Raw genomic sequence first — 272,044 nt, 5'->3', positions numbered from 1 at the left:
TGAAGAGCCTATAGATTAAAAAAGACTTAAAAGACATATCAAACAATCACACTGCATAGGTCTCATTTGGACCCTGATTTAAACAAACATGCTTACAAAAAATATGAGACAATTGGAAATTCCAACACTCACTGGCTATTATTAGACAATATTAAGAAATTGTTATTTTCTATGAGTGCAATGATGGTATGATGATCATGTTTAAAAATATACACTGAAATACACAAAGATGAGATCATGCAACAGCTACGTCTGGAACTGGCTTCAAGTAACGCAGGGTTGAGGTGATGAGAAATAAAATTGGCCGTGAGTTAGTAACTGGTGAACCTGTGTGATGGGTACATAGGGACTCATGATACCAGCTGGTCTACCTACTTCTGTGGTTGTTTGAAATTCTTCATTATAAATTTTAAAAAGAAAAGATAACAAGAAAAAGAAAGAAAGAAAGGAAGGGAGGGAGGAAGGAGGGAAGAGGAAGTAAGATAGGGGAGGAAGGAGGAGAAGGGGAGTCAGGAAAGGAAGGATACAAGTTTTGTTTTGGGCATGTTGTGTCTGAGCTGCTAATCTGCTATCCAGACAGAGAAGCTGAGTTGGTAGTTGAACATGTGGGACTAAAGTTCAGGACAGTGTTAAGGCCCGAGAGAAAAAATAAGGAGTCCTGAATTTATAAATGTATTAAAATAATGGAACTGGATGAGAGCACCTTAAAATAAGTATAAATAAGAGAAAAGCGATGTTACAGACTGAATGTTGATGTGTCTCCAATTGAGAGTCTGTAAAGTGAGGCAGAAAGGAGCTGCAGGGCTGCATTTGGCGGAGGGGGGGCCCTGCTGACATGGACCAGAGCAGTCTGGGGGAGGGTGGGACAGATTCCGGAAGGCAGGGCACTGTACCAATGGCAGTGAGCCCAGCTGGCTGAGTCTTTAGAGGGGTTTTGCAGGGAAGCAGCAGAGAAATGAGGTAGAGGTGTGAGTGGGGTATGGGACTGACAGATTATTTTTCAAGGAAGGAAGAGTTATAGCATGTTTTCAGTTTGATGGGAATTATGTGGCAGAGAGAGAGAATAAATAATAATGGGGGACAGAGGAGAAATTGCTAGTTGGACATCTGGGATAACCCACGTGGTCCTGAAACAGGTTCACGATCAGGTTGGGTATGATGCATTTGGTGTTATGACACATACATTTCTCTGTTGGAGGCCTGGATATCACTCCTGGTCTTCCCAGGAATCCTGTGAAAGTGCTGATGTAGCTTTGATGCTCATGTGGCCTTTCTGGGGCTCTGTCCAGTGCAAAGCAATTGATGACCTCCATTTCCATCACTGTGTGTCCACAGTCTCCAGCGGCACCTGATCCCTCAGGCTGCGCCCTATAGCTGTCCATGATCGACATACAAAGACAAGGTACAGCCAGACCACACAGACCACATGCTGGGGGAGAACATGGGGCCAGCCAGCCGGTCAGCGCTGAAACCAGGCTCTACCACGGCAGGAAGTCTAGATGCTGCTTCTGGGTCCCAGGAGGAGGCCAGAGACGAGGCGGGGCTTGGAGATGGAAGCTCCGGGGCAGGAGCTGGGGGTGAAGTAGTTAGAGGAGCTGTGGCCCCTGTGTATTTTTGATGGGCACACCCTCCTTCCCCATAAACAGTTGCTATATTAAGTCTCATTTTATTTTCATTATGCGAATAATAAAGAGTCTGGTAGAGCCTTGGGTACCAACGACATATCTATTACTGCTAATTGAATCAGCCTTCCTGGCTGTCTGCCCGCAGCTCCTCTACACGAAAGCCTCAGTACATGCAGCGGAGCTCAGAGTGGTTCCTCCAGCCGTGGTCCACACCTCTGCCCCCAGGGAGGGGCTTAATGCAATGTGCCCCCTCATTTCCTGTACCCTGGTGTTAGCTCTGGTTTGTAAGTGGTAACTCTTTATTTCTCCAAGCAGTTTTGGACCCTAGTATGTCTTTTTGAGATGCTTCGTGGTATCTTGGGAAGAGCCCTGGTTGGAAGGTCAGGAGACCTACAGTTTATTCTAAGCTCTGCACTGACCAACTGTGGGCCTCACTTTCTCAGGTTTAACACACTTTGTTTCAGGCACTGGAGCTGCAGCAGCAACCTAACAAAATTCCTGCCTGCATGAAACATATATTCTAGTTGAGGAGAAATATAGCAAATTAAACCAAATATATAATATGCAAGCAGTGACAGGTTCTATGAAGAGAAATAAAACAGGGGACGGTGTGGGGATTGTTGCTGCTGCTGGGGGGGGTGTGCGCATGTGCGTGTGATTTTAAAGGTGGTCAAGGAAAGTTTCTATGAAGAGGAGATATTTGAGCAGAGATCTGAAAAAGAGAGACACATGGTTACCCGGTAAGAACATTCCAGACGAAAGGAACAGCAGGTGCAAAGGGTAAGGCTGAGTGTGCTTGGTATCCCAGAACCCCCTGGGGTCCGTGAGGCTGGATAGCAGTGGTGGAAGGAGAAGGGGGTAGGAGATTAGGTTGGAGAAGTAAGGGCGGGGGTATGCAGCCGCGTGATCGCTGTAAGACTCTGGCCATTATGCTCACTCAGACAGGAACCATTGGAAGGTCTGAGAAAAGGAGTGACACGTTTAAAAGAATCACTCGGGTGCTGAGTGAAGAACGGGTTTAGGGGACAGAAGCAGAAAGTCCAGTGAGGGAGCTATGGTAGTTATCCAGGTGAATGATGTCAGTGCTTCTGTGGAGGTGTTAGAAGAGGTCAGGCTCTGGGTAGTTTTGGAAAGCAAGACGACTTGTGCTGGTGGATTCCGCGTGCAGTGGGAGGGAAAGAGAGGGGTTGAGGGTGATTTGGTGATAGTCATTAGTGCTGTTCACAGTATTTTGCTGTTTTCTTTTTTCCGGGCACACAGTAGGTTTGCATTTCCCTTGCTCCTTTAGGGTTAGGTGTGGCCATATGACTTGCTTTGGATAACAAAATGAGATCAGAAGAGAGGCGTATGGCATTTGACCGTGAGTGTAGGACCTGACACATGCCCTTTTTTGGTCTAAAAGGTCATGGAAGTATTTGGTCCTGTCTCTAGTGACCGGGGTGAGTAGAGCTCCTCCCACCTTGGGGGGGGCACGAACAACAACAGACACATTTGCTGGGTTCAGCCCCTGAGGTTTCGGGGTTCTGAACTACTGCAGCATGACCTAATCAATCCTGCAAAACACAGATCGCAGGATGAGAGGGTTTGTTCTGAGCAATCTGCAGACTGGGATTTTCATTTCTTAAGACAGGAGAGAGCATGGGAGGAGAAATTTGTCAGGATGGACTAGGAGCTTGTTTTTGGACACGCTAAGCTTGAGATGTATCTTAGGCATTCAAGTGCAAATGTTGAGTCAGCAGCTGGATACACGGATCTGAATTTCACGGGAAAAGTCAGGCTGCAAATATGTACAATTGGGAGTTGTAAGCCTGAGCCCAGGCGAGATCGCTGGGAGGTGGGCGCAGGTAGGTAAGGGTGGAGGCAGTCTCAAGGCAGGGACGGAGTGAAGAGACTCAACGGTGCTGAATGCTGTTGACAGGTCGCCTAAGATGAGAATCCTCGACTGACTTGCGATGGCAATGTGGAGGGATTCATGACTGTGCCAAGAACAATTTAGAGCAATTTGGGGGACGTTGTAGGAATGAAACTGATTGAAGTGGGCTCAAGAAAGAATGAGAGCAGAGAAAGTGCGTTCTGAGTTTAATTGGTTTCGGGAGTATTGATGTAACAGAATGGTGATGCTGGGGTCAAGGAGGTGTTTTTCGTTTCAGATTTTTTTTTTTTTTTAGATGAGAGAATTAGAGTACACGTGTATGTTTTGGAGAATTATTCCGTGGAAAGATAAAATTGTGAAGGCAGTGGGAGAGGGGCCAGTGGATAAAGTGGTGCCGGGGGGGTGGGCAAAGGATGAGATCCCACTGAGGCCTGCCCTTGGGAACCTGTGGCCTAGTCCTTCCAGCCGGGGTGAAGGCAGAATTGAGGGCACAGATGCGTGTGGGTTGAAGCGGTGCCAGGGGGGTGTTCTGGATGTGGGATAAGGTATTTTTTTCAGGTCTACATATTTATCTCAGAAATGAAATTTTCAGTATAATCTCGTCGTCAGCTCTTTCCTGTCCCCCATCTTGCAGATCCGGACTGCCATTCAGCACTGTTGATTGGCACCCACACAGCGGGTCGGGGCTCTGGCGCCCTCCCTGGCCGAACCCTAGCGCCGCCCCATCCCGTGCCGCCCCGGCTCAGCTCTTCTCTGCTCAGTCGCAGCAGAGCTTAGGCCTGGCACCCGGAGGACTCTAGTTTGAGTCTAGCTTGAATCCAGCCGGCACTAGAAGGCTGCCTGTGTTTTCCATCGATAAAATAGAAATAATTAAAAAAAATAATTGTACTTACGCCATAGGCCTATTTAGAGGATTGAACCATACAGTGGATGCCAAGTGTTCGGCGCATCCCTGGCACACAGGAGTTTGAGCTGTTAGTATTCTCATTTATCCTCACTTCTTTTGTTTCCGGTGAGCTTTCTACAGCGCAGGTCTCTGCTTTAGAACCTCTGATGCTCCCAGCTTCTTCATCCGCCAAACCAAGCCCTTTACGATCTGGCCCCGTGGCTTTCTCCGGCCCCCTGCCCTGGCACTCCCGCAATTCTCTAATTCAGACACAGAAACTTGCCACTCTCCAGCCTGTATCCTTTCTTTTCGCTTCCAGTTTTTACAAAAGACGACTCTCCCCTACTCCACCCCACCGCCCCCACCCCCAATCTGGAGAAATCCAGACCATTCTGCAAAGTTCCGCCTAAGAACGAGTTTTCCTGGAAGATCTCCCTGACCTCTCTCCGGACACCTCGGATCCGGGCTGGCTCCGTCTTAGCTTTGTCCCTCACCTCTAAGTTTGCCGGGCTCTTCTCCCCGCTATGAGCTCCTTGCAAGCAGGAGCGCCGTTTTGCCCCCTCCCCAACCCCACCTTGGACAGTGCCTGGCACCAATAAACTTCTTGGGGAATGACTGTGTTGGTTACTCTCTCCTTGGTATCCATCTCTTTCCCAGTCCTTAGCGTTGCTCATTGAATTATTTGTTCAGGGTCTGTCTTCTCCATCACGCGATGAATGCCTTGGTAGGTGAGACGTTATCTTTTACCTTCCCAGCCACCAGAGCCTAACACACAATGTTTGAAGGGTGAAATAGAATGAAAGAACCCGCCCCCTTCCCAAACACACGTGGCATCCATGCAGATCTGGAGGTGGCCTCCAGGTGGCGCCCGCCGCTTAGAAGTGCGGGCGCTGGAGCGTCTTTCGGACCGGACCGCCCCGCGCACCGCACAGCAGCTCCGGGGTGGATCCCGCGCTAGGGGGTGGCGTGACCGACACGCTGCCCCCTCCACGCAGACGCGCAACCTGCCTCAGGAGTGCGGCGCCTTTCTGGGCTCCTGCTCCTCTTCGCAGGCATGTTAGGAATGTTAATTGGGGAGGGAGGAAGCGGCTCTCCCTTAGCGTTCCGCTGCAGAGATGTCTAAAACCTCTGATGCCACCCACTGAAGGAGTCACGTCTGCTGGCGCCCGACAGTTGCCACACACACACACACACACACACACGCGCGCGCGCGCGTGCGTGCAAATACACACTGTTGTTTGTCTCTCATAATAATAACAGCAAGTGCGTGGCTTGTCCAGCACATTTACTAGTTGTCAAGTACTGTTCTAAGCGCTTTAGGTACCTTAAAGATATATAGTAAGAGGATTAAAAAATAAAATAAAAATTCCCATTTTTATAGTGAGGAAAGCCGGGTACAGAGATTGAGTGACTGGGCCGAGATCGCCGATGGAGCGCGCAGAGGGAGGAGGGTTAGCGCCCAGGCAGCCCGGTGCAGAGAGTGCCGGCTCTCTCCTCTGCGACCCTGAGCTGAGCGCCAGCTACTGCCCGGCCCGCCCAGCTACGTTTATTAAGCCGCTAGTTTGTACCATGTACCTTGCTTTGCGTTCGGGGCGAACAGGTGAAGGAGAGAGTGAGCCTCCAGGCTGTGAAGGGAGAGGAAAGTGTGAGAAGGATGTACTTGTAAGTAGGTGCCCAGGAGAGGAGCAGCAGGAAAGGAAAAGCCAGCCTTTTCACTACCGTCTAGGGGCGCCCACCTGGCTTTGCCTGTCCCATTCTTGTCACTGGCCTTCTTTTTTGGCCCACCACTGCTCTAATCTTGGTGCTGGAAACCTGTCAGGGCTCAGTCAGCCCCCTCTCCAGTCTTGTCCTGAACTCCTGCACCGTGCAGGGCACCTGGTCCTTACTGACCAACCTCCTCAGTGCTGCCCACTGCCGACATTTCTGAATATCAAGGACTGTGGTCCACTTGATTAGACACACCGACTCCCTCATCCCCACACTTTCCCATCGCCATCCTGGCCCCATCACCATCAACAGCTGCAGCTTGCCTGATCTTCCACTAACTGCTCTCCAAGGCCCAGTCCAGCCTTACCATCTACCTGTTCTACCCAGGAAATCTTCAAGCCCCAGGGCCTTATCCTTCTGGCTCAGTCACACTCCCGCTTCAACTAATTATGCCTGGAAGACCTGCAGACTCCAGACTCTTCCCTTTTCTTCTGATACATCTGTCCCCTGCTGGCTTGCTTCCAGCCCCACCCGTCCTAGATGCAATGGTTGATCCGCTTGAACCACTGGCCCCTCAACTTTTCTGTCTGCTAGTAAACACCTGTTCTGAGAGTCCACCAGGCTGGATCAGCTGCGACCTGCTTTCTCTACTCCTTTCCTCCGATGCTCACAGATGCTGCAGGAATGCACACAGCTGGAAGGTTGGTGCCAGGTAGGACAGGCTATACTATTTGTAGAGCCCAGTGCAAAGTGCACATGGGAGTTCCTTGTTTACAATTTTAAGAATTTCTAGATGACAACAGCAGAGATGTAAACCAACTTCAGGGCCATTCTCAGCACGGGACCCTGTGTGACTGCACAGGGCACATACCCCTGAAGCCCTGGTGCCACGTCATAAATATGGCTCCCACCTTCACAGAGCTTCCAGGGCTCTCTGGTCACCTCGGTGTCTCAGACCTGCTCTCTCCCCTGCCCTCTCCATTGCCAGCCACCACTGCTGTCCTCAGCTATGCCCTAACATTCCAGTCCCCGGCAACCTCCCTCCAGTCCCTCTTGCATTCTGGAAGGCTTTCCTGGGTGGAGGAGAAAGACTGGAGTTCCCACCAGTGTGAAAACCGTCTGGACCACACGACACGGTAGACAAAGACGGAGAGTCTCTGCCACAGTGACCCCGCTCAGAGGTGGGTCTCCTCAGCTGCCTGTGTGACCACATCCAGACATCAAGGAAAACGACAGGGTGGGGAAGGAACCAGCTGGCTGCTGAGCTGTCTCTCTGGCTAAGCAATGGTGAAGCATTTCACGTGAGTTTCTGGATCTATACCTTTAGGGGGCTTTTACTTTCCCCATTTTATAATTTTTGAGATGAGGAAGTGGGCTCAGAAAGGTCAAGCAGCATGTTCAAGGTCACATAGCTAGTAACTGGCAGTGGCAAGCTTTAAGCCCACGTTGGTGTGAGGGCAAAGTCACACCTTTGCCTTTATGCCTCGCTCTCCAAAGGGGCAGGACTAGGTCTTGCCACTTATTCACTAACCAAATTCAATCTTCCTTCCTGTCCCATTTTCTCCCTCATCCCCATCATACTGATTATCTCCTGAGGAAATTCAATCTCATCCATAGAACCTGCCAAGGTGACACTTTTATTCACTGGCAATCGAAACTACCCGGCATTCAGGAAGAAAAGGTCACTTGGCTGTTATTCTCTGACAGTCCCTTCCTGGTCAAGCCTCCCCATTCCCTCTGACTGGGAAGGAAGAGGAAAGGACCTGTCGCCTCCTCTCAGCACTCTCCTGGCTGTGGTAAAAGTACTGACGTTATGTTTATAAAAGAATCATTTTAGAGAGATACCCTGAAATATCCATTGATACAACCAAGTGATATCTGGGGTTTTTGCAAAATAATTGGCAGGTTGGGGAGTGGAGAGAAATAGGCGGGAGTTTGGATAGAGCAAGACTGAGTGTGAGCTGGGGATCGCTGAACATTGGTGTGACATCATTTTCTTGCATCTCCTTTTGCCTTTGTCTGAACTTCTCCATAGGAAAATGTTGTCAAATACGTATTAGGCATGAAAATGAAGAACAGTAAATGCAAGAACTGAGTGCAGTTGGTGGTGGGCAGAGCTGGGGAGAGACCTTAAATTGACATGTGCAACAAGGTGAAGAAACATCACATTTCTAGTTTCCCAGAATTAGTTTGTAACCAGCTACTGTTTCACTCCTCCCCCACCCCTTACCATAAGCCAAGTCGGGGCAGGGCCCAGTGTCTGTCTCTGGGGAGCCCACCTTCTTCACACCCCTAACTGGATCTGGAGGCCTCTGCAGGATCGAATGGAGCTCCCTAGGCTTCTAGCAAAGCAAGTGGCACCCTGCCAGCCTGCTTGCTGTGGCCACTCTGCCAGAAATGCTGCTGTTGAGTGCTGGCCCCGTACTTGACTTCTTGGCTTCTTGCCCTGGCAGAGGGGTGCTTGCCGGGTACAGGGAGGAGGGTCGCTGGCTGCATGGTCACTCCCCTTCTCCTAGGCTCTGCCCTGCCCAGGCAGCCTATTTTGTCCTCTCAGGTTGCAGTCCTGGGCCATGACTTCAGGAGACCTGCCCTGGCTCTGGTGGGGGCCGAGCCCTCCCCCTGAGATGAGAAGTCCTCTGGCCAAGTCTGTACCAATCAAGGTCAGTTGTGCCTTTAGACTGTGCTTGGGGACCTGGAATTCAGAATTCTCTGCCTAAGTGCCCGCCTCTCCCAGGGCTGCGTGAGCACCCTCCCCACGCCCCGTCTGGATAGCTCGCCTCATCCCTGGGGACAGCTGTGGGCAGCAGTTTGTAGCAGGCCTGCAGGTGGGGTTCACGCATGTGGGTTGAGGTGTTTGTTCACTGAGAGCTGAGTGGAGCTGAGGGCGGGAAGAGAAGGTGGGGGTGTGGACAACTGCCTCCATTTATACAGGGTGGGGCAGAAGGCTTACAGTTGCTTGTATGGAAAATAATACAATAATTAATAAATAATAATATGAGAATAAACTCTGGGTTTCATGTACACACAATCGTAAACTTAATTTACCCCACCTGCTACAAATGTTACGTAGGGGCAGAGATGGGTCTGGGGTCCATTTGGAAAAGGAAAAATACTTTTTCTTCCTACTCAGTCACCCCTTTCTCTACCCTTCTCTTCCTCTGGGGTGGATTAAAAGGCTTCTTGCCGAAAAATACACCAACCAACGAATGAACAAAAACAATACCTCAAGTTATACCTACATGCAAATGGGCATAACCCATGAACTCAGCAGGCCACCCACCAACATGCCTTTGAAGAGATACTCTTAAGAGGTTTGGGGGAGGGTTAGTCTCTGAAGGGGACAAACAGGGACTGATGACTGCCTCAGGCTGGTAGGAACTGAGGACGCCGCCGCCGAGGAGGAGAGCGTGGAAGGGAGCCATTGGCATACCAGCAGCCAGCAGGTTGGAGGCTTCTCTCCCTGGATTAAGTGAAGGGTTTCCAAGCAGTCGTTCCCTGCAGAACGTCCTCTTCAAACTCCATGTGAGAGAGACATGCTGAAGAGCTATTCCAGCTGAAACAGGGCTGTGGGAAAGGATGACCGTCCTACTTGGTGACCCACCCACCTGCTCCCGAGGAGCAAGTGGAAAACTTGCAGATCCAGGCGGATGAACTAGGTGAGGGACACACAGGTCAGGCTGCGCTAGGCTGTTCCAGGCCCTGGAGCAGGAGCTTGGGGACAACGTGGAAGTAAGGGGACCAACGCTGGACACTAGGACCATCTCCCATTTTCCTTGGTGCCAGAACACACAGCTAATTGCCTCCATGTTACTGTTATTTGCCTTTAAAGAGGCCAATGTCAGAAGCTCTCTATAATTACAAAGAACTAAGTAAACATTGGGTGACGTCCACCAGTAAAAGGGTAGGTGTGAGTGGTCTTGGTCTGGTGTTTTCTGTCTTCTCATCTATTGTGATGGTCTTGTTCAGACTCCCTGTGTTCATTAGGAAGGTGGCGTCTCTCAGGCCCACTCTTCTCTACTCTGTGATGTTGGGTCTGGATTCTGCAAACACGATTCTCTGGCCAGCTGGCTCCTGGATAGGCTCTGTCAACCAGGTGGTTTGCAAGGTTGGAGGAGGGAGCAGGGACTTGCTCCTTCTGCACTGCTTCTCGTCCCTGTGAGCACCACCCCCGCAATGACTCTTTACTTGCAGGGACAGTTCCTTCCAATAGCAGTGTGTTCCAGTTTCCAGTTTTTCCGCACTGCCAGCACCAGCCTCAGAGATACCAGGGAATTGCCCCTCCTTGGAGGTCAGGGTGCCAGTCTGCAGGGCCCCCCTTCTAAGCTTCTAAGTGATCAGCACCTAATCTCCTCCCTTTGTTCTCCCACCCCAGAAATGGAGCTGCTTCCTGCAGTTACTGCCTCTGTGTTTATCTTGATATTCCCTTTTCAGCCTCCAATACTGATTTCAGCTATTGCCTGGATTAAATTCTCACTGTTAAAGTAACTGGTGTATTTTACTGTCCTGTTGAAACTTGACTGGTGCATGGCCCTCAGAGACGTTGCCTGGAAAGCAGATGAAGCTGCAGCCTTACCTGGCTGGGCTGCTCTGTGGAGCCTGACCTCAGAAATCTTGCCAACAGCCCCAACAAGTCAACCTCTATGATAAAAGAACTCCCTTATCACAGGAAAAGTCCTCTAATCTAATGCAACCTTTCTAAACAAACTCACTCCAAGAGGGAGGGTTTAATTTGAGAAAACCAGAAGGGACCCTCAATCTTTTCATCCCAGTCAAAGCTGTCAGAGCCAGTTAGCATCAGAGCTAGACAGGTGGCCCCAAAGCCGCTGTCCGCCAGGCAGCCATCCTGTCACCAAGGAAACCAAGCACCAGAGCAGAAAGCCATGAACAGTGTCCCCAGGAACCAGCCTGAAACTCAATTGTCTGACATGCTTGTCATTATCAACTCTGCGAAAGTGTAGCATCTCTTGCAAGAATGATTCTCTCCCACCTCAATCCCCATGTCTTCTCTTTCCCAAGTCAGGAATACGCCCACCTCTGAGGAAGATGTGTGCTGGCAGGCGTGACAGAACCAAGCAGTCACTTCCTCAACAACAGATAGGGAAGGCTGCCTGCTGCCTCCACACCAGGACCAGTGCCTTTGGGGTGCCCCACCTACCTGCCTAGGACCCAGTGACTTCTGGTCATCTGGGTCATCAAGGTCATCAAGTCTGCCCACCCTCCCCCACAGCAGTACCAGCAGGACATGCTGCTACCTTTCCCTCTATCTGCACTGATGTTTGACGTCACCATCCTGCAGGTGATCACACAAACCTCCATCTTATCAATGACTGGTAACTTCACACGTGACAAGAGGATTTATTCACTTGTTCAGTCATTCTACATATACTCAATGAGCATCTCCTGTATGCCAGACACTAGGCTGTGCATTGAGGTTAATAATAATAATTAATCATTTATTAGTGGTGGATGGAGCCAGTGGACACTTAGGATGATCAGAGAGGGCAGTTCTGAGAAGGACACGTATTAGCTATATTCCCAGTAGTTATTGCTGTGTAACAAAGCACCCCAAAACTTAGTGGTTTAAAACAATGACAGTGATTATCTTGTTCACGAATCTGTAATTTAGGCAAAGCTTGGTGAGGATGATGTGTCTGCTCTACCTAGCATCACCTGGGGGGAGAGGGGCACTTGGAGGCCAGGGACTGAACACACCCACTTCCTCATTTACATGTCTCGTGGTTGATGCTGGTTGTCGGCAGGGGCCTCAGCTGGGGCTATCAACTGAGATTCCCGCCTGTGGCCTCTTCATGTGGCTGCTTGTCTTTGTCACAGCATGGTGCTTGGGCTCCAATGGGAGCCTCACAGGAGAAGGAACCCGGTTGGAAGGTGCATCACCTTTTTTGACCTAGTCTTACATGTTACACACAGTCACTTCTGCAGCATTTTATTCATTAGAAGCAAGTTGCTAAGCCCAGTCTATAATCAAGGGGAGAGGAGAAATTACAGTCCATCTTTTTTTTTTAGAGAGATTTTATTTATTTATTTTTAGAGAGAGGGGAAGGGAGGGAGAAAGAGACAGAGAGAGAAACATCAATCAGTTGCCTCTCATATGCGCCCCAACTGGGGGAAGGAACCTACAAGCCAGGCATGTGCTCTGACTGGGAATTGAACCAGTGACCCTTCACTTTGGGGGACGACACCCAACCAACTGAGCCACACCAGTCAGGGCACAGTCCATCTTTTGATAGGTTGAAGTCAAAGAATTTGTGGATGTATTTAAAACCACAATAAGCTGTGACCTACAGAAGAAATCTTTGGAAAAACATTCCAGGAAGAGGTCCTAGTATGTAAATACCTCGGGGGTGGGAAAAACCAGGTGTGTTGAAGGCAATGAAAGGCCAGCAAGGCTGGAGTGCAGTGAGCAAGGGGGGTGTACGGGATGAGGTTAGAAGCGATGGAGTCATGCTGAGCAATCATAGGAGGTTGGGCGTTATTCTGGGTGCAGTGGGAGCCATTGGAAGATTTAAGATTTATATTCACATCTTGAAAGGACACTCCCCTTTTGCTGTTCTGTCGGGAATGGACTGAGGTGATACAGGCATAGGAAAAACTGGTTAGGGCACTAGTGGAGTGGCCTGGAGGAGAGATGATGGCTGGGGCAGGGTGATGACATGGGAAATGAAAAGAAGTAGATGCACTTGAGAGATGGTGGGAAGAATGGAAAGAACTCATTAATGAACTGGGTGTGAGAGTGATGGAAAGGACGGTAGGTAAGAAGAAGGACTCTCAGGTTTCAGGCATCCCTGTGGATGATTGGAAGACTAGGGAGGAACTCATTACTATGAATGAAGGGTACAATTAAGAGTCCATTTTTAGGCACGTACAGTTTGAGGATTTTGCCCTGGCTGGGTGGCTCTGCTGGTGGGAACGTTGCCCTGTACACCAAGAGGTTGCGGACTGGATTCCTGGTCACGGCACATACCTAGGTTGTGGGTTCGCTCTTCCATTGGGGCACCTGTTCGATATTTCTCTCACTCAATGTCTGTCTGTCTGTCTGTCTCTCTTTCTGTCTTTGCCTTTCTCCTCTGCTGGTGGTGGTTTGTAGAAGCAGGAGTGCAGGCAACATTAGAAGTGATCACATTTAGAAATGCAGTGATTACAGCCTGTAGAATTCAAGAGAACACTTGATTCGAAGATGTGTTGTTCTACAGTGCTATAAATTCCAAACAGAAAACGTAAGCAGAAAATGGATTATGATTCACATTTTCCTGAATAGTCTAGGGAGACTGGCATTTTTGGTCATCATCAGTGGAGCACAGAGCTGACCTAGAACAGTGCTAGGAGGCCTGTATTCATAGATGCCGTCCACGGTGACAGTGTCGCACCGTGAGCAGTGATGCAAACGGCACTAAAGAAATGGTTCTAGAGTCCATAGCACGCAAACAAAAATCAGAGAAGCAAAAGTCCCAAGCCCCAAATCATATTGTCTTAATGCAAACATGTTTCAGAGTCGACATTGAGAGCAGTAGCAGTGTTGCTGCCTTTTTTTTTTCCTTTTTACTGTGAGAGATACAATATTAGCCAAAGGAGCACAAAGATTATTTCTGGATCTGAACAGAAATAATTGGTGCCTGGACTCTATGAAGAATCTTCATGTGCAGTGATACAACCATGAACAAATATGTAAATGCCTCTTTGCTTCTGATAATTCTAAATCTTAATTGATGAATATCAACACCTCACATGGGCCCATACATTTTGAAATACAGTCTTAAACCAAATTGTTTAGATGCACAAGAGCCCTGCAAAAAATATCTTTTCAGGACCTTGCACACCAAGGGTGGCTCTAGTCATTAGTGATCTGGAAAATGCTGTGTCAGTGGATGGTGCTACTAAATGTCTTGTTGGAAAAATGTGAGAGGAGGTGAGAAAAGAAAAATTGGAGGCAATGAATATAGACAAGTTTTAAAAAGACTTTTGTGCCTTGGCCAGTGTGGCTCAGTTCATTGGAACATCATCCTGTACACTGAAAGGTCACAGGTTCGATTCCTGGTCAGGGCACATGTCCTAGGTAGCAGGTTCAGTTTTCATCGATGTTTCTCTTCCTCTCTTTCTCCCATTCTTCTCTCTCTAGAATCAATAAACATGTCCTTGGGTGAGGATAAAAAAATAAAAAGACTTTTGCTGTAAATAAGAGCAAATAAATGAGGCAGAAGCTGGAGGATCGTGTGAGGTTGAGTCTGTTTTTTTTTTTTTTTTTTTTTAAGATATATGCTGATAGGAATGGTCCAGCAGAGGAAGAAGAGTCAGTGCTGAAGGCGGGGGTGGGGCGGTGCGTGGAGAGAGAGCAAGAAGAATTGTGAGAGCGATTTCCTTGAGTAGGCAAGAGGGGATGGGAACCCAGTGTAACGGAGAGAGGCACAGGAGGTGGCCTCGGAGACCAGCACCTGAGACGAGCAAGTGCTCCCTGACCCGCCTGCCCGGGAGCCAATCTATGGCAGCAGCTTTTGAGAAAAGAAAGAGCTTCTATTTGAGAGTTTGGCCGGCAAGGATATGGGAGGCTCAAATCTGTCTCCCGATCTAGAGTTCGAGGCAAGATTTAAGGGGTTCCAGCCTGGATCTTCCCAGACCCTCGGCTCCTGAAAGGGTTCTGGTGTTCGGGCTCTAGTCACGTCCCCGTTCTTTGGTTCTGTGGGGCAGATCAGTTAAGGGTTCACCAGTGTCACTCATGAGTGGTGTTCACAAATGTTACTCATAAGTGGTGTATCCAAAGTTTAAATTTTGGTTAGAAAAAAGAATTGCTGGAGAATTCCAGCAGGGGGCACCTCAGTGGCTTCGCTGCTCTGTGAGCCTTGGCTATGCCCTGTGGACCTCAGCTCTGGTGGTGCTCTGCCATGTTCATTCCATCCCTGGGTGCTCCACCCCGGGTTTGGGGTAGGTTTGGTCATGAAAGAATGGGAAGAATTGTTGAAGTAATGACCATTGCTTATTTCTTTTTCCTCCTTTATTTTTATTGCTCCACTTTACTGTCTTCTTCTCCAGTAGCATATAAACTGTTCAAATTTCTACATTCAGAAAAACGAAACAAAAGAGAACCCATCTTTGACCCTTTCCTTTAGTTACTGCTCTGTTTACTTTTACAATCAAGTTCCTTGGAAGAATATAGTCACCTCACTGCGGTGGAACGGACTAGTGCTCCCAATTCTTAGTTCCTTCTCTGTAACAGAATGACACAACTCTGCCCACATGCGACTTGCCCATCCTTCCTCAAGGGACGCATACACCCTTGCTGCATTGATCTGAGTCTTGGCCGTGACACTTGCTTTTATCCACAGAACACGGGTGGAAGTAACAGAGTGGCACTTCGAACCAAAGATTTATGAGACAAGACATATTTCCACTCATCCTGCTCAAGCCTTTGCCCTTTGCCACGGGAAGAGCATGCCCCAGATTGTGGCAGCACCTTTGGCCTGGGACCTAGGATGAGAAGACTCATGGAGCCCAGCTGAGGGCCCGTTCTGTGAACTTGGCTTTGACCACTACCTCCCTCTTCTTCCTGCTACCGTCTTAGTCTCTAAAATAAAAGAAAGCAAAAAATTTCCAAGATTTTATTATATTTTTTAAATTTTGATTCTTATTCATACTCAGTCCCTAAGGAAATGCTTTTATATAGACACAAAGGGGCACATTCTCAGTGAAGAGACAGCCATGCCAGAGGGAAAGGCTCATCCGTCCGAGGACTTCAAGGGTCCTGGTATCTCAGAGCAGACCTTCAGACGTCCTGGGTACATAAGTGAAATTGGTAGAGAGGATGTTGATACTGAGGTTGGGCCCAGAACACTAGTGTGTTAACAAAGTACCATCAATTAAGTTTGGAGACTAGACATCGGAAAGGAAGGCATTGGCGTGGTTGGTTGCTCCCGAGGGCTCCGAGGAAGGGATCTATCTGCTCCAGGCCTATCTTCTTGGTGTCGATGGCTATCTTCTTGTTCACACAGTGTTACCCTTGTGTATGTGTCTGTTTCTACGTTTCCCTTTTTATGAGGACACCAGTCAAATTGGATTAGGGCTCACCAAATGACCTCATTTCAATTTAATTATCTCTATAAAGATCCTATATCCAAATGAGGTCCTACTCTGAAGTACTGGGGGTTAGGACTTCGGCGTATGAATTTGGTGTACACAATTCAACCTATAACAACTAAGATAAACACTCCTGAGAAGTGAGGGGAGAGACACATCTCCTCCAACATCTGGGGTAGGTAGAATATTCTGACTATACAGGGAACTCTCTTCAAGATAGAAATGAGTTAAAGTTCTTCCGGTCCAGATCCTAGCTGAATTTATTCAAAGACCCCAAGGCAGAGAGAAATACAAACCAAAAACAAGAAAGAGTTATCATTGAAGGAGGTATGCCCTGCCAGCTTCAGCAGTGGTAAGAACAGCGGGTGTACAGGCCACAGTGGCCAAGGTTGTCCTGACCTACTCTTTGCAGGGAGCAGCCAAGCCAGAGCAGTGGCATACTGGGTCCTGCAACCAGAGGATACAAGCATCTTCTACTGGTGCAATTGTGATCAATTGTTTTATTCCAAAGGGTAGCTCTGTTTACAGATCAGCTGAAGATTAGGTTCTAAAGAAAGAGAGAAAACTAGGAGCACATTAGGTAAGTTGATAGGAGTCTGTGCTGTTCCCCTTCTGGTGTTGACAATGGACTACCTGAGGAAAAGGAGGGGACAAAAAATCAGGTAGGTGATCACATGTAATTTTCCCAAAAAGTGTTTTCTTAGCTTCTTTGCAACCCAATCACACTGTAATTGTTTAATTAACCAATTGTTCTTACTGATGTTTGTGTCCCCTCCAGATTCATATGCTGAAGCCATAACCCCCATTGTGATTGCATTTGGGCCTTTGTGGAAGTCATTAAGGTTAAATGAGCTCATAAGAGTGGGGTCCTGCCCTGGCTGGTGTGGCTCAGTGGATTGAACACCAGCCTGAGAACCAAAGGGTTGCTGGTTCGATTCCCAGTCGGGGCACATGTCTGGGTTGCAGGCCAGGTCCCCAGTTCAGGGCACCCGAGAGGCAACTGCACATTGATGTTTCCCTCCCTTTCTTTCTCCCTCCCTTCTTCTCTGTCTAAAAATAAATAAATAAAATCTTTAAAAAAAAAGAGTGGGCTCCTGATCTCATAGCACTAGTAAAACAAGACACCAAAGATCTCACTCTCTCTGTGTGTGCACAAAGAAGAGGTCATATGAGCACAATGAAAAGGTGGCCATCTACATGCTGGGAAGAGAGCTCTCACCAGGAACTAAACCTTGGAATTCTCAGCCTCTAGAACTGTGAGAAATAAATTTCAGCTGCTTAAGCCACCCAGTTTATGGTATTTTGTCAGAGCAGCACAAGCAGACTAATACAATTAACTTAAAGTATGTGTTCCCTCTTAGAAGCCATGCATCCTTATTTCCCCAGTAGCACCAGTGCCTGGCATGGTGCCTTTCACCTGGCAGGCACTCACTAAATATTTGTTGAATGAATGAATAATTGGAAAATGAATGTGATGGTAGGTATTATTATCCTCCTTTTATAGTGGAGAAAATTGGCAGTTATAAAGAGATACTTAATACAACCCAGAGACACAAATGGCATTTCATTAACCAAAATTAATTGAAAGTGGACCAGGATGAAATAACATTTTCAAGCACCAACTATGTTAGGAGTTGCTTTAGCTGCTTAGTGAAAAGGGTCATATTGGCTCTGGCCTCACTCTAGTGTCCTCTCTCTAATCAGGATCAGAGATTTGTCAGTCTACATCTGTTTCTTTTTCTATAAATGAATGCTCCCAGAGTCGGCAGACAGATACAAAGCTTAGAGAAATTTAATTGCCAAAGACAATGTGGGGATATCAGAGGATGAGCATTTGGCTGTCTCCCAAGAGACCTCACAGGGTGGCACTTTCTCTGCCAAGGGTCTGGTCCCCACCCTGCAGGTTTAGAAACTGGATCTGCCAGCATCCTGAGTGTGGATCCATCTCTTAGCTGAAGTCTAATTAATTAAGCTTAGAGAGCTGATGCGTGACTCCAGAATGTCTATTTATTGACTCACAAGAGGACTAGAATTGCCCCTTTGTCTGCGATGCTTGTCTCCACATGGCTTGCACATTTTTTTCCATTGAAGACAGACCTCCAAGGAAGGCAAACTATCAGAAGTTTGCTTAGTGAGCATGGATTCCAAATGAAAGATGTGAATTAGACGATTTATATGTTTAATGGCTTAGGCTGGGAAATCTTAACACCGCTATTTTTGCTATAGGAATGGCGACGCCAATAGCACCAGAATGTTGACAGTCTTTGGCTGAGGGGCCATTTGCAGTGGACTTCTCTTAAATGGGCTCTGCTGATGCTCACCATCATGATGCTCCTTTTCCCTTGCTTTCATGGCCAACCAACTCGGCTTTGACTAGCTTTGTGCAGTTGTAAGTTTAATTCTCCGAGGATAACCTATTTTCTTAATTTAGACATACTCAAGGAAGGCCTCACTAAATTCCTCAATAGCCAGATAGGCCTCTACTATTCTTGTAGTTCTATCTTACTTTATTAAAAAAAAAAATTGAGGACACTTATCAGAGACACTTTGTCCCATCTTCATACTATGCCAAATTACTAATTTCTTCTATTTGTAGATAATCTTCATCTTAATTACCACTTATTGATTTTTTGAATTGACTCACTGACTAATTCTTCCTGAGGCACAAGATTACATAAGGATAGCGCAAATGGCAATGAGACAGAGTGTGTTTCTTTCCAGATGGTAAAACCCTGTCAAAGTCACCTTTAGGAATAGAGAGTCACCAAAAGTTGTCTTGGTTGAATATCTGGCTGTTTTTCTCAGCAAAAAGTCAAGTTGCTGCTTGATGGTTTTAAGGGGCTTCACACCAAAGTTCCTCTCTACTCCTACCCCTCTTTGGTGATACTCCAGCTCTGAACATCCTTCTGTCTAAATCTTACCTATTGTCCAGATTCTGCTTTTCTATCCTGAAGCTCTCTGACCTCCTCCCTTAGCCACTATCTCACCCTTCTGTGGGTCTGTATAATCTTTATAATTTGCTCTGTAGAATCTACTACCTTAAGTTATTCCCCAGTTGTTCTCTGTGTGCTACTCTTACCTTGGGAAGCTTGTGAAACCTGCAGAACTGGGGTTATTTATCCTCTCTTATATCTCCCATGTTATCTGGCTTGGCTGGAGTGAACAGCCAATGTCCCCTCAATGCATCAACTTGACCCTACAGATGTCCTGGGAGATGCTGAAGTAGGAGTTGCTGAAGACCATGCAGCTACTCTGAGAACATTTGTTCGAAGGAAGAGTTTTAACCAATGTTTTTTGAAAGCTCGAGAAAGGAATCTGCTCCCCAGGAAATTCATACTTTTCTCTGGAGCATGTAGGACCATCATGTTTTGCTAAAATGGTTAGGCATGGAAACTGGTCACTAAGGTATTCTTCAAAAGCTCTCAGATGACATGGAAACCATAGACTGTTAGAACTGAGAGAAACTAGGAGCAATCTAGTCTCACTCACATTTATTACATAAACAATGATTTCCTGTTATGTGCTGGGCTTCGTGCCAGGGCTCAGAGATACAGAGAGGAATGATGGAGCCTTTGTTTTTTAGAAGTGTGTGATTTCTTGCAGAGAGCACAAAGAGGTGGCTCAAGGGCTCCAAGGGGCCAATTCAAAATGAAAAGTTTTGGACAACTGGAAGATCCAGTAATCTGAATTTGTATCCCTATGGCTGCTTCATCATTTATATCAGGGATTGGCAAACTTTTTTTCAGCAAAGTATAGACAATAAGTATTTTAAGCTTTTTTGGCCTGGGTGGTCTGTCACAAGTACTCAGCTCTGCCTTTGTACCATGAAAACAGTCATGGAAAATACATAAACAAATGGGTATAGTTGTTTTTTTAATTTTAAAAATAATCTCCCATTAGTTATCCACAAAGCTAACTTCATCACTTTCTTCAAGTACTAAACTGTCCTTGCTAAACTAACACTTTTATAATTTTTAAATACCTTTATTGAGGTATAATTGATATATAGTAATCTGCATATATTTGCAATGTACAATTTGGTAAGTTTTGATGCATGTATACACCTGTGAAGCAATTATCACAATCAACATAGGGAATGTATTCATCAACAAGTTTTCATGTACACCTGGACCACTCCCAGGTACTCCCTACCCAGGTAACCACTAATCTATTTTTTATCACTATCAATTCATTTGTATTTAATAGAGTTTTATATAAATGGAATAATACAGTATGCACTTTTTTGGGGGTGTGTATTTTACTCAACATACTTATTTTGAGACCTGTTCATGCTGTTGTGTATCAATAGTTCATCGTAGTTGTGTTTTTTATAAAGATTTTATTTTTAGAGAGGGGAAGGGAGGGAGAAAAAGATGAAGGGAAATGTCAATGTGAGAGAGAAACATCGATCAGTTGCCTCTTGTATGCATCCCCACTGGGAACCAAACTAACTGAGCCACATTGGTCAAGGCCCATTATAGTCGTGTTTTAATAAAACTTTATTTACAAAAAAAGATGTCAGACTCAATTTGGCTTATGGACCAAAGTTTTCCATCTTCTGATTTGTACCATCAGCTTCACCAAGGAAGGGATACGAGATCACAATCTCCAGTGTAGTGGAAGCAAACCTTACAGATAGACGTGGCGAGTTTAGCACAGTTGTGGACAGGTGCTGGTAGGAGGTGGGGGTTGGGGTGAAGGTTCTAAATCCCCTTGGAGGGAGAGAAAAGAGCATCCAGAAGACTCTCAAGTGTCTGGTTAGGAGACCACAGGGATGTAATCTCAGTCTCAATAGAGGAAAGTTATCAGCTTGAGTCAGAGGTTCCTATGAGGCACCCAAACATCTATGAGGGTAACTGAGTGTTTATTGTACTATTCTTTTAACTTTATTGTATGTTTGAAATTATTATGGTAAAAATAAAAAAATGTAATATTAACTTGTAAATGTAAAATGTAAAAATAAAAAATGAATAAAAATTTACTAAAAATTAAAACTTCAGAACCTAGGAGATAACTGCCTTTTGGAAAGTTGAGTAATTCCTTAACCTCTCTAGGTTTCTGCTTTTTCACCTCAAATGGAGAGTGTGGTGGAGCTTTGTCTAGCAGAGCCCCCTGCCCATCATGAATGAGAATAATTCTACCAAGACATGATCTGCTTGGAGAGGAAAAGTGGCCAATCTCTCAAAGGAGAAGGGCCTTGAGCCTGTTCCTAGATGGGCTTTTATTTGCACAGGAATACAGGGTGTGTGTGTGTGTATACACACACACATACATATACATACACACATATGTACACGTAAAGCTCATCAATCATTGTCAGGCAGTAATGATCAAACAATAGGTAACACTCAAAGAACTACGAGGGCTTATTCTGAGTCAGGGTCAGATAGCCAAAGGGCCATGAAACTTTGGGAAACAAACTCATTTTATACTTGGAACCTTATCATTTAAATTGAGGGCGTTCTTAGCAAAGCAGGTTTCACAGGATTTTATGCATTCTTCCTTAGGCCTGATGTCCTGGGGAACTGCCCTTTCCAGCAAAGGGCCACACCCACCTCTGGCATTGTTTTAGGCTTAAGTCAGGTGGGAGATATAAGCAGTCAAGGGATTAGGAGACTTTTTACAGATAGAATGAGGACTCAGGCTATGACAAAGCTGAGGGGTGAAGGTCCATCACCCCTTTTCTATAGTCCCCTAAGTTCTTCCCTGATAGCACCTTTGTGACCATGCCTGTCTTAGGTCATCGCTCCCTTGAGGAACCTTACTCGTCATTGGCTAACTGGTCATGCACTGGGGACCAGGCAGGGTGAAGTAAAGTGGGCAGAGGTGGTGCTCCTGCCAGGGAGATAAGCTTTGTCTCCTTAGTGGCTTGGGTTTCAAGGTCTCTCACTCAGCCTTAGCCATGGGGGTTACAGTCTCTGAAACCAGGCAGGGCGGTTCCCAACAAGTTACTTGTCTCGAAGCCTGTGGGGGAGATAAAGTTAAGAGCAAATCATTACATTTATAAACATCAGTATTTGATTTGAGTGCTTATCCTTATATTTGTTTGATTTCTCTTATCAGAATCTGACTCTGCATTTCTGGAGTGATATGGCTGAAGTGCGGTGTTGAGGACCTGGAGCCGCAGTGTCTGGGGCTGGTAAGGAGGTTGGGGCTGATCTGTGGTCTGAGGTCAGAAAGGAGTGATTTGTCTGCAGTCATCTGGGAGAGTTGACCTGGAGTTGTTTGCTTGGCTTGGAATCTATATTGTAAAAAAATATATATATGTGTTTGGTCATTTGAAGAATGGAAATAACAGGAGTTCTGGCCAAGATAGAGGCATAGGTAGAAACCCTTCACTTCCTCATGCAACTGAAAGGAGGATACCAACCAATCTAAAAACAATAAACAACAAGAAGTGCCAGAAAATCAAACTGCATGGAACTCTGACAACCAAGGAGTTAAAGAATCATTCACCAGACCAATAGCGCCACAACGCAGCAAAGAGGGTTGCCTTGCCTGGGTGAACACCTAAGGCCCCACCCCCCTACAACATAACAGGTGCACTGAGACAAATAAATATGGCCCAGATGAAAGAACAGATTAAAACTCCAGAAAAAGACATAAGTGACAAGGAGATAGCCAACCTATCTGATGCAGAGTTCAAAACACTGGTAATCAAGATGCTCACAGAACTGATGGAGGATTGTTGCAAAATGAAGGAACAAATGAAAGCTACCCAAAGAGAAATAAAGAAAAATGTACAGGGAACCAATAGTGAAGGGGAGGAAACCGAGACTCAAATCCATGATCTGGAACAAAAGGAAGAAATAAACATCCAACTGGAACAGAATGAAGAAACAATTCAAAAAAATGAGGAGAAGCTTAGGAACCTCTGGGACAACTTTAAATGTTCCAATATCCAAACCATAGGAGTGACAGAAAGAGAAGAACAAGAGCAAGAAGTTGAAAACTTATTTGAATAATGAAGGAAAACTTCTCCAATCTGGCAAAGGAAATAGACTTCCAGGAAGTCCAGGAAGCCCAGAGAGTGTCAAAGAAGTGGGTCCCCAGAAGAAATATACCAAGGCACATTACCATTATGTTACCCAAGATTAAAGATAAAGAGAGAATCTTAAAAGGAGCAAGAGGAAAGGAGAGAGTCGCCTACAAAGGAGTGCCCATAAGAACATAAACTGATTTCTCAAAAGAAACCTTGCAGGCAAGAAGGGGCTGGAAAGAAGCATTCAAAGTCATGAAAGGCAAAGACCTACATTCAAGATTACTCTATCCAGCAAAGCTATCATTTAGAATGGAAGGGCAGATAAAGTGCTTCCCAGATAAGGTCAAGTTAAAGGAGTTCATCATCACCAAGCACTTATTATCTGAAATGTTAAAGGGACTTATCTAAGAAAAAGAAGATTAAAAACTATGAACAGTAAAGTGACAACAAACCCACAACTATCAACACTGAATCTAAAAAAATGAAAACAAAAACTAAGCAAACAATTAGAACAGGAACAGAATCAGAGAAATAGAAATCACATAGAGGGTTTTCAGTGGGGAGGGGGAGGGGAAGAATGGAGAGAAAGGCACAGGGAATAAGAAGCATAATTGGTAGGCATAAAATAGATGGGGACAGGTTAAGAATGGTGTAGGAAACAGAGAAGTCAAAGAACTTATATGTACAATCCATGAACAGGAACTAAGGGGGCAGAAGTCTGGAGAGTGAGGGGTGCAGGGTAAAGTGGGGATGAAGGGGGAAAAATTGGGAAAACTGTAACAGCATAATAATAAAATGTACTATAAAGAAAAGAATCTGACTATGAAAAATGTAGGACAGTGGGGGAGATCGGCAGGAGATATAAGATGGGAATAAAGTTAGGTAGGGCAAAGGTTTAGTGAGAAGATACAGGTGAAGTGGTGGTTGGGAAGGTGCGGGAGCCCTGGCTGAAACATTAGAAATGGCTGTTGGGAGTTGCTCTAGGATCTGGGGCAGGGTCAAGACTAGAGGTTAGTTTAGCTTCTAAAGTTCACTGAAGACTAGTATCTGAGACAAGCATCAAAGTAAACTCCCAGGGAAGCCAAATACTTCTAAAAGGAAACTGTTCCTAGTCTTAAACATCAGGGCTCATAAAGCAACATCTATTATAGTTCCTCTGGGTCAGGAGCCATGTCCTCATCACTCCAGCCCCACTCACTGACCATGTCTGTGGTCAATGCCATGAGCTTCTGGCAGCCAGGTCTTAACCAGCTCCACCTTCCCTCTTTCCCTCATGAGATATTAGGGCCCTAAGAATCTGCCCTCTCATCTGAAATTTGGAGTTTGGGTTGGTTGTCTGGATTGAACTTTGACAGTGTCCACAGGCTATTTTTATTGAAGTGGTAATTATGATGAAAGAAAAGTGGAGCCATTTTTTGTTAGAACTTTGGCCATCTTGAATACTCCATTCTCCCATTTCCATGGGGAGATACTTTATTTTTCCCTTTTAAACTGTCCAATGGATTGTTAATTTTTTTACCTTAGCATGTCCTCTGTTATCCCTTTGAATTAACATTTAACCCTACAAATATGTATGTCTATATATATGGACATATACCTACATGCACACATATATACACACAAATACACACACACATATGTACACATATGTTAAAGTAACCAAATTAGGCCCAAGATGGAGTTGCTCAAGACAAGCCTCATGTCAGCAAACCAAAATTAAGTTTCAGTGCTCGGCTCTTCTAGAAAAGGCAGGCCTGGGTCAATCAGTTAATGCTTGCTGGCTCAGCATAAGTTACCTAACCTGGTTCCAAGACTTCCCTTTGCTCCATATAAGTAACCCTGCTTTAACCAATCACCAAATGCCCAGTATAACTTTCTTGTTCCTGTACACTCTGGTCTATAAAATCTCTGGATTCATACAACTCTTCAGAGCTGCTTGCTGTTTGCTAGATTGGATGCTGCCTGATTCATAAATCATTAAATAAAGCTAATAAGATCTTTAAAATTTACCCAGTTGAATTTTATTCTTTAAAAATAGCACAACAGGCCCCAAATGGAGTCACTTATGCTAAGTCCCACATTACCAAACTGAGACAGTTTCAGCTCTCCCAGAAATAAAGTCTTAGTTAATCAGGAATTTCCTGAACAGCACTAGCTAGTTAGGTAATCTGCCTGATACACTCCTACCATCCCCTCCAGCGGTGTCGAACATTTTGGCGTCTCTGGGCCACAGTGGAAGAAGAGTTGTTTTGGGTCACACATGAAATACTTTGTGACATGTAATCACAAAATTATCTCATAATGTTTTAAGTAAATTTACGATTTTGTGTTGGGCCGCATTCATAGCCATCCTGGGCTGCAAGCAGCCGTGGGCTTGGGGTTGGACACTCCTGCTAGAGGAAAGTAACCATGCAATATCCGACCTGCTTGTTTTGGCCTAGTACAACCTTCTTGCTCCTGCTCCCTCCCGCCTATAAAAGTCTTCATTTTGTACAGCTCCTCAGAGCTCCTTTCTACCTGCTAGGTTGGATGCTGCCCAATTCATGAATTGTTAAACAAAGCCAATCAGATCTTTACAATTTATTTAGCTGACTTTTATATTTTAACAACACACAACACATATAATTATTTTAAAGACAATTTAGAAATGAAATGTTATTGGTTTCCTTTGAGTACACATCTCCTGGATGGAACTTTTACCCCAGGAGGGTAGATGGTAAGTTGTCTTTAACCATTAGTTTATTACATAAAATGTTCGCGTGACATTTTTTTTTTGTATTTTCTCCTTGTAGCCTTTAAAAGATAATTTTAGCCTTTTGTCCCATATGGATTGATATGCAAACTTGTTTTATGTGTAGCTTTTTTGACCTTTGTCTGTTTCTTCTGCTCTTTTGCCACTGAACTTCAGACAGTAAAACATGATACTCTCCTTTAACACGATTTAGTGTCTTTCAATGCTCATAGTCGGAAATTCCTGCGTGGTCTATATAAACCTCTTTCTATTAGTCATAGTAAAACTAGGGAAAGGACTATGGGGCTGGGCCAAGTAATAAAATATTCATGAGATGAGGAAAAAAATAGGCATTGTGGGGAGGAAAGGGAGGGAAAAAAATGAATGAGAGAAAATTGAGAAGAGGGGGAGGTTAAAGAGAGAATCCTCCAAAACCAACTCAACTTAGAACCGTCAGGAAGTCTTAATGAATCCTGTCCACACAGTGGGAAACTTTTATTGTATTAACTTAGAATTTAGGCCACCATTAGTACTTACCTACTTTGACATAATTGAACTGTTGCTCCATGAAGTGTTCTACTGCAAGGTGACACAAGAATCTGGCCATGCTTTTATAAATTTGTGTGGAGCTTTCCAAGTACAGAAGTATCCACACATGTGATCTGAAGATGGACTCAGGACTAAAAGGAGGCTACAGTGAAAATTTCAGTGACTCAGATCCCTTCTGAAGACTGTAATCTCAGCCAAGCCTCTTGTTCTGCTAATTCAGTCACTAGGGTGTACTACATCATTTGGACTGGAGAGTGATTTCAGATGTTATCTAATTTCTATCTCATTTTGGCTTCACTACATTCCCCTGTGGGTGACATGGACCAAGCATAAATGAAATCAGGAGGCTTTGACTGGAAACAAGTGATAAAGATTTATTCAAGGGCCTTAGGGTTTGCAAACTGTAAACACAATTAGGCAATATCCGGAGTGTTCGGAAAAAGAAAGAAATGCTAAGAGTTCTTACAGTAAAAGGTTCCGTGTTGAGAAAAATCAATCCTGCATTGTTAGGGATTGGTCCAGGGTAGTAATCCTCTAGATGACTCGTGGTATGGATAATGGGTGTCAGATGGTTTGGATAATGGATACTAGTAAGTCTGTGTACATGAATATTCTTTTCTTAGCCCTTCAGGGAGTAATCAGAAGTAATCTGGAGGTTTGACGTATATTTGAACATTGAGGCAGGACTGCAAAGTTCAAAATTTTAAGTTCCCAGGCTAGTTAAAACAAGAATAGAATTGTTTTCTCATACCTGAACCTACTTGATTTTAGTAATTTAGCATATTGATTATAGCGACTCGTTTTATTTTTTTCACTCTATTCCTCAGTGAATTAACCATCTGTCTCAATTTTGTCAGTTGTAAAACAAGACTAAATATTACCTATTTCAGATAAGGTATTATGAAAATGATGTAGGTCAATTTGATTTACATAAATGTAAGGCACTGTGAGCCATGCACATAGTGTTTAAAAACCAGAACTACTAAAACAGATGACTTAGATTAAACCTATTATTGCAAACATCAACTGTTCCTATAGTGTGTTGTGGGGACCAGTGGGGGGGGTGTGAATGTTTGTTCTGAGATACCATTTTTAGGGGTTCGTGAAGTCAAAACTATTTTCTTAATGTAGCCAATCCAGGTAAGTGGGTTTGTTGCCTGCTTCCCAACTGAAAAGTCAAACCCATAGGCAGATGTCTTTGCACGGATTTACTTTGAGAAAACCACACAAGGAGATCAGAGCCAAGGCTCAAATCAGTCTGCCCACCAACAAACTATCGGTGACTTTGGTGGTGGAGAGGAAGGGTAGTTGTTCTGCACAGACTCTAGCCATGGCAACGAGTTTGATCTTGTTTGGCCTGGTTGTGAAGGGGCGCTGGGAGGGAGGTTGGTGGTTTCTCTAGAAAGGCACTAAAAGAAACAGCTAAGGTTCAGTTTCATTAATAATATGAAAAGGTTATTTGCCGTTTCATTCTCATTACCTCAATAAGATGAAGTGGAGTTTTCCAGATCTACGTGAAAAGTGATAGTGTTAACATAGAGAAGCACAAGGGAACCCAGTTGTCTAAGTCAGGCATTCAAGAGACTCTTCTCATTAACTTACAAAAAATAAGTTACTTCTCATAAAAATGTTATGTTAACATGTAATGTATTAGTTAAGTGAGTATTTTAAAACCGTTTTAATTTTTAGTACAATAAATATCAATATAACCTACAGAAACAAAAGCTCTTTTGGGTCTTCAGTAAATTCTAGGAGTGTAAAGGATCCTGCGACAAAAGTTTGAGAAGCCAGGTTGTGACACAACTCTTGACTGAATAAATCTATGTGCCTCGTGATCCTCACAACGTCGTTTTACAGCCTCTATGGCTTTTTCTTGTGGTTTCCTGTCTAGACTGAACTTCTTCCATTTTTGCCTGCCAAAGTCCTACCCCTCATTCAAGAGCATCTTGTTCTCTTTGAAGCTGGTGCCCTCCAAATCTCGTGCCCTCCTCCGTACCCTCTTCTCACGCTGGGCCATCCGGCGCAGCCTTGGGTATCAGTCTGCGTTGACAAAGACTGTTGAGGGTTTCTCCAGATCTGAGGGCTCCTCCAGCGACCAGCACGTCTCAGACCACATTCACCAACTAAGGGACGGCGGCTGGACTCAACTAGACCGGACGGCCCCGGTGGGTCACCGGGAACCGACAAGGAGGCCACTACAGTCCAGCGGCGGTGAGGTGCGGTCGGATCTATAAGGCCGCCACACAAAGCGTGGGGTTCCAACTCGTTAGGATTTCCACTCCTCGGGATTCCTAGCAGAGTCGGGCTGGGTGAGAGGCGGGGCCACGTGCTCGGAGGGCGTGGCCTCCACCGCGCGCGGGGAAAGGGGCGGGCACCGCAGGCGCGTGCACAGTCGGCGGCCGCGCGCAGCACGCTCAGTGCTCGTATGGCGGCGGCGGCGGCTGGAAGCGGGACTTCCCGCGAGGAGGAGGGGTCCAGTGGAGAGGCAGCAGCCCCGCAGCCACAAGCTCCGACCAGTGGGCCCGGGGCTCGTCTCTCCAGGCTGCCTCTGGCGCGGGTCAAGGCCTTGGTTAAGGCAGACCCCGACGTGACGCTTGCGGGACAGGAAGCCATCTTCATCCTGGCACGAGCCGCGGTGCGCGGGAGCGCTAGGGGCACAAGGATGGGGGCGGAGAGCATGGCGAGGGGCGGGACTTAGCGGCTGTGGGGGACGGAGTTGGGGGTGGGGCCGGAGGAGGAAGAGGAGGGTGTGTGCTGAAGACCCGGAAGTGAGAGGTGCAGGGGCGGGATGGTGAGATGTGAGTGTAGGCAGGGAAGACGGGGAAAGTACTGTGTGCAGCAGTGGTTTGTCAACACTCCTGCCTCCTCCTGAGGGAGTGGACAGCGACTTTAATTTGCATCTCCAGTGGCTACCACAGAATTTGTAGGAGCCTCAAGTGAATGAGTGGGGTGGAGGATTTACAAATAAGGGAGGAGGGGCGGGTCAAGGCCTACTGCGGGAAGGGAAGGGGAGTAGACCTTTAGGAGGTCCAGGACAACCTTCAGCTTCCCTGAGGACCTCTCTAAACATCTGAGCCCCCTTGCACTCCTGCCCCTACTCACAAATAGGAGCACACACAACAGTTGTGTAGTAGCCTTTAGTACAGCGGATCCTCAAATAGCTTCGTTTTTGTTCAACATCGTTTTCATATAGCGTTGATGAGATGCCATAGGAGCTAAACTGTTCTTTGTGTCACTTAGCCTAAGGTTAAATTGGTTTTGATATATGGTATTTCACTTAAAGTCTCAGAAGGTTAATTGAGGGCTTACTGTACACTTTTGTTTGCTTCGCAGGAACTGTTTGTGGAGACTATTGCAAAAGATGCCTACTGCTGTGCTCAGCAAGGAAAGAGGAAAACCCTCCAGAGGAGAGATTTGGGTAGGGTGTCACTGTGACATTTGGTACCTGGGGCTGACAGGGAGGCTGGCCGAAGTTTTCCCTCTTACTGGTTAAGAAGGCGTCAGAGTAAAATGATGCCTGGTGCCACGGGGTCCCTCTCTCTGATATTTTCTGTTGGACTGTCATGGTGCCAGAAAGCCCTACCTCTAGGGTCTCTGCTTTGCGTGCATGGAGGTCTGTTGGGGCAGAGAATGAAAGGAGTCTAGCTGTTGCCAAAGCTGACAAGACCCCTTTATCCTGTCTGCCATGTTGTACCAGGCTTGCCATTTCTTTTTCCTCTAGAAATTGGGGGTTTGATTTCTGACTCTTCTTTCTAAGTGGTAACGATCATACATGTGTAAACTTTTGTATATTGTATTCTCACTTTCCCTGCTATATTGCCAAACTCTTCTCTGATGATCCTCAGAGCAAAGTTCCCTTCACTGAACAGTCAGTATTTGCCCAGCTTCTCTTGTTATTAGAGAGAGAGAGCGAGAGCGAGAGAGAGCTCAAGAGTGAGCTCGAGCGCGCGAGCGAGCAAGCAATCTAGCGTGTGTGCGTGAGTGAGTGTGCGCGAGAGCGTGCTGAGAGTTAGGATTTGATGGTGGAGTAGAAATGGATCTCAGGATAGCAAAGGCGCAAATTTTATAAATTTCCCGGTTTGCACAAAGTCTCTTGCCCCCTTCAGTGCGTGCATCGTACTTTTAGGGGGCTGATGTTCTTTATCTTGTGTTTCAGATAATGCAATAGAAGCTGTGGATGAATTTGCTTTTCTGGAAGGTAAGTTCTCTACCAGTGGGTAATTATTTCCAGCTGTCTTCTCCATGCTAAGGATCTGACTTCAAAACCTTATATAAAATGGATGCATGGATCTTCCTTGTTTGTGTAGGGATAATTCTTTCTCCCTACTTCCTATTGAGATAGGAAAAACTAACTTCCTAAATCTGATGAGATTGAGAAATTCTAATTCCCTTGAGGAATTAGAACTTCTACTTGAGAATTGCTAATCATAAAGAAATGGGAGAGTAAGTAAGATTGCAGCGGAGTTAGGTGGATTCTGATGTTTAATTCCTACTTTGATCTACCCCTAGATATAAATTTTCCCCCTCAAAGTGCTAGAAATCAGAAATAACTGCCAACATTTAAAGGGTTACTTATTGTTTCTTTTTTTCCAACAGTCCTATTAAGTAATTATTTTGCTGCAGAGATTCTTTACTTACTTGTATCTATTCTTAGGAATTTTAGATTAACTTGTGTACTAACTAAATCTTGTCATGGAGCAAATATTTGAAATACCTCATTTTAGCTACCTTCTCTTAGAACAATTCTGCTACTTAGTTCCTAAATCTGATCAGTTTACTCGTCCTTACACATATTCCAAGGTATTCTCATTACCTCCTTCAAGCCTCATTACCTTCAGAAGTCTTTTCTTGGTTATTTTATTATATTTATACCTTTGTTTTGCATCTTTCTATTAGTCTAAGCCCCTGGCCCTTTTGATCCATTCTTTTAAAAGTCTTTAAAGATAAATTCTCATGACCAGCTTCAAGTATTTTCTTAATTTGTAGTGTTTTCTTAAGCCATTCTGTTTGTCTACTCATTATTCTTAAAAATGACTTGATAGCTGCCTACCTCAGGCAGGCAACTTCTTGTGACTGACTTCCTGTAAGTTTTCCAATCAAAAACGTTGGGAGCCTACTTTACCTACTCATATTTAATTACCAGCTCTTCAGAGATGAGTAATATGATCAGATTTGTATTTTAAAGACATACCACTAGTGCCCTTCAGATAATAAATTAATTGGAGGGTGCCAGGAATAGAAGTGGAGAGATGTTACACAGTTTTCTATCCCAGCCTCTGCCATGGCATAGTACTTAGCTTGGATTTTCAATAAATGCCATTTACTGAGGAGTAGATGTGTTCATTTTCATGTTCTGATCCAATAATTTTAGTAATTGAATCCTCTGTGCTGTATTACATTAACAGATCAGAATTTTGGCCATTTTAGCCCTTGTGGATTTAGTCAGTATTCTGTTATTTTGTACGTGGTAAAACAAATGTTCTTATGTCTTTACAAATGTGTGTTCTAAGTAGAAAATTGTTTTTTTCTTTTTTATATTTATCCATGTATATATCCATGCTTATATATGGATATATACATGGATATATATCCATGCTTAAAAATCAAATAGTTACAATCTAACAATAGCCGGGGGGGAGTGGGGTGGGGACAGTGGGGAGAGGGGATTACAGGAACTACTATAAAGGACACATGGACAAAATCAAGGGGGAGGGTGGAGGTGGGGGAGGGAGGTGGGTTCAGCTGGGGTGGGGTGGAGGGATGGGGAGAAAAGGCACACAACTGTAATTGAATAACAATAAAAATTAAAAAAAAATCAAATAGTTACCTAATGGCATATAATGAAACACTGCTGTTGCCCCTCACCCTTTTGTTTTTAGCTTCCAGGAGGTTACTTATCTTTCTAAATAATATGCTTCCTCCTTAATTTAGCAGCCGCAATTGTTATCAGTTCCTGCTATGATACATGAAGATTTGGCTAACCTATACTACCCCCTAAGTCCCTTCCCTCTTTCCTGTTTTTTGGTAGTTGTATCATTATTTTTACAGTTTATATAACACACTAAAATGTGTATTTTTTATTGTACCCAAGTTTTAACATATTTCTTTTCTCCCCACTTTGTGAGGTGTGACTATTATATGTCTTTTCCTTTCCCGTTTTTAGCCTACTTGCAGCTCTTGCTCTGTGTCATCTATACTTACTCTTTCACATTGTGGAGGCTGATAGCATTTATGTCATCTTATCAGAATTAAATCTTCCATGTTGTACCTGTAAGTTGAGTGTAGTAGTTGAAAACAGTCCTCCTCTGTGCTTTCTGTCCCTTACTACCTCATACAGGTCCCCTCCCTGCAGGCAACTCTTACTAGGCTCTGTAATTTTTTTTATGCAAATAAATTTATATATGTATATTATTTTGTAAGTCTTTCCTTATGAAATATAGCACAAACAAATGTAAAGGCAATAAATAATAAAATGAACAGCATTGTAACCAAGAGATAGGCCGAGAGATAGAATATCGTCAGCCCCCAGAAGCTCGTGTATATTCCTGCTTCACTCTATGTCTTCCCATGACCTGTCCTGACAGAACTGTCTCCTGACTTTCTGGTAATTACTTCTTCGATTTTCTTTATAATTTTACTACATAAGCATGCATCCATAAATAAAGCTGTTTTCTTAGGTTAATTCATTTATGAGGTTCATTTTTGTGGTTGTACATATAACTAGTTTGTTCATTTTCTTTGCTGTGTGGCATTCCATTATATGACAATACCACAATGTAACCACTTTTATACCGCTTTTTGGATATGCTATTATGAACAATTTGCTATGAACATTCTTATATGTTTTCTTTGGGGGGGTGTGTGTGTGTGTATGTATAAAATTGCTGGGACGTAGGCTATGTCTATCTCCCTTTTGTAGGTACTGCTGAACTTCCTGTATACCTGATTTCACATTAATACTAGTAATATATGATAATTCTCATTGCTCCTCATTCTTGCTAATACTCGATATTATCAGAGTTTTTGATTTTTGTCAGTCTGGTAGGAATGTAAGTGAAAATTGCATTGTGGTTTTAATTTGCATTTCCCTGATTACAAGTGACATTGAGCATCTTTTCATATACATGTCCATTTCTTTTTTTGTGGGTGTTTGTCCTGTTTGTCTTTTCGGTATTTTGTGTTTTTTATTATTGATTTATAATAATACATATATATTCTGAATGGAATCTCATTCAGTATATGAGAGACAAATATATTTTCCTGGTTTATGATTTTCCTTTTCACTCTGTATAGCTAATGCTGTTTGTGACCTGTTTAATAACAACTTTTTCCCTAACCCAAGGTCATGGAGACATTCTCCTTTATGCTAAAATATTTATACTTTGTCTTTTATAAAACTAGACTTGACTTTTTATTTATTGGACTGAGGTGGGGGTCTAATTTCTTTTTTTTCCCTTCTCATTTAGATATATCCCCTTGTCCATATCATTTTCTCACATGTCTGCCTTTGTTATAAATCAAGACTGTTTCTGGGCTTTTTGTTCTCTCCTGTTGATCTGTTTTTCTGTTCCCATGGCAGTACTATACTGTCTCAATTACAGTAGTTTACTCAAGAGAGCAACTCTTCCCACCTTATTCTTGAAGTGTTTTTGATTCTTTGCATTTTCATGTACATTTTAGAATCTGCTTGTCAAATTTCACAAAAAGGAGTATCAATGTAGATGGCATTGAGTTTATAGATTACTTTGGGAGAGAAATGATATCTTTACAATAGTGAATCTTCCAGTCCGTGAACAGGATATGGTTTTAATTTATTTCTATCTTTACTTTTTTTAAAATTAAGTTTTTATTTTACATGAAGAAATCTTGACATATACTGTTAGATGTTTTCCTCTAAGTACTTAATATTTTTAATATTGCTGTTAATGGTATCTTTCTAAATATCATTTTAAAAATATTGCTAGTATATAGAAGTATAATTGATTTTATATGTTAATTTTGCACCCAGTCTCTTGCTCAGCTTTATTAATTCTAATGACTTATCTGTTAATTCTTTTGGATTTCTTTAATCACACAGTAATATCTGTCCATAATGGCATTTCTGTGAAGTTCTTTTTGATTCTTATCTTTACAATTTTTTCTTGCCATAATGCACTGGCTAGAATCTCCAGTAGTGTTGAGTAGAAGTAGTGATAGCAAAGATCTTGATGACGAAGAGAAAGCTTTTAGTGTTGTCCCAGTAATTAGGCATCCTGTAGGGTTTTTTGTGTGTCGATTATCAGAATGCAAATGTTGCATCATGTTTATGAGAGAGATTGGTATTTTTTATACTATATGTGGGTCCCATTCAAATGAGATGGGGAGAATATACCTCTTTTTTTTTTTTTTTAATGTTCTCTGGAAAACTTTTTGTAAACTTAGATTGATTTCTTCTTTGACTGTTTGGTGGAATTCACCAAGGAAGCCATCTGGGCCTGGAATTTTCTTTGTGGGAAGATTTTCGGTTATTGATTCAATTTTTGGAATGGTTTTAGAACTCTTCTGTTCCTCTTTATTTTTGTGAGACATCCCCCCGTCCCCCAAGGAGTTACAGTTTTTCTAAGAATTTTATATTTGTGTATCTAAATTTTCAAATTTATTGGCATAAAGTTCTTCACAATGTACTTTTATTATCTTTGTAACTTATGTAAGGAACTTATTAACATTCCCTTTTTTATTCTGTGTGCTATCAGAACTTTTTTTCCTTTGATCACTTTCACTAGAGGTTTATCAATTTTCTTAGTCTTTTCAAAGAACAAACCTTTGGCTTTTTTGATGCTAACACATAATTCTGTTTTATATTTTATTAGTTTCTGCTCTTTATTATTTCTTCTCTTTTACTTTTTTGGAGTTTAGTTTGCTGCTTTTTCCCAACTTTCTGAGATAGATTTTTAGTTTGTTAATTTTTAGGCTTTTTCTCTACTATATACTTACATTTTAAGTTATAAATTCCCCACTAGTCTCTGCTTTGACTGTATCTCACTTTTTAATAGATATTTTTATTATTATTTGGTTTGCAATTTAAAAAAATTTTAAAGATGTTATTTATTTATTTTTAGAGACAGGGAAAAGGAAAGCCAAAGAGAGGGAGAGAAACATTGATTGGTGGCCTCTTGCAGGCCCCCAACCAGGGACCCAGTCTGCAACCCAGGCGTGTGCCCTGACTGTGAACTGAACCAACAACTTTTCAAGTCCATTGGCTGGTGCTCAATCCACTGAGCCACACAAGCCAGGGCTGAACTCTTTTTTTTTTTTCTTTTTGTTTTTAGGGCTGAATGTTTTTAAATTGATTTTTTGGACCTGTATATTATTTAGATGAATATTTCTTAATTTCTAAAAAATATGAGAATTTTATAGTTAACTTTTTTGTTGCTAATATTGCATTGTTTTAAAAAAATGTACTCTATTATATCTGTCCTTTGGAATATTTGAAACTTGAGTTATGGCCCCAATGTATGGGCAACCTTGTGAATGTTCTGTGTGTTTTTGAAGAAAAGGTGTATTCTGTAGTTGTTGGGTGCATTGTCAAGTTTGGTTATTGCAGAGTTCAGATTTTGTGTTTCTGTGGCGTTTCTCTTGTCTGCTTATTTAATCAATTCTTGAGAGGTGTGTGTTAAAGTCTACTATGATTGTAGAGTATTTCTACTTATATTTCTGGGTCTATTTTTCGTTATATATTATGAGACCATGAGATTAGGTATATATACATTTAATATTGTTAGTATTTGAATCTTTTATATTTATAAATTGACCATTGTTATTTCTAGCAGTGCCTTTTGCCTTAAAGTCTATTCTGTCTAATGTTATAAAAGTGTACCAGCTTTCTTTTTTATTTTTACCTTTCTATATCTTTGCAAATAGTGTATACTTGGATTATTTTTAAAAATTCAGACTGACCATCTTTAACTGGCACACACACAGGTAACTTGTATTTGATGTAATTAGCGATATGTATGGGTTTATATCTCTCATTTTGTGCTGTTTATCTTCCCCATGTTTTATTTTTTTCTCTTTATCTTTTGCCCCCCTTTTTTAGTATAATTTATTATTCCATTTTTTTCCTCTATTGTTTTGGAAGTTAGTTGGTCTAGTTAGTTCTGTTCTTTTAGTTGTTACTGTGTCAGGTACTTTCATGCATCCTTAATTTATCAACGTCTATTGTTAGTACCTTTTCCCTCAGCAGAATGGGATCTTAGAATCTATTAACTCCATTTATAAGTCTCTCTTCTGCACACCTGTGTTACTGTCACGTATTTTTGTTTCATCTTTTGTCTTTGTCAGTTCACATAAGTCATTGTCATCGCTATATTATACAGTTAATGAAATATCAAATTCCCAATATGTTTACTACTATCTTTGCTCTTCTTTTCATTCTGTATTCCTGATCCTTCATTTGTGATCATTTTCTTTCTTCCTGAAGTAAATCCTTTAGAACTTCCTTAATTTGGGTCTACTGGTAGCTTTTTTTATTTTTTTAATTTTAGCACGTTGAATCTATTGTCTACTTTCTTTAGTTTCTATTATTTCTGCTGAGAAATCAGCTGTTAACCTGTTATTCTTTTGGAATTAACTCACCCTTTCTTTCTGTATGCTTTTGAGGTCTTCTCTGTGCCTTTGCTATTTCTGTTGTTTCACTTTGATGTACTTAGGCGTAGATTTCTTACGTAGTCTGCTTAGGGTTGGTAAATCTGTGGATCTGTCCTGGAAAATTCTTAGCCAGTAATTGTGGAAATATTGGCTGTACTGTGTTTTTTTCTATCTCCTTCCTCTTTGGGATTCCCATTAAACAGATGTTAAAACTTAGCCATAATTTTGCCTCTCCATGATGTGTTCTGTGTACTTTTTCTGACCTCCTAGTTTGTTCTCTCTTCAGTGGTCTTATCCCCTTTAAACTTTTCTGTTGATTGTTTTAGTTTCAGTTTTGTTTTTATATTTTTCAGTTCTGCAAATTCGGTTTGGTTATTTTTAAAGTGTATTTTTGTCACTTTTTATTGTTTGTATTTTCTACAGGGATTTTGAAGCTTGTATTTTATTTCTTTAAACATAGTAAGCACAGTTGTTTTATGGTCTGTGTCCAGTCTAATACTTAATTAAGCCTTTTGAAGCATTTTTTTTTTGTCTATTGTTTCTGTTGGGACTGTCTCAAGGTATTTTTTCTCTGTATGTCTAGTCATATCAGTACATTGTTCATTGAGCTTGATAAAATTATTTGTTGGATAATTTGAGGCTTATGTTATAAAATCTTCAAAGATTTTCATGTGCTTCTGCAGGGCACCTGGCGGGCATTTATCAGTGCAGGGTCTCCTTATTCCAGATCCCAGATTCGAGGGTCCTTGGATCACCAGGGTGGTATGACCCTGACCGCAGCACTCTGAGGGGCTAATTTAATTCTGGTTTTGCCTCACTTGAGAGTGTAGCCGTTTATTTTGGACTCCAGCCTTAAAAAAAAGTGGGATGGGGGACAGATTATCAGACCTTCACACTTGGGGAGACTGGGATTTGACTCAGGGTGAGCTGAGCCTGCGAAATCCCGCTGTTTCTCAGACCTGTCCTGTGGATTGACAGATACCTTCAGGGCAAAAGCAGCTTTGAAGTCTGGCTTTACTTTGTTCTTGCCTTTTCTGGATTTTGGATCTGACTTTTCTTGATGCTTCTTCAGTGCCTAAAGGATTTTTTGTTTAAATAGTTTAATCAGCTTTTTCAGTTGGTCTCAACAGGAATTTAACATTCTTGCTTTTTTAAAAAAGTAAATTTTGGTCTCTCACTGTATAGGATTTTTTCAAATGCTTGGTAATTTTCATTCTATTGAAAAATGAGGGAATAAGGCTGTTGTTGGAAACTGTATGTGTATGTGTGTGTTTTGCCTGGTAGTTCTATTTTAGTGAAGCAGGAGTGGGACTAGGTGTTATGGTGGGGTCCCCAAAAGGGCAGAATGCAGAAGGCTTTATGTGGGGAGCTAGCATTTTCAGAAGCTGTTCTGCTTCTCCAGATGATTCCTTTAGTTTTTAGAAGAGCCCTCTGATACTTTCCTGCCGAATTAGGTTTAAATCCTTGTTTCCTGGTAGTGCTGCATTCAGGGAGGGCCGTGGGGAAGATGGGGCCAGCTGTTTCTGTCTCTTGCCATCATTCCTGGCATCTGAGTCTGCAGCCTCCTAATGGGTCTCCTAGGCAGATGGGCTCCCACCTCTGCTGTAGCTCCTCCTTTGTTCATTCCGGGCTCATTTTTCTTCTACACTATTTGTTAACATAATTAAGTCAGATTTCTGTTTCTCAGATTTTTGTTGAAATCTCTTAACTGCTGATGCCTGCTCCCCATTCTTCGTTGTAGATTTACATATTTTTTTAAGCTATTTTTCCTTTTGAATGGAATCTTGGATGGGAGGGCATGGAAAGTTGTGGGCTCAGTATTATATCTTAAACTAGAACTTTCTCAAAAATTATAAACTCTTTGCTTAGAGACTTTCTCATGTATTTGGTTATCACCTGTCCCTTGTGTAGTGTCTACAAATGCTCATTAACACGACGACTTCTTAGGCCTTTCCCCCTCTGATTGTAACTCTCCAGACCCGTATGCTTAATTCCCAGCTGCCCACCCTCTGGGCTGACATGTTTTTCCCAAGGATCTTTTGGATGGCTGTTCTTCAAAACCAGTGTTTTTGTCTAAGAGAACTGCCGGCACCAAAGCAGCTTTCACTTTAACCTTGCCCAGTTTATTACACTCATCCAACTCTTGAGGGCACCTCACCTTATACATTGCTCTTTGTCTTTTTAGGTACTTTGGATTGATTGCTGAGCTGGGCTCTTTTCTGAGTCTTCACCTGCATCCTTCAGCTCGCCCTCTGCAGGCCTGAGCTCTGGAGAAGAGTCCTTGGAGGGTCACACATACCCGTTTCCTGTTCTCACTTCACCTGAGCCGGGATAAACAGAGATCTCATCTGTTAGTTTTTCTCTACAAGGTCTTCTACTGCTGTGTCTTCCATTTCTGACTTCGATGAGCTACTGCTGCTTGAGGCAGAGAGAAAGGAAATAATTTGTGTAGGTCTCTTAATGAACGGCAGAGACCAGAATAAAGGTGTCTGGTCAAGCTCATGTTTTTATAGTCTTGCCTCTGTTCCCGCCACCCTGACTGGAGAGCTGCGGCGCCTGGTCACAGACCTTCCTGACCTTTTCTGCCAGCCTTTCTAAATCTCAGTCTGTTCTCTGTGCTTCACTTTTCCGGCCTGTCCCCAGAATCCAGAATTTACTGGATACCACTTAAGGTCCTCATAAGTTCAAATAAATGTGATCCTAGATTTAACACTAATTAAAACTTTTAATAGCTTTGTTGAGATACAATTCCTATACCATACAGTCCACCCAGTTAAAGTATGTATTTCAGTAGTTTTTAGTATATTTACAGATACAGACCCCTTCACCACAGTTTTAGAGCATTTCATGTGAGTGGGATCACACTGTGGTATTTTGCGTCTGACTGCTCTCCTGCAGATAGTGTTTCCAGGGTTATCTAGGTGATGGTCTGTATCCGCATAAATTCCATTATTTTTATGTTTTAATTGTAAAATACACGTAACAAAATTTACCATGGAAGCCTTTTAAAAATTATTTTATTTATGTGTCTATTTACTTTAATCCTCACCCGAGGATGTCTATTGATTTGAGAGAGAGAGAGAGAGAGACAGACAGACATTGATGTGAGAGAGAAACATTGATTGAGTGCTTCCCATATGTGCCCGACCAGGGATCGAACCTGCAACCTTTTTGTGCACAGGACAGTGCTTCCATGGCTGAGCCACCTGGCCCCCGGAGTGCATTTAAGCCATTTTTAAGTGTACAGTTTTATGGCGTTAGTACATTCACAGTGTGGTACAACCATCACCGTTCATCTCCAGAACACTTACCATCTTCCCAAAGTGAAACTGTACCCGGTCAACAATAACTTCCCACTCTCCCCTTCCCCAGTCTCTGGCCAAATTTTGTTTTTTTAAGGGGAAGGTATGGGAGACGGAGCAGGAAGGAGGCAGAATGTTTAGGAAGTAGTGGTTAAGGGGAGCAGCAGGAAGCCTTGGATAGTGGGTATTACATTGTTTGGATCTCGGGTTGGAGATAGAAAGTTCATAGATCCCCATAGAAAAACGCACAGATACTCAGTCCTGGAATGTTTTGTAAATAAGCTTTATTTTAGAATAACACTAGATTTATAACAAAGTTGCAAAGGGAGTGCAGACCCCTCATCTAGTTCCCTCATTGTTAACATCTTACATGGCTAGGGACATTTTTTTTTCTTATTAGTTCAAACTTATTTTTTATTTTTGCTTTTAAATATTTTATTGTCTATGCTATTTTTGTTCCAGTTTTTGCCCCCTCCGCCCAGCCCATCCCCCACTCCACAGTTAATCCCCACACCGTTGTCCATGTCCATGGGTCATTTATACATGTTCTTTGACTAATCGCTGTCTTTCAGTCAGTTCCTCCCACCCCCTCCCCTCTTCAGCTGTCAGTCTGTTCCATGTTTCTATGCTTTTGGCTCTATTTTGCTCATTAGTTTATTTTGTCTATTAGGTTCCACTTATAAATGAGATAGTATGGTATTTGTCTCTCACCAACTGGCTTATTTCACTTACCATAATAGACTCCAGTTCCAACCATGCTGCTGCAAAAGTTAAGAATTTCTTTTTTTACCACTGTATAGTATTCCATTGTGTAGATGCACCATTTTTTTAAATTTAATTTGCTGACTACTGATGGGTACTTAGACTGTTTCCAAATCTTGGCTACTGTGAAGAAACTGACATTTATATGTTACTATTCACTAAACTCCAGTCTGGCTTTTCCCAGTTTTCCCATTGATACCTTTTTTCTGTCCCAAGATCCAAACCAGAATACTACATTACATTCACTTGCCATGTCTCCCCAGTCTCCTCTGATCTGTGACAATTTCTCAGTCTTTCCTCATTTGTCATGACCTGCACTGGTTGAGGCATCCTGTAGAATGTCCCCAACATGGGTTTGTCTGTTTTTCTCATTATTTAGTCCCATAACTTTTCATAAAATTTTGGGGGTTACACAGACCCCTGAGGCCCTTCCATTGGCCTAATATTGCAAATGGGAATTTAAAAGGGCATGCTGGCCTTTTTAAAAGATACATTAGAGGTTGCAGCCCATTAATGGTACATGGATTGATGGAGTGTGTTGCTATTGGCATTTTAAAATAATATATTAAAAGCACCAGAGTGTGGAGTGAGGGCATTTTAATTTTTGCTTCATGTATATGTGTGCATACTAGGTCACTGTAATATGTACATGGTGGGCAGGATTTTGGCCCCGATTACCTACCGTCACCTTTGCTATCACGCCGGTGAGTATGCTATATTACATGGCAGAGGCGATGTTGCAGATGTACAGGCGCACCTTATGTACAGTGAGTTCCGTTCCAGGCCACTGCAATAAAGCGAATACTGCAATAAAGTGAGTCGCGTGAAGGTTTTGGTTTCCCAGGGCATGTAAAAGTTTACACTATACTGTAGTCTATTATGTGTGCAACAGCATTGTATTTAAAAAACAATGTACATACCCGAATTTTAAAATACTGCTAGAAACCGCTAACATCTGAGTCTTCAGTGCGTCCTGATCATCACCAGTGGAGGGTCTTGCCTCAGTGCTGCTGCCTGATCAGGGTGGTGGCTGTCAAAGGGTGGGGTGGCTGTGACAATTTCTTAAAAACAAGGAAGCTGGTTGCATCAGCGGACTCCTCCTTTCATGGCTGATTGCTCTCCAGCACGCGATGCTGTTGGGCAGCATTGCACCCACAGCGGGACTTCCAAACCTGAAGTCAGTCCTGTCAAACCCTGCTGTTGCTTTACAAACTACATTTATGTAATTTTCTAAATCCTTTGTTGTCATTTTAACAATTTCGCAGCATCTTCATGAGGAATAGATTCCATCTCAAGCAACCACTTTCTTTGTTCATCCCTAAGAAGCAGCTTCTCATCCGTTAAAGTGTTTTCATGAGATTTCAGCAAGTCAGTCACAGCTTCAGGCTCCACATCTAATTCTAGTTCTCTTCTGGTCTCCACCATACTTGCAGTTACTTTCTCCACTACCAGCTACCATAACAAATATAATGAGAATGAAAACGTTTGAAATATTGCAAGAATTACTAAAATGTGACAAAGACATGAAATGGACAAATGCTGTTGGAAAAATGGAGCCCGTAGGCTTGCTCCATGTGATGTTGGCACAAACTTTCAATTTGTAGAAATGCAATTATCTGTGAAATGCAATAAAGTGAGCGATAAAACAAGGTGTTCCTGTAATTAAGGTTACTAATCAGTTGACTTTAAAATAGTTTACCTTAGATTACCTTGGCAGACCCAAAGTGATCGCACAAGCCCTTAAAAGCAGAGCCTTCTCCTGGGTGAGTGTCAAAGAGATTGTCAGAAAGATTCAAAGCATAAAAGAGACTTTGTTGCTGGCTTTGAAGATGCAGAGGGCCCTGGAACAAGGAATGTGGGAAGCCTTTAGAAACTGAGAACAACCTCCAGCTCACAGCTAGCAAAGAAAAGACCTTAGTCCCACAACTGCCTTGAACTGAATTCTGCCAGAAACTTGCATAGTCTTGGAAATAGATTTTTTTCTCCAGATAGAGCCCAGGTCAGTTGATGCTTTCTTTCACTTTGGCCGTGTGAGACCCTGGGCACAGGATCCGGCCACGCGGTGGCAGACTTCTGCAGAACTGAGATAATAAATGAGTGTTGTTGTAGTATGGTGAGTACCAGAGGGAAATGGGAGTGGGGGAAGCAGGAGGGAATAAAGGGGCAGGGGGTAAGTGGTGATGGAAAGAGACATGACTTGGGGTGGAGAACACAATACAATACACAGATGATATATTATAGAATTGTACACCATAAACCTATATAATTTTAGTAACAAATGTAACCCCAATTCAATAAAAAGAAATAAACATGTTGTTAACCTGCAGAATTTGTGACAATGATGTATTTCTTATTGTGCAACAAGGTTACAAAACTCAAAAAGACTGCTGCATTACTAAGGATCCTGGATGGGGCCCAGAGACCCATTCCCACCTAGCCGCTCCCACTGCCTTGATGACACTGTGTTAATCACCCTTCTCGTGTTTTCTCTTTTGTCAGTTGAGTGGGTTATTCTAAAGTTTCTTCCACATGACTTTTTTCTTTTATGAGCTGCTTTATTTTTTTTTTTCCAGCAAAATTTACCTCTTTAATGTACAGTTCTATGAGTTTTGGTAAATGCATAAAATCACCGTGTGAATCAAAGTATGGAACAGTGATATCATCAGAGAATGTCCTCTCGCTGCCTCTTCGTCGTAGTCCTCTCCCCACGCACTGCTGCTCCAGCCCCCGCAGCCGCTGATCCGTTCCTCGCTGTTTGCCTTCAGAAGTGGAGTCAGACAGTATGTAGAGCGTTGAGTCTGACCAAATTTCATTCAGCATCATGCCTTTGAAATTCACCTATGTTGTATGTAGCAGTAGTTTCTTTGTATTGCTGAGTAGTATTCCATTGTACAGAATGTATGTACCATTATTTTGTTTATCCATTTTCCAATTGGAGGACATTTGGGGTGTATCCAGTTTTTGGTAATTATGAATAAAGCTTCTATAAACATTTGTGTACAGGTTTTGGTGTGAACATAAATTTTCATTTCTCAGGTAAATATGTAGGAATGGCAATGCTGGATCTTATTATAAATGGATGTTTAATTTTTTTTTTTTAACAATGTGCACGGGTCATTTTGTCCTTGTGCAGGTACGTATACCTTGTGACCGATTGCTAGAAGTGGGGTGCCAGGCTGAAGGGTAAATGCAGCTGTTATTTTGTTTCTATTACTTTTTTTCTTTTATTGATTTAGAAGAGGGGAAGGGAGGGAGAAAGAAAGGGAAAGAAATATCAATGAGAGAGAAACACTGATTGGTTGCCTCCTGTCTGTGCCCAGACCAGGGACTGAACCCATAACCCAAGCATATGCCCTGACTGGGAATCGAACCAGCAACATTTTGATTTGTGGGACGATGCCCAGCAAACTGAGCCACACTGGCTAGGCCTGGATGTTTAATTTTTAAAGAAACTGCCTAATAGTTTTCCAAAGTGGCTATACATTTTTCATTTATATCAGCAGTTTTTGAGAGTTTTCGTTATTCTGCATCCTTGCTAGCACTTGGTATTTACTTAAAAAATTATTTTAAACCATCCTAATAAGTAAGTACTGGCATCTCATTGTGGTTTTAATTTGCATTTTCCTAATGACTAGTATGCTAAGCACTTTTTCACATGCGTATTTGTCACTGTATAGTTTCATTGGTGAAGTGTCTGCTCTCATCTTTTTCCTATTTTTTAAAAAATTGATTTGAGAGAGAAACATTGATCGGTTGCCTTCTGTACTCGCCCCGACCAGGGTTGGAACCCACAGCCTAGGGATATACCCTGACTGGGAATTGAACCTGCAATCTCTTGATATATGAGACAATGCTCCAACTAGCTGAGCCACCTGGCCAGGGCTCTTTTTCCTATTTTTAAAATTAGGTCGAATTTTAAAGCAAGCTTTGAGGGTTCTTTATATATTCTGGATATCAGTCCTTTATCAGATCCATGTTATACAAATATTTTCTCCAAGCCTCACCTGACATTGTTATTTTTAATCCTGTAAATAAGTCTTAACTGCACTCAGTACTGTTGGTGAAATGACTTAAATGGAGCACCTGTGGCTCCCAGGGGACCCTTGCTCCTTTAAGTCTTTTGTGGAAGGTCTGTGGGGGAACAGGGCTTTCTTCCTTCTTTGTCTACCAGTCATGCGCTGGGGGCTCAGGATAGGAAGCTGCATTTCCAGGTTCCCAGTGTCTTTCTTAGATACATTTGGGGCTGGAGAAAGACAAAGGAGACTGTTAGTAGGTATTAAGGAGGGTGAAGGCCTAAAGCTACTGAAATCTGATGTTAACAGTATGAAGGCCCAATATCCAAAAAGAATAAGAACAAGTCTTGCTAAAAAGCAGAAAATTTAAAATATGTCCCTGTTCTTCCTCTGTGTTTGAATCAGGCATCTGACATCACTAATTCAAGCCTAAACCTCTGAGCAGCCCAGTGCTTAAAGCATTTTGTCTTGTTTCCCCAACTAATGGAGTCAGAATATTCTACCTCATCTTGGATGTCATTTTACTTTTTAGGGTTTTAGCTTTCTCCTTTCCCGTAGGAACCTTATTTTCCCTATCAGATACATACAATTTAGGTATCTTGGAATCTTCAAAAAAGTGATGAATGCTAAACTGTGAGCATGCATATTTGGTCCAGGGTGGCAGAGTGAATAGACCTCATGGGGTCTCCCTTCTCTAATACGACCTGATTAAATAAATGAACAATCACCCTGCTGCACTCCCCCCCACCAAGTCCATACAAATTAGCAAAACATTTACCGCAATAATCAAACAGGGAATACGGCACATTGCAGGGCCACACACTTCAAAAAGTGGCCAATAAGGGACAGAGAGGACCCAGGATTTGAGAGGAAGTGCATCACAGAGAAAGGTTCTGAACCCCTTCTTGTAGAAGTCATAATTGTGAGTCACCAAAGTCCTGAGAAGTCTTACTTACACCCTCAGAAGAAGAGAAAACCAAGGAGGAATCTCCCTTTCTGACTGGAACGATGTGGAACTAGCTGGGAGAAGTGGGTCAGGTGGGTGCGAGTGAGCCCTTTCCTTCATGTGAGGGCTCGAGGCTAAACTAGAGGATGAACCCAAGGCAGGGGACCTCTGTCTAAGGAGATCAGAATGGAGCCTCCACACGGTGGAGTGAGTGCTAGTACTGGAAGTTAGCCCTCCAAGTTGGCCCACTTTCTAAGCTGAGCGCTCCCTCTCCACTCACCGTACCTTCAGGCTACAGGAAAAGTACACAGAGAGGAAGTAGCCAGCCCTGCGACTCTAGTTCCCTGGAGACAAAAGGCGGGAAGTACCATGATTAAGAAAATGGATGCTGGAGCCAGAATGCCTACTTTCTAATCTGCCTCTGCTACTTAGAAGTTACTTGAACAAGTTACTTGACCTCTTTATGCCTCAAGGTCCTCATTCGTAAAATGGGAACAGTAACAGTATTTCAGGATTTATGTGAGGATTAAATAGATTAATGTAGGGAAAACACTTATAACGGTGACTGGCATATAGTAAGCGCTATGTGGCTACGTGTTGGATAATATTGCTGTTATTATCATATCAGAGCAAATGAAAGGTCCAAGCACGAGCAGAATGAAAGTAGCACAACTGTATAAAAAAGCAACAGCAAAACAAAGAAAACCCAGAAACATAGTGTTGAAAACACAAGGAGCTTCATCTAGAAGAAAACATAGCTCAAGGAACAGAAGAAAATTGCTCATAGGATTACAGACTAACATAAAATATACATTTAATAAAATATTGAATAATGTTAGGTCGGAGTTGCTCAAGAAACCGGACGGATGCAGTGAGCTAAGGAGAGCAGGGTTTGTTAGCGGGAATAAGAGGGAAAGTGGGGCCAACCAAGAGAGGTTGGGACTCGCTCAGTTGTTTTTAGATCAGGGTTTTTAAGCGCAAAAACTGGCGGTTGGGGTATTAGAGTCTGATTGGCTAGCGCTGGTTGCTGGGTGAAAGCTGCATCCTGTTATGTCGAATAGGTGGAATAGGTGGAATAGGCCGAATAGGCCGAATAGGCCCACCCCAGGCCCTAATCTTCATCTGTTTTTCCTGGGTAGGGTCTGCGGCAGCTTCCCATGGTGTCAATTTCTCACCTGGTGATTTTCATTCCTCCTAGGCCTGCCTAGCTCTAACAAATAAGAGTCCAAAAGCTAAGTAGTACATTAAAGAAACGAAGGGGAGCTTTCAGATCTCACTTTTAATTGCCAGGAATCAATCTATACCATGTAAAATGATAACATATAATAAAAATGATTTTATTATGCTGAAGAAATATTTGATATCAGCATAATTAAAGTTCATTTTCACTTGAGTTTTTGCCTTCTGTTAAATTTTAACAAAAGCAACTTTAGTATTTTGTAATTAAAATAGAGGTAGTATTATTTTTTGTAAGTATTTCTATTTACCTATTTACTTATCCTACTCTCTCCCATGAAAATATGTGTAGGGTGATTTTTACCTAATGTCAATAATTCTTATTTCTAGGTGGAGGAAATTTTTTTAAAGCTTGCTTTCTTTCTTTCTTTCTTTCTTTCTTTTCTTTCCTCTCTCCCTCCCTCCCCTCCCTCCTTCCTTCCTTCCTTCCTTCTTTCCTTCCTTCCTTCCTTCCTTCCTTCCTTCCTTCCTTCCTTCCTTCCTTCCTTCCTTCCTTCCTTCCTTCCTTCCTGTTTTTTGGCATCTTTATTATCTGATGGAAGTTGTTTTTATGAGAGGCGGGGACCAGTACTAGGAGGCAATTTGAAAAGCTTTTTTGACATTGAGTCGGGACTAACCACGAAAATCTCTGACCTGGACTTGAGATGGCTTGCCCCAATTGCCTATTGGTTTCGCAGGAGTGATAAAAATCTCCCAATTTTCTGGAAGCCACATTACATTTTGTCTTCTCTGTATTCTCTGGGCACTGAGAAGTGACGGCTACTCTATAGGCTAGGATCTCTTCCTGCACCAACAAGTACAGGAGCTAGAGTCCCAAAGGCAACAAGACCTACTTGCAGCACGCTACAGTTTACTAGGCACTCATGCATTATTCCCACTTCGCAGAAGAGGAACTAGGTCCAGAGATATTAAAAGAGAGAGCTAAGGTTCCCCCAGGTCCTAAGTGCTGAACCGATTTCATGGTTTCGGCAGCATTCTCCCTAGGATGTCTGCTTCCAGCCACAGGATCTTCTCTTCTAGCCTGTCTACGCAAGGTGCGTGGTACCCAGGTAGGTTGCCTTTTTGTCTTTGCATTCCTTATCTCACATCTGGTGTACTGAAGAAGGCAGCAGGTTGAGGCAGAACAGCATAGAATCTGGGCTCAACAGATAGGAGTTAACTCCCTCATCCTCTCTTTCCTAGCTATTCACACTGGGCAGGACGGTCAACCTTCCTAGGCTGCCATTTCTCTAAAATGAGGAGGGAGACAAGGTAATGAGAGAGGATGTGCTCGGAGCAGCCGTTGCGTACCAGGCCCTGTACCAAGTGCTTTGCGCACAGATCTCATTTGTGTCTTCCCACAACCCTGTGCTGTAGACACTATTGTAACCTTCATTTTACAAATGAGAAGCCGTAGGCTCATGGTCCTTCATACATGTCAGCTGAACTGGTTCAACAGTGGGCCTGGTTCCTGTGGCTTTCGTCAGCTCCGGTGTCAGCTTTCAGTAATTCTCCCTGAGCACAGTAGCCCCTCTTGTTCTGAATGTGGCTCGCCCACGGCACCAAAGCCCTGAAATCAAGACTCTTTCAAACACACAGAAGAGAAACACCAGAAGTGGAGGCGTGTCTGTGCATCAGATATTGAGCTTAGTTAATAAGAGTTTGCTTTTGAGAGAAAGGTTCATATTGACCTGCTTATAATCCCGATTTTCTTAGCCTGAGACATACTCACTGAGATTATTAATGGAGGACCTTTTTGGAGACACTGGAGAGCTTTTACCCAAGACAAACAATATGTCCCTTTTCGCTCCCCATTCCCCACTAGAGTCTAGTATAGAAAACACAGAAAGACATGATTTTAAAAAGATATCTATGCCCAATCAGTTCATGGTGCTTTCTTGACGGACTGATAATGAGCACAGCTCTACCTTATTAGAGAAGATAGAAACTGGCCAGGGTGCCACAGGGCACCAGTGAGGCCATCTCTCCTCACCTCAAGGATGGCACTCCAGAGTGTCAGAAGCAGATATCTATGTTGTCTTTTTAAATTAGACTGGTAAAGATAATTCCCTGAAGATGTGAAGTGCATGTTGAAGAAATACATTGTTTGACAATAAACAACTGTGAAACTGTATTTCAAAACAATGATGATAACATTTGTTTGTCTTACCTGCTAAAAGAAACTTTGTGCCTTTAGTGCTTCAGAATAGTAAAATACTCGCCCAGGTGAGTGCTGGATGAAAATCGGGGGATGATTTCAGGGTTTCTCCTCTTGCCACTGTTACTATATGGTGCGAGCTAAAGGCAAGAAGTGACATTGATCTTCCCCTAACTGTCATTCCTAATTGCAAGTGACGTAAATCACAGCGATTTCACCAAGCAGTTTGTAAAAGTGAAAAGGTCTGTAAGTCAGAGCGTGTGTCCTAATAGAGAAAAATGTCAGGTATAAAAAAATCAGGAGTGAACATTCCCAAGACAGCTCATTGTCACGGGAAACCCTAAAGCTCAGAGCCTGGGATATAGACAGTGGCCTAAAATGCTTGGGCACAAGCCAAGAGGAAACCCTAAGCTGGGGGATGGGAGGAGGAGAGCCAATACGCCAGCAGGCGCCAGCAAAGCTGTAACTGTGCTAACAAGGACGAGTCGAGACTCTGGTGGTGGTGTGCCCCAAAGTTCATGAATGTAGTCCCGGGGCCCCGGCGGGCCTAGAGTGGCTGAACACACCTGCCCGTGCAGTATTTCACAAGGGGGTTCTTCTATACTAAGTTTCTGGAAAAGGCTGGGTTTTTTCCTGGGATTTGATTCTCATTTTTTTTTTTATTTAAAGATTTTACTTATTTATTTTTAGAGAGAGGGGAAGGGAGGGAGAAAGAGAGAGAGAAACATCCATGTGTGGTTGCCTCTTGAGCACCCCCTACTGGGGACCTGTCCTGCAACCCAGGCATGTGCCCTGACTGGGAATTGAACCAGCAACCCCTTGGTTCTCAGGGTGGCACTCAATCCACTGAGCCACACCACCCAGGGCTTTTTTTTTTTTTTTTTTTGAATAGTGGTTTAGGAATGATGGTATGTTCGGCTCTGGGGGAAAGTGTCTACTGAAGTTGGCAGTAGGGCCAGGGGTCACAAGCTAGGACAATGGATGGATGGATGGTCCTCCTTCAGCCGATGCTGGGAAATCACTGCCCAGTGTTTTCAAAAATAAAAGAAAATCTTGCAGTTGTGAGACACTGAGACTAAGAACACCTTGCTTCACAGCTGATGTAATCTGGCAGAAAAAATGCTGATGAAGGATCATGCTAAGGGTCAAGTCCAATCAACCCTTTTTGCTTCACATCCTTTGTGACTACCTATTGGTCCTGAGGGTAAAAAGTCCAACCTGCTTAACAAGAATTCACAAGGTCTTTGTGATGGGACCTTGTCCCCTCTCTATTCCTGTTTCCCCTCCCTCCTTTGCTAGAGCTGCAGCTACTCTGGATTTCCTGAGGGAGCTGAGGTCTCTGGGCTTGGCGGATGCAGTTCCCTCTGCCTGCTGTACTTTTCTGCTCATCCTCCTCTCCCCAGTTCGCCTCCTGACTTCCACTCATTTTCCTGGCCACGGTCTGGGTCAGGGTAGGAGCCCTTGCTCTGCGCTCCCCCATGGCCCATCTCTCCCAGCACAGGGCTGTCCACACTGCTGAGTCAGCGCTTGGTTCCCTGTCTCCCATCAGACCTTGCACATTCTTAAACATGACTGGGGAGCCCAGACAACACTTGTTGGCATATTTGTATCCATTGATCCTTACCATGTCAGAAATTTAAAGAATCTTTAAAATATGCATTACTTCATTTCAAAATAACAATAATGAAACACATTACATGTTAACATAAGAACATTCTTTATGAAAAATACATTTTTAAAACAAAAAATTGCTAAGAAGAGAGGTATTATTTTACATTTTTGCAAATTTCTTTGAAGCCTGGTTTAATAGAAGACAGCTGGATGCTCATACCTGTTGCGACATATTGTTTTAGTTGAAATGTATGAAGAAAATCTAGTCATGACAAAGATATGCGGTTGGAAAAGCAAAGACCTCACTGACCCCGAAGGAGTCTCAGGGGCCCCCGATGTCCCTCGGCTGCACTTTGAATCCTGCTCCTGTGCCTGGGGTCTTGCTGCTAAAGTGCAGCCCAGGGACCAGCTACGCCAGTATCCTCAGGATTCATGAGGAATGCAGGCTCCCAGGCCCTGACTCAGAATAGGCAGTTTAATGAGACCTCGCGCGTTCCTGTGCTGAGGAGGGTTTGAGAGTCACTTCTCCAGGGCAATATGTTTCCTGAGTCTTTGCGTGTCTGAAAATGTCTTAATTCGGGCCTCATGTTGACTTGATAGTTTGGCTGGGTATAGGCTTGATGTTAGGTTGACAGTCATTTTAATTTTCAATTTCTGTTTCCCCAGAGAATAAATCAGTAGTATCTGGTGGAAGAGTAGGGGATATTATTTACTGTGGCAGGATGGGGGTAGGCACTCAAGATTTCAGCCTCCCTGTAAATAGACTTCCAACCAAGCACCCAGCTTTCAGCCCCTTGCCTCATCCCTGCCTTCTCAGCCATCGTTCCTCTGTGCTCTGAGGCTTCCCTGGGGTCTGGAGGGGCAACCCACTCCTCATTCTTATCTTCCTCTACTTGAAAAAGATACCTACTTTATCGTTTCCTTTGTTCCTCCCATTTTTTTTGGATTTCTGTTTTACACTTTTGTTTATTATTTCACTGTCATTTTATGGTGTTTCAATGGTTGTGTTAGCTCAAAAGTCTCCCAACTGATTTTAATGTCCAGAACACTATGAAATGTTTTGCTCTCTGGTGGGTCTAAAAGAGTTTTCCCAGCCCATTCTTCATTTTTTTGTATGAACTTTATAATTAGCTTCCCTATTGTCTCCCTTTGCACCCTCCCAAAACTCATTGCCATATTATTGAGATCATGTAAAATTTATAGTTTAATTTAGAAAGAATTGACAACTTTAAATTATTGAGGTTTCAAGAAGAGTATGTTTTTCCATTTATTCAATTACTTTTTTATATCCCTCAGTAGAATTTTTTAAAAATATTTTATTTATTTACTTTTAGAGAGAGGGGAAGAGAGGGAGAAAAAGGGAGAGAAACATTGATGTGCAAGAGATATGTCAATCAGTTACCTCTCACGTGCCCCCACGTGGGGACGTGTATCAATGAGGTCTTTTTGATCTTGAAGTATACAAATTTCCCTCTTATTTTCTTCAAAAATATTTTTTCAATTACTGTTGACATACACTATTATACTAGTCCTCACATTTTAGAATATATTAACTAGAGTTTTGAGTAGTTTAAAAGATAATACATGGCATTATAAAAATCACTAAAAATATAAAAGGGCATACAATGAAAAGTAAACTTCCCCTTCACCCACAGAGTTTATTATTGTGTATTATTTCTTGTATAATCCTTCCAGAGCTTTTTTTTTTCTTTTGCTTATACATGGAAATATGTATATGCAGTAAGATGTTGAAGTGGTTTTCTTTCTCCCTTTTGGGTGAGGCCAAAGGCATGCAACATGTGGATGGCTTATACTTCCACTGGCTCAACTGCCTTTGTAGGTTGTGCTGAGACTGTGAGAAAGGATTGGCTGCATTAGCAACCCTCCCTCTGGCCGATAGGAGGTGTGGAGGCTGAGAGATTTCTCTGGAGTGTGTTGTCAGTGTGCTTGTCCTGGTGAGCTGCGCTTCAAGACCATCTCCCAGAAAGCTGAACCCTGTTGCCTGGCATTTCGTAGAAATAAAGAGTATCTACTTCTACCAGGAGAAGGTGAAAAGGCTCTTTTGAAACTTTCTACCTGAGGGTTGAGTGAGGAGAGTTGGCTACCTTGTATTGAGCTGTTTTCAGCAGCTGTGGCGCAAAGGTGCGTGTTTCTGGGGACCAGATATGGATTCTGTCAGGTTTGGGGAGCAGCCTGGGGTTGCCTTGAGTCTCACCCAAGAGGATTTCCAGGTAGGACCAGGTGATTCCAACAGAGTGAGTCTGTGGGCCTGAGGGAGAGGTTTTCCACAGCCAGACAACAGACAGCTCCTGTAGCAAGGGATGCATAGCCGTCAGTCCTCAGTGGGAGAAACTATAAAATGGGTGGGAAAAAAAAAATAAAACCTGTAACAGCTCTTTGTGAAACCAACATCTGGAAACTGCATCTGTTACACCCAGAGAATAAGACTTCATTCCCTTCTGTAAAGAAGACTACCCTCTTTCTACAGGCCCTCTTCTGCACCCTAGGCTGGGGTAGATGGGTCAGAACACGAAGCCAGCAAGTAGTTGAGAGGGTGATTGAGGGGGAGGAAAGCGGCCAACCTGGCCCTACCACACCCCCACCCCAGCAGCGCCGACTCCAGACAGCAGGCCTAGACTGACAGGGAAGGGAGGAGTTTCACGCTGGACTAGCCTGGACTTTAGCTATTACAGTGGATGGATTGTTAAATCACCCAGCTGAGGTTTTCTTATAATTGAATGTGATGGAGGGCTTTTCAATAATCTAGGAATGGCTGAAAAACTATAGGGCCTCCCAGTACTGTTATCCTCGAGCAGGGAAAGAAAAATCCATAGAGTGAGTTTAAACAGAAATGGTGGGGAAAAAATGAGCTTTTTTCATGCACCTTATTCCAACTGATTATGACCCCTGGCCACCACCCCCACCCACCCCACCGCAACCGCCACAAACGAGGCCACGTTATACCTACTGATCTGTACTTTGCTTTTTACTTAGTAATATATCTTAGAGATGATGTCTCCTTACCAGAGCACAAATGTACCTATTTTTAAGTCCGTTATGTAGCATTCCATTGTACGTACAAATCATATTTATTTAGCCATTTCTCTATAGGTAAACAATGAGGATTTTTCCAATTCTTGCATTTACTCACAATGTTGCAATGAATATCCTTGTTGATTTTTGGTTGCATGTGGGAGCATGTCTGTATGAATATATGCCTGTAAAAGAGGTGTGGTACATTTGCACAACGGCTATAAGAAAGAAGGAACTGTTACCCTCTGGGACAGCATGGATGGACCTGAGGATTGTTATGCTAAGCGAAATTAGCCAGTCAGAGAAAGACAAATACCATAAGATCTCACTCGTAAGTGGAATTGAATGAACAAAATAAACTGATGAACAAAATCAGATGACAGTCATGGACACATGGAACAGACTGACAGATCGCGGAGGGGAGGGGAGAGCGGGACTGGAAAAGATTAGCGGAAGAACATATTCGCACATAGGCAAAGCCTACAGACACAGCTGACAATGTGGTGACTGGCGGGGTGGAGGGGAACAAAGAGTGGGGAAAGAAAACAGTTGGAAATGGACTCTTTTCTTTATAACCAGTTACACACATTTTCACAATTTTATCCTTTCTTGGTTGATGCATCTAAACCATCACAACAGTTGTTATCACTGTCAAAGTTGTCTTCCTTCAGCCCTGGCTGTTGCGGCTTAGAGGACGGCCTATAAACGGAAAGGTCATTGGTGGGTTCCTGGTCAGGGCACATGCCTGGGTTGCTGGCCAGGTCCCCATTCGAGGGCACACAAGAGGCGACCAGTGGATGTTTCTCTCCCTCTCTTTCTCCCCACCCTCCCTCTAAAAATAAATAAATGAAATCTTTCAAGAAAAATTTTACTCTACACCCTCAAATCAATACATGCTAAGGAAGAGTTTAATTAGCTGAAACCTAAATTGTCATTGTTAATTTTCTGGTTACATCACAATACCTTGTAAAACATTTATGCCGCAGTAAATGGAGTACCCACTTTCCAGTGGTCACGGGACAGAGCTAATTTACTCCACAACTGAATATTTAATTACTAATCTTAGCAAAGCTGAAGGGACTCCGCTAAAATCCCATTACGTTACTTACAACAACATGCTTGCCATCCTTACTTTGAATATTTTAAAGTCTTATCAAAGACGTGATGGAAGGTCAGGCATTTGTAGATATATCTGAAACATTGGTGGCTGGAACTGTTGTAAAGTGATTAGTAGACTTTTTAGGAAGATCAAGCGCGAAAAGCCTGGGAGGTTTTACATTCAGCCCGCGTACACTCAGGCGGCCGCAGAGTTTCTGGTTGGGACGGTGAAAAGTTCCCACGCTGAGCAGTGCGACGCCGCACACATGGTAAGCGTGCTCAATGCCGTGACTGTAATCTTAACCGTGGGTACGATGGCGAATTTTGTGTTATGTGTATTTAAGCACAATACAAGTACACTATATTCAATTTTAAAGCAGAATACATTCCTGGAGGTAAGATTGCTAAATTAACCAGTATATAAATCTTAAACTACATCTCCAATAAATTGCACCAATTTCTATTGCTATCAACATTTTCATCATAACCATGCAGATACTGTATGTTATCAGATGTTTTAATTTTTTCCAGTATGAGAGGTTAAAAAAATTAGCTTGGCGACTCATCAATAATAAATGAGATTGAGCATCTTTCATATATTTGTAAGTCATTTTTACTTATTTTTCTATAAATTTTCCTATTTATGCCTTTACGGTCGATTTCAAAAATTTGTGTTGTTAGCTATGTGTTCTTTGTGGGAAGTCAGCCAGTGAGTGACCAAGGAACAAGACAGTGAGCTCTGCCTAATGCCGGGGACATGAGAACGTGGGCGGGAAAATCTGGCTTGCTCAGATCTTTAATTTGCTTTCTTCTCCTTCCTTCTCTTCTTTGGGTTTGTGTCTCGATGTCTGGGTTTGAAACTATGAGGCATAGGTAGCCTTTGTCTCCTCTCCCCACCCTACCCTGTGCACGTTAGCCAGTGCCGTCCCCGTGAGCGGTGCTCGGCACCAAGGCAGGGGCACCCGGCTGGTTACCATTCACCCTCTACCCTCCACTCTGCCCTGTGTGTGCTCTGGGAAGCTGACCTGCATGCTCTCCCTCAGTGGGCTTCCCGCCCTCCAGCTGCTGGTTGTGCTCCGCAGTGAGAAGCCCCACCGCAGACGGTCGGGGAGTGAAGGCAGTGTATTTATTTCTCTCTCCCTGTGGGACTGACACAGGTAGCTTTATCCTGTGACCAAAGGTCTCGGCTCTTGGCAGGACTCCTCTCAGGGTAGCATCCTCATCACGGGGCTCCCTTAACCACACTTTCCCCACCCGTTCAGGCCTAGGGGTGAGATGGATGCTGTTTCTGACTTTGGGACCCTGCAATATTCCTTGTGAGGTCCCTGCTTCTTGCCTGCACCTTTGTAAATAGTTCGTTGAGTAAACTGACTGTAAATTATCCAAAATGGCATGCACCATCTCAGCTTAGTATGCTGGGGCCTTGGCCAACGGAGGCACCTTGTGCCTCGTTGGATCCAGTGGGTCCTAAATGGGATAAAAGTGGTTAAGCAGCAGCCATGGCTGGTGTTAGAGCCTGTAGCTATGCCCAAGAGGGCCCCACACTGTCTCCTAGAGCAGGGACTCTGAGGGCTGTGCCTTGATAATGTTGACACTCAGGACCAGGTGGAGGACGCTAAGGCGCCTGGGGAGTGAGGTGCTCCTGGTGTGCCTTAGCCCCCAGTGACCAACAGAGCTGAGAAGGCTGTATTGGATGGTGCTCTGGGTCTGTGAGGGTGGCTCTGTGCTAGAGGAATTGTTGACAGCCACCAGGGAACACTGATCCTTCCTGGGGCTTGGGAGTAAGGAGGTGGGGACTCTATGAGGGGCCGGAATGAGGGAGGTGGGATGGATGGTGAGAGGGACTCTGAGCAGGGTGCTTCAGCTGGGACTGGACAATGTAGGTCTCAAGTCCAAGGCATCCCCAAGAGGCTGCAGCCCCACAGTGCAGGCAGTGGAGCCAGGCTTGGTGGGAATCTGAGAAGATGCTGGAGTCGGGGAAGAGGTTAGGGTGGTAGCAGTGGTCCAGCCTCAGTAGGTCGCTCACAGCCTGTGGGCCTGTGAGGGTCCAGTGTGGGAGGGAATTCCCTCCCTCGGTGTTCCGGAGAGGCTCCAGGGCATGTTGCGTGCCCTCCATATTATGTATTCTGCCCCCGTGCAAGGCTGCCCTGCCGGCCAGAAGTGTGATCTACTTTTTCTCCTGACAGAACAGCCTGGAGCAGCCCTTAATGGGGGACTTGGTGAGAACAGGCAGTAATTACAATGCAGAGAAAGGTGGAGACCACATCCCCCAGAGGGCCTTCCTGGAGGTGGGGCACTCCTCCTCCACCTCTGTCTTCAGCCCCTCAGCTGGGCCACCCTTTTACTTTTAATTAGTTAATTAATTGACTTTGTTGTGGTAAAATGCACATAATATGAAAGTTTTCTACCATTTTTCGTGTACTATTTAGTGGCCTTTAGTTTACACTGTTGTGCAACCGTCACTGCCCTCCACTCCCAGAACCTGTTTAAATCATCCTGAACATAATTCCATTAACAACACCTCCCCACCCCTCCCCGCAGTCCCTGGCGGCCTCTGTTTCTGTGACCGGGTCTTTATTCTGCAGGATTCAGGGAAGAGTTAGGTCTTCAGCGGCAGCAGCAGAGTCAGGGCCTCTGTCTCCTCTGGGTCTTGAGAGAGGAGAGCATCTTCTTTCTCCTTCTCCAAGGTTAACATAAAAGGCCAAAAATAAAACAAAAGGGAGATGTGGCTCAGCGCATAAGCCAGTATTTGTAATCTGAATTACTATGCATGACAAATCCGTGATTTAAGCAGAGAACACTGGATGCAACCTAATCATTTTGTGAATTAATTACCAAAAGCTCCTGTTATAAATTGGAGCATTAATATTTTCCCAAATGGCCTAAACTTGTGCTTTGTTAGTTGACCTTATGTCTGTTTTCTTATAGTTTTGATTCTCCTCTCCTAAATTTTTGCTTCTCATTTGCTTTGGACTAGTAAACCAGACAGTTAAGCCTGCTGCTGTGGGCTGTAAGATAAGATCGATAAATTCCGAATGAGAGATTGAAGCCTAATCCTATAAGTAGAGTGCATTAACGTTAACACCATTATTTTGGTTGAGGGGAAGGCTTTATGCTTATATTTTCTCAGGCTTGCCTCTCAGCTATAGGCCGGGTGAGCGAGATTACCAGGTAATGTAACTGTGGACGGGGGATTCGTGCTCTTCGACTTTAAGGAACACGCGTGGCAGTGGTGGGCTTGTGGGATAGTGAAGTCTGCATGCCACTTCTGGCTTTGTTGACTGTATATATTTTATTTTGCTTTGTTTTCTCATGCTCCACGGATGCCGTGTATTTTACAAATTGGGAGCAAGACTCTGCCCCAGCAAAAAGATTCTGACTCGCTTCATCGTGACATGACCTGACGGTGGTGGTCTGGAACGGAACCCGCGGTACCGCTGAGGTGTGTCTATACATTGGGTCCCGGGTGTGACTGTTTGTTACAGCCAAAAGGCTTAAAAGGAGGCACTGTGGGCAGATAACCACCTCGGCAGACTGGACGCCGCACAGTTCTATGGGGGTTCTGGGCTCCTCATTTGGTGCTCTCCTTGGTACCCACCTACCCATCTCTGTTTCCCCCCATGCTCCATCCTTTGTCCTGGACCTTCGTTTCTTATCTGAGTCTTCTCTTTCTGGATCCTTCCTATCTATCTATCTATCTATCTATCTATCCATATATAGACATATAAATATATTCAATATATATTTCAGTGTATTTATATACATTTCAGTAGCTTCCTAGCTCATTCTGACTCCAGCCTTCACAGTACTGTCACAAACAGACCACTGCTTTGGCTCTGATGTCTTGGCACTGCTTGGGGGACCACGGACTTCCCAGGCTGTGGTAGAATCACATGGGACACCAACAGGTTTATAAACAGAGCTATGTGTCCCACAAGATTGTTGAGTTGTGAAGATGTAGCCAGAAGATTCTAAGAAACACGAGGTATGCTCTACTAGCAAGCAGCCACTCTGGTCTCCAACCCAGAGTCCCAGTGAGTGAGCAATGGAGCTTTGGAGCCGTCCTTCTTCATTCTAAGAGAAGAAAACACAAGTCTCTTGGAGGAAAGGTTTATGTCCTGAGGCAGGTGTGAGAACAGGATCTTCCTGGAGATGCTCCTTGGCTCTCTTCTATCCCAACTGGCATTGCCCATGGGCCTTTTCATCCTTTAAGGAATCAGTGAGGTTGGATGGGGGCAGCAATGCAGAGATTCTGAAAATGTTTACTAGGTAGGTTCTTTTTTTTTAAAATCCTCATCCCAGGACTCTCACCACAATGTTTTTTGATTTTAGAGAGAGGAGAAGGGAAGGAGAAAGAGAGGGAGAGAAACATCGATGTGGGAGAGAAACAGTGATTGGCTGCTTTTCATAGGCGCCCCAACCGGGGACCGAACCCACAACCTGGGCATGTGCTCTGACTTGGAACTGAACCAGCGACTTTTTGGTTTGCAAAGCAGTGTCCAACCAACTGAGCCACACCAGCCAGAGCTAGGTAGGTTTCTTTTTAACTGCTTTCTCCCCTACCAGCAAGTGCTGTCCTATGGCCAGTTCAGGGACTTCCTGGGGAGTCCTGTAAGCAGGTCTGTTAGCTCCTCCAGGTGAGGGTACCACTGCCTTCAGGGCCAGGTGATGAGGGGACCCCTGTTATCATCTACTACCTCAATAATATTGAACATAGTCTGGACAGAACTTTATATAATGATGAAGAATTCGTCTGCCACCGGATAATTTTTCATAGCCTTATTTGAACTGGGGACCACAATGGGTGCTTGCTGGTGTAGCATCACTTATTTATTTACCCATTTTTTTTAGCAAACCCCATGTTTCTTAGAATCTTCTGCGTCATCTGTGGCTGAGGTCCCTAGCTGGGCTGTTTGAAGGACGCCTGTCTTCTACTTCATCTCAAACTTCTGCAGCTGGTGTTGCCAGGTTTCCCATCAGAATCGAGCCCTGCGCCCCACACCAAGGAGTCCAGATAAACACGCGGCCTAGGGGAAAGCGTGTCCAGACATGGGGAGGAAGAAGGGACCGCTGCCGTCTTCAGGACAGTGCATTCGATCCGGTGCTCCCTTCTACGCTTGAGGCCAGGGTTGTTGGCCAGTCATCTACACTGGCTCACGGTGGGGGCTCATCAGGCTGTCCCCTTCCATCCGCCGGGATAATGACAATGCGTGGGAGCTTCCTGGCTAGTCAGAGGTGCCTAGTGATTCCTGCGTGGGCTTCATAAAAATCACGTTGTTTTGTTCCTGACTTTACACTCAGTCTTTTCTCATAACCAAGATCCTCAAGAAAGAAAAGAGGTGTGGGGTGACGTTCTGTGGTTGCAGATTTCTAGTGGCTAAAGCAACTGAAGACATATAGATCCCAACTAATTCTAGTTTTTCTGACCCCACTTAGGTTTGCATGGTCAAGGCCAAGGCCCACAGCATGGCACTGGGACCATATTATCAAGGAAGATTCCAGGTCTGGCCATCTCTGTCCTGTAGCTTCTTCTCTTGGGAGCTGGTCCTAGTAGAAGTCATTCATCTGGTTTGGGGCTGGGAGCTGCTCAATTTCAAGCTTGCTTCCATCTTCCAGAGAGTCTGCCTCAAGGGTACTTGAACCATGGCATTTGGGGAACCATGCTGGACCTGGAAGCCAGCTCAGGCCAGCCACGTGGGCCATAACTTTTAGCTTCTTGGGTTCACTCTTTGTGTGCCTGTGTTTATATGTGTAATATACATACAGGGGTCTGGCATAAATAATGCCCCTTTTTATTACAAAATCATAAGCATGTGATTCTGTAACATAACAACATCACACTCAAGCACACCATACAACATTTTAGATGAAATGTTCAAATTAAAATTATTACACCCATATTATTACCCTGCCAACCACACTCAAGCAGGCGTTACTTCTGCCAGACCCTGTATATATGTGACATATTAAATAGAATATATATAGCATATATATATTTTGGATGATGAGGTCATATAGGAAGAGTGGGAAAATGCAGGTAGACACTATGTATACGTTATCATCTCATCTGAAGTCGGGGCATGTAATATTAATTTTATTATTTTTTATTTATTAGTTCAAACAATATTTATTAAATGTTTAAAAGTGCACAATACTACTTTAAGGGTGAAGTACAGTGTGGAGCACAAAAACATAGAAAATATAAGTGCCCTGTGTTCTAGGAGCTCAGAGTCTATGGAGGAGAGAGGTAGGCAACTTGCTACATTTTCCATTTGAAAAAAATCAAGTATCAAAAGAGGTATAAACCAAGTGTTGTGGGAGTTTTGATGAGATCAAGATCGATTTCCCCAGCGGGGATTAGGGACCGTGCCCCCGAGGAGGTAACTTTGGGGTGGCCTCGAGGGATTAGACTACCACTTCAACAGTGATGGAAATGACCAGCTTGGCGACAGCACTCTTCACAATTTACATCTGCGTGGCGGTGCCCTGCTGACTGGGCAGCCTCCCACACTTGTCAAGTTTAGTTGGAAAGTACCTTTGCAAGGTTAAGGGGATATTGTTTTTTAAGGTCATATTTTGCCTTAGAGAACTTTTATGACTTGCCTCATAATAGGTGACCCCTTATTTAGTCCAGGCAGGGGGAGTATAGATATGGAATCAATATCTTCTCTCCGTACAGGTTGTGAGAGCTTCTTCCTCACCTGCCTTGCTGTTAACAGGCGGTCCAGAGGTACGCTCCAGGAGTTTACCAATTATCGGTCATTTATAGCCTTGTTAACTAGCCTCAGTGACCATCAGTGGTTCTCAAAGTGTGGACTCCATACCCGTGCCGTCAACATAGGAACTCGTTAGAAATAGAAATTCTCGGCCCCCATTCTATACCTGCTGAATCAGAACTGCCAGCAGTGTGTCTGTCATGCCGCCCTCCGGGTGATTCTGGTGCAGGTTCAAGTGTGAGAACCATTGATATGCACGATGTAAATAACACAACTTTAGGGATTCTCTCAAATCAAAATAGACAATATGACACCGTGAGAACTGACTCTAAACAGCCTCCCATTAATCATTACCGTATCAGAAATGAAGGTAAATTGTGTTTTCATTTTTCTTGTCTGAAGATTTGTATCGAGCGAGGTGACGTTGGCATAGGGATGGAGCCAATGGAATGCCATAGGGATGATATTAAAATTGTGTACACTTCTTTCCCATTGAGAAAACAGAGATACATTCAGAACCGTGGGACTCAGGCTACAAAAGTCAAGGTCTCCCTGAATTGAAGTGCAAGGTCAAACATTGCTTCAGAACACAAAGATTTCTGACAAGAGCTACCCACAAAAGAGAGGACCCAACCCTGACAACTGGTGAATCTGCTCTTGAGAACACAGTTTTGAAAGAAATTCAGCTGAGAAATGAGAGAGGTCCTGGTGTCACGGCATTTCATTGTTTTGAATAGTTTGTGAGGAAAAAAACAAGAGGGATGAGGGTTTTCTGTTACCATGACAACTTGGTGAGGCCCAGGCCCGCTGATGATAACTGTTGAGCTGACAAAGCTTAGCATCTGATTCTAGATGAGAAAAAAGTGGGGCTGTGGAGGTCTGGGGATTGCGTAGAAATGAATATTCTTTTATTCCCAGTTCTGCCGCGTTGCCTGATTGAAAAAAGTAACCCACTGAATTAAACAGCATGCACAGGGACTGCGTCTAATGAACATTTATTCACGCGTTTCCCCGCACCTGGAGGGCACGCCCGCTCCTTGTCTAGTTTCCGTCCAAACCCTTCCTCAGAGAGGGCTTCTTCCTCCACTGGCCCTCAGCAAACCACAGCACTGAAGGGCCTCGCTCTTCAGTCCTGCTTGGTAGGGGAGAGAAAAACAATAAATGTTATTTCACTGTGCCTTCAGGGTCTGGATAGAAGGCTGCCCCTAATCTTTTCTGTGTTCCTTTTTCTTGTAAAATAAAAATAGCTTACAGTTATTGAGTGCTTAGTGTATACCTCCCCAGTGCTATTTAAAGTATGGTCAAAGACCAACAGCATCAGCATCACCTGGGAACGTGCTTAGAAGGCAAATTTGGGGGTCCTACCCCAGACCTGCTCAACCAGAACCTCTGGGGGTTCCCAGGAATCCCTTTTTAGTAAGCCCCCTGGCAATTCTGATACATAAGTTTGAGAGTCATTGTACTAGACACATCTAAGTGCTTCATAATCTTTTTCACTTAGTTTTCACAACATGTAACCTAGAAACTAGTATTACTTCCTCCACCCCTCACCCCATACAGATGGGGGAACTGAGACAGAGAGAGTCTGAGTAAATTGCTCAAGGTCCCTGTGGTATACTGTTTCCAAAGATGCTGGCAACTATTCCTCCTAGTGTTCAATGTGACTTTGTCACTTCTCTCAGGAGGTGAAGTCGGTTTCCCTTCTCGAACAGGAGTGGTCTGTGACTTGCTTTGACCCACAGAATGCAATGAGAGTGATACAGGACAACTTCCAGTGGGGCCAGAAGAGGCCTTGCAGAGTCTGTTTTCAGGGATGCTCTCCTAGTCCCTGACTCCCATGTAAAGAAGTCTAGGCCATCCTGCTGGAGACAGGGGCCATGTGGTACCAGGGACAATAGGGAGAGAGGCCACGTGGAGAATCTCAGTGTGCCAGCCAACAGCCATGGTAAGGCCTGGTCCTATGGGGGAGGCCGAACTGGATCTGTCAGCCCAGTCGCCAGCTGAACGCAGCCACATGCTGGGGCCTTGCGAACACCACATGGGGCAGGGGCTGGCTTGCTGAGCCCTGCCTGAATCCCCAGCCTACAAAACCGTGTGCAATACGATGGTGCTGTTTTAAGCCATGAGTGTTGGGATCACTTGTTGTACAGCAGTAGGTAACTGAAACGGTCATGTAATTTGTCAATCATAGACCCTGGAGTCCAACCCAGGCAACTTAGCTGTAGAGCTGTCCATCGTAGTCATTGCTCTTTGCTTCATATTATTAAAAAAAAATTAGAATTGTTGTTTTATTAATATATGGGGCCCTAAACCCAAATTCCAATGCAGAGTATCTGATAAACTGTGCTGAACCTTATAGCATATATAGCACCCACGTTTTCCCTCTAAGCCTGCTAATAATGTATTATAATTGGCAACACTTACAAAGTTCTCACTCAACATCATTGATACATTCTTGGAAACTGTGAATTTAAGCAAAACAATGTATAACTTTTACTATAGGCTAATAGATGTAAACAACCCAAGTTCCAACAGTGTATTTCTGGTCACAAAAACATCACCAAACTTGTAAGTAAAGACCCAAACACTTTTTAATATTAAATATTGAAATAAATAAATATTGAAATAATAAACTATACATACATTTAGGAGAGATGAATAAAAACATGCAAGATAATTCCTTACCAGCCTGCTGATTCCAGCTCAGTGTGGCAGGTGGCCAGAGCCTGCCCCGGCAGCTCAGGGTGCGGGGTGGGATCCCACTCTGGGCGGGATGTCCTTTCATCTCTGGGCCACTCACACACACACCCGAACTCACTCAGAATGGGACAAATTCACTCGGACTTCCTGGAGAACCCCCACGCAGGTGTGGGAGGAAAGTGCAAACTCCACACAGACAGTGGCCTGGGCTAGGAATTGATTTTTTTTCTCATTAATGTTATAACAAAATGACTTTATTCAAGGGCCTGCTGTACTTAGTATGTACCAGGCAGTAAATGCTTTGAATATATTTAACTTGCTGATTTTTCAAATAACTTGAAATGATATTTTGAAATATATGCTTAATTAATTGATTTTCAGCCTTTTTTCCTAATGTAAGCATTTAAAGCTCTGTATTTTCTAAATATGACTTTAAATACATCATAAAATTTCTCATATGTCATATTCTAATTATTATTCCATTCAGATTTCTCTTTGACCCAAGATTTTTTTTTTTTTTTAGAAATGTGTTGCTTACTTAGGTTTGTTCCAAGTTAGAAAATTTTATTAATTATTTTCTTCCTAAAAGTATTCCATTGTGGTTAGAGGATATATTCTGTATAATATCAGACATTTGAAATTTATTGGGGTTTATTTTTTGGCCTAGTATATTTTCAATTTTGGTAAATATTCCATGTGTACTTGAAAAAATGTATATACTACAGTTGATGGCTGACTTACATAAACTTTTGATATTGTTTGTTGTGGATGATTATTCCCTTAAAGCTTCCTTTACTGGCCTCTTAAAATAGAGAAGGATTATGTAGCCTTGGGGTTGGGGGTCTGGAGGCCCAAGGTTGGGCAGGGGCAGCATAGCTGCACATGGAGAGTAATATATCTCTCTTTACTTTGATTTCCCTGAGAACGTGCACCAGGGAAACACCAGCTCCTGGAACAGTATCTGACACACGGGAGGCACGCTCTGTGCTGGTTGAAGGGCTGCATGGGTTGGTTGACCATATCTGCTCTCTTAGTCACAGGAGTCTGTCAAGGCTGCTGTAGGCCTCATTGGTCATTTGAGGCTGGAACAACTTCCTCAAGATCCTTCCCTGAACATCTGCTGGAAAACTGTTGTAACACGTATGCAAATTGTGATACTCTGATGCAAATAGGGCCTCCTGGAGCTGTGCGGTATCTAATGTGCTCAGTTGTACCTATGGCCCCAGCTGGGGCCCAGAGGACCTAATTTCAGCTTCCGGGCTTAGCTTTCTCCCACGTGAGCCAAGCTGGTAGGACAGCTGTATTCAAGCCCACTGGAACGTGGTCTCTCCTTAGCTTGGCTGGAATGTAAGCCGAGGCCTTGGGCTGCAGTGAGCAGTGCAGCTTCTGCGGGGCAAGCCTTAGCCAAGGGGCCCTGCGTCACTGTGTTTCCTGCGAGGAAGAGTAAAGGGAGGCCCATGGCGCATCTGCACGGATGCTGCGATTTTTATTTCCGGTGGAATAAAATCACTAGCACTGCATTTCTCCAAAAATTGAATTAATTACAAACACTCCCATAAAGGAAAATTTCATGCCCAAATGGTTTCACTGTGATTTATAGCAAATATTTAAGGAAGAAACAATAGCGATTATATATAAACTCAGAAATTAAAAGAGGAGGGAATATTTTCTAACTCATTTTATGAGGCCAGCATTACTCTGATACCAAAACCAATACAATATGGGAGTGTTTGAGACAGATATTCTAAGAAAAAACCCTACAGATTACTGTCCCTCTGCAGACAGCCACAAAAATTCTTGACAATTTGCAAATCAAATCAAACAACATAGAAAAGGATAATGCAGCATGACCAAGTAGGGTTTCATTCTAGGGATGCAAGTTTGATTTAATATAAAAAAAAGTCAATGCAATAATCATCTTAACAGGATAAAAGAAAATATAAGTGATCATTTTATAGATGCAGAAAAAACATTTGACAAAATTCAACACATATTTGTGATTTAAAAACTCTCAGTGAACTAGAAATAGGAGGGAACATTTTTTACTCAGTAAAAAATATCTTAAAAAAAATTGAATGAAATCTCTTCAGTGTTTGCTCACAGATCTACGGTGATATCAGAATTAACACCTATTGAACGCTTACTACTGTCAGACCCCAATCCAGATTCCATATGTCGGGTTGGACAGATAACAAACCAGGACAGGGAGGAGGAGGGATTCATGTCTCACCACTAAACCAGCTGTCCTGAGCCCAAAGTCCCCAAAGATTTGGGTTCCGAATACTTGAGGGGGGAATGTTATGGTAGAATGAGCAGCCAGAGGGGAGACAAAGGCAGGGAGGAGGAGGGATACATGTCCTACCCACGGACTCAGCAGTCCTTGAAATTCTACATATCTTTTTCATTATCTGGGAAGGAAAACCTTTGAAATTGTGCTTTTACCCCATGGCCTGAACGGCCCAAAATGGCCCATAGTGCCTAAAAGAATTAACACATTACACATTTGGGTATTCACACCCCATTAACACATTTGGGTATTCACACCCCCATCCCAGAAAGCTAGCAGCACCTTTACCTGTCAATCAATATGTAACTTCTTCACCCTCCCCCATCCTGCCAACTATAGAAGTCCTCAGAACAAGGGCCTTGGGGGCTTGGTGCTCTTGGCTCTCTAGCTGCCTGGCCAGGCTGCCTAGCCTCAGGCCACTTGGCCTCTGGCCATGCACTAGCTTGCCACCCAGGCCTTTGGCCGCCCTTACCTTCACCGCCCTTACACTGCTTCACCCTGACCCTATGCCTTTCAGCTCCCACCCCACCTTAGCTAGACTCGTTCTCTTCCATGGGAATGGATCACCAATAAACCCTGCTTGTGTTACTGGAGAAGCCCTGCTTCTTCTTGCCAACACAGTGAAGAATGACAGGTCAGCAAGCCTATTAGCCTGCAAGCTAAGTTTACGAGTGAATGGGAGAGCAAAAGCAAAGGTGGCTAAAGGCCCAGGTGGCCAGCCCCCAGGTGTCCAGAAGCCAGGTGGACAGAGGCTAGATGGCAAAAACATCTGGCCAGGGGCCAGGTAGACAGAGGCTCCCTGGCCAGAGGCCAAGTGGCCAGCGCCCCTCTCCCCCAACCCTGTGGCAAGAGAGCCACAAGCCAAGAGAAGAGAGCAAGTCTTTTGTTCTGAGGACTTGTGTAGTTGGCCGGGTTGGGGTGAGGGAGTTATATTTTGACTGATGTGTAAAGTTGGTGCGGGGGTGGGTGGGGGGGATGTGACTACCCAAATGTAGGTATGTGTGGGGGTCTGTTAGCCCAAATTCTTATCTTGCTCCAGACTCTATTTGTTCATTTTGCATAGGTGACAGGGGGCGGGCAATTAACCAAAGTTATTTCACGGGCTTTTTCTCTGGGCATTGCAGTCCTCCTCCTGTAATGGGTGCTGAACGAGGCTCAGAGTGGGTGTGGGCTGAGAAGCCCCAAGACTGCCCCTCCTACAAGCCTAGATGGGAGGCTGGGAAAAGCAACAGCACAGTGATTGAGAGTTAGTCTGCATATCAATAACAGCAGGCTAGCTTCACAGTAACGCTGAATAGTCTGTCTGGGCCAGGGAGATGGGCCAGACTTTGACCCATGATGTAACTGGGAGGCGGCTCCCCCAGTTACAGAACCCACAGAAGAGCTTGGAGTTCACTCCACGCCACAGGGCCACGCCTGCCCGGACTAACTATGGCAGTCAAGAAGGGCGGAAAATAGGGGAGTGCTGGCAGGTGTAGCTGATTATGGGAGGAGTCGGAAATGGGGTTTTGGAGGCGGTTCCAGGCTGGGACTTAACCAAAAAGGCAGGTCTCCGTGTGCGATGGGACAACGTGGGACTGGGCAATGTGGGACCGGACAATGTGGGACTGGGCAATGTGGGACTGGACAATGGGGGGCTGGACAATGTGTGACTTTGCAGGACCATGCAGGTAAAAAGGGGGTGCAAGGACTCTTGCCGGCTGGCCTTGAGGAGGTGTCAGGTAGTTTTGGATTTAGAACTGGAGATTTTGGCGGCAGAGCTGATGGTGCTGGGAACTGTGGGAGGCTGCCCAGCTGAACATGGATTGCCAGGAAGAACTGGGAGAAGTGAGCAGCGGATTTCTGTTTTTTTCTTCTGGAAGGTGGTACTTCTGACTGGCATGTTCTGAGACTGGCCTGACTGGGCAAAGAGGGAGGGCAGGACCATGTGTTTGTGGGTGTATCTTTGTTTCTAAAGGGAGTGAGATTTAACAGAGAATTCTACCATCATTCTAAACCTGTATAACTTTTAATTAAATAATTCCTTTTTACCAAAATCTGGCATTGAGAGCCACAATTCCTACCAGCGGTGGGCAAAAAGAACCATAGAATAAAAAGACCCCCAGGGGAAGGGGTGTTTTCTGTAACACTTCCCTTCCCCCTTCCCAGCCTTGGAATGAATACACAGTCTCAAGGTTTTCCTTTTCGCAGCTGGTGGAGATGATACACACAGACTTTCAAGGGCTCCCCTCGCCCCCTCCCCCCTCACACTATCTTGTTGTTCAGAATGCCTGGTAGTCTTGTTCAACCAGGCTCAGGACTACTAGGACACGGGTGAGACCTCTCCTCCTTTGCTTTTAGCCTCCTGTATTAAGTTCTTTGTTATATTGCAATGGTGAGCGCCCTGCCTTTATTTCCCTTCTGGTTGCTCATTCCTAGCTGCTACCTAAGAGTTAAAAGGTGTTGCCTGGCCAGCAACTGCAACACAGTCTCAAAGCTCTTCCTATGCTTTGCTATCTCCTGCAACACTTGCTTGCAAATAGACTTGCTGATCTTTAATTCTTTACTGCATTGACAAGAAGAACTGAGTTTCAGGGAGTTTCTCCCATAACATATACAGATATCATCTTATTTGATCCTCTTAACCATATGTGGTGGTATGTACTATCAAATATCCCATTTTGATGATAAGAAAACAATGCAAAGAGATGGCAACTAACAATGTTGCTCGGCTGGTAAGGGGAGGGGCTAAGACAGTCTGACTCCAGAGCCCGTTACTTAACCACCCCATTGCACTCCCATCTTTACATTTGAAGTTTGACTTTGTGGCTCAAGCCAAACAGCAAGGGCCTAAGGCAGAGGCTGAACCCTGACCATACAGGAGAAATGCTGTGGAGTTTTTGACAGCCACACATATCTGCAGAGCCACGCCAAATGATTGCCATCAATTGTACGCAGCTGTACATGGCAGACCTGCGTTTAGACTCCCAACCTCTGAGATGCTAACATTTTGACACAAGGGTTGGGCCTGGGCATCTGCATTTTTAAAAAGCTTGACATGTGGGGGAAGAACCATTAGGCTGAGTGTCCTCGGTGCTTGATCATGGACTGGACACATTGATTTTTGGAAGCTCTGAGGATACAGGTGATATATAGATATGACTTAGATATGATATACAGATATGGCAGGTGATATATAGAAAAAGATTTCCTAGCAGGTGCCTGGTGTAGGGAGTCAGCAAATTGTTTTTAGCAGGGAAGTGATTTGATAAGATCAATGTTTTAAAAATCCACTTTGGCAGAGGTGGAAAATGGCCTGGAAATTGATGAGGCAGAAAGATGAATTATAAAGCTATTATATCATCAAAGTAAGAGATGTTGAGAGCCCATGCAAGGCAGCGGCAAAGGGTTGGGCAGGGAGGGATGGAGAGGAGACAAAGGCTTTTGCTTGCTGTTTAAACTCCATAAAGTTACCTATTGGGCCCTTTATGGGAGTGTTTGTTTATTGGGATTTTGTACTTCATATTAGTAGTTTTTTATTTTTATTTAAGTGTTCCATTTTTGCTAATTTTACCATCTTTTAGGCTTGTGTTATAATAATAGTGTCTCTGCCCAAATGATGTGGGTTGGCTGACTTTTTCTATTTGATTATCTTCCTGAGTTCTACAAAGACCTTCTCAGCACCCACCCCTTGCTTGATCTTCATGTCAGCTCACAGGGAAGGCTTAAGATTGACTTGCACTCGTGATTCACAGGACAGCTGCAGGTCAGATTCCTCCTCTGAAGACAGGGTATGTCCAGCATTTGCATAAGCTCTGGAGAACTGCTGGAAAAATACCCTTAGCTGTCTATGCTTCTCTAAGAGGAAAATTACCGTCTTAAATCATGCCCTCTATGGTGTGTGCCTGATGATAAGCACTTAGAAATTTGGCTTCGGGAGAAAAATATAACCTTTTATGTCAGCTATCCTTAGATTAAAGCTCTTCAAATGATTGATGTGGCGTCTTTCCTCTAAGTTCCTAGGTGATATGCTTTCTCTGGCTTTCATCTGCAGGTATTTATAGGTGAACACAGATGTGAAGAGTTTGAATTGGGACAAACTGGGTGTACATATTAGTTTCTTATTGCTGATATAGCAAATTACCCTTTAAGGTAATATCAACTTATTTGTCTGGAGGTCAGGAGTCAGAAATGGGTTTAACATCAAGGTGTCAGCGGAACCATATTCCTTCTGGAGGTTCCAGGGGAGAATCCATCTGTTCCTGGCCTTTTCCAGCTTTCGAGGTTGCCCACATTCCTTGGGTCGCAGCCACATCACTCTGACCTCTGCCTCTGTTATCATGTCTCCTTCTCTGCCTCCTTTTTATAAGAATCTTTGTATTTACAATGGGCCCCTCTAGATAATCCAGGATAATTTCCCCATATGAAGATCCATAACTTCACATCTGCAAAGTCCCTTTTGTAATGCAAGATAACATTTAATGGGTTCCAGGGACTAGGGAATGGACATCTTTGGGGGGGGGGTGGCATTACCTACCACACTGAATTTAAACCAGAGGACCTTGTCTGAAACAGGTGGCTTGGCAAACCGTCCTGTTGCCACACAATGAAAGAAGGATGTAATAGATGATGCAAATCACCCTACATTATAATCTCAATGAAGTTTTGTCTCATAAAACTCAGCCTTTCATTCATAGCAATTTCAGATGATATGTTTAATGGCTGTTTCTTGCCTATCTCTGTCACTAAACTCTAAGTTTTCCATGAGGGCAAAGACTGTGTCTGTCACATACATCACAGTGTTGTGTGTGCCTGGCTGTGGCAAATTGTGCTCATGGCCCTTCCCCCTCGACCCCACCCCCAGCCCCATCCCTGGCTACTCTACCTCTTAGTGATTGAATTTCAATTCTGTTCCTAGGGCACTGTGCCTATTCCCAAGGGACAAACTACAAATGTCTATGCCAAAAAGATAATCCTATTCTCTCCTTTGTCAGTGATTGGTCTACAGATGACCATGTGACCCAGTTCTGGTCTTCTGGAAGGATCACCCCTCTTAGTGAAAACAACAATTCTGGTCTTTTCCTTTCTCCTTAGGATCTTGTCGTATTTCTTATTCTGCTTGAGCTGCCATAACAAATATACTACAGACTGGGTGGCTGAAACAAGGAAGATTTATTTCTCATAGTTCTGAAGGCTGGATAGTCCAAGATCAAGATGCCAGCCAATTCAGTTCCTGGTGAGAACCCTCTTCCTGGTTTGCAGATGGCAGGCTTCTTGCTCTGTCCTCACGGGGGGTAGGGCGAGGGGGAAGAGAGAGAGAGAGAGAGATGCTCTCTCTCCTGTCTCTTCTTATAAGGGCACTAATTCCACTCATGAGGCTTCACTGTCATGGCCTAATTACTTCGCAAAGGCCCTAACTCCTAATAGAATCACATTGTTAATTTAGTCTCAATATATGAATTTTGGAGGGATAAAAAACAGTCAGTCCATAGCATCATATATGGTAGTGAAACTTGGGGCTGTGGAAGCTGTTTTGAAACCATGAGGGGAAATGTAGCTACTCACTGAGGTAGCAGGGGATGGAGGGAGGTAGGAGGATCCTGTGTTCCTGCTGGCATGGCTGAATAGCTGCACCAGTCGTGGCACTGCCTATGTTCAGACTTCTGGTTCTGTGAGTAATTAAAGGTCTCCATCATTGAAGGCCCTGTCGGTCAGGGATTTTGTTACTTGCAGCCAAACTCACTTGAACCAAAATACGAGCACAGTGTCTGGGACATGGTGGGAATGTCTAATGAATAAATACTTCAATTGACAAACATGTATTCCCCACAACCCCAGAATTCTTTAAAGAAAGAAGATCTACCTTACAAACAGCCACGGTAATCTTTTGCATTCCAGAAAGAAGCCCCTGGGGACTGGGAGTAGCTGAGAAAAACTCTCTGTTGCTTTGACTTCACCACAAGGAAGGGAGTGATTTCATTATGGATGATGTGGAGCCTGCAAAGCAAATTATCCTATATCCTATTTAAATGTCTACCACTTCTTCCCAGTGGATTAGCTTTCTCTGCATAATTCCCACTGGAGTGGTTGCCAGCTGGGAACAGTGTGCCATCTGGTGAGTTTCAGGCAGAATGAACCAACAGGCAGATGCTCTATCCTAAAAAGAAGAGAGCAAGGAAACTTATCTGGGAAATTCCTCAACCCCAAGCCTTCCTCCTATAACTACAGAACTGAGGACTCCGCAGGACACCTAAGCACCACACAACAAACCGAGGAGGTTCAGGGCCTCCCACGGGGCTTCAGAAGATGCAGAATGCCTGTGAGACAGGGTTGTAAGCCAGGAAAAGTGGAATAGGGAAACTGAGACAGATAGTTAAATGGTCAACCATCTAGTAAATCACAAAATCTTATCTTCCCTAACCAAGGACACTTAAGAATAAATGGTTTACACTTCTCACAACCAGAGGGTAAATAGGTTAAATCCCCTACTCAGAGAGACAGATAACAGAAATCTGATCAGTGCCATTTGTGCCAACCACACCCAAGGAAGGAAGAAGTCAGGGGAATGATTCTCTTTTTGGCACATCAGCATAAAGCTGATGAATATTCTATTGAGATCATTCCCTAAGACCTCCCCTAAGACCTTTCCTAAAATTCCCACCTTTAGAAAACAGGTAAGAGCCCTCAAGACAAAGACCCAGCAGTGGGCTCTCTCTACAGCACACCCACACCTTCTTCCCTCTCTGGCGTTCATCTTTACTTTTCTCTCCTCAACTCTAAGGGTCCCCATGAAACTTGCAATCAGGGGACTAATGGCAGTGTCAGGCCGTCCCCAGCTAACCCCCCTAAACCTGTCTCCAAGGCCCCCTTTTCTCTGACTTTTAAGTGAGCTAACAGCAGCCCCACTGTGGCCCACTTCTTCCCTATGAAGTTTCTACTGAGCCAAAGCAGAACACTGCCCAGCCTCTCCTGCTGCCTCTTCTACCCTATCCCTTCCTTGTTTCACAGTCCCCAGCTTTAATAAATGTACTCTCAAAGTCACCTGGACTCGTTTTGTGAAATCTTTCCTGCACAAAATGAAGAACCCACGCACTACTGGCAAGTCCGAGGCAGACCCGCTCTGGGCCCAGTCCCTTTCCAGTGACACCTGGAAGGCCTGTTTCAGCCTGGGGTGAGTGGCTCAGAGTGCCATCCAGCCAGATTCATACCTACAACTTGGGTCCCAACAAAACTCTTGCCTCTCTGGCCACCGCATGTGATACTCTTCCTCTGACACTATCAGGACGTTGCCTGAAAGGATGAAGCCAGCGCCATTTGCTATTGTGGCGCCATTTGCCAAGCAGGCCCATGAGCTTGTCAAACATGACTGCCATCTTAGTTTTCTGAGATTATGTCCTCATGTTTGGAAATTACTGGAAAGTGAAAACAGAACCTGACTAGCTGCCCCCCAGAGCCTTAGGCAAAAGATAACATTGGAGCGAACTGCAGCTTATGCAAAACCACCCTAAACTCCTGAGTTGCAACACCCCCAACAGCCCAGGGGCCACACAACAGCAACACCCCCCCCCCTTTTATTATCCAATAAAAACTCAAAGCCCCCAGCCCTCAGTGCTCGTGCATATCTCTGTACCTAGCCCTTTCCCTCTTTCGGGAAAGTAAAATAAAAACGTTGCTCTCTGCATTTTCTTGTCTTTGTGAATTCTTTCACAGCCTGTGTCGTCAACCACCCTGACATCGCCCACTTTGATCTCTCCCTGGCCCAGGCTATCTGAAGGATGGCTGTGTTGATCACTGGTCCAAACCTGCCCTGTAACTACATTTTACACCATGGTCACACTCCCCCTCCCTTCACATAGGTATGTGGCTGTAACCCTGACTTGGGGGTTTAATGGCCTCCCAAAGAGGTCACCCTTTCCTAGTTTTACATCCTGTCTCACTTGACTTCCTCTACATCAGCTACAGCTGGTACTCTTTGGCCTTATTTTCCAAAGGTCCCTGGTTTTAGACAGGGCCACTGGTTTGAATTGGGATTCCTTTCCCCTGGGCACCAGAGGAAATCAGCTGCTGTTACAAATTCCCTATATATCTTCAGTCTGAATGTCCTTTCCATTGACATTCCAACTCTGCCATGTCCTTGTGCCCTCAGCACCAGCGTTAACACTATCCCAGCACTACACTCACCTGTCATGCAGACTCCTCACCTTGACCCTCTCTTCTGTAATGAGGTGTTAAGCTAGAGGCCCCTGAAATGGAGATGTCCCCCACGAACCTTGGCTTGGGGGTGAGGGAAGCAGGAGGTAGCCAGTGAGAGGTATTCTGCATGTCTATGGCAACTTGGCTACCTTAATAGTTATGTTAAAAAGCTGTGCTGCCTTGGGCCAGGGAGATGGGTGTGACTTTGACCTGTGAAGGGGGGTGTGGGGGGGTTTCAGGGCCTGTGCGAAGCAGGAAGGTGTTTCCCCTGTTATATCGCCTACGTGAGAGACAGGAAGGCGGTTGGCCCAGTGTCACTGGACCATGCCTGCCTGGACTGATGATGGCAGCAGAAAGAATGTGAACTGTACAAAGAATGGGCAGATGTAACCCATTGTGGGAGGAGTTAGTAATGGGGTTGCATGGGAAGCTGGGACCAGGATTTAAACTATGCACGGTAGCCATGAGGCTTTCTCTCTTTCTCTCTGCCATGCAGTTTGAAAGGGTGCAGAGTGGACCCACTAGCCTGCCATGAGGCTGGTGTGGAAGAAGGTGCCACATGGGTTTGGATTAAGCACCAGAGAACACAACGACGTGGCTGATAGTGCTGGGAACTGCAGGACCTGTCCTGCCAAACATGGATTAAAGGGAGATGCCTGAATGCTGAACTGTGACTGGGAATGCTGAGCTGTGTACTTCTGTTTTTCTGAAAGGCGGTATCTCTGTCTGGCATATTCTGAAACTCCCCTGGTTTAGCAAAGGGAGGCAGGACTGTGTGTTTGTGGATGTTTTAAAGGGAGTGGGACTTAACAGCAGAAATTCGCCATTATTCTAAATCTGTATAACTTTTAAATTAAGAATTCCTTCTCTATTCACAAAGTCTGGCATTGGGAGTCATGCTTTTTGGTGGTGGGCAATCGGACCCCTCACAGCTGTTTCAGAACTGCATCGGCTGGGGTTCTATGACACTTCCACACCTACTCATGTTTCTACTCCTCAATCTTTAGCTCCCTGGTTTCTCCATCTTACCAAGTTACCAAATGTGCGACTCCTACTTTCTCTCCATCCCTTCAGACTAAAAGGCCCAGTTATGAACTGTTTTCCTCCTCAGATCCTTTTTGGAACATAACTTTTAAAATTTGTACAGTATCTGCATGTTCTTATCATTAATAAAAGTCGATACTATGCCTCAATTTGGTTTGAGTGAATCCATCTTTCTTCTGGCCTTCCCCTAGGGCAGGAGATCAGGCAAAATGGAATTTTGGGACTTGGAAAATTAAAGACTTGTTCCTGTGTTCTGGGGATTCCACAAAACTGTCATCAGGCTAGGAAGCTATGTCCACCTGCTGCTTCTGACACTCCCTTCCTCTGGATGCTACCCAGAAGAACCGAGCCTGTATTACACGAGTAATGAGAGCAGCCATAAAATCAAACTCATGTCCAAAACCGTTATGTTTACATGATGAACCAGAAAGCCCGTGCCTGAGGATGATGAGGATTCAAGATTGGCCCAGAAAAGAAGGTTCTAGTAATAGAAAGAGGCAAGAAGGGGCCTATCTCTGGAGAGTAGGGATTTTAGGGAAAATGCTACCATATGAAAATGAAACTGTATACACACTGCCTTCTCCTTCAGGACAAGTAGCCCGAGGGTGTTGGCCACTCCTGCACTAAAGTCTTTAGATAACTAAGCACTTAAAACTGGAGAGTGACAAACATCTTCCTAAAAATGCACTACTCCCTGTGGGGCACTACTCCCTGTGGGGCACTACTCCCTGTGGGGCACTTACCGGTGGCAATGGAGAGTGCCAGAAATGCTTTGGAAGGCAACTTGGCAAAATGCATCAGGAGCTCTACAAATATTTACTTTTTGACACAGAAATTCTATTTACAAAAGTAAGTCAGGAGGAAATAATACCAAATAAACACAAAAATGTTTATTGTACCCTATTCTTATTATAATAGGGAAATGTTGGAACTTAACTACTCAGTGACAGGATATTTAATTAAACATACTATATTCCCTTGATAAAATATTACGCAGTCATGACAATTTTAATTATGGAGATGATAGCAATATAGGAACATAATGATGTGAAATTTTATGCACACTCTTGATTGTGATGCCCTAAAAATACACAATTGTGTAATCAGAGAATGGTAGGGAACACATAAAATGGGGATTAGCTATGTTAATTATTAGTGATTTTAAAAATATTCCACCCAATGTAATGTTATTATGTTCTTCATAATATATAAAATAAATACATAAAATGCAAATACTCTGAGAATGGTTAAGAAATGGGATAAAAATTAGCATTCATTGAAGGGCTATTATGTTTCAGCTACTGGGCTAGATATTATTTTACTTATATCATGTTGTTACAGAACAGACCCGGAGGGGGTGCGAATGATATACTGTTACTGAATGGACCCACCCTTGTGCTCCAGGAATCCCCCACCCTGTACTACGTTTGCTTTGCCCACTGCCAGGGAAAGATGTCTCTGAATGCCAGAGACTGGTGAAAAGGAAAAGGATTATTTATTTAAAAAGTTATACAGACTTAGAGTGATGACTTAATGTATTCATTAAAAATACTACAGTCCTTTAGAATACCCACAAACACACAGTCCTTCCTTCTCCCCACTGCCCAGTCGGGGGTACTGTATCTCAGGAAAGAAGTAGAAGTCCGTGGCTCAGGTTCCGGCACCATCAGATGTGTTACCGCTGTGATCTCCAGTTAATCCAAAACCATGTGGCACCTTCTCATGGCCCACCAGCAAGAGTCCTTTTACCCGCTTTCTTCCAGGCAAAGTCTCTCCTGCTTCCTAAGCCATATGGCAAAAAGGGTGCACCCTAAAGCTGCACAGTCCCAACTTTCGCCAAAGCCGTGTGGTCCCCAAAAAAGCCCCAGCATGGCTGCCGTGCCTGGGTTTAAATCCTAGCGCCAGCCTTCCTCTGCAGCCCCAATTCCGACTCCTCCCACAATCAGACACACCTGCCAGCATTCCCGTATTCTTCCAGCTTTAGTGGGCTGCCATAATAAGTCTGGGCAGGTGTGGCCCCATGGTGTGGAGCCAATCATCTGCAAGCTTTTATGTAGGTGCTGTATCCAGAGGGAGTTTCCTCCCAGTTACATCCCGGGTTGAAGTCACTCCCATCCCCCTGGCTCAAAGCATGGCCATAGCTATTTAACATATCCATGAAACCAGTTAAAGGTTATAGATATGTTAAGTGACCATTCTAGAGGTTATCTGCAAAACTGTTGCTATTCAAAACAATTCTCAATGGCCCTGCTCCATGCGTCCCATCCCCCAGCTCAGACTTGTGGGGATGAGGACATCATATATATATATATATATTTCTAATATTTCCTGGACACCCTGAGTTCTGGACCCCATTACAAATCCCTATTTGGTCTCCCCCTATCCCCCTGTGGCTGCACCCTGTTACAGTGTGATACAATTTTCTTTTGTCTTTTAAGAGGTGTTTCTTTTTACACTTTTACATATGAGAAAATTGAAGCTGAGAGATGCTGGTCGAGGATACCAAGAAGATGGGAGGGGGGGCAGATGAACGTTCAGCGTGATTCATAATTTTCCCAGTAGCCGGACAATCAAGAAACATCAGGGACTAGAAAGCCCAGCTCATTTACCAGCTACATGAGAGGGTGAGGGCTAATGCTCTCCTTGGCTTATTCTGCTGCTGCTCCCCTGGCAGAGAATTGAGGGAGAAACTATTGGCAGCACCCAGCAGACACCTAGATTGCTGTACAACCCTAAGTATCCTAGGAAGCCTCCTTCCAGAATGGGTGACATCTTGTTTTGGGCATCATTTCAGTACTTGGGGAGACTGAATGTGGCTAAGAAGTCTGCCTGTGGATTCTCAAATACATGTTTGTGGCAATGGCCCAAGAAGTGGTGATGCAATAGGTATCTTGAAATGCCTGGACCAAGGGCTTATGGGGTATCACTTGTGAGGTCCAAAAAAGGAAGGGAAAAGTTATGTGAAGGGAGCTGAGGAGATGATTAAAAAAATGGTGAAAATCCGCATAGTGCACCCCTATTATATGTGCGAAGGCGCTGAGGCATAGAGGGGTGAAGCAGTGTATCTGGTCACAGAGCTGGCCACAGAGGTGGTGCTTGAGCCACACACGTGGTTGGCGGAGCCGACAACCCTAACCACTGTTCTGCACTGGGGTGTGGGGAATGGCATGAGCCAGGGACCAAAGAAGGGATATACACAGAGAGGTGAAGAAAGAAAGGTTCGCCAGACCAATCTGCCACATCAGCTGGGAAAGCCTGGGTGACAAGAAGATGATGGATGGGAGAAGATGGCCTCATGGCCTGTCATCCAGAGGGAGATAGAAACTTAGCGTTGAGTTCAAGGGATGCAGGACTTTTGTATGAGAATTACTGTGATAAAAGAGCCCCTAAAAAAATAAGGAAACTATAGCAGAAAAGTGTGCTGGTTTGTCCAGTCTGAGGCTGGTCTGGAGCTGCGGGGTGAGCAATAAGCCAGCCTGTTGAATGCAGGTGTTGAGCAGGCTATCAGCAGGTGGTGGCAAGGTAAGCTGTGGAGTCTGGATACCGACAGGGGTAGGAGGCCTTCAGGTGATGTGGGCTGCACGAGGGGTTTGCAGAAGGAGGGGCTGCTCTGTGTAATTATAGATGTGGAAGTCTTAACTAATTACCAACCAATTTATCAACAACATATCAGAAATTCAGGAGCAGCTTCATTAGGTGGTTTTGGCTCAGGATCTCTCATGTGGGGAGATCAGTAAGGATGCTGGCAGGGGCTAGGGTCGTCTGAAGGGATAGGAAAAGGGAAGGAGGGAAGGAAGGAAGGAGGGAAGGAATGAAGGAAGGAAGGCAGGCAGGCTCTGTGATCACAAACTGTCACTAGGGCCAGAAAGCAAGGCGTGTGGGTGGATCAGAGGGGCGCAGAAGCTGAGCCTTGCACAGTCTTCCTGTGGCCTCTAAATTTAAGCTGAAATCAGTAAAGGAGTTACATGGGGACACAGTTGTTGCCAGAAATGAGAAGGAAAACGTAAAATTGCGAGTTGGTGTGTGAAGGCTTTAGTGGAGGAAAACATTCATTCAAAAAGCAAACAGGTGACGCTTACCTCAGTAAAATATTTCTGCGGAGGGAAAGCATTTTGACGGTATCTACTCAGAGTTCCATGCAGCAAAATAAAGGCCCATGCGAAGGGTGACTGTTCTACTGTGGCTGGAGTAAGCAGTTTATAAAACTCAACTAACGAATGGAAGAAAACTGCATTTATTAAAAGGGCATGGTATTGGTGGGAACACATTTTAATTTTCAAAATATCACTTCAGAGAGTAAATCCATCAGTGTAAGACAGCTGATTGTACTTGGGATCTTATTATTCTCTCTTGGGAAATTGGCAATAAAAAACAGGGTCAAACCCTTTTATTTATATTGTATTTGCATTGTGCTTTGGAGAACAGATTGCCACACTAATTAAGCTGAGCCGCTTCTTAGGAGAACTACCTGCTCCTATTAGCAAGCACTTATTCATACGAAGGCTTTCCCTACATTTTGTCAGTTGGTACAGCTACTCCTGGGTGTAGCAGTTTTTATTTCCCTTCCTATTATGAGGTGAAGAAATCACCTCAAGTTCATCTAGACTGAACTAGAACTAGAAGAGATAATGGTTTTTCTTAACTATGGTTTAGGATCTTGTAACATAAAAGAGTCCCTAGAAGAGTGAAGCAATTATTAAGACAATAAAATTGTCATGAAGGTACCATTTGTCTCCTCTGCCCTTTTTACTTTCCTGTCCACCCCAGAGCTCTCTGATGTGCCCAGACTTTGGAAAAGGACCTTCCTCCTGCAGCTCCCATGCAGCTTTGCTGCTCCCAGACAGCACCCATGGGCTTAACCTTTGCTCCTTCTCCATTGCGTTTCCAGAGAGTGCTCCCAGGTTAGAGAAGGTTATAGTCACATCTAGACTAGAAACAAATCCCTCTTCAAGTTTTATGTCTCTAGGAAGCAACTGAGCCCATAAGTAACTGCAGGCACTGTTATCAAACCTGGGCGAGACATTGACTGCCGGTGGAAAGGGAGGAAATCCAGGGCCCCACAGCTGTCGTCAGGACACTGCCTTCACTCTCCCCCCATCATATCCCCCTACCCTTGTCACTGACGCCCTGGTCTGACTTCTGACTGCCAGAACCTGCATTGCTTACCTGAGGGCTTTTCCTGTGCACGCTGCACGTGGCCTCAACCTCAGCTGCCCTCAACTATTGATGGGAGTTGAGGTATATATAAATATTCCAGCTCCCTCTCTGCTGGGGTGGGGTGGCAGTCGCAGTGCTGGGGAGTCTCCCTCACTGGCCAAGATGGCGGCAGGGGGAGGTTCCTACACTGAGTGTGTGGAAAGCTAGACATATGGATGGATAGGGCCCCCAAAAGATCATTGGCTAGGAAAAAAGCCTTCCCCTCCCTATTCCTATAAGAACCTCAGGCTTGAGCAGAAAGATGAGATGGTCTTTGAGACGGGAGTCCACCATTCTCTCAGGTTGCACAGCACCTACATAAACCTCTTTCCTTTTGCACCAGCCTCATGCACTTGGCTTTGGGGGAGGCAGGGTGCTGAACCTCTGTTTTTGTGCAGGCGCCTGCTCTGCACTGGCTCCCCGAATTCCACAGCAGAGTCACGCGCCAGTGGCAATAGTGGTAACTTGGTAACGCTCCTTTGATTGGCTTCCTTCTCTCCTCAGCTCACTTCCCCATTCTCCTAGTGGAGTTTCTGGCAATTGTTTCCCAAATAAACCACTTATTTGGGAATTCTTGCTTCAGGTTGGCTTTTGAGAGAACCCAAATGGAGACAGCCTCTAAAATCTTAAAACAAACTTGAGTTGAACACAAGGCCAGCTTCATTTCCCAAGGAATCCCTGCTGATGCACACTCATTTTCACTGAACTGTTGTGCTTGTCTATGATTTTGACTTGTGCAGAGTTGAAGGGAATCTGGGTGTTCAGGTTCCCACCTCACTGTTTTTCAAAGTTGTCCTCCAGAGTTCTCTATTCTTATCTGAATTAGCTTTTTTTGACACAAAATTTAATTACTGTATTGCATTCTATGAGAAGCATGAGACTGAAATTTAATGAGTTAATAATTTTCGCCACCTTTCTTTTCTCTAGTAATGGAAATATTTTAGCATTTGGCTAAATTTCATACATTTTGATATGGGATTTAAAATAAAAATAGGTGAACTAAGAACCTAACTCCCTAAATTTAGAAAAATTGAGAACAAAGTACATTCAAAGAAAGCAGAAAACATAGGGAAAATAAAAGCAGAAATTAATGAATAAGACATACAAAATTATAGAACTGATAAATCAAAAAGAAAACTTGTTTAAAAGATTTTATGTATTTGTTTTTAGAGAGGGGGGGAAGGAGGGAGAAAGAGAGGGAGAGCAATATTGATCCGTTGCTTCTTGTAGGCCCCCAGCTGGGGACCTGGCGCACAACCCAGACTCATACCCCCCGACTGGAAATCGAAAATGGTAACCTTTTGGTCTGCAGGACAATGCCCAACCTACTGGGCCACATCAGTCAGGGTGGAGGATGCCTTTTGTCACAATCACTTCCAACATTGTTTGGGAATTGTTGTCCAGAGTTACTCTAAGTTTAATCCAAGAGCACAGGTTTCACAAGCTGTGGTGACTGTGGAATTTCTAGCTGGGACAGGCTAAAAGGACATATGCTGGTGGGACAAGGATATTTGAGACTGGGACTGCTGGTGGCCTGCGGTTTATTAATGGGTGTTTCTGGGTGCTTGGTACACTGGTGATGCAAGGTTAAATAAGTGGAACTAGGTTTCTTTACCATGTAACTTATAATGCTCTCAAGGGTAACTTGTGAACCTGTGAGAGGAAGATAAACTACCTAGCATTTTCCAAATTCACGGTATACGAGGTTCTGTGGACCATGGATCGGGCAACACTGTGCTAGGGCATACCGCGAAGCAAGATCTAAAAAGAAAAACAAAAAAGAGCTACAAATTTATTTACAAAAATAAATAATTTTCAGATGATATGATTATTTCTCTATAAAATTTAAGAAACCAATTGAAGAACCATATGGCTAGCTCCAACATTAATAGTTTTATAATATATCAGCAAAAGCAGTCAAGAATAAAATAAGAAAATATCATATTTAAATAGTATTGAAATATGAAATTCCTAGAAATAAAATTAATAAGAAATGCACTTGATCTGTATGAAGAAAACCAAAGACCTGGCCAGGTGGATCAGTTCGTTGGAGTGTCGTCCAAAAGGTTGCAAGTTTGATTCCCTGTCAGGGCACATACCTAGGTTACTGGTTCAATCCCCTGTCGGGGAGCCAACAGGAGGCGACCAGTTGATGTTTCTCTCTCACATCAATCGATGTTTCCTCTCTCTCTCCACCCCCGCTCTCTCTTCCTCTCTAACCATATCCTCAGGTGAGGATTAATAAAAATAAAAAACAAAAACCAAAAAGTATTCTTGAGGAACAGAAAAGAACAAGTGAGAAGCATTTTCAAGGTTGTTGGAAGATGTTAATTTCTCAAATTAATTTATAGGACATAACATAAACATAAAAAATTAACAGAAGTTTTAAAAGGAATTTAATACAATAATTATGACAGTTACCTAAAATCTTTTTATTTTCACATTATATTTTTGAAATAAAAACACATATGTATTCCTTCTGCAATGAGAAAAATACAACTATAAAAATTAAATGAATAAACAGTGCAAAGAAATATTTGGAAAAGAAGTTATATGAGAAGGACTTACCAGATAGGAATATAATATATACAAAGATCATACTGATATAAATATTAAAATTTCATGCTACTGATTCAAGGCATGTATAGACTTCCTTACTCTAGAATACAACACAGCTTAAAGTGTGGTAAATGAAACATTACAATTAATAAGAAAGAGATGAATTATTTAATAATGTGCTGAGAAGACTGGTTATTTTCAAAAGTAATATGCTTAGAACCTGACTTTAAAGTATATGTAAAGGGGTAAAAAACTTGAAGAAAACAGATGAATATGTATTTAATCACTGAATAGGTAAGAGATTTCCAAATAGAAAATAATGGAAGGAATTACAAAGGAAAGAATATAGATTTGCTTACATAAAATTTTTAAAATCTTCCACTTTTCAAAACCATGTAAAAAGGTAAACAACAAATGGGGATTATGATTTTTAATTGTTTAATTGTTTATGAGAGTGATTTAAAAAAATTCCAAAGCTTTAATTGAAAAATGAAAAATATAAATATAGGGAATTTGGAGAGGAGAAATTATAAACATCTAAGACACTTATACAAATACATATTAACTTCAGTGTTACTGAAAAATGCACAATAAAATAATAATGAATTGCAACTCTTTTTGGAAATTGGGGACTGTAGCTTGTCTTAGGCAGAGAGCCCGCTGTCGCCTCCCTGTGGAGCAGACAGGGACTACATACTCCAGTAACCGGCAGAAATGGGTGCAGCCTTTTGGCTGGGTTCCAGCCAATGGAGCATTAGTGGAAGTGATACATAAGCCTTTTCTGGGCCCAGGCCTATTGTTTTTTGGCAAGAATAGACTCGCCAGAAATATATCATGCAGAAATACATCATGCCTTTTGATCTTCTGGCTGGCCAGAATAGAGGCAACCCCCAGAGAGACCGTGAGAGCCAAAATTTAAAGAAAACAAAGCCTTGTCACTTCTGGGTTCCTGAAAGACATGCCAATCTATTTACATACCCACTGCTGTTATGTGATCAAAGAGTAAATTTCTATTGTGTCTGAGCCAGCATACATTTGGGATCTGTTTGTCACAGTGGTTAGCCTAACTTGACCCATCTAGCACCCCAGGAGACTTTGGACTTCCCCTATCGCGGGAGAATGTGTGCTGCCAGCACGTGCGGCTGGCGGGGGGGCACAGGTTCTCTAAACTGCTCCCCTCTGCCATTGCAGAGTGAAAGCAGTCAATGCGTGAGTGAACGTGTGGCTGTGTTCTGATAAAAACTTTATTTACAAGACCGGTAGCTGGCATGACTTAGCTTCAGCGGTTGCCAGACAGAGCGCTGCTCTAGCCTTTTGCCCTGTTTTATTTTCCTTTAAGGCACCTACTACTTGCCATATTATAATGGAAGCTCCCAAAGAAGAGAGACATTTTCTGTCCTGTCTGCTAGTGCATTTCCAGTACATAGAATAATGACTAGCTCATAATAGGCCCTAGATAAATATTTGTTGAGTAAATGATTGTAGGTTTGGTGAAACTGGTCCATTCGTTTGTTGCTAATATAATTGTTAATTTTAGTATCATATTTCTGCAGAACAATGTGGCATAACTTATTAAGAAACCTAAAGTATTCATTAATTTTGACTTTCCCACCTCTAAGAAGTAAACAGAAATGCTTATTACTACATTATTTATAATAGTGAAAATTAGAAAAATAAACCTAAGTAAGGTGATGGCTAAGCAAATTAGAGTATAAACTTCTAGATAAAATATTTTGAAAATGTAAAAATTATTACAAAAAATTTGCAATATTGAATATGCAATTAATTTTTTTCCATTTTTATTGAATATTGGGATGACACTGGTTAAACCATTATACAGGTTTCAGGTACTACAAAGAATTTTTAATGACAAAAGAAAAAGGTTGTAACTTAATTTTAATGGAAAAAGATGCTATACTTTTTAAATGTATATTTAATGAGAAGAGAAAATGCTAGTTATTTTGTATATATTTGACTGAGCTCTCTTCATGCTGCCCCTACCACCCAAGAAGAGGAAAAAAATAGCATTTACTTTTGTCTGGTTTATTGAAGTGTTAAGTAGGACAATCCTTTCTCCTCTGGACTAAATCTTGGGGAAGTAAAATCATAATACATCTCTCAGTTTTCACCTTTTCTTTCTTCCTTTTGACACAATGCCTTGGGCCCTGTGAGAAGGGGGTGCTGCCTCCTTCCCTCCCTCTTCCTCCAGGAATCTTTATGGTCCACGTAAGTCAAGTCTAGACTTTGATTTGCTCAAGGCAGAGATAAAAGAATGCAGACTACCTGCTCCTCATTGTGTCACAATGGGCGTACAAGGCTTTTGTTTTGCTGTGTAATCTTTTTTTTTATGTGTTGAAAATATAAACTCATTTTTCTCTCCTAGCTCTCTTGTATACTAAATCTTTGAAAGATTAAGCACGTACTGAGAAGGCAAAGAGACAAGACAAGTCTATTAAGGATTTTCACCAGACCAGTGTGGCTCGGTTGGTTGGGCGTCATCCCTGCAAAGCAAAAGAATTTTCAAAACATTACTTTTCTAACAAAAGTATATGTGCTAGAAAAAGAACCTGGAAGAAAATACCCATGTAAGTAGGGATTATTGCTAAATAATAACATTATTTATTGGGGTAATGAATTCTTAAATTTTACTTTTTGTGTGTTTTTAATTTTTCTATAATGACTATATATAATTTTATATTAAAAATAAAATTATTTTTAAGGTAAAAATATGGATTAGAAAAGAATAAACCATTTGATAATTTTTTGAAGTTCTTTTACATTATTGTGGATTTCTTCTGATACTACAAAATTATATGTTTTATGACTTTAAAAAATGGAGTTCTATTCCTTAAGTCAGTGATTTCATCCTTTGGAATTTTACAGACCTCTCCTTTATTCCCCCAAATAATTCCAGAAATGATCTGCAGTGGTCAACATTTTATTTTTTCAAGTAAACCCCCCCAAAACTCCAGAACCCCAAACTAAACTTTTACTTAAAAATTAATATAAAAGCAATAGATATAATCTCAGAATAGAGAACAGTTTTAAAAATTCAAGTTTAACTTTAGGATATACGACTACATTTAGAAAAATTAGTTTTTATTTCATCTGAGTTAGGGGGTCTTGCTCAGGAATAATTATGGCATCTGGGAACCCAGAGTATGACAGCTTTGGGCGGAGGGGTGAGGATCGAAGTGAGTGAGGTTTTGGCACCGAGGGAAGGGGAGGGAAGGGGAGCACCAAGTCCCCACAGGTCTGGGGACACCTGGCACCGCTGGGAAGAGCTAGTTCCTGTTTGCTCTCTTTCCACTCACTGTTTCTCTCTCTTTAAAACTATTTTTTGCTGGCTTGTCCCTTTCTCTTTTTTCATCTCACCTTATTGACATGCTCTACACCTGCCACGACATAATAGCCACACTTCTTAGCACTCTTTCTGTGAAAGAATACAGTCATCAAAATTGTGACCCTTCTAGGGCATCTTTACTAAACTGAAAACCTTCATATGTAGGAACTTGGCCCTGAAGGGTGATATTGGACATTTATTCTGCAGGACCTCATTTTCTGCAGGGTGACCAGTCTCAGGCATCAATGACAAAATGACATCATTTGAAATAAGCAAAAAAAAAGAAGTGGTATTTTTTTTTTGACAACCATTTTCTTGTTTGTATCCCAGGCAGGATGCCTCTGCTGCACCAACAGTGTGCTCACATGTATGTGTTTATTCACCTTAGAGACGGTGGAGCCCACTTTGGCTTCCTTCACAGTGTGTAAAAGCATCTCTCTTACACTCAGACTTTTGACACTTTAGACTCTCAAAGGACAGAAACTGCAGTTGTAGAATTCGAGGGTTTTTTTTTTTTTTTTTTTTTAAATGCTCATCATACCTGAGAAAGGAAAAAGCAGTCCCTGAATCCAAACCCTGGCCCAACGCCAATTAGCGTTGGTGATGTTAGGAGGTGGCTGGACACTCGCGGCTGAGAAATGATCACTTGTTGGACATAATCTACAAAACAGCAACATCAGACTGGGCTAGTCTGTGAATGGGATGATTAGACAGAACAAGACCACAGAGCCACCCACATAATTTTAAGCACTCCCTATCTTTACTTGTAGAAATGACTGCTGCTTCTTTCCCTGCAGATCAGATATATTGAGATACCCCATCACAGAACTGCCCACACTTTCTAACTGCTCTCTGACATTGAGTGAATCTCTGTTTCCTTAAACCCTCCTCCAAATCACCAAACCAAGCTCCCAGTTCTATAATAGGTTATTTCTAATACCCTCTTACCGAATGCCCGTGGTTCCCTGTGGTGCATTCTCTCTGACCCCTACAATGAGAAAGAAATCAACGTGTTCTACTGCAGGCATGTTCTGGTGGTCTTTCACCGAGGGCCAGTCACCCAAAGGAGACACACCTAAAGGAGATGCCATGCCTTATTAGAGGGGAAATTGTCAAGCTGCCTTAGGCTCTGGACCATCTGGAAAATTATTAAAGCACATCTCAAACCTAATCTACCAATTTTGATTACCTTTTTTAATGTTTTACCCTTTCCACGTATAAGCAGACGAAATTTCTTACCACTGTGACCATGACTATGGGATTCTTTTGAATCTGCTCTGAATAAGAGGGGAGCATGTTCTCTTTTTGCTTATAGAGACGGTTGGTGGGGGGGCTTTATCTGAGATTTTGAACAGGTACTGGAGGGAGCAAAATAGCCTCCATGCCCTGGAATTTCTAAGATCCTGCTGGTTCTTTGTGCGGGTAAGGATAACGATCAATGGTGGATGGCTTTTATCAGGGGTGAAATAAAAACCACTTAAAAGTTGTTATGGAGGGGCAGCTCCCCCCATCGAGGAGATGGGAAGTACTTAGTCTGGTAAACTTTACATTGGCGTTGCTCTGCATGATAAAGTAGCAGGAATATTCAGTGTTCCCTGTTGGGAGAATAGGACTTTGGAGAGCCCTAGCTGGGGAGAAGAGTAGAGATGGAAGAGAAGAGGTAGTCCAAGCTGGTGGTGGAGCTGGGCCCTGAACATCTGGGTAGCTGGTAGAAGTCCCTCACCATGGATGGCAGGGGGACTCTAGGACAATGGAGCCCAATGTTCAGCTTTGGGCGACTACCGGTTCTGTGCTCTGAGGTTACCCCCATCACTATTCTTAATCTTTAGTGAAAGGCTGCTAAAGGCTACAGCCTTGTGTGAGTGTTTTGGGTGTGGGGATGTATGTGGGGGATGTATGTGAAGTGTGGGATGGTGGGTCCTGTGTCCTGGGCTTTGGTGAGGAACAAAGTACAGTGATCAGAAACACAGAGGTGGAGGCCCAGGTTCATGGCTGGGGGACAGGAGAACCAGACCTGGCTTGGGCTGACCAAGGGTGGCCATAGTAAACCTCTGCTTCTTGCAAAGACACAGTTCTAGGAAAAAGTGAACATGGTTCTGTCTCTATGTGCAATGATGGGCTGATCATTTTATTTCGATATTTGATGAGCTATCTGGGTTACACTTACTATTCCATAGCATTGCTCATTTTGTTAGCCCTGCCTGGGCCCTCCGTGGAAAGCTGGTATGGAATAGTACTCAGGAAGCAGATTGTCAGGGTCCAGAGCCCACCTCTGCTACTTAGAGATCTTGAACAAGATCTCTAAGATTCTGACTCTTCCAAGTCTTGCTGTCCCTATTTGTCACATGGGGATAGCAAATAGCTCTTACCCCGTATGGCTGTTGTGGGAGCTAAATGCAACAGTGATGTGTGTGCTTAGTGCAGAGACAGATGCAGAGAAGGTGCTCACTAAACCACACCCACTATTATTATTATTAATACCTCCTTCCCTTCTTTTCTACTTATGTGACCACACTCACCCTTCAGGCTCAGCTCAAGTGCCAGCCTCCCGGTTGTTTTCTCTTTTTACTCTCATTTCCCTGATGATCTCATATAGCCCTATGGCTTTAAATACCATCTATAGTCTGATGCTTTCCAAGTTGATGACCTCTCCCTTGACTTCTCCCTTGAACCCCGTATTCATATAACTGACTGCCTGTGTGATGTTTCCACTTAGATGACTACTAGGCCTCTCAAATTTGATGTGTCTCAAATGGACCTTTTGATTCCCTGACCTCAACATGCTCCTTCTGCAGCCTTCCCCGTCTCACAGGATCACAGCTGTATCCTCTGGTAACTTAGGTCAAAATGTTCGTGGTCACTATTGTCTTCTCTCTCTCTCTCTCACACTGACCTCCAATCCACCAGTAAGTTCACTAGGCTCTTTCTTCAAGATACAGCTAGAAGCAGACCAGTTCTCTCCACTCCCACTCCTCCCACCCTGGACCAAGCCCCCTTCACTCTATGGATTTTTTTAAAAAAGGTTTTATTTACTTATTTTTAGAGAGAAGGGTAGGGAGGAAGAAAGAAAGAGAGAGAAAAACATTAATCTGTTGCTTCTCATATGCGCCCCAACAGCAACTGAACCTGAAGCCCGGGCATGTGCCCTGACCAGGAATCGAACGGATGGCCTTTTGATTTGTGGGGGGGTGCCCACCCCACTGAGCCATGCCCTGGGGGTTTTGTCTACTCCGTGGGGTTTGTGGGAGCCTGCTCCCTGGTCTCCCATGTTTGCCATGGTCTCCTTAACACTGCAGCCAGAATAATCATTCAGTGACTTGTCAGGGTGTCACTTCTCTACTCAAAATATCCTGGCTTAGCATCTTGTTTGCAATAAAAGCTCAAGTTCTTAGGGTGCCTTCTATCCAAGGCCCTACATGTTCTAAAAGCAATCTGCTCCTTCTTCCAAGTAACATGGATGAATCTCGTAAATACATGACTGAAAGAAGGCAAACACAAGAGAATACAAATTATGTGCTTTCATTTATGTAAAGTTGGAAACATGCAGGACTTGTCTATGGAGGGTGAAGTCAGGATGGTGGTCCCTTTGAGGGCGGACAGTGAAGTGATTGAGAGGGGCGTGAGGGGAGCTCCTGGGTGCTGGAGTGCTGCTTCTTGGCCTGCGGGGCTGTTGCACATGTGTGCTCACTTTGTGACAATTCACTGGACTCCATCTAGCTTTACAATGTGTGTGCTTTTCTGCATGTCGGTTATACTCAAGAAAAAGACTTTAAATTCATCCATTGGGCTTCTTTCAGATCTATAGGTAGAAAGATTCCGCTTTTCCTAAATTCTTACCCAGGACTTGTTCTGGTGACTTCTCGGTACAAGGCTGTAGGTAAGGGTTGGCAAAATCATGTCAGGTAGTGGTGGTGCCTGGGGCACTGAGCAGAGAGGGACCTGGGCTCAGCAGCTTCTGGGCTCAGCAGCGGCAGAGTGCTCTGGCCAGAAGAGACGCATGTTGTGATGGAGGGAGAGAGAGTTGGCTGCACATGTGCTTAGTGCTGGCCAATTCTACTGATAGTAAAGTCATGTACTAGCCAATCTCTGTCTTTTAAAGCAGACCCCGATTGTGCCAACCCAGAACCAACCTGAGATTTGAGAAGCTCCACCAGGAGCCATAGACGTTCCCTCCAGCTCGGTTTCTCATTTCTCTGGTGATCCATCGCTGTGTAAATCCTGCCCCTGTCCCTCTCACACAGCACCCTCCTTCGTTTCAGTGCCGGGAGGGTCTGGCAGCACCACCCTGAGTGGCAGGCATTCAGCGATTCCTCTTCCCTGTGTCCAGCCAGCCTCCAGCTGCCACTCCTGCAGCCCGCAGCAGGCCCCTGCCCCCACATCCAGCTGCCACCGCAGCCTGGGCAGCCAGGAAGCCCTGAATGTGCTACCAGGTAGTGGCAGATGTCCTCTGTCTCCCACTTGGTGAACCCAAATGGCACAAATCTGGGTGAAATGGGTGCCCATCAGGCCTTTTTTTCCTGTTCTTCAAACACAAGAGATTGTTTGCTTCTCAGCATTTTGGTATTGTAGTTGCTGCTTCCTGGGTTTGAAACTTCTCCTCATTTAGGTTTAAGCCTTAAAACTGCTTCCTTCAGAGAGACCTTCTTTCGCCACTTAGTCATTCAGCTTCTCATTAATTCAACAAACAGTCCTTGAGCACCGACACATTGCCAGGCACTGTTCTCAGGGCGATGACGCAGCAATGAGCAAACAGATGAAACCCCTGTTCCCCGGGGAGCACATGTCTAGTGGAGAAGAGTCAAATAATAAGTAAACACAAATATCTATTGTATTAGGAGGTGACAAATACTATGAAGAAAATTCAACAGGGAAAGGAGAGAGGAAACGAGAGCAGGAATGGAGGCAGCACTATTTCAGGTAGTGTGAGTCAGGGGAAGCCTCCTTCATCAGGTGACAGTTTCCCTGAAAAGCTGGACAAAGTGAGCACAGGGAATGTCCGGGAAACAGCACTCCAGGCCGTGGCCCTGGGGAGGGAGAGCTGCCTCTCCTCCACCATGCCCACTATCGTGTTATCCCATTTATTTCCTTCACAGCACCTTTTACTCTTTTAAATTGTTTCTTTACCCACTGACTTACTTCTCACTTATGCTATCGTAAGGAGGCTCTGTGAGAGCGGAGTTTGCTCACAGAATTGTAGGCAAAGCTGGAGAATGGGACAAGGCCTTGGAAGGCACAGGGCAGCAGCCAGGGCGGCCCCTGGGTTCTGGAGGCAGGAATGAATGGGCGTCCCCATGGAGCTCTGCCCAGGACATGACTGGGCTTCTCTGTTCCTCTCCCTGGGACTTTCCTCGCACGAATCCTGTGGGCTCATTCCCACCAGCCATGAATGAGACCTCAGTGTTTTTCTCCTAAGGTCGCCCACTTACCAGGTGAGGTCTGCCCAATTTATGGAGGGTAATCTGCTTTACTGAAACTCTACTGATTTAAATGTCAATTTCATCTAAAAAATACCTTCATAGTAACATCTAGGCTGGCATTTGATCAAATATTTAAGTATGATAAGTTACCTAAGTTAATATATAAAAGTTGACTATTACAATAGGCAATTTTACAAAAAAAAGATTGACAATATACATTGTTCATAAGAAGTGAGAGAAATGGATACTCTTTTACATTGTTGGTGAAAAATTATATAGAACAGCCTTCTGGGAATGAAAGAGACAGCAATATGGCAGTTTCTACAGAAATTTAAAACACGCAGAACTTTGCATCCAGCCTGCTGACTTGCCTCCGCAGGACCATGTTGTCCCGCCCCAAGGTCAGCTTCCCCCTTGGCTGCCCTTGTCACACAGCCCTTTCTTTCTGGGTCCAATAACTGTTCCCTTCTTTTGTGTCTTCTGGTGTAAGGTTGGGACTAGCTCCACCCCTGGGGAACTGTATCCTGCCTAGAATTTACAAACAGTGCATGCATTCACTCCTCAAGTTCTCCCGATTTGAGTGTGGTCTGTTTCCACCTGAAGCCCTGCCTGCTGCGCCCAGGCACTGCCTGGGACTCTCCTCTCACGTTCTTCCTCCACCTACAGTCTGTCTATCACCACCGCACATCAATAACAGCCTCTCCACCCTTTCTTTTTTCCAACCACAGAACTAGGATCCTAACATGGACCATTATCATCTTTCGCCTGCATTTCTGAAAAATATTCCTAACTACCTTCATTGCCTTTAATCTTATCTTCCTCCAAGAAATTTTCCACTTTTGATAAAGGATTTTTCTAAAATGAAAATTTGATCATACCATGTTTCTCTGTTTAAAATCTTTCAATGGTTCATAGGTTTCGATATCTTTTTCTCAGTTTGTGTTTCAAATGTTTCAAGTTATTTTATAAATAAAATATTTTATGTATAATAATGTGTTTGTGTTATATCGAGAGGCACATAATAGATGCTTATGTACAAAGATACCTGCTTCTGACATGTTCTTGTCGTGGGAGGATGTTTCCATTTTCCTTAAAGATATTTGATATTCTGGTCAGGGCCCTCCATGGATAGGACCCAGTAACTCCATTCTCCTCAAAAGTATATGAACAGCCACCGTATCCACGAAGGTATTTGGCTTCTAGAATTGTTTCAAACTTGCCCTAAGAGGTGGGGTGGTTGTTTTCAAATTCCATTCACCGATTCTTCAGACATAGGGCTCTCAGAATAAACTCAAACTTCATTTTTGTTTGAGTAATTAAATTTATTGCTACTTTTCCTCCTTCCAAAGAATTCTCAGGTAATTAGTAGTAAGATATGCAACAAAGCAAATAAAATGGAAACAGAAAGTTAGTACAAAGACAAATAAGTGGAAATTACTATACTAATGATAAGACAGCACCAGCCTGTGTGTGAGACCCAAATTCGACTGCCCGTTTCCTCGAATGCGGGGAAAAAAGCAAGCAATAAACACCGCACTACTCATGATCAGGAGGGAGGAAGTATACCAGTTTCCCAAAAGAATGGAAATTTTTCTGGCAGTAAACTCCAAAGTAAATTCTCATGCAGAGATTATGGGGTATGGTGTGACATTGTGGACAAATGGACTAACAATAGCCCTTTCCTCCTGAGGGGATGCAAAGATTAAATGAAGCTGAACACGCAAAGCCCTTAGAATTGTGAGTGGCACACAGTAAACTCAAATATTAACTATCATCTTTATGATTATATAAAAATTACATAGTAATCAACATTGATAATATTCACAGTGACTTGTAGCAAATGTACAAGTGGATTTTGTTTAGTTGTTTCTTGAAACAGCTCTGGCCAAGAGCATGACATTAACACAACCCAGTGAAGATGGCCAAGAGGAGCCATGGCTGCGGCGGTCCAGCTGTGGGCTCGTCTGGTGTCCTCGTTGCATCAAAGAACAGAACAGAGGGGACCTAGAGAAAAGGAGGTCGTGCACCTCCTAGACCAGTATTTCTTAGATATGGGTCTTAGACATCAAGTAAGCTATGAGCAGGGAATGAATATAGAAATCCAAATTCTTATAGGTAAATGGTGTGTAATTCCGTACATTTTTAGTAAGTTGCTTACTAGTAACTGTTATGTGAATTATTGAGGGATACTACAATTTGATATTCAAGAACCTCATGTTAACACTACACTAAATTTCCTGCAGATACTAATTCAGCATTCTACCAGTACGTCTGGCTTCTCCACAGTGCCTATCACGCTGCAAAGGCCAGAGAGTGGGATGGCTTGTTATTGGTTTATTATAGCAGGAGCCCAAGCTTATTGGGTTTTTCAATGGTGACCGTTCTTGACTTTCAGATATTAAATTATTTTTATGAAGATTGTTTGGTTAACCCTACAGTTCATTATGATTTATATTTGCATCAATAGTATTGCTGAAGTTAAGATCTGTTTGATCCCCTCAAAATGTGCTTGTTCCTGTGTGTTGTCTTCGTGGTTCGTGGTCTGCTGGAGTTGCTTCCTCTGGCTGAGAGACAGCCACAGAGGTGTGGGCCCCACTGCCTTGGACTCTCTTGCCTGGGTACCACTCTGTCAGCTGGACCGACCAGAAGTCAGAGGGCTGTGACTGCATGTCACTCCGGAAGCCTGCAGGGCTGGGGTAGGGTTGACTTCATGATGTGTTTGGGGATTTGGTGATGTTTCACATGACCGTAGGTAGCTGATATAATTTTATTCAAGTTGGAAGCCTTTCTTCAGCATTATTCCTCAGGTGGAGGTCAGCCCACCTCAAGGAGATGAGCTATGGAGACACTTTCTAAAAAGCCATTTTTTTTCTCAGAAAGAAATTTGATCTATTCTAACTCCTTAATTCAGTCACCAAAGTTTTACATTATCAACCATGGCAGAGAATATGGTGACTTAGCAAATTCTCAGTACTTCAGTAATACATCTGTAACGGTGGTGTGCTGGCCAGTTTGCTGGCCTGCACCAGCTTGTGATAGCCCGTTGTTAATTTTTGAGTAATTTAGTGAGCTGATTGTTAAACTGTGGGTAGTTTGGAATGGACCATGGTGGTAGTATTTCAGAAAATGCTGTAATTTTTTTCCCCCAGACAGCCAGTTATCAAACTTTTATTAGCACATCACTATCTGTGGACCATCTAAAGTTAAACTCTATTGCTCTCTTGTGTCCCTTGAAAACTCAAAATGAGTTTTACTCATCTTCAAAAAGGGTAACCAATTATTTCTTCTTAATTAGAGTCATTCCCTTGCTAATGATGTTAACCCTCTTGCCAGCCTTACTCCAGGGGCACGTTTCAAAATTGGGTCTCCTAATTGGATATTGAGGATGAGGAATGAGCAGATTTTAAAGACAACTACAATATTATTAACCCCTATTAAACTTCATTCCATTTCCATGGTTCATTCACTAATTTATTCAGTAGACACTCACTGAATGTATCTACTTCAAGTGAAACCAGCCCTTCCTGTCGATGCCGTGCTAGTGAATGGGTGTGTAACCTACGACAGAACTAAGATGGGCTTTCCCAGGGTTCATGATCCACCAGGGATTAAAACCTGAAGAGAATTGTACAAACAACTGACACTTGCAAATTGTGGTCATGCCACAAAGGAAAAGAACGTGGTGAAGTGTGAGAGAATAACAATGCAGATCTATTTTGGGGATCCATTTTCATGTTGTGGGTGGAGAACAGCATTTCTGAGCAAGTGGCACTAGATCAGAGATTTGAAAGATAAATGTTAACCAAGCAAAGAGCAAAAGGAAATTCATTGAGAAATTGACTGAAGCCAAGTAAGATCCTTGGTATAGTATACTGATTTGTCTTTAGGCTTCAAGTTCATGGACAGAAACGAGGTTATGTGTCAAGATGTATGATATTAGCGTAGTTACAATGCCTTTGCAAGGCTTGAACCATTGTTCTTCCAAAATTAAAATAGATAAAATTTGTTCCGATCCATCTTGCTTAAAATTTATAGTTAAGTATTACGTTCAGTTTTTAGGCAAATTGTGTACAAACTCATGTATTGTTACTTTTTGATGAGGGCCCTACCTTGGGATTCTCATGGATACATTGGATAATAATTAATTCTGTAACTCACAGTAATTCTGGGAATGGAAGGGTTAAGTACAGTGGGGCATGGTTCCAGGGACAAAATACAATCCTAGTTGTCAGAACTAGGGCCGAAGGTTAGAACACAAGACTAATTCAAGTTAATGTTGAGCTGCCTCACAACCGCATTCGGAGTTATTGGATTTTGCCTAAGACCAAGAATATGCTCCGGAGCTGCGTCGCAGTTCAGAACAGTCTCCCCAGAGCACGCCGCTCTGGTACCAGGATTATTTTTACTGAAGACAATTGAGGTCCAATAGACTCCAGAAGAACTTTACTTTCCCACTAACTGCCTAAAAGAATCTAGAGAGAAGCCTTAGTCCAGGGAGAGAACTCTCACCAGAGATAACTGTGAAGAAGCTAGGTATGATAGAGCGGGGGAAATCTAGCAAGGCCTGTTTGTTCAAAGTCCTCTCTGTGTCCCATTGTCTCTGTACGACACGACAAACATTTGTTTACCAAACATTTGTTTTTTCATTTTCCTGTGAGTTGTTTTTCTCCCCTTGAAGTCCTAGACCACTACTCCCATTTCCTTAGCTCAGATTGGGCTATAGGTCTGATTGCCTAATGCCTGCAGCCCTCATATTCTCATGAAGCCCCTACACAAACAAATTAATCATGATTTTCTCCTGTTAGCCTGTCTCATGCTAATTTAATTCTTAGACCAGTTAGAAGAGCCCAGAAGGGTAGGAGAGAAGTTTTTGCTCTCTCACAGCTGCTTTGGTCAAACAACCCTCCTTGGGGAGTGGGGCCGTGTAGGTGCAGGGATTCATGTACACTGGTAACATCTTCTTGGGAACTTCACTGTATTTTTCTGTGTGCAACATGCTCCTGTGTATAACATGCACCCATGTTTGTGTGCACTATACACGGATTATGTGAACATTATTCTCATGTATAATGCACATCTTTATTTTTCCCGCAAACATTTGGGCAAAAAAGTGCGCATTATACACAGCGAAATATGGCATTTCTTCATTCTTGATGGTGAGCTTCACCTGGGGATGTGAAAAGGGACATGTCCTGTGCTTCTCAAAGCCTGCTTCCTGAGCAACCTGTATTCGAGTCGGCAGTGTTGTTTATTAAAAAGTAGATTTAGAGGCACTACCCCCAAACAACTGAATCGGGGTTTCTGGAGAATCCGCGATGAGAACTTGAAGTCTTTTGTGTGCTCCCTCCATGCATTATCTTGTATCCGCATCCCACAAGCTCCGGCCCCATGAACAGTAGGTGATCCTGTTTTCTGCTTCTCGGAGAAAACTAAAACCATCTGCTAGAAGAATTTCTCTAAGCTACAGCTTTTGAATCTCCTAACCTACCTTCACTCATTGTCTCTCATCTTCCAGCTGTGCTGTTCATATCACTCTCCTGCCTTCCAAGAAATTGTTTGCTATCAATTGTCTCTTCTCTCCCCTACACAGTCAACTGCTCCTTCTCAAAAAAATCATTCCTGTCAGCATTGAAGTATGTCCCTGTCTTTTCTAGTAAACAACAAATACAAATAAAAAGATACCTTCCTTGGTCCCAGATTTCCTCTAGCGACTACCTTCTCTTTCTTGGCTTTGAAACCAGCCTTTTGGAAGGAGTTCTATAGGTTTGGGTCTCTATTTCTTCATCGAACGTTCCTTTGTTAGCTTGCTGTGTTCTGCTTCTGTCTCAGGACCGCACTCAGGGAGCTCTTGCTGGGGTCGCCACTGATCTTTTCATCGCTAAACCTGCGGGGCATTTTCCACGTCCCCACTTCCTGCTCTCGTTTGCAGCATTCAACATCACAGAATTCTCTGCTCCAAATATTCTCTTTCATGGGCTTCCATGACACCACATTCCCCGTTTTTTCCCCTTTTATCTCCCTAGGCATAATATGATTCCTCTTATAACCAGCTATTAAACATCGCAGTTGACTACCCAATACCATCACACTTGGCAAGCTGATTTGTGTGCGTTGCATCAACTGCCATCTGTAACTGACTTGAAAATTGATGTCCTCCGCCAGACTGCTCCCGGAGCTCTAACTCTGCATCTCCCACCACTCATCTGATGCCTCCTTTCATGTCTCAAAGCTATCTCACACTCATTACGTTTCTGCCTCTCCCCTTCCCCAAGCTCGGTATCCCGATGTTCTCTGCTTCAGTAAGTGGTGCTATTATTGAACCAGTTACATAAGTAAGAAACAGCAAATTCACCCGTGAAACCCTCCCTTTCCCCACAACCAGTGCAGTTCATTGCTAAATAAGTATTTCTCATATAGTTTCTAAAGGCTTTCAAATCCATCCACTTGTACTCATGTTCACGCCCAACAGTGTAGCCCAAGCCCCCATCTCCTCTCACGCGAACCATAGCCATCAGCTGCTAATGGGTTTCCCTGCAGCCGGAGAGATCTTTCCCAAAAGCAGATTGATCCTGTCACCTCCTAAATCTTTTGGTGACTTGCTTTGCTCTAAGAAAAAAGGCCAAAATTCTTACCTAAGCTTCTCTAAAGTCCTCTGCCTCCCCCTTTTCCATTCTCATCCTCCACTACTTTTCCTCTCTCTCCCATCCAGGCACTTTGGTCTTATTTCGCAGTACCTCGACTACGCCATATTCCTGCCTGTCACAGGCCTTTCTCCACACCATTCCCAATGCTTGGAACGCTCTCCCCTCCTTTTGTCTCACTGCTCCGCAGGGCCCCACTGGTTCGGAGAAGACTTCCCTAGTCTCAAGTGCTGGGTCCAGTTCCTTTGTAACAGGTGCTCATAGAAGAGCCTTTCTTCCTCTAATCGCCCTTCTCTCAGTGTTTAATTATGCCCTCCTTTGTGGGATTATTTGATTCACAAGTCTTTCCACTAGCCTGAAAACTGCTTGCAAGTGAGAACTGTGCCTGTTTTCCCTCTTGTACACCCCTGCTGCCTGGCACAGGGCCTGATTTATTGTAGGAGATCAAAGAGTGAATGAATGAAGAACCAGGCACACTCAGACCTGAAGGAAGCTTCATATTTCTTGTCATGAGGGCCATGGGAGATAATCTCTAGAGGACCAGAGCATCAACATCCTCATTGTCTGTGAGGAAACGTTTCTTGGGATTCAGTAGATGCTGGATGAAAGAGTGAGTTTCAGGGAACCTCACCATCAGCCCTGCTCTGATTATGAGGCTGAGACAGAACATCCAGAGATCCCACAGCCCAGCTGTCAACTGCATCCCAGTGCTGACTCGTCATCACACGGCTGAGGGAACATCAGCACGTCTGTTTCCAAAGAGGAACAAAACTAGAGGCGGTTGTGGTTTACAGTTTCTTTACTTGTAAAAAGAAAATATATCCACCTCCTGCTGCTTTGTCTTGGTTATAGTGCATGTTTCGACCTTGCCCCTCTCTCACTGTGCACATAAAAACACTGCTCCGGCCTATTGACTTCCTTTGCTTGGGTGTGACTCTGAGTTGAACATAAGAGGAAAGTTGTAAATAAATAAAGAAGGCAAAGAATTGGGTTCAGTGTTAAGGTTGTATAAAAATAAAGTGCTTTCTCATAAAATGCTCTGGGAATTATTTCGGAATTCAGGAAAAACAATTTCATCCTGAGCCGGACATAGTTCACCAATGGGGCCTCCCAGGAGCTGGCAGCTATGGCCTATGACGAGAAATCTGGAAAGTGTAAATTTTGTACTTTAATTCTGATTTTGCAAACTTGAATGAAGGAAGACTAAAACAGGGGCAGGGGGTGGGTAGGAGCTATTAAGCTTCTTCATGTTGAATAGTGTTGGACCATTGGGAGGAGACACGGGAAGTGGAGCCTCCAACAGGGCGCCGTGGTGAAGTGGATGGAGTCCTAACCCCTCCTGCATTCCCCATGCCCTGCTCCCCTCTTGTGGTGCTGACCCTGGGGCCTTGCTCCCACCCAGCTTCTCGAGCCCAGTTCTCTGAGAGCCTACCTTGACCAAGTGTGGCAAGCTTGTGTATGAAAAACCCTCTCCTGCTTATAATTCAACGTTTTCTTCTGTCAAAACACCTCCTCATTGACTTTCCAAGCTGTTTTCTGTTTAGGTTTTACCTAGTCCAGTGGTTTCATGGGCCATCTGCATTGTAATCATGGATTTGCTTGTTAAAATAGAAAGCTATTTTGTCAGGATCTCTGGGGATGAGGCTGGGACAACCCCCTTAAGTGATTTTTATACCCATTCGGTTTGAAACCATTGACTTTGTTCCTCTAGTTTTCAACTTATTAGTTCTTTTGTGAGGGTACTGAGCTCACCTGTCTTTCCTGACTCAGCAGCCTTGTGGGCAATGTTCTGGTTCATCCTGGCCCCAGGACACCCTCCCCTTGTGCACCATTTTTATGAGCAGTCCAGCCATCCCCTCCCACCTCTGTAATCCCCTTCCCCTCCACCCAACACTCGCCTCCAATACCTAGGTGAGTCTGGCCTTTTGGACAGGAAATAGATACCTAAGTGTTGTAAATACAAGGTATTATCCATCCCAGTGATATTTAATCTTTCTAAAAGAAGCTTTCATCCTCCAGAGAAATGCATATCTAGGGGATTCTATGCATCCAAGGCTAAAGATGCAAGATTAATTACAGCTGGAAATCCTTGATGATGATCCATTCTTCAAGTCTGAGTGAAAACCTGACCTCACGTCCTGCATAATGTAGGGATGACCACAGAGAATATCAAGGCAGTTTACCCTTTAAAATATTTTTCTGATGATTTAATGGGGCTGTGAAAGTTGGCTGCTCCTGGAAGCACCATCTCTTGGATTAACATTTGGCAGCATGTCTGGGGTGGTCGTTCCAGCCTGGGCTGCGGCACCTTTGGGAGGATAGAGGCCTAGGAATAAGACGAATAAAGGAGACAGCAGGGTTTTTCTTAAAACCTTGGGCTTTGTAATTGGGTAGCTCTGAGATTCAGTTCTTGGAATGGGATGTCAGGCAAGTTACTATTATGTCACATTGTTCTCATATTAAACTAAGGACAATAATAATATTGATTTCACATTAAGTGCTTGGCACAGAAGATCCAGACTGTAATGCTTGTCATCGTGATCATCATTGTCTTTATTATTGCATTTGTGGTGGAAAGGGGGAGAAGGGAAGAAGTGCTTCCTCCATCTCCCAAGCCTTCCAGCTTTCTGGGGCACATATTTCTCTTTTCTCTCATACGCCCCTGTGTCAAGCAAGGGCCTCAGGGATATCTTACTGTGTACCCCTTATCCCACCCCATTTTGTACACAGATACAATTCAGGCAGCACCAACACCCAAGGCCAAAGGGGTCTCAAGCTCTTGGGGAGAAAATGGGAAAAGGCAAGGGTTGCCCACTCATCTGGCCTTGATGATGGCTGAGGTACAACCTCAATGTCATCTTCTTTTGGAAAGTGAGCTGGTGGAACCATTTCTTGCTCAGGCCAGGGGACCCTGAAACCAGTGCCATAAGCAAGGCCTCCCAGAACACACACCTGGGTGTTCATCTTCTTTCGCCTACTCCAATCATCCTCTTGAGGATTTATTGCTAATCCTTTAGGAGACACAGGGACTTAATTCTGCCCTGAGTATCTACAAAAAATCCATGGCAATGACCTAGTAAGGGTAAGAAACTGCTGGTGAGGCTTGATACTTCTGAGACACAGCACACAGTTCCAAATCCAAGGCCAGTGTAGACTGGAACCAAGAGGGACCCCTCTACACCTAAAGTATACAACACAAAATAAATGCCACCTGCTGCACAGGTGTTGCCCTAGGTGGGCAACTGTGCCAGTCCCCCTGCAACCTGGCATCAGTGATAGCATAAGAGCAAGAGAATCTTGCTATTTCTTAAAGACAGCGCCCTGCTTAGCATCTCTGGGTGAGCTGAGGGAGCCTGTGCCTCCTGCTCTGCATATCTCCAGGCAGGGGGCGAGGTCTCCCCTGCGCTTCATGCCCGTTGTGACAACTCTTACTAAATCATTAAGGTCAGCACAGGGATATCTGGGAGTTGGCAGAAAGCCCATCACAGTGAGGGATGCAGAATCCTCATATTAGAGAGGGGGAGGGAAAAGGGGATGAGGGGTCCATTGTGGAGCCCCATGATTAGCTCCCAGGATGGGATCAGGAGTTCTGGTGGGAACAGAAGCAGAAGTGATTATATGTACAATGATGACAAGTCCCTATTTCCAGGCCCTGCATGTTCCCTTGTGTTTCTTCCTTTCTGTGAATCCATAACCCAAACCATGCCCAGGGAGAGGAGGATCCTGGTCACAGCGTTGCCTCCCTGGGCCACTTCCAAGCGAGCTCCCTACCTGCTGACAAGTGCACAGAGTCTCAGTGTTTGGCACTTCATTTGAACCCTTACCCTGTGCGTTTTTATAAAGAGGGTCCTCCAGAGGGCAGCAGAGAGCAGTCCCGTGGCCCGCAGTGGAACCCAGAGAAAGGTGGGAGTAGAGGTGATGGTCACATTCTATTGGGACTGCCGAGGATCTGGATTTTAATTTGGGAGAATTTAAAATCAACGATAGACACAATTTAAAAAATGTCATCAACAGGGGGATGCATGGTTAAGGAATTTAGAACTTCAGAACCCTGAAAAAGCAAAGGTGTCCATCAGATAAGGGAAGATTTAGGAGGTTCTGGACGTCAGTGCGACGGGCAAACGTTTTCTGTGAGTGAGTGCGTGTGCATTTCCATGGAGGAAAACGCCGGGCTTGAGACCTCGTGGCCTTTTAACAACATTAAGGGGGCTGTGATATCAAGAGCCCTTCCTGGCGTCTCCGCTTGGACACTCCTCCCACTGGGCTGTGGAACATCGATTTGTCTGCCCCTCTGGACTGTGACCTTTCTGAGGTCTAGGACCACGTGCTATTGAAATTTATATTTGCAAATCCCCCACAGAGTGCCTGCTATATCATGTGCCAGGCAAATATTCAGCAGACGAAGTTGAATTATCAGCTGCCAAATCTTTGTAGGTATAAAATAAACTGAAAAGGCCTGTGTCTCTTCTTGTAGAAGTGTTTGGATTATCCTCACATTTCTGATGTTAAAACAGAACATACTAATAACTGTCCCTAACAGCATCTTTCTTTCAACTTTATTATTTTTGTTGATGCTGTTACAGATGTCCCATTCCCATCCCCCCTACCCCCACCTCTACCCACCCCCAGCCCCCTTCCCTCAGGCCGTCACCACACTGTCTTCTGTGTCTATGGGTTATGTATGTGTGTCCTTTGGCCAATCCCTTCCCCTTTTTCATCCAATGCCCCTGCCCCCCAGCATCTGTTTTTGACTAGCTGGATTAGCCCCCGAGGCTGCCATCTTTGAGGGCTAGTTCTGCCCAAACAGGTGCTTCTCCAGGTGTAGTTGTACAAGAGGGCAATGGGCATGGATCAGTGAGTGAGCAAAGGGCAGGGGATAAATCAGACACAGAAAATGCTTCACGGGCAGTGAGTGTGCCCTGCCTCCCCCCACTCTGTCCTACGGCCCCTTCACGCGCTAATGCTGCTCCTCAAATCCACGTGTTGGCAACATGGTGGCATGGTCCAGAGACCACAGCACTGGAGCCTGGCTTCCCTCTGGAGTTTGCCACTCTCCTGGCTCCGTCTAAAGGCTGGATCTGTTGCTTCAGCTGTTTGTTTTAAGTGTTGGAGCTAAGTCAGGAACACTTTTCTGAGAGCCATCTCAGCTTGGGGAAGTGGGTGAGTGCGAGCTGGGGATTAGGGGATGAAGGGGAACTGTGGGTGGACAATGAGGGATTTGGGAAGATGGGAAAAGGGGGCTTGCTAGGGATGCTGGCTTCTAACTTTCGTACCAAATCCTCTCTTTATGAGGGAGTGCACCAGCAAGGCATGCAGAGCAGTGCAGAGAAAACCCAGAGATCTCAGCAGGGACAGTGTTAGGAGAGGCTTCCAAGGACGGGAACAATGTTGCACTAGAGAGTGGAAGGCAACAGGAAGCCGGACATAAAAAGAAGAAAGAAGGGAGAAAGACACATGGGCACATGACGCAGAAGACCTGGCTTAGAATCTGTCTGCATGAAAATCTTTGAAGCTGGCAGGATATATAGGCTAACATGCCATCTGAGAGTGACGGGGCCAGGCAGCCCACACATCCGGCTCAGGTCAGGGCTGATGTCCCTTCCTCACTTGTTTCTAACGAGCAGCCTTTTCTCTGTTAGCTGCTCTGGTTAAGAGAGAAGCTGGGACCAGTGGTCACAGCCACCGTGTTGAACTTGTAGCTTGTGAGGTCTGTGCTCCCACGGCCTCATTCCCCTTCCTCTCCCTGCTCCTGAATGGGCAGAGACGCATGAGGGCATCACAGAACTTCGCCTGTGGGCTTCAGGAAGGCAGTTTCTACAGTCAGAGGCTGCCTTCAGCTTTGAAGATAAGGGAGAGAAATATTCTTGGTGTGCCCCATCTTGCTCACCTTGGCTTTGGGCCTTGACTGAAATCCCACTCAGGTTCCAGAGCTGAGGAGATCATGTACACTCCATGAAAGAGATTTGAAGAGCCACGGAAGGGGGTATGGGGCGAGGGTTATTACTGAAGCCAGGGTGGCTCCTAAGGTCAAGTGTCCCTGGTGTGTAGCCTGTGCCAACACAGAACACCCGTTTTCACAGGAATGTCCGTACTCCACAACTGGAATTATTTTTTGACCTATAACCAAGCTTAGCCTTTCCTCAGCTAACAAATACTCATCTTCTCCTGGGGAAGAGCATACCTCTTAATCGGGAATTTGGTATTTTTAATGACACAAACATCTCTAATGACATTCTACAGCTTTAACTCCTCCAGGAGTCTGCAGTGAATTATGATTTTGTTCCAAAGCTGTTTCCAGCTTCCCGGCAGTCACTCTGGTTCTCCCTGGGCTCATCTCCCTCTCATTGTGCTCTGACGGTCTCCCGGCTCCTCGCCCCTCTGCTGGAAATAGCTTCGTTTCTCTCCTTCTCTGGAGAGCCAAGGGTGAATGAGTTCTTCGAGAAGACGCAGAGTTTGCACCCTTACTACACACACACACACACACACACACACACTGTTTTACATGTGATTGGTGAGGATCTTGAAGGGGATTTGTGGATTCACTGAAGCTTATCCAGACGCCCCAGTTTAAGCTGCGTTAGTTTAAATAGAAATATATTATTTGTTTCTAATACAGAACAGATTGGGTGGCTGCCTATGTGCTCCTCACAACTCCCTCTTTCAGATCCTCCCCAGTCTTTGCCATTGCAAGTCCGCTGACGGCTTTAACAGCTGCTCGTGCCTGCTTTGAGGAAGTGGGCTTGAGACGTGAGGTGGGACAGAGGGGCCCCCAGAAGTTGGTGTCTGTTGCCAGGGCTGACAGAGGTCATCATTAAAGTTTCAAATCCTACCAAAGGTTTCCTGACATGGTTTCCAAACCCAGGGGCCTTGACCAAAGCCCTGGTGCCAGCTGTGGGGGTCCTGGCTCAGGTGGGAGTGCAGACTGCTAGCTGCTGGCCGTCAGCTGCTGCGCCTTTGGGATCCACCAGGGTGTTCAAACACGGACCACTCGCTCCCCAGATAGCTCCCAGCCAGTGCCCCAGCAACAGGGTTACCGGGCCTGACCATTTCTGCCAAATGGGCCTCCTCTATGGGCACTTGTTGGCAAACAGATTTTCTCAGAGCTTCACCCAGTCTGAGGCTCTGCCTGCCCACTGCTTCCTCCCCCTTCTCCACAGGCCTCTGATCTGCCCAGTGGTCTCAGGATTCCCCTGCCTACTCCAGCTTCCTTCCCTCCTTATCTTTCCCAGGGACTTCCCCCAGTAAATCTCTTGCTAACGCTGCCTTAGCATCTGCTTCCGGGAGGACCTGAACTGACTGAGCTCTTTACCTGTGACATTGCCACTTCACACAGTCCCACCTTACCTCCCCAGATCCTTACTTGGAAACAGTCCCCACATTTTGTCAACTCATGTTGCCACAGAGTTAGTGTTTGCTGGGAGTTGGGTTTCATCCTTCTGACTATGCAAGTGGTTAGGGTTCAGGGGACCACCCCATTCAGCCTCCTGTAGGGCGCTGAGTTTCCCTGGAGATGAGACAGCAGCGTGAGATAGTCAAACACATACTTTATTCTCTATGGAAATTCTTTCCAGGATCCCAGGCTGGAAAACAGAAATCTCAGGAACGACCCTGCTCACATACAGGATTCTTCCCAAAAGCCAGGTCAACGAGATCAGCTCCTGAGCCCTCTTTTCCTAGAAGTCCTTTCAGTCCTTCCAAGAGAGAAGACATTCCAGCATGTCTCAGCCTTCTGGTGTTGGGGGAGAGGACAAGGACTCCTGCCCCTTAGATCTTCCCCTAAAAGGTCCCCCGCCCCACCCTTAATTACTATGGTCTGACTGTGAGTCTACAATATACATCAGCTCCTCTTTTTTGAAACAGTGAGGAAGAGGAGAGGTTGGCACAATATAGAGAACACACTGACAGCAACTGTGTCCCATATTTTGGAAGTAACACAACAAAGATTGGCCCCATGACATCTTATATTCTATTCCTACTGAATAGTACACCAAGGAAAAAGACTTAGGAGAGAAACACAGGGTGACACCTTTCTATAGGAATGAGCCCCATGCACAGCGCGAATCATGGTGTTTCTCACACGTGGGAGCCGATGACATTTCTTGTCAGTTAAATGGGTGTTGGAGAGTGGGCCAGAGGAAGGCTTGCCGGGCTACTTCACAGCGGCTGTTTTGCCATATTTGAAACAGCACAGTGCCTTCCCACACTCTAACAATGTGCAGTGATGGCGCTGTCCAACCATATCTGGCAAGGCCCCCCAGACTGATTGGTGGCCCCCCTGGAATTATCTCAGAGAACTCTCACTGCAAAGGGTTCTCCGAAAGTCTCAGCCCTTGGCATGATTACACATATTGAGTGCGGGTCTTTAGAATCCTCGGGAGAATCTGCTTCTCAGCTGCCTCCATGCCTGCTGCGTGGCCTCAACCTACTAGGACTGGTGAGTTAGCCTTGGTTCCTCCAGAGTGGAAGGAGCTGTGTGTCCCCAGCTCAGGGCCAAGTCCAGAGCAAGTACTCAGTCATCCTTGATGATTTCAACTCTAAACTCTTCCATAGAGAGGATGTCCCCAAGTCCTTGAAACTTTCTTCTTGAGTTCTTCTCATAATCATGCTGGTTCTTTACAGCCCTCCAAAGAGAATCATCCATACGTAAATGGCACAACTCTTTATTGGAAGTATGACTAATGCTTTCGGCACTGACTTTTGTTGTCCCTAAATTATGTCTCCCATTCACATATCTGCACCGAGCTGGCTTTACTTAATGTATTTGATCCTTCCCATGAGGCTTTGCAAAGTATGGTTCTCAGGTCCTTCTGGCTTATACTACTGCTAGGCAACACCGCCCCTCTCCTCTCCCCCACCCAGCCCTGCCTGGTGTTGTGGCCTGGTAGGTTAGAGCCAGCAGGGCTGGTGAGGCTGTAAACCCTGTGGACAGTGCTGTTCTCCCTCCACACCACAGATGCAGCACATGTGCATCCTTCTTCAAACGACAAGGAGGACATTGATGGATGTTACATGAAGTTTCTGCTTTCAGCCACTTCAGGACAAAGCACAGATCTGGGAGACAGAAAGGAACTGCATGCTCACCTGATGGAAATCCCACAGCTGCACTGGGACATGAAGCATAAGTTCATGGGTCTTGGTAGGGTTGGTGTGTTGTCTCACCTTTTATAGACAGCAGGCCAGCAAAGCCAGGGTGGCAGGAAGAGGGAGACTCAAGAGTCTAAAGGGAAGATGCAAGGTGTCCTCTTCCCAGAGGTGCTGCTGCTGCGTGCAGCCCCCTTGCTCACTGGGTGTCTGAGCACATGCCTGGTGCTAGTGCAAAGCTAGTGCCTCTGTCCTAAGACACCCCAAAGGCCAGCGAGTCCTGATGTTATCTCCAGCTGCAGGCTCTGCCACCTAGAACCTAGTGGAGAAATTCAGGCTTTGACACCAAGTCCTCAGCTCTGTTAAAGGCTAGAGGCTTCCAGGAGAAAAAAGCACTCATGTTTCAGGACAAATCAGAGAATGTCTGACGTGGGTGTTGACACACGGTCTTAGCAGTTGCCACTTCCCTAGGAGCTCGGTGTGAAGTCACCAGACTCTCTTCTCCTATTTTTTCTGAGACCACCAACTTTTGGTGAAACAAACAAAAACTCATACGATCATTGAACCACTGAATGTTAAAGTTTGAGGGACACTCAGAGATCTAGTTCACGCTACAGTTTTATAAATAAGGAAAGAACGGCTCAGACAGATTAAGTACAGCACAGCTCTCCTGACTCTTGGCCCACGACAGACATTAGCTGTTATTAGGGGACACATTCTGCCTGTATCAGGTGCTCAGGACAGTCGCTGGGGACAGTCGCTGGGGACGTCATGCAGATGAATCTGAGGCTGAGTCCCATGATGTTTAAATGCCCTAAAATATTTAGTTGCCAAAAAGAGACAGACTTTGTATTCTTTTCGCAAGTGCTCAGGTTAAATCTCTCATTCAGCTTTTCTGGGGTTCCTTCTTTGGTTCCACCAGCTGAAGGAGAGTAACCTGAGCTTGACCAAGAATGACTTTACTGACGTCAGACAGAGGCTCCCGGCGAACAGGTCAGCCAGATCTTTGCTGCAGTGCAGGACTCAACTTGAAATGCGTGCTTGCATGCAACCAAAGTTTATTCTAGGACCATGGAATAGATTGCAGAGAACACCAAGGACAACCTTCCCCTCTATGGGCTCAGAGAAGTTGGATGATTTGCCTTGGGTCACAGCATGGGGGTGACAATGACATAGAAGAATCCAGGCTTTTGACTCCACCATGGGATGTTTTTCCTAAACCATTCTGATGCTTTTCACAAGCCCCAGTGTTAAGGGTTTCTGATGGTTTCCAGACCAAGGAATCATCCATGCATGAAGCAAAGCAGGACAAAGACAATGGTGGCTGCCCCTGCTGGAGGCCCCGGGGTCTAGGAGAGCATGTTGGAGTAGAAGCTGAAGCTCTCCGTCATGGTCTTGGAGTTGCTGCGAGAGGAGCCATTGGAGGTCAGGTCCAGGGACGAGGGCGTGGCCTTGGGGCAGTCCTCAAGCTCCTCCTCCTGGTTCCCCACCACTGTGGAGACGGTGGTCTCCAGGCGGCTGACTTTATACACACTGCCCTGGGTCTGGAGGTACCGGTTGGATTTCATTTCGAACCCCTCATAGTCGCCCACACTGATGAAGGGGCAGCACCGGAAGGCATGCTTGAAGCCCAGCCGGAACCTGGAGGGAGAGCAGATGGAGAGGTGAGAGGGGCGTGGCCTGCTCTCAGAGGGCCTTCCCACCGCTGTATCAGCTCTGTCACACGTGGATACACCCAGGCATGGCTCTGTGTGTTTATTTATAAAACTAATTGAGAACTGGAGACAGTAAAGCCAAAAAGATTTAAAGCTTGGTCATTAAAGTCAAACCCAGCACTAGAACCCAGGTTCAGGTGACACGTCTTTCCTGAGGGCAGCCACTGAACTATGCTGCCTCCACTGCTGCGGGGTCAGCCAACTTTGGGTCACTCAGCATTAAAATAAAACATTTACCACGGGTTTACTCTGTGGACCGTACTGTGCTAGTGACTATGGGGTGAAAATACGATGCTTCAGTCCCTTCCTTCAAGTAGTTCACTGTCTGAAGTATGACTTTCTGCCAGTGATGCTCTTTCAGTATGCCTCTCCCGAGCTGACTCTCACACCGACTCTGTCTCTCCGTGTCCACGCACAGCCCCCGTGCGATGAATGCATTGGGCAGAGTGCGCAAATGCACAGGCCACAGACTGGATCCATCCAGTGGACCTGCTTTGTACACATCACCAACAGAGGGTTTTTTTTGTTTGTTTTTTGTTTATTTTTTTAGTCTGCACCCCACTCCCCTTGACTTAGTTGGCAGTGTTTGAAATTTAGAAGATATCACACAAAAATATGGATTTCTGGTTCCTTTTGGAAAAGAATAATGTGTCCACTTTGGGTTTATATTCCTGCGTGGTGATAATCAGCAGGGGTTGAGTAACGTAGTGCTTAGTTTGCTGCAGTCCCCACTACTCCCTGTTGTCTCACAGCCAAGTTTGCTCATTTAGTTTGGCTCCTTGGTGGTTATATAGACAGATGGTCTTGTGGCCCCTGGAAAGAGTCTGGGGAGTGGGGTTCTCACCTGTCATTGAGGCAGCAGTAGATGATCGGGTTGTACATGGTGGAGCTCATGGCCAGCCACATGATGGCCAGGTAGACCTGCTGAATAAACTTCTCCAGGTAGAGGTCTGGTTTGATGTAGGGCAGGAGGAAGAAGATGTGGAAGGGAAGCCAGCAGATGGCGAAAGTGCACACCACGATGATCATCATCTTGACCACCTGGCAGAGGGCGAGAGGGCACATTCTCCTTTTCTCATGGCTACTTTCGTTCTTCTCCCACCATTCCCTCTCTGCACACAGTGCAGTATGGGAGGGACGTGTTTCTCAAAACCCCGTTTGAGGAGGAAGGAAGACCTTTTATATGTGTTATGAGGGCTTGGGTCATGTCAGTGGTTCTGAGAGTTTGGCCCCAAGACTCGCTCAAGACCTTGTCAGAAATGCTAATTCCTGGGCCCCACCCAGACTCACCAAATAAGATACCTGAGGGTGGGGCCCAGACCTCTGTGTCTGACAGCCCTTCCAATGATTCTGATGCACGCTGATGTTTGAGAACCCCTGTGTTATATCATCCCCTGGGCAATGAATGGAGAAGCCAAGGGAGACCAGATTAATGAGCCAAGGGGAATGGGGGTTCAAGAAGCAAAAACTCAGGACGTGGGGAAATACCAGAGAGGGAGAGGCAGTAAGCTAGGGCAGCTCTTTGCCTGGAGTCTCAGCAAGAGGGCAGGAGAAGGGACAGGGTCTAGACAACTGCCACAAGGGGGCATCAGATGATTAAAGGGGATTTATAAGGTTTTATGAACTCTGGGTGATATAACAGCTTCCCTCTTTCCCCAATAAATCAGTGAAGAATTACTAGCCTCCACACAGTGAAATACTAGGCAAATATGAACCTAAAGAAAAAAAAAGAATGAGGAATCTCTCTCTATATTGGTTTTTGAAGGTCTTTTGGATATTTTTAAGTGCAAAAGAAGTGAAGGGCAGAAAGTGTATATTTAAACCTATTGAAGAAAGAAAGTAATTTACATTTATTTGGTATATAAACACATTATAACATTTGGAAGGATTAATAAGAAACAACGGTGGCTACCATAGTGAACGTGCTCATGAACTTGGGAGCTGGGTGGAGGGAGAACCTAGACAGGAGGGATCCTTTTCATGGTAAGACTCTTCATGTGGTTTTTTTACTTTTCATTTTGAAAGGATTTAAGACTCCCAGGAAGTAGCAGAAATAGTGCAGAGTGTTACCAGCTTCCTCTGGTGACACCATCTACATAACTAGGCCACGTGACCAAAATGGGACCCCGGCATCAGTGCAGGGCTAGAAGCAGCACGGCAGTCTGTGTGTGGGCTCGCTGCGTTCCCACAGGCCCATTGGGGGTGTGGTTCCACGAGATCTTATCACTTGCAAAGAAGAGTGAAGGCCCTGCCACAACCAGGTACAGAACTGCTCCAATGCGGCCCTCCGAACCCCTCACCTGGTCTCCGCCTTCATACTGCTGTTCCTTTGAATACAATACATTTTGTTTTCACAAGTGAATGCATTATTTTGCTAAGCTTCAAATAAATAAGAGAGGACTGGATACCTCTTTAATGCTTTCGTAGTTAAGTACTGTGTGTGTGTGGATGTGTTTTAATGGCTTGACAGGTCACAATTACCCTTAAGGTGAGAACAAGGTCACGCCCGTAATGGCAGCCCTAGGTAACCAACACATTGAAAGAAGGCCCCCTTCTTTCTCTTCCCCTCCTGTCCCCTCTGCTGCTCCCTAGACCCAGGGGGGCTTTGTGCCTGCTGTCTCTGTGCCTTCTGAGGCTCTGGGCCCATATACTTGCCGGCCTGTTATCTGTGCTGGGGTGGGTTAGGGCTGCCTGTCCCTTGCTCACCTTGCGCTTGGCAGAGACTTGCTCCTGGTATCGGTTAGAGGAGTCCCCGGGAATCTCGCTGGCCCACAGCGTAATTCCCACTACGGTGTACGCATAGCCGATCACCAGCAGGGGGAGGAAATAGATCAGAACAGTGACGCAAATGTGGTACCTGCAATAAAGTGGATGGGAGGGGTCAGTCTAAGAAATAATGGCTGATCGAGGCTTGACAGCTACCTTTCTCAGCATTTGCCATTAACGAGTTTGGATGATAAGACCCACCCCAGGGAGGCTTGCCACCTACACTGGGTGAGTGGGTGATATATTAATGGATAAACTAGAGAAGGCAAATCTCTTCAACTTATACTTTTCTAGTGGACTCTTTCCGTAATGAAGATTCCTGTTCAGACTGAAAGAGAAGAATAAACATGGATTAAAGAGAATTGAATCCATCGTATACCTGTGGCGATTTCAATTAATGTTGACCTCAATATTGCCGTCATTCTCCTCCAACCCCCGCCCCCAAATGCAACCTCGGGCTTCATTATTGTAAGTACATGCTCTAGAAAGGAGGAGGTGATCGTACCAGTCAGCTGACACCTTTCATATTACACTTAGACGTGGTTTGGGTGCAGGGATGCAGACCAGCTGGTACCTTTATATGGGAGCCACCACGATGGTTCTGAGCCCTAATCCATCGTATATGACAAATGGAATCACAGACATAGGAATAATTAGCTTGGAGAAGAGAGATAAGGCTTATCCAAGATGAGGATCAATAGGAAAAAGCCACAAAGTGTAAGTCACTCTTAAGTCTGGTTCTTAAAAATATTATCTCCAGAGTTCTCACCCAGGTCCCTGTTCCCAACCAGGTTCCTGCTGCTCGGAGGGCGCAGTCCGGACATGTCCTCCTACCAGCCCTGAGGATGCTGGAGGCGCAAGAGGACCAAGTTCAACAAAAACCAACACAAGGTTCTTATGGAGGCCTTTGAAAAGGACCCATATCCTGATATCACTGTCTGAGAGGAACTAGCCAGACAAATCCAGATTCCGGAGCCAAGAATCCAGGTCTGGCGTAAGAACCAGAGAGCTAGAATACCAAAGACAACCCAAAGGAGGCCCAGTGGGGAGGCAGACACTCCAGTTCCAGGATCCCATCAGGGTGGGTTCTGTGCCTCTGGCTGCTCTAGCCTCCATGGCCTTCTCCCCAGAAGTGACTCCAATGTAACTCTCCAGAGCTACACCAGCCCATTCTCCTGGGAGTTGGAAGGTTCTTCTGGTCAAGCAATCCTCTCAGGGAATTCTGGTGTCTTGGGTGTGAATGTGGCCTCTCCTGACCTGGAGACTCCAGCCAGGGCACTGGGGAAACCTTCTGGAGATTTCCATTGCTGTCTGTCTTCAGGCTTCAGCTTTGCAGCTCTGGGTGGTCTACTTCCTGCTCCCCGACAGCCTTTCCCACAGCAGGAAGCTGGTGGCACAAGGACTCATCTGGGGCATCCAGGACCATTCATGACCCATGGGGACTGGGCCCTGCAAGAGTGGGGACAGCACCCTCCCTCTGGTGAACAGATGCCATGGGGCTGCTGGCAGCCTCCACCTGCTGTGGAGCCAGGGAGGGTGCCCCAGCAGTTGCTGTCCCAGCATCCTAGGGCCTGGGAGTAGCCACCTCCACCCCAAGTCCCTTCAGCCCAGGAACACTGGCTGGAAGGATCCAAGCCCTCTCTCATCCAAGCCCTCTCTGTCTTCATATCAAGCCAGCAGAGCTGCCTGCTGGGCATCAGGAGCAGTTTCCATCCCTGCCTCCGTCTGAGTCAGGACCTTGGTGGGAGGCCCTGAGGCCCCCATCCACTATAGCTTCCGGAGCAGCACTTGAAGCCACCAGGACAACAAACAGTGGAAATGACCCAAGTATGTGTGAGGGCATTGGAGACAGTAAATCAGCTGTGGTTCCTCTGTACATGTGATACTATGCAAAATTGGAAAAGGGATGTGAGACTTCTGAACTGTGGCATGGGGAGGTCTCCCAGACATCTCCTCAGGGACAGAGGATCTAAGGGGTTTCCTTAGATGGGAGAAAGGGGATTTTAAAAATCTATCTGTCCTTTTATTGACTTGTGTACCTGAAGCACATCCAATATTCTATAACCTCTTGGAGAGAAGGGGTTAGGGGGTCAGGGTGAAGGGCTGCTGTGTGGAGCTATATCTGGGGCAATCAACAAAATGTGACATTCGGACCTCAAAAAAAATATAGAGAGAGCTCTCCAGGTGGAAGCTGCCTGGGTCTCTGAGCCACTGCTTGGAGTTTAGAGAGCAGCAGACTTGGTTTGACTGGGACACGGGCAAGAAGACCTCAGGCTTCGCAGGGTTAGACTGCTGAGCCTTCGGGGGTGTCTACAGCAGCACAGTCTGTCCTGCTCTGTTTCAGACAAGGCTCTTTCTAAGGAGGACATTCAAATAAGGTTTTTGAATTTTTAGACAGGATATTTTTTCTCAAGGGGTCATTGGCAAGTCTGGCTACTCATAGCTCTTTCCTCTGATGCGAGTTCAATGGCAAAGCTCAGCATTTCTAATAGTAATGATAATAATAACAGCTAATACTTTGGGAGGTTTACTCTAGGCCACTGTGCGAATAATGTTAGTGATGGCGTTCACAGCAGAAATGGGAGCGGGATCTCACTGAGGGACCAGCACAATGCCAAGCACTTTGCTAGCATTACCCCATTTAATCCTGAAAACAAGTGATTGGGTGGGTACTATTGTGATCCCATTTTGTAGAGGAGGAAACTGAAGTTTAGAGTTTAATTAAATTGTCTAAGTTCACAGCTGGTAAACAGAGGAGCTGGGATTAGAATACAGTTACCAAAATCAGCTCCTTGTCGATGAAAAAAAGTCACACAATGATGTTTTCTTCCATTCTGTTCATGCTTATTCTCCACAGTGAATTTTTTCCAATAGGGGAAACGAGTTCAATTTCTCCTCTACAGATACTCTGTTTCCAACCATTCCTTTGCAAAGCCCCGCAGTTTAATATTCAAAGCCAGGCCTGTGAATATTAAAATTTGCAACCTGAAGACACTTTGAGAGTTTTTAAGTAACAAGCTAGATGTAGCAAAGCAGGGAGCCAAGCATGTCCAGTCTGTGCAGACAGGCTGACCCAGTCTCACCAGACGTTCAAAGTTCCCCTTTATTGTCACTTCCTTCGGGAGCCTCTGGGCTCTCCAGCCAGCAGGCAGTGGTTGCGTACTGTGTTTCCTACCCGATCTCAGCCCCCTTCCGTACTGCTGCAATCAAAGCAATGGCTATGAATTCTGAGGACCTCCAGGCTGTACCTACTTTTCTCACCTGTAAGAACAGCCTGCCTTATGCAGACTGATACTTATTTGGTGATAAAATACTTCAGTTGAGCTTACCAGGGTCACTGCCTGAGAGCACCAAGCACCCATGATGGAGTCAGGGACGTGGTGGGAGATACTATAGACAAGTCACCCACGCTCCTGACCTTAACCAGTGGTCCTCCAACTTGCCACAGCTTTAGAATCACCTGGTGGGCTTATAGTGTAAGGGATGTCAAACTCATTTTCACCAGGGGCCACGTCAGCCTCGCGGTTGCCTTCAAAGGGCCAAATGTAATTTTAGGACTGTATACATGTAACTACTCCTTAACTAGGGGCAAGGAGCTTGGGGCTGCCGCGCTGGGTGGAAACAAGGTGCCTGGCTGGTTAAAACAAGGTGGCAGGCCGGATTCAGCCTGTGGGCCCTGTGTTTGCCACCTGTGGCTTATACAGACAGAGGGCTGAACCACACCCAGAGTTTCCAGCCTTGCACCTCAGCCTGAGAATCTGCATTTATAACAACTTCCCAGGTGATGCTGCTGTTCATCTGGATTTAGTCTTGGAGAAACACTGTCCTACACAGCCCCCAGAGCACATGAGAATCACCAGGGGGACTTTTAAAGTGATCAGCGCCCACAGATATTCATTTAATTGGCCTGCACGTGGGAACAGGATCCCATATTTTAGAGAATTCCCCAAGTTTTCTGGTATTCGGCTAGCACGGAGAACTGCTGTTTCAGACCCAAGGTCTGCAGGCCTGTGGGGACTCTACTCTTTGAGATTTTACGACTTTACTAAAGTGTATCTTAACCTTATTTTCTAGCTTCTGTATCCGATGCTGTAACAACTCCCCAGGCTGGCTATTCCCTAGAGAGAACTCCTTCTATCCTGTCTTTCATATGCAAACTAAGCAATCCAAACCCGTAGCAGCACTACTCACAGTAGCGGAAAGGTAGAAAGAACCCAGATGTCTCGCAGGAGATGAGTGGATGAACGAAATGTGGCGCATACATCTAACGGAATATCATTCGGCCTTAAAAAAAGAAAGCTTTTCTGATACATACTGCGGCATGGGTGAACCTTGCAAACATTATGCCGAGTGAGTAAGCCACACACAAAAGGACGTGTATTGTGTGACTCCACCCGTAGGAAATACCGAGAGTAGGCGAATTCACACCGACAGGCAGCAGATTAGCCGTTGGCACAGCAATTGTCATGATGAAAAGTTCTGGAAATGGATGGTGGTGATGGTCGCACAATTTTGGGAATGCAAAATAGTCAATTTTGTTATGTATATTTTATCACAAAAGAAATTTAATTAAAAAAACAACACTTCAGATGAGCTGGGTCTCACAATTCACAGTGTTCTGCCCCCTCCAGGTATTCCTCAGTAACATCCCTCTCCAAAACAAACAGCCCCCAAGGTTTGATTTGAACGGGACCAAAGGTTAAATGCATCCTCCTGGATCTCGCTCAGATAAAGACATTGCAAATACTGTATCCAAACAAGGTCTGAGTTATCAAAAATTCTAAATGATTGTAGACCAAATGAATAAAATTCCATCATAAAAAAACAATACTAAATACATTTATTCCCCTTGGACACTTTTTTTGGAGAATTTTTTTTTTTTTTTTTTTTTTTTTTTACCATATCCTTGTAGTTAACTGGAAGTAACTCTGTTTTTTAACTTCTTGCCAAAATTATTGTTTTAGAGGGCTGGTCAATGAACCTAGTGTGGTCTTGTTTTGTACAGCTCCATGCATTTTCTGGCTCTTGGATGTGATATTCCCTAGGTTCCTGCCAGGCATGATTTCAGCCATTCTCAAAATTAACATCTGCCTTGGGGGAAGAGATCAGGGGTCAGGAATGCACCAGAAATTAGCCAGAGAAAGCATAAGGACTGACCGCAAGTAACAGTGACGGAAGGGACGGCTTGGTTGCCACTTGATGAGACGTGCGCTGATTTTGATGGATAAACCCTGCCAATGAACTTACCAGTCCTCTCTGAAGGAAGGTGCATGTGACAGCTTCATGTCTTTGTTCTCTCCTGCTTATTCCTCTAAGCAGTGAATCGGGCTTGACACATCTTACCGGATAAACTTGCGGCCTACAGATGGCAGAGCCCCACGTCCTGCCGATACCATCCTGTCCCCTGTCCTTAACGCCTTCATCCCTTAATGCTCACTAATCCAGGCTCACTGAGGGCTCCCCAGGCTGGAGTCCTTTCGTCATCCAACCATCAGCAGTTCCAGTTTCTGAAATAATCTTCGACATTTGAAATAAAGATAGAGACATGTATTAAATAGTATCTAGGGTGCCCCTGACTGGTGTGGCTCACTGGATTCAGTGCCATCCTGTGAACCAAAGGGTTGCCGGTTAGATTCCCTATTAGGGCACATGCCTAGGTTGTGGGCCAGGTGCCCAGTAGGGGACGCTTGAGAGGCAACCACACATTGATGTTTCTCTCCCTCTCTTCTCTGCTCTCTAAATATAAATAAATAAAATCTAGTATCTAGGGTGTCTCCTAATGAACTTCATGGAGAACTTCAGGTGTTGTGGGGTGGTGGAAGGAAGCCAGGAGGGTAACTCTGGGTTCCCCACCCTCCCTCTATGAGACAGCTCAGCTTTGCTGGGTTTATATATAGGCTGTCTGTGGATAATTTTGTTCGGCGGTGCCGGTGGTGGAAGATTGCAGCTGTTACAGAGAGGTTGAAAAGCATCGATGTAATTCCAGTCCCTATTCAGTGCATAAGCCCTCTCTGCAATATCCGTATGTCCTAACCTACTATCTTTTTCTTGAATACTCCCCGTGACATGCTGGTCACTAGCTATAAAGCCAGCTCCATCAGGGATGCCTTGCAGCTGGTTAGAGATGCATGTTCTCGGGCCCCACGCAGATGCACCAAATCAGAGTGCGCATTTTAACAAGACTACCTGGTTGGTTATTCATGTGCAAGTTCAAGTGTGTAGCACAGAGCTCTCAATCTTGGCTGCACACCCCCCGGGGAACATCAGGAAATCCCAATGTGTGGATTCCACTACAGAGCTCCTGAGTTAAAATTGGTCTGTGGCCCGGCCTGAGCATCAGAGTTTCAGTGGCTCCCCAGCGGATTCTCCCGTGCAGGCAGGGCCGACTGAGTCACTGTCATTGAGCCTTCTGCTGCTGGCTGCGACTGACACATTGCTCCTTAAACTGAATAAAGCCTGTGGTCCTGCAGCTTTGCTGTGTCATCCAGGGTCATGAGCAACAAGCTGAATCTGCCTCCTGATCCTGCAAACTCCAGGGAGCACGCCCTCCCCCAGAGCCCTCTTTGCATCTGGGACTTCTCAGCCATCCCTCATTTGACATGGGCTGAGCAGCGTCTTCTTCCTGCTCTTCTTCCAGCGGCCCTCAGGCAGTCTGTTCTTTAAGCAGGTACTATTTACCTGCTTGATGCTTTACTTCCTGCAAAGAATTGCCTTCTTTGCAGGTAAACGGGGTTTCTTTGTAGTAAAGGAAAGCAAGACCCTTATATTTCTTGGTTCACACTTTTACTTTCAGACTTCAGAGCCAAATTCCAAAACCCTGGCAGTTCTGTTAGAGGTGACCTACTAATTAATAATTATATACATGGCCCTGTGCTTGGGGCTGGGGACGAAGAGGTGAGTCCCTGCCTTTGGTCTTTTTCCCGAAGTTGAGCCTGTGGTGGGGACAGAGAAGTGACTGGCAGTAAGCACCTCTTCAGAAGGAGTGGAGACATCGAGGAGGGGTGTCAGGGGCCTTTATAAGTATATATAAAATATAAAAAAGTAGAAACATGCAAAAAATTTAAAAATTACCCTGAATACAATAGGTGTTTTGTTACTAAGTGAACAGAGAGTAATGGGAATGCAGAAGTGAGACTCTCAATCCAGCTGATCAGAGAAGCTTCCTGGAAGAGGAGCACTAGGCCAGGCCCTGGTGAATAAGCAGGAGGCGGGGCCACCAGTAAGGAAAATAGCAAGTGCAAAGGTGCGAGGGAAGATCTTGGCATAATGAGGGTGCTGTGGTGTGGTTCCGACTGCATGGAGCAGGGCTGTGTGACGAAGTGTCAGGAGTCTTGGCCAGAAAGGTGGACGGAAACCTGACAATGTTTGAACTAGTGACAATGACCTGAGCTAGGGCCATGGCAGAATGGATGGATGGGGGGGAGGGGAAGGGACTCAGGGGGTGCTGTAACTGAGAGGAAATGCTGGCTGTTGATGGGCAATTTACCTGGATTTCTGGTCTCTGTGAATGAGGGGCGGGGAGTGAGGCCAAGTGCCACTAGTGGGGACCGGGGAGGAGGAACAGGTTTGTTGGAGGAGTGGTAGGCTGACCTTGAGGGCAGGCGGTCGGACGTCTGGATCTGGCTAGAGCTAGGACAAAAGGCCTGGGCTGGAGACTAGATTTAGAGTCCTCAGGTGTCCCCAGACCATGAGAAGAGGGGGGAGCCGCAGCTGAAGGAGGACGTCTGTATGTGTGTGACAAGGTGGGGAAGGAAGCCCTCTGAGCCCTCTCCTACTCATTACCCATTCCACCCGGGGTGACAGTGACGGGAGTCCGTGTCCTTCACTCTGCTCTTCTGAGAAGGGTCAGGATGACTGCGTCTAGCCATAAAGTCTGGGCAGAAGTGCCTCCAGTTCCCCTCCCCCGGCCAACCTCTGGCAGAATGGGAGGCCAATCAAGAGAGACTGCTCAAGTGCGTTATTTAATTCATGGAAAAACTAGGTTCACAAAGTCCCCGCCCCCACCCGCCCCCCAGGGGCTGCCTCCTGGTGATCAGCACAGCTCCCTCAGGTGAACAGGACAGGAAATGAAGCTCATCCTTTCTGTAGGCATTGTCGGAATTCTGTGCTTGTCTCTAGGCTCCTTTTTCTATTTTATCTGCCTGCTTGGATGATATTGTCCTTGGTGTTTCTCTTTAATCCCCTTCACAAAACTGGCACCATGGAAATACTTCACAGAAAGACATCATCTCAGGCTTTGAAGGACAGTAGGTTCTCACCTGGTCCCTCCCCCAGCGAGCACGGGGCTCTCCCCACAGCGATGTGCCACATGTGGTCCCGCAGGCACAGAGCCTGGGGCCGGAGCATTTCTTAACGTCTTCGTATTTTTAGTCAATAGCTTTCTCACTACAAGTTTTGCATCTATTTATTGTGGATTTAAAATTACAGACAAGCAGTAAAAGAAAACCTTCAAATTTCCTATAATCCCATCACTTAGAAATAAATTCTAATAATTTTTATGCACACAGACTTAATATTTGTACATACACAGCATGTTTTAGATTACTTTAAAAACTTAACACTATGTCACAACTTTTTTTTGTCAATAAATGTATTTCTATAACAAAATTTCTAATGACTGTAATAATATTCTGTTTTACGGTAGTTATTTAGCCAGTCTTCTCGTTTGGACATTTGAGTTATTTACTGTGTTTTGGTACTTAATTAGTGCTATGACTATAATACTCAAATGTATGTCTTTGCTCTCATTCTTATTTGCCAGGAATCAATCAGCTGGGATTAAGCGCCTTTTTTTTTTTTTTTTTTCTCGTCTGGGCGCGAACTGATTAAGCGCCTTTAAGGGTCTGGTATATGTCGTCGCTTTTCAGAAAACGTAGGCTGATTTACACTGCAGCCAGCGGCCCTTTGTGAGGTTTCCCTTTTGTCTGCACAACCGCTCTGGGCTGCCGCACGTCTCGGAGCCTTTGACAACGTGACAGCTTATGAATGCTTCCCTACTTTACGTTTAATAGTCTTCATTCACTATACATTGACATTTTACAATTGTGTTATTTAGTCATTGTCATCTCTGCTTTTGTGACTTGTTTGCTTGTGTAATTTATTCAAGTTACATCAGGGTTGTTCATATTGTCCTTATTAAGTTGTACGAACTCCCCTGGCTGGTGTGGCTCAGTGGATTGGGCACCGGCCTGCGAACCAAAGGCTCAGCGGTTACGATTCCCAGTCAGGGCACACGCCTGGGTGGTGGGCCAGGTGCCCAGTTGCAGGCATATGAGAGGCAACCGATCAATGTATCTCTTACACATTGAGGTTACTCTCCCCTTCTCTTTCTCTCTCCTTTCCCCTTTCTCTAAAAGTAAATAAATAAAATCTTTAAAAATATTTTTAAGAACTCTTTATGGCTTCTATCATGTTATACTTAGCGTGGCCTCTTCCAAACCCAAACCATGAAAACATTTGCCTAGATTTGCCCTGTTTATTTATTAGATTATTTGCACTTGACTGTTCAGTCTCTCAGGGCTTTATTTTGGTCAGTCTATGAAAACAGCCTTCACATAGTTTTTCCCTAACAATTGTTTATAACCTGCCCAGCCCCACTGCTGGATACGCCTTTCTTTCATCGCTGATGTGAAGTTGCACTTGTGCCCCATACAGTCAAGTACATGCTTGGCTCTGTTTCTGGGCTTTTGTGTTGTTTCTTTGATCTAGCCCTCCTTTCTGGTTCCAGCTCTGCACATCTCAATTATTGTGGCTTTTTAGTATATCTTTTACCTATGGTAGAACAAATATCTTTTTATTTTATTCAGTTCAAAAGTAAAAATATCTCCAGAACTGCACATTTCTTAAAAAGAGGGTCAGGGGATGGATTCAATTATTTGCAGCCAGGCTTGCAGCTTCCCAGAAGATGTCAGATGGTAAATTCGCTGGCCCATCCCAGCATCCGCTCTCAGACTGAAGTTTAACAGTGGGTACTATTGATCTGCCCAGGGCCTTATGTCTGTATTTCAGATTTTTAAAAAAATCCTCACCCAAGGACATTTTTTCATTGCTTTTAGGGAGAGAGGATGGAGGGGAGGGAGGGAGGGAGGGTCAGAGGAGGAGGGGAGAGAGAGTGGGAGAGAGATGTAAGAGAGAAACACTGATTGGTTGCCTTCCATATGCGCCTGGACTGGGATCGAACCCTCAACCTTTTGGTGTACTGGATGATGCTCCAACCTACTGAGCCACACTGGCCAGGGCCAGATTCTTTCTTGATCAGCATTCTCAGGCAAAGACAAAGGTCCTCAGAAGGATGTGTTGCCAGGATAGGTTCCAGAGTTTGGAAATGCTCTAACAAGAGGCATTTAAACATGACTCCAGCAGAAAGACACTCAGCTCCCTCACCCACACACCTTCTCCAGTGTACGTAAGGGGCAGGGCAGAGATGGAGGTGGAGGCAGGTGGCTAACACTCCTGCCTGAAAATTTTATTTGGTGGATGTGTTAAAGAAAAAACAAACCCTGTATTATAAAACTTCTGCAGGCTTTGTATGGCTGAGCTGGAAGAATAAATTAGATAGCTGGTTGGTTTGGCGGGGGATGTTATTGTTTTTTGGGGTAAGGCAAGATAGGGCAGAAGCATAATTTTGGGTGGGATAGAAAATGCTAAATTCGCCTCTGTAAGGAAAAAAATGTTGCGAGTGTAGGTAATAAGAAAGTGAGGGAGAGAGAAAGGGGGGGGGGATAGAGAGATAGATCTTGGGTCCCGATGGGTGAACACGGGGACTTGGAAAAGAACACAGCCAACAGGAAATGTCCTGTGGCGAGGACTGCTCGATGCACATATACAGCCCTGAGAGTAAATTCAAAGACAGTGCAGTCCTATCCTGTGCTGTAATTCTCTGACTTCTCTAGTCACACCCCAAATCTCCTGTAGGATGTACCACAACCAGCACCTCCCTGTCAGCGGGGCTTTGAGGACGTGAGGGGTGAGAACTGGTTTCCTGATGTGGGCCGGCCAAACAATAGCGGTGACCACAGATTTCCTGTGTGCTGGGTTAAAGTTCTTACCTTGTGGGTCGAGTAGGGAGTGTGGTGAAGACAGAGACTTTGTTTCAAGAAGCAGGGAGACAGTGAGGGAGTCCCTCAATCTGCATTCTGCTCCTTAGCCCAATCTTTCCAGACATCAAATCATGTAATCCCCATGGTAGTTCTGGAAGGTTCAGGCAGCCACAGGGCCAGATAGTGAAGTCTGAACAGACAACCGCCACCAAGTGGCGCCAAACTGCAGGTGGCGCCAGACCCAATCAGAACGTATTTCATTTAAGTTACTGGCACATCAGTGTACCAGCAATAAGGCAGCATGCCTTTTCTGTGCTTGCATGCATTGCACACTACACACCCCGCCCCCAGTGCCCTACTGTGCTAGGGTGCTGTTTTCCAATAGGTACCTTGGTCCAGACTTTACTAATGTAGCGTGAGCTTGGCAAATCTCCTTGGATTATTATAACCCATGGAGAACAGACAGCATTTTGACTGTGACATGTTTTCCTGATTATTAGTGGGTACTGATAAGTGTTTTGCTGATAAAACTCACCAACCCTTAAACCGTACAGATGGTTCTTAACTCTGTTGCGTTAGGCTCTGCTTGAGGTTGGGGCAGCTGTCACTGCGGCGGACCACTCCTTGCTGGGTGAGCGGCCAGGGACAGGCCTGGGATGAGTCTCTGCCCTGGTTGCTGCAGGCTGTGATGAATGCTGAGCCGAGGGAGCTCAGATACATACACACAGCAGAACTGAAGCTTGTACTTCGTTATTCTTCTGAGCACTTAAATACATCATTATTTTTGGTATGACATTGTTTAAAAACTGCTTCTATCAGAGCTAACTGATATCGGTAAGCATTTTCTGATATAAGTTGGAGCATAAAAGTGAGTGTTGGTGGTTTCATACTTCTCCTAGTCCCCGGGGTGTAAAAAACACTAAAAATAATCAAGACACCTGTAGTCACAATAGCCTGTGACTAATAACCATCTTGTCCCCCAGTCTGGATGCAGTGCCCTGGCGCATGGCGCTTGTGCTGAGTGGCCAGCTCCTTGCTGTGCACTGAAGGTATTTCCTCCACACAAGGCAGATTTTAGCACAACACCCACTAACAAATGGCCAGATAGTGGCCATTTTTTCCTTTTGATGAAATCTTCTGATGAGCTCTGGTATCAAGTGTGGTACAACGTAAATGGCCATTTGGCTTGTCGAAGATGCAGAAGTTGCACATTTTCTATGTGCACTGGTATCATCGTTAAGGTGTTTCTGGAAAGTGGATTTGACTTTATCTCATCACCTCTGGGACTTGGGGTAAGACACAGAAATTGCTAACCCTGCTTTAAATTGAAAAATTAAGGTGCAGGGAAGGTAATTGCCTTGTTGAAGTCACTCAGGGTTGAAATGGGACTAGAAAACAGATCTGTCCTTTTCTTATTTCAACCCTTTGCATTTCTTTGTCTTACTGTTCAGATGAGCTCAGAAGAAGAATGAATAAATGTCACTCAGAGCAGGGAAACCACAGTTTTTCAAGAACGAACACATACATCAAACACAAAAAATTCTCCATGGCATTCATAATGGCAGATAATTTATTGAAAAATAGCATCGCCTAAACTATCAGACCCAGACCTCAATTCTGTCTACACGTGTGAGTTGGAATGTGGCCAAGTCTTGGACTCCAGTTTACGTCTGGGTTCACTCTTGTGTTTCTACAGCCTTTTCCTGTCTTGAACCCTGAGCCCAAAGAAACCTCTTCAGGTGGCTGAAATATGTGAGCAAAACAAACACCCCACTTTCTGTTCCTCAGCCACAAGTTTCTCGGCGTGAACAACAGACCATTATGCCGTGAGCCACACAGGCTGCCGGTCTAGAGTTTCCATTAACAAATTGAGCAATGCAATTTACATCTCACAAGAAAATACCAAGGAGACTCTATTAATCAATTTGAAGTCTACTGTGAATTATATGCAAGAAGGCAAACATTTTTATCATGGGAGTGTTGACAGATTCTCGCAGCTCCCCAAGCTGGTCAAAGAGAATCTACTAATATCCGAACCATCTTTTATGCAATCTTCTCCTCTTATGAGAAAGGGGTCTTTCCTGACGGAAGGAAAGCTAAGCTGATCTATCCAGTGGAGACAGCAAGTCTGGGTGGACCGATGTGGAAAGGAGGTTTCGGTTGGGGAGGGCAGGAGGGGCACGGCAGTAGGGTTATGGGAGTAGGAGGCCAGCAGAGGGGGAATTATGCTGTGGACAATGGTTTTGGGTATTTGTAATGGAGTTTCTATTTTATTACTTTTGCCTATTAAACTAGGCTTCCTGGGCTTGGCTCTCCTCAGATAATGAATCGTGTACAATAGATTTCAGCTCTGTAAGGGCTGCATGTACATTGCTGGCAAAACCACCCGTTCAGGCTGGAGGCCAGCCCTTTGCTGAGGTAGCACCTCCAGTGATGGGTGAGGAACGTGTGAAAGAAAGACATGTAGTTGCCTCCGGGCCCATTCATTCAGCCACCAAATTGTTCATGAACCCCAACTTTGTGCTAGAGTCTGTGAATATAGTGGCGAATAAAAAAGACATAATCCCTGCCCTTGAGAAGCTTAACATATAGTGGGGAAGACAGACTATAAACAAATATACCAGCAAATAAATGTAAAGTCATAAATGGGTTATATGCATAAAGCAACTAAATGGAGGTGGTGATGGGGAATCTGGGCTCATACTCAGAGAATCTCTGTTGAGGTGACCTGAAGGTCGGAGCAGCCATGTGAAGGGTGGGGTGTCTATGCAGGGATAAGAGCCGACACAAGGCCCTGAGGTCCGAATGAGCTGGACACATAGGAGGAGCCAAGAGAAGGCTTCTGTAGCTGCACGTAGGGGTTAAGGGTCATGAGATGTGGGCAGGGACCACAGTGTGTAGGGCCCCATGGGCCATGCTCTTAGGACCTGGGCCTTCACTTGAGGTGCCAGTGTAAGTCACTGAAGGGGATAAGCTTTAATTTAGGAGAGAGATGGAGTCAGGCATGCAAAGCTAGGCTCAGGTAAGAGGTTGCACTTTCTTCTGTGCAAGACAGTACAGAGGCTGGGACTAGATGGCTGCCTTGGTCAGGGTTCTCCAGAGAAACAGCACCAACAGGATGTTCTGTGTGTGTGTGTGTGTGTGTGTGTGTAGAAAGATAGATAGATTTAAGGAGTTGACTTGCACAGTGGTGACGGTTTTTGAGTCTAGAACCTGTAGGGTAGGAGGTGGACTAGAAACTCAAGTAAGTGTTGATGTTGCAGTCTTGAGACAGAATTCTTCCCTCTTCAGAAAACCTCAGCTTTTGCTCTTAAGGCCTTCAACTGATTGGATGAGGCTTACCCACATCATAGAGGGTAATCTGCTCTCCTTAAAGTCAACTCTTCGTAAATGCTAATCACATCTACAAAATACCTTCACAGCCACACCTGAACCAGTGTTTGACTGGTAGCCCAGCTAAGCTGACATGTAAACTTCACCACCCCTGGGCCCAGCTTGGCTGGAGAGAGCTGGGGAAATTCAGGGTATGATCTGGAGGCAGAATAGACAGGAGATGCAGTTGGGAGTGGATGTGAAGGTAAGGGATGCCCCCAGCCACAGCCTGGGACCCAGTCTGCCTGCCCCTTCTTTTAGTAAGGACTCCTAGCCCCAACACACCCTCTGTATTTAGGAAGAGAAGAGGTTTAGTGGCGATAGCATCTTGATTAAAATGGAAATCCAACGTGGTAATAAACCTTTAACTGGAACATAATCAACAGAAGAAAAAAGCAAACAAAATATAACCAGAGACACTGAAGTTAAGAACAATCTAACAATAGCCAGGGGGGAGTGGGGAGGGGACAGTGAGGAGAGGGGATTACAGGAACTACTATAAAGGACACATGGACAAAATCAAGGGGGAGGGTGGAGGTGGGGTGGAGGGATGGGGAGAAAAGGCATACAACTCTAATTGAATAACAATAAAAATTAAAAAAAAGAAAAACAAACAAATAAACAAACAAAAAACTGGTTAAAGAGGGCCCAGGCTGTATGTGGTATAAGATGTATACTTGTGCCTTTTATGAATTAGCTAAATAGCAGCCCTGTTATGGTCCTTAGAGGGGTTAGGGAGATACCTACTAATGACGGGCCTCCAAATCATCATCATCACCATTGTCACCTTCATCACCACCACCACCATGTTGACCGCTAACACTGACATAGTGTTTGCTACATGCCAGGAACCATTCTAAATGCTTTTTTACGCACATCTACTGATTCATGTCTCCTAACAACAATCTCTGTTTTGTGGATAAGAAAACTCAGGCACAAAGAGTACAAAGTGATTATGCACTGTGGTACTCTGCACAATTCCAGGACACCGTTCACAGAGACTATCCATTCAGTAACACTCCTGGAGCCCTGGCTGGGTGGCTCAGTTGGTTGGAGTGCCATCCCATACACCAAAAGGTTGATCCCTAGTCAGGGCACATACCTAGGTTGTGTGGGTTCGAGCCCCAGTTGGGGTGCGTATGGGAGAACACCGACTGATGTTTCTCTCTGCCATCAGTGTTTCTCTCTCTCTCTCTTTCTCTCTCTCTCTCTCTCCCCCGCTTCCTCTCTCTCTGAAAGCAATAAACATATCCTCAGGTGAGGATTAAAAAAAATAACATCCCTGGAGTTTGCAGTGCAGTTCACCCTGACAGAAAGTAATTGGCCCAAGAATTCCATGTTACAGAGATTAGCATTATCTTGGGTGGAAAAGATTATAAAACTACCTGAGAAGGAAGCCACGTATATAGTATATATGTTTTTAACTTTGAATACATAAATACTTTTTAATATAGAGCTCAAAATATAACTATTTATCTCAGTGTAGCATGAGATTTAAGGAGCAGTTGCAAAGACAATAAATACAGAGAGTGCCCATAGGCTTCACAGGCAGTTTCACCTACTGTTGACAACTCATTCGTGCGGTATGTTCGTCGCAGTTAATGAACCAATATTAATACGCTATCATTACTAAAGTCCATATTTTACTCAGCTTTTCTTGGTGTTTATCTAAGGTCCTTTCCTGTTCCAGGACCCTACCCCCAGCTCCTCAGACTCCCCTCGGCAGTTATGAGGCTCCCGGTCAGGTGTTTCATAGCACGGCCCTCAGCTGGGGTTTGTCTACAGATTTTGTTCCTGACTGCACTGGGTATGTGGGCCTTTTTCTTATTTTTTATTTTTGGTGTGAGGGAGACCCCAGAGGTAAAGTGTCATTCTTATCACATCGTATCAAGGGTACATGCTATCAATATGGCCTCTCATTGCTGAGGTTGGCCTTGGTCGCCTGCCCGCACTAGCATTTGTCAGGTTGATCCACTCAAAGCTACTCCTCTCCCCCTGCCCCGCCCCCATTCCAGACTGTGCTCTTTGGGAGAAAATCACTGTGCACAGTCCACACTTAAGGATTAGGGGGTTATGCGCCCCTCCTTGAAGGTGGAGTTTCTATATGAATTACTTGGAATTCTTCTGCATGGGAGATTGGCCTTTCTCCATCATTTATTTATGCAATCCTTTATGCATATCAATATGGACTCATGTATATTGATTATATACTGTGGGTCATAATAAAATACTGCTTCTTAAAAAATGTACTTTAATTGCTCCAGCTTTGGCCAATGGAAGCTCTTTCAATTGCTTCTGGTATCCATTTGGCCCTAACACTGCATGTGTGTATGTTTTGAGCTGTTCTTCATTTCTAGACATATAAGGTGTTCCAGGCTCATCTTGCAAATTCATTGGCTCTGACCTTGAATCAGTCATTTTGCAGGGAGATGCGGTTCCTTTTTACTGGAGAATACTATATGAGACCCAGATCTGGGCTGTGGGTGGTAGAGAGCCTTGTTAACTTTTCCAAATGCAATCATATTCATGATGTCCTTCCCCAGCCTCCACACCAACCTCACGAGTGAGTAAAATCATTCCTACTCTACGTGAGATGGCACTGTCTTCAAAGGTCATGCAGTAGACCTTGAACTAGAGCCTAACTCTTGCAACTCCAAACCTCAAGTTTTTCCCCACCACACTTGTTTTCTGCACTCTTTCCTCCTCCATGCGTGCCTCGGGGGACGTGTCATCAGTTCAAGACTTCCTGCTCATTTCATCCTCACAACAGCCAGAGAAGATGGATGCTGCTATCTTCACCTCCACTTTGAAGGCGAGGGAGCTGAGACACAGAGAGGTAAATGATTTATGTACAGCTGAACTTCTGGTGAGTGGGGGTGCTGTTGTCACACATGGACCCAGGTCCCCTGACTGGGTCCATACCAGGACCCCCCTCAGGGACCACATCTCCCACAGGTTAAGTCAGCTCACCACCTGTTTTTATATGGTTCATGAGTTAAGAATGGTTTCTGAATTTTTACAGGAATGAAAAAATCAAAATAAGAATATTATTTCATGGTATGAGAAAATTATATGAAATTTAAATTTCAGTTTTCATAAATAAAATTATCTTGAGCAGCCACGCCTGCTCCTTTTAGTTTTGTCTGTGGCTGCTTTCCTGCCTCAATGGCCGAGCGGAGTAGTTGTGATGGAGACTGTAGGGCTTGCAAAACCTTTTTTACTTACTCTCTGGCTGACCTCTGCTCTGTTGCACAGCAAGGGGAAGGGCTGAGTTACAACCATTACAGAGGAAAGCAGTGCGGGTCAGTGCTGTGCCCTCAGCAGACTTACTTATGCCCCTGGGATGCTTTCCTTTCTTCTGGCACCAACCCAACTTCCAGCCTTCTTCAAGGTTCAGTGTTTGCTGCTGGGAGCTTCTCTGGACCAGTCTGGTTTTCATAATCCTTCCTGTTCTAATCTTCCAGACCACTTAACACCTACTTAGGTTTTGATTACTTGGTGCCTTGTTCAGTTCTTCATTTCATGCACATTAGCTTTCTCGTCCAAGTCATCTGCAGGCTCCTTGAATGCAGAGACCACATGTATCTCTCTTCCCTAGTCCCTGCATGATCAACTACAGATGAAGTTTCCCCAAACCCATCTCTGACCATTGATACAAGTGTCCTCCCTGTTCAGGGTTCTAATTACCTGTCACATTAAGCACAAACTTTTTAGCATGGCATTTCATGCCCTCTATTATATAATCTCCACCCTCCATTCTTCCTAGTTAACCCAGGGCCCAGATTCATGTTTGGAACATAGTGGATGCTCAGAAAATGTTCCCTCCTGCTCTCCCCTCTTTGCTTTCTCTTCTGCTCTTACCATGTTGCTAGAGAATTGAGAACAGCCCATTGGATTCGACAATGATGAGGTGGCTCATGAGCAATTGCAGTGTCAGGATGGGAACAAAAAACAGAAAGCAAGAAGAAAGGAGTATGTCAATGGAAAAAATAACTACAGCAAGCTTAGCATCGATGTCTGTGCTGAGAAGGGGTGTGTGCGCTGTTTAGTGTGGGGAGAGCACTGAATGGATTTGTGGGTGAAAGACAAGGATTCAATGGCATTGTAAGGAGGTGGTAGGCTAAGGAAAACTCAGAAGGAGCAGGGAGAGGGCTCAAGTGCAGAGGGGCAGAGAGGGAAGGGAGGGAAGAAATGGGCTTCTTCCTGTCTTCTCAGTGAGGTTGCTGAGAATCATCTTTTGAGTCAAGGATGCAGGGCAGGGTTAGAGGTCTGAGGACACCCCCACAGGATGGCAGCTGATGACAGCACTAGTCAGAGATGTGCTGGAAGGTTGCCAAGTGGCATGAACTAATATGGCCACATCAGCATGGTTTCCTGACTTTTGCTAGCATTCCTGGGAGATCCAGGTATGAGAGGGGAGAAAATTCAGGGGAACAGGAGGTGGGAAAGCTGAAGTTGGACACGGATCACGGAGATCATTGAAAACCTCGGGAACAATGCCTTGGTAAACACATTTATTCAGCAGCTTTTGATTTGGTACCAACTGCAGTGTAAAAATGATCACGTATTACCCCTGTTTAATGCCCACACCAATTCTGTCAAGGTGGGGTTTCACTATCTCAATTTTGTAATTAAATTTGACATTCAAAAAAATTCCCAGAGATGTGATTAGAGCTGGGATTTTAATCCAGATCTTTATTTCTTTTTCCACCCCACCATTCTGACTTTATACTACAGAAATGGCCTCCCAAGAGGCCCCCGGGTGCCACAGATTAGAGGGGCTCATGAGGCCTTGAAGGGTTAAGAGACTGTTTAACACCCTCGTTTCTGTCAAAGCACATATCCTCCCTCATTGTGACACCATTCAGGTAGCCCCTCCCTGGCTCACCCAGTCACGTGGGCGGTGCTTGTGCTCTGCTGAGTTTGTCTGCAATAAGGCAGAGGCCTAAGGGTACTAGTGCCCACCTGATGGAATTTTGGGCAGATGGATAGAGCAGATCACTCTTTGCTTTCCCTTCTGTCCAGTCCCAGAATATCAGGATAGGAAAGGAACCAGCGAGCTTCCAATCTCAAGAACCCTTTGCCCATCACTATAACTCTCCAGAGAGACTCCATGCCAAAGACTGAATGTTTGTGTCCAAATTCACATGTTAAAACTCTAGCCCCCAATTGGATGTTTCTAGGAGGTATGGGGTCTTTGAGAATTAGATCAAGAGGGCAGAGCCGTCATGATGGGATTAGCACTCTTGTAGGAAGACACCTAACAGAGGATCTCTCCCTGACGTGTGAGGACAGAGCAAGAAGGCCGCCCTCTGCAAACCAGGAAGAGGGTTCTCTTGAGCAACCAAATCACCTGACACCTCTGGAGGTTGGATTTCCCAGCCTCCAGAACTATGAGAAAGAAATGTTCTTGTTTAAGCTGCCCAGTGTGTGTTATTTGGTTACACCAGCCTCAACTGATTAAGAAAACCCAGGTTTCCTCCAGACTTTCTCTGGTACAAGTGTATTTTGTTGCCAACTTGAGAAAAACAACAAAAAATGTTTTTAAGGATAAAAAAGAAGGCAGCTTCCTGGGTATAGGAGGAGAAGGACAAGAGATTTTTCTCCCACCACCGGAACACCTCTTTGCTGTCTTCCCTCTCTGTGGCTGCTGTTCTCAAACAGAATGTTTTTTTAAAAAATCTGTGAGCACGATGTTTTTTAAAATTAAAGTATAGTTGACATACAATATTATATTATTTTCAGGTGCACTGCACAATGATTCAACATCTACCTTATGATATGATTGCCACGATAAGCCTAGCAACCATCCGCCACAGCACACAGTTATTATGATATTACTGACTATATTTCCAGGCTTTATGTTACATCCCTGTGACTTACTTATTTTATAACTGTATCTCTTATTCCCTTTCACCTTTTCCATCCACACCCACCCCTCCCTTCTAACTGTAGGCATGCTTTTAAAATCCTGATTCTGGGGCCCTACGACAGAGACTTTGAGGGGGGGCCTGTGAATATGAATTTTAACAAGTGCCTCAGTGATTGTGAGGCAGGTGGCCCTTCCCACCTGTGAAGAAAACAGTATTTGAAGAGGGAACCAAAATTCACCTGCTTAGAACAGCTCAAGTTTTAGTGGCATTTTGTTTAGGGCAGTCACCCAAATGCCTTCTTGAGACAGATTCACCCGTGAATTTTGCTGCAGTTTGAAGGAAAATGGGTGTCTGTGAAGCACAAGGTGTCTTTGGGAATAGCTGGCAGGACCCCAAAAGGCAGTTTGGGACTCCAAAGAGACCCCCAAAGGGCATCTACCTTAGTAAGTTTTTTCCAGTGTAGGGCCTACCCCAGTCCTTGACCCCCAGAACCTTCATTTGTCCACATGCGTGGCCTTGGAGGCACTAGTATGCTAACTGGCCACCTTCTCAGGAGTCTGATTTGTAAATCATTGTGAGGGAGAAATGGGACTGCAAGTGAACTGCAGGCTGGTGCTGGTAAAATCAATAGGCTATAGATCCCGTAATCGGATTTGGCACCAGGAGGATTGGTTGGCTGAATCCAAGGCCTCTTAACATCAAGGTATGAGAGCCTGCAAGGAGCGTGAGCTGGGCTCCACAAGGAGGAGCTATCTGTGGGAGGATGGACCTGCCCGCCCCCGCCCTCCCACAGTGCCAGGCACACCATTGGTGTCCTGAAAATGGCTTTAACCTGGTGAGGCCAACCTCAGGCCTCTTCTTCCCAAACCCTCAAGATCTCTGGTTGCCAGACTTCTGCATTTCATGGAAAATTTAAAATAAAATTTGGGGACTGCTGTAGGGTTTTTTTTCCCCCCTAGTCACATTGTGCCAAATACAGACATTAAAAACTAACCTAAGCTAAGCTAAGCTCAATTAAACAAAGCTACTGACTACTGTCATCACCACTACATTCAGTAAAAGCATATTTTAACAATGGAAAGGAAACAGGGGCAAAATTTTGATCATAAAAGGCAGACCTGTCCATGAAAATCACTCACCACATGAAAAGAGAAAGCCCGAAGATGGAGGCATAGGTAGAAACCCTTCATTTCCTTGCACAACCAAAACGAGGATAACAACCAATTAAAATCAATAAACAACCAGAAGTGCCAGAAAATCAAACTGCGTGGAACTTCAACAACCAAGGAATTAAAGAAACAGTCAAACAGACAAACCAGATGGGTAAGATGGGAGGGGGGTTGCTGTGGTGGGAGAAACCCCCAGTCTCACAGGAGGGTTTGTCGGAAAGTGGGCTAGGCAAGCTGCGTTGTTCTCTCTCTGGCCCCTCCCCCACAGGCAGCACCGCAGCACAGCTAGGAGGGTTGCCTTGCTTGGTGAATACCTAAGGCCCCCCCCCGCCTTACAACTTAACAGGTGTCCCGAGACAAAGAAATAGGACCCAAATAAAAGAACAGAGCAAAACTCCAGAAAGAGAGCTAAGTGTTGAGGAGATAGCCAACCTACCTGATGGAGAATTTAAAACCCTGGTAGTCAAAATGCTCACAGATCTGATTGAGCTTGGTTGCAAAATGAAAGAGCAAATGAAGGATACCCAAAGTGAAAAAAAGCAAAATATTCAGGGTACTGACAGTGATGGGAAGGAAACCAGGACTCAAATCAACAGCGTGGAACAAAAGGAAAAAAATAATCATCTAACCAGATCAGAATGAAGAAACAAGAATTCAAAAAAATGAAGAGAAGCTTAGGAACCTCTGGGACAACTTTAAACGTTCCAATAAATGAATTATAGGGGTGTCAGAAGGAGAAGAACAAGAGCAAAAAATTGAAAACTTATTTGAACAAATAATGAAGGAGAACTTCCCCAATCTTGCAAAGGAACTAGACTTCCAGGAAGTCCAGGAAGCTCGGAGAGTCCCAAAGAAGTTGGACCCAAAGAGGAACACACCAAGACACATCATCATTAAGTTACCCAAGATTAAATATAAAGAGAGAATCCTAAAAGATTCTAAAAGAACCAAGAACCAAGAGAAAAGGAGACAGTTACCTACAAAGGAGTGTCCATAAGACTATCAGCTGATTTCTCAAAAGAAATCTTGCAGGCAAGAAGGGACTGGAAAGAAGTATTTGAAGTCATGAAAGGCAAGGACTTACATCCAAGATTACTCTATCCAGCAAAGCTATCATTTAGAATGGAAGGGCAGATAAAGTGCTTCCCAGATAAGGTCAAGTTAAAGGAGTACATCATCACCAAGCCCTTATTATCTGAAATGTTAAAGGGACTTATCTAAGAAATTGAAGAAGATCAAAAACTATGAACACTAAAATGACAACAAACTCACAACTATCAATAAATGAACCTAAAAAAAAAAAGAAAAACAATGAAAACAAAAACTAAGCAAACAACTAGAACAGGAACAGAATCAGAGAAATGGACATCACATGGAGGGTTATCAGTGGGGAGAGGGAGGGGAGGAATGGGGGGAAAAGGTTCAGGGAATAAGAAGCATAATTTGTAGGCATTAAATAGATGGGGAGAAGTCAAAAATGGTATAGGAAACAGAATTCAAAGAACTGATATGTACAACCTATGGACATGAACTAAGGTGGGGGGATGCTGGAGGGTTGCAGGGTGCAGGGTGGAGGGGGAGATAAAGGGGGAAAATTGGGGAAACTGTAATAGCATAATCAATAAAATATACTTTAAAGAAAAAAAGAAAACAGAAAACCCCACTACTGACAGGCACACAGACTGGGTGTCTGGGAACCTCTGAGGACCTGGACCACTGTTCAGGGGCAGTGGTTCTGCTTCTTTGCCTGTAGTTGCCCTCCAGATGAGCTTCAACCCAATGATTTCATTTCTACCTGCTCACAACTCCAGAGCAGCCCCTCCTCTCAGATCACCCTGACTGGGGGCTTCAGGTGTTCCCAAACTTGGCAACCTCACCAGCTCCTGAGGCAAAGGCAACTCCTGTGCCCTCCATGTGGAGGCTCCCAGTGCAAGCCTCAGAGGGTGATTATTTTGAAGAAAAGGAGGAGAATGAGGGGTAAGAAGGGTGCTGATTGGCTGATGCTGGTCACCAGGGCCTGCAGCCTGCATCTCTGGCCTGCGCCACACTCTGAGAGAGTGTGTGTGACAAGGTGGCCAATTCCAATGATAGCTTTGGCTGTAAAGCAGCAAATGGTCTGAGCCCAGTTTTCTAAGTATGACCAAGGCTGACAAGAGAAAGAAACCAGAGGAAACAAAGGATGAGGGTGTGGGGGTTGCAGGTGAGGTGCTTTTCCCGTCTGCGGTCAGTGAGCACCCACAGAGGCTGGTCTGGCAGGACGGAGCAGTTGACCTGGGGGAGGTCAGGCTGACACAAGGCTCCTGTGTTTGGATACCAGTCCGAGGGATGTAGGGGTGCCGAGAAAGGCATGCTCCCGCCACTTTCTGAGACATTCATTCTCTGGCCATTTAATGGGATTCTAGGCAGATTCCTTGTCCACATCCTCACATAGGAATGGCCGCCTCTCACCAAGAGACATATAGCAAATGAAGCACATCTCCAAACCACCTGAAGAATCCTTTTTGTTGGGCACGGGGAGGCATTCAAAGAATAGGTTCTCCTTGGCTCACTCAGCTTTGAGACCCTTTTCTACCTAAGGGCCTGAAATAAAGGGCACCTGAAGCAGCTCCCACCCCTGCCATTCTGTGCTCTGCCCAAATCAGTACCAGGTACAGTGCCTGAGATAAGCTACACATGCTAGATTTTATATTACTAATTCGTTATGATGATGATGATGATGATGATTTTTACCACTTGTGCTATACAATTTACCAAATGGAGGGCAGTATCAAAATATTTTCAGCCCTGGCTGCTGTGGCTCAGTGGGTTGAGGCCAGCCTGAGAATCAAAGGGTCGTGAGTTTGATTCCCAGTCAGGTCACATGCCTGAATTGAAGGTCAGGTCCCCAGTTGGGGGCGTGCAAGAGGCAACCACACATTGATGTTTCTCTCCCTCTCTCCCTCCCTTCCCTTCTCTCTAGAAATAAGTAAATAAAATCTTTAAAAAAAAAGAAACTCCTACACTTAAAAAAATATTTTCACAAGCAATGCAGCTCCTGCTGACGCCAGCCCAGCGCATACAGAGCACCAAGTTTATTTGCAAGGTGAGAAACCACTGACACAAGTGTTGGCCGGTGCTGTTGTAACTTGTTATAAAGGAGAAATATTGACCACGGGGGTTCCTGTTGTCTTTGTTCCCTGCAACTCCACCTCTAGTAAGAGCTCTATGAAGTCTGCTTTTCCACAGAGCAATCTCTCAGGAGCTCCTGGGGGTACCTGGGCCTTGTGGGAGGGACAGAGCTCAGTTCACATCTACATAATGTAGCTCTATAGCATGTGGCTGATTCTCCCAGCAGAATGGCCCTAGAGACAGTATTTTCAGGTAAGACTGTGGCTTCGGATAGCAGCCTATAAAATGCCATCTGCGATATAGATGCCAGGTCCGTTAGGGGCTGTGTGTGCACAAAGATTAGGCTCCTTGCATGGAATAAAATATTTTAGGAATAATAGGGTTGGGGAGCACCTATGTGTGCAGTATGGATACCAATACCAAACCAAAAGGTCTTGGTTTGCCTGAGATTTTTCTGGTTTTGAAATGAAAACTCTGCATCCAGGAAAACCCCTCTGTTCCAGGCAAACCAGAGCGGTTGGTCACGCTGGATGTGGGAGTGTTGTGAGCCTGTTCCTCTTCCCCGTCATTCCTTCTTTCACTGGACTGTGATAGGCTAATTGTACGCTATTTAAGATTCATTCCTTTGAGTAAGGACATTGTCCCATGGTGAAATGCACATAACCTGGAAGAGGGGTGAGCCACTAGATCACTGCAGCTGGAGGCAGTGCTGTACACAGCTGATCGCTCCCTCCCCTCCTGCTCAGAACAAGGTCTCTTTCCTCAAGGGAATGCAAATAAAGACCACACAAGGTAGTATTTTACATTTATTAGATAGGCCAAAGAGAAATCTGACAACACCAAGTATTGATAAGGACACTGAACTCTTATTTGCTGCTGGTCATTGTATAAACTGGAATATCCACTTTAGAAAACAGTTATCTTTTTTAAAAAATAAATTACATTATTGTTGTTCAATTACATTTGTCTGCATTTTCTCCCCACCACTCCCCACCTCCAACCCCAGCCAAACCCACCTCCTTCCCTCGCTTCCACCCTCCCCCTTGGGGGACATGGTTTTGTCCATGTGTCTTTTATAGTAGTCCTGAAAACCTTTCTCCCCAGTGTCCCCTCACCCCTCCCCTCTGGCTGTTGTTAGATTTTTCTTAATTTCAATGTCTCTGGTTATATTTTGTTTGCTTTTTTCTTCTGTTGATTATGTTCCAGTTAAAGGTGAGATCATATGGTATTTGTCTTTCACTGCCTGGATTATTTCAGTTAGTATAATGCTCTCCAGTTCCATCCATGCTGTTACAAAGGGGAGGAGCTCCTTCTTTCTCTCTGCTGCGTAGAATCCCATTGTGTAAATGTACCATAGTTTTTTGATGCACTCATTTGCTGATGGGCACTTAGGTTGCTTCCAGCACTTGGCTATTGTAAATTGTGCTGCTTGAACATTGGGGTGCATAGGTTCTTTTGGATTGGTGTTTCAGGATTCTTAGGGTATAATCCCAGTAGTGGAATTGCTGGGTCAAAAGGCAGTTCCATTTTTAGTTTTCTGAGGAAATTCCATACTGGAAGGCAATTATCTTGTAGACTTTAACCTGTAGAGTTGAACGTGTGCAAACTCAAGTTAACTTCACTTTAAGCTATATGCCTCAGAGAAACCCTTCTATTTGATCCTCAGGAATTGTACATAAGAAAGTTCTTAAGAGCAAAAAATTGGAAATCACCCAAGTGATGAGAAGGCAGAGAATGGATGCATACATTATGGAGTACTTAGAAGCAAAATAATATGCAGCACATAATATGTGGTTTATAATAATAAACCATAGCTGCGTGCAGTAACATAATGAATCTCAGCAACAAAGTGTTCAGCAAAAATGTTAAATCATCATAAAATTACATGCAGTATGACACCATTTGTATAAAGGTGAAAATGAAGCAAAACGAAACAATCAATTGCTTAGAAATGCATACAGACTCCCTATGGGAGGAAAGAAGAGAGGGTTTCTATGGCCTAATGATTCTCCAATGCACAAGATGGGTGTTTGATTTACATTTCAAATTATTAGTATGCCCATTACTTCCATATATGTTACATACATCCATTTGTAAAAACACAAATATATAATAATGTTTTAGGCCTGCTTTCCCGCGCTTCACCCCTCCTGCTCCAGTCACACTCTTTGTGCCACTTTCCACATCAGGGGCACGTGATGAACCAGGGTCCCCGTAGGGCTGTGGTCAGGAGAATGAAGAATCTTCTTTGGTCATCAGAAAAGCAAATAGTAATTCTAAGTACTTTTCAAACCAGAAATGTTCTTGGTTCATTTGTTCTTTTTCTGAGAACATGCTATGTGCAAACTTCTCAGCATCATGAAGGTTCTGAGTACAGGAGAGATCTTTACCTCTGTCTCCTGCCTCTCCCTACCATCTGTTTATCTATTTAGTCACAAACCCTGAAGATTCTCAGAATTCTAAGGGGGAAGATGCGACGATAACTCTAAAGTGTGAAGTGAACAGACCTTGAATCATGCCACCACACGCTCTCTGACAAATGTATCAAAGCATCAAAATCCTGTGTGCGCTTGAGGACCTACCAATGTTGGGGAGCTCACCACTTTGCAAGGCCGCCTGTCCCATTACTTCTCAGTGGTAATCATTCCTGCAGTTGTCTTTACATGGAAGCCACATGACATTTCATGTCACTTTCATCATTGGTCCTAATTTTGTTCCCTGCAGTGACCCTAAAGGAGTCCCACACCTCTTCCACGTGACAGCTCTACTCCCTCTGTCAAATGCATCGCTTTCTGTCTCCACACATGGCTGCTGCCAGAGTGTTGTCCATCATGGTTGAAAGGGTGATTATAATAAGTCTTCTCAGCATGTTTCTGTGTCCAGTCTCTCCCAATCTATCTTCCCTACTCTTGCCAGATTTCTCTTCCCCAAACTGGGTTACTTTCTCCCAGTTTAAGTTCACATGTTGAATTTGCACTTGAGCCAGTGCTGCTGCCTGCACTGCCCCCTGCTCTCCACTGCTGGCCCTCACGTGCTCAGCCTCTCTTTCCTGCTGCAGCGCTCACTGCATCTTTATGCCGGGTACCCGTCACATCTGTAGTCACTGGATGCGTTGCCAGGAATACCTTGTGATTTCCTGCATCCTTGTTTTCACTGTTCCATACTCTTCTTTCTCTGGAACATTCCCCCACCTCACCCTCTGTGTTCAAATGGGATTCATTTACATTTTTGGAAAAGGGCAGACTGCTTATAGACCTACTACTCTTTTTTTTTTTTTTTTTTGGTCTCACTTTGAAGGAAGTAATTTCCGTCAATCTTCTGAGAGATTATTCTTTAGGAATACATTCAAACTTTAGCAACCTTCTGGAAGATCGATCCCATGATAGTCTTTGGGGTTATCTGAAGGGAAGATGACTGAAAGTGGAGAAACTTTTTTACATTTCCTAAGCAGCTGTGTCACCGCCGGCAAGTTACTACATCACCAAGTGCAGAGAGGGTTGTCGGAAGCTGGTTTTGAAGGTAATGAAGCTGATCTGATCTGCCCAAAGATCACAGCACAGGAGGAAGTCATTACTCTCCAATCTCACAAAAGATTGTTACTTGTCTATTACTAACACTTCAGGATATTAAGATTTGAGCAAAAGTAATTCTTACTGAAATTAGAAATCGAAATGCAATTAGAACTTTCTAATTAAGTAGGTATAAATATTTATAAGAGTATAATGCACATTTCAAATGGCTGCAGCACCAAATGCCTCTTTGAATGTGCTCAGGTACTCATCCTGGGGAAAGGTTAAATCCCCAAAGGCCGCACACACACAGAGCACATACATCAAAGCACACTCATACACGTGCAACCATCATCTCTTCCCTTGAGTACCATTAGTGTGGTCAGAAATAGCTATTCATTTGGACTTTCAGTATTCACACAATCACTGGTCCACTGAGCCAGTGATAACTACATTTTATAGTGTTTCTAACTCAGACCTTTGGAAATATATTGAATTACCCACCATACAAGAAGGAGCATTATTAGCTGGCTCTGGAAGCTGGTAGGGTGTCTTGAGCCCTCACTTGGTTTAGGAAAGAGAACATACGTCTAGAGGACAGAGACCAGAGCCTCAATTCTGGCTCTTCTAGTCACCAAGTCTGCGAGCTTAAGGGAGTGTTTTGTCTCTCATACTTCCAGACAGGGCCAATAGGAGTGTTCTCTACCACTTAGGGCTGCTGTGAGGACATGTAGAAATAACTGATGCAAAAGCATTTAGGAAAGTGAAAAAGAACAATGCACTTAGATATAATTGTTGTGGATGTAATTATTATTTAACCCTATTAGCTGATGGGGTAGCGCACATACAAGCAATACTTCCTAAGCCCTAATACCTGGATGGGGCAAATTGCGAGGAGGGAAGCCATGGGTGGGGAGCAGATACGAAAAGAGAGATGGCATGACAATGGATGAATTAGTCAGGAGGACTCAGGGAAGGACCGTCTTCATAAAGCCAACTGGGAGATTGCTGCAAGTCCAGGCCACGCGGCAGACTGCTGGCGAGAACGATGGTATGTCAGTCAGTCCACCAGTCCCTCAGTCCGTCACACCACAGGTGCTACAAGGCATACAAAGGGCCAGGCCTGGCCTGGGTGAGGGAAACTCGGGAAACAGAATAAGACTGTGTAGTGAATGACGTGACACTGTGCAAAGAGAAAGCACATTAGTGCTGCCGACCTAACCCTTACACCCAGGGATGAGGGGGCCCCATTCCATGTCCTGGGCTAGAAAGGCCCTACTTAGGTCCTTCCACGACTCATAGAGTGAGGAGTTCATAATCTTTTTAGGGTAGGAAGAGACACCCACAGGCCAGTCCTCCACCCTCATGCTGTTGTACCTGTGACCCTGGAATTTTCTAGAGCCACTTCTAGGGTGTGTGTGGACTTCTTCCTTTGGGCCAGTCCCCCTGCCCCAGGGTGGACAATGCTGTCTGTTTGCCTGTGGGGTGGTCAAGGGGCAGCTACTTATGGGGACTGGATATGGAAAACACTTGGATGTAGAGATCAGGGTGTGACATGTGTGAGAGCCCTCTCTGGGTAGGGGGAAGGGACAGGGGTGGGGGGGAAAGTGGGCTCGGGGAGAGCGAGGGGCTGGATTATCCGGCAAGGTCACGTGTCCAAAAGAACTCCCAGGAGCAAAGGTTCAAACCTGGTCTTCAGGTCAGTATTAAGGTCCATTTTTTCAAGATAAGAGGATAGGGATTTTAACTAATGGTTTATTAGCTTGATTTATAACTTTAAATATTTAGGTATGATGTGCAAGCTGCACTCTTGCCTCTGGCCTGCAAATGTTAGCGGCAGGCTAAGTGCAACTATGATTTGTAAAGGGAGAGACAGCATTTCCTAAGCAGCCACAACATAGGCATGTTGCTGCTCCACCTGTTGCAGAGAAGGTGGTTGGAAGCTGGTTTGGAAGTAATTCAGCTGATCTGCCCACAGATCACAGCACCGGAGGAAGTCATGATTCTCTAATCTTGCAAAAGGTTTTTCCACGTTTATTATTTACACTTCAGAATGTTGAGATTGGGAGGAAACCAATTCTTATTGAAATTAACTGCAAGCATTAGGGAGGACTTCCCCTAGGAGGTGGGATATGAATTTTGCCTTGAAGTATCTGTCCAGGTTGGGAAAGAAATCCAAGGCACACAAATGATTGAGCAAAGTCCTGGAGGTGGTGAGGGTGACTTGGCTGGAGTCAGTCATTGTTGATTCCTTCCAGCCCCAACCACTCTCTCCACTCCCCATGTGGCTAAATTCCCGACCTTTTCTTCACATCTTACAGAAACCCTGCTTCCTCCATGGAGCCTTCTCAGGTTTCTTCAATGCCTAAAATCACCTCCCTTTTCTGATTACCTCTGCAGTTCTTGCCTACACCATCAGCAGTTGTGCATGGGCATTCCTAGTTGGCACTCCCCAGTCCAGAATTTGCTTGTGAATTAAGTTTTGGAGGGTTTGTTTTGTCTCTCTTAAGACTAAAACCTCCGGGACATCATGAGCCTTTCAGTTATGGACAGAGTGAGCATGAAACCCGGCCACGACAAGATCATTCCGACAGTTCTGGGCTGTTTGGGTCGAGGGGAGGAGAGAGAAGAGGGGGAGCAACTGCTAGTCTTTTCAGACTTTTTGATCAAAGTTGCTTCCTGTAGAAGAGGAACTGGGAACATGTACCCTACAGGGGATCTGAGGGCATAGCCCTAAGCAGTCTGTCAAACCGAGACATTTCTGTGAAACCTCTTGTTTTTATCTTAAAACATACACAAATTTTATATTCTGCTCCATGATACATTTTTGTATCTGTTAAAATGAAGTTTTAAATTATTTATCTCTGAGTGAAAATGACTCTTAGAAGGTTGATCATTGATCAGTTTTGTGAAGTGTGACTTATGTCAGGGCCGAGCACAGCACTCAGCACACAGTGGCCGGTCTAGGAAAGCTTGATGAATGGATACAGGAAAGAACCGTGGTGGGGAGTCTCATCCACCCAGTCAGTCACCATGGGCCCTACGTTCCCGGGAAGAAGCACGCCTGTGTTGGAGTAGCTGGGAATTAGATCCGAGTCTCAGTGGAAAGGGCTGGTTAGAGGGTTGGCAGTGTAGGGAGGGACAGATAGGAGAGATGCTTCAAAGGAAGAATCAATGAGACTAAAACACTGACTGCAAATGGGGGACAGAAGAACGAAGATACTCAGTAATGAGGAAGTTTCAAAAGGGGAGAAATGTTTGATTCAGCTTTAGCACGTGAGTTTGCGGTAACAGTGGCAGATTTAGGTACTCCTGGGTCCTCTTTCCCAGATGACAGGGACTTGTCAATTCAACATGCAACATGCACAGGCAGAGTTGTTGTCAATGTCACATGGGAAATATGAAACCCTTAGTCTGATGGAAGAAACCATCACTGCCTAGACCCGTCCGGTCTAACTTGGTAGCCACCGGCCACATGTAGTTGATGAGCCCCGAGTTACGGTTGGCTGGGATGGAGCTGAGTCTTGAAGACAGAATATACATACCCATACCCACAGACCCCAAGTATAAAACATCTCAATAATTTTTATTTTGGTTTCATGTTGAAATGATAATACTATGGCTATATCAGGTTCAATAATATATACTAATAAAATTAATTTCTCCTGTTTCTTTTACTTTAAAAAAATGTAGTTACTAAAAAGTTTTAAATGACACACGTGTCTTGCATTTGTAATTCATGCTGTATTTCTATCAGGGCGCGCTGGCCTAGACTGACGAATTAAGATAACTTGGTCATAGATTCAGGAAAAGAGATTCCAGTAGCTTTTCCCTAAGGATTACCAAGCACAGGCCTTTGCAAACCTCCCTTTGCCAAAACAATGTTTATCTCTCGGGGGTATTTGGAAGACACTGTTAATAGAAGGCTGCAAAGCACAATTATCATTCACCACATATATTTGACAGGTGTACTGTTGAGAAAAGCTGTGGAAGTATAAATTCAGATGGAAACTAATTAAAATCCTTGCCCGAAAAAGCTCCATCAGTCCCAAATAACTTCAAGCAGTGATCTGTGATTAATCTCCCTTTTGTGCTAGTCAGCACTTCCCCAGCTGCATCTGCCGGTTGTCCCCGACTCCCCGACCCCTGGCCATTTTAAACAGTAAATAATTGGACTTTTGTTCAGCTCCTTGTCATTCCTGATTGCTTCTTCCCTTCTGAGCCCTGGTCCTTTAAGTAACTTAGTCTGTCCACCTGGAGGGACTGAAACATTGTTGATACTGTTATGAAATGTTCGTCACAGTTCTAGCAGGGTGGGGATTCTGACTGGCTGGTATTTTCACATAGCAAAGTGCTATGTGGAGTCACAGAGAGAGCTACCCACTGACCCCCAGCGGCTGGCATTCAGGGATTGTTTCTGGAATCCTGCCAAGGGAAGATCGCCTCTGTGGTGCGATGAACTTCCTTCACCTGCAGTTGTGCCACGCCTGGCTCCTGGCTCCTGGCTTCCCTAGCTGACCTCTGCCTTGTGGTTTGGCCTCGCGGCCTGAAGTTCCCATCTACCCCTTTGCTGACAGAGGGTTGGATGAAGACCCAAACTGTCAAGATGGCCAAAAATGCCTTGTTTGGCCTGCCCCCGGCCCTGCCCCTGGCACTGCCCCCTTCTGCAGCCACATCTCAGGCCACTCTCTCCTGCACCCTGCTCCAGCCACCCTGCTGGCCTTGGTTCTTGTTCCTGACCAGGTCCTACTGTCCAGACTCAGGGCCTCTCCTCGCAGCGCTGTCTGCTTGGAATAAGTCCCCCTTTCCTGCTCTTCACACACCAACTCACCCTGAAAGCTGATCTCTGGGCATCTTCCCCGAAAACTCCAGCCTTTTTATTTGCCCTCACCGTGGCCTGAGCTTGTCTTCCAAAGTGCTCACCATAGTTGGTGATGCATGGTTGATGTCACTGTGTGAAGATTTGATGTCTATCTTTGCCACCTGGAGGGAGGGGAAAATCTGTGTTTTGTTTACTGTTGTATCTCCAGGGCTAGAGACTCAGCAAATATTTGTGGGACAGATTCATAAATGTGTTTGTTCTGCTCCTCCTGCAGACTGCTCAGAAGTGCCCTGGGGGAAGGGCTGAACGTTCACGTGCGGGCGATGGTGGGTTAGGTGGGCCAGTCATCAGTCAAACCTTGAATCACACTGTTCCCTCCTCATTCCCTTGGTCTGAGCTACTACACTCCTCTGGATTTCAAGTCTTCTTGCTCTTCCCATAGGCCTTCTGTTTCCACTGCTTGTGGGTCCTTCCCTCCCTTCCTTGTGCTGCCCCCCCCCTCCCACTAGTCTGGCAGTTTCCCATGGAGGGCATCAAGCTCTAGGGACATGGGGAGGTACTTTCCCATCTGATCACAGTGGTTTCTAGTTTTAACACTGAAGCCAGCACAGGCTCAGTTAGCTACCAGGGAGGCTCATCACCTGCTCCTCTCTTTGGCCTAGAACATAGGGCTGGGGGCCAGGGACAGAGGTTCAGATGAGAACACTGGTTAGAGAGTTCTGCATGCCCCAGAGATCAAATCTGCCACAATTTTATGTAGCAGGTACATCATGACTTGCCTTTTGCATAAATGCAAGATTTTTCACAAGCAAAACCACTAGCTCTCCCTTTAAAGATTTATCAAGAATCAGACTATTTCTCACCACCTCCACTGGCAGCACCTTGGCCCAAGTCACTGCCAGTGTTTCCCAGAATTGCTGCCGGGGTCTCCCTGCTTCTGCCTTTGCTTCCCTAGGGATGGTGTTGAGATGGCCACGACACTTCTCTGCTTAAGATCCTACAACAAAAGGGATTCCTGCCATTTGAGGCAGCGTGGATGGCCCTGGAGGACGTTACACTGGGTTAAATGAGTCAGACAGAGAAAGACGACTACTGTATGATCTCACATGTGAAATCTTAAAAAACTGAACTTATAGAAACCGAGTACAGACTGGTGCATGGCAGAGGTGGGAGGGTGGGGGGGACGGGAAAATGGGTGAAGATGGTCAAAAGGTACAAACTTCTGCTTATAAAATAAATAAGTTACGGGAACGTAATGGTGACTATAATTAAAAATACTGTATTATATACTAAATGTTGCCAGCTAATTTGAAAGTTGTTGAGAGTCAGTCTTAAAAGTTCTTATCACAAGAAAAATATTTATAATCATATGAGGTGATAGATGTTAACTAAACTTAGGTGGTTATTATTTTGCAGTATATACATATATCAAATCATTATGATGTACACCTAAAACTAATATAATGTTATACATCAACTATATCTCAATATAATGGGGAGGAAAATGAATTACTCAGAGAAAAGTTGAAGTCCACGTAATTGCCCTCTCCAACCTCACTTCTTTTTACTTTTAAGTAAGGAATTTAGTTAAAGAGTTTGAATATCTTATTAAGAGGAAAAATAAAAGCCATTCAAGTAAGTTAGAAGTAAGTTTTCTTTTCCAACTAATTCTTATACAGTAAATTGCCGATTTCATTCTAATATATTCATTTTAAAAAATGTGTTTTGTAATCAGAGTTGGCATACAATATTATGTTAGTTTCAGGTGCACAACATAGCGATTAGACGTTTATGTAACTTACAAAGTGATCATCTCAGTTAAGTGTGGTACCCATCCGACACCCCGTGGTTATTACCATATTACTGACTACATTCCTTTTGCTCACTTTACATCCCCATGACTGGTTTGATACCTGGCAATCTGTATTTCTTAATCCCTTCACCTTTTTTCACCTACCTTCCCAACCTCCCTCCCCCCTCCCATCTCCCATCTTTCTCTTTGCTGATTCCACTCTGGCAATATTGACTTCCTTCTGGTTTCTTGAATGAACCAATAACATTCCTGCCTCTGTACTTTGCATTTGCTGTTTCCTCTACTTGGAATGCCATCCCTTCAGTGTGCATATTGCTTCATCTCCCTCCTCACAACCACATCAATGTGTGAAAGCTACATCTTTGCCCTAACCTTTCATTTGGCTCCCTCTGGCTTTCCTCTTTGAAAACAGCAAGGCATACTAATGAGATTATGGTGAGACTCTGGCTAGTTGAGACCCTCTTTAAAGAATCATCACTCCTGTCTGAGAACATCTGATAACTTAGGAGAGACCATAGACACTAGGGCAATGGTTTTGAACTTTTAAAATATAAGTGGAGCCCTTTTGTCAAATGGAATCATGCGCAGAAGACCTCCTTTAGCAAGTCTTAGAAGGATGAAATGTTGACCACTTGAACACACTGCTGAGGGAAGAGGCTGTCAATGCCTCAGCTGACAGATCAGAAACCTGAGGCCCAGAGAGGTTAAATCCTTAATGTGGAAGCTGGAAGTAGAGAAGAAAAAGTGGAAGTAGAGGCTTGGTTTTGTCGCCACCACCACTTCTAGTCCTCCTCCACCCCCACAGTCCATTACGAGGATTTTATGAATATAAAAACAAACAACCCCCGCCCCCCGGAAAAAAAGCAAGTGCAAATTACTTGGTATAGAATTACTTGGCTTATCACTATTCATCAAAATCATCACCACCATTTGCCTGATTGTCTATATTGCATTCTTGTGTCCACAAGAACAGTGTGAGAACTTATCCCCTGCATTTGCTAAAACAAATGTACTTCCGGTCTCCTTCAGGTCTGCTCAAGGTCACTTCTCAATGACACGACCACCCTACTGCAAAGTGCAACCCAATCTTTTCCCTCTACCTAACTCCTCCCTCATTGCACTCTGCTTGTTCTTTTGTTTTAATTCCTCATACCACTCTTCACCTTCTAACATGCTATAAAATTTATTTATTTATTGTTTATCTGTTGTTTATTTTTTTGTCCCCCTCTGCTAGAATGTAGTAAGCTCAACACGGGAATTTCCTCTGTCCATTAACATTCTATTCTCCCTTCAAGTTCCAGTCAAGTCCCAACTTTCTTGGCTCTGGTTTGCACTAATTCTGCCTCCTCCTGCTTGCTCATGGGGTACATTGTTTCATCCCACACATTTCAGAGCTTGATATAATTCTTTCTGTAACCTTCTATTTCTTATGTGCTCAGTGGTGGAAAAATAATTTCCCACTGGGCTTCCACTTCTAATTCTGCCATAACTCAATGGTGACCTTGAGAAATGACTCAATTACTCTGGACCTCATTTTTTTTTTCATTTTACAATAAGGAACTGAGTTACATGGTATTTGAGTTCTCCCCAGATTTCACATTCTAAGCGATCATAAGCAATTTGATAGCAGAATCCATGTCCAATAAAAACAACAACAATTCCCATTCAGAACTGCCAGCTAGCCCCTTCAACTACATAATTTCCCACCCCCTTAATCATCCTATAAGGGAGGCACGATTATACCCATTCTACAGAGGAGGAAACTAATACTCAAAACTGTACCCCCCCCCCCAAATTTCCTTTACGGACTCTTAGTGAGACATGGCTGGGACTTTACCTTGAGTCTAACTTCAAAGCCTGTGTCCCTTTCCTCCTTCTCAACTGTCTCTTGCCTTATATTTCTTTTAGATCACTCTTGGTCATGAGTGACAGAACTGAGGCGATCTTTAAATTGTATTCCAAAACCCAAGAAGAGGAATCCAATTGCATTTCCTTGCTTGGCCGTGACACCTGACTGCTGTGTGGGCTGGGCTGTGCCCTCTGCGGGGCTCCTTGATACTGTCATTTGGGCAGAAGGCAGCCACATGGGCAAGAAGTCTTTCTTCCACTCACTAATGTGTGACATGACATATGTTCTACAAGCCTCAGTTTACAAATTATTTTTCCCATTAAATAGGAACAATAACACCTGCCTCCTAGGTTTGTTAGGAGAAATTTAAATGAGGAAATAAGTATAACATCAGTGTATGGGTTTTTAAATTTTTAATTGTGGTAAAGTACACATAACATACTACTTACTGTCTTAACCCTTTCTAAGTGTACAGTTCAGTGGTATTAAATACATTTACTGTGTTATGCAGCCATCACCACCATCCACCTCCAGAACCCATTCCTCCTTGCAAAGCTGAAACTCCACATATGGTGTTTGTCTTTGTTTCAACTCCACTTGGATGCAAAACTCAGCACATCTTCTGGTTCTTGCAAAGCAAACAGACACGCACACACATTAGTGAGTAGCAAGACCTCCCCAATTATCTTGCAGGGTGATAGCACCAGCTTTAATGTCTAAACTCATGTTTCCAACTCCTTATGGTAATCAGAAAACAAAATCCCTGCTAGTTAACAGGATTCACTTTGGGCAGTTATTGGGGCTGTAAATGATAAAGATTATTTTCCTTGTGCATTATCATCATCATCTCCATCATTATAAACTACTACTGGTAACTTAGAAGAACGATGCAGAAAGAGAGGTGCTAGAAACTGGGAAATAAAGACATTTAAATCCACTTTTCAAAATAGGTACAGATGGATCAAAAGAATCCAGTGCTGGGTGAAGTAGCTCTGGAACTCAGTCTCTTGTGCTCTGAAAAATCAGACCTACTATATACAGTGACCGAAGCTCATCTATCACCCCGTGTTGATTGGATGTGGACTGGAGCCCCGGAGCCCCACCACATTCCCTTACCCACCCCATCTGACAGCAATCATTGGAGGGGATCTCCAGTGATCACTTAGAATGACTGACTGAGAGGAATGGAGCCCTACACCCTGGGCTGACATGTGGGGGCCTCCACAGTCTGGTATGAAACCAGGCTCACTGATCAACACTATCATGGACTGTTTGCCCAAACCTACTATGTCAGTGTAATTACCTTTGTCTGGAAGCTTCATGCCAAGAATTATATGGAAATCAAATTTATCTGAGCGGGGAGAGCCTGGAAGCCATCTAGAATTGCTAAAAGATGGAGTAATAAGATTAAAGCTATCAACATAAAAACAATCCTGATCAAGAGTCTTCAAATACTTTTTTTATCATCTACAGGTAAAGCTATTTTATATGTGGTAAGCTAAATTAATTTCTAATAGCTTAGTGAACAGTAAATCACACCATCAATGGGAGGCACCCAACAGAAAGCATAGGCTGTGTATCTGGGCGTGGGGTCCTTCAAGCATGTAAAGGAGGAAGGGGCAGAAGAAAAGATGAGTTTCAGTTTTATAATTTACAATAACCTAGGAATGTTAATACTGATTCTATTCCTGTGTGACTTTCTACAGAGCAGAAAAAAGAGTTCCATGAATATTGAAGACTTTAATTTGCCATCTTTGCATAATACCTATGCAGCAAAGATCTCACAGCTCTCAGGAGTAAGAGGCTGGGCAACAACAACAAAAAAAACCAGATTTGTCAATGACAGCTGCAAGCTTTGCTCTCTAAGCTGGATTTTTGCCATCATTAAACTTGGAGCAGAATGAATCTGATCTGTTAATCCCCCTGTGGAATTCTCAACAAATGCAAGACTATGCTGGTTAGTGGCAATGAAAAAAAGGGATACGGGGTTGGCATCGGAGATCAAAGGCCTTAATATCTGTGAAGTATAGGCAGGAGTCTGAAGCCACTTAGTTTCTTAGTTTGTCCATCTGTAACCACTGCTTCTGCCTTGGACTTGGTGGAATGGCAATTCTAGGTGTTTGTGGAGTTATGACTGATACTTTCTGTTTGATCTGTAACACCTCAGCAAGTTACCACATGGGCAATTTGGCAGATGGTAATTATAAATAAGAGTTAAAAATCAATATTACTTGGCATTTTAATTGGAAATATTTCATGACTCTCTCTTTTCTTAATTGGATTTACCTGTGAAATAAGAAGACAGTGACTGAATTTTTGCCTTAGAATTCTGGGACAATAGCAATGATTCATTTCAAAGCTTCCTCTTTCTGTAGATGATGAACAAGCCCACAGAAAGCCAGAGATGTAGGTTATACCATGTATTGGAGGCAAAGACAGGACTAGAGCCCAGGTCACTTAATTCTGAGCAATGGTGCTCTCCCCTGACACTACGTTTTAATAGCTATGTCTAAGCCACCGCATCCCATATGCAGAAAGCACTGCATGCAGATAGCTCCTTAAAGCATATTTGCAATCGACAATGACATTGCTGTTAGGTTCATTTAATTATAGGGTGCTAGTTTTCCAAATGGAAAGAATAAAGTTAAAAATAAGGGAGTAAAAACATTGTTCCAGGTTCAAATTTAAGTACTATCACTTATGTAGTCTTTAAATGAAAAAAAGGGAAGTAGGGCATGGAATTTACTTGGGTAAAATATTAGTAAAACTGAACCAAAGCTTCCATTTCCTTAATTTTTCTGTTAGATGTGAGGTTGCCCGTCACCAGGAAGGGTATTCACTAACAACCAGTGATCTCTGACATCTGTAAGAGTGGCAGCTGGCTTCTTCAAGCAAACATTTATCATGGGTCAAGTCTATGGCTGGTGACTACAGACGGGTACCTTCTGTGGTGAAGGCACCCGTGATGGTGCTGGTGCTGGTGGTGATAATGGTAGTGGCTGTGTTGTTGTTGTTGTTGTTGTTGGTGGTGGTGACGATGGTGGTGGAGGAAGAGGTGGTGGCGGCAATGGAAGAAGTTGTGGAAGTGGTATTGGTGGCCACGAGGGTGGTGGTGGTGGTAGTGAAGACGGATTGCCATTTGCACTCAGCTTTCAAGGATCAGCAGGGTTTTCCACAGGCAGAGCTATGCAGGAAGGGAAACTCCAAGCTGAAGAGGTAGCTTAGCTGAAGTCAGTAAATTTCTCTGACTGGCTGGAATGTGGGGTGACTGGCACGTGGCAAGAGTGTGAAAGACAACCTCAGGGAGGTGCATCTGGGGTCATCTGGTGAAGCCTTGGATATTAGGACAGGAAATTTGAATAAGTCTTTGTCCAGGACAACGGCTACAGGACTAGAATCACTCAGACAGAAATGAGGAGGAACTCACTCAGGGCAGGTGCCCTTAGGAGAGAGATGTGAGAAAAGATGTGAGAGTCACGTGGGGATCGGCAGAAGCTGAGTGGGTGTGGGGCTGAGAGTCATGCCCTGTGCAGTGGCCCGCTCTGTGAGAGGGCGGAGTAACTGTGTCATGTCACTTGGCTTTTCCATAGGGTCTGGCACTGTGCCTACTGTGTGCTCTGAAAGTGTCTAGGTTCTGTTTAACTGCTTTGAGTCACCCTGGCTAAAGGGCTGACCAGGTGGTTGGTTGAATTTGACTCTTTTTCCTGCTCCCTTCATTCTCCTTAGAGTGTGCATTTAGTCAGTGGCACTCTCACTCACAGACCTACTTTCCATGGCTGAGCCCAGCCCATAGTTTGGCTAAGCTCCAGGGAATTGATTAGGGATGATAGCATTGTATACTCCATCTCCCTCCCATTAGAGGAGGGAATTCACTGCAGGATGGGGAGTCTGAGATAACCTCATGGGAGAGGTTATATTTGACCTGAGTCTTGAGGAAGGATAGGGGTTAGATGAACAGTGAGGGAGGGTATTTTAGGAGGGAAGAAAGCAGGGGCTGAAGTTTAGGCATTGGTATGAGTGGACTGGTTTTGCAGAGGTGAAGGCATGTGAGGGCTGTTGGAGAGACTCACTCTGGTCAGACTAGGGGAGGCTTTGAATTCTGAGGAAAAAATGCTGGGCTAACTCCTAGGGCAGAGGCTTCTGAGTCAGGGCAACCGGTATTCATCTTATGTTCCTACATCCCTTTCATGTCTCAGTCTCCCCTGCAGTCAGGTGAGGCCCTGCGAGGGGCTCTGGCAGACAGGAATGTGAGTGGTGCTGACACATCCCTCCTGGCCAGGGTGCCCTGTGCATGCCCCTCTGCCCCTCTGTGGTGCCCTTGGAAATGCTCCAGGTGGTGCAGCTACAAGGTGGCAGGACCTTCGTACTCAAGGTCCTGAAGGAGGGAACTAGTTTCAGGACTTATATGTGAGTAAGAAATAACATTTTGTTGTTATAAGGACCCAAGGTTTTGGGTTAATTTGTTAGGGCAACTACCCTGACGGCTTCTAAGGCCTGGGGTCAAGGATAGGAATGATGGGAGTTGGGGGGCAGTGGAAGGATATGTACAAGGCCATGTACTCTTCATCTGTGATGCTTCCTCTCGTGCAATCAGATGGCACAGTGTTCTTCTGGACACTGGGGAGAACAGTTGATCATAAATCCACGAAGGCCTCTCTTTTTCACTGGGCACCATCCTTTGTCTGTGCTACTTTTTGAATACCTTGGAGCAGTGGATTGACAGGAAGAAGTGAGATGCTTGCAGTGAAGGGCAAAACTCTAGTGACGCAGAGGGTTAGGAGGCAAGACCCTTTAGTTCTCCCTAAACATCAGCCATGCAATGGAGGCTCTCAGAATTCCCAACACAACCCAAAATCCAATTTGAAAATACCTTGGTAGCAGAAAAGGCACGGGATTTGGATTTAGAAGATCTGGATTTGACTCCTGGCTCCACCAGTTACTAGTTGTGTGAATATAGGTAAATTTCTTAATCTACTTGGGATGTATTCATTACACGAAATTGGGTACAAAAATTGTGTTTCCTACTATACAGGACTATTGGGCAAGTAAAGGGAAATAAGATGGATGAGTGATGCTTTATGAACCATGTCGGACTCTGCAAACATGTGTGGTTTGTTCATTGTCATACGTGCATAGCTGCAAAGCTGTCTCAGCAGGGGCCTTGTTGCTCTCTCTCATACAGCCGTGCGTTGTATGTCCCAGAACCTTCCCACTTCTTTCTGTAGATGGCCTTGCCTCCCCCTTCACTGAGAATGTCAAGAACTTCCAACATGAACATCTCAACTTTTCCCAATAGCTTTGCACATCCTCTCATTCTTCTTTCCTGTTCCAGAGATGGTGCTCTTCTCTGCTCCAGGGCCAAACCTTGCACTTGGTTTCACAGCCCCATTCCAACATACCTCCTTCACAGCTTCACTAGCCACCAATCCCTGTTTCATATCTTCCAGCATTTCTATCTTCAGTCGGATAATGTACTCAAGTCTCTTTCATCCTGAAAAAAAGTCCCCCCAGTATATTGTCTTGTAAGGTTAAGTCTTATCTTTTTCTCTTCTTCACCACATGTATTTCTGAAAGAATTGTCAAGTTATTCACTTCCACTTCCATGCTCATTTGGGGCGGGAAGAAAGAATGAAGGGGGTACTTTCTGATCACAATGAAGCAGCCAGTTAACTTTTCATGGGTGTGGTGAACGTGGGCAAGAAAGGCAGGCACGTCTTCAGTCTTTTGTTCTGAGCAGGTACACAGTACCAACCAAACCAAACCAACCAACCAACAAACAAAACAACCAAGGAACTAGATGAAATAACTCAGGGACCTTTTTTGATCCTTTCTTACTTTGCTTTTCAACAATGCTACTGTGTCATTGATTAACAATTTTTTTTACTGTAGGTGATGAAACTATTTCTGTTCTGTGAAGCGTGTATTTGAAGACTGGAGCTAAACATTGTCTCACCTAATAAACAGCACATTCAGGATTTGAGACAACCTGGATTTTTAAAAATAAGTGATGAAGAATGTTTTGATGGTCACAAGATGGGAGGGGGTTCAGGCAGTGGGTGAAAAAGGTGAAGGGATTAAGAAGTACAAATTGGTAGTTACAGAATAGTCATGAGGAGGTAAAGCATAAGGAATAGAGTAGCCAAAGGGCATATATGCATGACCCATAGACGTGGACAATGGTGTGGGGATTGCCTGAAGGTGTGAGGGAGCTGTGTAGAGGGGGGCAGAGGGGGGAAAACTGGGACAACTATTATACCACAATCAATAAAATATAATTAAAATAACAAAACAAAAAAATAAATGACATAAATGAGGAAACTCAATGTGTGAAAAGCAATGACAGTGACAAATCATCACACAGGAGCACTCTGGGTCTGGGATGAGCAGCTGACCACTGTCCACGCCCAGGGGCTACTCAAAACAGAGGCAGCTATTATTTACTCTCTAAATCTGAAAGACAGATTTTGTTTCTTCCTATTGCTCAGCTGAGACGTGAACAAGTTGTTTCTCTCCTCTGTAGGGATCTGTACCAGGGAAAAGACAAATGGGGCATTCAGTCTCAAATCCTTGCCTGCTCCTGGGTGTTTCCAAGTTTTCGTCAGGATTTTCTGGTGGTGATGCACAGCAGGTGGTATGTTAGCACCACCTGGCTCTCCAAGAAAAATCCCTAATCGGCAGGTAGCACTCTGTGGAATAAACACTTTTGTGATGGCCAATTTCAAGCTACATGATATCACTGAGCATGGAATTGGGAAGAGACATGCACCATCAGCTCTTCAAGCTGACTCCAGCATATAGCTGAGTATGTCACACATTCTGCTAACAATGTAGTATAAGTACCATAGGGAACTGGAAAATCTTAGAAATGCAGGGCAGAATGCAGAGAGAAAAAAACACTAGGAGCTTCCATCCCCCAAAAGACAATAAATTAATATATTCCATTTTCAAAAAAGAAAGAAAATTCTATGCATAGATTGTTTTTAGTGTTTAGTTCTTGCATAGTTGTCATCATCATACCGTAGTTTTATTTCCTGACATAACACACAACTTTCCTATGTTATTACAAATTTATCCTAAACACTTTAGCAGCTGAATAATATTCTAATGCATGAGCAAAGCAGTCCACCTTAGAATCTAATGCACAGTGACATCTCCACCTTTAAACTCCTCAGTTCCAGGGACCTTTCTCTCTCCTCTGCTTCCCTGGTCACACTGGGATCGTGTTACAGTTTGGAGATGCTGATTTCAAACATGCCCTCCGTAAATGCCATGCCCATCTTCCTGGCTTGCTTGACCAAGTACCTCCACTGTCACCATTCGCTGTCTCAGCGAGAGCTCCAATTGACTGAGCCGGCCACTTACTTCCAACCCCCCAGCCTCTCCAGGTTTTACTTCTCTCTTTGTCCATGGATATAATCACACCTATGCAGCTACCTTCAACTCCTTTCTTTATTTTTTCCACGCTGTATGATATTTACCTGACAGCATCTCAGCCCAAGATGAACCCAACTGCCCACATCCTTGTCTGCTGCTGCCCCTGGTACTGAGCACTGGGAGGCATTCACAGAGCCAGGCCGACTTGACTTTTGATTCCTGGGTCATTTCCCTCTGTGCTTCCAGGACTCCAGACCCATGGTTCTCCTCCTACCCTACTTGCCACTGATTCACAGGCTTCTTGACTGAGTCTTCCTATTCTACTGACTTCCTTAGGGCTTTGTCTAGTCTCCTCTGATAGCTTCCCCCAGATGACTTGTCTGTCACCAAGGTTGTAGATCCATCTATCAGCTCATTAGTCACATTTTTATATCTCTTCCTCAGACCTCATTCATCAGCTGGACTTCTACACCCACTGGGATGCATATCACAGGTGTCTTGTGGTTGATCTTTTGCTGTACGCTTTTACTCCCCATTGTTGTTGGGGTAAGGTCCAAAATCCTCAACAGGTCTACGGAGCTTCATGATCACTAGCCTGGCATTTCTTCACTTATTCCTGTCTCATCCACCACCACCACACACACACACAAAATACCACACACACATACCACAGCATACACACACCATGCTACACACATATACCACAGACATACCTCCACATCACACACACACACATTCCACACCACACATTACTACATACACTGCACACATACAATTCCCTGAACCACACACACACACAACCCCCTATACCACACACATACCCTCCCCCGCCCCTACTCTATTAACCACACTGAATTTCTTCAGAGAGGCAGGATAACGCAGTGGCTAATGAGTGAGCACCAAGGTCAGACGTCCTTGATTCCAATTCTGATCATGCCACTTACTAGCTAAAGAATCTTGGACAACTTACCTACCTTACTGAGCTGTTGTGAGGACGAAATGAGATGAGGCATATAAAGTTCTTGGCAGAGTGCCTGAAACATCATAAGTGCTTAATGAATGTCAGTGATTATTGTTTTTAAATTTAGTTCCTTAAGCAGAATGTATGATCTCTTTTTCAGAGTATGCTGTTGCCTCGACCTGGAATTCTTTCTTCCACTGAACACCGCATATGACTTTGCTCCCCACCCCCACCATGCTGTCTGACTCAGACCTAACCTCCAGGACTTTGCTGATTACTTACTTGGTCTGTTGCATATTACTTGCAACAGGTTAAGCACACCCCTTCCCGGCACTCTCCTGGCACTCTGGCGCACCCCTCACTGTGCTCACATGCCCCTTTCCCTCTCTGATCGCCCAGGAGACTCTACGAGTATTGAGCGTAGGGCATGTGTTTGTGCCACTCTTGTGTCTCCAGCATAGTTCCTGTTATAGGTAAGTGTTCATAAATATTTGCTAAATGAATGAATAAAATGATAAATCACACAAAGTAACCATAGCGCTCTCCTTTTAAGAAGAATAAGCCAAAAAAGAAAGTTCATGGGAACTATGAAGTAATTTTTTGATTCAGAGAAATGAAATCCCCAATTCACTAAAAATCTTTGGTGATATGTATTTCCTGAAACAGAGTATTATAAGAAAAAAAAAAGAATAATGTTGAAATAGCCAGTTCATGTTCTTGGAAACAATTAGATGCTGTCCTTAAGAAAAAAAAAACCCAAACTACTATTAACTGAGTTCCAAATACAAGTTTGGCCAACCATGATAAAAATCATGGCTGCTGAATTAAAATAAAACAATAGGTTACATATTGAAAAAGGCGGAAAATTGATTACAGTAGTTCTTCCTTATCCCCAGTTTCACTTTCCAAGGTTTCAGTTACCTTCAGTCAACTGCAGCCTGAAAATATTAAATGGAAAATTCCAGAAATAAACAATGTATAGGTTTTAAATTGCACACTGCTATGAGCAGCATGGTGAAAGTCTGCACCATCCCAGCCCATCGCACCCTGGACGGGAATCATCCCTTTGTGCAGTGTGCACACGGTGTATACACTACCCTCCTGCTAGTCACTTAGTAGTAGTAGTATCTTGGTTAACAGATCCACTGTTGCGGTATCACAGTGCTTGTGTTCAAGTTCGCCTTATTTTACTTAATAATGGCCTCAAAGTGCAAGAGTAGCAATGCTGGAAATTTGCATTGCCGAAGAGAAGCCATAACATGTATGTATGTATGTGTGTCTAGGAAAAATCACAGTATTTATAGGGTTTGGTGCTCTCCATGGTTTTAGGTGTCCACTAGGGGTCCTGGAACATCCCCCAGGAATTGGGAGGACTACTGTAGTCAGGCAGAGGACAACTTGATTGTTTGCTGAGAATAATTTAGAAAAAAGAAAAAAAGTTGAAGATAAGCATAAGAAACATTATAGGAACAGAAGCAAGATTGTCAGAGATATTAGCTACTAATAAGACTTTTTGAGCCCATCTCAATCCTAGGTGAGAGTTGTTGATCTAAACCATTTTGTACAGATAGGAACAAAGCCTAGTTTTAAAGATGCCTATAAGAGATGTCTTGATTTAAACTATGCATAGGCATTTATTCTAAGATGCTGGAGGCTGATGATAGATGTAACTGAAATTAAAGGGCCTGGGGAACAACTTCACAAAGGAATAGGAGCAAACAGAGCCTGGAAATTATCAGAGGAGGAAAATGTAGGAAATTAAAGAAGCGCTGAAGATAAAACTGTAATGCTTGCTCTGTCCTTGAACGATTGTGATCAGGTCTCTGTTAGGTACAAGTAACAGGAACTCAAATCTAAAAAGCAAAAAAGTTATTATTGTTTTTTTACATAAAGGAGAGAGCACAAGTTGGGACTTTGGGCCCTGGCCAGCGTGGCTCAGGTGGTTGGCGTGTCGTCCCATAAACAGAAAGGTGGTTCCCAGTTGGGGAGCTTGTGAGAGGCCACCCACCGATGTTTCTCTCTCACATTGACGTTTCTCTCCCTTTCTCCCTCCTTTCCCCTCTGTCTAAAATCAATAAGCATGTCCTGCAGTGACAATAAAAAATATTCGTGACTTCGGTACAGCTGGATCCAGAAACTCAAAAAATGGTAAAGCTTTGTCTTTTTGTCTTTCCATTTGTTCTCTTTGTGCGCGTTCATTCTCAAGGGAAAAAAGATTTTTTGAAAGAGATCAGAATGATAAAGATTAAGCAGTAAACAAAGCTGCTATATCTTTTTTTGGTAAGTTTTTGCAGCAGTGGTGCTGCAAGATCTATCATATTTATTATAATAATTAAATAAAACAGCTTAAGAATTTGTGAATTCTTGGCTCTCAGCATTTATTAGATGGTAACTATGTACCAGACACTGGGCTAAGGGTTTTACATGCACTATTTCATCGAAGGTGAAGGTGCTACCTTCAACTCATGATGAAGGTGCTACCAGCATCCCCAATTTTCAGATGAGGACAGTGAGGCTCGGAAGAGAGGTAAAGCGCCTTTCCCAAAGTCACAGTGCTGGTGAATGGTGGCCCTGTGTGGATCTGTGCTGGGCAAGTCACCGTCATGATTCTGGAACTGCTCCTGAGAAATAAGCACCAGGCTCTCTTCATCAATTGAAAATAAAGCCGGGTACGTATTTTCTGCCATGCAGTTTACTTGACCAATGGCATGTTAGCATATATGGGGCAAGCAGAGACTTTAAAAGCACTAGTGCACTGAGGCTTGTCCTCTTGCTGCTTTTGGAAGCCAGCCACCATGTGAAGAAACCTGAGTACTCTCACTGGATGACAAGAAGCACACGGTTCTGTCATTCCCGACAGCCTGGTTGGTATTCCTCCAAGTGCCAGATCTGTGAGTAAGGGTTCCTAGGTTATCCAGCAGCCAGATAATCCATTGCTGGCAGAAGACATGAGAGAGTCCACAGAGCTGACATAAACTGAACCAGCCAGCCAACTTATAAAATCATGACCTAAATGAATAGTTGTTACTTTAACCACTAAGTTTTGGAGCAGTGTGTTATTGAGCAGGAGCTAATTGATACAGCCTCCACTTGGGGAAGCAAGTGTAAAGAAGCTGCCCCAGTGCAGAAGGCTTCAGGGTGATGCTGGAAATGGATGACACTAGACCTTGAAATTGCTTCCAATTTTGGAATGTGCAATAGGCACCAGGGTAAGAAACTGTCAGCTCAAGGACCCGTGCCAGCTTCCCATTGGCTTGAAAAGCTGAGGTATGATCCCTAGTGACTGGAGAAGGGGGTAGGGCCCTGAGTAACTCTGGGCTGCCCCCCACCCCCTACAGTGGGGCAGAAGCTGGGAAGAGGAAAACCATGGCTAACCCATACTTCTTTCTCTTTTTATCTGCCATTGAAAGAGCTGAGGAGGGCTCCCTACAACTCCAAATCTATCTTAACTCCCCACACTGGGCTACACTTCATAAGGCTGAGTGAAAAGAGAAAGAGATGTGTTATTTGGCAGAACTGACAATAGGAACTGATCTTGGGAAGAAAGAAATGTTTCTTTGGGAAACCTCTTGCTTCAACGAACAGGTGGAAACGGCAGGCAATTCCTTACTTGTTTCTGAAACAAGATTTGAGAGGCTGTTGGACCCATGAAAATGTCAGGAAACACTGCTTTCAAAGGCAGACATGATTACAGAAATAAAAATACACCAGAAGCAGCGAAGAGCAGATCATTTCTTGATCTCCCAATTTCATCAGAAATGCTTGAGATTTCACCCAGAAACCAGAAAAAAAAATGAAAGAAATGACCAAGATTAATAAAGCAGTAAGGGACGTGAAGAGCAGACTTGAGGAAAACATTTTTTTACATAGCATTAACTTTGAAAAGGGGAGTGCAACACAGTGCCAGCAATTAAAAAAATTTTAAAGAAAATTTCCCTGAACTAGAGATCTGAATTTAGATGACAAGATTTCAGCAGTGATAGAAAAGCACAAAACAAGCCTCTGAATATCCATATATTCTGGTGTGCTTTTTTGTATAAATCAAAATAGCCTGGTACGGGCATAAGAACAGACACATGGGCCAACGGAACAGAAGAGAGAGCCCAGAAATAAACCTAACTCTCTATGGTCAATTAATATTTGACAAAGGGAGAAGAAGCATAAAATGGAGTAAAAACAGCCTCTTCAACGAATGTTGCTTGGAGATCTGGACAGCTACATGCAAAAAAAAAAAAAAAAAAAAAAAAAAAAAAAAAAAAGAAACTCAATCGCCAACTTAATCCATGCACAAAAATAAATTCAAGGTGGATAAAAGACTTAAATATAAGTCATGGCACCATAAAAATCCTAGAGGAGAACATAGGCAGGAAAATCTCAGGTATTCTAGGCAGCAAGATTTTCACTGATATGTCCCCTAGAACAAGGGACATAAAGGAAAGAATAAATAAATGGGACCTCATCAAAATAAAAAGCTTCTGTACAGCTAAAGAAAACAGCATTAAAATGAAAAGAGACCCAACTGTATGGGAAAACATATTTGCCAATGACACCTTGGACAAGGGTTTGATCTCCAAAATAAATAAAGAACTCACACAACTCCACTCTAGGAAGACAAACAACCCAATTAAAAAATGGGCAAAGGACTTGAAGAGATACTTCTCCAAGGAGGATATACAGATGGCCCAGAGACATATGAAAAGATGCTCAGCATCATTACCCATCAGAGAGATGCAAATTAAAACCACAATGAGATACCACTTCACACCAGTCAGAGGTCAGAGTGGCCATCATAAACAAGTCAACAAGCAACAAATGTTGGAGAGGATGTGGAGAAAATGGAACCCTAGTTCACTGTTGGTGGGAATGCAGACTGGTGTGACCACTGTGGAAAACAGTATGGAACTGCCTCAGAAAACTAAAAATGGAACTACCTTTTGACCCAGCAACTCCACTGCTGGGATTATATCCTAAGAACCCTGAAACAACAATCCAAAAGAACCTATGCATCCCAATGTTCATAGCAGCACAATTTACAATAGCCACACACCAATGTTCATAGCAGCACAATTTACAATAGCCAAGTGCTGGAAGCAACTTAAGTGCCCATCAGTAAATGAATGGATCAAAAAACTATGGTACATTTACATGACGGAATACTAGGCATCAGAAAGAAAGAAGGAGCTCCTACCCATTGCGACAGCATGATGGAACTGGAGAGCATTATGCTAAGCGAAATAAGCCAGGTGGTGAAAGACAAATACCATATGATCTCACCTATAAGTGGAACCTAATCAATAAAACAAACAAGCAAGCAAAATATAACCATAGACATTGAAATTAAGAACAAACTGACAGTAACCAGAGGGAAGGTGGGAGGGGATAATGGGGGGAAATGTGGAGGGGTTTTCAGGAACTACTATAAAGGACACATGGACAAAACCAAGTAGGGCAAGTGGGATCAGGGGAGGGAGGTGGGGATGGCTGGGGTGTTGGACTGGAGTGTTGGGCTGGGGTGGGGGGAAAAAGCAGACAACTGTACTTGAACAACAATAAAACAAGAATAAAGACAAATTCAGGTAGACAGAAATCACAAATTATCTGGAATGGAAAAGATCAGATGGCAGGAGATTTCTCCACAAAACCAAATGTCAGAATACCACAGAACAATGTGTAAATAATTTACAGAGAAAATGATTCTGGTATAATAACTATACAATTAGCCAAGCTATTTTTTAGGTGCTAAAATATTCATTTTAACTTCATCTTTTTTTTTTCTCCAGTGAATTTTTTCTCCAAAGATAATATTTTTATTCTAGAAGTGGATGCCTTAAAATTTCACATTACTGAATTTTAAAATGTAGTGCAGGTAATAATTTATATTCAGTTTAAAGAATCTTAAATTGCAGATAAGCAAAAATAAAAAATTCAAATGACTTGTAATTGTACTTCCAAAAATTAAAAGTGTATATACTTTACAAAACACACAAGTACATGCATATACTTTATAAAACACATAAATGGTACCAAACTATACATGTTGCATTTTTATATTATTTTTAAATATTTAAACTATACATACTACTTTTAAAGCCTATTTTACTTGCTAATCAGAATATCATGAATATATTTTCATAGTAATGAACATGTTTGTGTAATGTTATTTCTAAAACTATGACTGCATAGTCTTTCTTTGTGTGCATAATTCACCATTGATTTAATTAGTCTTGTATGATTGGGCATTTGTTTTCAATTCTGCAGCCTTATAAACAATGCTGAAATCATGTCTTGTGTATACAGGCTTGCCCTTATGACTTTCTAAGAGTATAATTGCCGACCCAAATCGAGTGTATGATTAAAAAACTTGACAGGTATTAGCAAACCGCCTTCCTGAGAACAGTGCTCACCTTCCTCATAGCCATATTAATAGCGTGTTTATTAAGTTTAACCCGGGCTAGTCAAATAAAGAGAAAATTGTATCCATTGTTGGAATGCCATTTTTTTTATGAGCTGTTAGCTTTTTAATACTTCCCTTATTCTAACTGGTTAGAGCGCCTCTGTATTAATTGTATTAATGATTTCTCTCATACATGGCATTTCCCCCTCAATTTGTCATTTGAAGAAATTCCTCATGGAGTTTCCTGACACACAGAATTTAACAAATGTATCAATATCTATGTCTGTATTCAAAACCAGCAATGTCTTTTATTTTGGTTTTGCTTTGGGTGTTATGCTTCAAAAGCCTCTATGTCATCTCAATTTATTTGGAATTTATACTGATTAAAATTGTGAGAAGGGAGTACAGCTTCATGATTATCCCAGAGTTCCCTAAATATGTTTTATGTACATTATTTCTGTGGGTTATTAACAGGGATTAATTAAAAGAAGGTTTCTATGATAAAATAAGTTTGGGAAACACAAGGTTTAAGAAAAATCATTGGGTTTCTTTACTGCAAAACTTATCGGAGTGGAACATATTCATTGCTATATAATTTGAAGTAGCTAGACACCAGGAGCAGTCCAAATATACAGTAATATCATGCCAGCTAAATAAATAATTTTTCCTGTACAAAGTAATACTATGCAGCTATAAAGAAACGAATGAGAGGACAGAACCAAGATGGCGGCGTAGGTAGACACACTGCGCCTCCTCGCACAACCAGAACTGACAGAAAATCGAACGGCAAGGAAGTCTGACACCAAGGAGATAAAAAATTAACACTCATCCAGACCGGTTGGAGGGGCGGAGACGGGCAGCCGGGGTGGAGAGGACTCGCGTGGCCGTGGCGGGACCGAGACTGGCAGAGTGTGGGACAAACGGGGCAGGCAGTCTGACCACTGGCAGACCCTGCAGCCCCACATTTGTGCACAGATAAACCGGACAAACGGCTGGGAGCAAAGCAGACCGCGCAACCCAGAGCTCCAGCTCGGGGAAATAAAGCCTCAAACCTCTGATTGAAAACGCCCGTGGGGGTTGGGGCGGCAGCAGGAGAGACTCCCAGCCTCACAGGAGAGGTCCTTGGAGAAACCCACAGGGGCCTAGAGTGTGCACAGGCCCACCCACTCGGGAACCAGCACCAGAGTGGCCCAGTTTGACTGTGGGGAGCGGAGTGAAAGATTGAAATCCGGAGGAGAGTGGAGCGGGCGCCATTGCGCCCTCTCGGCCCCTCCCTCACGTGTAGCGTCACAGCACGGCAACCAGCGTTACCCCGCCTTGGTGAACACCTAAGGCTCCGCCCCTTAAAGTAAAAGATGCACCAAGACAAAAAAAAAAAAAAAGAGGCCCAAATAACAGAACACTTCAAAGCTCCAGAAAAAATACAACTAAGTGAGGAAGAGATAGCCAACCTATCAGATGCACAGTTCAAAACACTGGTTATTAAGACACTCACAGAATTGGTTGAATTTGTTCGAAAACTAGATGAAAAAATGAAGCCTATGCTAAGAGAAACACAGGAAAATGTACAGGGAACCAATAGTGATGAGAAGGAAACTGGGACTCAAATCAACAGTGTGGACCAGAAGGAAGAAAGAAACATCCAACCAGAAAAGAATGAAGAAACAAGAATTCGGAAAAATGAGGAGAGGCTTAGGAACCTCCAGGACATCTTGAAATGTTCCAGCATCCGAATTATAGGGGTGCCAGAAGGAGAAGAGGAAGAACAAAAAATTGAAAACTTATTTGGACAAATAATGAAGGAGAACTTCCCTCATCTGGCAAAGGAAATAGACTTCCAGGAAGTCCAGGAAGCTCAGAGAGTCCCAAAGAAGCTGCACCCAAGGAGGAACACACCAAGGCACATCATCATTACATTACCCAAGATTAAACAGAAGGAGAGAATCTTAGAAGCAGCAAGAGAAAAGGAGACAGTTACCTACAAAGGACTTCCCATAAGACTGTCAGCTGATTTCTCAAAAGAGACCTTATAGGCAAGAAGGGGCTGGAAAGAAGTATTCCAAGTCATGAAAGGCAAGGACCTACATCCAAGATTACTGTGTCCAGCAAAGCTATCATTTAGAATGGAAGGGAAGATAAAGTGCTTCTCAGATAAGGTCAAGTTAAAGAAGTTCATCATCACCAAGCCCTTATTATATGAAATGTTAAAGGGACTTACCTAAGAAAAAGAAGATCAAAAATAGGAACAGTAAAAATGACAGCAAACTCACAGTTATTAATGACCACACCTAAAACAAAAACAAGAGCAAACTAAGCAAACAACTAGAACAGGAACAGAACCATAGAGATGGAGATCCCATGGAGGGTTGTCAATAGGGGAGTGGGAGGGGGAGATAGGGGGGAAAGGTACAGAGAATAAGTAGCATAGATGATAGGTGGAAGATAGACAGGGGGAGGTTAACAATAGTGCAAGAAATGTAGAAGCCAAAGAACTTATAAGTATGACCCATGGACATGAACTATAGGGGGGGGAATGTGGGAGGGAGGGGATGGGCAGGATGGAGTGGAGTGAGGGGGGGAAATGGGACAACTGTAATAGCATAATAAATATATTTTAAAAAAAAGCAATGAGAATGCTGGCTCTATACTGATAGGGAAGAATGTCCAAGATAAATCGTTAATAGAAAAGGCAAGAATAGGGTGTATTATATATTTTGTTTTAAGCAAGGAGACAATAAGATTATATATTTAATTATTTTTTAGATAAGCATGAAGAAGCAACAGTGGTCAGAAGAAGAAACCTTTTCCTATTACCCTTTTATACCTCCTTGTTTGTGTACCGTGTGAATATATAACCTATAAAAGCAAGTAAAAGCTATTTTTTTAATGGAAAGCATTTCAGAGGTTTCAGTATATTAATATATATTCTGACTCTTCAAAATAGGGTAGTTGTTGGTTATGCAGTTACCTATAAAGTTATTTAGTACAGAATCCTACAGAATTTTGGGTCATCAAGTTTTTGGGAACTTTATGGAATAATCTTTATAGATTACAGATTTGACATTATTTGTAGCACATACTAAGTACAAAATATTACAGTTGTGTGTGTGTGTATGTGATTTCTATTGTGTTTTTTATTGATCAATTCTACTTTCACTACTAAGTATTTCAATATCTGGAAGAATAACTCACTTCTTATCATTCTTTTTCATTATTTTGATGTAATTAAAATTAATTCTTCTTGGTCAACCTTCTCAAGCAATTTTTATCCACTTGTTCTTCCAAATTATTTTCTTTATCAATCAACAAAACATATTTGTGGGACCAGTTTAAGAGAAAATGGTAGCTTTGTGGAATTATGTAAAGATAGAAGGGAGACCACTTTAAGCCCTCAGATATTTTCCAGGTTTTGAATTATATGAGCTACATTTCTCAAATATTCTCTTCTACCAGTCAGTAAAGTCTAAATAGCATAATGCTTTTCATTTTCTTCATATAATTACTATTTCTTACTTATTCTGTTTTTATTTTGCTTCTGTTGTAAAGGAGACCCATTACTCATTTGATTTTCTCAAGGATTACTGCTGATATAAGCTGTTTTTTCTTTAATAGATGTAATATTTAACAAATTTACTTTTGGCATTTACTGAGATGAATATATGATGTTTCCCTTTGACCAATTAATTTAATAAAATATAATAACATTTCCTGATAACTTTTAATCTTAATCTTGCCAGGAAAAGTCATGGTCAAAAATAAAGCCTTGCTATTTTAATACAATTGTGAATATTTTTGGTGCATCTTTTAATTAGGATGTTTGCATCCATATTTGTAGATGAAATTGGCCTGCAAGTTTTTTTTTTGGAGCTCTCTTTGTCAGCTTTTTACATTTAGGTCATGCCTAATGTGTATAATAAATTACTGAAGTTCTCCATATGGTGCTGAACTATTTTTTTAATATATTTGATTAATTATGCTATTACAGTTATCCCGTTCTTTTTGTCCCTCTGCCTGCACACCCCTCATTCCCTCCCCTTAGTTTGTGTCCATGAGTTGTACATATAAATTCTTTGGTTTCTCCATTTCTTACACTATTCTTAACCCTCCCCTGTCTATTTTCTACCTACCATTTATGCTACTTATTCCCTGTACCTTTTCCCCCATTCTCCCCTCTCTTTCTCCTCACTGATAACCCTCCATATGATCTCCAATTCTGTCATTCTGTTCCTGTTCTAGTTTGTTTTTGTTTTTTTGGTTCAGTTGTTAGTTGTGAATATGTTGTCATTTTACTGTTCATAGTTTTGATCTTCTTTTTCTTAGATAAGTCCCTTTAACATTTCATATAATAAGGGCTTGGTGATGATGAACTCTTTTAACTTGACCTTATCTGGGAAGCACTTTATCTGCCCCTCCATTCCAAATGATAGCTTTGATGGATAGAGTGATCTTGGATGTAGGAATACTTCTTTCATGACTTGGAATACTTCTTTCCAGTCCCTTCTTGCCTGTAAGGTTTCTTTTGAGATATCAGCTGATAGTCTTATGGGAATTCCTTTGTAGGTAACTCCTTTTCTTTTAAGATTCTCTCCCTATCTTTAATCTTGGGTGATTTAATTATGATGTGTCTTGCTGTGTTGCTCCTTGGGTCCAACTTCTTTGGGACTGTCCAAGCTTCCTGGAATTCCTGGAAGTCTATTTCCTTTGCTAGATTAGGAAATTTCTCCTTCATTATTTGTTCAAATAAGTTTTCAATTTGTTGCTCTTCCTCTTCTTCTGCTGGCACCCCTATGATTTGGATATTGGAAAATTTAAAGTTATCCCTGAGGTTTCTAAGCCTCTCCTCATTTTTTCTGAATTCTTGTTTCTTCATTATGTTCTGGTTGAATGTTTATTTTTTCCTCCTGTTCCAAATCATTGATTTGAGTCCCAGTTTCCTTCCATTTACTGTTGGTTCCCTGTCCATTTTTCTTTATTTCACTTTGTGTAGCCTTTACTTCTTTCTTTATTTTGTGTCCATACTCAATCATTTCTGTGAGCATCCTGATTACCAGTGTTTTGCACTCTGCATCTGATAGGTTGGCTATCTCCTCATTGCTTAGTTCTTTATGGGGCTCTGATCTGTTCTTTCATTTGGGCCATATTTCTTTGCCTTAGTGAACCTGTTACATTATAAGGGGCAGATCCTTAGGTACTCACCAGGGTGGGGCAACCCATTTTGCTGCGTTGCAGTGCATTATGTGGGGTAGGGGTCAGAGAGGGAACAATGGCATTTGCTCAGCTCTTGTCCCTCTTTCAGTCACTTTCTCCACTACCCACAAGCTAATTGGGCCTTTCTGGTGCTAATTCCTGGGTGGGTGGGTTTGTGTGTTCTAGGACCCCATGGACCCCTCCAATGGACTCTCTTGTGAGATGGGAGTTTCCTCTGCTGCCACAACCCCCACAGGTTTTTACAGCTAGAGGTTTGGAGGCTTAATTTTCCCCACACTGTAACCCTGGGTTATGCTATCTGTCTTGTTTCCCTGTTGTTCCTCCAGGTTTATCCACATGAGAATACGGGTCTGTGTGGTCTGCCAGCCACCACCTTGCCATGCATCCTCTCCACCCTGGCTGCCTGTCTCTGCCCCTCCTACCAGTCTGGATGAATATTTCTTCTTTAATTCCACGGTTGTTGAACTTCTATACAGTTCAATTTTCTGGCAGTTCTGGTTGTTTTTTGTTTTTAAATCGGTTGTTGTCCTTCTTTTGGTTGTGTGAGGAAACCAAGCATATCTACCTACACCTCCATCTTGGCCAGAAGTACAGTACTGAACTCTTGAAGAGCTTGTAGGGTATCTGAAAGAATTTTTCTGCACAAATTTTAATCCCAGTGCCTTTTATAAATGAAATCCTTGAGTAGTATTTTCATGCTTCTCTCCTCAAACTTCATCAATGTGAGTATTTACAGTTTTGTGGAAAACCATCCATTTTGTCTTACTGTCAGTTATGCTCTTGGTCCAGTTGTGCTTTCTCTTTCTTTAGGTCTAAGGGTAGCTAGCTGCCTCTAGAGGTTAATCCTGGCAGCCCAAATAAATCCCTAACTGGGTGGTCCCATCTTTCACAGGCTTATACTTTCACCTCCTAATTAGGGGTTTCTAGCAAGTATTGCCCTCGACAGCTCTTGCAGCTGCCTCCTCTTTGGGTCTTTCTATACAATATCTACCAGAAATAGAGTGAAATTTCTTGCTTTTGTATAGTAGCCTTCCTAGTTTCTGCATTAATATAGGCTCTCCTTTCTTTTTTCTTCCTCTCCCTCCTCCTTCACCTCCTCACCACTTCCCTTTCGCCTCCTCCTCCTTCTTCTTTTTTAACTTTGTTTTTTCTAATTTATTCCTGGGAGCCAGGATTAAGGGCTTGTTTTATGCTATCATCTTTCTCTGAAGTGTCAACAGCACTTTTCATTCTTGGTTTAACTGTTTTTCATCAACAGTGATGACAATACTAGGGGCCCTGGGCTATATTTATAAATGCAGTGGGTGCCAGGGGAGGAGATTAATTACAACAGCTAGTAAATCAATCCCAGTAACACAAATATGCTGACACCCCCTTGGCCAAGGCCTGGAGCAGCCTGGCAAAGAATCCATACTTCTTTTCTTTTTTCATTTGTGAAATAATTAAGAATGGAGAAAAATTGAGAAGTAATGCTACAGGTACATTTTCTAATATTTCCTTTTCCCCTCTTACCCTGTCAGTTAGTTGATTTTCAATTTTCTTTATTATTAATGAAAGAAAAAAATACATTTAAATAAAAAATTTCAGCTAATTTCTGATGATGGGTCATGACATACATAAGGCAAAATTCAGTAGTAGTGACAATGGCGTATTTTTGTAGTATTCTGTTATAACTGGTGCTTATTAAGCATTATATTAGAGTTAATACATCCTTATCCATGTACATGTCCACAAAATTTCCAGGGAATTCGAATCATGAATGGTCCTGTTCTCTGACCTAGCCTCCTTTCCCCATGTATTGGTAATATTTGCAATTTAAAACAAACACATCTTACTTCAGGCTAAAACACCACAATGTTAAGTACGAAAGTTTAATTAACAGAAAATGACATATGACCAATATTAATAAATGATTCAGGGAACCTGAAATTCCCCAGGCTGTTTAAGTCTCATTCTTTTAGATGTCGTTCTCATTTTCCATCCTCATTACAAACCTCTTCTTAGCATTAGTGCTGGGCCCTCCGATAAAGAAATGTTGGCTTGTCCATCTTCCTTGTTCTTGGGGGTGGTGCCTATGAACCTTCTGGGACCACTATAACCTGATATAGCATCATCAAGGGTGGATGTGACTATGAGTAACTTTGAAAGCTACTGCACATTCCTCCTAGTTTTTTTAATTTTTATTTTCCAATTACAGTTTATATTCAAAATTATTCTGTGTTAGTTTCAGATGTACAGCATAGTAATTAGAAAATCATGTAGCTTACAGGGTGGTCCCGCTGATGTTTCAAGTGCCCACCTGGCCCCATTCGTAGTTATCATGATATTATTGATTATATTCCCTATGCTGTAATTACATCTCTGTGACTACTCTGTAACTGTGAACTGGTACTGCTTAATTCCTTCACTTTTTCACCCAGACCCCCAACACCTCTCCCCTCTGACAACTGTAAGTCTGTTCTCTGTACCTATGAATCTATTTCTATTTTGTCTGTTCATTGTTTTCTTTAGATTTGTTATACTTAAGTAAAATCATATGGTATTTGCCTTTCTCTGTCTGACTTATTTCACTTAGCATAATACACTTTAAGTCGATTGATGCTGTCACAAAAGATGAGGTTTCATTCTTTTTTATGGCTGAGTAGTATTCCATTGAGTATATGTACCACAGCTTTTTTAACCACTCATCTATTGATGGGTACTTGGGTTGCCTGGGAATGCAGACTGGTATAACCACTATGGAAAACAGTGAGGAGGTTTCTGTAAAAACTGAAAGTGGAATTTCCTTATGACCCAGCAATTTCACTTCTGGGAATGTATCTGAAGAAACTGAAAACACTAGTTTGAAAGAATATACATATCCTTATGTCCAGTACACCATCATTTATAATAGCCAAGATAGGGAAACACTCCTCCTAATTTTAATAGAACAGACAGGTTGATGCATTTTGCAAAGCCAAATGTTTTTTCTTTATATTTTCATTTTTCTTTACTGTGCTTTTTTCTCCACAAGGAAAAGTCATTTGATCATCCATGAAATCTTTCTTCCTCACCAGTCAATCAATTCCACTTTTATAGGACTTCCTGAGTAGTGTCACAGTTTTGCAAGAGCAGCTACAGTTGCTAATTATTGCAGGAATCAGTTGCAAAATATGATAACAGGGCATTAATAATGAGTTCAAGGGTACACTTTCATGACTGGTAGAATGTTAGCATAATTTTCTATAACTGTGGACTGTAAACATAACCAAGGGATGGCAGAGGACACTGAACTGGTCCCCTCAGGCATCTATGGCTATAGCTAGAAGGAGCCCACTTTGAAGTCTGGTGTTTTATCTTACTAGTTAATTAAGAGAAACCACTGGAACAATCAGTTTTCAAAGGAGGGGATTAGTTAACGAAATTATTATCTATACACACATAGACATGTGTGTGTATATATTCACATCAAGTTGTAGAAACATGTTTAATGACATAGGAAATTATCTATGATATGGTAAATTAAATAAGTAGATTATAATATGCGTATACAAATGTTTCTTAAATGTGAAAAAATGTTCAAACTCACTCCTCATAAGAGAAATGCAAATTTCAATGAAAACAGGCCAAAATCTAAAAACTTGACAGTATACTTTGTTGGCGAGGGTGTAGAGAAATAGGGACTCTCATACATTGCTGGTGGGAATGTAAATTAGTGTAATTCCATGTGAAGGACAAATATTAAAATTAAAACGGTGCATGTGTGACTCAGGAATTCCACTGTAGGGGAGTTTTATGGTACAGATAGCCTTGCAGGATACATGTAACAAGTATCCATGGCAGCACTCTGTGACAGCAAAAGGCTGGAGGCAAACCAAAGTCCACCCAAAATAACTGGTTTTTGTACGTTTATAGCATGAAGTGCTATGTAGCTGAAATAAAGAATAAAGAAGCTCTTTATGAACTGATATGGAAAGATCTGTAAGATATATTAAGTTAAAAAAAAACAGGGTCCAGCAATGTTTTGTGTTACAAAGAGGGAAACAATCTATATTAGTGTTGCTCTGTATGTATATGAAACACTTTAAAAGAAACTAAGAACAATATTTCCCTGGAGATGGAATAAAAATCTGGAAGGGTATTCATCAAAATGTTAGAATCTTTTATAAAAATGGAAATATGGGTGATTAAAGAAATTATATGAATTTTCACTATATTCTATAATCCATAGCTTTAAATGCAAAATAATGTTTTAAAATAATTTTACAAGAATAGGAACCAAGTTTATCTGTAACATTTTGTAGCTCAGAGATACTGGCTTATGAATACAGTAGGAAGGGAGAGGGCTATGGAGACTGTCTGGGCCTTATTGTCTGGTTAACGTCTGTCGTATCCCTCAGGGGAAAAGTGTTTGTCCTATACCCCTTAGAACAGTTGGAAAAATTCCAGGTGGGCTAAAGCATAGGAGTCAGCAAGGCAAAATGCAGAGGCCAAGTAAGCATGAGAATGGGTGGGGACGGTCCACGCTTCATCTTATTCAGAGGTAAGTACTTATGAATAACGTCATTCCAGGCAAAGCCTCACAGAAGAGAATTTCTTATGGAGAAACACTTGGGGTTATCCCAGTGAAGCAGTTTCCAGAGAGCTTGTAAAAGCAAATTTCTTTCAATAGAATTTAATTTTTAAGGTTAAATGATACGAAACATACATTCCAGAAAGAAATGCATAAATCAAATTACCTGGTATAATAAGTAAAGTTTAGCAAACACTCATGCTACTACCACTGAGCTCAAGAAATGCAGTGCCATCCCCTCAAAAGCACTTCTTAGTGTCCCTTCTTGGTCACACCGTTTCCCTCCCACCAGAGACAATCACGGTCCTCACTTTCATGGTGACGACTTTGTATTTACAGGTTTACCGCCTACTTATACACTCTTAAAGACATGCTTTCGTTTTGCCCATTTTAAAACTGTGTTTATAGGAGCCATCCACATTGCACAGAGCTACGTTTTGTTCATTCTATTAACTATATCATATTCCACTACATGTTCATAGCACCATTATATCTACCCTACTGATGATGGACATTTGGAATATTTCTAGTTTGGGGCATTAAGAACAATGCTGATAATATGAACAATAAGGTAGGTATATTTGGGTGCATATACGCATGAGTTTTTCTACAGTAATTATCCCTGAGTGAACCTAGGAGGTTATAGGGTAAAAATAGCTTCTGCTTTTTTAGATAGTACAAAATGTTGTCCAAAGTGGTTTTATCAACGTACACTTCTAGCAGTCTACAAAGGTTTTCATTTTTCCTTATCTTCACCAAAAGTTCTAAATGCTTAGTTTAGTCAGGCTTCTCGATATTTGCTGGTCTAACAGGTGTAAGATCTCCTGGTTTTAATTTGTATTTCACTGGTGATGAATGAAGTTGTATGCCTCCTCATGTATTAATTGGTTGTTTGGATATTTCCTTTTGAGAAGTGCATATTCAAAACTTCTGCCTGTTCTTTTATTGGATTGCCTTTCTTTAACAGTGCTTAATTTGATCCATGTATTAATAAGAGTCTAAATGATGAATAGTCAGAGTTGGAGGTTCACCACGCAGCCAGCGAGGGCAAATGCAGCAATTTAAGATTTTTCAGATAATACTTATTTATGTAATTAGCTGGCACAAATGATTCATCAGACAAATAGGGCCTAAGCATCTGCCCACCACCCCATCTAATGCCAGTTATCCGCCCATGCACTCAGGCCAATGCATGATGCTAACAACATTAGTCAACATTCCCCACATTCTTACCTTGTGCATGGTGCTGGACTAAGCATGCGTCTTATTTATTTCTCTGGACACCTGTATTAGGCTCACAGTCTTAAATAACATTATGACTCAACTAGAGAGTGATGTAGCTGAAAGTTAACTATAGAGAGCATGTTCTTATACTCATTATTACATTGCCTCAAAACAAAGTTTCTTTCTGGTTTCAAATTTGGGATTAACATGTACTGTGGAAATGGCAACCATTTCTAACAGAAGAGAGTATAATTAAGTACTTAGTTTGGAGCTGGTAAATTTAAATTACTTAAAAATATATCATAATGATTATGAAGGGTACTGACATAGAGAAAATGTGTTTACCTGAAGCATCCTATGCACTTGACTTACGTCTGCATCACAGCCCGTATGTGATAGCAAATATGGATTCTTTCAACTTACTCCTGCATCCATAAACATTTTATACATGAATGAAGTACTTGAATAGATAAAATCAAATGCTCCTACCCAGACTCATTTTTTAGAATTAAAATCGTGAAATAAAGAATGACGGCAAACCTAACCACGCATGCAGTAGCAGCGACCCTAGATTCTCAAAGCAAGGAGAAAGACAGCCCAGCAGGCCGAATTGAGTCTTGCAGGGCTTTCTAGTCATTAATAAGCATAAAACAGGAAAATGGTCAAAAGTAAAACACTAATTTCTCAGACAAGAGCCCCAGAGATCTGTAGGAAAATTAAACTTCTTTTCCAAGTTAAACTTTGAATTTGTTGGAAGATAAAAGAATTGTGTGTATTTGAAACCAAGGTTGTAGGAATGTGATCAGATTTTGAAAAGATTGTGACAACTAAGAACTGAACTACACTCCATGAAGTCGATGGCATTTCTGAAACAGTTCATATAATGAGCTTTAATTCAGAGGGTGTTTACCCGTTTTTTGAAGGGACCATACGGATTGAAGGTGTTCAGGGGTTCTGTACGGCTTGTAAAGCTATGTTATCTCACTTGCTGTGGCCCTGCTAAGGCTTGTAGTGTCATTTGAAAGAATAATTTTCAATGTCTCCTTCTAGGCTGAGCATTAATCCCCCTGCTGCCTGACCAATTAAATCCCACTGTTTGCATCTGGAAGGCGGAGTCTGAGCTTTAGGTACTGGCTCTGGCAAGCCTCATCCATGCTCCGTGGAACAGAAGTAGCAGGGTAACTGTGTGCAGTAGGCTTTCAGAACCTTTATCATTGGGGGCTGACAGGGATAGTATCTCATTTTACCATTTGATAAGTTTAAAGACCTATAATGATTATACAGCAATCTGATGAATTTGGTTCAATAACAGTATCTTACCTTTTCTATGGTATTTTCTTGTGCGCTTTTCACAATTGCCTACGGGAAGCAGGACTTTATCGTCTGTCAGTTTAACAACGAGGAGAGACTGCGATTGTTGCCCAGACCCATAGCTAGTCACTGGCAATCTTGTTGACACTGAGATCCTCTGATTCTAACACCAGTATTTTTTTTTCACAATTCATACAGTAAACCCAAGATTAGAGAATTATAAGGGAATTTCAAAAAGACCCACATTACCCAAGTGCTGTGAGCCCAGAGAACTCGTGGTAATATAAATGTTATGTCAGTGCTCACTTGAGCAGAAGGAAACAAACAACAGGCCATTTCAATGTTGCCTCTTGAAGAAAACCATCGGGATGACTTTGGAAAAGCCCTGACTCTCATCAGTTAGGCCTCTGGAAGGCAAGCAGGCCTGCCCTGTAGGAACCCTGTAACTCGTAAGATTTCAACATGCTGGCCTTGCCTTCCCATGCATTTTACATGTCTTATCTAATTTCTCCCACTGGAGAATCCTGGAAGTAGGCATTTTGATTTGGTGTTCCCCAGAGGCAGATCCTGAGATTAAAAAGTCAAGTGCAAGTGACTTATTTAGGAGGAGAAGGAAACAACAGTAGTGGGGTGGGATGGCGGTTCAGGGAAGGGAGGTGGTTGACAAAGGGTGCATCACTGAGTCAGCTGCCACAGGACAACTGGACTTTAATCCCAAGAGTAAACCACGGACACAGTGTAAAGCACACACCCCAGAGACATCCCGCCTGTGGGGTGAGTGAGCTGGGGTGTTCACACGCTAACTCTCATCAGTCTTCATTGAGAGCTGCTGGGAATAGGGGATGATTCCTCCACCCTCCAGCACACTGTGCAAGAGGGAGGAGTGGCATTCCGTAGCTTAGGAAGAGGTTCCCAGGCAAAGACATGCAGACGCCGCAGGGCAAAGTCACTGATAAAAGGCAGGAGGAATATGGAGGGCACCCAAAGGGTCTCTAGAACAGGACCCAGGTCTCACTTATTTATGTTTTTAAGCTTTCTTTCAAAGCCCCAAATAGTATTCGAGACATAATAGTCCCCTGATAGCTATGGACACATTGAACCCTAACTGACAGAGAATGTGGAGAGCAAGGAGAAACAAGAAAGGGCAAAGAAGACACTGCGGAGTCATCTCTACTCACACTTTCTCATAAACCTTGTTGGGATGCTTTGGCCACTCAATCATGCACACCACTCTGTTGGGCATGGTCTCCGTAGTGGAGTAGTAGCCCTGGGGGAAGGCCAGCAGGAGAGCCAGGACCCAGATGACACAGATGACCACCTTGGTGGCAGTGGCTGACAGCCGGGGCTGGAGGGGATGGATGATGGCCATGTACCTGGAACAAGAAGAAAGGACAAAGTTCCAATTTAGTCACAAAATTGACATTAGATTATGTGTTCTTCTTTCCAAGGAAAACTTCCCCCAAACCCTTGCCTCCTGGTAATTTCTACAACTATTATCTGGTACATTTTTCATATTCTATCCCTAAGCTTTATTATTCTTATTCCATAAAATACTAAAATCCATAAAAAATAAGCCATATAAATTCCTCAGGTGCCTCTAGCCAACTCTGCCCCTACCTTTGCTGGAACCCCCCTGGGGCAAGTGGCTGCAAATGAAAATTTGTGAGTTGGCCCTTTAAATAGCTCTTTGAATCTCCAGCCACCAGTCTTTGGCAGAGAGCAATCTTGCTGCTTTTTGCCGCTGGCTGTTATCTGTGTACTTTTTGGGCTCTGGTGCTCTTGGCTGGGGATCCCAGCTTACGGTTCAGACCCCATTCTTCTCAGGCGGATCCAACAGGCCACTTAATTATCCCCCCAATGCTGCCACCTGTGGGCGCCCAGCCAGACCTCTTGAGTCTCCACTGCACTGTCTTTTGACCCAGCGATTCCACTGCTGGGATTATACTCTAAGAATCCTGAAGCACCAGTTCAAAAGAACCTATGCACCCCAATGTTCATAGCAGCACAGTTTACAGTAGCCAAGTGTTGGAAGCAACCTAAGTGCCCGTCAGTAAATGAGGAGATCAAAAGAGTGTAGTACATTTACACAATGAAACACTACGCAGTAGAAAGAAAGAAGGAGCTTCTACCCTTTGTGACAGCATGGATGTAACTGGAGAGCATTATGCTAAATGAAATAACCCAGGTGATAAAAGACAAATAGCATATGATCTCACTTATAAGTGGAACCTAGTCAACAAAACAAACAAGCAAACAAAATGTAACCAGAGACATTGAAATAGGGAACAGACTGACAGTGGCCAGAGGGGAGGTGGGAAGGGATAGCAGGGGGATAAAGGAGAAGGGTTGTCAAGGAGCATGTGTGGGGGATGCATGGACAGGGCCAAGGGCAAGGTAGGATGCAGGGAAGGAGGTGGGGATGGCTGGGGTGGGAGGTGTGGTGGGGGGAAAATGGAGACAACTGTACTTGCACAAAATAAAAAAAAGGAGAGAAAGGAAAAAAAAAACAAGCCAGATTTTCTATTTCAGAACCCATTAAGCAATATTCCAGAAGAGAAGTTTTCATCATAGAAATGCTTGTGCTAGGATCCCAGGTCAGTGGCTTGCAGTGAAATTAGAAAAAACGTGTAAATTTTTCCCATACAAAGACTATCTTTATCCTTTTTGGATTAAGGAGTAATGGTGATAGAAACAGCAGTTTTTAAAGTCCTGGAGTGGCAATGTAAAAGGCTAGCAATCCTATATTAGCCCATCAAATTTGAAGAAAAGTGAAGGTGTGTATGTGAGAAAACAGTGGCCTAAATTCAGCCAAATACTACAGTTCCTGAAGAAATCCTCATCAGTTCTTGACCCTCTCGAAGTCAGTGTGCAGTAACAACACAGGCTCCATGAGGACAAAGTCTCCACCTGCTGAGACAGATGCTCGAGCCTACGAAAGGTCAGGGTGTAACGGTGGGAAATTGGAACCCACCCCACCAGTCTTTTGACGTCGTTTTTGTAAATATGACTGTGACCTAATATGTAGCTTGTAGGTAAACAACATGTTTGCATATGAATCCTAGAAACTAACTCCAAAAGATACAGACTCCGACCTTCAGACATCCCAGCTCCGGGAGATTTGCTGACCTTAACTGTGGAGCCAGGATGACGTGAGGCCGGGATAATGCAGAGCCAGGATGACTGAGCCAGGATGACGCACACCGGACCATCACTTGCCCTATCAGAATGGGCTGTGCTGGTCTGCAGGTAGAGAATTTTTCAGCCCCCTCCCTTGATCTTTGTTCTTTTCCCCTCTCCCTCGTAAAAACCTCCGCCTCCACTGAGATGTGGAGATGGGTTTTGAAAAAAGGTTCCCCCATCTTCTCAGGAGATGGGCTTTGAGACAAGAGTCTCTTATCTTCCAGCTTGCTGGCACCTGAAATAAAACCACTTTCCTTCACATCAGCACCTGCCTCTCAAAAGCACTTGGCTTTGGAGGCAGCAGGCAGCCAGACCTGCATTTGGTTACAAGGGTAGATGAAACCTCCTTGAGAGAAGGGGGCAGTGGGAAGCAAAGGGAATGACCATTTAGGTCCTGGAGCCCTTCCTCCGTCTCCTCACAAAGGATCTGGCATTTAACAGTAATGTGTCCTCACATTTGAATTTCTGTGCAGCCTGTGGGATAGAGGAACTTTTAGGAATAATAAATACTGTAATCAGCATTTCATTTCAGTTATAATCAAATCAATTCTGACTTCTCCATTTTTTTTACACACTTAACATTTTGCCTCCATTTAAAAAGGCATATTCTTTTGTGTACTTTTCTTGCAAAGTTTACGGGTCCATCCCTTAAAATATGCATGCATTTTTTCAGAGTCAGAATTATGTATTATACTGCCTTTGGGGTTTAAACACTACCTGACAAATCCTTAGAATCACACATTTGATTCTCTGACATGCAGGTGTTCCTGGCTTCTGTGGGCCAGAATGCTCAGTGGGGACTTAAGACATGAGCAGACAGCAGCCCAGCTGTCAGCTGCCTCTACTTAATTCCACCCAATTCTGTCTCAACCCTCTTTAGACTTCTAGGATCTCTAGGCTAGAACGGGGCCAGGATCACAAGGAGAACAATCTTATTCAGGATGCACTCCACAGATTCACACTGGGCTCCTACTGCACGCAGAGCACGGAGTTTCCTTCTGGGCTCTGAGCTTCTGATTTTCTGGGGAGAAAAGTCACATAAAGGAGCAGCCACAACATGAGAGTCGGATATTCGACCTCCAGGGGTGATCTGGTGACCACCTTAGAGCCTTAGTGAGGCTGCAGAGGTAATCAAGCCTCGGAATGGTAGGTGGACTATTAGAGGGGAGTAAAGAGGCATGCTTAGCTGGATTTGGGGTGAGCCCACCTGAGTATCTGGCTTGGGGGTCAGGGAGTGTCCAGAGCCTCTCTCTCTACTTCATGTTATGATTAGATCTGATTTTCTGTCTGGAAAGTTCGATAGCTCAGTTTTTAAGAAAACTTTCCTGAGCTTCCTTTTCGCATCCTAAACTTTAGAATATCTTTCCTACATTTTCTTGCTAGGGACCTAGTCTTTCCTTCTCTGGCCTCTGAGAGAATGCCACTGAAAACGTCCAGTGCACGGAGGCTGGATATCAGAATGCCTGAGGTCTGCTTTTACATATAGCACTTGTGATGATAACCTCCAGGAAGGAAATCCCAGGATCCTTTCCTTCTGCCTCTTTTGGAAAGTGCGTAGGTGGTCCTGAGGTCAAGAGAGACTGGAATTAGGAAGACATTTGAAAAATGTATGGTGGTGGGGGTGAGGTAGTAATTCATCAATCTCTGGGCAAGTTTGCCTGGTTGACTTGGTGGCTATAGAGGCTATGACTCCACTGCCATCTACAGAGCATCCGAAGGGCAAAAACAACTCTCACAATGCTGTGAATCAAGAATTGCCTGTCTTCGCTAGTTATTCCAAGGGGCCACAGCTACTTCCAAGGGAGGTCCAGTATACTATAGACTTTATGACCTCCTATCCCTGCGGTGGTCAACTGAAAATAACCCTGAGAAGTCTTGATTTCCTTTCTGGATCTGCCGCTTTCTTGCTGTGGGACAGCAATAGAGCATTGATTTCCTCTCCAGTCATGGGTTGCAGTAGATGGGGGGACCTCAAAATTAGAGCCAACCAAGGTGGACTTGTACAACCACTACCTCAAATTCTTTCCAGTTCAGCAAAGGGCTGGACCTGGATGGTCATGGTCAGAATCTCTGAGTATTTGCATTTAAATTGTAGGCTTGCTTGTTGGATTATTTCCCAGAGGCAAGATATTTCCCCTCCAAAGCTGGATGCACGCCCATGAAGATGCCTTTCCTTTCCCACACAGCACAGGCTCCTTCTCTCAGTACGGCTGTGCATTTTTGGGCCTCTCAGGGAATTAAAGAGGATGCACAGGGGAGAATGTGTGGTAATTACATTGCCCTTTTTAATATTGTCTCAAATGCATATCTTAATTTGCTTTTAATTCAGGATAAATGCTCAGTCTTAAATAAACGTACCCTAACGCCCATCCCTATGCCCACACTGGCAATAGACTGTTTGGAGTCTAATGTGACTGGGGCTTAAAAGCGATTGCATCGGTATATTGGTACTGTAGCTCCAAATGGGTGGCAGAGAGCCATATTTTCTCTCTACTGCAACAATTGCAATCTGGGATCCCATTTCAGTGAACTCTCTGCCGTTCATTGAGTGTAGAAGCCATTTCAGTGACAGATGAAAGTATTACTCATATAAAGCCAGAGAGAATAAAAAGATTGGCTTTTAAAAATGTATATATTTTTATTTGTTCAAAACACAGCCATTTATAAATCTCCCTCCTTTATTTTTTTCCTTTTCTCTCTCTTGCTATCCTCGCTTCTGGGGCTTGTGTGACATGATTCTTTCTTGTTTACCCCAAAGCTAGTACTGTTTTGATTCTTTGTCCACAGATGGAAGCATTCTTTTCTTTCCTACTGCCCATTCTTAGCTTGGATTCCGTTAACATACATTTATATATTTGTTTGTCACCACCCTGAACAATTATTGCTTATTAGATTATAAGTTATCACTGAGCAAGTGCTGAAAAGCCCTAGAAAATTACATTCAATAAATATTTATCGACTGCCTTGTGCTCACGGGACTAGAAGGCAGTCAATGAAACGTCTTTCTAGTTTATGCATTAATTATCAGGCTGCCAGAGACAGGGGCCCGGAGGCTATGTGAGATGTGGATTACGTTCTCCACCTCAGGTCGTTGCAGTCCCACAAAGGGGCAGCTGCTCTGATTTGAATTATACGTGGCCTCCCAGCTGAAAAACCTGAGGTGCTGTTTTCCTCTTGCATGATTATGCTTTATAAAAAGAGCTCTCAACGTAGTTTCTTCAATCGGGCAAAATTTAAGGCTGCAGCTTTTTTTTCTCATTCATATTAACACTTATTATTTATTAATTTATTATTTATGTATTTATTTATATTTAAAATACATTTTATTGATTATGTTATTACAGTCGTCCCATTTTTTTCTCCCCTTTATTCCCCTCCACCCTGCACTAGCCCCCCCCCCCAGCATTCCTCCACTGTAGTTCATGTCCATGGGTTGTACATATAAGTTCTTTGGCTTCTCCATTTCTTACACTATTGTTAACCTCCCCCTGTTTATTTTGTTCCTATCATTTATGCTACTTATTCTCTGTACCTTTTCCCTCATTCTCCCCTCTCCCCCCCTGTACTGACAATGCTCCATGTAATCTCCATTTCTGTGATTCTGTTCCTGTTCTAGATTTTTTTTTTTTAGGTTCAGTTGTTGATACTTGTGAATTTGTGAATTTGTTGTCATTTTAGTGTTCATAGTTTTGATCATCTTCTTTTTCTTAGATAAGTCCCTTTAACATTTATATAAGGGCTTGGTGATGATGTACTTCTTTAACTTGACCTTATCTGGGAGCACTTTATCTGCCCTTCCATTCTAAATGATAGCTTTGCTGGATAGAGTAATTTTGGATGTAGGTCCTTGCCTTTCATGACTTGGAATACTTCTTTCCAGCCCCTTCTTGCCTGCAAGGTTTCTTTTGAGAAATCAGCTGATAGTCTTATGGGAACTCCTTTGTAGGTAACCGTCTCCTTTTCTCTTGCTGCTTTTAAGATTCTTTCCTTATCTTTCATCTTGGGTGATGTAATGATTATGTGCCTTGGTGTGTTCCTCCTTGGGCCCAACTTCTTTGGGACTCTCTGAGCTTCCTGGACTTCCTGGAAGTCTATTTCTTTTGCCAGATTGGGGAAGTTCTCCTTCATTATGTTTTCAAATAAGTTTTCAATTTTTTGCTCTTGTTCTTCTCCTTCTGACACCCTTATGATTCAGATGTTGGAATGTTTAAAGTTGTCCCAGAGGTTCCTAAACCTCTCCTCATTATTTTGAATTCTTGTTTCTTCATTATGTTCTGGTTGAATGTTTATTTCTTCCTTCTGTTCCAAATCATTGATTTGAGTCCCGGTTTCATTCCTGTCACTCTTTGTTCCCTGTACATTTTCATTTATTTCACTTTTCATAGCCTTCACTTCTTCCTCTATTTTGTGACTATACTCAACCATTTCTGTGAGCATCCTGATTACCAGTGTTTTGCACTCTGCATCTGATAGGTTGGCTATCTCTTCATTATTTAGTTCTGTTTTTGGGACTTTGATCTGTTCTTTCATTTGGGCTATATTTTTTTGTCTTGATGCTCCTGTTACATAGTAAAAGGTGGAGCCTTAGTTATTCGCCAGGGCGGGGCAACCCACATCGCTGCATTGTGGCACTGTGTATGGGAGAGGGGTCAGAGATGGAACAATGCTGTTTACTTGGCCCTTGGCTGGCTTTCAGTCACTTCCCCCACTAACCACAAGCGAATTGGGCCTTTGTGGTGCTGCTTCCCAGGTGAGTGGATATGTACATGTTCTAGGATGCTTTGTGTCTCTCCAATGAACTCTCCTATGAGGCTGGGAGTTTCTCCAATCACCGCAACCCCCACACGTTTTTACAGTCAGAGGTTTTGAGGCTTTATTTCCCCATACTGGAACCCTGGGTTGTGAGATCTGTCTATTTCCCTCGTTGTTCTTCCCAGTTTATCTGCACACAAATGTGGGACTGCCCACTCTGCCAGCCACCACCTTGCGGTGAGTCCTCTCTACCCCAACTGCCCATCTCCATCCCTTACCAGTATGGATGTATGTTTCTTCTTTAACTCCTTGGTTGTTGGACTTCCATACAGTTCAATTTTTTGGCAGTTATTTTTCTGGTTATTTTTTGTTTTTAAGTTTGTCATTGTCCTTCTTTTGGTTGTGCAAGGAGGCAAAGTGTATCAATACCTATGCCTTAATCGTGGCCAGGAGTCTGTTTATTTAGGCTGCACAGTTTTTTAAAAGGCAAAGTGAAACAATCTTATTGGGGAAATCAGTTCCAGTCTTCTGACAAGCACAGGATCCTAATAACTTCCTCCTACACTAGCCCTATATCTCCTGATCTGTCCTACTATGCCCTTCTCCCACAGTTTTTCCCCTCTGGTTCCAGCCCCCATCCTCCCTTATCCCCACTCACTTCTTCCTGGGTTGGTACAAATTTCCTTTAAGGGACCATATCTTCCTGGGTTTAAATGACCAGGAGTGGTGACAGCTGAGAGCATGGCTGCTATAGTCTAATTCAAGTGTTGGCAATTTTTTTCTATAAAGAGCCAGATAGTAAATACTTTAAGCTTTGGGGCCCATACTTTGTGGCTCAATTCTGCCTTTGTAGTACAAAAGCAGCCATAGACAAATCAACCATTGGGCATGACCATGTGCCAATAGTATTTTATTTTCAAAAACAGGTGGTGGGCTGGACTCGGCCCCCTGGATCACAGTTTGCTGACCCTTGGCCTAATGTGTGGGAAGTGAAGAGCAGGAAGAATTAGAACAATAGAAGAACATGGTGTTCTCTTCAGAAACACACATTACTTTTGCACACTGAGGCCCCTAAGACCGAGGCTCACAGGGTGGATGAATCTAATAGCCCACAAGTAGTCAGTAAGTTCACAAGTGGTCAGCCACCAGTCATAGCCCAGAATCTTGACTCTTCCCTCTTCTCTAAGGACAGTGGTCGCTCAGCCCAGGATGTTTTCCCTCCTCTATCTCCTCCTGGCTGGCTCCTACTGGTTTTCATGGCTTGGCCCAGGCATCATGTCCTTGTGGCTGGGTTAGGTGCCCTACTTTTATAGCTGTGACCATCTCTAACCTTGTGCTGACCACACTTCACTTTACATACATATCCACCAATCTCTTCTTTCTTCATCCTCCCCAGATCCTTTGAGGTTAACATTTGTTGTGATTTATTCATATCAGTATCCTTGGACTCCCTCAGCCTAGGATGTAGTAAATACTCAACAAAAGCTTAATTGAATAAGTAAATATGCACATTTCTTGGCACATAACAGGGACTCCTTAAATGGTTATTGAGTGAAAATAAATGCGGCAGGAGAAATGCATATATATTAAATTGTATTCCTCCCAGTCTGAACATATGTGAAAATAATTATTGCTCAGTGTTTTCTGTTATACAGACTTCCAGGGTCATCCTACAGGAGTGACCTTCTTGGACCTGAGTTGTCAGAACTTTCTACCTCTTAACATTAAATCCTTAAATAAATTCTCAATGAGTATTAATTGATTAGATTCTGCACTGGCCAGTATGTTGGGAAGTGTTCTGGTGTCACCCTCTGGCTCTTCTTCTGAAGAAGAGGTTGCTTGGTCCTCTCCCCTCCCACTCTGCACTCCCTTCCATCTCAGATTGCCCACAGTCTTTCTACCTGAGATCACTAACATTCCATCAGGACACTTCTTTAGTGTCCAAAATCTAGAAACCTCATTTTGCCAGGTCACTTGACCAGCAACTTTGTTTATTCAGCTAAACTCAAGCTCACAAAACTATAACTGAAGAGGCCCTTGAGGAGCCAACAGAGATGACTCAATGTTCACATCCTATCAAAGTGTTCTTGGTAATGGCAGAGCCCCTCCAGTCCTTGCTGCCATGTTCTCCACAATTCTAAAAAGCATCAGTTTTGGTTTCTGCATTGTCAGTGAACTCATTTCAAAAAATGCCCGCTGACAGCAAGAGAGCAGTCAACAACACTATAAGAAATGTTGCAAAAGCAGATGGAACCAAGAGCCTGTGACAGTTTAGAATAAACTGAAGGAGGGATGTAGCTGACCATCGTCCAAGCTGTCCTGTCCTACTGGTGATCAAAGAAGAACCTGTGTGGTTTAAAGATGATTCAGATATAGAGTCTCCAGTCATGAATATTCATAGCTGCCTTATTTATAATTTCCAAGATCTGAAAACAATCAAAATGCCCACCAACAGGCAAATGGATAAAAAATATGATATATTCCTACAAGGGCATACCACCAACAGTGAAAAGAATGCACTATTCACACAAGGACAGATATCAAAGAATGTTATACTAAGTGGAAAAGCCAGACTAAAAAAATGGTGTATAATCATGATTCTTCTTACATGAAATTCTAGAACAGGCAAACCAAATTTATGGTCATAGAAATCAGAATGTTCTGTATTTTATAGGGGTATGGTTAACTTGGGTGGTATGCCTTCATGAAATCTCATTGAACTTATACTGAAGCACAGTGCATTTCACTGTGTGTACATCATACCTAAAGAACACCCTGAGCCCCCCTGACCACTCAATGGCCTGATGATCCACTTCCTTTTCTGTCAACTGAGGTATGTTATAAGAAAAGTCTATGATTCAGTCACTGTGACCATTATTAAGGAAAAGCTTGCAGCCATTCTAAACATCATCTTGGAATGGTTGAAAATGGTTCAAGTGACAGACACTTCTCCAAGGAGGACATACAGAGGGTCCAAAGACATATGAAAAGATGCTCAGTATTGCTAGCTACTAGAGAGATGCAAATTAAAACCACAATGAGATACCACCTCACACCAGTCAGAATGGCCATCATAAACAAAGCAACAAACAACAAGTGTTGGAGAAGATGTGGAGAAAAGGGAACTTAGTGCACTGTTGGTGGGATTGCAGACTTGTGCAACCACTATTGAAACAGTATGGAAATTCCTCAGAAAACTAAAAATGGAACTGCCTTTTGAACCAGCAACTCCACTGCTGGGATTATATCCTAAGAACCCTGAAACACCAATCCAAAAGAACCTATGCACCCCAATGTTCACAACAGCACAATTTACAATAGCCAAGTGCCGGAAGCAACCTAAGTGCCCATCAGCAAATGAATGTATCAAAAAACTATGGTACATTTACATGACAGAATACTAGGCAGAAGAAAGAAAGAAGGAGTTCCTACCCTTTGCGACAGCATGGATGGAACTGGAAAGCTTTAAGCCAAGTGAAATAAGCCAGGAAGTGAAAGATAAATACCATATGATCTCACCTATAAGTGGAGCCTAATCAACAAAACAAACAAACAAGCAAAATATAACCAAAGACACTGAAATTGAGAACAGGCTGACAGTGACCAGAGGGGAGAGGGGAGGCAATTTCAGGAGAAAAGGGTGAAGGGTTTGCAGGAACTATTATAAAGGACACATGGACAATAACAAGGGGGGGGTGGAAACAGGGGAGGGAGGTGGGAAGGGCTGGGGTGGGGGGGAGAAGTCAGAAAACTGTACTTGAACATAAAAAAAAAAGAAAAAAAAGAAGAAAATGGTTCAAGTGAAAAATTGGCCATTAAATAAATCTTAGATGTGGGAAGCCCACCAAGTAATTGTTAAACCTGAATGCTTCTGCCAGCAGAGGTGGACCAGATTTGGATGAGCAGATGGCTACCATCGTGAAGAAGCAACACCAGGGGTATCAGTTGGGTAATCATGGGGAGACTACGATTTGTAATAGAAATCCCACTCCTCACTGGTTGGACTGGGGGTGGGGTTAGCTCGGTGAAGCGGGGTGCCAGAGTGTGCATCGTTTCTAACGGGAAGGAGAAATGACCACAAGTCCACAGAGTGATGGAAGGTAAGATAAGGAACTCACCTTTTCCTTCCCAGCTTGAAGTCTTTTGCCAAAGATTGGCTGAAGCCACTCACTAGCTTGGCACATCACTAACCATTGCTTTCTTCCTGTAAAGGGCCTTTATACTTGCATCTGAGTCACCAGTCCTGAGCCTCTGCTGGTATAAATGGCACAGAGACATGCAACGATAAGTGGCCCTGGGCCACAAGATGATATCACTGTCAAACTCTAGTTCTCAGTGACATTCCCACTTTGGCATTTGGAACTAAAACCCAAAGTATAGTCGCACATGAGAGACTCCAGTTCATAGAAATCTGATTTGGAAAGTGCTGAGGGGACCACGTTAGCTCCAGTGGCAGAGTCAAAAACAAAGAGAGAAGGGGTTTAGAATATAACTTTGAGATTTTAATTAAAAAAAGGGGAAAATAATTGAATTGAACTTTATGGTTTTAGTGGCAACTTAATAATGAGAGGAAGTTCACATTTAAGGCATTGTCAGCACTGTGCTTTTTGGCCTTGCTGTCATGGGAGTATCAAATAACCCACTCTGGTCAGCCATGGAAGGAAATGTAGTTGGCCATAATCTGAGATGGGATTGAATTTTCATCTTTTCTTGCACTGTGGCCTTGATACTAAGTTCATTAATGCTTTTCTTCTGACCAATTTTAAAGTTTGTGTGAGCATTATCAAAGATATATCTTTTGTAGGGCTGAAACGCACATTTCATCAGGCCTAGTTGCCTGAATAGAGATTGCCATGGTCACACACAGGTGTCTAGGTTTCTCTGATTATCTGCCATCCCTTCCCCCAGAGTTACAGGCATGTTTTTAGATGACCATAAGCTTGGCTTTTACTGTCAGTGGAAGAAAACTTGAAGCAAGGGCGCCTGAGGTGGAAGGGTGGGGTGGGTGGGGGTTTCAGAGAACGGCAGCCTCTCTTCTCTCACACATGTCCTTTATTCGCCCCATAAAGGTAGGATCTCTGGGCTGGGGCTGGGGTGAGGTGAATGAGACACTCACTCAGGGTTGTATAACTACAGTGTTAGTGCTTGTTTTGATTGAAAATTTTGGTATTTTGATCAACATATATTTTTAAAAATTAAATTTTTTATTGTTGTTCTATTACAGTTGTACCAATTTTTCCCCCATTACTCTCCTCCACTCCCACAGTCAATCCCCACCATGTTGTCCAACTAATTTTGATATTTTAAAATATTGTATTAAAATATTATTTATCTTGATTGCTGAATTTTTTTTGTGCCCTCTTAAATTTTGTACCCCAGTCAAGTGCCTCACTTGCTTTACCGTAACCCTGGCTGTCTTCCACTCAAGTACCTCAGGGAGACAGAGTCACTGATGAAATGAGGTGTACCCAGACTCAAGCAGTGGTGGGACTATTATTGCTGGATGATGCTGGCCATGTCAACCATCCGATTACCAGTTACTTATGCTGTGTCCTCTGCCTGCAGCTTTGTAATGCTTCACATCACTGGACCATGGGTGGCAGGAATAGCGGGAAGCCTGAAAGTTAATGATGAATGTGTAGCCTGCACAAAGGGATTCTAGACATTTATCTTCTCTGGGGCCCAAGTGTTAAAACTTAATATGTGTAGCCTGGCTGGGTGGCTCAGTTAGTAGACCGTTCATTGTCCTATACATGAAAAGATTGTGAGTTTGATCCCAGGTCAGGGCATTTACCTAAGGTTGCTAATTTGAACCCCAGTCCGAGTGTGGGAGGCAGCTGATTGATGTTTCTTTCTCACATTGATGATTCTCCCTCACTCTCCCTCCCTTCCCCTCTCTCTAAAATCAGTGGGCATGTCCTTCGGTGAGAATTAAAAAAAACCCCAAAACTTGACATGTGTAAACCAGAAGACACAAATCTGCTGAAGAAGCAGAAACATGTACCCCCAAAAGTTAGTAATTGCTTTAAGACTGGGCCCAAAGGCTTTGATTCACCATATGCAGTGCAAATGGTATGTTTGCCCATCACTCTGTGAAGCCTGACTTTTCATTTACATTTAACAACTGGTCTAAATTAACTTCATTTTTTTAGTTCCATTTTTTCTTGTACTCAGACAAAAGTTCAAATGATAGCTATTAATATGTTGGCTCAGTTAGCAGAGGAACTTGGCAAATAACTTAATGATTCTAAATTTACTTCAGTGTCATCAGATTTTTCAAATACAAAATCAGTTAATTCCAATAATAGTTCAATTCTATTTTTATTTAAATTTATGGATTCAAGTTTTTTTGGAAGGTGAAACAACTGACATTGCTGTGAATATTATCATAAATTTATTTTAAACTTCAATAGTGAAGATAAATTGTTTTGTTTTGGTGTTAATATGAATATAATTTGGCAAAATAATATCCATGTTAAATTAAGAAAACTGTGAAACAGAAATGTACTTGGAAAAGGTTGTGGTGCATACAATTTTTCAGTATCCAAACAAGCTGTGATATTTTACCAATTGACATACAAGTGGTAGTTGTTGAAATTTACAAAAATTTTTGTAGGTAGAATAATTGAACTAAAATATTTTGATTATAAAATTGATGATAAATACAAAAGTATATTTTAATAGGACTTTACAAGTGTTTGAACCTTTGACAAAATGTTTTGTAAATACACCTAAGTAACAGTGCTGAACTTTTTGTAATTGAGTACTCTAAGTTTGGATGCATCATGTTTAAAATTAGTTGAAATCTTTAATGAAAAAAATTTTTAATGGATATCCCAAAATTTCAGCTCCTGAATCTTTTCTAAAATTGCAGTGTTTGAATACAAATCTGGCAAACAAAAAGACATTGAAATTTATCCTTATAAAGGCAAGAGAAGAACTGTACAAATTTAACAATAAAAGAAATCTTTATGGTCTGCAAAATTTAATTTTGAAATGCTTAAATTGTTTTTAAGAATATTTTGTCTTAGGTGAAGAATCATTTGACAGATCTATATTATTTTAATAAATAATGTATATTCTGTACCAGAATGGACTAGTAGGAAATTGGGTAGGGCTATAATTTTGCAGTATTTTTAAAAGATTTCATTTATTTATTTTTAGAGAGAGGTGGAGGGATGGAGAAAGAGAGTGAGAGGAACATCATTGGAGAGAGAAGCATTGATTGGTTGCTTCTTGTACATGCCCCAACTGGGGACCAAAGGGCAACCCTGGCACATGCTCTGACCAGGAATCAAACAGGTGACATTTTGTTTTGCAGGATGACACCCAACCAACTGAGCCACACTCAGATTAGGGCCAATTTTGCAGAATCTAAATTTGATAAAACATTAAAAGAAAACGTGGAGACAACTTATTTATCCACTTAGACAACTTAGTTTTGTCTCTTAAATGTATTTCTTTGTGTGTCTTTGTGTTGCATTCTGGATAATTTTTAGAATCAGTCTTCAGTTCACTGATTCTTTCTTCAGCATTTCTAATCTACCACTAGACCTGTCCATTGCCTTAATTTCAACTCTTATTATTCTTAATTTTTATAATTTTTATTTGTTTATTTTCAACATGATTGGCCATTATATTTTTCACTTGCTCCTCATATTTTCAAACTTCCTTTAATTTTATTTTTACATGATAAACAGTTTCTATTTTGTGTCTCTATTAACTGTAATAGCTGAAGTCTCTGTGGGTCTTCTTCTGCAGGTTCTCATTATGTTTCTTTTTTATCTACTTTTTTCAATTAAAGTTTACATTTAACATTATTTTGCATTAGTTTCAGGTGTACAGCATAGTGGTTAAACAATGATGTACTTTAACAGAGTGTTTCCCCTGATATTTTGAGCACCCTCCTGGCACCATATATTGTTATTATAATATCATCTGTTTCATTTTGACTTCATCCTCCTTATTTTCCTTGGAACTTTATGTGTGAGAGTTCACTGATGTCTGGCTTGAAGGTGGGTTACTTCCGAGAAGATTTGCAATAGTTTCTGCCAAGAAGTTGGGAAGACTTTAAGGCTGGGATGACTATGATCTAGATTTTAGAGTGAGTTTTTTTTAGACCAACCAACTGATAGGTCTTTGGCTTGCATACTCATATGAGGGCTCCTTTTCCACTGCTCACTTTCAGGAGAGCTTTTGGTTTGGTTTGTTTTCTGTGAATTCAGCACCAAGGCTGGAGATGGACAATTTTCCTTGCAGTGGCAGGTGGGGTAGGCATTTATTTCTAGTTCTTTTTTACACTAAATGTATAGCCCTATTCTTCTCAACTGTAAGAAATGTATCTTGTTAGACAGCCAATGCTGGGTGTCAAAGTCCTAGGCTTTGTGTCTTGTCCCTGTACCCTGTGAGTGAAAGTCAAATCAAATGCTCTCAAGACAAAAGCTACATTCACTGCTCTGTCCAATACTTTGAAATCTTGCCTTCATTTAAATTTTATGCTGAGTATTCCTCACTTTCTTGCAAGACAATTCATTTAACAAGTTGTGTGTGTATGGTATCTTGTTCAGAAGTTTTTAGTTAATTTCAAGAGCATCAGTTAGGGTATGTGGTCTGTCATTTTTCTGGTAGCAAAGTTCTGCTGTCTTATTTTTATTTTTTCTTTTTATTGTCTAATTATTTGGAATAAAAATTCAAACAACGCAAGAGGAGATAAAGGGAAAGCCTTTCTCCCACCTCTATTCCCTAAGACAGGGGTGTCAAACTCATTTTCACATCAGCCTTGTGGCTGCCTTCAAAGGGACAAAATAATTTTAGGCCTGTATAAATGTAACTACTCCTTAACTGTTAAGGAGTTGAAATTACATTTGAGAAATTACATTTCCCTTAGGGCCTAAGAGAAAAATGTAGCTAACATAGTGAGCATTTGGGAAGTGCCAGGCTCCATTCTGTGTGTTTTCTGTGTTTATTAACTCATTTTATCTTTCATCAACTCTTCAAGCCAGGCAACCATCATGAGCCCCATTTTCCAGATGGGGAAATGGAGGCTCAGAGACATTGATTCATTACCAATTCACTCAGGTGAACTTACAAAACAATTTGTCAAAGGTGAGGAACACAAAACAAGGAGTACAACCTTTTTTTCTCTGCATATACAAGCTTATATATTTGTACCTTTTTTGCATTTCTTTTTGAATTCACCCATTTAATAAGCATTATTTGATCCCTTTCTATTTATTAGGTCATGTTGTGAAGGAGTAGACTGTTTAGAGGGGGAGGCATGAACTTCCATGATGATGAAGACACACTGTGCTGTGTGCTTCAGCAGAGTTACCGTGTGTAGGAAGCATGGAGCAGACAGGAGGCTGGGTGGGGAGGGCAGGAGAGTTTCTCAGTGGAGGTGGTATTTGAATTTGATCTTGAAGGATGAGTTGGCATGTCCAGCTATGAAGAGCGGCATGCTACATACTTTCTGTGAGAAGTCAAAACCTATACAAAGGTCTGGGGATCTGAGAAGAAATGGTTTGTTTATAATCACATCTAACATTTTATTAGATGTTTGTCAGGAATTGCAAGTTCTGTTCTTTTGAATTTGCATGGCCCCTGACCAGGCTCACCATAACCCTTAGCTATGACCATTAGTTGATTTAATAACCTCTTCTTAAGCAAGCAGATGCTGGCCTCTGAGTTAGCTCCCTCTGCATCTCGATGGGAAAACAAGAATAGAAGGTTGAGTGAGGAACGAAGGACACAGTCTTGTGGCCTCTGCTGGTAAAAGTGCCCAGAGAGAATGTTAGCCTCCAAGGGAAACACACGAAGCATGCTGAGACCAGGGCTGCCAAATAGAGCAAGAGCCCAAGAGAGGGAAACATACTTCCCAGAAACTAAACACTCCCATGGCTTATGTTTACAGACCACCCTGTTGCCCATCCTTCTTGTGATGTAGGGCTGCCTCAGTCTGCGTTCCCCAGCACTGGGGCCCCTCCTGCCTGAGTTATGACTTTCCTCCTCCTATGGAGCTCTGGCACAAAACATACTTTTCCCCTTTCCCCTTGTTCTTATTTCCCTTTCAGATACTTAATCTCTCTTGAAGTGGTTTCTCAGAGTCTCAGTCTTCTCTTTGCGAAGAAGGACTATTAACTGGGTGGTGATGGCTAACAGATATCACGTGGGAAGGGAAACATCAGTGCCATTGGTTGGATCCAAAGATACTCAAACAGCAGAAGGCCAATGAAGCAGCAGCAGCAGCTTAATAGCCTTTGTCAATGGAATAATTTCATAATATAGTATTTCATGAGAAAAAATAAATTGGAGTAGTATTTTTCATCCCCACAGTCCCTACGTGTGAATTTCACTGAGACATTTAAGCATAACAATTGCTAAAACATGATGTCACAGGCTAGTAAAGGGGGGCTAAAATTTGACCAGCTACACATTGGAACTCCTCTAGGCTTGGCTGGAATGAATTGCCTCCCTGCTGGGGAACCCCAAGATCAGCTTCTGTGAAGGAGGAGCCTGGTTTTATCTCTCCTGCCTCTCCCACAACTCCCCTCCATTTAGCATCCTGTGTCACTGATTTTTTTTTTTCTTTGAATAAATCTGACCTCTGAGAATGGTTGTTAAAGGCTTAACAGAGAACTGTTGTGATACCAGGAACTAGGGCAGTATCGCCAGAGGACCAAGCACAGCCACTGCGGAGGTCGGGAGGCACAGGCAGAGCAAAGCGCCTCCCCATGCAAGAAGGAAGCACGTGAGGAGGACAGGTGCTGGCAGGACATGGGCTGTGTAGAGAGGGGACAGACATGTCATCTGACAGGGCACAGCCTGGAGTTCTCAAGCTTCCAGAGACCTCTGTGCAGCCCTCTCTCTGGCCTTATTTCCTACCCTGTGTGGGGGTTGATTCCTTGGGAGATGTGGGTCTAAGGACTTGGCCCTCTCTTCCTCACTCTTACAACAGCCCACAGCAGAGGACGTGTGGAATTTGTGCTCACTGCAGTAGTGCAACAACAAAGATGAAAACTCCGCCAACAATGAGGCAGAACGAGCTCAGTTCCGTCTTTGGTTTTTCTTCCACCAAGTGGTGTGAGCTTTGGGCAAATCATCTTCTCTCCAAATCTTGGTTTTCTCATTGGTGAGCAGTTTCTGCAGATGTCCTGTAAGGTCTGTGTATGAGTTTTGTTGTGAGGTTCAGCCCTGAAGGTAGAGCTGGGCCACTTCTTCCAGTTCTGCTGAGGCCTGTCCCTTTTTTGATTTTTGTCCCATCTCATGGGACCTCTCCGCCAGCATCTCTCAAAGTCCCCTTTGTCCCATCAGAAGTGGTCAAATTCATAACAGGCACTTTAAGTTTTCTGTCTCGTGATCATTGTGAAGATCAAATAAGGCCAAAATTAATGACTTGTAATTGTTATGTGAGGCATTGTTAGGGGCATTCAGGCTCAGGAAAGACAGAGGGAGAGGCAACTCATCGGGGTGAGTGTGTCCGTGTCCCTTGCATGCTGATGGCACCCAGGACATTAGTGACTAGGCAGGCTGCATAAAATGAGAAAGAGATTTGGGTTTTGTCAGTTCAGCCCATTCACTAGACCCATGAAGACACTAAGGCCTGGAGTGGTGGCATGAACAATCAAGGTCATGTTTAAGGCCAAATTCTGCTTAAAGTAAGTGGTGGCTCTGGAATTTCTCTATTGGGAGAGCTAAGGGAAGAATCCGGGTTGAGGGGATGGGGGTGCCCTGTCTTTAAGCTGTTTTTGTGTGAGATTTTACATAGGATGGAAAAAGTGTCAACTGTCTATATCAGAAAATAGGAGGGAAGAGCTGATACAGATGGGAGAAAACTAAAGTCACTCTCTGGTACCAACACAGCTCGATGCCCAGGGACTCTGCCTTCTGTTCTTCTCTACTAGATATGGCCATCAGAACATTTTTTGGTGAAGGGGGAAGAGGGCAGGTCTGTCCATGTCCACAAGGCATTGACCTTACCCTCTGCACGAGGCAGCCCCGGCCCCACATCTGCCAGGGTCACAGCAGAGCCGTGGTGAGGAGCTGAGTTGGGTTCCGCCTTGACAGCAAATGTTCATTATAGAGAGACACCTGTACTTCCCCCTCATGCTCAGATGTAGAGGACTGGGAAAGGGATTTCTAGCAACAAACTCATCAATACCAACTGCTATTGACAAAAAGCAGTTTGGAGAGCTGACAGAATTCATTAAGATGGGATTTTACCTCTAATAATCACTGCAAACAGAAAAGATCACCATTCATGCTCAGCTTTACAGCCACTCAGGTGGGGGCAAGAGTCCCTCTCCCACTGTGTGTTGCAGGGCTCTGACCTTCCAAGGCCTTTTCTGTGCCTAGGCAACCGATGGCACAAACAGATTACAGACATTTGTTTGAATAGCTTCGGTGCTTTTGTTTCTGTTTCATGGCTACCTAGTTGGCTTTAAGGCCTCTCCTCCCAACAGTCTCTTTCTTTCTTTTTTCTTCTATTTTTTTGACTATTTACTCTGAGTGATTGCAAGTCCCCTGGGAGACTGGAAAACTGACAAAGATGGCTATGGGTCACTTTCAGAGCTATTGTCTTAAAGTGACCTGGATAGTTCATATTCCAGGTGGCTCCTGGAGTCTCACTGCAGCTCCATCACTGAGCCGGGCACCCCACCTAAAATGAGGCAGGATGGTTGGGTCTAACAGAATTGATATGGCTTTAAAAAAAAACAAAACATGTTGGGGTCTACATACAGAAATATTTTCTGATATTAAGTAACGTGCAAAAAATCACTTCTCCATCTCCAAGCCTTTCCCCCTTCATTATCCCTACCTTTCAGGCTCATCTTTAAGGACGAGTTGACGATGATGTGGAAATTAGAAATGCACTGGGGTCCAGGAAGGGGATAGAAGATCCTATTTAAACAACTGGAATAGTAATGTGATGTGGACACCTGCCCTCAGTGTCTGTGGCGTTATGGATGAGACAAGACAAATTCACACGGACTACAGAAATCCTGTGGAGGAAAAATGACTTGGCCTGCAGCTCTCTCAGTGAAAGAGAGGGCTGGCACAGTCCCTTGCCTGGACAGGCTTTTATTGTGTTTTTTCTGGGCACTTTACATTGAGGATCGTCCCCATTTACTATGCACAGGTTCCCTTTAGGTGGTTACTTTTTACAGAAAACAAAGGAGAGGATGTTGCTAATTACATAAAAAAAGAAGGATATTTGCAAATGTAAAGGGAAAAGTGGTTGAACTGGTTACACTTGTCCTTGGGAGGTTTAGCATAGATTTTAGGAAGTTACTTTAAAGATATGCAGTAAACATTTGCTGCCTCAATTCAGGGTGGGGGAGTTTTAGCAAAAAGCAAGTCTCAAAGCAGCCTAGGTACAATGCAGGCCTGATTCCCCACCGGAGAATCTATTGGTGGGCCTGACCCTGCTCCCCACTGGCCTTTCCGAGGGGGAGCTGGGCCCTCGCCATGCAGAACGGTCTCCTATAGTAATGGTTCAATTTCTAGTTAGCACCAAGATGTCTTTGCGGTCAAGATTCACCCAGTTACAATTGTTTGCACCTGAGTATTCAATAGGTCAGCAACCTCTGGGAAAGCAGCGTCCCTCCCCCTACCCCATATTCTCTGAGCACAGTGCCTTTTATATCAGATGTCTAACTCACCATCCTCTGGGATATAATACCTAATCATTGTTGGGAGAGCAGAGCCAGATGGTAGCTCACCCACAACCTCTATTCTTCCCCTCTTCCTTAGATACAAAACCCTAATTCAAGTTAGGTTATCTATAGAGATGTAAGTGGAAGGTTGTGTAAGAATTCCAAGAGGGATAGCTCCTTCTCCCTTCCCTTCTCCCCTATTCTTTTTGTTGCCTAGAGTTTGAATGCAATGACGGAAACCTCAGTAGTTAGTTTGGACCATAAGGTAACCTGAGAATAGAAACCACACACTGGGGAGCCAAAAGACAGAAGGACCCAGGTGTCTGATGGCTTCTTGGTCCTTCTGTAGCCACTGGCTTTCAGGTAAGTCTCGCATTTTCATGTCTCTGGCATTCTTAGGATGTCCACCTGCTTCCTTCTGGAATTGTTTTATGTAATAGAATAAACCCCTTTGTGTTTAAGACATAGCAGTCAGGTCTCAGGTATTCTCATCTGACCTGAATCCTGATGACAGAATTAGCTCTTGCAAGTAGCTGCTGTAAGTAACAGAACCAAAAATGTGGCATTAGATTATTGGAGAAAGGGAGGGTAGATATTAAGGACTCAGTGATCGCAGGTTGGAAACTTGTTGACTCTCATTTTGCTTGGTCAATACATGAACCTTGGAAGCCAGATCTCGAGCCGCTAGAGCCTGAAGCATTAGGGCTGATGGTACTTATGGGCTCCTTTATTCCTATTTTTGTAAAGTTCTGTGAGTGATGAACTCAGGCTAATGCTAGAGAGGCTGCACACAGAAATGGGAGGAAATGCAACTTTGCTCTGAGAGGCTTGTAGTTAGGAGCACTGCTGGATTGAAAAGCGCTAACGGCTCTCAGACCCAAGTGAAGTACATAATTGTAAGTGGTAGCTGCACAACTGCACCTTCAGAAGGAGGCAAGGTGGCTCTTCTGTCCTAGTAAGGTGGTGAGCGCAAGCCTTAGCCTGGATACCAATCACCAGGGACCAGCTTGGTGTTTTGGGGGACTTTGGGTCTCCCTGTGGCCACTTCCCAGCATTTGCACATCTCTGACATCCTTAGGATGTCAAACAACATTTCACATGTCTTTACAGAGCTTAAGAGTAAGGCCACATTTTCCAATAGGAAGAGCAGCCTATTTTAGTCCACCCCTACAAGTTATTTAACATCAGTATTTATAAAAGAGTTTCTACAGACAAAAATCTAGCTATGTAGGTAGAGTGGTCACACATGGTGCTACCTCCAACTCCCTTTCTCCTCCAGGTTGAAGGGAAAAACAGTCCTTAGAGATCCAGCTGCCTATGCGGAACTTTGGCCGCAAAGGAGTCTCCAAAGCTTGAGATGTTAGGATGTCTTTGTCCTTCCTCGCCCACCCACTTGTCCCACATCCCTAGGTCTCTAATATGTTTGTTCATGATGGGATCTTTGAGATGAGGCACTGCATAATATTGAATATATAATGATGGCTTTCACCAGTGTAGCTCAGGACACACACACACACACACACACACACAGGACAATTTAAAATAAAATGGCTTGGATTATGAACACCAGATAATCCCTTGACAACATGTGAGAAAACTGGGGCTCACAAAAGTTAAATAATAAAGACAGAATCCTTAACCATCAGTTCTCTCTGACTCCCAAACCCATGCCTTGGACGGCGTATGCAGAGACTTTTCCAGTTCAGAGTTCCTGTGGAAAGACAGGGCTGGGAATGATCCATCAGTAATTATTTATGTATTTGAACCACCTCCTATGTGCCAGGTGCTGTGTGCCTTGAGATAGTTCCACCTTGGGCAGAGCAATGAGCTTACTGAAGCCTTTGCTTTCTAGCCATGGCTGAAGCTACCTATCCCGAACCTTTGCCCTATTCCCAAGGAAGGTGGTTGTTATCAAGTAGAATAGGCTACAGGGCTGGAATGGTTTCTTGCCCATGAAGGAGTGCTCCATTTTATTAACTCAAAGTTGAGGGAGTGTCGTAATAGGTCCGTCCCAGGCAGGTGGGGAGTGCCAACCAGTTGAAGTGGTCATGTTCTAAAGAAGCCTGGACTGCACCACACAACTATACACAGTGGCAAACAAACTTCTGGTCTGTAGTCACGGTAAAGGGTGGGAAATCTGCCTCTCCCGAACTTCGTCTCCATGAGCTCTTTTGTGGTCCTGACGCATTGCTGGATGGCAACCTGAAAATCATTCTTTCATCCTAATGCTCATTGATTGCCTGTCAGACCCAGGCACTACGGCCGGGGCTGGGATGTAGAAGCAGAGGTTGTAAATAACACCCCTCATCTCAGGGAACTCTGGTCCTATGAGGGTGACAGATAGTAATCCACTAAACCTACAAATAAATGTCCAATTACAGCTGTGGTCAGTGCTATGAAGGAAGGCCATACGATTGTGTAACAAGGGGAGCAGGACAGTCTTGGGGGTCAGGGAAAGAGTGTCTGAGGAAGTGACATTTGAGCCGAGACCCAAAGGTGTGTTGGATCTGGTAGGTGAAGAGTGATGGGAGGGTGGGGTGGGAGTGGTCATATCAGAGAGGGAGAGTGAACAGCATGTCCAGAGGTCTGTGGTGGGAGAGAGACTGGAGCACAGGGAGCCAGGGAGAATGGCTAAAGTAATGACAGCAGCTAATACCACTGGATGCTTACTCTGTGCCAGGTGCTATTTAAGGGCTTTACACTTGTGAGCTCATTCAGTCTTCATGACAACCCAAAGAGGTAAATGCTGTTACGGCTCATATTTCACATATGAGGAAACTGAGCCACAGAGAGATTAAGTGCTGCATGCATGATCACATGGCTACTAAACAGTTTCACCCCTCAGGTAGCTTGCTCTAGAACAGGGTGGGGATGTGTCTACTCAGATGGGAACAAGGAGCCATTGCATGTTCTTGAGGTGAAGAGTGGGATGGCCTGGTTTGCATCCTGAAGAGTTCACTCTGGCTTGGTAAACTCTGCTGGTGCATGACAGCTTTGGGGTTGCCTTAGACCCTCTGCCTTCAGGATTCAAGATCTCTCAGGGCACATTCCTACCTGCCACATGTGCGCAGGTAGGACTGATGCTCAGAAAACTGAAGTCCCAGCATCCTACGTCCTCAGGGTCTCAAGGAGAACTAAAGAAGGGACTGGTGGTGAAGTCTTGCAGACATTAAAAAGTCCAGCTACCGTCTCCTTTCCCCGATGACAGGGGGATGAACAGAAGGCAGGCTCTCTGTGCCACTGGGACAGCCTCTGACTTGGGACCGGGGGCCTTGGAGTCTGCGATGGCTCTGTACTCACTGACTGGCTTCCTTACCTGTAAAGTGTAAGGAGTGAACTGCTCCAGGGTGGTCATCCGTTACCTCAGGAACTCTCAACAAAAGTTCTATGCCATTGCTCCTTTCTAGACCCACCAAATCAGAATTTCTGGGAGGAGGCCCAGATATCTGTATTTTTGAAGAGCTCCCAGCCTGAAGCAGATCACTTTTAAAGCTTGCTCTTGTTCCAAAATAATGATTTTTAGAAATCTTTACCAGAGGATATATCCATTGATTCCAGACAGAGGAAGGGAGATGGAGAGAGAGAAACATTGGTGTGAGAGAAATATGGATTGGTTGACCCCCTAATGTGCCCCAACAGGGGACTGAACCCACCCAACCTAGGCTTGTGCCCTGACCGGATATTGAACCCACAATCTTTCAGTGAACAGGACAATACTTCAATGAACTGAGCCACGCTGTCCAGCACCAAAATAACATGTTTCCCTTCCATTTATCAATTACAAGGGGAGTAGGAAAAACCAGACACAATACTAAGACATTTTATGTATTTTCTATTGCTTAACGCTCAGCCCAGCCCTTTGAGGCTGCTAACATTATTCTCATCTGACAGATGAGGAGACTTTGGCTCAGAAAGTTTACTTCCTGTTCAGTGCCTCAGACTTAATTAACACTGGAGCCAGGATTAGAATCTCTTTCTCTAAAACGCAGCACCTTCTATTAACCTAGGGCTGGGCAAACTTTTTCTTAAAGGGCCACACAGTACGTGCTTTTGACTTTGTGGGCCTTAAGGTCTTTATTGCAATGCCTCAACTCTGCCATTGTAGAGGGCAAGCAGCCACAGCAACTTGTAATACGTGTGTGTGGCTGTGTCCCAATGAGACTTCGTTTATAAGAACAGGTGGCTGGACAGATTTGGGCCATTGGCCATAGTTTGCCCACTACTGAACTACATATTTAAAAAATTAATTTAGCTTTCTAAAGAAAAGAGAAATGAAATGAACATTTGTTTAAAAAGTTAATACAGGATATTTAACAAATGGGCTTTCCAGGCTCATTCTTTGTGGCTTTGATTTCCTGTAAACTGCTCCCTCACCCAGGTAGTATCAGCCATATTTTACCCATGAAGAAACTGAGACACAAAGTAGTTAAGTTGTCTACCCAAGGTCACATTGCTAGTGAGGAATGGGGGCAGGGCAGATGTCTAAATAGGCCTATTAGGCTTGAGTTAGGGACATGGCAGGCCTATCAGGTTAGAGTTAGGGATATGGCAGGATTCTGACTTCACCATCTATAATTTTTTCACTAAAATGAGAACCCAGGTATAACTATGGGTCTGGTTAGCTCAGTCTGACCCAAGAGCTTCGTGTACCTCCTCCCTGCTTGGTGAAGCTGCTTAAAGCAGCATCTTTCTACGCACTTCAGCCAAAATGGGTCCCCCATAGAGAACCAGGAACTATTGTCTAAGAAATGGATTATTTCAGAGCTTTCTTTTCTCCATATATAAACAACTAAATCATCAGCATTCAATAGTCTGGTAACAAAGTAATCTCCTTCCTGTTGAGCTGAAGATAAGGGATTTGAGAGGCTCCACTGGGGGAGAAATAAAAACCTGAATTGTAAGTTTATTTGAGACACAGCCAAGATGCTAACATCTCATTCAGGAGGGGAAAACAGTGAGGCAAAGAGTTAAGCACGGTGAAGATTAGACATCAGGTAATACAACAGCTCCATCAATGCCCACCAGCAAAATAGAAATAAAAATGAAGTCCATTAATTCTAGGATGCACAACCAGGTTGTTAATGGGGAGAGAAGACATGTAATTCAGAAATCTGCTTTTAGTCCTTTTAAATCAACATGTTTCCATTAAAATGGAAATTGAAGTCCCATCATATGGAGCAGTCACTTTCTGGGAACTACATGATTTTCTCTACCTTTCCTGGGTACACTGGAAATGAAAATACTCAGTTTCACCCATTAGCCTTTGGAAGTTATAACTTTGGGTTTCTCAGAGTAGCCTATTTCCCTTAGTTGTGTGTAGTCACTATTTACTAGGGGCAGGGGGCTGGGTGGGTAGTATGTGCCTGCCTTTCTCCTACTCAGGTTAACTCAGGAAGGCCATGGGCAAATGAAAATGTGCTATGCTAGAAGTGAAAAGGTTTTGTTTTATTTTGTTTTGTTTTTTGTTGTTGTTGTTGTTTTAGAAAAAGAATGAAAGCAGGTAAATGCCCTCCTGGAGAAAAGTCATTATAAGGAAGAGGAAGCCAGATTTGGCTGCCAAGTTCACGCAGGCAGATTATGGGAGGCACGTGCTTTAAATGAGCAGTAGGCAGAGCTGCTGTAGACTTCCTGGGCACTTCCCAGCTGGTCTGTTTTAGAAGGTTCTGACAGGGAGCTTTTGAAAAGGCTGTTCCTCTACCTGTCAGACAAAATCCTGTCATCTCCCCTCTGAGACTCAACTCAGGGTGACTTTATAAGACGCCCTCCCCAATGTCTTTCTCTAGTCACCTATGCCACTCCCTAGTGAGACCAAAATGCAGCTTGAAAGCACTTGTCTGATGGCTTTATATCTTGTCTGTTCAATGGGACTAGAGGCTCCTTGAGGACAAGGGCCTGGGTGTGCGTTAATTATGCATTTCTATGGTGCCCCAAGTGGTGCCCGGTTCAGAGGGTGCAGGCATGCACTTGAGACTGTTTTCCCTTCAGTGGCCCGTATGAATTTGGCTGAAACTCTGTTTTGTAATCTTGGTAAGGTCCAAAGCCCTGTCCATAATATTTGGAGATTCTCATGGTCTTTCTTTTCATGCTTCCTACTGTGACTAGTTCCTAAACACACACTCTCTTTCTCCTCTTGTTCACCTGGATGTAAAACTCACTCTTTTTAAAAAATATATTTTGTTGATTATGTTATTATAGTCATCCCAATTTTTCCCCTTGAGCTTCCCTCTGGGAAAAAGATGCAGGGATTAAGAAGTACAAATTGGTAGGTACAGAAAAAAAACCTCACCCTTTACTGCTTTCCGTTCGAGTTGGCGAGTTTAACAAGAACTGGGAGTTTACAAATCACAGGATGTTCTCATTGGGCAACTCACATTGTCTTGTCGGCTTTCTCTTCCTCTCCCATCTCCCCTTGAACTGCCTCAGAAACCTCGAGTTGTGGTGTCTATAGAATGTGGAACCCCCCAGCTCTTTCAGTCTGCAAATCCACATCCATAGTGTTTAAACACAACACAGGCAGCTCATGATGAGACCCACCCTCCTTGGAAAACAGGTGGAACTTTAAATAACTTTTCCTTGCTACATTAAACAGAACTTGCTCCAACTGTTGCCTCTTCAACAAGAATCTCTTTAATAAAGGTGCTTTGCACCACTCATGATTTGATCTGAGAATAGGAAGCTCAGAGTCATCACTTTGGGGGGAAGCTGTATGGACTGGACACCTTGAGGAACCGCACAGGAGTCAGAGCTCTGGGTGTCTTAACCACATCCAGGCATGGAGGCAGAGGTATGGACCAAATGGCCTGTGTACTCCTCAGTAAACAGCAACTTATTCCTATTTGACTTGTAGTCTGGAGGATGGAGGAACTAGGAAAGAAAATGGGAAAGACGGTGTCAAACTATATCTTTGTCCTCCCCCTGTTCAATTTACAAATATTTATTGGTGGTCCATTAGGCACTCTATTAGACATGAGGACTACGCAGATAAATGAGATATGGTCCTTTCCCCAAAGAGCATGGTGTGTGCTAGAACACGTCACACCATCTCCTGTTACAGCAAGCCAGTGAGGATTCTTAGGTATCCTGAGAAGGCAGCTTGGTTGGTCTATGTCAGTGGTCTGTTTTTCATGCCTCCTGGAACTGTGGTCAGCTTGCTAGACTCTTTGGCTTCCTGCAGCTGCTACCCCACTGTCTGCCCCAACCCACCATGAGAGTGCATGCCCAGGCCTCTGGCTGCTGTTGATGTTCTGCTGCACTTTTCCACAGTCCAAGAAAAGACAGAAAGGAGAAAGGAAACAGTTCTTGCACTATACTTGATGCTTTCATATATATTATTTCATTTTGTTCTCATAAGAACCATATAGTAGCCCATTTTCATCCCTTTTTTATGGATGAGGACCCTGAGGCTTAGAATGGTTAACGACTTACCTACGGTTAACTCAGTGATGGAGGCTAGTGGTTGGGAGATGGGCTCAGTCCTAGAGTCCCCAGCCTTGTTCCCACATCCTGTCTAGCAGGCCAGTAAGTCCATTTAAGGGGCTGGCTCATGCTTCCTGGATGTTCAGTTTTTTTTCATTCCTCATGCCAATTCCCGTGCCAAGCTTGAAGTTGCCAGCTAGAGAAATCTCAGGCGAAGGCTGTTACACAATAGGCCCTCTGATCCTCTGGGCTTCTTTTCTCAAGAACAGAAGGTTCACAGTAAGTTTGGCAAACAAGTCTGGTGTATGTTTGCCAGACAAGAAACAATGGTTCCTGCTCACTTATAAGCTCCTCAATTAAGTCCCTGAAAGTCAAATCAGGGTGGGCAAAAGCAACAAACAATAAAAGATAGAAACGCCTAAGAGATTGGAGGCTGAGACATTTAAGGAAGACATAATTCAGTTATTTGTTCATTCATGCAACACAGTTTTAAATGCCTGGAACTGTGCGAGGTGCTGGGGACATAAGACAGAGAAGATGTGGTACCTGTTTGAGAGGAATTCATGTTCTGTTAGAAATAGGAGGGCATGCTAACCAGAGGGGAGAGCGTGTTAACCAGCAACCAGTGGGGGCAGGAGAACAGGTTAATTGGATAGGAGAGCCTAACCAGAGAGGATCCAGGTTAACCAGAGAAGTATTATTAACTCAAATCTGGCTGGTCCTCAGAATCACCTCAGTTGTTCTATAAATATACAGATTCCTGGGCCCCACCTTAACCTGATGAATTAGAATCTTCCAGAGCCATCATTTGTATTTTTTAGTAAGCTCTCTAGGTTGAGTCCAACAATCATGACATTGGGAATAATGCGTCACAGGCACATTATAGAGAAACCTGCACTGGGTAGATTCCCAAGGAAGCGTTTGCTGGTGCAATTCTGGGCTTTCTTCGAGGAGATGATATCTAAAGTGAGCCTTCAGAATTGCAACAAGGCATATAAGGCGCACAAGGCTTCTGGGTGGAAGGCTGCAACCACGCAGAGGCTCTGCGGTGTGGACCACTGCAATGAGCAGAGCCTGGGTGCCAGAGAGGACCAAGTTAGCGAAAAGCCAGAAGGTGGGCTAGATTCCAAATGGCCTTGCTGAGTTTTAGTTTCACCCTCTTTGATATGAACAATCATTCCAAAGTTTAAATAGGGGGGGTGAAAGGATTAGGTTTTATTTTTTTTAGAAAGAGTACTTTAGAATTTCTAGAACATAATGGAAATTTTAGCCTACATATTTAACTCTTCCTAAAATTTCCATGGAAATTATGCAAAGGAATATAAGAGGGGGAGAGAGAGAGAGAGAGAGAGAGAGAGCGCAATAGGGGAAGGATGCCTTCCTTGAACTAGAAGTGTTGACACGTTGGTACTAGTTAATGTTGACTGAGCATTGCTCTGTGCCCTCACTGTCTGGAGTGCTTAGTGTCATGGTGTTCCACAAGGAAGGTGCTGCCATTATCTACACTAGTGGGCTATTATTGTCCCCCTATTACAGGTGAAGAAACCAGGGCACAGGGAAGGTAGCTAAGTCCACCAGTCCTGTGGCTAGTTGTAGAGCTAGCATTTGAACCCAAGGAGTTTGGCTGTAGAGACCAAGCTCTAAGAGCATCATACTGCCTAGTATATTGTAAAAATGTTGTGCTAGTGGTCTGCACTGACTGATGAGTGAATGGGTACATACTGCAACACCCCTAGCTTCTAAGCTTAGAAGGTCTTCTGACAGGGGATGCCAGGGGCAGGATATTGAGGGAGTATTCTAATGCCAGTATCTATGCCAACAAGAGAAGAGGAGTGATTCCCCATCTGCTTAGAAGAGAAACTCCCTGCCATGGGACTGCTTTTGGTCGTAATTACTTTCCTAGTTCCCACAGTCAAAAGAATTCCCACTTGGCACAAATGTTCTTAACTTTGAGCACCAGGCTCAGGACTCTATGGGATGACTAATGGAACAAAAGGCATGGTCTTTCATAAGTGCTCAGACAATACAGTGAGAGCTGATAGACAGCTCTCCTGGTCTTGAGAGGTATGATAATTAAAGTGTGGGCACAGCTGTAGACTTCACTGTGAACTGGAAGGAATCCTTCAGCCCAACACCAGGTTCTCTGTGCAGATGTCTCTGGCTGTAGCCTTGTCCCAATCCTCACAGCCAGCTGGACTGCTTCAGACTAAAGCTGCAGGCTTTTCCCTTTATCTCTCATTTGGACTGAAGATTTGAACAAGCATTCCCATGATCTCTGATGCAAACCATTGTAACTCACAACCCTAAGCAGTACTTTCTCAGGAAAGTTGGGCAAACAGAAAAATCACCAGATATGTGAAATGATTCATCAGTTTGAAAGAAGGAAACACATCTGAAGAATCAGAGTGAATGTTCTCCTCTGAAGGAATTTTACTCTGAAAAGTAAGATTAAAGCCAGAAATAAAACAAAATTGATTCATATTTTCAATGAGACTTGAGATTTCAGCACCCACCCCATCTAAAAGTAACAACCTGACGTTAGGAAATACTGTTACTGTTCTTAAACATTAACAAAATTAAATGTAAATTTATCTTATAAATTTTTTAAGTTCAAATTTTAAATTTTTATGTGCAAGTGGTAGTAGTTATTAACAAATTAGATAGTATAGAAAATCATAACAATAACTCAAAAGTCAAGGTTGAGAATTTTCTAAAATCCCAGAAGCAAAAGACAAAGTGAATATAATAAATAAAAATGAGAGAAATATGAGGGAGTAGGTTTAGGAGATAATATATAGTGTAATAGAAATTCTAGAAAGAGAAGCAATAATTAATAAATTTAGAGTGCCATCCCTGAGGCTGAATAAGTTCTTAAATTAAATGGGCCCTTCCTAGAAAAAAGATTACCACAAAGACAATTCAATATTAGGAACTCTATCATTTATCATATGACTAGATCAAAGGATAAAAAACTTAAAATCATTTCTTTGGACAACTAAAAGACATTTAATAAAAATCAAACGTCTTTTACTAATATAGAATAGAAATAGAATGATATGTCATTAATAAAGTAAAGTATGTTTAATTTAACGATGAGAGGGTTTTAAACTTAATGATGAAAGGTAGAAGCGGTCTAATGACCATTACTACCAGTGGCGACGTCGCTCTGGGCGTGCTAGTCAGTGCAGTTTACAAAGGAATAAGAGGCATAAATGGTGCGAAGTGAGAGAAAGCTATCATTCCATGCAGACGGCCTATCTACCCAAACCAAAGATAATCGACGGAAAAACAGGTAAAACTGATTAGAGATTTCAGAAAGTGTTTTTAAAAACAAACCTGTAAAAATCAATAGCTTTTCCGGTTAACAACAGAGCCGTTTCTACAACATAATGAAAACAAGATCATATTACATGGTCATGAAAATATATACTTAGAAATAAACAATTAGTGAATTATGTAGGAACTATGTGAAGAAAACTACTAAATATTTTTATACTGAAAGAAATGGAAACTTGAATAAGTGAAGAAACATTATATCCTGCTGAATGGGCATATCCAATACTGCAATATTAGAACAATCTAGTGTGGGAATTTGAAACTCTTATTGCACATCCACATGGGGAGATGCAGAAAGCATATAGGGTATCTATTTTGAATTCAGATGAGAGAGCTGGGTTGGCAACAGATTTGGGAGTTGCCGCTGTAGAGTTAAGGGCTACAGCCATGAACATGGATGAGATCCCTTAGGAGAGACAGTGGAGTGCAAAGAGAAAAGGGCCAACAACCAGTTCTGGAGACCACCAATATTCATAAGGGGCACCGGGACAGAGAGTCAGTAAAGGAGATTGGGAAGGTATGATTTAAGATGAAGGCGGAAAACCAGGAAGGAGAGCAGCATCCTGGAAACCGAAGAAGACAGCTTTAAGAAATAGGGAGCATTCCACATGGTCATTTGTTACAGAAGAGTCCACACTATTTGGCTTCTAGGAGATTGCTGGTTACAATGGCAAGAATAGTTTTTGTGGAACCGGGGAGTGCCAAAGTTAAGGTGAGGATTGTTGAAGTTCTTGTGATGCTAATAACCACAGAGGGGCCAGTGCGCGTGGAATCTACTACTTAGTTTGTGAAGAAGTCACCAAACCCTAATGAGTCTCAATTTTCTCATCTATAATATGGAGTTGCAGTTGCCTGAAAAGGTGTGATAATGACTGTGAACTGTTTTATAAACTATAAACCACTATACTAACAGATGGTGTTATTTTAGGCTCTAGAGATTGTCCAGGCACTACTTTAATGTGAACTGCATTAAAGAGGATGTCACTGAGATAATGGCCCTGAAAATGTCTCCATCGACTCCTCAGTAGCCCCAGTGTTTCATCCCAAGGCAGGTGCCTCAGCCTTGTTAACACAGAAACAGGACCTGCTGTGTGCTTCCGCACTGACGCAGACTCAGCTGCCGGGGAGGCCAACTGATAGGAAATGTTTTGCAATGCCTTGCATCATTTCAGCCATTGAATGGAGACCAGAATTCCAGTTCCAGTGAAGTTAGGTGGCAGAATGTTTTCCTGTTTGTCTAAGTAAATGCCAGCCCTTAAACAAACATGTTCCTTCCCAGAACTTAGCTGGAAAGCACCCCCCTCCGCCGCCCCCCGCAAACAGAACCCTGAGATGCTTGGCGAGGGCCCAAACTAGCTGACATTTCCATTATTCTTCCACCTCACCCCATTGTTGGGATCTCAAATGGCCACAGGGCTGACATTTCTCCAGACCTTCAGTGGGAACATTTCAGTGACACCTATCAAGTTCTCATAACATAATGGGCTCAGTCCCACATTCATTCTTTCTTTAATCCATCCCTACAAAGTATATTTGTTAAGCATCTATTAAATTCCAGGCACTTTGCCAGGGAAAAGGTTCACAAAGATGAATGGCACCAAGTTGCCCTCGAAGAGCTGGGAATTTAGTAAAGAAGAGAAGCACGGTAGCACTTGGTTACAATACAGTAAGATAAGAACTTGGCTAAATGTATGTTCAAAGTGCTCTGGGAATCCTGAATAGGGGCATCCAGCCTGCCAGTTCAGGCAAAAGGCCAAGAGTTGAAGTGCCAGAAGCCTGACCCCTTCGAATTCTGAAAACAGCAAACTGAGCAATTGGTACATAGTAGGTATTCAATTAATATTTAATAAACAACTGATGAATTCCACTAAACACAGGCATAGATCACAGCTCTACTAATCATCCCAACTCTACTCCTATTTGGGTAGTTCATTACTAATGAGATGGTGAGAGGCTCCCTGGGAGAGTGGACTGCACACCACATTATGTCGTCTGCAGCAGGTGGACCAATGACTGTTAATCCCAAGCAAAGATGAGACTAAGACCTCTTCTTCTAAAAGTTGTTTTAGGCAAAAGCTCAGCAGAGAGCGGGCCAGGAATGGCACCGTGGTCACACTAACCTTGACTGAATCTGAGAAACACTGTGGCATGGATAGAAGCCGAAGTTGACAGGACCCTTCTCAAGCCCTCAGACCTCCACCGTGGACGATTGCTGCCAGGGGACTGTCCAGACGCTGACATGCAGTAACTCACCCGGGACAGGACTCTCTCCTGAGGGCCACTGACTCTGTCTGTCAACATCAAACACAGAGGTCGGCTGAATACACTCTGTGTCTCTTCCAGACCTACGGATCTAGGATTCATTTTTACAGTCGGAACAAAAACTATGAAAACAAATCTCTTAATTTATAGAGCAGTTGTGGGCCACTGGGGGAGAAGGAACAGCATGATTCCTAAAATTCACCCAACCCATTCCCCATTCCTGTAAGCACGGAAGATGTAGCCAGGACAGCCCAGGAAGCAAAACGGTAGAGAAAATTTTAACTCCTTCATGCAAGAATTTGACTCCCTGCATGTCGTCTCTTCCTACTCACGCTAATTCCAGGTTGTCAGTGTATGTAGCTACTCAGTTAACTCTTTACTGGAGTCGCTGACTATGGACAGCACTGTTCAGCTTTATTCGGGGTGTTGTACAATGAAAAAGACTGGGAGGGGCCCTGCTGCATAAAGACTTCATCCGCCTTGGAAAGGGACTAGCCTCGTTGTAGGATTTCTATGAAGGCTGAGCCTGCTCGTTAATGGGTTAATTGAAGAGTGGGGTTGGAAGGCTTGCTCTGCAGAAACCAGCTCCCTCCATTGCCCCCTGCCAGTGCCCAAAGCAGAGCTGGGCCCACAGGAAGGCTGAGCCCCATGCTGCTTTCTTCCCAGGCTTCCCCTCAGATCCAAATGATCGGGGTCACATTATTGATGCTGAGACACAAACATCCTGCTCCTGAAAACCCCACACAACAACACTCCTCAGGGACCCACGCAGGAGCAGTTAAATCCTCCAGAACGAGCATGTCTCCAGTGGGGACTACATTGCTGAAGCCTCTCGCTCTGGGAGAATTCTAATGGGAAGTCTGGCCCTAGGGACATAATCAGCCAAGCAAAAAACACTGGGGATTCAGGACTAAACCCAGCACATCTGAGTGGCAAATGCCACCCTGTCAGCCACCAGCCATGTGCCTCTCTGACAAGGTTTTCCCATCTCTCCCTTTCCCTCATCACCTGGAGGACAGGCCCTCAGGTATCTTGCCAGGACTGTGACCAGTGGCTGCTAACTGTCCTGTCTTCTCTGGTCTTCTTGCCCGGTCTCTCCCTGTCCATCCACCCTGCATCCCTGTTGCTGTCAGAGGAGTCACCCAAAGCATTCTCCAAAGCTCTGCTCAGCTCCTGTTACATGCCCATCACTGCTGGCCCAGCCTGGGCTGCTGACTCCAGAGGCCACATCTGGTCCACTTCCCTCCTTTACTTGTTCCAATTCACACCAAGGTCCTCCCTGACCCACTCCTCCATACCAAAGAAAGGACTGGTAAACACCACTTGCTAATTTTGGAAGATTATTATGCATTGTCTTCCATTTTAAAAAAATAACAAAAACAACCCCCCAGAATTTAGGCACTCTCCCCAAGCCCCAGCACCCTTGCCCATCCCGCCCTTGGCCCTCAGAGATGCTCTCTCCATTCCTGGGATTTCAGCTCCTAACTCTCCTTAATTCTCAGTGCTAAGAAGTGTCTAATTGCCCTGTCCGCTGGTATGGCCTAATACGCCTCATGCCTCCTTAGCATCATCTGGATTGAATTTCCTCTCTTGTCATAAGCAACCTCATTCTGTCTTTCTGTCTCTCTCTTCTCTCTGTTCTTTCTTCTATCTCCCCTTCTCTTTGCTTTTATTCCCTTTTATGCCCTTTCTCTCCTCTCTTTGTCTCTCAATCTCCTCTCCAATCCAGCTCATCTGAACTGCCCCACTCACCGTGCCTACCCCCAACTCCATCACCAGTTCATCTGGCCCAGCTTACTTGTGGCAGGTTCTATTTTTTCCACAGAATTCACCATGTCTTGTTCTTACAGGTCACATAGCTCAGATACACATGAGCTTTCGGCCATGGAAGTCACCATATTACACTCCCTTACCATATCTCCTATGAAGCCACATTAAAGTTTCCTCACATCCACGTGGCTGGCGAGAGACTTGGAAAAGACAACAGTCACAACATATGCCAAAAGACACAGAAACCTTTAGAATACTGAAGACAGAGAAAAGATAGTTGGTTTTATTAGGAGGTTATGGGACACTGTCAAAAAGAAATCAAGATGCCTTAAAAATATTCTGTAATTCAAACCCAGGATTTGCAAATTATAGCCCACGGGCCAAATATAGCCAGCTGCTTGTTCTTTTATGTGGATGTGGAAAAGCACAGTTTTTACATTTCTAAATGGCTGATGAAAAATAAAAAGTTGAAGAATATTTTATAATGTGTGAAAATTCAATGAAATTCAAGTTCCAGTGTCCATAAATTAAATTCTCCTGGCACACAGCCACACTCATTTATTTCTGTATTGTCTATGGCTACTTTCATGCTAGCTACAATGACAGAGTCGAGTAGCTAAAACATGACGCAGTGCTGAATTTATGGCTCGTAAAGCCTAAAACATTTATTACCTGACTGGAGTGGGTTGATTGGAGGTCCCCCAAAAGATATGTCACTTCCCTGATATCCAGGCCTTGTGCATGTTTCCTTATTTGGAGTCTTTGCAGATGAAATTAGGGTCTTGAGATATGATCATCCTGAATTACTGGGGTGAACCCCAAATCCAATGACTAGTGTTCATGATGGAGACGGAAGAGAAGAAGACAGACACAGAGGCGAAGGCCACATGACCATGAGGGCAGAGATTGAAATTATTCAGCTTCCAGCCAAGGATGCCCTGGAACCACCAGAAGTTGGAAGAAGCAAGTGGAAAGTCTCTCCTAGAGCCCGATGGAGCCCTGCTAACACTCTGATTTTTGACTTCTGATCTCCAAAACTGGGAGAAAAAAGAAATGTTCTATTGTTTTCAGCCACCCAGTTTGTGGTCATTTGCTATAAAAGCCCTAGGAAACTAATACACTGACCCCAAAACTGTCCAGAAAGTTTTCCAGCCCTTGTTTCCATCTGTATATCTACATTGAATTTTGTCATGCCCATTTAAATTTAGTTTTTTTACTGAAGGAGGTAGTGTAATGTAAGGATACATTGCATTTTTACTAAGTTAAGATGAACAAACAAACAAGAAAGCTTGCATGTGTCCACATGGCAAAGATGACAATCCGCCCCTCCCGTGGAGGGTGGAAGTGGGGGCAGAGTGCTCTATCCATTTCTCCAAAGGACTCCTCTCTCCAGGGCTACCTTGGATCCAGTGGTTGGAAACAGTGCCTGGAAGGAATTATCTCCTCGGATTTTATTCCAGTTTGTGGTAGTGGGAGGGTGCAGGTTATATGATAAAGAGGAAAGTGAGGGGGGAAAGGACACTACCTTGGAGTAAACTGGTAACCAAACCTTGGAGGACGGCTAGACTCCACTCCACCAGTCTGAATCAATCACCTTCCTTGCTGTTTCCTCTGCACCATCTTCCCACTGTAGCCCTCCCCATCCCCCCATGGAAGCAGGGACATCCAGAGACTTGGGAAGGTACCCACAGTTCTCTTTCCTACACTCCCCAAATAGAGGACTCAGGTCCCACAAATAAGCCTTTCATACACAGGTATAAACCTTCTGTAGATTTTTAGATAACAATTTGGCTTAGTAGGACCAGAGAGAAAGTACTGAAAGAGCTGAAAAAGGAGGATGGCGCCCACCTGGTTCCCTACCTGTTCATGTACCATGTGCCAAAGAAGAGCAGGTAAGTGGCCCAGGCACTTTCCAAATAGCCCTGGGCCAAGACTATGACAAGTGGCATCAGTGGGAACCCCTCCCCCGCCTCAGGGCAGAGGCCAGGCACAGGGATACACTGCCATCACACCCACGTGGAACTCCGTCCCCCCATATACATGTATATACATATACATGTATATATGTTTATTTTATTCCAGAAAAGTTGAGTCTCAAGCAATTTAAACATTTCATTTTGTTCTTTCCATTCTGCCTACTGGCCATTATCAGGAAGATGTGGGAAGAAGCCTGAATGAAAATCTTCTTATTATTGAGAAAGGATTCACAACAGTGAAGCTATTTACAGCATTTCTACCTAGAGACAGGGAGATAAGAGCGTTCAGAGACCAAGTTCCCATGGAAATGTTCAATTCAGAGTTTGTTTCTCACAGAACGTGCACATACACAAATGGATTTGTGCAATTCTCATTTATAAACTCATGAATTAGGGCTAAACTTTGTTGTGTATGAGTAAATGGAGCCTAGCTATTTGAAAAGTAAATGGAGCCTAGCTATTTGAAAATTTGCCTGAGATCATAGAGATAGTTGAGGACAAAATTTGAGGCTCTCACTGTGACCCAAATTGGTTCTCTAACATTCCTCTCTACTTTGGGATCCAATTCACTTCATGTTAATGTGTCTTAAGCTGGGCAAAGGCTTGGGCATTTATGGGAAAAGCATTATTCCAGGTAACTACCTAATCATATAATTTAATAAAGCAAAGTGGACATCAAGAGATTTCTAGGGTCCTTTCTTCTCTGCCCTTTTTCTGGGCAGAACATGTATATCATGCATCCCCAGGGTCTGACTTAAGAAAAGGGATTATTAGAAGAGGTGGCAACGGGACAGCTATTTTTCAAGATAAAATACATATTTAATTAGATAAATAGCAAAAAATGGAAATGATCCTTAGGGGGAGGTCTCTATTCCAGGCTTCAAACAAATTTCTAACCTTAGAATCTGTTAATTGTTACCAGCAGGGTTAAAAGTTGTTTTTGTTAGCTCTGGGTGATTGCCATATATTTTCATCAATTAATTTTGGTTGATATGTCTTCTGAGTATGTGGTGTAGCCCAGGGAGACAGCTGACTGTTTGCAACGTAATTTAATTTGGCAGCTGGTCCCTGAAAGCTGAGAGCTCCTCAAATTAACATACCCATAATAGCAGAGGAAGCAGAACTGAAGAGAGGAATCAGTGGTCAGGGAGCGGTTTGCTCTGTAGCTATTTAGTGAGAGCAGAGGCTCAACGCTGAACTCATATGGTGCCATGTCCCAGCCCTGGCTCTGCCTTCACCAGCTGGGTGGATTCCAGCAAGTTTTCCCAATCTTCGAGCATCTTCTTCCTCATTTGTAAATAGAGATAGTAATTGCACCAATCTCTACTATGTGTTGTACTAATCCTACCTCATTTAATTCTTACAACCACCATGAGCTGATAAAACTACTTTTTACTGGTGCTTTTTTTAGGGGCATAAGTAAAGTAGCTAATATGGAACAAAAAGCCAAGGAATAGGACACCCGATTCTAGTCCAGCTTGGCTATTAACTAATTCCAGATCTGTAATGGCTTGAAAACCAGATCCCAAACACAAACATTTGCAATTACATCATTTAATGTACAAGTACTTGGACCAACTTGGACCACAAATCAAAGTAAAGAATTCAAATAGGAAAGGCATGTTATAAAAGGCCAGTTGGTAAGTACCGAACCCAGATAAATATAAATAATTGTTAATTGTTATATTATCTTTTTATCAAAAACACCCAATAAATAATTTTTCTCTCCTCCAACTTACTGTGAAATAATTATAAAAAACAAAAAAAATGAGTTTCTATAAAACTGTAAACTGTAAGTATTCCTCAATGATATGCCAGGAAGCAGAATGAATTTCTATTAATCAAAGTTCCAAGGAAGCTTAAAGGCAGAAGAAAGGAAAAGGGCAATAAGGAATTCAATAAAGCTATGTCTATTACAGATCCTTTCCTTCGAAACATGGAGTCTTCCCCCCAGAAAAAGGGAAGCCAGCCTAGATCTGATAACTATAATAATAAGAGCCATTTTTCCCTTGTCATTAATTACTGTTTTCTTATATCAGTTTTGGAACTATAATTACCCGCAATGCTGTGTGACTGAGAGTGCTTATATCTAGGGGGGTCAGGTTGGCAGCTGGAAGGAGCAGAGCCTGACAAAGTTGTGGTCCATTCTGAGATTTCTGTTGAATTCTGTAGGAACCATTTACTGAGCCTTTACTGAGCAAATCTACCATTCACTGGGTTAAGTAAGTATTAATAAAACATGGAAGAATGCCTGACTGTCCAGGAATCACTGACACTCGTGAAAAGATAAACAGGCAGTGGGACTAGATGTCTTCCCCTGGCAATAAATTCACACTAAGTAGAAGACTTCAAATGAGCATCAGATGGGCCAGGAAGTATGAATATCAAATAACACTTGATCTTAAGATCTGAAATGAGAATTCTATCAGCAATTATGTGGGCAGTAAGAGGAACCAGTTAGAAAAATGATGTTTACAGTAAAACTTAGCCTGCTCGTATACATTAAAGGATGAGTAAATAGAAAAAAATTAACTTTGTGCTAGTGACTTATGAGTGTATATTATAAAAGGAAGAGAATATAACACTTAAAAGGCAGATAAAGAACACAATCTTGAAAAAATGATTTCCTACAGATTCCAGAAATAAATTTTATAGTACAGTTGCTGTGGGCTTTCAAAACTATTCAGAATGAGCCTTGCCAGTGTGGTGTGGTTGGTTGGGTGTCGTCCCACAAACCAAAAGTCTCCAGTTCAATTCCCACTCAGGGCACATGACAGGGTCACAGGTTCAGTCCCTAGTCAAGGCACATAGAGAAAGCTGCCAATTTATGTTTCTCTCCCTCTCTTTCTCCCTCCCTTTCCCTCTCTCTAAAATTTCATATATATATATTCACATATATATATATATATATCCACATACACATATATACACACACACTATTTAGGATAACACAGATTCTATGAAACACATCAAGGATGAGATCCAAGGAATAAAAACTAAAATTAAAAAGGAGCTAGCTAACAAAAAGTAAGAATGAAAAAAGTTGATTTGTAACAGTGGAAAACTGTAACAGTGGGTAATTGCAACCCACCCCACCATTCTTTTAACATTGCTTCTGTAAGTGCAGACTGACAAATATGTAGCTTGTAGATGAACAGCCATGTTTGTGTGAGAATCCTAGGGACTAACTTCAGAAGATACACACTCCAACCTTCAAGCATCCCAACCCCTGACGTTCATCCATGGAGCCAGGATGACATGAAGCTGGATGACATGAGTCCAGGATGACTAACCAGGATGATGCACACTGGATCATCACTTGCCTTATCAGAATGGACTGTGAGAATCTACACGTAGAGAACTTTGCAACCCCCTTCCTTGATCTTTTTGTTCTGTTCCCCTCTTACTCTTTATAAAAACTTCTTCCTCCACTGAGAGGTGGAGATGGGCTTTGTTACATGAGTCTTCCATCTTCCAGATGGCCAGCATCTGCAAATAAACCACTTTCCTTTACATCAGCCCCTGCCTCTCGAGTATTGTCTTTCATAGCAGCAAGCAGCTGGACCTGCATTTTGGTTACAGATTGAGATGAGAATTTTGGAGTTAAAAATGCAGCTACAGAATTAAATTCAACATTGCAATAAGTAAATTGCAGAAAAGCAAATAAGCAATGAGTGAATCAGTTTTAGAAATTGTTCCAGAATGAAAAGGAAAAGAACAAAAAAATAAAAATAACAAAGAAATTGGGATTCTTGAAGAGTAGAACTAAACAGTTTGAACAGAAGTAGTGTTGTAAGATATAATAGAAGAAAAATGTTCATGAATTGAATAAAGATCCAGGACTGCTTATACTAAACAGAATCAATGTATGTTTGAGGGGAGAGGGGATACATACCTAAAGACATTCTGATCGTTTTTTTCTTCAAGAGTAAAGAAAGACCCTGGACATGGACAACAGGGTGGGGGTTCACTGTGGATGTGGGGCATGGGTGGGGCAGGGGAGAACAATGGGGGAAAATTGGGACAACTGTAATAGAACAACAATAATAAAATTAAATAATAAATAAAAGAATTCTATCAGCTATTCAAGAACATAAACATTTTGCCTACAGGGAAAATATGTAAGGCAGGCCTTATAATTTTATCTCATTAAAATACCAGAAAATAAAGAAACATTTATAAAATTGTGAAAGAAGAAATCTTATAGTCTGAGAATTGCCTGCCTAAGTTGTTATTCATGTGTTAAGACTATAGAAAGAAATTCTCAGGAACATAAGAGCTCGGAAAGTATACCAGTAATACTGTCTCTGAGAAACAACAATAACAAAAACCCCAAAAAACACTACTCAAAGACATTATTTAATTGGAGAGCAACAGCTCAAAATGGTACAAAAAAGGGAAACTTGTTGACTGAAAAGATTATGGCTCACATTGAAATCATTTAAATAGAAAATTTAGGCTTAATAATAGTCTTATTTAGGCTTAATAATATAATAACTGTATAATAATGTTATTATACAGTTCAATACAAATGTTAAAAATAGTTATTGAAAAAGAAAATATACACCATAAAATGCAGCATAAAAATAAGAGTTAAAATTCCATACTTAGAGTTTGGCTAGATCCCAGTCAAGCTGAAGATTTTGGATTTCATTGTTTTCCCAGTCCTTTAACCCTTCAACCAAGCCCCTTAATAAAAGGGTTTGATCCAATAAAAAATAAAAGAAGATAATTAAAAGACTTGGGAGAATGGGAGAAAGAAAGGAGGAATTAAATATGCAGGCGAAAGCCCTGGCCAAGTATCTCAGTTGGTTAGAGCCTCACCCTGATATGCCAAGGTTGCCAGTTCAATCCCTGGTCAGGGCACACACAAGAATTGACCAATGAGTGTATAAATAAGTGGAATGACAAATTGATTTCTCTCTCTCTTTCTCTAAAATCAATAAAATTAAAAAATGCATGCTAAAGTGTTAATTTTTCATAGATAGTCAATAAATGCAGTTTTATTCTTGGTATTGGCAATAAGAGTAGCTTCACGTAATTTTTTAAATGTAAAATTAATCACTAGAAATATAACAATAGCAGATCACATAAGTTTCAAATCACTATACAGAACAAAGTCTAAGAAAACATAGTCCATGTAGGAAAGGGAGTTTAAAAAAATAAAGAGATAACAAAAGAAATCATGTAAAACAGAAACAGACCAGGTATATTCATTATGACAACAAACTTTAATGGATAAAATACTTTTACTAAAAGAAAATGAGCTAGAAAGATCAGCAGCATATAAGCAACCATACAGACATCCTAAAAAAATACCTATTACGTAGGAAAAGTTGCAAATACAAAGATAGACGCATTGTGTCCAAATCCAGCCTAGGAACTGAGGCGTATCTCAGCAGCTACAGAGAAAGACATGGGCGATATTGGGCCAAGAGCAAGTGGGTGAATTTGTGATCACTAATCCATAGTGAATATTGATTGGATGAATATGTCAAAACTGGAGCAGGGCAACCCAAGCAGCAGAGACTATCCCTGAAAAAAAGAAGTTGGAAATCTTTCCATTAATATCGTTCAGGAGCATGTTGGAAATCTATTTGCAGCATATGAGCCAGAGAATGTTCTCAAAGTGCACTTTAGAATAAAATGTTATTCCTTTGTGACACCAACAAATTCAGAAGACAGCCCTGAACTAAAAAGTTTACATAATCAGATTTATGAGGAGAAAGTCATCCCAAAGCACTGCCTGTTTTCATGACCCCACCTAAATACTCCTTCAAGAAAAATGATGTGGTAGAGGTACACAGTGTGACATACCTTAACTAATCTAAATCAGTGGCCAGTGGTTCTGAACCTCCAAATAATGCCAAAAGAAAGTCAGTGCATGCATATGAAAGTCTATAATATTTAGTTATTTTAGAAAAGAAAAACTTGGGACCAGAACAATAAAACATGCCAGTGAAAATTGAGACGCTTCTGCTGAAGTGAAAAATATCTCAAAGGGATGGGTTTATTTGAGCTCTGTTTTAGTTCAGACATATTTAATTATATTATCTCATGACTCCTTGGAAATACAGTTTCCTGTAATTGAAGGTCAATATTATGATATTTTTAGCATTTGGGGGGCTCTATTTATGTTGGGATGACACTCAAGATGCTGATATTTTTACTTAAGATTGTTTTGTACACTAATTTTATGTTAGCATTTTCTTTGAAGATAGATAACTTAGAGAAATATTGTTGGTGTTTCAAAGTTGTTAAAATTCCGTGCTAGGTGTCCATTTATAGTCTACGGCAGTATGGACCTGTTACTTGTGGAGGAACACTGCTGCTCTCCCGTGTCCAGCTATCTTCTCTGTTTTGGTCCCATGAAAGACTACAATTCCTGGTCCTTTTGCAGCTACGCCAGGTTGAGTGACAAAATCTAGTTAACAAAATGTAAGTGGAAGTGACATGTGTCACTTCTAGGCTAAGAGAGTTGAGAGCTGATATACCACCTCCACTTCCCACTCATTCTGTCATGGAAGCCTTGGAGGCCATACATTAAAATGATAGTATTATGATAGGGAGGGATTTGACTCCTGAGTCACCAGAAGGAGGACAGCCCTCTTGGGCTCACACAGACTTCAGGAGAGCAAGGAGTAAACTGCTGTGCTAAATAAACTACCGATAATGCAGGGTTTGTCTATTGCAACTACTATTGATTACTTAACCCTGACACAGGCTTTTCGTGCTTTCCTTTGGGCTCATGTTCCTTAGGATCTATAAATATTTGCCTTGAATAAAAATGTAAATCAGGTCACGGCAGCTAAAATGTACAAACTGTAAAATAAAGGCAGTTATATAAGCCCTAATAACTAATTTCATGTTCACATACATATGTTCCATTAGATGCAATTCTACATTGATTGCCAGGTTTATTATTATTTTTTTAATTAAATATTTAGCAGGTAAACAGGAAAAATGTTGAGATGGGAATACTGAACTCTGAACTTCCTAATGACTTATTCACAGAAAGTTGGTGCACAAGTACATTAAAAATATGACATTCAATGTTGTTATTCAAAGCATTTTATGATTTATTTTGAAGAAGGCAGTCTGTTTAGTACAAAAATGTAGATGTCTTAATAGGAAGCAGGGGAGGAAGAGTGGTATTGATCCTTAGCCCAGTATTGCATTTACTACTCTTCATGACTTTATACATTGTATTCGATGGAATTTAAAATGAATCATTTACTATTCTGATTGTATATGGTGCCAGTTGGGTACTGGAAATATCCTGGGGAAGACTTTGTAAAGTACATGACTCTCTAACCACTATGCTCTACACTGAAACTAATACAAAATAATAGTGAATGTAAACTGTATTGAAAAAAAAGTTTTAAAAAATGCATGCACACATAAAATATAATAAAATGAGTCATTTAAGTTTCTCCTTATAAGTTAACTAGTTTATATTTTGTAAAAAAGAAAAGTTTGTTCTATTTCTTTTTTTCAGTTTTGAATGGGAGTTTATTTTTTTGAAATTCCCTGTTTAATTATTATTTATTCTATTATAGTTGTCCCAATTTTTCCCCCTTTGCCCTCCTCCAACCAGCCCAGCCCCACCTGCACTCCCACAGTCAATTCCCTCACCATTGTCCATGTCCATGGGTCTTTCATACATGTTCTTTGACTAATCCCTTCCCCTTCTTTCCACCATTCCCCACTTCCTCCCTGGCAGCTGTCAATCTGTTCCATGTCTCTGGTTCTATTTGCTTGTTAGTTTATTTTGTTTATTAGATTCCTCTTATAAATGAGATCATATGATATTTGTCTTTCACCAACTGGCTTATTTCACTTAGTATAACAGTCTCAGGTTCCATTCATGCTGTCACAAAGGGTAGGAGCTCCTTTCTTTCTGCCATGTAGTATTCCATTGTGTAAATGTACCACAGTTTTTTAATCTACTCATCTACTGATGGGCACTTAGGCTGTTTCCAGCACTTGGCTATTGTAAATAGTGCTGCTATGAACATGGGGATGTATAAGTTCTTTCGCATTGGTGTTTCAGGATTTTAGGGTGTATTTCCAGTAGTGTCTCACAAAAGTGATGTAAACATTGTCACTCTAGACTTGAAATAAAAACACATGATCTTAAAAAAAAATAAATAAATGTACAAAGATAAATCAGGCAAAAACAAACTAAAAAAGCAGGAATGACTATATAAACATTGTACAGAATAAAATAATAAAAATAACTAGAACTAAATAAGTTATTTTGTAATGATTAAAGACATTATCTTTAAAAAGTTATAGCAGTCATAAAAATTGAATGCAGCAAATGTAATAGATAATTTTCTGGGAAAATACAAATTACTGAAACCAACTGAAACATAAACTGGCAATCTCAAAAGAACAACAATCTTGGAAGAAAATGAAAAAAGTCTGTTAAAAGACTTTGGGACCAGGCAGTTTAATAGGTAAACTTTCTTTTTTAGAGATGATATGATTCCTGCAATATATAAACACAAAGAAAAAGAGGTAAAGCCTCCAAAATCATTTCGTGAAGCACTTTTTATGAGTCATCAGTCTACCCTCATGAGTCTTAACTCAAAAAAAGCTAAAATAAAATATTTGCAATACAAATTCATGAGTATAATGGCAAATACATCATACTCTAAGCAGAATTATCCATGATTATATTTAATCTGGCTCCTGGAATTGCAAAAAGACCCCATCTGTTGGGCTCCTGGTCCACCATGCTAATTCCCAATTGGTTCAGCTCAAGCCTTAACTTGGCTGCTGCAGAGGCTCTTGCAAATGCTTAGTCTCAAGCTCCATCAACACTTTTTAAAAACTAGCTATAGAGTTCTGTGAGGAAAGCCAAGGCATGAGGTTGGGTCCATGACAATCTGATACTGAGTGAGCACTAATTCTGCTCAGGAATTTCACGGCTCTTCCCATTGCAGCAGGTGTGTTGAGTTGGAGGAGTGGATACCCTGGACTCAGCACTAGAAGGAACACTAGATGAATTGTGTGAGCATCAGTGTTAGTCTTACTATCATCACAAAGGGACTTGACTTGTCAGAAGCTAGACTAGGGTTCAGATTGGGTTCCCATAGGAAAACCAACAAGAAAAAAAGTCTCAGTATAAATGGGTCACAACTCCCACTTCTGGTCCTTTTGGAGTCAAAGATCATGAAAGAGGAAGAGGAAGAGCTCACTATGGACTCCTTATGAATAGTCAAGGGCTGATGCTCACATGAGGCTGGGGTCCCCCCTTCCATCCGCTGGGTCAGAACATCAGAATGAGAGTAGTCTAGGAGAGGCCTTTCACTTCCCTGCACCCAGAGAGTGAGTTCTCCTGACACAGAACATGCTCTGGCTAACTCTGCTGCTCACCACGGCAACTCCTTCAGTCTTTCACTTCCGATATCACAAGCGAACCACACTGGAGGCAGGAAGACAGCCATGTTCTGTCAGGAACTACTCCCCACCTTATGCTTCCCTATGCTTCTGGTGTATATATAGTGAATGCTCCCGCCAAATTCATACTTTCAGAGTGACTTTTAAAAAAAAAATTTATATTACTCAGCCATAAGAAAAGATGAAATATTGCCATTTGCGACAACATGGATGTATCTTGAGAATAGTATGCTAAGTGAAATAAGTCAGAACAACTTTTCACAAGAAGATTAACTTCATACTTTAATGAGTCAATTCAAACAATTAGCATCTATTAAGGAGCACACAAATCTCCCTTTATTCCTTATCCTTTAATTAAAGAGTCACATAAGTGAACCTTCTCTGAAGGGGTACTTTTCCTGTCACTGTAAGTAGAGAAGAATAAGACTCTGGGACAATCCAAAACATACCACTTTATTAAAACAAAATTATTTAATATTAAGATATTCATTAATAGCAAAATGCCACATTCATTAGGTTGTAGGAAGGAAAAAACCATGTGGCCATCTGGATAGAGACCAGAAATAATGCATTTAACAAAATTCAATATCCATTGTTGATATTTATCCATTGTTGAACATTAAAAACTAGGGTAGATCCTTCTTTTACATACTAAAAAGCATCAAAAATCAGCAAGCAACTTGTAGAATGATAAAGTTACAAAAGAATTCTTATTATAGTTAGAGTATCTATAATTACTACTATGGTTTAATATTATAGATGCCTTGAGCAATTCAATACAATAACAAAATTATCTAACTCAAAAATTCAGGAGGATTGTAATGGACACTTACTTGGCTGTTGTCTAAGCAATCAGCACCCTCACCTCCTTCCTGCCCCATATGCTGTTAGTGGGCTTTGGCATCTGGACCATCACTGACTCTTCCAGAAGGACAGACTATAATCAGCCTGGCCAATAGTCTCTTCCCAAGCTTAAAAGAGAAAGAGAGTAAGAGCGAGGAAATGAGAGCACAGCAAGTGAGTTGGCTAAAGATTGTGGGTAGCTAGAGTTGCAAAATGTAAAATTTGGATGCTGTTAGCGGTTATATTCTCTTTTATTTGGTTCAAGTTATCTGAGCAGGCTGTTTGCTGAGAAAGAATAAAGGATAAAGCAGACATACGCAGAGAGTCCAGAGCCAAAAGACAGGAAAGCCAGTTCTAGTTCATTCCGAGAGCAGCTGCGGTCCTGCCTTTGGGTTATGTGATAAGCCTTAATGTTTTTATTTTGGAAGTGTTTTTGGCTTATGATAGTTTGAGTTGAGCTAATGCAGGGAGGTAGCTTGTTACAACATAGCAACTAAATAATGAATTTTTTGTATACTTACAATAATATTATGTAAGAATACATATGGTAATATTTTTTTCCACAATAGCAATGACAACAACAACAAAAACCTATAAAACAATCTAAGTAAAATGTGCAGGATATTTGTATGATGAATACATTTAGTGTTTTTAGAGGTGAAATGGAAAACTTAAAAGTGGAAGGATAATCATAGTGAAGGAAACAATTATCTCCCAATCATTTTGTATTTTAATGCAATTCCAACAGAAATTACAGGGAGATTTTTCTTGGACCATGATTTAATGATTCTAAAACTCACCTGGGAGAAAAAAACTGGCAATAGAGTCAGAAACAGAGAGAATAGCACAACATGTATACAGTGTGGTTGGTAGTGGGAGATATCTTCCAACCTAATCAGAATTAAAATAAAGTCCTAATTATTAAAACAGTATTGTATCAACACAGGATAGAAAGATAGATCAAATGAATATAATAACGTACTTAGAAACAGACTCTACCACATATAAGAATGTAGCATAAAATATCCCTGACATTATATATTTTTGAAAAAAGAAAAGCTCTGCTAAGAAATCTTTCTGACGTAATTAGTGAGATACTGAAAAAAATATTTTATTATCTCATCACATACAAACACTGGAAGAAAATATAGATAAATATCTAATTTTTGAGTAATAGAGAACTTTCTAAACTTAAAACCAGTTGCATGCCCTGGCTGGTGTGGCTCAGTGGTTTGAGTGCCGGCCTGTGAACCAAAGGGTTGACAGACAGTTCTATTCCCAGTCAGGGCACATGCCTGGGTTTCGGGCCAGGTACCCAGGGAGGGACGCGTGAGAGGCAACCACACATTGATGTTTCTCTCCCTCTCTTCTTTCCTCCTTTGCCCTCTCTCTAAAAATAAATAAATAAAATCTTAAATTTTTTTTAAAACCAGTTGCAAAAAAAAGTTTAATAGATGAACTATGTAAACCTTCTGAATGTCAAAAAGTATCTTTGAAAATAATAGAATTGAATAATAGGCTTAAGTAAATAATAGACTTGAAATATATTTGAACCTTATATTAAAGAGTTAATATTGTTAATATAAAGACAACTCTTGCAAACCAATTTAAGAAATAGTCAATAAACTGTAATCTAAAAATGGGCAAAGGAGTTAAACCAGTTTAAAAACATAAGAAATACAAGTGGCCAATGGAAATATGAAAATCAATTTTGAGTTCATTAGTAAGCTAAGAAATGCAGTTGTTATAATAATGTGATACCATTTTAACTCACTAATTTGTCAAATATTAAAAAATAGATATATAGTCCCCTAGTTGCCAAGGTGCAAAATCAGGCATTTTTCATACACCACTGGAGAGAGATAAGTTTAGACCTTTGAGGAAGTAAATTCAACAACATGTCAAGAATTTTGTCACTTAAAAAAATATTCTTTGACTTGGAATTCCAATTTTAGAAATTTTCCCTAAGGAAATACTCAGTTTACACAGACCTATATAGAAAAATGTTTGTTATTTAAAAAATCTTGAAAACAGATGTCCATCCAAAGGGAATTGGGTAAATGAGCTACGGCCATAAATAGTGTGGCAGGCAGAATAATGCTGCTGCCTCTACCCCCAAGATGTCCAAGTCCTAATCCCAGGTGCCTGTGAAATTTGTTACCTTTATGGCAAAAAAAAAAAACCATTTTGGGGGTGTGATTAAATTAAGGCCCTTAAAATGGGAAGATTATCCTGGATTATCAGATGGGTCCAATTAATTACAAATCCTTAGAAGTGAAGAATCTTTCTCAGCTGTGGCCCAAGGAAAGCATGACAGTAAGAGGATGGTCGGAGGGGTCACTGTTACAGGCTTTGAAAATGGAGGAAGGCGAGGAGCCAAGGAATGCAGGTGGCCTCTAGCAGCTGAGAAGGGCAAGGAAAGAGACTCCCCTCCAGAATGCCAGAAACAGAGGTCTGCCCACTCCTCGCTTCTGCCCGTGTTGAACTTCTAACCTATGGAACTTTAAGTTAATACATTTTGTTTCAAGCTATTAAGTTTGTGGTTATTTGTTGTAGCAGCAATAGGAAACTAATAAAAATGGGATATTTGTTATAAGTAATTAAAATCATAGTGGTTAATTTGTTTAAAGTAAAAAACAGTTTACATAATTGTGAATTTGGCAGCCTAGTTCCAATTATGAAATGTAAATAGAGTAGCAATGGTTCTTTCTGGGGGCTGAAATTATTAGACTTTTTTCTTACTTGATTTTTTTTCTAAAATATCTTTCCTTTGTGATCAGAAAAAAAATCTTAACAACTGTAAGATAAAATAAACTTTAAGTTACATTTCTTTATTTATTAAATCAATAATAATCTAATTTATAGGGGCTTTACTTCTTGTGGAAATCACCTACTTCCACCTTCCAAAGCCTACCTAAATCTTAGTTTTATACTACTGAAAATTATTATTGTATTATTGTGTTCAAGAAAATGTAAATCTCTTTTAAGACTTATCTTTTTCCATTTTAACTTTTGTGTTCAGTTTCATTACCATATAGCAACTGGGCAGAAAGCACATATGACAGATCATTTTCATCATCACTCTTTTTGTATCAGTTCTTCCTCCTTTGAGTTTTTAATTTTGATTCATTTCTTCTTCGGTTTTAATATGTCTCTGCATTGATTTATCTTTTTATCCAGGAAAAGGATGCAGCTGTTCTATTTTCAAAGTCCTTGCATATCTGAAAATGTCTTTTACACATGAATTATAATGTGTGCATATATAATAATTATGTCATAATCTTTTCTCCGAAGAATTCTGTGTGGACATTGCTCAGTTGCTATGATATTTATTGCCATCTACCAGAAGACTGAGGTCAGCATAATTTTTATCTTATTTCAGATATCTTTTATTTTTTCCTGCTGGAATATATAATGGGATTTTAAAAATTTAACTTAGAATTCAATAATTTACCAAAAAGTGAAAGCCATATTAACGAGTATAGGTTTTTTTTTTCATTTATGTTACTTTGAATATGTGAGCCTATTCTAAGTAGATTCTGCTCAGGACTTTTATTCCAAGCTAGATTCTTTTGTAAGAATACTTGGTATGTGAAGATGAATTTCTAGTTTGTGTTTTTCATAATTAATAACTTCTCTCTCAAATTTTATGTTTTACCTCTTTTTCCTTTTTTTTTTGTTCTAGAACAACTTGTGTTTTTCTTCTGTGCAACTGATTTGAGTTTTCTGTGTCAGCTCAGCTTTTTATGACCTTCAGTGCAATTTTAAGTCTGAGACTATATTTTTAGTCTCCTTATGGTTTTCTCCTCTCTCAGCCAGATCCTTTTTTATCTTGACCCTTCTGATTTTCTTCTTATCTGACTTTCTCATTTTAGAGACTCTGTTTTGTATGTTCAGAGAAACTAATGTATTTATTTTCTGATTTTTCTCTTTTTTGTGCTAAATAATTAAGATAATCATTTTTCTTTAATTCTTCAGAAGAATGCTCTTAATGATTTTGTCCTATAGAATCATTTTATAAGCTCCATATTGGTTTCTTGAATAGAAAACCAACCAAATCTGGACTTGACATAAAGAAAAATTCATGTCCATTAGGTATTTGGGAGCAGGTAGAAATCCCTTCTAGAATCTAAATTTGCCTAAGTTTTGGAACTAGCAAGTATTAATTGTGTCATTTTGCTGAACTGATGTGGAAATTCGTCCAAAAGGCCGTTTCTCTACCAGCCCATATTTCTTTGATCTTAGAAGAGATATGAGAAGCAACAGCTCCTTGAACGCTCTTTCTTCAGAGCTTGCTCTCTGCCATGTTTACCCCAAGGGGTCTGAACACACATCTCAGGTGCCAATACCAGTTCCTTCTCTGTCTTTTACTTGCCCCTGCATCCTGGAGTTGTAATCTCCCCTTGTCCTGCAGGAGGCTCTCAAGTAGGGAAGAGGTTGGGGTGAATGTATTCTCTGGGGGCTGTGTACCTGTTTCCTCACGGCAGCATTGGAAAGTGCTTGCATTAGTTTGCTAGGGCTGCCAGAACAAAGAAAGCACCACACTCTGGATGGCTTGAACAAGAGAAATTTACTGTCCCCCAGGCTTGGAAAACTTCTGGCTGTCCAGTAAAAATTGCCCCATACACTGGCATACATTCAGCGATTAACCTTACTACCCAATGTTTTTGTAGGTTTCCATAATGTTGCCTCCTTTGGTGATTATTATGTTGAAAGGGAAAATCCTGAAGAGGCTTTGCTGGGGGTTATTAGCTGGCTGTCAGATTAACTGAAGTGCCAGTCACCAGTATTTGTTGATAAATGAGTGCTTCCAAAGTCCATTCCCTTGTGCCTCTACCATACTTCATTGTTGCGAATGGTTTTTAACGCCTTCTTTGGGTTACTTATTGAATCCTGAATAATAGCTCTTGATCTTCTTGATATCCTTGACAAATGAATCTGGATAAAGTAAAAGAGCATGAAAAATGATGGAGGGATAGGAATGAAGGGGAATTTCGCAGCTGATTTCTTCATAATGAACCAGACAAAAACGGAGGACAACAACTCCTTTCCTAACCTTCACGTAGAGGTGAGCAGCAAGCAAATCAGAAGGTGAAGTTTTGTCTAATTATACAATAATTATCTACTCTTTTGACTTAGAATATTTATCATATGTTTCTCTTGCTGAAAAGAACATCCTCTGACTTGGTAATGATCAAACTACATTCTTAAGTAGAGAGGAAGGCAGAAATTAGACCTTCTTGTTTTTATGCAGAGAACAGGTCTGTAATGAGCTGTCTTATCCTGCTGCATTCTTCTGAGCCACACCGCCCTCCCAGAGGACAGATGCCTGATGTGCTAAACAATGCTGATGCTAGTCTCCCTGGTGAGGGCTAATTACACACTGTGCTCAGGAGCTCAGGAGTCAGGAATGAAGCAATCATTCTCTTGCCTGACTCCTCACCCACTCCTGTGCTGCACTCCCAGCCAAAGGATTTCCGTGTCTGGGTTCCCATTCTGTACGTCACTTTCTCTGAATTTTGTGGTCCTTTCTTTCTGAGTTATACTGAGAATCCCCTACTAGACCCTCCAGTGGCGTCGATATCATTATATCCACTGTAACAGAGGTCTATCACATATTGTGTCCTAACATTTCTCTTCTGAAAGGAAGTGATAAGTAAGCATCACCTTTGCAGACACTAGCCAGTGGCTGCTGAGGGAGGAAGGGGTGTTATATAAAAAATTTTTTTCTCTCATATTCCATAGTTATGGAGACTGAAGGGAAAATTGCTTCTTTTTCATTTTAATTGCATTAATTCTCTCCACTTGTGAATGTTTATAATGGTTTGGTATTTAATTAGATGCCTCCCCAGGAAATTAGAAAGTTATGGATTATGATGGCTTCTATAACCAAATGGAAATTCTGTTCTCAGTCTCAATTTCAGGGGGCAGGGGATGAGCAGGGATTAAACATGGGCTTTTAAGAAATCAATCAGCAGTCTTTACTGATTGATCAGAACTCCTAGTTTATTGACCTTTACTCTGAAACAGTGTCTGCCCAGAGGCTACTGAGTGCTGAGTAACTGAAGGTCCATGAAAACATCTTTGGAAATGGGTTTGTAGTTCAGAGAAATCCTCAGATATGAATGCCCTCACTCTTCTTGCTCCTAAGTGATGACTACTTTCTTTTGCAAATTAAATATTTGTAGAGGTGTGTTTTAGTTGTCACAATACCTTGGGGGAGCTGCTAGCGTTTAGACGTGGGGGCTGAAATTGTTGGGTGTCCCTCAATGAGTGGTGCAGTCCTGCACACAGAAGTGGTGTCCCACACTCCAATAATTTTTGATTATCCCTCCAGATAATCATGCAGATGAGAAACGTGTTTATAATTTCCCAAACCCAGAACCTAGTTTTAATATTTATACAAACAAAGTGAGTTAATTTCCTATTACTTAGCACAACGCAAATTTACGACTTTAGGGTCCTAGAGGTGGGAATTCTGAAACGGGTTTTGCTGGGCTAAAATCAAGGTGTTGGCAGGGCTGCATTCTTTCTAGGGGAGAATCCATTCCTTTGCCTTTCCCAGTTTCTAGAGGCTGCCTGCATTGCGTGGCTCATGACCTTTTCCTCAGCTTTCAAAGCCAGCAGCACACCCTCCTGCCTCCCACTTTCACTTACAAGGATTGCAAGTGCACTGGGCCTGCCCAGAGAGCTCAGGAACAATCTCCTCATCTCATGATCCTTAACTTAATCACACCTGCAGAATCCATTATGCCATGCAACTTAACATATCCATAGGGTCCAGGGATTAGGATGTGGACATCTTTGGGAGACCATTATTCTGCCTACAACACAAAGAGTATTTTTGAATTTAAAAATTTTCTAAATTTTCTGGGAACCTAACTACCATATAAATAAGGGAAGACTGTATTTTATTCATTATGAAGAATTGATCCCCATTTCAGGACATTATGTCACTGATAGCTGCGTGGCTCATGGTATATGAGTTCCCCCCCCAAAAAAAAAGAAAGAAAAAGAGAAAAGAAAAAGAAAGAAGGAAAAGTATAAACTTTACCACTCTACCCCTGTCTGTGGCTGTTGCATTTGCTGTATTCTAAATAAAGGTGAAAGCCTACCACGCTCATCCTGCATCCCAATGTATGTCTGAGCTTTTCCATATTGAAATACATTTTATTTTATTAAAAATTGGTTTTCTCTTATTTTTATAATATAGTTAGGATATTGTATTGATTTTTTCATTGAAAATGTGTGTGTTGGTATGTTAAAATATCTATTAATTTTATTTCTGCATAGCAAATACTTACTTTGAAAAAGTTGGGCATTGAGTTTGAAGTGGGCTTCTCAGATTCATCCGAGATTACTTTCAGTCGAGGGAGTCTCTGTTCTCCTGGCCAATGCTATCACGCAGGCATTGGATTTTACTACCCACAGTGTCTTTCAAAACCTCACTGAACCTATTCTTGCTAAGGGTATCCAACAGTGCCCAACGACATGGTCTGTAGTTGTGGTAAGCACCCCACTCCCAAGATCATGATCAGGAAAATATCTGAAAGAGGGCTTTGGCAAAACTGTTCTCACAGCGATTTCAGGCAATCCCGTGGAGCCTGAGTGCTATTGATAAGACTTCTACTTATCCCTTCCTCACCATGATAAGATGTCTCAGTGTCCAGTACCAAGGAGGAAAATGTAGTTAGGAACAGTATGGGCGTTCCTTTAATGACCACAAAGATCAATCCCATCTGTCCTTTCTTCTCTGTGTATCCAACCCCCACCAGAATTCTGAGTTTCTCCAGTTAATAATTTCTACCCCACTGTCTCTTGTCTCCAACATGGCTCCACAGACTTCCCTAGTCTGACCCAACCTCCACCGACCCAATCCTACAGGACACATAGTCTGTCATCAGCAAAATCCTCACCTTCTTCAAAAGCTCCCTGCACCTTTTTGCTACCTGAAACGTGGCTGCTTCAGATTATCATTCCCTCCACTGCAGTCCTCACAGGTGGTGGCTGTTCTTACTGCACAGTCCACCCACTGTAGAATCTGGACCAGCAGTAGGTAGACTCACTGCTCCTCACCTCCACCTCCAGACCATCATTCCTTCTTTTGCTTTTAAATCCTGGCCTCTTTGAAATATGCCATTGGACTACACCACCTGTTACTTCTGTTGCAGTAATTCCCTGTCCCATTCCCTCTCATCCACTGGCAATTTTAGTCCCTGGCTTACTGTCTTTCTCCCCACCACTGTTTTTCTCTTCCATTCTGGTGACCATAATATCAACGTACATGATCAGTTTAACTCCTTGATTCACTTCCTGACTTATTCACTTCCAGTTACGTTTTCCTCCACTTGCCTCTAGCCTTCCACTCTCATGGTGACTCCTTATCTGGACTCTTTATCACCAGTAACTACAGCATTTCCAAAATTTATGCTTCAACCTTCTTACTTTCCATCACCTGCTATATTTTCAGTTCACGCCTTCTGTCATTCCAAGTCCAACAATTCTAAATATTCACCAGGGTCCTCAGTCTCTCAATCTTACCACTTTTTATTATCTACCACTCCCTGGGAGTTCTTGCTTCTCCATTTGCCCACGGTTCATCCCTATAATCACTCCTTGCATATACTCTGGACTCCACTTTCCTCCCTCTCTCCACTCCACTCATCTGAAAGAAACCCCAATGTTAGTAATCTCTGCCTTCTCCAAGTGTACATTACAGGAAAACATATATTATGTTGACTGATCTCCAGGTTTACTTGTCAATTCATAAATCTCAAGTGGTGCTTCTTTTTGCTTAACAATCCTAAAGTATTTTCTAGTCACTTTACTCTCCAACTCCACAACATGGCTATGTCACAGTTTTCCTTCTCAGCCTCTAATACCTCCTACTTTTTCACTTTCAGTTGATGATCTTGCTTTTCATTTCAGTGGGAAATAGAAGCAATAAAAATGAACTATGTAATTTCATCATCAATCTACCATCCTATCGTCACTTCTACCCATATGTCCATTGTTCCTCTATAATATATTGTCTCATTTCCTTCTGAAAACCACCCCTGGAGCCACCCCTATTTTCTTACTCAAAAGTTTTACTTGTACATTTTCCTCTCATCAGATCTTATGAAAAATCATAAATTTCTCCCTCTCAGTTGCCCCATTCTTTTCACAATACAAACATGCTGTAACTTCTTCCTCCTTAAAAATCCTTCCTTAAACTTCCTTAATATTTCTTTTGACTACTGTACTTTTTCTCTTCTTCCATTTATAACTCCACTTCTCCCCTCACAGTCTTCTGTAAGTTTATCCTTGTCACTTCCCATGACTTTATTGAAGCCACTTTTGTCAAGGGCAGTATTGATGTCATCTTGTCATACCCAATGGTCCAGTCTCAATCCTCATCTTATTTAACCTCTCAGCAGCTTATGACATAGTAGGTACTTCCTTACTCCTGAAAGGCTTTCTTATTTAGCTTCCAGAACACCTCATCTACTAGTTCTTTTAACTCACTGGCTATTCCTTCTTGGTCATGTTTTCTAGTTCCCACCCCTCTTCCTTTTCTAAGTGTGGAGTTCCCTAGGACTCAATCAGTGGTAATCTCCTCTATCTCACTCTTTCCCCTAGGTATACAGCCCTGTGATTTTAGATTTGCTAATGGTTCCTGCATTTGATTCTTAGCCCTTACTACTCTTCCTGAACTTGAGATTAAAAAATCAACTATCAGCCCAAAGAAGGCAGGCAGATGGCCAACAGGTACATGAAAAGATGCTCAATATAATTAGTCATATGACAAATGCAAATCGAAACCACAGTGAGATATCACCTCACAATTATTAGACTGACTATTATCAAGAAAACAAACAACAAGGATAGGCAAGGATTTAAGAAAAGCAAACCATTGTACACTGTTAGTGGAAATGTAAACTGGTGTAGCCACTATGGAAAACTGTATGTAGGTTCTTCAAAAATTAAAAAGAACAACCACATAACCCAGTAATCCCACTTCTGGGTATTTATCCAAGAAAATGAAAATAGTAATTAAAAAAGACATATGCACCCCAATGTTCATTGCAGCATCCTTTACAATAGCCAAGATAGGGAAACAACTTAAGTGTTCATTGGTGGATGAATAAATAAAGAGGATATGATATATATGTACAATGCAATATTATTTAGCCATAAAAAATGAAACTTTGGCATTTGCAACAACATGGATGGACCTTGATGGCATTACGCTAAGTAACATAAATCAGACAGAGGAAGACAAATACAGTATGATCTCACTTATATGTTGACTTAAATAAACAAAAACAAAAATAAACCCAAACTCATGATATACAGAACAGATTGATTGGTAGTTTCCAGAGGTGGAGTGTAGGGGGTGGGCAAAATAGGTGAAGGGGGTCAAAAGGTACAAACTTCTGGTTATAAAACAATAAGTCACAGTGATGTATTGCACAGCATAGGAAACAGAGTCAATAATATCATAACTTTGTATGGTGACAAATGGTTACTAGACTTATAGTAGTGATCATTTAGTAAGGTATAATGTGGAATCACTGTGTTGTACATCAGAAACTAATATACTACTGTATGTCAACTATACTTTAGTTTTTAAAGAAATCAACAGTTGGTCCACTCAATATCTCCACTTGTCTGTTCACTGACTATCTCAGACTTATCATTATTAAACTCCCGATTTCTGCCCCTGAATCTATTTCTTCTCCATTCTTCCCCAGCTTCGTAAATGGAATCACCATTCTCCTGGTCACTTAGCCTCAACCCTATGAGTGGTTCTCAGTTGCTCCTCTTCTCTTTTATCTCACATCTGTTCTATTTGCAAATGATTTGGCTTTACTTTCAAACCACATCTCAAATGTAATCATTTCTTACCACCTCTACCATTGTATCCTGGTTCAAGTCATCCTCTCTCCATAGAAGAATTCCAACCTGGTCACCCTGCTTCCACTTTTGCCTCCCTTCTGTCTTCTCCCCACAACAGCCAGATGATCTTTTAAACGTGTAGATAAGATCATATCTCTCCTCTGCTCATTATCTTCTAGTTTCTTCTCATCACACATAGAATGAAAACCAAACTTATGTTGCTGTGGCAGAAACTTTTAATGCTCACTAAATATTCATTTGTTCTTCCACATTTTCCAGTGCCTTTGCACCTGGACCAGACCATATAACTAGTTCTTGCTAATGGATTGTAAGGGGCAGTGATGCCAATCTCCTCTGGACTGAAGCAAGTTGAAACTCCTGTGTGACTCTCATCTCTTTCTTCCTTTACTGTAGCAATCAGAGCTCAGGGTGAAATGGCTGAGTCACAAAACAGAAATGGCCTACAACCAAGTAATGTTTTTAGGGAGCTGCTCAGGAGAGAAATTGGACCTGCAGTAGACTTAGAGTGAGTGATGGATAAACGTTTGTGTATTAAGCCATTGAGATTTGGGGGTTTGTTTGTTACTGCAGCATATCATCACCTACCCTAATACATCCAGTTACATGGCCTTCTCTAACTTCATTGGCCTTTCCCCGCTGAGTCACTGTAATACAACCACACCCAGGTTTTACTGCCAAACCCATTCTTGCCTCAGGGCCTTTATTCTAGCTGTTCCTTCTACCTATAAAGTACCTGCCTAAGATCATCACATGGCAGACTCCATCACATTATTCAGGTCTTTGTTCAGATGTCACCTCCTCAAAAGAGCTTCTTTGATCTTCCTATTTAAAATAGTCTGCTTCTACTTTCCACCACCCTGTTCCCTTTCTTTTCATTATAGTACTTAACAGTACTCAAAATTGTATATATTTTTAGTTTATTTCTTTATTGTATATATATATATATGGAAAAAAAGGATTTTTCTGTCCTTTGCTATAACCTCAAGAACTTGAAAATGCCTGGCACAGAGATGGCATACAGATTAATTGCATTAATGGTTCCAATATTTATCACTCCCTGTATCCTTGCCTTTTGCTATGAGCATTTTCAGTTTTTATCACTAACAAGTTGGAATCTGGTTCCTAAACTTAAATCTAGTCTATTCTAAGGACTTGTTTTGGCCAGTAGGGTTATTAGTAGATATGACACAAGTATAGACTTGAAAAAGTACTTGTATGTGTCTGTTTGCCTTTTACATTTTGCCATTGCCATGAAGACATACTTGGCCCACCTGTGGAAGGATGAAAGACACATGAGACAGAGGTGGGCTGCCCCCAATCATTTCTGCTGAGGTCAGCTTAGGTCAGTTGACAGCTGGTTGGCCCTGGGCATGTAAATGAGCCCAGCAATGATTCAGACAAGCCAAGTCCAAATCAGCTGAATGCTATAGATGAATGAACACAGCATTATTGTGCAATGGATACTGATAAAACAGGGACTTGTTAAGCAGCCAAGGAATGGCTACAGCAGATATGTTGATGCTCTATGGTGGGCATGAAGATGTCTCTATTTTGCTATGCTCCTGATTTTACTATCCATCCATCCATCCATCCATCCATCCTTCCAAGTCAGTAAACTGGGAGAAGCTCCAACAACCTTTCATTCATTTCCAACACTTACTCTCTTCCAAACAGCAAATAGCTCAATAAATCCTACAATTCCACCTAAGAATCTTTGGAATCTGGTTTTTCCAGTCCTTTAGTTCTAATGATATTTTACCTCAATATTATAACATCTTCCTATTTGGAATCCTTACCAATAGTTTCTTCCCTACACCAGAGCATCTTCCCCACTTCTATTATTTTAATTAATTTCAAAATACAAATATGGATGTATAGTCAGATAAAACATTGAGGGATCACATTGAAATCTCCTTCCCCAAATTCCTTTAAAATATTTTTAAAAAGATGAAAAGAAATATAAACCAATCAAGTTTGATAAGAAAAAAATAGCAAAAAATGACAAAGCAAACATACTCCAGCCTGTTGGCTCTTAACTCTCTGAATAATTACTTTATTATTCTTCATATAACAATTTAAAAAATGCAACAAATAAATAAACAAATAAAAATAATATAAGCAAAACCATTTTAAAATGGAATCAGTGTTTCTAGAAAAAAAAGATTATTAAGAATAAATGAAAGTGGATTCAACACTATCCCTATGCTCTTATCACTCACTAATTTGCTTCCTGAGTTTGAAATAATGGGCGGACTCATGGTGAAAATTTCTGATAACTCTCAGCTTATCTTGTCTACCCCACAGCTTGTGGTGAAATTCTATTACTGAGGCTGCATTAATAGTTGAGATGGTATTAAATTACCATAATACTTAAAAGTTGTAATTTTATGTTTTTTCCATTTTTTTTCATTTTATCCGTGGATACAGTTTTAATGTGATAAATAGCAAGTATAAATGAAAAGTATTAGTTCTTCTAATGGATCATACTTTCTCCTGCCCAGAGCTTTTATAAAAGCAGTTAATTTGCCAAGAACTCTTTCCATCCCACCCAACCTCACTGTTAATGAGTTGGGATTGTGTTTGGTTGCAAATTTTTAAAAATATGTTTATCAAGGACTTAAAAAATTGAGGTTTCATTGTTTTTCATAATAGGAAGGCCAAAACAGGATAGTTGAGGGCTGGTATCTGGGTCAATGATGCTATCAAGTTTCCAGGCTGTTTCTAACTTTCTCATCCACAACCCTAGTTTTCATAGATAAAATGTGCTGCCGCCTTCCAAGCCTCTTGTCCTCATTCTCCAGTGGAAGAAGGGGGGAAGGCAAAGGGTAAAAACATGTTTCTCTTTGTGGCCATTGCCTTTTCGTTCAGGAAGAGAAGCTCAATCGAGAGACTTCCTCTAGGAAGACTTCTCTTTGCACTTGCACTTTGTTATATGGCCAATGGTCCCTTCAGGGGAGGCTAGGACACTGACAGTATCTCTAGTAAAATGTGAAAAAGGAGAAGAGGGGCTGTAAATGGCTTTTGTGTAGCCAATCCACAGTGTCTGCCACATTGCTCATCCTAATTCCTACTCATCCTCTAGAGCTCTGCCCAAAATCTGTTAGAAAAAGCGAATTTTTATAATCTCATAACATTAATATTCTCTAATTGCTCTTAAGACAGTTTGTAATTACACATTTATTTGAATGATTATTGGAAAAATATTTTACTATCATCTGCTGGAGGGCAGAAGTCAGGGTTGGTTTTTGCTGACTATTGTATTCCTAGAGCCCAGCTCTGTATGGTATTGGCTCTCTATAAATATTTAGATTGACATCTACACATCATGAGGGGGTTCAGTGTAATTGAACATAACAATTATCACTTTAAAAGCAAAGTGGTAATAAAAATAAAATGTGCCAAACTCAGTTTGTATTAATAACAACATATTAGAGGAAGATCCAACATGGCGGCTGAGTAGGTGAAAGGGACAATCCCCTCGTCCCAGGACCAAACTGAAATTACAACTAAAAAATAGAAAAATCAACCTGAATAACCTGCTGAAGACTAGCTGAACAGGATTTATAGAAGACACATGGAGATTCGTAGGAAAGGTGGAGATTTGAAAAAGGCTGGCCCCACTCCCACAGGCAGCCGAGATTCTGGAGGGATATCTTAGCTGAAAAATATTCCCTGAGAAGTGTGGGGTCTCAACCCCATGCTGGGCTCTCCAATCCAGAAAAAAGTCACGCATATAACATTTAACTGTGAAAATCAGTGGGGATTCTGTCTGGGAGGGTGACATAGAAGTCTTCTAGAGACATAGGCACCCTCTTAAAGGGTCAGTGCACAAGATCTTATTTTCAGCCACTCACTCTGGGTTTCAGTGGAGGGAGGGTGGAGCAGACTAGAGCCATGTGAAAAGAGACTGGAATTTATGACTCCCGGGAGAAAGCTGAAAGGACCCTGTGCTGAGTTCCTCTCCCACACTGTAGGTACCACCTTCCTTGGGTAGAGCAATGTCCTACTTATGGCATCAGCCTGGGGGAATGCAATAACCACCGTTTGGACTCCCTGTCACCCCACCCTATGGAGCTCATGCCCTGTGGACGAATCAGCTGCCTCCAATGTGGTGTAGAGGTATGGGCAGACTCAGGGGGTGTCAGTGACTGAGTTGTGTGGTTCTGGGGCAGGGGCCATTTCCTCCACCTTCCCCCCCCAAGCCTGACTGGTGTCTATTCTGCATGGGTGATCTACTAGCTCCACACTCCAGATTCCCAGAAGCTCCACCCTACTGGCTCCTGGTGGCCCTACCTCACTGAGGTTCACCTCTCCAGAAGGTATGGACAGAATCTGGGACAGACTGAGTTGTGTGGCTCTAGTACAGGGGAAATTTTTCCTCATGTGCCCCAACCAATGCAGAGCCTTTCTTTCATATGGCTAAGTCTTCATCTGTTTGGGCTTGATAAACTCTGCTTACCTCACCCTGATGACTGTCTGAGACCTTGCTTAACCACAAAGGTCTGCAGGCACCCAGTGGGTGGCAGCTAGCTTTGTTGTATCCTGGGATTTTTACTGACTGGCCTCAGACTCAGCACTGGCAGCAAGTGTGAACTTGTATCAATCAGGTGAACACTGCTCACCCTACCTGGTGACTCACTGGGAACCTTCATCATGCAACTCAAATACTGCCAGAAGCTCTTTCAGAGACTCAGCCTAACAGGCAGCCAGCAGGTAAAGGCAGATAGAGACAGATCTTAGAGTTACTTGGATATTTAGCTGAACTACCCCCAGCCTCTGTACTGGTGGAATCCAGCCTTACTGAGTATTCCCACGTACACCAAGGCCCAGCAGAGGCAGCCACAAACTGTGCATTGCTTTGTAGCTCCAAATGGGTTCCCTAGGGCCAGTCACAGGCAGCATCTGATATTGACCTGCACCAGAGTCCCTCCCAAGGGGCCTGAGAACCAATACATTCTGTAGTGAGCTTCAGACACCATCAGAGCAGGATCTAATTAGCTTCACAATCGACACATCCAAAACAATATTTAGGCAGGCACCTGACACTGCTGAGGTAAATTCTTCTTTGTGTGGTCAGTACCTGCACAGCAGCTTATATACTGTAGTCAGGGTCAATCTGCACAGTTAGCCAACCTGAGAGTTGATCCCATGCATGAATTGGCCAGGAGCAATCAAGACTCAGTTATAATAGGAAGACTCACAAAACCTACACAATTGATATTCCTGGAGCACCCAGCTCAGGTGATCAAGGAGATTGTGTCCCACAGGACACCTACTAGGACAGGATCCACAGGACACTGGGTGCCTTGCTGGGTCCCACAGGACACCTACTATTAATGCATAAGTCTCCTCTACCAAAACTGGGAGGCATAAGAGATCTATCTAATACACAGACACAAACACAGAGAGGAAGCCAAAAATGGGGAGACAAGGAACATGCCCTAAATGAAAGAACAGTAGAAATCTCCAGAAAAAGAACTAAATGAAATAGAGGCAAGCAATGTGCCAGATATAGATTTTTAAAAAATGGTTATAAGGATGTTCAATGAACTTAGTGAGAACTTCAACAAAGAGACAGCAAGTATAAAAAAGGACATAGCAACTATAAAAAAAGAACCAATCAGTAATAAAGAACACAATATCTGAAAAAAAAACATACTAGAAGGAATAAATAGTAGGTTAGATGAAGCAGAGGATAGAAGCAGAGATTTGGGAGATGAGGTAGCAGATATGCCAATCAAAGCAATAAATTTTTTTAAATGAGGATAGTTTAAGAGACCTTGGGGACAACGTGACGTGTAACAACATTCACATCATAAGGGAGAGAGAGAGCAAAAGATTGAGAATCTATTTAGAAAAATAATGACTGAAAGCTTTTCTAATCTGGTGAAGAAAAAAGTCACAGAAGTCCAGGAAGAACAGAGTCTCAGACAAGATGAACTCAATGAGGCCCACACCAAGACACATCAAAATTAAAATGGCAAAGATTAATGACAAAGAGAGAATCTTAAAAGCAAAAAGAAAAAAAAAATCAGTTACCCACAGGGAGTTCCCACAAGACTATCAGCTTATTTCTCAACAGAAACATTTCAGGCTAGAAGGGATTGATACAAAATTTTTAAATTGATGAAAAGCAAGGATCTGCTATCAAGACTACTTTATCCAGCAAGGTTATCACTTAAACTTGGGGCGAAAAAAAGAGCTTCTAAAACAAACAAACAAAAACTGCTAAAGGAGTTCATTGCCACCAAACCAGTATTGCAAGAAATTTTAAAGGGTCTTCTTAAGGAAAAGAAATAAAAGAAACAGAGGAACATAGTTATAAAGAATAAAATGGCAATAAATACATACCTATCAATAATCATTTTGAATGTAAATATTTAAAATACTTTAATGAAAAGACATAGGGTAGCTGAATGGGTAAGAAAACAAGACCCATATAATTCAATCTTCAAGAGACTCACCTCAGAATGAATGATACACACTAAGAGAAAAGAGATGGAAAAAGATATTTTGTGCAAATGGAAATTTTAAAAAAGCTGTGGTAGCAAAACTTGTATCTGAGAAGGATACTACATAATGATAAAAGAAGCAACCCAACAAGAGGATCTGACCCTTGTAAACTACACACCAAACATAGGAGCACCTAAATATATAAAGCAACATCTTGATGGACATAAAGGGAGATATCGATAGGACAAACCCACTGAAATCCGTGAACAGATCTTCCAGACAGAAAATCAACAAGCAAACAATAGCCTTGAATGACTCACTAGATTAAATTGATTTAATTGATATCTTCAGAGCATTTCATCCCAAAGCAGCAGAATACACATTCTTTTCAATTACACATGGAACATTACTGAGGATAGACCACATGTTAGGATACAAAACAATTTATCAATAAATTTAAGAAGATTAAAATCATATCAAGCATCATCTCTGACCATAATGATATAAAACTAGAAATCAATCACAGAAAAAAAAAACCCTTGAAAAACACACAAAAACATGGAGGCTAAATGACATGTTACTAAATAATGAATGAGTAAACAAGGAGATCAAGGAAGAAATCAGAAGATATCTTGAAGCAAAGAAAAAATGAGAATACAACAACCCAAAATATGTGGGACACAGTGAATTCAGTCCTTTGAGGGTGATTTACAGCATTACCAGCCTATTTCAAGAAACAAGAAAAATCTCAAATTAACAATTTAACCTTACACTTAAGGGAATTAGAGGGATAAGGGGACTAAATGGTAATAGAAAAAATACAATAAAGATTAAATTTTTTAAATAACTAAGAAAAAGGAAAAACAAAGCCCAAGGTGAGTAGAAGAAAGAAAATAATAAAGATCAGAGCAAAAATAAACAAAAGTCTTAAAAAATACAACAGATGAATGAAACCAAGAGCTCATTCTTTGAAAAGGTAAACAAGATTTAAAAAATTTTTTTATTGTATTTTTTCTATTGCTGTTAATCCCCCTTATACCTCTTCCCCAGGCAATCACCATACTGTTGTCTATGTCTATGAGCCCTTTTTCTGTTTTCCTCAGTCCCTCCACCCCTAAACCCCCTACCACACAAATGTCAACCTGCTCTCTATGAGTCTGTCTCTATTTTGCTTGTTAGTAAAGTTTGTTTATTAGATTTCACATATGAGTGAAATTATATGGTATTTGTCTTTCTCTCACTGGCCTATTTCACTAAGCATAACGTTCTCCAGGCCCATCCATGCTGTTGTTAAGGGGTAACATTTTCTTCTTTTTTATGGCCAAGTGGTATTCCATTGTGTAAATGTCCCATAGTTATTTTATGCATTCATGTACTGATGGACACTTGGGTTGCTCCATATCTTGGTGATTGTAAATAAGGTTTCAGTGAACATATGGGTGCTTATAGTCTTTCAAATTAGTGTTTTGGGTTTCTTCAGATAAATTCCTAGAAGTGGAATCGCTGGGTCATAAGGCAGCTCCATTTTTAATTTTTTGAAGTATCTCCATACTGCTTTCCACAGTGGCTGCACCAATGTGCATTCCTGCCAACAGTACAGAAGGGTTTCCCTTTGTCCACGTCCTCGCCAGCACTTGTCCTTTGTTGATTTATTGATGATAGCCATCCTGACAGGTATGACATGATACCTCACTGTGGATTTAATTTACATTTCTATGATGATTAGTGAGCATATTTTCATATGCCTATTGGCCATCTATGTGCCCTTCTCGGATAACTGTCTATTCAGGTCCTTTGCCCATTTTTTAATTCAGCATCTGACAAGGTGCTGAATTAAAAAATTTAATTGGATTGTTTGTTTTTTTGGTGTTGAATTTTGTAAGTTGTTTGTACATTTTGGATATTAACCCCTTATCAGATGTATTGGCAAATATGTTCTCCCATTCTTTGGGTTGTCTTTTTGTTTTCTTGATGATTCTTTTGCTGGACAAAAACTTTTTAGTTTGATGTAGTTCCATTTTTTTCTTTTGTTTCCCTTGCCCAAGGAGATATATCAGAAAAAGATATTGCTACAAGCAATGTCCAAGATTTTACTGCCTATGTTTTCTTCTCGGATTTTTGTGGTTTTGGGTCTAATGTTTAAGGCTTTAATCCATTTTGAATTTGTTCTTGTGTGTGGTATAACCAGAAATCAGTTACATTTTTATATGCCAATAATGAACTATTAGAAAGCAAAATCAAGGAAACAATCTCATTCACAGTTGCTTCAAAAAGAATAAAATACTTAGGAATCAATCTAACCAAGGATGTAAAAAACCTGTACTCAGAAAATTATAAGACACTAAAGAAAGAAATTGAAGAAGATACAAATAAGTGGAAGCACATACATGTTCATGGATATGAAGAATTAACATCATTAAAATGTCCATACTACCCAAAGCAATCTATAGAGTCAATGCAATTCTTATCAAAATACCAATGATGTATTTCACAGAACTAGAACAAATAATCCAAAAATGTACATAGAACCACAAAATATCCCTAATAGCCACAGTAATCTTGAGAAAGAAGAACAAAATTGGAGAAATCACACAACCTAATATCAAGCTATACTACAAGGCCACAGTAATCAAAACCATCTGGTACTGGAATAAAAATAGACACATGGATCAATGGAACAGAATAGAGAGCCCAGAAATCAACCCATGCCTACATGGTCAATTAATATTTGACAAAGGAAGCAATAACATACAATGGAGTAAAGACAGTCTATTAAATAAATGGTGTTGGAAAAATCAGACAGATACATGCAAAAAATAAAACTAGACCACCTTCTTATACCATATAGAAGAATAAACTCAAAATAGATTAAAGACTTAAATCTAAGACTCAAAACCATAAAAATCTTGAACATTTCTCTTAGTAAGATTTTCACTTGAGCAAGGGAAACAAAAGAAAAAATAAACAAATGGGACTGCACCAAACTAAAGTTTTTGCACAGCAAAAGAACCATCAACAAAATGAAGAGACAACTAACTGAATGGAAGAACATATTCGCCAATGATACATCTGATAAGGGGCCAATATCCAAAATTTACAAATAACTTACAAAACTCAACACCAAAAAAAAAAAATCCAATTAAAAAATGGGCCAAGGACCTGAATAGACAATTCTCCAAAGAGGAAATGCAGATGACCAATAGATATATGAAAATGTGCTCGACATCACTAATTATCAGAGAAATGGGAATTAAATCCACAACTATCAGAATTTTTATCATCAATAAATCAACAAATGACAAGTGTTAGTGAGGATGTGGAGAAAAGGAAACCTTTTTGCACTGATGGCGGGAATGCAGACTGGTGCAGCCACTGTGGAAAACAGTATGGAGATTCCCTGCAAAATTAAAAATGGAACTACTTTATGATCCAGTGATTTCACTTCTGGGAATGTATCCGAAGCAACTTGAAACACTGATTCGAAAGAATATATGAACCCATATGTTCATTGCAACATTAGGTACTATAGCCAAAATTTGGAAGCAGCCCTGGTCAGTAGATGAGTGGATCAAAAAGCTGTGGTACATTTACACAATGGAATACTTACTATTCTGCTGTGAAAAAGAAGTAAATCTTACCATTTGCAACAGAATAGATAGACCTGGAAAGCATTATGCTAAGTGAAGTGAGCCAGTCAGAGAAAGATAAATACCATATGATTTCACTTACATGTGGATCTAATGAACAAAATAAACAGATGCACAAAATATAAACAGACCCACAGATACAGAGAACAGAGTGATAGCTGTCAGTGAGGAGGAAGTTTGAGTGGGCTGTGTGAAAAAGGGAAAGGAATTGAAGGAAAAAAAACCTCATGGAGGCAGACAATAGTATGGTGACTACCAGAGGGAAAGGAGAATGGGGGCAGGTAGAAAAGGATAAAGGGGGATAAATGGTGATGGAAAGAGTTTTGACTTGGGTGAGGAACACACAGTACACATACAGATGATGTATTATTACAGAATTGTACACTTGACACCTATATAATTTTATTAACCAATGTCACCCCAATGAATTCAATAAATATATATTTAGTTTATATTTAATTTTATTTATTTGTTCTTAGAGAGAAAGGAAGAGAGGGAGAAAGAGGAGAGAAACATCAATGTGAGTGAGAAGCATCAATTGGTTGTCTCCTTTATGAGCCCAAACTCGCAACCCAGGCATGTTCCCTGACCGGGAATTGAACTGACAGCCTTTCACTTTGCAAGACAATGCCCAACCGATTGAGCCACACTGGTCAGGGCAATAAAAATATTTTTTAAAGAATTAAAAAATGTAATATATCCTGGAAACCATTCAATGTCTGTATAGAGAGCATCCTCATTTTTTTGTACTTGAATAGTATTTACTGTATGTGCCATATTTTTTAAACTAAATATTAAATAATACATTTAGCATAATAAATACTCAATATAAATAATTAAAAAAGCAATAATGTATTGGAAACCAGTAGCCTGTATGTATAATGATTTTTTAAACCCCAAATTAAAATTTATTTTCATTTCTTCAATAGTCTTTACTTGCTTGCCTTATTCATATTGTTTATAGAAGGGAGAGTCTTGAAAAATTAAAACAATTATTACAATGTTTAATTTTCCCTATCAAATTTTAATTACTGAGGTCTACCATCTATTAAAACCATTTTAATAGATGGTTTTATTAATGATAGATCTTGTTAAAAGTCTTACAAAATGCACACCAAGATGAAATGCTATATTATTCTTATCGGTTACATTTTTCCTGGATTTTGTCAAAATCTGTGTCTTCTCACAAGGATGTGTCTTTCTTGGGACAACTGAGTATGGTGGCAGAAAAAAAGATGGAGCCCAGAGGCTCTGCCTCTCCTTCCAGCTAAGGAGCTTCTGGGCGCTGAGAACCACTGCTGAGCTCTTCCCTGTTCTGCCACGGGCTGGCTTTGCATTGATTGTTCCCACAAATAAGTTCCTTTTTTTTTAAAAGATTTTATTTATTTATTTATTTTTAGAGATAGAGGAAGTGAGGGAGAAAGAGAAGGAGAGAAACATCGATTGGTTGCTTCTAGTATGCACCCCTACCAAGGACCAAACCAGCAACCCAGGCAGGTACCCTGACCCGGAATCAACTGGCAACCTTTCACTTTGCCCAACCAACTCAGCCCAACCAACTGAGCATGGCTGGGTTTTTACCTGCATTTGTATCACTGGCTGGCAAGGCTCCTAAATTGCAGGTTAAATCTGAAAACTACTGTGTATACCTCACTCTCACTGGTTTTCTGAATCCATAACCTATTGTGTTATTTCTTTTTTTCTTTTGCTTCACCTGAAGGGCCTGGGATAAGTCCTGTGCGGCAAGCCCTCACTTAATGGTTGTAGATAGGTTCTATGACTTCAAGCAAAATGATGTAAAATGAAACCAATTTACCATTGGTTAACTGACATGAACAAGAATTAAGCTCCTATGCATTTCATCAATATTATAATGAAATGATGCTTAACAAAACAACGTATTCAAACACCTGCCGTACTACTGTGTGCTAAGTAACAGAGAAAAAGCGGGAAGCAATATCTTCCAGGAAATTGATTGGAAGAAACACTTCTCACCAAAGTTCATTTATTTCAGCAAACAGAATAAGTTTTAGAAAACACTCACTGTACTTATAACCCTCAAACCAAAACTTGAAAACACCAAAGACAAAAACGAAATGGCAGTTATACTTTACAGCAAAAATGCAAAATGGCACTAAAGTATTAATAAGCAAATCTAGCAGTGTGCTAACAAAACAAAGGATAGGACCAACTCTTGTTTATAGTAGGAGTTTTAGAATACCTAAAAACTAGGAAATTAGGAAATTAAAAAAATGCACTGATAGATGCCAACAGGAGAATGGGTACATTAAATAACTAGATCTGCTTAACCCTCTTGATAGACTAGGAATTGAATGATGTAATTTTAAAATGTCTGTCTTAAACTAAAAGCTAACATACTTAACAATAATAGTAAGAGAAACATTCCTTGAAAGACAGGGATAAGAAAAGATGCTTACTATCACCAGTTTTAATGAACATTGTTCTGAAAGATATAAGAAAAAAGAAGTCACAGACACTGGATCAAAATCGAAAAGATAATGGGCTATAGACTAGTGTATAATTATTGGGAAAGTCTGAGGGAAAAGTAGGAAAAACATTATAGAATTTCATCTGTACAGGGCTCATTCGAAAGCTGGTTTCAAATTTTCAAAAAATTATTGATAGCTCACTAATACACCAGCAATAACCCACTAGAAAACAATCATGGGGAAATAATTGCATTTTCACTAGCAATCAAAAATGTTAAATTTTAAAACATTTAAAGAAATGTGAGGGAGATTGCTGGGGGGAGGGGAGTATGATGGGACTAAATGGTAATAGAAAAAATACAGTAAAGATTAAATTAAAATATGTGAGGGATTACATGAATAAAAACACAAGAATTGTATAAGAAAATATATAAGCTTAAATATATAGAAAATACACGATGTTAATACATGGAAAAAAGAACTTCATGTGTAACAAAACCCCTGAAGTTAATTGCTAAATTCAACACATTTCCAATAAAAACTGCAGGGGGACTTTTCAACAGGGGGATTTTTAATAATGAATTTGGAGTTTATCCAGGTGGATAAACCCATGTTTCTACTATTAAAAGAATAGTCAGTCAGCAAAATAGACCAGAAACCGCCGGAGTATTAATAAAATTCAGTGTACAACAAAGTAAACATTTCGGATCAGTAGGCAAACGATCACTCAGTAAATGGTGTTTGGACAACAGTGTAAACATACGTAGCACTGTCCTGGCAGGGCAGCTCAGCGGGTCAGCGTGTCACCCCCACCCACTAAGGTTGTGGGTTTGATCCCCAGTCAGGGCACATACAAGAAGCAACCAATGAATGCATAAATCAGTGGAACAACAGATTGATGTTTCTCTCGCTTCTTCCCCCTTCCTCTCTCTAAAAATCAATTGAAATTAAAAAAAATATATAGCGTTACAAATTAGATATAATCTAATTGAATTACTGATAGATTAAAGATTTAAGTAAAACTCCTAAACTATAAAAGCAAATGAAATTGTTTGTGCATATTTATTTACTTTTGAGTTGAGGGAGTCTTTGCTAAGTATAACACCAAAGGGAGAAACCATAAAAGAAAAGGTGGATAGATGTAACTATAAAAAAAACAATCAAAGTTAAGATAATCACTGAAAAGGAAATTAAAATTTTAAACAGAAATGTGAAAAAGTTTTGCAGCATATTATAGTCAAAAAGGGTATATTCTTAATATAGCTCTGTCCAGAAGATATCCAGCCACGTAATGTGAAAAATAGAGACATTTACTGAAGAAGATACAAGATACAAGGAACACTGTACACAGGACAATGACAACTCAGTCTCCTTCAAAGTAGGCACCTTGGGACCTCACATACTTCCTCCAGTCTCCGTCAGCTGCTCCATCGTATTTTCCACAAACCTCACTGATGGTCTGAAATTTTTTCCCTTCAAAGGTGATTTTAATTTTGGGAAAAGGCAGAAGTTGCAGGGCTCCAATTCTGGGCTGTAGGGGTGCTGAGTCACCTGGGTGATTTGATGTTTTGTCAAAAAACTCTGCCTGAGCCGTGATGCAGGAGTGGACATGATGCAGGAGTGGACGTGTTGCTGTGATGAAGCTGCCAATCACCAGTGGCCCATAGCTGTGGCCTTCTGAATCATCTGAACAGTTTCCGCGGAGGAATATTCAAACTTAATGCAAAATCTGATGTAGATTCATTGGTCTACTCACTCAGTCATTTTGAATGTGACAGCCACAACACAGTACACATGCTCACTCAGTGGTGTCTACTGCCCCCACTGACTAGTACAGTGACGTCGTCATTGATCACACCTGTGCATTCCAGTCCACTCGCCTTGGCTGCCAGGTTACATCGATGTCACACAAACTGTTCTTGTTATATTAACAATCACTGGACTTTTTCTGGACAGACCTCATATAATTTCTGCAATTCAATTATGTAACTTAAAAACAAAGGTTTAATTAAAAATCTCCTAGGATCGTGAATAGGTAATTCACACAAAACAGTAAAATTAAAAGGAACAGTGAATACACAAAATTATTCAATCTTACTAGTAAGAACTACAAGCATAAATAACATTTTAAATCTTTTAAATTGGAAGAGATGTCTCTGAAGTTGTTAGGAATGTGGGGAGAGGAGCTCTCCTCTACAATGGGTCTATGTATTCTGATTCATGCCGCTGAATTGCTAAAGCTTTCTGAAGACCGGCTTAGCAGAATAACACCAAAGCCTTAAAAAGTCCATCACTCTGAACAGACTGTTTTCCTAAGAACTTACACAAATAATTTTGCACGTGTGCAAGTTTAGGTAAAACACATTGATCACAAACTACATTGTAGCAAAAACTAGAAACATCTGCAAAGTTCCCAGATGAGGGATTATTTAAAATGTAATAATTTGTAACCAGTAAGCATATTCATACAGAGCTTCAGTTACAGAAAATGTTTCATACTGTATTGTGTTAAATTTAAAAAATTTTATCTTATGCATAGGGAAAAGTCCTGTATTGAAATAATGCCTAAGAAGTGACAGTCGTGGTGGGTGGGCCGTGAGATGAGGGTTGATTTTGCTTTCATTCTTCATCACTCTATTTTTTGTAAGATCCTAATTCCCCTTAATGAAAACGTAATACATTTTAGTGTTAAAAATATGTACATTAAAAATTATCAGAAGGGAATTTGCAGTTATGCAGATAATATTCAATGAAATGGAAAATTATTTTTTCTTTAAAAGTAGCTTAAGTACACTTTAAATTTACACAATGTTATAATCAGATATAGTCATAGTAGCTTAAGTTCATATCTAAATAAAGAGCCTTAAAAAATCTTTTCAGGACCCATCTGGACTCATCTGCTTAATCAGAATCATAGTACTTTACATTTTTAATATTGCTGTGTAAATCTATTCTTCAATTGTTTTATACACAACAGCTTCTGGGTTTTGTCTGCTCCAATTTCAATTTTTCATCAGTGGCACTTATTGAAGCCACACTATTTTCAAAATGCTGAGAAGGAGTTGGGAGAAAATGGAGCAAGAAATTTTGATTCAGGTGTAGAGAGAAAGGGAGAAACAGAAGGCATGGACGAGGGAAAAGGAATGCAAGCTTCCAGGCGAAGTGTGGGTCCAGACAGACCCTGGCAGAAAGCCCAGCTCTTGGGAACCTGGCCCCGGGATTTGTAACAGCACAGATCCATGGCCAAAGATGCCGAAGACATGAAGAATCAATCAGCCTTGACCGTCTAAACGGGACTGCCCTGCACTGCTGCTCAACCCCAACCCACCAGGCCCTAATGGCCGGCGGCTGTGACCCGAAGTTTTTTCTGATGCGGTACCCTTCCAAGCAATACAAATATTACGTATTTGTCAGAGAATTAGTGGCTTACAAGGAAATATGAAGAACAGAGCAAATTCAACCTTGTTTCATTTATTACTCAGACACAAATGCAGATTTCACTGGCACCTCAGGGCCGAGACAACTCTGATTCTGGCAGGAGAAGGTCTTCCAGCAGCAATTTGGGCTCGTGCAGACAGCCCCTCATGCTTTTTCAGCAGTCTCCATGGCACTTACACGGGGCCACATTGCAAAAGCCAAACTCTGGACACTTCTTAGTACCTAAATCCCAGATCCCTAGGGCTGTTTGTCTTGATTCTCTAAACTCCGCCCTGCTCAAGGAGTAGGTAACTTGAAAGGACACACTGCCATTTTAAAACACAAATGAGACTTAGGAGGTAGAAGCTCATAATATTCCCACCTTAGTGTGATTTTAATCAGCTACTTTTCTCTTGGTTCAACTCAATTTACTAAATTGGATTGGGCTGCGAAGAGTACCGAGTAGTAATTGAGATCACGCATTTGGGGAGGACCTTCATGCAGGCTTGTGCTGGGTAGAGCATTATTGGAGGGAAATGACCAGAAAGGGAGGAGGCTATCTACTTCTGCCTCCCCCCGCCCCCACATCACACACAGGATGTGGAGAGTGAGTGTGTGGTTTTGGAGATGGCATAAAAGAAAATGATTTGATTTTTCTGGGCCATGGTATGTCCAAATGATGGGCTTTGGGGAAGGGGGTGCATCTGCACAGAGGGGAAGGGTGCTGACGGCATTTAGCACCGTGGTTTGCTGACCCATTTAGGAGGATTTGAAACTACAATCTTAGGGAGAAAGGATATTGAGACAGGAATGAATGCGAACAACAAATATAAAGGTGTGTCAGGTTTATTAGCGATCATAATGTTACTCCTAATTGAGCTCTTACTGGATGTCAAGCAATGAATCAGAAACTTTCCATTCCTTTCTGTTTCCTTCTCCCCTTCAAACAGTACCCTACAAGGCAAGTTTCACTATGTCCCTGTTAGCAGGCGGGAAAACCGAGGCCAGAGAGGTTGCGTGTCATGCCTATGTTCACACAGCTGGTAAGTGGTAGAACCCACTGCTGGAACCCACTGCCCATTTCCTATGCTGATCTCCACTGTCAAAGGCTAGATGTAAGGCTATAAAAGGGCATTCATTTTTAAAAATTAAATTTATTGGAGTGACATTGTTTAATAAAATTATATAGATTTTGGGGGTACAGTTCTATAAAACATCATCTCGATATTGTGTTGTGTGTTCACCACCCAAAGTCAAGTTTCCTTCCATTTATCCCCCCCAGTACCTTCTTTTACCTCCTCCCACTTCCCTCTCTCTCTGGTAATCAGATGCTGTTGTCTGTCTATAAGGGTTATATTTTTTTTCACTTTTCATTTTGCAGCTTGCATTTTGCAGAGTTTTCGGCTGGCAGTGCTCTAACTGGGCCACTGAAAGCACATGACAGCTGTGGTTTGGCTCATATTCCAGCTGAGTCTTTAACATATTAACTTCCAGATGCCTCGTCACTCCAGGTGGGAAGGGAAAGGAGCTGGTCCATCTTTGAGAACAAATTTAAATGATGCCCCTACTGAGGATACAACCACAAGGCTTCTAGGTTATCATCTAACTCCTTTTTGAAGAGCCTAAACTGTTGAGCAAACTAGTTGTATTTCACCCTCATTGCTGTTTCTATTTTAGTTCCTGTCACGAATTAGGGCATTTTTAAGCCCCCTCTGGCTCCCTGGGACTATTTAGGAGGGCATTTCAGCTGTTTGTGGGATTTTCTTATGTTTAAACATTTTAAGAATCAGACCAATCCTCTTAGGACAACGTATTAATTATTCAAGAGGACCTTTCTCCACAGTAAAATAAAATTAATTAACACACAAGGTGATTATTAAAGCTTATGCTCCTAATCTCCCCACATGCCACTAAGTGTGCACATGAGATTTTGAAAAATGTGTCAATTATATTTTCTGGTAGAGAGGGCGGAGGGATAGCGTGACTGTTCAGCGCCCACCCTGCATGAACTCAGGCAACTGTGATTCGCAAAGGTGGCTGCTCAACAGTTCACATATGGCTTAGGACACTGGGTTGAGTTGTTAGAACACAGCATTGCCTATTTTTTTATTTTCTGAAATCCACAGAGAAGGGAGGGAAGATAAAGGACTCAGAACTCTTAGAGCTATGAAAAAGCCACGAGATTCTGTCCTCGTAGGGGAGACCCAGCTGATTCGAAGAAAGAACATCTTATGACCCAGTTGGAAGATTCAAGGGTGCCAGGTGGTTCCAGGCTCCGACAAGACAGGCCCCGCTGCTGAAGACTTCATGCCCAGGGTACAGAGCTGCCGTGTAGCCTTTGTACCCAGGGGCCACACAGAGTCTTTGGGCCCATAGTGGAAATATGCTGAGATCTTGGGATTGTCAAAACCAACAGGCACTACCCCTCCATCTTTGATGACCCAAGTGAAGAAAGGGGGGTACACAGAAAAATTCTGGTACATATTTTTCCTGACTTCAAAGTCTCATAAAGTGATCTGAAGGATCCAGGACAGATGGTGATTTTGCAGTGGGAGGGTGGGGGCACTTTATCCATGTCCATGATCAAGTCCGATATGGAGGTTGATAAGAAAGTAAAATGTGAGAGGGTACAGTGTGTAGCTAGATGGACGCAAACTAGGGGAGGGGCGAGGCTCCGCAGGATGCCATCTGTGTAATTCAAATGATAAAATGTTAAGATGAGAAGTGGAAAAGGGTAAAACTTGAAGAAAGCCAAGGAGATACAGAGCACATTGGGAGGACTTGATTCCAACGGCCAGGGGTGGGTGGGTCCTGAGGGCGCTGAGCAAGCAGAGCTCCACCATTGGGCATCGGGCGGCAGCTCTGGGCAAGACCCCCAAAGGCACACCTGGATTCGGATCTCCCACTCAACTCTCATTATAGAACCTCAGCGGCCCCTCCCGGAGATGGTTCTGCCACCTATGCTTGTGTAACTCTAACTCTGGGAAGAGATTTTTTAAAAAGCAAATAGACAATGAAGAGATGGTACTTCCATGTAGGAAGTGTGAGTATAGCAGTGAATTTTATGATGGGTATATGTTACATTGTGTATGATTTGTTTTGAATCTGTTGGAAATGAAAATCTGATATATTAGAGAATTTGGCTACCTAAATTTGTAGTTTTAATTGAAATACTTATGAGGACTTAATGAATTAATTTTGCAGTCAATGTTTAGGTGCTCGTGGGAACCTCATTTACTAAACCTGTGAGTTTAATTCCTAGGAGGTTGAAATGTTTCAAGAGAAGTTTATATGCTATATTTAGAGGTTTTGATTTATTAGATTTAGCACAACTATGTAAGTCTGGAGGAAAACTTTCTTTCTCCTATCTATAAGGCATCCTGTTAGAGATTAAAAGTTTTTTTTTAAAAACAGATGTATTACATTTATTATTATAATTGAAAATTTTAGGGGGATTTATATAATCAAGTTTAGAAACACTATTTACACTTTTAAGATTATTTGATTTGCTAGGTTTATAAAAATTTGTGACTAATTAGAAATATGTAAGATCATTTGATTGATTAAGTTTGAAAATGTTAAAATATTTAGAAGTAAGAACTCCGTCTTACTCAGGTTCAAGAGCTAATTGGGCACTGGTCAGAGGATATGGGAAAGTGAACGTTTGACACTTGAACATGAGCAAACCAGATTTATAGGGAAATGCCCACGGCTTACAAGATGTGTTCAAAGGTAAAAGAAACAGTTTTAACAAATTGAATATCAACTAAGACACATGCAGCTATAAGAGTTTTCTGCTATGGCCAAGTTCTCCTTCAGACATTAAACATGCAAATGATGCTTCCCTGTGATGGGGGTGACTTTGGGACACACAGGATGTGGAAAGTGACTGTGTGGTTTTGGAGATGGCATAAAAGAAAATGATTTGATTTTTCTGGGCCATGGCATATCCAAATGATGGGCTTCGGGGAAGAGGGTGCATCTGCACGGAGGGGAACGATGCTGACTGCATTTAGCACCACAGTTTGCCAACCCACTTAGGAGGATTTGAAACTATAATCTTAAGGAAAAAGGATATAAGTGTTTTATCCTGTTGCTGTTATACTGGAACCCCAGGGAATACTGAGACAGGATGTGAATATAGTGGTGTGTCAGAGTTTATTAGCGATCATAACTTTGCTCTTAATTGAGCTCTTACTGAATGTCAAGAAATGAATCAGGAACTTTCCATCCCTTTCCGTTTTCTTCTTCTCCTTCAAACAATACCATACAAGGCCAGTTTTATTATATCCTTGTTACCAGGTGGGAAAATGGATGCCCTGAGAGGTTAAGTATCTTGCCTATGTTCACACAGCTAGTAAGTGACAGAACCACTTCTGGAATCCACTGCCTGTGTGCTTTCCTCTGCTAAACTCCATCGTCAAAGGCTAGATGTAAGGTTACTAAAGGGCACTCTTACACAACGGACATGAAAGGCACTCCATGGAGAGTCCCAACTATTAAATGGAGTGATAAAGCTGAATTAGAATGTAGATCCAGTGAAGAATTATGTAAGGGAAGGACAAGGAATCAGGCTCCAGGCTGCTTAGACAAATTTCCCAGAGCAGTTCATATGCTGCATTAGTTCTCATGCTGAGATTTATGTCTCAAGGATATAACTAAAGCGTCTATTCATCCCCCAGGTTCTTCATTCACAGATCCTCATATTTTCCCTTCAAACAAGGTGGAATCACAGCCTCTTGAGGTGGCTCTTGCTTGAGGGCAGGCTTGGGCAATGTAAGCCAGTTGCCCGGTCTGTCCTCCAGGTGTATGACTTTCTCAGGCCACTCTACTCGGGTTTCCCTGTGCCTAATATTATCATATGGTAGGGACTAGGTGTCCAGGTAATTACTGTGGATGTAGGACTTGGAGGGCTGGGTGGTGAGTAGGTTTTTGTTGGTTCTGCCTCAGGAAGGACAAGTAAAGCAGAAAGTACACTTCCTGTGGCTAAAGGGGTGTTGGAGAAAAAGCCAGGAAATGACAACAGTTGAGCCAGAAAAAAGTCCATGAAATGTCTCAGTTTCCAGTGTGCCTGGATAGAGTGCAGTAAGGTGGGGATGGTAAACTCCTCCTCAATCAGAGGTGTTCCCCTGGGGTGTTAGGGGCAGGATGTGGATCAGGAATCCAGTGGGGCCCGGTCAAGTGGAGTGTGGAAGAGGCGAGTGTGAATTAGAATATGTCATTTTTCTAGAGCAGAGTTTCTCAACTAAAAGTGTTCTATATTGTAGCAAAACTCCATGGTAGTCTTAACTTCGGCCCAATAATTTCCTTTTGATTCAGGGCATAGTATCATAGGTGTGCTTGGTGGTCTGCCTGATTCATTCGTTCTGGTTTTCAGATTTTGGTTGATATGTACAGGAGAGAGGTACATCAATTCAACCACTCTGCACACATTTTAAAGAGTACCTGCTCTGAGTCAGGCAACTGGATAGCTTTTGGGAACAGAAAACCAAATAAAGCATTCTTGTTTTCATGATGCTTGCAACCTGGTGGGCAGGGAGGTGTAGAAGAGTCCAACCAGTTATAGACAGGTACAACCTCATTGGATAAATGACGCGGGAAGAGAGAGGAAGGTACCTCATCTAGACTTGCAGGGTAAGGTCAGCGGAGATGGTGCTTGAGCTAAATCTCAAGTGGACAACAAAGTCCCTAGGTAGAATGCCAGCCCTACAGCAGGCTGAGCTAGACAAAATAATGGTTATAGGGTAGTGTGCAGTTTGCAGCATTAGTTCACCTCTCAGTTAACCATTAACAAATGAGAATAGCCAGTAGAGACAAACAAGGATGGAAAGATGAGGAAACCAGGGACAGTTAACCAAGGATGGAGAAGCTTCTGGGGGGGTGTATTGGAAAGATGGCCACACAGAAATCTTTTTAGGAGCAGCCAAAATCAGAGGCAGATTTGAGTTCAACAAAAAGAATACATTTCCCCCCAAGGTTATAATATTTTAATAACAAAAAGGATACTTTTGTAATGACTCAAAACTGAGTAAATTTAACCATGAGACAAATTGAGAAAAATATTTCAGCAGAATTTGACATTCTTACAATGGCCTTGTCTAGGTCATGTTTTGGGGGTTGAATTTTGATTTATGTGGAAAATTGTCAAAAGGGTTTCTAATGTCCTCTCTGCACATTAGGACCCTTAGATCACTCTTCTGCCTCCAATGACAGGTTTCCTTTAATGACATAGCATCCAAAAGCCACTTTAAGCAGGATATCTAGGCAGCTGTCTAGGGCACATAAAAGCAAATTGTTCAGGTCTCCAAGCTACAAGGGAGTGGAGTCTGGGAGGTCAGTGTTAAAAGAAATTGTGCCTAATAGTCTTTCAAAGGTAGAAACAGAATCCCCATTGGTATTGAGGATTAGATGAGACAATGGATTGGAGAGAATGCAAAAAAGTAAGGTATCATTATCAATTTTATTAACACGAACTCTTCTGTCTAGTTTCTAAGTGACAAACACTAACAAATCATTATAAGTCCAATCCAGTGTTTTTGGAGTGAGTTTAAAAAACCACCTAAAACTCCACATTGTTTTCTGTACTTTGCTGTTTCTTTTCTCCCCTCCTTCTCCTCCTCTCCTCCCTTTTCTTTATTTTACCAGCAAGTCTGTCCTATATTCCCAAAGGTAGTGCTCTGCTCAGTCTCCAAGCTCCCACAGCACAGTATTAATTGCATTAAGTTATAGTGGTGTCCATGACTTTGTCAATCCCCACAGACTGATGGCACAAGGCAAAGGAAGTGTTTTACAGCCTCAACATCTGGCACATTGCAGGTGTTCAGTAACAATTTGATGATAGATGAGGAAGAGCCATTGCCCTCACTGCTGTCTAATTATCCCATCCTTTCATATTTTGCTGACACTCTCTCTCACTGGTCACCGATGTTCTTTGTCAAATTCAGTGTCATCATCTTTGAGATCTAATGACACTAATGAATATAACCAACCACAAATCACTTCTCTTAACCTTTGTCAGTCCACAGATCCTGATTTCTCCACTACATCTTTATCTGTTTTTTCTTCTTTTTCACTCCCTCTGTTACCTGGTAGGACATCCCTGTGGATCTTTAGCCTCTTCTCTGAAAACATGTATGTAGATGAAAATGCTGTTCTCTACTTCCCAGCTGCTAATGGTTTGGAGGACTCCTAAATCTACATTTTGATCCCTGGCTTCTCATTCTCTAACCCCACCTCTCAAGTTGTATGTTGTGTATTTCTAACTATTATATTTTCACATCAACTCCAGCAATAACTGTACTCATTTTCTTCCCACCAACGCTTCCATTCATTCCCTAATTAACTTGTGAATTTACTACAGTTGAGTCAGCCTGTTATTCTCTGCAAACCCTGTGCAACTTTTTACCTCCACACTTGTGTTATACAGCTCCTTCTGCCTGTAACATCACCTTCCTTTCTCACCCTCTCTAAATGTCTTACGTAATCTTCAGTGGCCAAGTCAATTGCCATCTTTGGAGGTCTTCCTTGATTGTTACTGCTGGACATGACTTCCTCCTCTCCTTTCCTGTGGAATTTGTTGGTACAACCCATATAAAATACACTGCCTGGCACCTTAGATTGTAGTTATCTCTCAATCCATCTTATTTGCCCCAATGTGTAGAATAATACCTTTGAAGAAGGACATGAGCCCAGAGTTGGGAAACATCATACCTGGTGGCATTATCCTTTGATGGACTGAAGATCTTTATCCAAGTTTAACAGTGAGTGTTTCTCCATTCTGTCATTTGCTGATGACAATAATAATAACAGTTAAAAAGTCTTATATACCTATGATGTGATTTCACATTGAGAGTTAGTCTTTATTTCCCCACAATTGAACTTTTGTTTCTGGCAGCTTAAAACAAACAAACAAAAAACAACAGAAAATGAAGGGCATCAAGCTTTCAGGACACTGGCGGCTCCAGCGAGCAGAGAGAGGGTGTGGCAAGCGCACTGGGGCAGCTTCAGGGAGTAGGTGAGCATTGGACTTCTCCAGGCAAGGTCCTGCAGCCTAAATGACCCATCCAAGATGAAACCAACTTGAGTTTGATCCACATCAACCCAGACATTCAAGACAGGGGCCGTTGTGGTGGCCAAGCTCCTAGGGAAAGACTATTCTCAGCATTGGTTACTCAAGGTTATAAGGTCCACCTAAATCAGTGCAAAGAATCCTAGAATCTAAGTCTGGGTGGGTAGAGGGGGGGTGTCCTGGATTATACAATGGAACCCAAGACTAATCAAGATAGAATGCAGGGTGAATGAAGACCTGGGAAGAAGCCTACTTAAACTTGTAGCCGTGTATGACTGGGGCAGAGTGGGGTAGACAACAAGGATCCGTGAACAGAGCTTTTTTTGTTATTTATTTGGTATTTCTTTGCTCTTGGTTCCTGTTTTACTCTCTCAGAGAGTTCATTCTTTCTTTTGCCTTCACCATTACCCCTGTCTGAGCAACTGTATTTTTGGTCCTGACTACATTTCATGTTGTCCAGAGACCATCATCATTTGGATGTTTCCTTTCACTCAAACACAACATATCCAGAACCAGTCGGAGTAATGAGCAACCTTCCCCTTTCATTTCGCAGAGATTATACCTGCCCCTACCAGGCAGAGAAGCGGTGTTACCAGGCTGGTGCTTTCCTGAGCCTCCCGTTGCTGCGTGCTTGGTTCCAAGCCAGGTTACCTATTGCCCTTAGAGCTCCTCTTCATGGGCTTAGGGATTGGTCCCCCTCCTTGCTTCTTGGTACTGCCCCACAATACTAGAACCCACTGCTATCACCAGCTCCTGCAAAATGGAGGTGTCACCTCTCAGTGTCCCCAGACTTCTAATTTCATTGAACATCTCACACACTTTTTGGTTTTTACAGTAAGAAAAAATTTAAATTTTATTTTAAGTGGGAAAATTAAGGAGTTTCAAAAAGTAAAATTCTTGGTGTTTTTAGACTCTAATTAGAGGTAGACTTAATCTTATTTAGGTATATTTGTCTCTGCAACTTTTTTATTCCAGGTAACCATGGCCCTCAATAAATAAGTATTCTTATGAAGGGGATTTTTCTCTGTCTCTGCTCTCTCTGAATCTCCCTGTCTCTCTGTCTTTCTTGCTCCTTCTCCATTTTATAGAAAGATTACAGAAAAGATTTACATTAGTACTAAAATCTGCTGCTGATTTTTTTTTCTGTGGATGTATTTTGGTTCTAGAAGGAATTTTGGCAAAGTTTATCAGGACAGTTTGACCCAGGGATTCCACTTCAATGAGATTCTTCTAAGGAAAGAACAAGGGATGTTCTCAAAGATTTATACCCAGGATATTCACTTCAAAGTTATTTGTAATCATTACAAATGGAAACAATTCACATTTTAAAATAGAGGAATACTTAGGTAAATGATTATAGCCATGAAATATAATGCATCCATTAAAATTCCATTTTTTAAGACTATTCATGCCATAAAGTTAAGGAACAAAAGAAAAAGTAAAAATAAAAAGCAGCTATTGAAACTGTTTTTACTATGGCCCAAAATTTATCCTCAAAAGTGTGAGTGACTATGTGTGGCATAAATAAAAAAAACAAAGTAAGCATAAGTTAGAATTCCAGAATTCTAATTGGTTTTCTGTCAGAGTGGGATTGTAGACAATTTCTTTGTTTTTGAAATAATTTTATGCATTTTCCAAACATTTTTCTAGGAACATGTATTATTTTATTCACTTATTCAATAAACACAGTGACTGTGAGGTGCCAAGTGCTCTGCTTTGTGCTGAGGAGATAATGTAAACCAGAGAGAACAGACGTGTTCTTTGCTTTGCTCAGAGTTTATAATCCGTTAAAATTAGGAGGAAAAGTTTTTTTAAAAATTTATTTCATTTGACCCAGTAATTCCACTGCTGGGAATCTGTCCTAAGAAAATAAGCAAGAAAAACAAAATTATCTTACAGAAATGTATAGTAGTGCATTACTCAAAATAGCAAAAAATCCAGAAATGACCTAAATCCCCAACAGTAGGGAGATACCTACAGTAATAATAGCACATTCATATGATAGAATAATAGGAAGCCATCAAGATTATGTTACAGAAGACTTTTTAATAACAGGGGAAAATGTTGTTAATATTTTCCATTAATATCAATAGAAAAAAGTAATCTGCAAAATTATATAGAATCTGACCTCAGTTATGTAGTGTAATAGTCAAAAGAGAGAAATTCACACGTTAACAAACATTATTTTTGCACAGGAAAGTAATGGTTGACTGGTATTTTGGGGTCTATGCTCTTCATACTTTCCCAGTTTTCTGCAATGAACAAGGTGTAATTTTATTATCAGAAAAACCAGGTTGCTTTCATTATAATACTTGATTCACAGGTTATCTGTGAAAGATTCAAGAAACAGAAAAAGTAGCTTAACATTTTCTCACAGCCTGCATTGGCATGATGGAGAAGGGAGAGATCATTCATATGGAGAGAGTTTGGGGCCCTTTCTATTCTAAAACTGAACAGAATGGATGACCACAAATGCAGGGGAGCTACATTCTTCAGAGGGCTTGAGGGGATTAATTCACTGTGTGTTCAAAAGGTGAGCAAGGAAAAATAGAAGGAACACTGGGAGGACTTGGAGACACAGCCCTGACACCTAATCCCTAACCCCCCTACCTTGAACTCTAAACTTGAGTATGTCATGAATAGCATCCCTGGGCTGTATCTGTACATTAGGGACATGGGGACATTTCTTGGTGCTGTCATTTCCCTCAGCTTTGGCACCAGAGATCTTCTGGCCTCACTGAGCAGGGTTCACACAGGGGCAAAGTCCTGTCTATGGTTTGCCTTGGGAACAAACAATGGAGCTTAAGATGCCAGAGTCAAGGCAGCTCCCTGCCCAATCCCCTGTGAAGACTTTGACCCTGCCTCTTGCCTGCCCCTAACCTAAGTTCAAGGGCAAAGAGCAGGGCTGTGGAACATGCCATTTCTGTAGAAGCCAAAGCAGAGGAGCTGTTGACTGCTGCTCATACTGACTGACAGGTCTCTTGAACTCACAAGGTCCCAACGCAGTAAAAATACCAACTTTCCTTCTAATTTAGGATCATCAAGAGAGCATGTATAAGGTACTGGTTTTCACTGCACCTACATTCAGTTACATATCAAGCTTTGGGTTCCCCAAGTTTAAGGGGGCTGCTCTGAGATAAAGGAGCAGGTAAGTGCAGAAAGATGTACAAGTGTACCTCACTTTCAGCAAACCGAATATCTGAAAACCAGCATAGTATAAAAGACAAATTGACTAAAGAATGCATTTCACTACCACTTTGAGCAATTGGTTTCCTTCCACATTTAAAATACAGTGGATTCACCATAAGTTGCCTTACACACAACATATCAAGCAAATAAGAGCTGCATAAAGGGAGGGGTACATGGAACTAAGGAGTCAGTATTTGGACACCAATGCGAAGGCTTCTCTGATCTTAGAAGTGTTCATTCACAATCGAAACTGAAAAAGACCTCAAATTGATTGCAAATAATAAACAATCTTTATACAAAAGGGTTTAATAGTTTGGGAATTTTTTTTGAAGTTTTTCTCCTAGCTCTTTTTTTGAGTTTTTCACATTCATTTATCTCAGCAAGGCCATCAAAGAACCCATTTTAAAATCACAGTGGCAGGTGTCTTAAACCTACCTCCACACCCCCATAAACACTGAACACTGATGCACACATAGATATGTACATGAGATACCTAGGACACCCACGGAAGCTCAGTCCAAATAGAGCTGTGCTGTAATAACCAATTTTCCATCATGCCCCCCGAGGGGCCCTTCGTTCCAGAGTGCTAGCCCCTGTGTTTGGAAATTCCAACCTTTTCACATTCAATCAGCTTCTGAAACCCAGACCTGTTGGTTACGGGAAGGAAAGAGCTCTCAATTGCCTTTGCTGAGCATGTTTCTCTGTGGGTTGAGACAGGCTAAAAACATTGATCTCACGTCACAAGAGAGATTTGGAAACACTGCTGGGTAAGCTCCCTATCTGTGGAATGCCTGAAGAACAGAGTAGCTGCCTCTCATTCATGAAAGAGAACTTCTAGCAGTGTAGAGGAAGCTGAATTAGAATTCGGAGTATTTCTGATTCTAAAGAAATGCTCTTCACATCCAAATAATACTGGAACATTGAGGCAGGAGCAGCAAGTTCCTGAATATTCAGGAAAAAGTGAAAAATGATAAATTCTGGCTAGGCATACTTAAAACTGGAAGGAACCAAGAAGCTGCCCCACAGAACCAGGCCCACAGGGGGTTACAAATCCCAGGTCAGAACCCACACATCAGCCAAACTCTGGGCATCCCCCTCAGGCTTTCAGGGCAAAGAAGAGAAGAAATATATGGGAAGAAGCAAAACAGGAGTTGAAAGGAAAATGTCCAGGAGATGAGGGGTGAAGGGATGGAGAAAAGAGGGTTAAATGAAGAAAAAGGGGGAGGGACGTTGTGAAGAAAGGAAGGGAGACTGGTGATGGGTGAAAAGATAAAAAAAAGGAAAGAGGAAATAGAGTAGAAAATGATGAGATTAGACAAAGTCTCATCATCAACAACTGGCTGTCAGTAAAAATCTCTTCACCTTGAACTAGGCACAACCCAACCCCACGGCCCCAACCCAAAGCCATGGTCCTCTGTGGACATTTTCTCCCTGTTCCACAAAGGGCAAGCTCACCTATCCAAGGCCACGGCTGTCATGGAGTAGATACTGGCAAACACGGCCGCGATAGGGAAGAAGTTGTGGAACTTGCAGTAGAACAGGCCGTAGTACCACTCGTTGTGGACAGCATAGGTGAAATTCACCACTGTGTTGAACGCAGCCATGGAGGCCTCTGCGAAGGCCAAGTTCACCAGGAAATAATTGGTGACTGTCCTCATTCTCTTGTGGGCCAAGATGATCCACATCACCACCACGTTGCCCACCACGGAGGTCACCACGATGGCCGTGTAGGCAGCTGCCCAAAGGACAATTTGCCAGGCAGGCTGCACGAACTGGTTGGGCTCCGAGGTGTTGGTGGAGATGTTGGGGAAGAGGTCTGAGTCAACTGGGAGAACGTTATCCATTCCTCAGCTAAGCGGTTAAGCCGTGCTCTCTGTACACGCACCCACTTTGCAGCAGGGTCCCGAGGCCAGCGCCTGGAGTCAGGGTCCTGCTTAACCAAGACAGAAGGGCTACAGGCTCTTTCAGGCAGAACTCTTCCTTGCAAGCAGGAAACTCGGCGCCCTAAAAATAAACGCTTGCTGTCTGTCTGCCCCTGGTGCCACTGAATGCGTCCACATTCAAGCTTCGGGAAGCATTTGATTTCAGAGATCTGGAGACAGTCTATCTTCTGCGTTGGGCTGAAAATGGAAAAGAAATTCCGTGGGTCACTGTTCCAGGAAGCAGGAGACCCCCGCCTTTCAGCACCTGCTGCTGCTTACAACTCCTACTCCCCTTCCTGCAGCGGGGAAGGCAAAAAGCTCTGTGCTTCGTGAGGACTTGGGGGCACGCACGATGCTCGTCAGAGCGCGACTCGTGAAAGTTCTAAGTCTATGGCCGGCATTGTGGAGCTCCGAGCCCAGCTGGGAATTTTTCCTTTGCTTTCGCAGTCGCCCCTGCCGCCGCCACCTCCTGCAGCTTCTCAGGCGCCTCTCGGCTCGGGTCCTGCTAGGACTGGGAGTTAGAAGAACCTCTGCAGGCTGCGCGCGAGGCTTATAAAGCCTGGCAGAAATGTTTTACCAGGAAGGGGCAGTACCTGGGCTGCCTACTCGCCAGTCCGGGTGCGCTGCAGCTTCATCAGCTGTTGCCAGCTGTCTCTCCAGCGTCGCAGCCACCACGCCTTTTGCAGCTCCCTGTACCTGCTGTGGGAGCCTGCAAGTCGGACGTGCCACGCACTCCGCTAGGGGGCGCTAGGCAACCTTGGAGTAATTGCGCCAGCTGGGGTCTGCAGCTGGAACCTAGGGAGGAAAGGAAGGGTTTGAAAATGAGCTCTAGTGATGCACACCGAACTTCCAGGGAAGGCAGCGCAAAGCGCTGCGACAGCTTTGCAGAGGCACCTGCCTGTGGTTGGGGAGTAGGGCTAGTGTGGGGGCGACCTGCCAGCGCTGTGCTGCGGCAGCGCTTCAGCCCGCGCTCTCGCAGGAGTGCACTGCGCTCTGGCTCTGGCGACTGTGGAGAAGCGAGAGGGGAGGACGTCTGGTATCCGGTTTCCGGAAAATAACTTTCCCGAGGTCGTGTTTAGGAAACACCTCCAAAATCCTTGGCTGCTTTCCTTGGCGGGCCGATAACTCTGGGAAGCAGGGTTAACCTCTACGCTTTGGGGACACCCTCCCCAACCTCTTTGGTAGCTGGACTCCTTGCTCCATGAAAAACTCCAGCTGAGCTCTCCAGATGAGCCGCCCACCCGGAGACGGGGACTGGGTTGCTTCCCCGTGAAGCTTGGTGAGCGGAGGAGCCACTCATCAGCACTGTGTCGCCCAGGCGCGCGGCTCTGGGCTCTCTGTCAGCACCCACTGCGGCCTCGCGTTCGATGCCTGGGGACCTGGCAGCCTCTGCCTCCACGCCTCCGGGTGCAGGCCAGAGCGGGGACCTGCGTGTCACGGTGGTGGTGGTAGTGGCGGAACTCTTTGACCGCCCCGCTCCCAGGTTTGCGTAGGGACCGGAGGGAGGGCAGGTCTGCCCGCCTTTTCTGTACCCGCCCTCCCATCCCCAACCCCTGGCACCCTCACCACCTCTCCCTGGCGGGCTTCGAAGCCTAGCCTCTCAGTCCAAGGCCATTTCAAACGGCCAGGCTGGTACTGGGCACTGGAGGGAGGTGGGAAGGGCTCGCCAGTTTGTGCGAACCATTTTGGAGAAGCCGCGAGGGGGCTGAGGTTAGGAGCGAGTCCCAGCCAGAGTGCCAGATATGCGGTTCTGTGAAGACTCGAACCTTTGGAGCCTTTCTGGGAGCCTTTCTGGGAGCCATCTACCGTTCTGCCCGCGACCCACCCTTCACTGCGGGGACTCGGAACTGCGGGATGCGGGCGGGAGGCTCGGGTCGACGCGAGCCCGCACTCTCTCGGGAGCCGCGTTTAGGCGCTAGTCCTGCCTGCTTGCGCGCCTCTCCGGCGAGTGCGTAAAGTCTGTCTCGGGAAGCTTTTTAAAGCTTAGTAATTTATTGCCGAGATTTAGGCAGAGCTAAAACCGGATCCTTCTCGGGGCGGGAAGTCTACTAGTTCACTCGGGTTTCTTTGAAGCCCGGAATTTCAGCATTATATGAACCGCACCTGACACTGCTTGGTCCTGGTCCAACGAGAGCCCCTAAACCCGGAGGACAAAACTCCAATGAAGCCTTAAAGAGAACAGCGCCCTCTCCCCGCTCCGCAGTATTGGAACCGGTCAGCAAAGGAAATGTCTCCTCCACCGCCCGGGGTCTCTCACAGTCGCTTCCAACCACCTCTCAGAGAGGGTGCGCGCGCGTGTCCACCGTTAATGTTACCTCCTAAGCTGTGTGAAGCTGTCTTTCTCTCTTCTTCCTGCTCAGTGGAGGCAGGCTGACATTTTCTAAAGGAACTTTACTCAATGCTTAGAGGAAAACAGAAAGTAAAGAAAGCCTAAGCTAAAAAAAATAAGGCTTTATCGATTTATCTTCCATCAGAGCAAGTTAGTATCTTGAACAAGGACTGTGCTGGAGATACAGTCTGGCAAGCACAGTCTAGCGAAGGAGAAAGAGGCAACTACACGCACAGACAGCATGACTGAGGCAGGTTAGTAGTAAGTTAGGAAAATTCCCCTGCAAGTGCAATGAGGGAAACTGAGAAAAAGTAGTTAAACAAGGCAGAGCAATCGACAGCCTGCTAATAAATCAAAAGATCTTATCTTCCTTAACCAAGGACACTCAGGAGCAGATGGTGTATACCCCTCCTCCCCAACCAGAGAGTAAGTAGCTTGAATCACCCTGGTCAGGGAGATAGATAACAGAGACCCAGTTAGTGCCATTAGTACCAGCCAAACCCCAGAACAGGTGAAATCAAGGGAATGAATAACAAAACCCAATTAGAGCCAGACAAATTCAAGATAAAAGTAAGACAGTGAAATGACCAGATAATGATTCCAAACTCCCTATACACTTATGTTGATGCATCAGCATATTGAAGGACACACCTGAATATTCTGTTGAGACCCATCCCTGAGACATCCCCTAAAACTTGCACCTCTAGAGAACAGATAAGAACCCTTTAGACAAAAATCCCAGTGTGCAGAGTTCTGTGAGCACACCTGTGCCTCTCCTTTCCTCAGGCGCATGCTTTTACTGTCTTTCTCTGAAGCTCCAAGGGTCCCCCTGAGACTTGCAAGCAGGGGAGAAGTGGGCAGTGGCAGCTTGTCCCAGGCCAACCCCGGAACCTGTCTCTGAGGACTCTCCTCTGCATCTGTAACTTGTTCCCGGAGCGCACCCAGCCCAGCGTGGCTCGCTTCTGTCACTGTGACTTCCTTAGGTGAGTCTAGGCAGCCCAGTCCCCGCTCACAACCGTTGCTGTGGCCTTGCCTCTTCTGTCTGACGCCTTTGCTTTGCTTCCCTGTGCCCAGCTTTAGCAAAGGTGCTCTCAGAATCACGCGGACTCCTGTCATGAAACCTTTCCTGCATGAAGCTGAGAACCCACACATTCCAGACGGGGTTGGGGCAGACCTGCCTCTCAGCCCCAGTGCCTTTTTGGTGAAGAGATGATGGGGAGAGGGCACCTAATTTCAGCAACAGAGGGAATCAGGGAGGAGTAGAAAATTATATCTATGGAGAAGCCTAGAGAATGTGTTAGGGCTGAGGGTGAAAAGGAGAATATTTCAGATAGATGTTTTAGATATCAAACCATGACTCTGCTTAACACCCCAGGGACTGCCCAGCTCACTTAGAGGAACACCTATATTTCCCACTCTGTGCTCCAAGGGTCTGCATTCCTCACCCTGACACGTGGATGAGGCTGGCATGGTGACTCTCCTTCCTGATCCTGGTTCTTCATGGCAGGTACCCATGCCCTAGAAATATATATGACTTGCTAGAGTTAAATTCTCTCTCTCTCTCTGTCTCACACACACACACACACACACACACACAAGCATATTTTTTTTAATGATAAAAGCAGTTTTATTTCACAAAGGATGCTTAACATTTGTGGTACAATTATTATTATTATTTTGTCTTTTTTTTTATTGTTATTCAATTACAGTTGTATGCCTTTTCTCCCCATCCCTCCACCCCACCCCAGCTGAACCCACCTCCCTCCCCCCTCTCCACCCTCCCCCTTGGTTTTGTCCATGTGTCCTTTATAGTAGTTCCTGTAATCCCCTCTACCCACTGTCCCCGCCCCCACCCCCCACCCCCGCCCTGGCTATTGTTAGATTGTTCTTAACTTCAATGACTCTGGTTATATTTTGTTTGCTTTTTCCTTCTATTGCTTATGTTCCAGTTAAAGGTGAGATCATATTGTATTTGTCCCTCACTTCCTGGCTTATTTCACTTAGCATAATGCTCTCCAGTTTCATCCATGCTGTTGCAAAGGGTATAAGCTCCTTCTTTCTCTCTGCTGCGTAGAATTCCATTGACACACAAGCATATTTATGATGGGTTCACATTAAGAAAAAGAGTCTCTGCCATACAGCAGCCAAAGCTATCCCTTGGTTTAGACACATGCTCTGAGGTGGGACCTTCGCTGGTATTGTCCCTTCTGTAAAGTAGTGACTGTTCCCTCCACATAGGAATAACTGCACGAATGTGTAGATAAGATACTATATAAGCTTTTATTCCCTCCAAGAATTGATATTTTTTCCCTTATCCTCCTTTCCTCCCCTCTCCTTTCTACTGACCTCCGTCCTTGACATATAGTGCAGGCCCACCAGTATCACAGGGAATTCAGTTGACAGGCTATAAATCCTTCCTTATTTGCCCAGACTCCTTCATACTATATAAAATAAATACAAACACACACAATAACCATACATGCAAGCCTATACAAATATAAGACTTTCACTAGTGTTTGAATTTTGTTTTTCTCACTCAAAATGTTGTTTGGATGCTTCAGAGTCAACAGTATAGCTTTAACTGATTCTTTTCAATGGCTAAATTTTATTCTTATGTTATGGGTGCACTGTACACTCCATTTCCTACTCATAAAAATTCACTTTGCTTCCAGTTTTTGCTACTAAAGACAATGCTACAATAAACATTCTTTACATATGTCTCCATAGTCTGGTGTTTTATTTCTGTGGGATAGGTTCCAGGTGGAATTGCTAGGTAATGGATTATACGTATATTCATTTGCATATGTATGTGTGTTGTATATTTCTATTTCTACTTAATGTTGCCAGATTGCCTTCCAAAAGGTGTAACATGGTTACATTTCACTAGCAATTAAATTACCCTTATCTCCACATCAACTCCAGTAATAAGTATTTTAGTTTTGTCAGTCTAAAATGTGTAAAATAGATAACATTTCTAATACATAGTGTTTTTTTCCCTGACTACTAGAGAACTTGAACTTCATTTATTTTTTGGCTATGTGGATCTTCCTTTCTATAAATCGCCTATTCACATTTCTTGTCTTTTTTTCTGTTGGATATCTTCCCATCTTTTTTTAATAAGTGCTCTTTTAATGCTATAGGTACAAACATTTTGCTCATCATGAATATTTCAAGTATTTTTCTAATGTTTTATTAATTTCTTGATTTATGTAGTCACCATAAAAACTTAAACAATTTTTATTTTTAGCATTTGGGTTTTAACAGCACTTTGGTTTTAAAAAGTCTCTCTGAATGCTGGCTTTTTTCACATAGTCTCCTAGATTTTTTTTTTTTTTAAATATATTTATTGATTATGCTATTACAGTTGTCCCATTTCCCCCCCACTCCACTCCATCCTGCCCACCCCCCTCCCTCCCACATTTCCCCCCCATAGTTCATGTCCATGGGTCATACTTATAAGTTCTTTGGCTTCTACATTTCCTACACTATTTTTACCCTCCCCCTGTCTATTTTCCACCTATCATCTATGCTACTTATTCTCTGTACCTTTACCCCCCTCTCCCCCTCCCACTCCCTTATTGACAACCCTCATGTTCTAGTTGTTTGCCTAGTTTGCTCTCGTTTTTGTTTTATGTGTGGTCGTTAATAACTGTGAGTTTGCTGTCATTTTTACTGTTCCTATTTTTGATCTTTTTCTTAGGTAACTCCCTTTAACATTTCATATAATAAGGGCTTGGTGATGATGAGCCTCTTCAACGTGACCTTATCTGAGAAGCACTTTATCCTCCCTTCCATTCTAAATGATAGCTTTGCTGGATACAGTAATCTTGGACGTAGGTCCTTGCGTTTAATCTTGGGTAATGTAATTATGATGTGTCTTGTTGTGTTCCTCCTTGGGTCCAGCTTCTTTGGGACTCTCTGAGCTTCCTGGACTTCCCGGAAGTCTATTTCCTTTGCCAGATCGGGGAAGTTCTCCATTATTTGTTCAAATAAGTTTTCAATTTTTTGTTCTTCCTCTTCTCCTTCTGGCACCCCTATAATTCGGATGTTGGAACGTTTCAAGGTGTCCTGGAGGTTCCTAAGCCTCTCCTCATTTTTCCAAGTTCTTGTTTCTTCATTCTTTTCTGGTTGAATGTTTGTTTCTTCCTTCTGGTCCATACCATTGATTTGAGTCCCAGTTTCCTTCTCATCACTATTGGTTCCCTGTACATTTTCCTTTGTTTCTCTTAGCATAGGCTTCATTTTTTCATCTGTTTTTCGAATAGATTCAACCAAGTCTGTGAGCATATTGATAACCAGTGCTTTGAACTGTGCATCCGATAGGTTGGCTATCTCTTCGTCGCTTAGTTGTATTTTTTCTGGAGCTTTGAAGTGTTCTGTCATTTGGGCCATTTTTTTTGTTTGTTTGTCTTGGCGCGTCTGTTACTTTAAGGGGCGGAGCCTTAGGTGTTCACCGGGGCGGGGTAATGCTGGTTGCTGTGCTGTGATGCTGTACGTGGGGGCGGGGCCGAGAGGGAGCAATGGCGCCCGCCTCACTCTCCTCAGGATTTCAGTCTTTCACTCTGCTACCCACAATCAAACTGGGCCCCTCTGGTGCTGGTTCCCGAGTAAGTGGGCCTGTGCACACCCTAGGCCCCTGTGGGTCTCTCCAACAACC

General features: G+C 42.9%; 2 protein-coding genes across 2 annotated transcripts; one reads left to right on the top strand and one right to left on the bottom strand.

The window, feature by feature from the left end:
- The first annotated feature begins 28,839 nt into the window (after positions 1 to 28,839).
- On the top strand, positions 28,840 to 39,564 carry POLE4 (DNA polymerase epsilon 4, accessory subunit). Its single transcript, XM_024558535.3, has 4 exons — positions 28,840 to 29,071; positions 29,770 to 29,854; positions 30,593 to 30,634; positions 39,248 to 39,564. Exons 1-4 carry the CDS (start codon positions 28,862 to 28,864, stop codon positions 39,259 to 39,261), a joined length of 351 nt encoding a protein of 116 aa, XP_024414303.3. The 5' UTR covers positions 28,840 to 28,861; the 3' UTR covers positions 39,262 to 39,564.
- A 67,250-nt stretch (positions 39,565 to 106,814) lies between these two features.
- TACR1 (tachykinin receptor 1) lies at positions 106,815 to 265,847 on the bottom strand. The gene is made up of 5 exons (XM_053925441.1): positions 264,592 to 265,847; positions 177,594 to 177,788; positions 112,778 to 112,928; positions 110,916 to 111,112; positions 106,815 to 109,997 (listed from the first exon to the last, which is right to left on the bottom strand). Exons 1-5 carry the CDS (start codon positions 264,978 to 264,980, stop codon positions 109,706 to 109,708), a joined length of 1,224 nt encoding a protein of 407 aa, XP_053781416.1. The 5' UTR covers positions 264,981 to 265,847; the 3' UTR covers positions 106,815 to 109,705.
- Between the last annotated feature and the right edge of the window lie 6,197 nt (positions 265,848 to 272,044).

Source organism: Desmodus rotundus, chromosome 5 (assembly GCF_022682495.2).
Source record: "Desmodus rotundus isolate HL8 chromosome 5, HLdesRot8A.1, whole genome shotgun sequence".
NCBI classification, from domain to species: domain Eukaryota; kingdom Metazoa; phylum Chordata; class Mammalia; order Chiroptera; family Phyllostomidae; genus Desmodus; species Desmodus rotundus.
This window is presented reverse-complemented; position numbering and strand designations above follow the sequence as displayed.

Bases quoted from the DNA above. Each gene is read 5' to 3' on its own strand.
- POLE4 (XM_024558535.3), top strand. From the start codon at position 28,862: ATGGCGGCGGCGGCGGCTGGAAGCGGGACTTCCCGCGAGGAGGAGGGG. The intron at 29,072-29,769 runs GTGCGCGGGAGC...TTTGCTTCGCAG, and splicing joins TCATCCTGGCACGAGCCGCG to GAACTGTTTGTGGAGACTAT. The intron at 29,855-30,592 runs GTAGGGTGTCAC...CTTGTGTTTCAG, and splicing joins CCTCCAGAGGAGAGATTTGG to ATAATGCAATAGAAGCTGTG.
- TACR1 (XM_053925441.1), bottom strand. From the start codon at position 264,980: ATGGATAACGTTCTCCCAGTTGACTCAGACCTCTTCCCCAACATCTCC. The intron at 177,789-264,591 runs GTGAGCTTGCCC...TTCTTGTTCCAG, and splicing joins ACAGCCGTGGCCTTGGATAG to GTACATGGCCATCATCCATC. The intron at 112,929-177,593 runs GTGAGTAGAGAT...ACTTTATTGCAG, and splicing joins AACAAGGTTTATGAGAAAGT to GTACCACATTTGCGTCACTG.